A 288,358-nucleotide genomic window follows, 5' to 3' on the forward strand; every position below is an offset into this window, starting at 1 on the left:
CTGCCAGCTCTTGACTTCCTCATCATCTGCCTGGGGCAACAGCTTTCCAGCCTAGCCCTGCATTAACAGGCTCCGAGCCTGTCAGGAACCTCCCAGCTAGACCTCAGGCAGCACTCAGAAACCCTCGTGTTATCTTGGGAGAGGTTCTAGATGTAAAAGAGAGAAGCTGAGGGTGTGGGAGAGGGGAGAAGAGGGGAGTATCAGGACTCAGGTTTTATCATTCTAACTCAATGCCTGCATTCCTTCTCGCTGGGGCTCAGTCTCCCCTTCTTCAGAGGAGGGCTCTATAGTTGCTGCCTGGATACAGGGAACTCGAAAACACAGGAAAAAGGGGAAGCACTATTTACGCGAGTGTCCCCTGGCTGCATGGGCCTTTCCTCTGCCTCCCATAAACGTTGGTACCCCTCAAGGTTCTGTCCCCAGTCCTCTTCTTACTCCCTAATTGAGCTCACGTCTTCAGTTACCACCGTAAGCACTGATTCTTCTGTATATTCAGCTCCCTCTGGACACCCCCACCAGTATGTCGGACAGGCATCTGAGACAACACGAGCAAAACTGTACTCATCAAATCCAGAAGCAGAGCACAGAGGAAACAGTTCAAGCTATGGGGTTGCAGAGACCTGGCTTTGAATCTCATCCCCCCCCTTTTGAAGAAATACTATATCTAAAGTACTCTGCATAGTTCCTGATCCACGGTTTCTTTCTGTACACTGTATCTCACCAGAGACTCAAGATCCTGGATAATGTGTTAAAGCAAACCAGGCAACATGTTCACTGTACAATCTATAGGGTCTTAAAAAAGCCATCTAAAGAAAGTATTTCAGTTCATTTGAGGCATTTCTGAGTATTATCAGGTGATGGGAAGAGAAGTATATCCTCTCCTGCAATTCTGAGAAACCAACCTGGGCAATGGTGGCTCTGATTTGGTCTGTTTGGCTGAGTTAAAAACCCTGTTAATACATGTAAATATAAAAAAAAGATAGTGTTTTGGGGCCGGTCCAGTGGCGCAGTGGTGAAGTGCGCACGTTCCGCTTCGGCAGCCCAGGGTTCAGCGGTTCAGATCCCAGGTGCAGACATGACATCACTTGGCAAGCCATGTTGTAGTAGGCGTCCCATATATAAAGCAGAGGAAGATGGGCACAGATGTTAGCTCAGGCCAGTCTTCCTCAGCAAAAAGAGGAGGATTGGCAACACACGTTAGCTCAAGGCTAATCTTCCTTCAAAAAAAAAAAGATAGTATTTGCTCTAAACTGTAACGTATAACCTAAGACTGAAATAACACTTCATGTACTTTTTTTTTTTTTTTTTTTGCTGAGGAAGGTTAGCCCTGAGCTAACATCCATGCCAATCTTCTTCTATTTTGTACGTGGGTGGCTGCCACAGCATGGCTGACAAGTGGTATAAGTCTGCGCACAGGATCCGAACCCACAAACCTGGGCCACTGCCACTGCTCTGCCTGTGACCACTCCTACCTGAACCAGGGATCTCTCTGCTTCTGGCATGGCCCCTCTTCCCACAATCCGTTCACCAAATCTAAGCATGTGGCTCTCAGGCTTAAACTTTTCCAGCAGTTCTCTCCTACTCTGAGGATAAAGTCCAGACTCCTCAGTAATACCTTTCATAACCTGACTCCCGACCTTCCTCATTTCTCCACGTCTTCATTTCAGACTCCATGTTCCAGACTTTGCAGAACAAGCCACCACTCACTTGACCCCAGGCCTCTGCACCCTTTCCTTCCCCTAGTCCCACCCTTGCTTGGATAACTGCTGTTCATCCTTCAGCTGGCACTTTAAATTTCTGGTTCCTCCCATGTACATTGTTGCATTTATCTGTTATGTAAGTTTCCCCCCAAAACCCAGGGACTCCTTGAGGTCAGGGCCTGTCATCTGTCTAACTCCTCACTCCTAAAGGGCACGCTCCATACATACATACACACACTAAACACACACAGAGGCAAATGGGGGAGATCTCGATAGCTGGAGTTTGTCTAGCTGGAGGGGCGTCTGAGGAAGTCACTGCCTTCATCACCATTCTCCTTTACTTCTTGGGTAACCTGGAAAGAATCATCTCTGGAAAATATCAAAGCACTTTACCAGCAAAAAATACCAGCGGCTCTACCAGCCCTGATGGCCTACCGGTTAAAGTTCGGTGCTCACCACTTCAGTTCCCCAGTTCAGTTCCTCGGTTCCAGTCACGGAACCACACCACCCGTCTGTCAGCTGCCAAGGTTTGGGGGTGGGGGGGCTCACAAAGAAGAACTAGAATGTCTTGCAACTAGGATATACAACCATGTACCGGGGCTTTGGGGAGGAAAAAAAAAGGGGGGCGGGGAGGAGATTGGCAACAGATGTTAGATCAGGGAGAATCTTTCCCTGAAAAAAAAGTTACAAGTATTTCTTCACTACCCTTTAAAAAAAAGAAAAAAATGTGCCAGTGACTCCAGACAGGATTATGCTGGGATTGCTGCTGTATTTCAGGAGAGAAAACCTAGACCCTGAGAAAAGCAACAGGCCTGATCAGAACGAGAACCATCAAGGCTCTTCTGAGGGAGGTCCTACAGCCGTGCGTGTGGACAGGCTGAAGGGAAAAGTTAATTAATAGTAGCTCTTAATTACTAAGAGGTGAAGGTTCAGATTCGAGACTCATTTATAAAAGCTCTGGGACAACAGAAAAACATGCCCTGGATTTCCCAAACCCAAGGCAAGTGCCTAAGTAAGCGAATTCCACCCGCTCCCGCCACTTCCGAGAAGCATCTCTCCAACTCCATGGGAAAAGCCAGAGCTCCTGGAAAAAGCGTTGTTAAGCAAACAAAAAAGACGGCAACTAAAACTTGCTGAGCACCTAAAATGCGTAGGGCCCTTTAAAAACTTTATCTCACTTAATTCCCGCTACAGTTCTGATGTAGCAACTCATTTTACCGCGGAGGAAACTGAGGTCCAGAGAAATGGAGAACTTAATCCAAGATCACACAGCGAGTAAGAGGCAGAGTTCAAATCCGAAACCAAGTCTGGCCGCCCCCAGAGCCTACGCTTTCCGCTCTATCCCGGGGGCGAACACCTCTGTAGTGAAGGAGCAAAGCTACCTCCTCTGCGAAAAAGATGGGGCAGCAGCAGGAGAGACTCACCTAGGCACGAGCACAAAGCGTGAATAGGGTAGTGTGATCTCGGCTAAGTACTGCGCTATGCTAGCGATCCAATGGGCCTCAGCTTCCGGGAACAGTGGGCTGCAAGTGGACCGGAAGGTGGAGGCAGGCATCAGGATTAAGTCCGACGGTCATGAAGAAGCTCCTCCCAGAGGAGGGACGGAGGCAGGGCATTCAGCGTCACTCGCAGTGAGGGACCCCGCCTCAGCCCCGGGGAAGAACTCGGGGGGTTGGGTGGGATTTGGGTGGGAGCCAGACCTGCGAGGCTGCACCATCCCCTCCCCTGGGTGCTGGTGGTCCGACTGGCCGGAGCACGGACACACTTCCCCGCGCGGGTTTGGGGCACGTACCTGCAGAGCCAAGCCTGCGCCCGTGACCACGCGGGGGGCCGGGGGCGGGGCGGGCTGCGCCTCTGCTGGCCGACGGTGCGCCGCGCGCGGCGGCTGTGCTACTCTCGGCCGTTGGAGGGCCTGCTCCTGCCGGAGGAAGGAGGATCCCGAGTGCCACGTTGCGAGTTCTTGTGGTGTCCGCCTCCTTCCGGACTCACCACCTCAGGTCTAGCTCCGTTCTCTCCCGTAGAGTCGGGTTGGCTGGCTTCCCAGAATTTACCTAATCTGGCTCCGTTTTGGTCCTGCAAACTGAGGCCCAGAGAGCAGCCGCAACACAAAGGTTGACCCTAACAAGGACGGTGTGGGGTCTCCAGACTCCAGGACATAGAAAGTCTATGGTCTTTCTACCTGGACCGTGAACTCTGGCCGCGCATTTCTTTGCCAAGCACTGTACTAGGCTATAAACATGATTTTATTGAATCTTCACAACTCTGGAAGGAGGATGTTCTTTCCAATTTTATTTCCTGAAAGCCTTTTTATTGAAGTATAGCATACATACCAAAACCCCCACACATATCTTAAACGTAGCGCTCTGTGATTCTTTTTGCAATGTAGCTACCATCCAAATGAAGACAGACCATACCAGCACACTGGACCCTCCTGCGAGAGAGTTAGGTATTCACATTTGTAGGGGAGGAAGACATTTCCTCTTCCCAAATGTGGGTTCCTCTGGCTGAAGAATGAATTAAATTCACATGAGACAGAATAGCAAGAGAAAATTAAACAAAGCTTTATGAGGAACCATGGCCCGGGGCCTTTCTTCCCAAACGAAGAAAGGACACCGAAGAAGTGGGGTGCACAGATTGGTTATAGACCCCCAAACAGGGTGTTTCACATATGATTGAAATGTCCCTCCCACAATAGTCACAAGATTGCCCTGTCGGCACAGTGCTTGATGGACACAGCAGATAGTGGTCTGCTGTCTCAGAGGGCGTAGCCGGAGGCAAGTCTATTGCTCAGGAGGCAAGTCTACTGTCTTGAGCCGGGTGGTCACAGGTGAGCTCAGCAATCAGTTCCTAGCCTAAGGAAAGATGCTTAATCCTTAAAGAAATGCCAAAGTTGGGAGGGGGAGGGAAGTCAACTACAGGAGGTTACCAGAAACAGGCACAATAAAATGCAGATTTAAGTCCTTGCCTTTGGTATTGATTAAGAGTCTCTACAGAGAAGGTCATCTCCTTTCTTCTTCCTGGTACAGAGAGAGAGGCACCTTTTACAGATAGAGATTTACCTTACCAATCTAAACGTGTCCTAACAAAGGGCAAGTTCCATTCCTCAGAGCCTCCTTCCCTGTCCCAGTTTATCAAAAGCAATCAGCCTCAAATAATCCTGATGCCAAAGAGACATATCTTGGGGTGGCCAATTTCAGGTCCCTACACATTCCATTTTATAGATTGGACAGACTCAGCAAGGTAAAATAGCTTGTTCGAAGTCACACAGGTATTAAGTTACAGATTTGAGATTTGAAATAGCCCTTGCCATTTGGGCTGAGAGATGTCCTGAGTTTGTGTTTTCCTTGGCGGGAGTTGGGAAGAAGCAGGTTTGTCCCGGTGTAGCTCAGCCTCTCACCCCATACCTCGGTCTCCCGCGCCCCCCTCTACTCCCCCAGCCACTCTGCTCTTGTTTTACCATCCCCCCCCTTGCCCCGTTACTCTCCACTGTCTCCCCAATACAAGTTGTGTCCTGATAGACCAAGTGCCCGATGTTTCACACAAGATAGCCTCATAAAGACGTCTAAATTTCGGCTTATGTCATCAGAATTTAGAATCCCTCAAACAGCCCAGCGAAGATTTACCATCAATAGACACATGCTATGTACCCCGTCCCTTCCACCATCTTCTGCAGGGGCTGATGAACTCTCTGTATGTTTTTTTTTTTTTTCCTGCTGAGTCTGGCTTCGTAAAAGTCTCAAGTGCAATAATTAAGCGGTGACCTTGCCAACTGACGAACTGCTGAGTCGTTGTAACCAGCCCCTACCTTCCCCAGCTCTGGAGCTTTTGCTCTTAATTGCGGCCACAGGGATTGTTAAATGCAGGCCACAGGGATTGTTAAATGCAAGCCGCAACCCTGGCCCTCCAAGAGTTTTCAGGGCAACACTCGTCAAATTGATGGTGTATTGTTTTCTAAAACAGGTGGGCTTAAAAAGACACCACTCCTTTCACAATCATCTTCCCATTTTACAAAAGACAGACCTTGCGGCCAGCTTCTCAGGTGCATTGCCCCAGTGTAAAAACCTTGAGGCCACTAAACAAAGGGACTCTTGGAAATACTGATGACTCTAATGACTGGATCGTAAACCCTTATGCAAGCCATTTCCAATTCTTTGTTTTGAAAAGTGTTGGTGAAGGCTGGTAGACCATTAAAAATAATTTTTGATGATAGATTTTGTGATTTGGGGCATATAACTTGGAAAGAGTTAAAACAATTAAATGACATTAATAAGACTTCTGTTTTCATCCACTTATTTATGTGAACAAGTTATGTCAGCTTGTATCTTACAAACGAAAACTGAGAGTGGAACTGATGTTGAACTCTATCCATCCTAAAAATAAGGAATATTCATGCACAGGTACAAGGTTTAAGTGGAAAAAAGAAAGAAGCCCCAGCCCATCTCATTTTTATGTCTAATAAGTGTCAAAATTTCTACCGTATGTTATTTTGATCAATTATGTAAAAATACTTGTACTTTTTAAACATGATCACAAATTTTTAAAAACTATATAAATTCATTTATATGTTTTGATTGCAGAAAAGGATGATAAAATTTTCAAGCCCCAGACTATATTCTATTAAGATAACATTCTCTGGGGAAATAGACTGAAAAACAAATTCAAGGAGAAAAATGAACGATATAAAATTAGCAGCTGTTGAGAAGAGCTTGTTTTGTTTAAATGGGTGGTGGCGGGAATCAAATTGTTCTAGTATTTAGAATTAACTGGGTATATTTAAAGGAGGTTATTTTAAATATCGATATATACGTATGGTGAAAAATATATGATAGTGTTCATAGTTTTCAAAATGATTTGAGAGAGTAGCAGAGCAAAAAGTTTGAAGACTACAAATCCAGAGAGCGAGAATATTCTTTTTTTTTTTTAAGATTGGCACCTGAGCTAACAACTGTTGCCAGTGGTTTTTTTTTTCCTGCTTTTTCTCCCCAAATTCCCCCAGTACCTAGTTGTATATTTTAGTTGTGGGTCCTTCTAGTTGTGGCATGTGGGATGCCACCTCAACATGGCCTAATGAGCGGTGCCATGTCCCCGCCCAGGATCCGAACCGGCGAAACCCTGGGCTGCTGAAGTGGAGCGGGCAAACTTAAGCACTCGGCCACGGGGCCGGCTCCAAGAATATTCTTAACTAGATGGAATTGGATATTTCAAACCTCAGAGAAAATGATACTGCACAAAATTGGGGTAATCTGCCCGATGCACATAAACAAGCCGATTAATTATGGCATCAGCCTTTGGGGAGACAAATCAGCTTTTATTCTGCAAGACCGATCTGCAGGGAGGCAGGGGGCACATGCCCTTAGATCTGTCTCCCCAATTCAGGATTTCAGGTGAAATTTAAGAGGTTAGGGAGAACAGGCTGGCGCATGGGAACGCTGGTGGGACACATTTTGATTGATGGGCTTCAAGCATTTATGGTAAGGTTTTAAACATTTATGATAGGATTCTAAACATTTATGATGGGGTTCTAAACTTTTTTTTTTTTTTTTGAGGAAGATTAGCCCTGAGCTAACGTCTGCCAATTCTCCTCTTTTTGCTGAGGAAGACAGGCCCTGAGCTAACATCATGCCCATCTTCCTCTACTTTATATGTGGGACGCCTACCACAGCATGGCGTGCAAAGCAGTGCCATGTCCACACCCGGGATCTGAACCTGAGAACCCCGGGCCACCAAAGCAGAACGTACGCACTTAACCGCTGCGCCACCGGGCCGGCCCCTCTAAACATTTTTGATGAGCTATGGAAGGAATTTTAACACCAGATCTTCCTGAATGAGGGACCCCTGGCTTCTGATAAGAGTCTGACTTTCAAGTTCCAGTCATGTCCCGGTCCTTGTGTTCCGTGGGGAGGAGGATCTTTGGTTCTGAGTTGGTTTCAAGTCACGATTTCTTCTTTTGCGCAAGCCCTGGCTATGTGACTTTGCAGTTTTTCTGAAAAACAATTCTTAATCAGTCTGTTGATAAGAGATGGGGTCAGTTGAACTGGTCCTGGAGGGCCTGCCATTAGCAAAGGAAAGCATTGGATTCCGAGAAAGACTCAGGCATTCCCTGTTAGTTCTCAACATTTCCTCACTTTTACTAGGTAGTTGTATGCCCAGGCCTATGCTCCAAGGAGGACAATATTTAAGAAGTCGGAGAAAGAGAAAAGCCCAAAAAGGAGGCAGAAGAACAGCCTGAGAGGTAGGAGGAGACCAAGTGAATGAGATGTCTCAGAATCCAAGGGAAATGAGTGGTTCAGGTAGGAGGGATAGTAGGAATTTATTGTTTTGGGCCTGCTAGTCTCCATTCCTCCCTCTTGAAGTATTTCTTCCTCCTTATTGGACCTGATTTAACAGTTAAGGTACCTGCCCTTCCCAAGCCAACGGGAGGGTGAATGACCCAAGATATGCCAATTGGATGCTTCCTTTCTTGAGCGTGAATCCTGAAGATAGTCACCAAAAGACTAAAATCAGCTGGATTTCATGCATTTCATCAGGAAATGCATTTCAACAGCACCCTGCCAAAACTGTTAAGCAATCCCTGCTAATAGGACCCCCTGAAGCCACCTGGTTCCTGCCTATTCCACACTCTGCCTTCTCTTTGGTCCTGACAGTTCCATAGCCTTCCAAAAAAACTCTCTTTTTCTTTGGTTAGACAGAGCAAGTTTTTGTTGCAACAGACACAGAAGAGTAAAAATATCACCAACTGCTACAAGAAGAAGAGTAAGAGGAAGAAAATCACAGAGAACTCTAAAAAAAGAGGTAATGGAAAGAGGAAATGGTAAATAAGGATTGTATACTAAAATGTTAATATGTTTTTTCATATCTCTCTGAGATGATTCAGGTATTGCATAAAATGCAAGGGGAGTGATTCAAGTTAGATATAAATATGGTTTATTTATATTTATATCAATGATCAAATCCAGATGTGATCCTGGAACTGTTGTAGCCATTTTGGTTCCAGAATGAGGATGAAACTGCCACAAAGAGGAACCAAGAGAATGTCAGGGAAGTAGAGACACTGAGCCTTGATGGTCACACTATGTCTGGAATTTGCCCTATCCCTGGACTTATATAAGACAATAAAATTTCCTTTTTGCTTAAGCCTTTGAATCAAGTTTTTCTGATATTTGTAGCTGAAAGCGCCCTGACAGAGACATGCGATAGTTTTTCAGAAGAAGATGGAACAGGGCATTTCTACAGAGACAACAGGTAAAAAGTTCAGAGGTAAGAAAAGAAGGTTAAGGGAATGGCAAGTGGTTTGCTATGAAATGTCAACAAAAATAATATATAACCAATCTATAAATGAAAATTGGTGTGAGTTTATTATGAGCCAAATCTAAGGACTAGCTTAGCCCAGAGCCTTCCTTCCCCAAGGAAGGAAGGGCACCAAAGAAGTGGGGTGCACAGAGTGGTCATACACCTGCTTGGAACAAAGAGCATACATCACATATGGTAGGAATGTCCCTTTTACAACAGTCACGAGATTGCCTACCTGGCACAGCACAGCTATTCACACAGCAGGGTAGCAGGTCTGTTGTTTCTAGCTGGGTGGACACAGGGTGAGCACAGCAATCAATTCCTAGCCCAAGGAGAGATGCTTATCCTTAAGGAAATACTAATGTGCGGGAAGTTGCATTTTTATCGTAAGGCCATTTGTTCTTGTCTTTGGGACATAAAAATGCTTAAAGCAGATATACAATGCATGCCCAATGGCCACATCAAGCCCTTTTGGGAAAAAAACAAGGTTAGGCTGAATTAAGTTTACACCACATGGCTTCCTCATATACTCCAGTATCCTATTGCTTGCCATTTATTTATCAAACTCTAGATGAGTGTGCCTATGGGGAAGGTCTAAGAGATGAGGTCGAAGAGGTGGGTAAAGCCCTGTGTGCTAAACTGAAAAGCTTAGAGTTTATCCTGAGGAAAACACGGAGACATTCTCAGCAGGATTGTGGCATGATCAGATATAGATTTATAAAGGGAGTGAATGGAAAAAGTGCAAAACTAGAAGCAGGAACACTTGTGAGGAGGCAGTCACCTAGGTGAGAGACAATGAGGCTCTGTCCTAGGACAGCCGCTCACACCCTCATCGTGGAGTACAGAGGACACATTTTAGAAATATTTAGCAGCAGAATTGGCAGTGTTACGGAACCAAAGTGGGTTCACTTCCTGGTGAGTGAAAATCAGACTCTCCACCAGAAGTAGTTGTCGCACAAAGTAGAGTTTATTTACAGCAAACAGACCACATGGAATCATTTCCAAAATCGTGGCTGACCCCAAGCAAAAAGGCCAGCAGAACCCTTTTGTTTCCGATAGGGAAGGAATATTGAAAAGGGAGGGGCCGGCCCGGTGGTGCAGCAGTTAAGTGCACACATTCCACTTCAGCAGCCCAGGGTTTGCCGGTTTGGATCCCAGCTGCGGACGTGGCACCGCTCATCAAGCCATGCTGTGGTAGCATCCCACATATAAAGTAGAGGAAGATGGGCGCGATGTTAGCTCAGGGCCAGCCTTCCTCGGTAAAAAGCAGAGGATTGGCAGTAGTTAGCTCAGGGCTAATCTTCCTCAAAAAAAAAAAAAAAAGACAAAAGGGAGAGAAGGGTATTCACTAACTCAGGCTCGGTTGGAAAACATGCTTCCACATACATCACATGTTATTGTAATAAAGCCTAAGGTCCTCCTGGGGTGGATATCTTGGCAATAAAAATGAGGCAAATGTCATCTCTTGGGCTCTTTTTGGCTCATCTGCACAGGCTTGCTCTTGTGGTAGAGTTTGGACTTGTTCAGGGTGGTTGGTGATTGCATCTCTTAACAAAAAAGAAAAAAAAATTTAGAGAAACAGTTAAATGCTTCTGAAACCTCCCTTGAGTTCCTTGGGGCAATTAGTGACAGCAGCACTTAGTGATCCACTGAGAATGGGAGGTGAAAAAAAAGGAAGAGTTGGAATGACTCTTCGGTTTCCAGCTTGAGTACCTAAGAGGATAGTGGATGGTTTCCTAAACACACCATGTTTTCTTTTACCTTTGTATCTCTGTGTTTGCTGTTTCCCCTACCTAGAATACCCTTTCCTTCAAATATCGCCTACTCCCAAAACATCTCTTCTGAGAAGCCTTCCCTGACTGGCTTGGATTGAGTTAGATGCTCCTCTTCTGTATTCCCAAAGCCTCCTGTACTTACCCATAGATGAGTTAGAACTCTATATTGCCATTAACAGAAAACCTGATTTAAACTGGCTTCTACAATGCAGGAAATTTATGGACTCATAGGCAGGCTTCAGGGTTGGTTTGATTCAGCAGCTCAATATTGTCATCAAGATCCCGGTTTCTGGGGCCGGCCCAGTGGTGCCGCAGTTAAATGCACACGTTCTGCTTCTCAGTGGCCCCGGGTTCCCCAATTCGGATCCAGGGTGCGGACATGACACCGCTTGGCAAGCCATGCTGTGGTAGGCGTCCCACATATAAAATAGAGAAAGGTGGTCATGGATGTTAGCTCAAGGCCGTCTTCCTGAGCAAAAAGAGGAAGATTGGCAGTAGTTAGCTTAGGGCTAATCTTCCTGGGGGCCGAGCCCGTGGCCGAGTGGTTGGGTTCGCATGCTCCACTTCAGTGGCCCAGGGTTTCACTGATTTGGATCCTGGATGAGGACCCAGCACCGCTCATCAGGCCATGCTGAGGTGGTGTCCCACATAACACAACAGGAAGGACCTACAACTACAATATACAACTATGTACTGGGGGGCTTTGGGAAGAAGAAGAAGGAACGAGAAAAAGAAGAAGATTGGCAGCTGTTGTTAGCTCAGGTGCCAATCTTTAAAAAAAAAAAAATTAGAAAAACTTTTCAAATTAAAAAAAAGAAAAATCTATATGTATAAGGAAAGAGATTGGATGAAAACTCACCAAACTAATTACAACAGTTGCATTTGATTAGTGAAAGTATAGGTTATTTGGTTTTTCTTCACATTTATCAAGTTTTTGAAATGTAGCTATCGTATTGGATCCAGTTTAGTACCTCTCCAGAGTCACTCGGACCCACTCACTAAGTGGAGAGCCCTAGTCACTACTGATGCTCCATCTCCTGAGACAGTAGTCTGTCTCAGCCTCCCCAAGTGTGTGGGCCAGACTTCCATACAGTCTGGTCACATGCCGAGTTGGGTGAGCAGTGCAGGATAGGTTGTGGAAAGACTGAAGAAAAGAGCCAGAGAAGGTGAATGAGACATCTAGGTTTATTGGGAGTTGGTTACAGAGATGTCCAGTGGCAGCCAGCTGGACAGAAATGTGCACCTGCTACCACGGGTGGGGAGGGGGTTGCTTATATAGGCAGGGGACACAAAAGCTATATGCTAGTCAAAAGGGGCTGTCCCTAGTACCACCAGCGTTTCCAGGAAGAGCAGTTCACATGGAGTGGCTCTGTGTTCCTTTAAGATGTGATGTTCTTTGAGTGAGACAAGGTAGGATTTGGGCTGGCCAGGCCCTGAATCATTACAAGTCCCAGCAGCTGGGCATCTTGCCCAGAAGGTGGGCATCCTGCCCAGAAGGGGGCCAGAAGGACACATGGCTGTTAAAGCGCACGCAGCCTAGAGCCCCTACACATACCTTCTCTATTGTGCTTGTTGTAGCAGGAGCTGCAGCAGCGACGGTACTTAGGCCAACTTAACCAGACTCACAGAGAATCTGACCACCTACACCACTTCTAGAGTAAGCTGAAGCACTTGCCGTGGGATCAGTCTCCCTGGGCTGCCCTGAGGAGCCAGGAAACACAACCCGGAGGTGCAGAGGAGTTAATGTCTCATAGGGTATAAGGAAATTGATCAGGGAGAGAGAGAAGGAGAGAGCCAACAGATAGTTTGTTCTTCCTCCCCCAGTAAATGGTTCCTAGACACCATGGAGTTGTTTCATAGAGCTTCAGTCCTATACAACTGGGCAATTAGCTATGTCTCGTTATAAAGCTATAGCTAGCCCTGTAGCACACCACCTTTTGTTTTCTTTCCCTTCTTCTCTCCCTCATTACTGTTTTTCTCTCATTCTTCTTGTCCTGAGAATTATTATTGAACCTCCCAGTAAAGCCTTAGCATGTAAACTTTGCCCTGAACTCTGGCTTTCCAGGGAAACAGGCTAAGATAAAACTATATTATCTTTATAATGAGCGGAGAGAGAAAGAGAGAGAGAGAGGAGAAAGATGATTAAAAAGAAGAACCAGAAGTGAGTATGTTAGGGAAACTAAGAGAAAGAAGAACAACTACCATTTTATTGGGCATCCACTGTTTGCCATATGCTTTAAATTCCTGATCTCGAATCTCCCCAGCAGAAACTCTGGGCTTTGGTTGACATGAAGTTCATCAGTGACCTTGTGGAGAACTGGCTCAGTGGAGTGGTTAATCCTGAGCCAGATGGCCTGGATTTAGGAATGAACAGAAGATGAAGATGTGGAGAATAAGAAGGTAGACTTCTCAAGAATGTAGCAAGAATAAGGAAAGTCGGGGCTGGCCCCGTGGCCGAGTGGTTAAGTTCGTGCGTTCCGCTGCAGGCGGCCCAGTGTTTCGTTGGTTCGAATCCTGGGCGCGGACATGGCACTGCTCATCAGACCACGCTGAGGCAGCATCCCACATGCCACAACTAGGTGGACCCACAACGAAGAATATACAACTATGTAATGGCGGGGGGCTTTGGGGAGAAAAAGGAAAAAAAAAAATCTTTAAAAAATAAATAAATAAATAAGGAAAGTGATGGGTTAGGGGCTTGAGAGAAAAGCAAATGGAGGGAAAATTTTTCATTATGTGGGAAATTTGAACATGAACATGCGGTAAAGGGAAGGGTCCAGAGGAAGAGACTGGAGATTTGAAAGGGGAGAGAACAATGGAAGGAGTCATGCTTTTGGCTAACATTTATGTAACATTTACTAAGCCCTAGTATCTTAGTTTGTTCAGGCTGCTATCACAAAATACCGCAGATTGTGTGATTTATAAACAGCAGAAATTTATTGCTCACAGTTTTGGAGGCTGGAAGTCCAAGATCAGGGTGCCAGCATGATCAGGTGAGGGCCCTTTTCCAGGTGCCAGACTTATTGTATCCTCACATGGCAGAAGGGGCAAGGGTTCTCTCTGGAGCCTTTTTTTTTTTTTTTTAAGATTTTATTTTTCCTTTTTCTCCCAAAGCCACCTGATATGTAGTTGTGTATTTTTAGTTGTGGGTTCTTCTAGTTGTGGCATGTGGGATGCCGCCTCAGCATGGCTTGATGAGCGGTGCCATGTCCGCACCCAGGATTCAAACTGGGGAAACCCTGGGCCGCCGAAGCAGAGCATGCGAACTTAACCACTCGGCCACGGGGCCGGCCCCTGGAGCCTCTTTTAGTAAGGCACTAAGCCCATTCATGACGGTTCCACCCTCATGACTTAAGCACCCACCAGAGGCCTCATGAGCTAATACCATCACATTGGATATTAGGACTTCAACATATGAATTTTGAGGGAACACAAACATTCAGACCATAGCATCTAGTCCTTTGGTTGGGTGCAAAAATGGACCAGGCTTGTCCTCTGGCTTTAGGGTTCACAGACCAGAGCAGCTAACGTAGAACAGTGGAATGCAGACCCAGAGGTGTGTGCATACAGGCAGCCTTATGGGCTGCATTGGGAAGAGGCTGAAACAGATGAAGAGCTAGAAAGAGAGAGGGGCCTCCTAGGAATGAGGAGGGCATGCCCCACTCTGGACCACTAGGTAGGAGGGACTAGTTCTCAGTCTCACCTCACTGAGCATTTCAGAATTTGGCAGAAGTTTCTAGAATCTGAGAGGAGTGTGGTCAGGTCAGAAGGATGAGGAAATGCCCTCTTCCCAAGTCTCTGAGTCAGTCTCGGAGCTATCCCAGTGTTTTACTTACTGGTACTTCCTGCTTACCCTAGGTTGGGCTGTCTGAGCAAGAAACCAAGAACAGAGTTCAGGTTTCCATAGGACCCATATGCAAGGCAGGGTAATAAAGGGGCCACCCTGGAAGCTCATAGCCAGGAGAATTAGGGAGTAGGCCTATGTACCCTACCTAGATGAAAGGAAGCTGAGGTGCCGGTCCATATCCTCAGGCCTGGCCCTCTCTGGGCATCTCAGATCCCTGGATCCAGACCCCTTATCAGTGTCAGTCAGCACTCCTGGAAGAAGGAGACTTTAAATCCAGACTCACCCACAGGAGCTCATGGCTGAGTGTCTTTCCATCCAGTGATGTGTCCTTCATTTAACTAATACATATCGAGGTCCTACTATGTGCTAGGTATTCTTCTAGGATGCTTGAGATACCTTGAACAGGATCTTGCCTTCATGAGCTGACCTTCTAGTGAGTTGTAGTAGAGGGCAGGAGCACATTTAAGAAAAGCCTGAGGGCCGGCCCCATAGCCGAGTGGTTGAGATCGCGAGCTCTGCTGTGGCGGCCCAGGGTTTCTCTGGTTCAGATCCTGGGTGCGGACGTGGCACTGCTCATCAAGCCATGCTGAGGCAGCATCACACATGCCACAACTAGAAGGACCCCCAACTAAGAATATACAACTATGTACCAGGCTGCTTTGGGGAGAAAAAGGAAATAAATAAAATCTTTAAAAAAAAAAAAAAGAAAAGCCTGAGTTCCTTCCAATCCATGAATGTCTCTGAAGGGCAGAATCGTTCCTAAACCCTGGACAGCTCAGAGACCAGCCCTCAAAGCAGGCTGTTAACTTTTCTGTAGCAAAGGGATGATACCAACTTGACAACACCTGACTAATTTTCCCAAAAAGTGAGAATCCCTGCCTAGGTAGCTACTGGGAGTGGCCCTCAGCAGGTGCACAGAGACATTACTCTCCTTCTTGGCCCCTTGGATCTTGTGGTTCAATTCAAGAGCCTGCTGAGGGCCAGCAAAGCTGGCACCAGGTCCTGGGCGCTGTGTGTGCAGTTGGCTTCCTCATCCTTCCAGATCCAAGCTCCAATCCCCTCATCTCCCCAACATGCCATTCCATGTGTGCAAGATTCCGCTGTGCCATAGTTCACTGTGGACTACGACTGTGTGCTTTGTCCTGTCTTACCCATAGGACTGGGAGCCCTCTTTAAGGCCAGAGACTGATTTAGAGAACATGACTTAGCTACCATTTTTTTTCTCCTGCTTTTTCTCCCCAGATACCCCCAGTACATAGCTGTATACTTTTTTATTTGTGGGTCCTTCTAGTTGTGGCATGTGGGACGCCACCTCAACATGGCCTGATAAGCGGTGCCATGTTCCTGCCCGGGATCTGAACTGCCAAAACCCTGGGCTGCTGAAGCACAGTGCATGAACTTAAGCACTCAGCTACAGGGCTGGCCCCTTAGCTACCGTTTTTAATAGCAAAACAATAGCTAATACTTACTGGGCTCTTACTATATACATCAGGCACTGTAGTGAATATTTCGTAGAGATTACCTCATTTAATCTTCACGACAACTCTAGGAGTAGGGACATTATTATCCCCTTTTGCAGTTGAGAAAAGAGGCTAAATGACTTGTGCAAGGTCACACAGTAAATGGAAGTACAACCTACATCTCTGACTCCAAAGTCTATGCTTTTTCCACTGGGTTGTTGATCTCTGTAACCATGGTGCCAAGAATGATGTTTGGAGGGGCCTGCCGGTGGCACAGCGGTTAAATGCCTAAGTTCTGCTTCAGGGGCCCGGGGTTTGCCGGTTTGGATCCTGGGTGCAGACATGGCACCACTTCGCATGCCATGCTGTGGTAGACGTCCCACATATAAAGTAGAGGAAGATGGGCATGGATGTTAGCTCAGGGCCAGTCTTCCTCAGCAAAAAGGAGGATTGGCAGCAGTTAGCTCAGGGCTAATCTTCCTAAAAAAAAAAAAGAATGATGTCTGGCTCATACTAAGGGCTCAGTGAATCAATGTTTGAAAATTGTATTCACCTATGGTCCAAGCACTCAAAGGAGTAACAAACTAGAAGGAAGATGTGGCTAGAGTCAGGCCTTAGTAGGTCAGTGGGTCTCATGAGTACCGCCTGTGGAAGGCAAAGCCCCTAGGTACTTGTACATACCATCTACTAGAAATAGAAGTGAGCTGGGTTAAGCAGAGAATTTCCCAACAATTATTGTCCTTCTTGTTATAGGAGATTTGTGTGATGCATCAACCTACCACGTGGAACAGAGCTGTGGAGGTCAGTGACCCATAGTTTCAATCATGTGCTATGATGTCTCTTTGCTTTGCTGCCCCAGGGCTTTCTTCAGGCCATGGAAGGCTGCTTGGCTGTGTGCATCTACAACCTGGAAGTGTGAGGGAGTTAAGGTCTCCAGAGGAAACCCTTAAAAAAATGGAGGGACAGAGGTCTGTGGGTAAATGCTCCAGCCTCCCCACCCTCCACTGGGACAATTCTTGAAGTGTGGTTTTCATAGTTTTTCAGACGATACCCTAGGTGGGTTGACTCCATTTGCCCATAGTTTTAACCAGTTCATATATTGGTTTTTCCCCCTTTTCTGCCTCATTTCCCTGCTCTCTTCCTTCTGATTCCTAGACTCATCTGCCAAATAAATGACCTCAGCCCAAGCCCTTGTCTTAGAGTTTGACTTTAGAGGAACCTCAGCTAAGACACTTGTCATCAAGGTATTTCTTTTCTCAAAAAAAAATAGGTATTTTTCTTTTGTAAAACTAGTACATGTTCATCATTTCAACTTTTGAAAATAAAAAAAGAATAGTCCTACTACCCAAAGTCAGCTACTGGTATCGTTTAGCATATGATAAATTATTTCTTACCTTTGTGTTTGTGGTTTTAACTGTGTTATTATAATCTAAACTACTAAAAGAATTATTCATTAGTTTGTGATTTAATCATAGAAATTCATAGTATTCATAGTATTCTCAATGATACCTATGAACAAAGGAAAAATGGATTAAATTTCTGTAATAGTGGGAATGAGGTTGTTTGGAAAGTGATTCAGAGGACATAAACTTGAAAATGTTGAAAGCTATTACTTTAGAGATGGTGTTTTCCCATGAAGTTTGTATCATTTTGACAGGCAGAAATGGAGGGAGGGAATTTGCCCAGAGCGTTAACGAGCAAGGTATATTGGCAGGAAGGACCAAGGTACACTCAGCCAGTGGGCCACTTCAGCTGCATAGGTTCATGTAGAACATTGATTGCTCAGCTAAGAAGTCTGGACTTTGTAGAGAGAGTAAAAGTTTCTAAGCAGTAAAATAAATAAATAAATAAATAATTAGAGGAGTACATTGGGAAGATTAACTGGGTAGAATATAGAAAATAGATGGAGTAATGGTTATGTTACTGACTAATTGCCCTGAGGAACTCAACGGAGGTTTCGGAAGCATTTAACTGTTGCTCCAAACTTTTTTTCCTTTTTTTTTTTTTGAGGAAGATAAGCCCTGAGCTAACATCCACTACCAATCTTCCTCTTTTTGCTGAGGAAGATTGGCCCTGGGCTAACATCTGTGTCCATCTTCCTCTATTTTATATGTGGCACATCTGCCACAAGATGGCTTGATAAGTGGTGTATAGGTCCATGGCTCTGATCTGAACTGGCAAACCCTGGGCTGCTGAAGTGGAATGTGCAAATTTAACTGCTGTGCCACTGGCCTGGCCCCTTTTTTTTTTATCTTTTTGTTATGTTAAGAGATGCAATCCCAACCACCCTGAACTAGACTGAGCCCCACCACAAGAGCAGCGCCTTGTGCAGATAAGCTGAGAGATGACCTAAAGTGGCCCTTCACTTAACATGTGATGTATGTGGATGCATGTTTTCCAGCTGAGCCTCTGCAAGCAAATACCTACCTCTCCCTTTTATATATTCATCCCCCATCTGAGATAAAAGGCCTCTGCTATCCTGTGCTCTGGGAGATCCACAAGTTTGGAAATGCTTCCACATGGTCTCCTATTTACTGCAAATAAACTCTGCTTTGCGTGACAACTACTTCTGGTGGAGAGTCTGATTTTAACTCACCAGGAGGTGAACTCTCTTTGGTTCAGTAACAGTTAGAAATCAGGAGGTAGCAGCAGGCCAAAGCCTGTGTAGTAGGGAGGTACTTTGTTACTGGAATAAGGTAAAGTATCTTCCAGATGGTGAAAAATTGGTCATGTGAGAAGATGATCCCTGTCTGCCCCCAAAGTCAAGGGAGGAAGCTCTCCTCCTCTGAGTCCCTGAGGATAGCAAACTCCTGTTGAAACTCTAACAGTCTGTAATCTGTCAGAGCGTACCTAGAGAGCCAACTTAATTGGCATCATTCTGATGACAACGACTAAAGGAATTGAGATGCTATAATATGGAAGGGAGGGAGTCACTGGGCAGGGCACCTCTGATGGTGGGGGGTGGGGGTGGGGGAGTGAGGGGTGGGGAGTGGGGGGCGTGGGGGGGCAGGTGAGGATGGAGGACTTGAAAGCCCAACTGGCTGTCCTTAAGCCAGAGTGAATTGGTCCTCAGAACAGCTTCATTGCCTTTTCCCAGATTCCATATACATCAAAGCAAACTTCTTAGCAATATTTGACTTCTTATATTCCTTAATGTCAGGAAGAGACTATTCTGAAGGGCAGGCAGGAACATGCTCATCCTTGAACAGCAATCTTTCCACAATGAATTAATATACGGATTTTCTAATCTGTATATCAGTTCTTTTTGAGTATGTAAATGCTAGTAAGCTCCCCTGAGTTAGGATCCCCTAAGAAAAGTTGAGTTGAGGCTTAGGCCCTGAGCTGCAGTGACCAAGCAAGGTCTTGCCCAGGCACCCAGCCTGCACCTCTGGCTGCTGTGTGAGGAATAATTAGGAAGCTTGAAGAGTAGACCATGCTTGAGGTGGAAGTGATTTAGACAAGGGTGTGAGTGATAAGGTAGTGAGAAGTGGTCAGATTCAGAATATATTTTGAAGAGAGAACTGACAGGATAGATTAGGTAATTAGTGATGAGGGGTCGGTGAGCCGAGGAGTCGAAAGAAAGATTTCTTTAGACTCTTAAGATCTGGCAGTAGTGCTCTTTTATTTAGAGAATAGTATAGTATAGCATGGGGACAGGACCCATGGGCAGTCAGAGCTTCTGCTGCCGCCGCTTCTGCTGCCCCCGTTGGCATGGGGACAGGACCCACGGGCAGTCAGAGCTGCTGCTGCTGCCCCGAGTTGAGGGTTAGGGCTAAATCTAAGGCATGGGTATGTGAGTCATCTCTTTACAAGACAAAGGAAAAAAAAGTTAAAATGCTACCAGTGCCGGTAGGGTCCGGCCATTGGGCGGTCCCACAACTTTTAGATAAGAATCAAACCGGATTGAGTAAATGGCAGAAGTCACCGCTCAAATATTATCTTCAGCTAAAGACAAAGGAGGATTTTGGGGTGGGGGGTCAGTTACATGAGGTTGCCAGACAGTAAACAACTTAAGTTCTTGCCTTCCCCATTAAGAGTTTCCAGAGATAAGGCCATCCTCCCTTCCTCCTGGCGCAGAGAGGGAGGCATGGAGATTTCCTTCACAAATGCAATTGTCTCTGATCAAAGGGCAAACAAATTCCACTCCTCGGAGCCTGCTTCTTATCTGTAGTTTTAAAAGTAACCAGCCTAAAAATCCTCGTCATAAACCGTTTTAAAATTAAGCAGCCTAAAAATCCTCATCAATTAGTACGAGGGAAAGAGGAATAAAGGATGACCCCTTGGGTTTTGACCTGAGCAACTGGGCAAATGTTGGTGTCCTTTATTAAATGGGGAAAACTGGGAAAGTAGTATGAGTGGTGGGGAGAAAAGGGTTCTTTTTGGACAGGTTGAATTTGAAATGCTTACACGACATAAAAGAGAGGAGCCAAGTAGGCTTTTGGAGGTATGCGTCCAGAGCCTAGTGGTGAATTCAGGGCTGTATAAATGATGTCTAAGGTCCTGAAGCCAGGTGAACTCACCTAGAGAGTGAGTGAGACGTAAGAGAAATGAGGACCAAGGACTCTATTCTGGAGGGAACTACAACATTTAGAAGTTGGGAAAAGGATCCAGAAAAGTAGCAACCAATAAAATAGAAGAAAAATCAGGATAATGCAGAATCTCAGAAGGAAAGTAAGGAAAGCTTTTCAAGGAGAGAAAGATTAACTAGGACAAATGCTGCTGAGAGGTCATGTAAGATGACGACTGAGGCTTGACTATTGGAGTTGGTATAATGGCAGCCACTGGAGATCTTGACAATAAAGTGTAGGGGATCAGAATTTACTACTCCAAAATGTGTCTCTTTGGCTTGATTATTTTTATTTTTATTTATTTTTATTTTTTTGAGGAAGATGAGCCCTGAGCTAACTGCTGCCAATCCTCCTCTTTTTGCTGAGGAAGACTGGCCCTGAGCTCACATCCATCCCCATCTTCCTCTACTTTATATGTGGGATGCCTACCACAGCATGGCTTTGCCAAGTGGTGACCATGTCCACACCCAGGATGCGAACCAGGCTGGCCCCTGGCTTGATTATTTTTAAGGACAAAAGACTCTGAAGGAAACTTCACCCTAACTGCCTAAAAGAATTTAAGATAGGGGCCGGCCTGGAGGCACAGCAGTTAAATTTGCACGTTCTGCTTCAGAGGCCTGGGGTTCGCTGGTTTGGATCCCAGGTGCAGACATGGCACTGCTTGGCACCTCATGCTGTGGTAGGCGTCCCACATAGAAAGTAGAGGAAGATGGGCACAGATGTTAGCTCAGGGCCAGTCTTCCTCAGCAAGAAGAGGAGGACTGGCAGCAGCTAGCTCAGGGCTCATCTTCCTCAAAAAAAGAAAAGAATTTAAGATAGAAGGCCCGCCCCCAGGAGGGGATATCACCATAGATAACTCTGGGTGTGATAGACTGGGAGGATCCTTGCTAAGTCCATTTTTATCAAAGTTCTCTCTCAGGTCTCATTGTCTATAGGTGGCCCAGCAAACATTTGTCAAACATTTGCTTTTCCATCTCGAAGTAAAGTGCCTTCCTCCCTTTTGAAGTCCCAAATCAGTACCCCCAATATCCTCCTTTGTCTTTAGCTAAAGATGGTATTTAAGGTAAGGGCTTCCACTATTTTGGTGAGTGACTCAGTTTTCCTGAGTTTCTCCCACGTATACGTGTTATTAAACTTTGTTTGATTTTTGCCTGTTATTCTGTCTCATGTCAATTTAATTCTTAAGCCAGCAAGAGGACCTAAAGGGTCGAGGAATTGTATTCCTCCCCTACAAAAGCATTCAGGGAAGTGGTGTAGAAAAACCTTGATTAGAGTGAATTAAGAAAAGAATTGGAGGTGAGGAAGTGGACAAAGTGCATATAGTCAACGCTTTTAGGAATTTTGCTATAGCAAAATGGGATGGTATTTGGAGGAGTAATGAAGTCAAAGGTGGAATTTTTTTTCCTCCTGAATTGGGAGATACACTATTCCAGTAGGTTACATGTTGATCTAGCATAGTGAGGAAAATAGACAATTCAGGAGAAAGAGAAAATCATTGCGGGAGGGGCCGGCCCCATGGCTGAGTGGTTAAGCTTGTGCGCTCCGCTGAGGCAGCCCAGTGTTTCACCGGTTCAAATCCTGGGCACCGACATGGCACCTCTCATCAAGCCATGCTGAGGCAGCGTCCCACATGCCACAACTAGGAGGATCCACAACTAAGAATATACAACTATGTACCGGGGGACTTTGGGAGAAAAATGAAAAAATAAAATCTTAAAAAAAAAAAAGTCATTGCGGGAACAATATCCTTCAGTAGGCAAGAGAGCATAGGCTCTCACTTTCTCTAGGCCCTAGATAGGAGAGGAGACTAATAAATACTTTTTAACGTAATTGATGCCTCCTGATCTCCAGTATCTCATTTAATCCTCACAATAATACAGCACATTGATATTATCATCCCTATTTTAAAGTGAATCTCAGAGAGGTTTAGTGACATAGTGGTGAAGACGGTATTAAAAGTTTTGACTGGTTTCAAAGAAAGTGTTCATTTCCCTGAGATCAACAAAGTTTCTTGAATCAGTGAATGAGGAGGGTACACAGACATATACTACTCAAGAAGTCGGAGAGTAGCTGTAGAGTACCTAGAATGTCAGGCTGGGAAACTGGGAATCTCACAGTCCTGAACCTCCAACCTCGAGGCTCCCAACTAGATTAGCTGTGAATCAACCAGGATAGTCGTCTAGATACAACTGTGTTTAAATCCTTGCTGTGCCCTGTAGTAGCTGTGTGACCTTGGGCAATTTCCTCATCTATGAAATAGAGATTTTTGATACCTACCTTGCTGAGATGTTTTGGGATTAAACGAAACAGTGGATGTAAAGTGTCTGGTGGTACATAGCAGGGATTTAGTGGTTGGTAGTGATGATCATTTCTATTCAGAGAAGACTGCTGCAAGCTGGGCTGGGAGGGGAATTATTCCCTCCCCACCCAGGGAAGCTGCCGAAACTGCTCCCTAGTCCTGAGAGAGACAGCAGGGCTCCTGAATGGAGGAGGACTCAACAGAAGGGTTGCACTCTCCTCTCTGTCTCTCTCACACTCAAACACGTGTGTGCAAACATACATTTATGTAGAGCTCCAGCTGTTGATGTAGAAGCCATGGTTATATCAGGGCAGGAATCACAGTCACAAAGATCAAGGCTGCAGTGAAGTGGTGGAAAGGAGGCTGCAGTTGACTGAAACCACCGGTCTGGGGCTGGAAAAGGGAGGGGAAGAGGAGGGAGTGGTGTGGGCAGGGCTGACAAGGCAAAGGCAGAACCACAGCAGGAAGCAAACAGCCCAAGTCATATGGCAGTACGGATTTCCCCTGTCAATTTCACTTCCCAATTTTACATCCTCCCATTGCATGTGTCACCCACAGAGGCCGCTCTGTGCTAAAAGTGGGTAGAAGTGATTGATTTATTCATTCAATCGACAAACATTTAATGATCCCTACCATGTGCCAGGAATTTTCTGGAAGGATAAACAGTTGTTGGTCAGGGAGATAAAGGGAGCTGGGGAAGGGCAGTCCGGGCAGAGGAAGTAGTGTGCTAAGTTGTGGAGGAATGAAGCAGGATGTTGCATTCCAGGAACTACATGTGGTTTGATAAGAAGAGAGCAGAGAGTTTCAGGAAGAAAAGTGGGAGATGAACTGGAGAAGTAGGATGGGGCCAGTTCATAAAGAGCTTTAGGCGCCACATTAAAATGTGCTGATAGGGGCCAGCCCAGTGGTGTAGTGGTTAAGTTTGTATGCTCTGCTTTGGTAGCTTGGGGTTCACTGGTTCAGATCCTGGGCATGGACCTACACACTGCTCATCAAGCCATGCTGTGGCGGCATCCTATATAAATAGAGGAAGATTGGCAACAGATGTTAGCTCATGGCCAATCTTCTTCACCAAAAAAATAAAAGTGGATAATGGACTAACCATTCGGGAAGAAGAGTTAGACTTCTACCTTACATTGGTCACAAAAGTAAATTTCAGAAGGTTTAAAGGTTTGAATATTAAATAAATAAATAAAACACTAAAAGAAGAAATAGGAGAATATGTGTATAATCTTAGAGTAGAGAAGGTCTTTCTTAAATTTACAACCAAAGTCAGAAAGTATAAAGGAAAATATCAACACTTTTCACTAGATAAAACTGAAAATTGTGCCGCAAAAGACATCATAAGCAAGATTAAATGACAAAGTAGGAAAAGAGTTTGCAACATTTAATGGTTAAAGGGTTCAAAATAAAGAATAGCTATAACATCAATAAGAAAAATAGAAATATTTTGGTAAAAAATAGGCAAAATTCTTAACAGGTGGTTCTTAATAGAAGAAAGAAAAATGTCTGTAAAAAGGTTATTCAAACACACTAATAATAAAATAAATACAAATCACTTTCCCCATCAGATTGATAAAATTAAAAAGATCAAGCCTCAGAGTTAGCGATAGTATGAAAAAAGGGATCTACTCACATACTGTTGATGGGGGTACAAAATAGTATAATCTTTCTATAGTGTAATTTGGTAATATATATTAAATTTTGAATGTACGTTCCTTCTGATCCAGGAATTTTAAGGAATTTAGTCAAAGGAAATAATAAAAAAGTGACTAGGATGTTTACTGTGTTGTTTAGAGGAGAGAAATATTACCCAAATGTTCATAAGAAGGGAATTGGCAAAATAAATTATTGTGCATCCATATGATAAAAACGATACAGCCACAAGGATAAAGTAGATCTGTAAGTATTGTAGTGGAAAATGATGTGGTGTTAAGTGGGAAAAAACAAAAAAGGAGTTTACCAAAAGCAGGTGTGGCACTAGCTGTGTTCAGCTCATTCAGCTCCAAGGATCAAAACCCTAGGACTTCAGAAGACCAGGGTGTTGGTTCCTGCCCCTGGATCAAGGCTGTGCAAGATGAGGGAGGAGGCTGGCCATGAGCAGAGGTGACGGTGGGGATTTCTTCTCCAGCTCTGCCACAGCCATGACACTGCCTGGGAACCAGATCCTTGTCTTGGAGCCTGGATTTCCTTCTGTGGGCAGCATGTGGGTGAGGGTTGCAGCCCTGAGTCTGTACTGGTGCCCTTCCTACTTCATTAGGGTCAGGTGACTTCTCTGAACTCTGCTAGCACAGAACTTTGGGAATCTGATTCCCTTTTTCTAGGGAATCTAGCAGTTAAGCCTTTGCTATAAGGCTGCCCTTTTAGTCATAAACCACTATAGCCAAGCCACTTGTTTTGCTCAAATTCTATTAGAGGAGAGATATTTGAGTCCATTTCTGAGGGGCGAGAGGATCATGAGATTTCAGGGCCCCCCCAGAAATAAAATAGTAGGCACTTAATAAACACTAATTAAGCTTCCTATGAGCCTGGGCTTCCAGTAAGATTCCAGGAAGCAAAGCGGCTTCGTCATTAGAGGAAATATTTCAAGATCTGAGCCTTAGACAGACCAAGCTATTACTACTTAAATGGTCAATTAGCAGCTAATGAAGGCTCTAGAATTCCCTGGCCAGGCTCCACCCGGAAACCCTCTTGGGATTGAGGCCATAAATCCAGTTTATAAACTTACTGATCAAAAACATTCTCCAGTGAAAGTTGCCACATCGGATTGTCCCACCTAAGGTACTAGGGGCCCAATTCTTAGACACTTAAAAAATGCCTGCAGTTTTTTTTTTTTCCAGAAAGGAGGAGGACAGAAGTCACAGTGTGATTCTCAGGCCTGAGTTTGTTCCACAGAAGTAAAGCTCCCTCCTGTCAGCAGTTCCAGGCCACCATCCAGACCAGAGCAACTGGTTGGCTCAGTCTTAGTGGAGCTGACCCATAATGCTCTCTGCCCCCAGGGAACTCAGAAAGTAATACCGAATACTTGGGAGAGTTGTTTTTTATTTTATATTTAATCTTCTTGCTAGCCTATGATGGAGGGAAGCAGGAACCTCAGTTTTTGAAAGGGAGGAAATTGAGACTGATTAATTCAGCAAATACCTCTTCAGCACTTCCTCTGCTCCTGACATGAATAAGGGAGTTGCACACTTATGACAGGTGAGTGGGATGAGGGCAGGATTGCATCAGCCTCCTGGCTCCAACTTGGTCCCCTTAGCATTCTTGTGACACTTAAAAATGAAATCACCAGGGTCAGGTGACTTCTCTGAACTCTGCTAGCACAGAACTTTGGGAATCTGATTCCCTGATTCCCTGATTCCCGTGGCCAAGTGGTTGGGTTTGCGCGCTCCACTTTGGTGGCCCAGGGTGTCGCCAGTTCGTGTCCTGGGCGTGGATATGGCACCGCTCATCAGGCCATGCTGAGGCAGCATCCCACGTGCCACAACTAGAAGGACCCACAACTAAAAAAAATACACAACTATGTACCAGGGGGCTTTGGGAGAGAAAGGAAAAATAAAATCTTTAAAAAAAAAAATTGCAGCAGGGATTTTTTTTTTTTTTGAGGAAGATTAGCCCTGAAATAACTACTGTCAGTCCTCCTCTTTTTGCTGAGGAAGCCTGGCCCTGAGCTAACATCCGTGCCCATCTTCCTCTACTTTCTATGTGGGACGCCTACCACAGCATGGCGTGCCAAGCGGTGCCATGTCCGCACCTGGGATCTGAACCAGCAAACCCCAGGCTGCCGAGAAGCAGAACACTCGAACTTAACCGCTGCACCACTGGGCCAGCCCCACCAGCAGGGATTTAAAAAAAAATAAAATCACCAGAAGCTGGCCCCATGGCCGAGTGGTTGAGTGTGTGAGCTCCACTTCCATAGCCTTGGGTTTCTCCAGTTCTGATCCTGGGCGTGGACATGGCATCGCTCATCAGGCCATGCTGGGGCAGTGTCCCACATGGCAGGGGCGAAGGACCTACAACTGGAATATACAGCTACGTACTGGGGAGCTTTGGGGAGGAGAAGAAGAAGGAAAAAAAACATTGGCAACAGATGTTGGCTCAGGTACCAATCTAAAAATAAATAAATAAAATAAAATCACCAAATGTATGGGTAGCCACCTGAGAGCAATCCATGTCTGAGGCATTCATGCATTTAGAGTAGTCCCCCCTTATCCGCAGGGGATACTTCCAAGACCCCACAGTGGATGCCTGAAACCACGGATAGTACTGGACCCTGGGTCTTGCCCAGTGGCACAGCGGTTAAGTTCGCATGCTCTGCTTCAGTGGCCTGGGGTTCACTGGCCTGGATCCCTGGTGCAGACTTATGCACTGCTTCTCAAGCCATACTGTAGCAGGCATCCGACATATAAAGTAGAGGAAGATAGGCATAGATGTTAGCTCAGGGCCAGTCTTCCTCAGCAAAAAAAAGAGGAGGATTGGCAGCAGATGTTAGCTCAGGGCTAATCTTCCTCAAAAAAAAAAAAAAGACAAGTACTGGACCCTATATATACTATGTTTTTTCCTATACATATATATCTATGATAAAGTTTAATATATAAATTAGGCACAATAAGAGATGAACAACAATAACAGAGCAATTATAAAAATATGCTGTAATAAAAGTCATGTGAATGTGGTCTCTCTCAAAATATCTTATTGTACTCTTCTCACTCGTCTTGTGCTGATGTGAGATGATGATAAAACGCCTAGGTGATGAGATGAAGTGAAGTGAGTGATAGTAGTGTTGTTTTCGAATTGAGGTTGACCACAGTTAACTGAAACCACGGAGAGTGAAAGCGTGGATAACGGACACTACTGTACTCCACATTCACTGAGCACCAACTGCTTATGAGCCATGTGCTTGATGCTGGGGATGCAGAGGCCAAGATGTGGTCCTGCCCTCAAAGAATGGACGGTCCAATGCAAGGGTTCTCAATCTGTTTTCTCTTAAATGCTATGAGGTACTTACTGGCACCATGACCTTGACTCACTCAGATCATGGTTCATCGGGGGAGAGAAAAAGAAATAATCAATAATACAAAATGATGTGGTAAGTGTCATCTATGATAGAAATATGCAGAATATTGTAGAAATACAGAAGAAGGAGCGCTGAAAATCAGATTGGGAATGGGGAGGTGGTCAGGAAAGGTATCCAAGAATGGTGACACTTGAGCCCACTTTTGAGAGACAAGCAGGAGTTAGGCAGAGTCAGTGAACAGGACGTGGGAGATCTGTACCATCGTGATACACTTAGGGATTGCACATAGCGCTTTTATGGTTAGAGCAGCATGGGGGGTATGTGAGGGAGAAGAGACAGGGCAACAGATGCTGGAGGGCCTGGGTGTTAAGATAAGGAAGGAGGCTAAGCTAAATGCTACGGGGCGATATCAGCAAGGGGTTTGGAAATCATGTCACATAAGGAGCAGCTGGGGAAATGGGGCTGTTTAAATGGAAGAAGAGAAGACTTAGGGGAGATAAATCTTCTGATTTATAGCATGTGCAGAGTTTTAAATTTTGTGTTACTTAAGAATTAGAAAGGGGCTGGCACGGTGGCACAGCAGTTAAGTGCGCACGTTCCGCTTCTCAGTGGCCCAGGGTTCGCCAGTTCAGATCCCGGGTGTGGACATGGCATCACTTGGCACGCCATGCTGTGGTTGGCGCCCCACATATAAAGTAGAGGAAGATGGGCACGGATGTTAGCTCAGGGCCAGGCTTCCTCAGCAAAAAGAGGAGAACTGGCAGTAATTAGCTCAGGGCTAATCTTCCTCAAAAAAAAAAAAAAGAATTAGAAAGAGCCAACTTTTATCCTGGTTTGGTGAGCAATACATAATGAGTAGTTTAGGGGCAGATTACTAGACCTCCATTAGCTGCTTTGGTCAGGTGCCCAAACTCTTTTTTTTTTTTTTTTTTTTTTTCGGAAGATTAGCCCTGAGCTAACTGCTGCCGATCCTCCGGTTTTGCTGACGAAGGCTGGCCCTGAGCTAACATCCGTGCCCATCTACCTCCACTTTGTATGTGGGATGCCTACCACAGCATGGCATGCTAAGCGGTGCCATGTCCGCCCCTGGGATCTGAACCGGTGAACCCCGGGCCTCCGAGAAGCGGAACATGTGCACTTAACCGCTGGGCCACTGGGCCAGCCCCATCCAAACTCTTAAACCATCTATGATGGTCCTGCCTCCTATCCTACTCTGGTCTTAGAGTTCTCAGATTAGGGTCCACTTGTCAGCCCTGATGTTCCTCTGGGGAAAGTGGAAGGAGAGAATATGGAGATGGCTCTAGTTGTAGAATTGCGACTTGAAGAGGGCTGAGGGAACACGATGAAGGGAGCCATGAAAGGCAGGATGGCAGCTTGTGGTTAGAGGTGTGGTTGAGGTTAGGAATGAATCAGCGAAGCCTTCTTGCCCAAGGTAAAGCTCTCCTTTTCCTTCTGTATGCTTTCTCAGAGCCTTTTGTCCTTTGTCTCCCTTTCTCCCCAATCTGTTAACGCAAAGTGGCCCCCAGAAGAACAAGCCAAGGACTCATTACACTGGGTGTGTCTTTTTAGTGTCAACATCAGTACTTTCCTCATTGCAGTGCTTCTGACAAGTAAGTCTCTCTTTTCTGGAAACTTTAGCCAAGATGTCGAGAAGTAAAGTATGAATACATGAAAGAAGTAAGGAGTTTTTTCTTCCTGCTTCCAGGCAGAGAAGATTCTACCAGCCAGGACAAATGGGCCAGAAGCTTAGATAGGCTAGGAGTCCTTAAGTCACTTATTTGACTTTCTCTAGCTCAGCAGTTCTTAACTTGGGGCAATTTTGTCCCCCAGGGACATTTGGCAATGTGTGTGGGGGTACTACTGGGATCCAGAGGACAGGATGTTGCTAAACATTCTATTATGCACAGGACAGCACCCTCCCCCCACAGCAAAGAATTATCAGATTCAAAATGTTGATAGTGCTGAGGTTGAGAAATAACTGACAAATGCTCATGTTTATAAGGATTGGGTTTGGGTGGAAAAGTATTTAAAATTAATCCATGAAATATCAGGTGGCTAGGGTAAAAGCCAACTTTAATTCTATAAAAGTAGGCTGCAAGTGCCCTGCTAGTCTAGTTTATGACGACTCCATGGTTGATCCAGCTTGGTACTTCCCCTTTACTGCTCTGGTCTGGACTGTATCGTGCCTTCATTCTAGTTCTCCTAAAACTGGAGGGGAAGGAACATGCAAGGAGAGAAGAAAATCAACATCTTGATTATGTTTTTAGTTAGGTGTGGGAAGGTGGAAAACTTGAGCCTAAAATCAAGAGTTCAATATCCCAAACACACGCCTTATTTAATTATGACCAGCAGCTCAGTACAAAACAGGACAATGACAGAGGAGTAACAAATGCCAGGTCATACTTGAATTGAAGGTTGGAAGCTGATTGAAAATGACGGAATTGGGATGTCAGATTTGTAAAAATAAAAACCAAAAATACAAGTCAATGCTATCTCAGAAACAAGCTTAAATGAAGATTAAGTAAAGAGTTACTTACTTTTGTTTTTTGATGGACTCAAAGGAGGGGCTAAAAGCAATCCAACACATTTTTTTTTTTTTGAGGAAGATTAGCCCTGAGCTAACATCGGCTGCCAATCCTCCTCTTTTTGCTGAGGAAGACTGGCCCTGAGCTAACAACCAAGCCCACCTGCCTCTACTTTATATGTGGGACGCCTACCACAGCATGGCTTGCCAAGCGGTGTCATGTCTGCACCTGGGATCCAAACCGGGGAACCCCGGGTCACCGAAGCAGAACATATGCACTTAACCGCTGTGCCACCAGGCTGACCCCAATGCAACAAATTTTAACAGCGATAATAATGATGATGATGATAGTAACACTTATGTGTTGAGCACTTACTCTGTGCCAGAGATAACTCTGTCATACCATTTTAACGAGGAGAAAAGTGAGGCTGAGGAAAGTTACATGAAATCTCAGCTGTCTATGTTTGTGTAACAAACTGCTCCAGAACTTGGTGGGCAGGCCAAGGCAGGGAGACAGTTCCACTGTGTTCCACACGGGTAATACCATAGTTCTATGCAGCTGAATTGCTACCCACTTCTAGGGGTCACGGACATTCCAGAGAGCACCCATATGAACACCTGGAGGAAGGTGACAGAGATAGAAAGGAGTTGTCACTGAAGTGTTCAAGCCAAGGCCCAAGGACTGTAAGGCCTATTGAAGAAGGGATTCTTGTAATGGGTGGAAGCTTGGATGTTAAGCTCCATGTTCAGTGCAGGGCACAGAGGGCAGGGCCTAGGATAGTGCGTGGCACATGGTGGAAACTAAATTGTTAAATTAGTTAAATGTGATTCCTTCGATCTCTGAGGGTTTAGGGTTCTATATTTTTTGAGGGGGTAACGGTTCATAAGTAAATATTTAATTGTCCAAGTGACCAAGAGCTATATATCACTTCATGAAAGGTCTGCAATACCAGAAGCATTACTACAAATCAGGTTGTTTTGTTACCCAATTCCAGGGGCACTATTCACAGAGGATATAATGTGAATATCACCCCCTGAAGCTGTGCAACACAGAGGCCCTTATTATAAATATAAGGCAATTTTAATAAAATGAATTGCCATCTCTAGCAATGGTAGGAAAAAAACCCTGTAATTGAATCATTTTTTTTAATAGAGAAAATATCTATAGATATAATCTATTATGTTCTAATTTTTTTTTTTGAGTCTCTTTTTTTCTGGAGTTTTAACATGCTTATATGGCCATAGTCGGAATCCTAAATTCCTCCTTTCAAATTCCATCAAGCTCAGTCACTCTAGTTGCCTATCCAATATCCTTCTCCCTTCCTTCCTTCCTAACAAAATCTCTAATTTTGTTAGGGGTGGTAATATACCAACTAACAGACACAATTTCCAGCCTCCCCTACAGCTAGGAGCAGCCATGTGACATGGTTCTGGCAAATGATCTGTAACCTGAGGGCTTCTGGGAATGCTTTGCTTCCCCAGCATAGCCCCCCACCTCCCTTCTGGCTTCCTTTTTCCTTCTCCTTGCCTGGAATATAGGTAAGGTTGGAAGTAGAGCAGACGTTTGTGATTCTAAGGTAATCATGAGAATAAAAGCTGGAGGCTAGGGATTTGGGAACAGAAAGTTAAAAGTATTCTGGGTGCCTAATAGCAGTGTGGAATCACCATGCCAGCCTTGGACGGCCTACTTGTTAAATGGGAAAAACTGATCCCCTATTTGGTTAAACTTGTTATTTGAGTTTAATCTGTTACTTGCAGCTGTATTCAATTCTAACAAACATATGATCCTTGATAACAGTGTTTCTCAAATTGGTATCTGTAGGCTTTTGTGTGTCCCAAATATAATTTTTTTTTTAACGATTGGCCCTGAGCTAACATCTGTTGCCAATCTTCCTTTTTGTCTTTCTGTTTTTCTCCCCAAACCCCCCCAGGACATAGTTGCATATTTTAGTTGTGGGTCCTTCTAGTTGTGGCATGTGGCACGCCGCCTCCACATGGCCTGATGAGTGGTGCCATGTCCGCGCCCAGGATCCAAACTGGGGAAACCCTGGGCCGCAAGAGCTGAGCATGCGAACTTAACCACTTGGCCACGGCGCTGGCCCCCCAAATATAATTTTATGAATTAAATTCTTGTAAATTTAAAGATTAACTGTTCTCTGAGAACCGCTGATGTAATGTTTTTCTTTCAGTGGTAATTAAAAAAATTAATATGAGCATATTCTGAATCATCTGGATGGCCTCATAACTGAGCGCTACCTTATGATTTTGATTTCCATGATTGTATTTGTTGTTATAATTACATGAAAGCACTTAGCTTTAATGGTTTATAGGTTTAACTTTAATGGTTTCTAAGTTTGTGGCAGGCTGCTATTAGGTTAACAAGTCCTAATGTTAAAATGATCGTTGAATTGCCTTATCTGTTGTATCTAGGTAGCTATGAAAAACGGGCAACGGCTGTTGATGAGTCAGCTACCTGTGTCTACCACAGCAAATCCCTGCAGTGATGTAACCACTGCTTTGTTAAGTGAAGGCAGATGATGTCAGAGAGCACTATGCACAAAAGTTTAATACTAGCTTGAACAGAGAAAGGTAGCGGGAGAGATGAGTCACCGTCACAGGGTGTAGGCAGTATAGGTATGCAGAAGCCAGAAGGAGATACACTAGCATTGGGATAATATTCATGGAGGGTATTGCTTGCAGGAAACTCATCTTGTATATTTCAACTTGCAATAGTTCAGCAGCAGCAAGGGTATTACTAATTAACAAGGAAAATATTTTCATGAAACAGTATTTAAAATTATTTTCAATATCGCATCTTGGGGCAACCTACTAAAATATTAAATAGTCTGAATGAAAAAAATGAATAAAATAAAATTAATGGAAGTTAAATAATTAAATAAATCAAACCAACATCAGGGTTCCTCAAGAATATTTTTCCTTTTACAGGGACCTTATATTACTCATGTTTGAGAATATTAGTTTAAGATAATAGATGAAGGGAGCTCAGTCCTCTGAAGAACTGGACTGGGAATCAGTGCTTTGCCCAGCAAAAAAGAGCCATACTTCATTTTAATTGGGCAGAGAAAAATTTTAAGGGCCTCACTTCTAAGAAATAGAACGAAATATGATTTATGCAACTATTTTCTCAGTAGCTGCCCTGACTCTAAACAATTCTTCCTAACAAAGCCCTACCTAACACCCTCAGCAACCAGCAACCAGGAACAGATAGTTGTTGTCTAATTTAAAAGACTTTAGAGAAAACTTACTAAGTAAATTTCACAGGCAGCAGCTTGTATATCTACTAATTGACTTTTTACCTCATTCCTTTTTTGTTTGTTTGTTTGTTTGTTACCCTTTCCCAGGTGGAATGAACTTAGAAGCTGATGGCGGGGACCAAAGGAAATTATTCTTGGAAGAAACAGTCCATCTTCATGAATGACCCTTCACCCACAAAATGCGCTTCTTTTTGAGTTGCCTTTAATTGCTTTTGTCCCTCCTCATACTCTCACAGAAATTCTGTGAGGTTCTGAGATCGGCTGTCTTCTCTCCACTTTCTCAGGGAGTTCATTTTCTCCCCAAGCTTCAAGTATCCTTGATTTTGTGAATGATGTCAAAAAATATAATTCATTAATTTATTTAACCAATATCTATTGTACCTAACATGTACCAGGAACCATGCTGCCAAGTATTAGGCTTATAACATGATGAAAAAGAGGTGGGTCCTTGCCTTCCTATGGGCTTACCCTCAGGTTTCCACCTTTCCAACTTTCTCCTGGCCATCTCCCCGGGGAATCTCAAATTCAACATGCCTCCAAGTGGGCTTTTTATCATCTCTTCCAAAATCTGTTTTACTGTATTTCTGTGAATTGCAACACACTTCACCCAGTTCCCCTGGGACTCATCCTTGACTTTCCTCTCTTTCAATTCCCGTATCTGATGCCCAGATCTTGCAAACTCTGCCATCTAATCCCATCTCTCCATGTTTGGCACGCCTGCCTTCAAAGTTTTCAACCTCTTTTCCCGCATCATGGCAAGAGCCCCTTGTTGGTCTCCCTATCCCATATCTTCTTGATCCTCTAAATCTATTCTCTCTGCGCCTGCCAGAATGATTGATAATACAACCTGATGTGATCATTTTCCTATTTCTTTCTATACTCCCATATCCAATTTTATCCCTGGGATAAAATTCAAACTCCTTAGCTGGGCCTATGTGGTATATCATAACCAATCTCAGAGAGTGTTATAACCAATCTCTGTTCGTTGTCCCTACATTCTAGTCTTTGGCCTTTACATTCTATTAATATGAAAGTTTTTGTACTTCCCCAAATTTGTAATATTGTCTCCTACTTCTTTTCCTGTTTTCTTCTTTTTTTTAAAGATTTTTTTTTTCCTTTTTCTCCCCAAAGCCCCCCAGTACATAGTTGTGTATTCTTCGTTGTGGGTCCTTCTAGTTGTGGCATGTGGGACGCCGCCTCAGCGTGGTTTGATGAGCAGTGCCATGTCTGCGCCCAGGATTCGAACCAACGAAACACTGGGCTGCCTGCAGCGGAGCGCGTGAACTTAACCACTCAGCCACGGGGCCAGTCCCCTTTGTCTGTTTTCTATGCTTGGAACTCTTCCCTCACTTTTCTTCTTGTTAGCTAATTCTTTAGTGATCCTTTAAGACAGCTCAATAGATGATGTGTTTATTTTTCCTTGTCTGGTCCCTAGCAAAGTATAGGCCTCCTGTAAATAGAAGAACAATAAATATGTAGCTAAATCTCCGTGCTGCTGATTCTCAAATCTACATCTCCAACGGTGACCTCTGGACACCTCCACCTGGATATCTTGTGAGCATCTCAATGTTATTCGCCTCAAACTGATTATCTTCTTTAAGAGAGGAGCCAGGGGCTGGCCCGGTGGCGCAGCGTTAAGTTCGCGTGTTCTGCTTCGATGGCCCGGGTTTGCCGCTCGGGATCCCGGTGCGGACATGGCACCACTTGGCACGCCATGCTGTGGTAGGCGTCCCACGTATAAAATAGAGAAAGATGGGCATGATGTTAGCTCAGGGCCATTCTTCCTCAGCAAAAAGAGGAGGATTGGCAACAGTTAGCTCAGGGCTAAGCTTCCTTCAAAAAAAAAGAGAGAGAGAGAGCAGCCAGTAATAGGGTGGACTCCAGAGTCATACAGCCTGGCCAGACCACTGTAAGGCACAACTCCAAGGGGCACCATCCACATTATAATCTATCTAAAGGTAATATTTGCATATTGTGCAACATGATGGCTCTGTTGCCTGGGATGGCATCTGGCTCCAACACCTATTAGCTGTGACCTTGGACAATTTGCTTAAATTCTTTGGGCGTCAGGGGTCATCTATAAAACAAGTAGTACTCAACAAGTGTTTGTCATTATTTTTAACCTCAAACTGCTTCTCCGGTATTTCCTATGTCACTCGTTAACGATGTTCTTATGTCACCAAGATAAGAAACCAAGGAATCAGATCGACCTTCCTCTTTCCTCTCACCCTAAATCCAATTAATCCTAAGGCCTGTAGAAATATCTTTTCTTTCCTTCTTCTCATCCTGTTGCCAATGTCACATTAAAGTTCTGAGACTTCTCTTGTCTGGACCATTGCAGTAGCCTCCCATTTGGTCTCTTTGTCTCTTGTCTTCTGGTCATTGTCTCCTAGTTCATCCATCATACAGCTGCTAGAGTCATCTTCATAAAACATAGTTCAAATAGTTAACTCCACAACTCAAAAATCTTCAGTACTTTCCAAAATTAATTAAGCACTTCTCCTAGGCCAGTTACTGTGCTAGGTGCTGCTATTTATCTGGCAAAGATAAATAAAACAGGTAAAATCCTTCCCAGACTACTGCTGAACAAGTGAGGACAAAACAATGGGATAGGGGCTGGCCGGTGGTGCTGCGGTTAAGTTCGCACATTCTGCTTCTTGGCAGCTGGGGGGTCGCCGGTTTGGATCCTGGGTGTGGACATGGCACCGCATGGCAAAAGCCATGAAGTAGAGGAAGATGGGCATGGATGTTAGCTCAGGGCCAGTCTTCCTCAGCAAAAAGAGGAGGATTGGCAGTAGTTAGCTCAGGGCTAATCTGCCTCAAAAAACAAAAGAAAACAAAACAGCAACAACAACAAAACAATGGGATATGTGTAAAAATAGAGATAGAGGTATATACTAGGTCCTGTAGAAAGAGAAAGGAGAAAGCCCCTATGCTCCCATCTCTGAAATCTCTACCGTTCTCTGAGGAAAGAGACTCCGCAATCACTTACTTAGATGTGTTCAACAGATTTCTTCTCTTTTCAGAACGTTGTCCTGCTATTTCATTTTTTATATTCCCATAGAGATAGGTTGTTAACATTTTCCTGCGCCAAGATGACTCTTCTGGTTCTTAAATGAGATAAGTCCAAGTGCTGAGCCTAGGGCCTGACATATGGTAAATGCAATAAATGGTAATTTTCCTCTGGCTGAAGTAGGACTGTGTGTTGTTGGTTTAACCTACTCACAGCAATAGCCATGCATTATTAAGGTCTGAACTTCTACATCTCCCTTGCCTCCTCAAAAAGGAAATGAATAGGGGCGGGCCCAGTGGCTCAGAGGTTAAGTGCACACGTTCTGCTTCAGCGGCCTGGGGTTCGCCGGTTTGGATCCCGGGTGTGGACATGGCACTGCTTGACAAGCCATGCTGTGGCAGGTGTCTCAAATATAAAGAAGAAGATGGGCATGGATGTTAGCTCAGGGCCAATCTTCCTCAGCAAAAAAGAGGAGGATTGGCAGCAGATGTTAGCTCAGGGCTAATCTTCCGCAAAAAAAAAAAAAGGAAGTGGGGGCTGGCCCCATGGCTGAGTGGTTAAGTTTACTCGCTCTGCTTCCGAGGCCCAGGATTTCACTGGTTTGAATCCTGGGTGCGGACATGGCACAGGTCATCAAGCCATGCTGAGGTGGCATCCCACATGCCACAGTGAGAAGGACCCACAACTAAAAACACACAACTATGTACCCAGGGGGCTTTGGGAGAAAAAAGGAAATCTTAAAAAAAAAAAAAAAAAAAAGGAAGGAATAACGGCCAAATAACTGTTCAGCCTAAGGCAGAGAAGGGAAAAAAAAATCACTACTGTTGCAAGCAGGATGATAAATAACAAAAAATTTTGAGATGCTCAGCCAGCATGACACAGCACTTCTCCATTTCTTATCCTTCTGTAAAGTCCAAGGGAGTTAGTAGGATAGTGGGGAGGGGGTGCAGAAAGGGGGACATAATGTAATTGAACTCAATGGGTTTGTCTCTTGGTGAGTACAGAGTCGAAAAGCAAAACCAAGGCCGAAGTGGGTGAAGGGAAAGATTTATTGCTTGCACAAGAAAGGGTGAACACTGGGCATAGCTCCCAAAGCAGTGTTCCCCTGAGCTTAGTGCCAGTGGAGACTTTATACCAGAGTGCAGAGGATATGCTACAACTGTGTAACAACTGGGCCCAGTCAGGGCACATGTGCAGGCCATTATGTAAGGAATTCAAGGTACCATTACATAGTGAGTTCAATATAACATGCCATTACATGACAAGGTCAAGGTGCCATAACAGGATCAATGCAACATGCCATTCATTACACAGTGAGGTCAAGGAACATGTTATTACATAACAGGTCCATGTTAACTTTTGGACACCTGAAGCTGGAGCAACCTGTGGGGGTCTTGCTGCAACCGTGTAAGTCTCACTGTAGGACAGCAACACTTGCAAAAAATGAGGACATCAACCTCTGAAAAACAGCACATTTAGTTTTCTCCTTGTCCGGAAAACATTTGACAGACTAGGCTAGTTATTGATCAGATTCTCAGTAACTTGCCTGTTTCCCTGTCACAACAGTAGTACTTATTAGATACTCTTGTTTTATGTCAAGTGCTCTTTCATGACTTGGGTATGAAACCGGCTCAACACAAGGTTGACATAAGGGAAGCCATATTGTAGAAAAGAGACCACGTTGTAACTTTGAATGTCCTCTGACTAAGCCAGCTGGATTTGCACCCTCCAGGAGATTCACCTGTTGTCTGGATTTTATGACCCCTCCTAGTGCATATACCTCCCAGCTGTGATAAGACGATAACTTTGTTCTTTTTCATTCCTTAGGAATGTGATGACCCCCCCCAAACAGAGAGTCTATGCTGATAGCCATCATCAATGAAAACTGAAAGATCTGCTGTGGCAACTCTGGGTCTGTAACACCAGAGGGTCAACATTCCTAACCCCTCCCCTATGACCCACTGGCCTATATAACTGCTTCAAGATTCTGTGCCCCCCTGAAGATGGTTCTTTTGGACATTAGTCAGCCATCTTCCCTCTTGCTGGCAAGCTGTAATAAAATGCCCTTTCTCTGCCACCATCTTGCCTCTTGACAATTAGCTTTTATCTCATGGTGAGCAGATTGTGCCCATTGTGTGCTAACAGGTATACAGAGATGGATGTGACCCAAACCCTACCCTCCAGAAAGTCAGTCTAGCAAGATGAGGCAGACATCTAAACAAATAAAATAGCTTAAAACTCTTTTGCCTATACAGGCTGTTTTTTGGTCACAAAGGAGGGAACGGTCACTTCTGTGGATGAGACAAGGTCAAGAACAGTTTCAGAGGCAGTAATGCTTCAGCTGAGTCTTTAAAGAAGTTTTCTCTTGGCCAACTAGGAGGGAGCAGATTCTTCAGACAGCTTGAAACCACTACACACAATTCTGAATATTACAATCAAGGAACAAGGAAAAGTTATAGTAATAATAATAGCTAACACTTATAATGTATAATAAGAAGAGTGCTAAACAAGCTACAGAGATGACTTCAACAAAAAATTATAGTATTTCCATTTTACAGGTGAGAAAAGCGAGGGCAACGGATTAAGACTCTTGCCTGAAGGCCACCCATAAAATGACAGTGAGTTTTAACTCAGGAAATTTACTACAGAGCCCTAGTTTTTTTAACCACAAACCAGAGGAGTGACATGATCAGATTTCAGCGAGATTTCTTCCAGACATAGTGAAAGGGATGGATGGGAGATGCAAAGCAACAATTCTGTTATCAGAACAATAAAGGAGGCTATCTAAGCAGTGACGGTTACTGAGGATCAGCACTAGGGCAGAGGTTGCGGAGACTGGGGCAGAATATTTGAGAAATATTTGGGCAGACAGCTCTCGGGGCTTGGTGTGGTTAGACGTCGTCCTCCGTGGGCAGCAGCGAGGACTCTTACTCTGGTTTGGGCTTTGGGGGCAAGGCCCGCAGGGGGCCCCCTCAGAGATCCCGGATTATCGGAGGCGTTTGAGCTTGGAGGCGGTCAAGAGGTTCCCGCCCCGACCGCAGCCTGCAGAGAGTGGGATGGCTATCTTCGGGGCCGGAGCGCGCCCCACCGCCAGGGTAAGCGCTGAGTCATTCCGGCGGGGCGCGATGGGTAGGGTCGGGGCGGAGCTCGAGCCAAATCCCCCTCCCCTCTCCCCCTTCCGTACCCCCGGCCCGCTCTGACTCTCGCGAGAGCCGTGCATGCTATAAAAGCAGCGCCTCGCGCGTGCTTCGCGCATCGTCTTCCTGCCTGGCCTTGCTGGTTTGTGCGTTCGAGCTGGTGAGTGTGTGTGGGTAGCGCGGCCTTGCCGGAGCAAAGCTCCCCACTCCCCGCTGGGCGCTTTTTCCTTCTCCTCCCCGAGGCCTGCCTGGCTCAACTAGGGGCGGTATGATGGGGTAGGCGCCCCGGCGAGGCCTGGCGGTCGAGTGGTTGGGAGGTACACGCACTTTCACGTGCCCCCGCCTTTTGTGGGTGCACGGACCTGATTGAACCCCGAGGCTAACGTCGACTCAAGTCGTCTTTTTCCCCGGCAACCCTGGCAGAGGGTGCTGATTGGCTTGGAGTCGCAGCAGGGTCTGCTGGTGGTGGTGGGGTCCTCTGGACTAGTCTTTTGTCGGGCGGGGCGTGACGGGTTCAGGAAGTTTCTAGAGTGGATCTGGAAATTGATCTGAGGCTAACTCGTGTGTTGTGTGGCAAGGGTAGATGCTGTTCCCTGTCCTGAGCCGTAACTAACTGGAGCTTCGGATTCCCTTCCCTGTCGTTTTCCCACTTTCCCACTTGGGGTTTGTGGTGATCCCCAATGCCCTGGTGAAGACTGCGGACTCTTTTCTGCTGGTGCTTTCCGGAGTGCTAGAGTGGGGGTGATGATGGGAGTGGCGGGAGAGTACCTGAAGTGGAGTTCGGGGGCGTGGCTTTCCCCAGGGAAATTCTTGGGCAGACCCCTTAAGGGCGCCCACACTGGCTGGAAGTCCATCAGCCTTTCCCAATTGGTCGGACTTTAGTGGATGTGGGGGAAACAGCTTGAAAAGCAAGTTGGGGCAAGGCGGCCGTTTGTGTTAGGGTCACACCCTATGTTTCGTTGCCCAGTTGTAGCCTGCCTTACTGCTTGGTTTTTGTTGCTGTTATTGAAGATGTTAAGCAGTAAAAAGTTTGCGTTGATCGGTTCTCGCAACGTTTCTTTTGGTTGTGGTGATATATATGAAACAAAACCTTTGGGACTTGTAACGTTAGCTTCTTGGGGTTTTCAAACCCGTAGGTTACTAGGTTAAATCTTAACTCCTTATCTTGGTGTTGACCTGGTGAATCCAGTGTAGTATTGCTTTTTTAGCGATAAATCGACTCTTGTTCTACTTATTATTACCGCGGGATCTTGGCCCTGAGGTCAGGAACCTTTTTTTTTTTTTTATTTTAAAGATTGGCACCTGAGCTAACAACTGTTGCCAATCTTTTTTTTTTCCCTTCTGCTTTTTTCCTCCCCAAATCTCCCCAGTATGTAGTTGTATATTTCAGTTGTGGGTCCTTCTAGTTGTGACATGTGGGACGCGCCCTCACCATGGCCTGATGTGTGGTGCCACACCCACGCCCAGGATCTGCACCGGGTGAACCCTGGCCCACAGAAGCACAGCGTGTGAACTTACCCACTTGGCCACGGGCCGGCCCCAGAAACCCATTTTTGAAAGGACTTCTAGGCCTTTAGCATAGGACTTAAAGATTGGAAATTGAGCAGAGGCCAGAATCCTGATCTTGCTAGTTAAAAAGTTGGATTGACTATAGTATGTGCTGTCTTGGGCAAATCTTCCTGGAAAAAGATTGTGCACCTCCCAAGTTTTAAACGCAGATGGAGGCGCAAAAGGGCAACATGGTTGCTTGTGGGAGTCAGGTGTTGGTGGCATTGTGCGTTTGGGTTCAGGTTTGAGAGTCCACAGTCATTCCCCCCCAATAATAAAAATACAGAAGAAAATGCCATTGCACAGATGATGGTTCAGGAAGAGTAATAGAGGTTACTTCAATTTATAAAGAAATTGCTGTTTTTAAATGAAAAGAAAAGCTGAGATTCAGAGGTACATAAGCTGTTTTTGTTTCAGAAATTGGGAAGTTCAGCTTAGGCTTCTTACTAACGTAAAGGTTATATATTCAGGGCCACTGAACAATTCCTTTTTTCTACCACTTACTGTCTAAGTAGTTGGAGGGCGTCGGTTATCTAGAAGAATAAGGCTTGCTTCTAATTTATTTTACGTTTTTCAGCAGATAGCAAGATGTCTTCAGGAAATGCCAAAATTGGGCACCCTGCCCCCAACTTTAAAGCCACTGCTGTTATGCCAGATGGTCAGTTCAAAGATATCAGCTTAGCTGACTACAAAGGTAAGAGTAATTACATTAGCTTCATTAAAATGGAATTATTTTACATTCTAGGGATGGCTTGTTTGATTTTTCTCTCTGTTATGTTTGATTGTAGAATGCTTTATATCTTCCAGGTTAAGGTCTTTAAGGGTGGGAGGCTGTTGCCTTCATGTTGAAGTGAAGTGATTATCAACAGTGATCACAGGGTAGATATCCTAGCTCCAGACTGCTTCTGGAGAAAGCACATGCTTCCTTATGCCTGGGCATATTAGCTCACTTATTTTCTCAATGCTCCTCCTCAGTTGTATTATTGGTGACATTCTCATGATCTCTGTGAGAGGCTTTCACCAGTTTAAAGTCTCAGAGCTCAAGTCTTTGGAGCTGTGACACTGCTTGTTCAGTTCAGTTTGTCACTGAACTGTCACACCTGCTGTATTATTAGGCAGAGGGCCTAGGCACATTCCCTTGACAACTGTTTTGTCCCCAGAGAAGAGATGATGTCACGGTTGGAACCACTTTCCTTTCTGTTAGTTTCATGCAGACACTGGGCAAGTTCTAATGAAGGTTTTCCTTTCCTTACCTAAAGCATTCCCAGAACAGCTAGGTCTTGTGGGACAATTGAGGATGTAGATTTCTTAGAATGCAAACTTGAAACTCAGGTGTCCAGTGTACCTTCCTTAGCGGTGTAGTAATCAGTTCCTGGAGTCAGCTTTTGGGTAGAACGGGTGACTGGGTTTGCTGACACATCACACTTGCTGGTTGGAATGAGAGCAGGTAAGTGGGGCCCTTTGGAGGGAACCTCCTCCTCACAAACAAGGTAAGTCAGTCGCACCCTAGAGAGGTGACTCTGGCCCAAGGGTAGAGGCATGAGGTTTAAGAAGAGCTGCTCTCTGCCCTCCAGGGCTTGACCTGCTGAGGCTTCCAGTGCTTGTTAGGCAAAGCCCTGGAGAGGCTGTTTAGATGAGTTTCCACTGATTTGGTTTTCAAAGTGAATGTCAAAAGGAGCAGCCTGTTTTGGCTTTCAAACATGGCTGTTACCTGGAAATAAGTGAATCTTTGGAATTGTTCCAGTAGCTCAGCCCCTTAGGTAGGGTGAGAGTCTGCCTGGCTAGTTGAAGATGTACTCCATTTGGTAATGTGAGTGACTTGAGTAAAATTTCAACTACAGGGCTGGCCCCGTGGTCAAGTGGTTAAAGTTCCATGCACTCTGCTTTGGTGGCCTGGGGTTGTCAGGTTTAGATCCAGGGTGCAGACCTATGCCACTCATCAGCCATGCTGTGGAGGCATCTCACATTACAAAGTAGAGGAAGATCTGCACAGATGTCAGCTTAGGGCTGTTCTTCCGCAAGCAAAAAAAAAGGAGGATTGGCAACCAATGTTAGCTCAGAGCAAATCTTCCCCACCAAAACAAAACAAAAAAATTTCAACTAGAAGTCATTATCTACTGGGAGTTTTGGAACTTTTGCCTTAGGAGATTTTTCTTTTCTTGTCCTATCAGGGTTGTTAGGAACATCTTTGTGCTGATTCAGGTGCTCATTTAAACCTTACCTGTCCCCAAACTGTGGCTCATTGTGGAAGAAGTGCAAAGGCTCTAATTTCGTGTTGGTCTCTTTGTGCCTCGTAGCAGAGATTCCAGCAATTCAGCTCTTTCTGGGCACTGATTGTAAGCATTGGCATTAGGCTATCCAGTAAATAATTGCCTCCTTGCTTTTGCCTTTCTTCACTGGGGAACTTGGTGTTTGTGCTAATTTTAACTACCCAGAGAAGATCAAAATTAGACTGAACAGTTTATTCTGTAGTTGGCTGCTAATATGGAAGCTGGAAAATAAAGCATGGAACTGGAAGGAACTTTTTTTCACGCATCCTCCTGCTGTAAGAGGTTCTGAAAGCAACTGTTAAGAGACCTGTCCTGAGCATCTTGGCATTTAGCAGTCGTTCTGTCTGCCATCAACTTCAGCTGCCGTAGGAAAATGTTCTTAGGTTTTCAGTGTCTCTAAAGCAAGGAAATCTGTTTCAGATACTAGCTTGAGGGGCTAGACCTGTGGCTGAGTGGTTAAGTTCGTGTGCTCCATTTCGGCGGCCCAGGGTTTCACTGGTTTTTGGATCCTTAGCTCAGACATGGCACCTCTCATCAGGCCATGTTGAGATGGCATCCCACATGCCACAACTAGAAGGACCCACAACTAAAAATACACGACTATGTACCCGAAGGGCTTTGGGAGAAAAAGGAAAAATAAAATCTTAAAAAAAAAAAAATACTAACTTGAAACTTTTTTTTCCCCAGGAAAGTATGTCGTGTTCTTCTTTTACCCTCTTGACTTCACCTTTGTGTGCCCCACGGAGATCATTGCTTTCAGTGATAGGGCAGAAGAATTCAAGAAACTCAACTGCCAAGTGATTGGAGCTTCTGTTGATTCTCACTTCTGTCATCTGGCTTGGTAAATCTCTTGGTCCATTTGGCATATTTTTTAACTAATCAGCAGCTTTGACAATAAACTGTGTCAGGTATTGGCTCCTGGCTCCTCATGGAAGGGAAGTGCAAAGGCTCTGACTTCCTCTTGATGCGCTCTTGTTACCTGGCAGCAGAGGAAAAGCGGCTTGGGTTGCAGCTGAGTGTACCCTGGTGACCCTAACTGTGCTCAGCCGTTCACTTTACTGTTGGAAAAAGTTTGAAGTTTTTTTGGGGAAGTTAGATTAGGAATGTTGGAAAAGGGGAAGGAATAGATAGTTAATGCTTTTGCTACACAAGAATTTGAATGTAACTCTGTGTGTGCTTTTTGCTGTAGGATCAACACACCCAAGAAACAAGGAGGACTGGGACCCATGAACATTCCCTTGGTGTCCGACCCAAAGCGCACCATTGCTCAGGACTATGGGGTCTTAAAGGCTGATGAAGGCATCTCATTCAGGTATATACCTCCTTAGGGGGCTGAGATTCATCAGGAGAATTACCTAGTTTGCCGAGGACCTTTAATTTGGAGAAAGGTAGAGCCCTGATTTATAGACTCCTTTCTCATTTCATTCTTTTTTCCCCAGTTGTATTGAGAAATAATTCACATACATCATTGTATAAGTTTAAGGTATACAGCATGATGGTCTCATTTCTTTCCTTTTTTTTTTTTTGGTGAGGAAGACTCACCGTGATCTAACCTCCACTGCCAATCTTCGTATTTTTCTCTTGAGGAAGAGTAGACCTGAGCTAACATCTGTGCCAATCTTTGTCTGTTTTATATGTGGGTTGCTGCCTCGGCATATGATGAGTGGTGTAGGTCCATGCCTGGGATCCGAGCCCATAATCCCGGGCTGCGGAAGCAGAGCTCGCCGAACTTAACCACTACGCCATGGGGCCGGCCCCTCATTTCATTCTGTACGCTGGGGCCTCTTCACTATGGGCAAGGCCAGTGCAAGTCTGGGAAACCAGCCCATTTCCATTGCTTCTCTATTCTAACAAAGTGGTTTCTAAACCTGTACTGCCTCTTCTTCAAATCTTCAATCTTTTTCCCAGGGGCCTCTTTATCATTGATGATAAAGGTATCCTTCGGCAGATCACTGTGAATGACCTTCCTGTTGGCCGCTCTGTGGATGAGACTCTGAGACTCGTTCAGGCCTTCCAGTTCACTGACAAACATGGGGAAGGTAAGCTAATCTGCCTGGTAGCAGGACAACAGAATAGTAGGGTGGGAAAGATGGTAGGAACTAAATCTGCTCAGTAAGAAAAGAGTGATTATGTCTCTTCAATAAATTAAAGTTTCTGGATTATAGTGGGTTGGAGGGGTGGGGTAATGGAAAAGCTCCGGGAGGAGAATATAAAGGCTTTTTGTTCTAATGGCATATTCCCAGCTTCTGTCCTGCTCATTTAGAATCACTCATTGCTGCAGATTTAACTTACTGAAGATTAAACTTATTAAAGGAGTGTAGGGAGATCTCATAGGTGTATAAAGGCAAAACAAAAGTTCAAAGGCAAAACAAAAAGGTCACTTCTAGAGATAAAACCTGCCATTCTTGACAAGTGTTTATTGGGAGAAGAGCTTAATCCCTCTCGTCCTTATTTGTTTTATTGGGGTTTTAAAAAATAAAGATTATATATGACCAGTTTTGAAATTTAGAAAATAAAATAGGACTAAGATAACTTACCGAAGACAATAGGCAGATACAGCTAATACAGTTCTATCTTTTAAAAGTCCATAGTTAGACATTGTGGTTGCTGTGTTTGTAGGAATTAACAGTCACCAAATACTAAATTGTATAAATGTTTATTGTAAAAACTTTAAGTAGGGGGAAGGGTTCGGGCTAGAAGGTTTCAGATAAAATGTCAAGGTTCTTCGTTAGAAGTTTCAGGGTCAAAGATAATGTTTTTGTAAGTCTGTCCTTGTAAAATCTAAACATGACTGAGCAGATGCAACTTTATGGTGTTTATCCAGCATTTGCTAGAGTGTAGGCCCTTCTTTTCCTATTGCTCCACCACTAGTACTTCTCTCCTGGTGTATTCTCATTGCAGTGTTGTGATAAAGTACTGAACGGCTTGATCCCAGGTTTTGAGTTTGAAAGACTATAGCTTTTTGGCTTTGTCCCCCCACCCCCAGCCCCCCCTCCCCAGCCCCGAGTGTAGTAGTTAACCAGAATGAGACAGCCTTATCCCAACTGAGTTAAAGGATTGAGCTCCTGAGGCAGCAGGTGCTGGGTATGTGGGGAAACAAAATCTTAGATCCCCCTACCCGCCCAAGTTTAATGTAATTGAGGACAAGATAGTTAAGTGCTATTAATAGATTAAGTGCTGTTGATAGCAGATCAAATGTACAGGAGGATTTGGACAAATTTCTTGTCTTACTATACCTTTTTCTCTTTCTCTAGCGTATTAAGTAGTTCTCACTCCCTTTCTACAGCCCATTTCAGCTCTGATCTTGTGATTTAAAGAATTGGAAGTTGCTAGAGTGAATTAGTGGTTTCTGTTTGGGGGACCCAAAAGTGCTACTAGCTTAGCTAGAGTGGAAGGCTAATAGGAATCAGTGAGCATTGATACCAGAAGGCACTACTCACAGAAGCATGTGTGGGCTTTACCCTGGTGGATTGAAGGAGCAGACAGCTGCTGAGACTGCCCCCTAGTGGGGGGTGAGGTTCAGCGTGAAGTCTCTAGGAGCTGGGGAGGGGCCAGGTCAGCCCTTTACTGGACTTTCCTGGGACCTTGCATATATATAGGCTAGACTCTTGAACCCAAGCTCTTATAACTCTCTGATGCTTGCTTCTTCAGACTCTGTCTCTGTTGGTCTCTGCTGCTTCCCATCCCACCAAAGAGGCACAGCTTTCTGTGTGCAGCCTTTTATGGCTTATAATATGATAGTTACCATTTGAGAGCCTGTGAATACCAAGTACTTTACACGTGTTGTTTATTTGACAAATAACCCTACATTTTTTTTTTTTTTTGAGGAAGACCAGCCCTGAGCTAACATCTGCCAATCTTCCTCTTTTTGCTGAGGAAGACTGGCCCTGCGCTAAAATTTGTGCCCATCTTCCTCTACTTTATATGTGGGATGCCTACCACAGCATGGCTTGCCAAGCGGTCGGTGCCGTATCTGCACCTGGGATCCGCACCGGTGAACCCTGGGCTGCCAAAGTGGAATGTGCGCACTTAACTGCTGCGCCACCAGGCCAGCCCTTATTTTTTTTTGAATTGAGATATAATTGACTTAAGATTTTACGAGTTTTAGGTGTGCAACATAATGATTTGATATCTGTATATCCTGCCTTCTTATTTTAAGGACCAATAAACCAATACTTACACACAGCACTTATTCATAGTAAATGTTGGAACTGGGATCCAAATTCAAAGCCGTCCTTTTTTTAGGTAATTAAAATGCTGAAAAAGTCATTGTTTAGGGCCTTCTGTGTTGGGTAAGTTGGTTCTCTCATACTGAGGTTGCCATGGCTGCTATCTTCTCCTTGGAGAGTTATGGTACTTCAGCTGCACTTGAAGCTGGTTTATGTGGGACTCAGCCAGTTCTCCTGGGCTCCATATTGATTCTGAAAAAGCAACACTGTTGGATATGAGTGAAACAGCCAAGTGTAGACCTTTCTGTCCTGTCACTAATTACTAGTATGGTCTTAAGTACCATGAGGCCTTAGTGCCAAGGGACTAAGTTGGCAAGGTCAGTCTTTCTGGTTCATTATTCCTCCTATCTTTGTGTTGTGATTTATAATTGGGCCATTGTAAAGCTTCATGTTTTCTTCCTAGACAGAGTGTCTTTCTGGTCCCCTTTTAGCACCTACTGCCAAACTTCTGGCTGGCTCGGGCCTGGTCTTTGCTTGCGTGCTTCTCTTTGTTCTCTGCATCTTGTGTATACTTAGGACCTGTGTTTTAACCTTTTGGTGCCAATAACTATGTAATAATCTAATGGAGATTTTGGGGAAGGAATGGCAGCCAGGTCTGCCATTTAATGCTTATTCATCCATACCTTGTTCCCAGACAGCTGGTTGCAGTCTGGCATCTGAGGCTATGACATCCTTCGACCAAAAGGGGCTTCCTCTCTCTCGCTTGAGCAAGTGAGACTTTTCCTGCTCCATTACTGGACTTTGGTGACTTTGTGTCTCCTAGAAGACAAATAGCAAATGGAAGTGGAAAATCAGAGATTGATCTCCTTGCCTCATTTTCCTCAGCTTCACCCAGGGAACGTTTGGCAGCTTAGGATTGTAGGGAAAGGTTGTTGAAGGCTATGCTTCCTGTGTCCGTGTGTGAAACAGTCAAACGCAGACCTTTTGCTTACGTAGGGGTAGAAGGGAGTTACTTAGTGAAACAAGCAGGGCTTTCTGTGGCGCTCCTTACTGCTTTGTATTTCAGGCTAGCCAGTTAAAGAACACTGAGGAGGCAGATTGGTTGCTGCCTTCAGATCTCTTGAAGGGCTGCCAGAGGGCGGAGCAGCTTAGTGTTGTGGGTTTACACAGTCCTAGCTTATTTAGGTTAATTTTTTCTTGGGTGTAGGCGCAAGTCATTTTTTTAAGGTTTTTTTTTTTTTATGAGGAAGATTCGCCCTGAGCTAACATCTGTGCTCATTTTCCTCTAGTTTGTATGTGAGTTGCCACCACAACATGGCTTGATAAGCAGTGTGTGGGTCTCCACTGGGATCTGAACCTGTGAACCCTGGGCCGCCAAAGTGGAGTGTGCAAACTTAACCACTGTGCCACTGGGCCAGCCCCTCCTTTGCCCACTTTTGAAATGGGTTGTATTTGTATAGAAGGGGATATTGATATATCGCATATCAGCTACATGATTTGAAAATGTTTTCTCCTACTCTGTGAGTTGTCTTCACTTTTTTTTTGGTGAGGAAGATTCACCCTGAACTAACATCTCTTGTCAATCCTCCTCTTTTTTTGCTTGAGGAAGATTAGCCCTGAGCAAACATCTGTGCCACTCTTCTACTTTGTATGTTGGATGCCTGCACAGCATGGCTGATGAGTGGAGTAGGTCTGCGCCCGGGATCTGAACCTGTGAACCCTGGGCCGCTGAAGCAGAGCACATGGAACTTGTTCACGGGGCCAGCCCCATTCACTCTTTTGATTGTGTCCTTTGATGTACAGAAGTTCTTAATTTTGATCAAGTCCAGTTTGTTTTTTATTATTGCTTGTGCTTACAGTATCATATCTAAGAATATATTTTCAAATCCAAGGTCATGAAGGTTTTACCTTCCTATGTTTTCTTCAAAGTTTTAGCTCTCATGTTTAGGATGTTGATCCATTTTTGAGTTAACTTCTTGTATATGGTATGAAGTAGGGGTCCAGCTTCATTTTACATGTGGAAATCCAGCTGTTCCAGCACCATTTGTTGCAAAACATTTATTTTTATTTTTTCATTTAATTCTTTTTAGATTGGCACCTGAGCTAACATCTGTGGCCGATCTTTTTTTTTTCTATCTTCTCCACAAAGACTTCAGTACATAGTTGTATATTCTAGTTGTAGGTCCTTCTGGCTCTGTATGTGGGACACCGCCTCGGTCAGCATGGCTTGATGAGTGGTGCCATGGCCACACGCCGGATCCGAACTGGTGAAACCCTGGGCTGCCGAAGTGCAGCATGCAAACTTAACCACTCAGCCGTGGGGCTGGCCCCGAAAAACATTTATTTATTTATTTTTTTAGATTTTTTTTCCCCTTATTCTCCCCAAAGCCCCCCAGTACATAGCTGTATATTCTTCGTTGTGGGTCCTTCTAGTTGTGGCATGTGGGATGCTGCCTCAGCATGGCCTGATGAGCAGTGCCATGTCCGTGCCCAGGATTCGAACCAATGAAACACTGGGCCGCCTGCAGCGGAGCGCGTGAACTTAACCACTTGGCCACGGGGCCAGCCCCAAAACATTTATTTTTAAAAGGATGTATTTGAAGCATACGTAAAGTTATAGAGAACATATGAATGCCCATTTACTTATCTACTGTTAACAAACCTTAATATTTTGCCATATATGCTTTAGACAGATGATTTTTAGAACAAAGTATACAATTGAAGTTGTTACTTAATTTCTTTAAATTTCAAGTGCTGCATGAATAAATTAGGTAGAATAGTATTAGGGCTGTGGTGAGGATTAAATTATATGTTTGTAGTTAGCCTTCCACTAAAAGACTGAATGATCTTAAACTATAGGGTATGCTTCTTGGTGCCGCGGAGTGTTGAGGCTGTTTAAGGCTCAGTTTTGGTCTTGAGGCATCATTTGTCTGTGGGAGGAGAGAGGGCCTCACCACTGAGCAGGTTATCAATCAGTGGTATCTTTCTTTTGCAGTGTGCCCAGCTGGCTGGAAGCCTGGCAGTGATACCATCAAGCCTGATGTCCAGAAGAGCAAAGAATATTTCTCGAAGCAGAAATGAGTGCTGGGCCATTTTAGGGCCAGGCTGCAGTGGGCAGCCATGAAAAGAAAACTTCTTTTATTGTACTATTGTCATGCTTAAAATAACAACGCCTTAGACTCAGCCCAGATGTGATATGGGACAGGACAGGCCTTTCCTGCAGGGGTTGGGGAGGCCAGCCTGCTTTCCTCTGGAGGGAATGGCCCGAGTTGTGCTGTGGGGCAGGCCAACTGATGTGTACAGTACTGGGGCATCACTTTTGTAGTTTCTATTAAACTTGAACTGAGACCTTGTTGATTCTTCATTTTAGGGGGCCTTCGCCTTTGATTTTAAGAGGAATTTACTCTGTTTTCCTTTTTTTTTTTTTTTTTTGAGGAAGATTAGCCCTGAGCTAACATCTGTGCCCATCTTCCTCTACTTTATATGTGGGATGCCTGCCACAGCATGGCTTGATGAGCAATGCGTAGGTCTGCACCCAGGGTCTGAACTGGCGAATCCTGGGCTGCTGAAGCGGAACGTGCAAACTTAACTGCTGTGCCACCAGGCTTCCCTCTGTTTTTCCCTCTTTTAGGGGAAAATGAGTAGTGAGAGCTGCCTCAGAATCAGGAAATTACATTGAGGGGAAATGCAAGTAGACACAGGGAATGGAGCTAAACCAAGATGTTAACATTTTGTTTCACTGTATATGTGAGGGAGCTCTAGTGTTGGCCAAGGCACTGCAATTTATGCTATAGGCTGGGTTGTAGGTTAAGGCCCCAGTGAGATTACATTTACCTTTACACTATTGGGAGGACTGCGTGAGAATCTGAAGCTTGGCCTCTTCTAATAAATGTCTGGTACTGGCTCTGTAAAAGATCAAAATTAGAGGTTTCTCTACCTTTGGAAGTCAAAGTGGGAGGGGGAGACTTCTGGTATCAAAAGGACAGTGCTGAGTGCTTCTCGATTTCCTTGGGTTTGGGCACTGATTTGAGGGTAGTCTTGTTTTGCCCCTCATTCATATCATTGTTCTGAGTAAGGGTGTTGCAGGGGAGAAGGTGGGTTCCTCCTGGGCCCTTAGGCTAGGGAAGATTCAGAACTAAGGACCCTGTGTATTATGTGCCCTTCCAGACGCTTGCCTTTATCAGCTACCCCAGCCTTCCCACCCCTCCAGGATTCAGACAGTCAAGACCTCTGAGCAGCAGTATGGGATTTCCAGCGTCTTCAATAACAGCAGCCTACGCACGCTTACTATATGCCAGGCACTGTTTCAGAAGTACTTCACATGTATTTATTCAGTCCTCACAACAACCCAATGAGGCAGCTCCCATTATTTAGGGGATGGTTGCCCTTTAATTAACAAGAGGCGTCTTAGAGCCCTGCAGAGAAAGGGTAACAGGCAATAATCCCATAGTCCAAAGCAGGTGTGAATTCTGCATCTGCCTTAGTCTTTGATTTGTGTCTTGACAAAACTTTGAGCCTTATCTTAATTGAAGACCTATAATTCTTTTATCAAAAATAATCATCTTGTACCCAAAATAAAACCTCTTGCCTTGCCAAAGTCAAATAAGTCTTAGCGAGTACCACTGTCATAAATAGGGATCCCACAGGGAAGGAGGGTATCAAGGGCCAGGGGATGTAGGTGGTGAGACCCTGGGGCTGAGCCAACCCCGGGCTCTGCTGGGTTTTGGAGGCTGCTTGGGTGTGAGGGTGGTACAGGGAAGCTCTACAGAAGGAGAGCCACGCTCCTCTGAGGGCTGGGCCAAGCCCAACAAGGCAAAGCGCTGGGCAGGTGGGGTGGAAAAGTAGGCCTTCTGCTCTTCAGAGTAGCGCTCCTGGGGTGTCACGGCATCCCGGTATGTCCAGTCACGCCAATGGAAATTGAAGCCTTCAAGTAGGGTAATTCGGTCAGCTCTTGTAGGTACACAGTCAAGAGGCTTCATGGGTGGCAGATCGGGCACCTCTATTCCTGGCAGCAGCAGCACCCCTCGAATGGCAAACCAGCCCCCAAATCGGGGATGTATGCACACGCCTGATATATGCTGGGAAGAGGGCAAGGAAAATGTCATGGAGGTCACCTTGTCACCAAGTCCAGCTGCCATCACTGCAAGCCAGGTTTTGTTCACTTCTCACTCAACAGACACTAATTCCACATGTAAGCCTGTGTCACTTTTGTGGCTGGCTTGGCCCCCATTCCCTCTGGACAACCCTTTTCCTGAGCTAACTGGCCTTGAAGAGTTCCCTGAGCTGAGCCTCAATCAACTTCCCAGTTTCACTGGTCTGATAACCACTCAGATCCTCCATCCTTTAACAGGGTTTTAAGAACAGACTAAGTTCACTGAACTGATGTGTCTCCAGGTAGACTCCAGAAAGCATTTGGGCTGGATCCCTGGCCAGGGCACACCTTTGTCCTGGATTGTGTCTACCAACTTCTTTACCCAGGGGAGGTGGAGGAATGTGGGACCTGATATCTTCAGGGGCCTTTGCCATTTTCTCTCTTAGTCCCTACTCATTCACACTCGGTCTCTGACCTGAGTTCCCCAGGGGTCAGCTTCCACATCTTGTCGTTGGTAGTAGTAAGCAGCCCCTGCCACGTGAGCTGCTGTCTGAGCCAGAATCTTGGGGCGCCGGTTGGGGTGTACCTCGTAGTCAGCGATGACTTCCATCTGTAGCTCTGGAAGGCTCTGGGATAGAAGACAAGATGGAAGCTCCCTTCAGCATGAGAGGAATCATGACCTTGCCCTAGAGAGCCCTGATCTGTGTTAACACTGTCCTGTCCTCGGAAGTCATGTTTAAAGGAAGAACGTGACCTTAAACTTGGAGTGGGCGTAGGGGTAGGGAGCTCCAGTGTGAAGAAAATGATATTCTGTCTAGGAGGGCCCATGTTTGAAGCGAAATATACAAGGTCTTCCACAGAAACTTCCATTATGAGGGGTGACTTGGCTCTGCCCTCCACAGTCCCAGTGTAGGGGAAGATCTGGCCCACCTTTGGGGAGACCCAGTGTATATGTACATATGTGTGTGTACATGTGAGTGTGTGGTAGGGGACTATTGTTCTGTCCTCAAAAGACCCCAGAGACGGCATTAAACTTCCAGGTCTAGGGCAGACAGGTGATGCCTGGGGAATGTTGGGCTTATTCCTATTTCACTTGGAAGCCAAGGGAAGTCTGGTCTGGGGTTCATACAGTTGCCTATCAGTGTAGGGTGAGTGCTATTGATTTCAGACCAGAGTGGGTGCTGCTGGAAGAAATGGGCGAACCTGGGATGAGAAGGCAGAATAGGGAAGGATCACAATGTCAAGGCAGGCTTTAAGGTATCTTTCCACCTGAGAAATGGCTCCTAACCCTAGGTAGGTCTAGATCCTGCAATGAGCTTGGAGGAGCTGGAAGCAGCTGCAGATTTGGAAGTTAGGGGAGGATATGAGCCTTGCTCACCTCTCTAACACGGCCCAAGTGGTAGGCCACACACTGGTCCACAGGGTCAGTCAGTGGTTGGAGGTGGCAGCTCTGCAGGAAGGGCTTGAGGGCCCGGTCAAACATGGCAGGTGTGCTGAGTACCAGGAAGGCCAGGGTAGGTCCTGGAAGGGGCAAGTGGAAGGCTGGAGGCAAGAGTGCATTATACCATGCCACCTGGAACAGAGAGAAAATTCAGGCCACACAGGAGGGTGAACTTAAGCCTTAGCTAAGCCTATACCTTAGCTTGGCATTCAAGTCCTCATATATCTTACCCCAACCTCCACCTCATTCATTCAATCAATGAATTTCTACTGATGCTGTGTGATGTGTTTATGGAGGATTCATCCGAATTTGAAAGGGAGTTTAGAATAGAGAATTCATGAACAACTAAGAAAAAAAGAAACTGATTGTACTGTGATTAGTGCAATGACAGGGCCAGATCAGGGTCCTCTGAAATTACAAAAGGCTTCTTGGAAGCTGAATCTTGAAGGCTGGGGAGGAAACTGACAGGCTAATGCAGGGAGGGGGAATCTGATGTGTATTCTAAACAGAGGTAACAGCATAAACAAAGACAGGGAAAAAGTACAGGGCATATTTGGAGAACAGCAAATTGTCTAGTTTGCCAGAAGTGGGTCTGTAGAGGGAAGCAGAGGGAAAGAAGGCTGGAGAAATCACTAGGAGCGCGATTGTTACTGACCTTGAATACCAATTTAAGGAATATGGATATAATTTGGTGACAGTGAGGGGCTAGCCATTGCAGATTTAAGATTTAATCAATCTGGCTGCAGTGTGGAGGATGGATTGGAGGCAAAATGACAGCAAGAAGGTTATTGCAGTAATCTAAATGAGAAATAGTGGCCTGGACCAGGCCATAGATGGGTTGGATGGAGGGAATGGATTTGGGAGATTCAGGAAACAGACTCCTAAAGGTCTTGGTGGCTGATTGGAGATGAGAGAAGTAGGAGCTTAGGAGGACTGGCAGGGCTCCAGATGGCTCTGTTCAGTACAACAGCTCCCACTACCCAGGTCTACCTCAGCCACGAGATAGGCATCCTCACTCTCACCCATATCTGCCATCCACCACTGTCTCCACACTTTTACTCAAGCTGCTTGTGATATTTGGGATGTACGTAACCCTCCTTTCTTCCAGTCTATCTTTTCAGATATAGCTCAACTCCATTTTTTTCTGGGAAGCCTTATTTCTCAAGCTAGACCTAACCTATCTCTTCCTCTATATCATCCCCTAGCATTGCTGTGGGCCACTCAGTGGAAAGGGTGAGAATGGGCTCTCATAGGCATCAAGCTAAGGCTCAAGCTGAGCTGATTTAGCTTTGTGTCCAAGCATTTGGCTCAGTGCAGGGGTCACTGGATAAGGGGGAAATGGACTTATGTAAACAAAGGTAGATGGTGGTGCCAGACTTCTGTGTCAGGCGGGTGCAAAGAGTTTCTACACCCAGCCCAGCGCTGGTGATTGGCAACATCATGAATTATCCTTCTGTTGGTAGATGGAACAAACCAGTCAATTGTTTGCTTGTTCAACACCAGGAATGCCCTTCTCTCCTCAGATGACCTAAATCCTAGCCATGCAAACCTTCCAGGCCTTGCCCTCTCCTAACTCCTTCAGGAAGCTTCCAAAAGTGACTCTGGCCCCATGGGTCCCTTTCTTCCTGTAAGTTATGTAGGTGACAGAGCCACAGGTTACTGGATCATATGGTGTCTCCTATTCACCAATCTGGCATTATATGGAGGTAAAAGGACAAACGTGAGACTGCTTCTCCACACTTTTAACCCAAGCCCCGGCTGATATCCTGTCCCTGTAGGTCAGAAGGCCACGGAGCCAGAGGAGCTCCGGAAGGATCAGAGGGCTCCCGGGCCTCACGCAGGTAGCACAGAGGCCATTCATACACCTTGCCCTAGTACAGAAATAGGGATAGACCAACCTGGAAGGGGTAAACTTCGAAGCCAAAAGGGCACAACGTGTCCTCAATCTTCTGCTGCAGCTCTGCAACTTGCGGCTCCATAGCGCGCCCTACAAGCTGAGCTTGCTGGGAAATGGAGTCTCAAGGACAACGTGGGCCGTTAAGTTTCAAGGTACTTGGACTCCATTTCCCAAGAACTACTGGGACCAGCAGCAGGAAAGCCTTAGCTTTGCGCGATGCATCCTGGAATACGTAGTTCATTTGGTCCTAGAGACAACCACAACAGAATCAGAAAGACTCGGTTTCCCGGCAAGCTTCACGGTGGAGGTGTGACTTCACATGTCGCTTCCAGGGAAACGTAGTTCCGCAGCCTCCAACGCCGGTTTTCTCCGCCAGAGGCGAACTCAGTTTCCCAAGTGGCGCTGCGGAAGGCAGTCCGAAGTTGGACTTTCCCGGCCTACCCAAGGGTTTGAACCCGGCGGCGGCAGTAGACGCTGGGACAGGTTCGGCGTGATGGCGTCAGTGTCCTGTATCTGGAGAGGTCTCGACCAAGACTCGGCACTTTCAACCCTTACCTGATGTCTGCATATCTGGGTATCCTGCTTTTCCCCCAGATCCCCAAGAACGCCTCTCCCCTGACTAGTCCCAGAGGCTCAGTTTTGGTCTGATAGTGCATCCCTACCCTTAGTATTGCATCTCTACTCCCCGTTTTCCATCTGACGTTGCGGTCTTTTCTGGGCCGTGCCTCGGGTGCCTCGGGCTGGGATAGTGAGGGCACAAGACGCCGGGGAGCCAGACCCCTGCCGCAGGCTATGAGTAGGGGCCTGAGCTGGTCTGAGCAGCTCGACGCGCTTCTCAGTGCGACTGACGGAAATGTGGCCAGGATTAAGGTGAGGGGGCGCGCCTGAGGCCCCCAGTTTGGGGGTTTGGGTTAAGGGACTCTCATAAAGAGCTCACTGGCCTGTGCACTTGTGTCTTTTGTAGCAGCGGCTGTATCCCCTTGGGGTCTCTACCTCAGGTAAGTATTGCCCCCTTTTCTACTCCCCAGCCTTTTCGCTTTCCAGGATCTGCCTTTTTTCTAGTGCCTGTAACATCCACAATTCCTTCCAAATTCCATTTCCTTTCCTGAACAAACATGTGTCGTGCCCCCCCCAACTCCCTTAAGCCTTGCACTTGTCCCTTCCTTATTCCCTCAGCAGGAGATCTGACTGGGACTCGGACTTCCCCTCATCACTTGCCTCCCCAGTCAGGAGTCCAAGCACAAAAGCCTTGGGGTCTAGAGACTCCCATTGTCCCAGAGAGGCCGAGTTGGGCTGAGGCCCATAGTGCATCTTCTCTCTGGGATGAAGTTACTGTTCTCCGATCCCAGCTTCAATCCCAGGCTAAGGTGAGGCATGGAATCCTAGGTGTATATATGTGGTGTTTGTGTGAGATGAGGATACCAGGTGTTGGGGAAGCCCTTTACTCAGTAGCTCATGTGGTGTTTCTGCCTGGGTAGGTGACTGAGGCTCTAAGGCAGGCTGTGCAGGGTCTGCTGGAAGAGCGAGAGCAGCAGAAGTACCAGATCTGTACCCTGGAAGGTATCTGGCCATTTTTTTTTTCTTTATGCACACATCCTCATATGTATGCACACAATTTTGTTGCACACTTATGTGTGTGCTTGTGTCTTGATTTGCGAGTGGAGTCTCTAGGCTTATATGTGAAGCTTTTAGAGGGGCTGACCCCCAACTTGTCCCACTATAGCATCACTAAGGTTGCTGCAGAAGGGCCCAGAGCAGAGAGTCCTTCTCCTGGAGCAACGCCTGGAGGGGCTAAGAAGGGAACTACAGGGCCTTCGAAGCCAGGTGCAGGAACAGGCCCAAACCCAAATACAGACGGGACCACGAAAGTGCAGTGCTACCAGTGGCCTTCACCAAGAGCTGCAGAATGAGTAAGCAATGGGCAAGACCTTTCCTTTTTCTGGCCTCTGAACTCCTGGTATTCTGGTAGCCTCCTCTGGCCTTGTTGACTGCCTTTAGAATGACACTGCTGTCATCTTTGTAGGCGGCAACTGCTGTGGGAGGAGTCAGAGATTGTGTGGGAGGAATTGAAGTTGCTGCGGAACCAGCTGAGTGAGTAAAAGATTGGGAGTGGGTATGAGTTCATCTGTCTGTCCCCTTTTCTGGAAAGGCTTCTTGCTTTCTCAGTAGGTGGTCATAGCTCTGACTGCTTGAGCTACTCAGAAGTCTGGCCAGGTATTTTGTTGTGCCTCCCATGGTGTAAGTCTAGTCTCCCCAGACAGCTAGGAAGCTTCCCAACAGCTGGACCAGAATGCTTCTGTCTCAGTTTTCAGCACTGAGCTGGGCACAAGGCAGGGAGGGGGAAGGGAAGAAGTTGGAGAACAGCCCCCTTATTTTCTTTCATCTGTAGGCCAGCACCAGGAGCTGCTGCTGAAACAGATGGCTCAGGGGCGGCAAACTCAGGCCCGTGGCTGGAAGGTAGGACCAGGATTGGACCTATCTCTTCATATCTCCCTGTGGAGGCCCCTTACTTTCTTTGTCTGTCCTGTTCTGCAGGCAGGCCAGGATACCCTCTTCCACCCCTATCTCTTTTCCTCTCTTCCCTGTGCTGACTCCACCTCCCTCCAAAACTCATCTTCCCAAGCCTTCTGCTCCAGGCCATGAGAAACTGTCTAACATGAGGGTTCCAAGTGTGCTGAAGAAGCCAATCATGGGGAGGGGGGTTCCTCCTGGAGAGGGAGAGGTTTGGTCCTACCTGGGCCCATGGTCTGGCAGATATTGAAGCAGCTGCAAAGTGTCCAGGTGGGCAAGGGTCATGCTCTGGAGGCTGCCAGGACAGAGGCCCAGGATGCCCGGCAGGAGAACGACCTCCTCAGGTCAGGGGGTATGGGTGCTTGTGGCATTGGAAGGGATTTGTCTCACAGAGGCCAGGCATTGGAGATCAAAGTTCAGCAATCCCAGATTTGACATGGGCTGGTAGGGGCGGTATGAGCATCCGGGTTATAGCCCATAAGGGCAGTAGTGGACATTCTTTACTTGTCACTGAAATATCTTTATATGTTTGGAGGATAAAGGGAGAGGAGACTAGAGGACTCAGGAAGAGGTAGCGCCCCCTTGACCCACCATCATCATTTCTTCCTCTGATTCTGTTCCCCTTTCTAGGACCTCTGTTCACGTCCTCCAATATGAGCTGCCCCTGGCTGCCACCTTCGCCATGTCTCTTTCTTCATCTAGCTCTGAAGTCAGTCTTCGGGACAGTAGCTGGGAAGTTTTAAGGAAGCTAGGTGGGGGTAAGGGCAGGGATCCCAGTTTTGGGGGAGGCTGAATCTGAATGATACCTGGATCTCAGCTGCCTAATTGTTTGGCACTGGGTAGAATGGAGTCTTTGCCTCTTTCTTTGTGAATCCATCAACCTCTGTTGCTACTTATCCCAAGTCAGGCCTATACATCTCTCCCCGTCAGACAGGACCAGGGCCTAGTTCTGTGTGTATTACAGTGCTTGCTGATGGTTTGTCCTCTCTTCCCTTTCTCTCCTTTTAGATCTCCAGGGGAACACCCTTTCTAAACCAGAGCCCAGCAACTTTCAGCTCCAGGCCCATAGCCTTGAGCAGAAGGACCTATCCTTTAAGGACCCCAAGATGCTCCTGAGTGACCTGTAAGAACTTGTAAGACTAGTAGGATGAAGTCTTCTTTGCTCCCTTTCTCTTCCACGGCCCTCTTTCTGGCCCCCCTGCCCCTCCCCTCTTAATCTCCCCTCCCTACTGGGACTTGTCACTGCCTGCCCATCCCTGCCCACTAATTTCAATAAAATAAAATGGTTTAACCCTCCTAGATGTCTTTTCTCTGACTCGGCACCCCCATGGGATAGACTCAGCTATACCTTTTCTTCCTTCTGTTACTTGACTGCTTCCTGCCACCTCTCTCTCTGAAATCCAAGTTCATAGACATTTAGAACTGTAACTTCTGAGTGTAAGCCCTGTGCTCAGTGGAACTTGGAAGGAGATGGGAGGTCTCATTTTGGTGGGTAGAATGAGGTAGCACAGTGCTCTGAGGCAGTACTGCTGTGGGGATGCAGAAAAGGGCAAGACATTCTGGTGGGCCCTGGACCTGGGCAACACAAGGCTTCCTCTCCTCGTCTCCAGCTGCTGCCTCTTGAGGCTTACTCCAGGCCCTCCACACCTCCTCATCCTCAGCAGCTCAGTCTGCATTTCTGCAGCAGTCTCCTCCCTGGTCTCTCTTGCAGTCTCTCTGCCTCTAATCCAGTGGCTTTCAGAATTTTTTGACTATGACCTCCAGTAGGAAATACAGTTTACACTGTAGCCCAGTAAACACACATGTATATGTTTATTAACTGAAATAAATTTCATTATTCAATAGGAGTGATGCACTCTGATATTCAACAAATTTCGTTATTCAGTAGGAGTGATGTACCAAAAAATGCCTTGTGGCTATTGGTTCTAATCCTTCCTCCACTTGGTTGCTCTCTGGAAAGTATATCTTCCTAGGTAGACTAAGGGCAGCTTTACTTTCTCCTTTCCTGGGTGTTGTATTCTAGATAGTGCAGTCCAGGGTTTTCTTAGAAGCAACAGCATCTCATTGAGGTCTCTTCCACAGCTAAATACGGTCTTGTGTCACTTAACGATGGGGATATGTTCTGAGAAGTGCATTGTTCTGAGAGATGCATCGTTAGGCAATTTTGTCATTGTGCAAACACCATAGAGTGTACTTACACAAACCTAGAGGGTATAGCCTACTACACACCTAAGCTATATGGTACTAATCTTATGGGACCCCTGTTGTATATGCAGTCTGTCATTGACCAAAATGTTGTTCTGCAGTGCATGACTTTATAGCCAAATGATAATGCCATACATCCCCTAAGTGGATTTTTTTTTAGCATGATATGTACTGGTATGTATTTGCCCTGAACCGAGATGCCCGGTGGGCTCATGTAAAGGTCTCAGCTCTTAGCTCAGTCTAGCTGAGAAGAGGAGACAGTTATGTGAAATGAAAGCATAATAAAAGGCTGAGGTGAGTAGGGCTGGAACTACTTCCTGTTGTGGGGTGCATTCACGGCCCTGGCGTAACTAGCAAACAGGTCATGAAGAGTAGGCCCTTCACACCTGAATAGCTATAAGGCAATCCCTCAGCATTAGGGAGATTGCTGAGAATAGAATGATAGAGATCAGACCTGGGTCTAACAGAACCTGCTCAAAAAACCAAAAACTTCCCATCCAGACTCCTCTACCTTCTGAAGCAAGTGCAAGGAACCCCTGTCTTTTACATCTTTCACTGGCCAGGTGATACATCTGGCATGGTGGCATTATTCGATTGTCCTTGCTACCAGTGCCCTAGTTATTTATCAACTACTTTGTATCAGGCTCTGTGGGAGAAAAGTTTGCAAGGATACCAGGGCTCTAACAACGGAAACAGAAACAGTACTGTGGAACAATGGTATTTGAACGGTCACCAGGTGGCAGCACATGATTTGTTGCCAGAAGAATGATACAGAAAAGGCTTTGGGCCAAGGGGACTGGGCTAGGGAGGTCTCTTCTGTCAGAGATCCTGTGAACAACCAATCTTCCTAAAACATGTCCTGTTAAGGCTACTCTCCTGCTCAAGAACTTTTGATAGCTCTCACAGCATAAAAAAGAAAGGACAAATTTGACATTTAATCCTAACCCACATTTAACCCTTTCTCCATTTTTGTCTCCTACCACACACCTTTCTTAAACTTTATTGCCACCAGGAATGCACACCACCTATACTCCAACTATTCAAATCCTGCTCATCTGTGAATACACTTCCAGAAGGGGGCAAGTCTAAAGATGTCTGAAAGGAGGTCTCTAACTCAAGGGAGAGCTGGTGCAGGAAGGCCGGAACTCCACTGTTTTTTTGCCTGCTCTTCCCCCTGGAAGCCCTAGTTCTGTTCCAATGTGCTCAAGCATGAGATTTTGAGCACCTGAAATCAGGCATATGGAAAGCATGAGGAAATAGGTGCCTGTTGAACAGATGATTAGAATTCTTATTCCCTACCCAGCTCTTTCAAAATCCTGTTTTCAAGCCAGCTCAAGTGTTAACTCCTCCACGAAGCCTTCACGGAATCGAATCTCTTAGTGTAGATGAATTACTTCCTTACATTTTGTTTAACCCTACTCATTGCTTTTACTATCTCAAGTCGCTAGTAATTGTTTATATATTAGTCCTTCTCCCCCGCCCCCCAAACTGAGATCCTGCAGGACGCCGCATTCATATAGGTTTTCCTCACTCAGATGGTCCTTACTAGGCTGTAGTTTCACCAACCCAAAAGCCGCGCCAGTCGTATCCATTTTCTGTTGGTTTTATCAATTACCAATCGCTTATATGTTTGGCATTTTGATTGGTCCGTTTTGTGTTTACTCTCCCGCCCTCTGAGAGACTGCTCGACTTGGGTTTCCCCCAGGTGTATTCCCTCCTCCTTGGTTCCGCCTTTCCAACACACTGCCTCTTCTGTTTTTACCTTCACTTCCTTCCTATTGGGTCCCTCCGTCCTCCAGAGTTGGCGCCTAGGGCTGTTGATTGGCTTTTCTAGACGCCCATTGTGCCCACCCTCATACCACGTGGCATGCCTAACGCTAACTGGGCAATTCCTCTAGCTCGTTTATCAAGGATTGACGACTCATTGGCTGCTCTGAGAGGGGCGTGGCCCGCACAAGCCCCGCCTCCAGCTCGCCTGCCTGCTCGGGCAGGCGTTTCAGTCGCTCGCGGCCGGGGAGCCCAGCGGAGCTTCCAGCTGCCCCCTCTGGCTCGCCGGCCGGATCATCCTCCTGGCCCCGCCAAATAGGCGGGGGGAGCGGTCCCCGACTGCGGGGCCATGGCAGTAGCCTCCTCGTCCTCCGCCGCCGCTAGCCCTGTCGAGTCGCCGGCTTCTGCGCGAGTGACCCCCACCGCCTCCACAGGCTAAGAGCCGCTGCCGCCTCCAGCCGGGAGGGCTACTATGCCCCCTCTTTGCCGCCGCCTCCCCCTCCCGCCCGTGCAGGCCCCCCTCTGGCTGCTCGGTCCCGCCTCAGGTAACGCCGAGAGAGCGCGTGCGGCACACGCCCAGGGCTCCCCGGCCCGCGCGCGGCTGCTGCACCCGTCGCGGCTCGGAGCCTTGGCGCTCGGGACTCTTAGCACCCACGGGACCCTTCGCTTCCCGGGGCTCGTCCTCTCAGCGGCCGGGAACGCTCCTCGACCCCTGCCCCTTCACTTCCCTCAGGGTCCTGGGACAGCCCGCCCCCCGCCTCTCCCCGCGGAGGCCCGGAACCCGTTAGAAGTTCCTTCATGTCGGGGACCCGGCCCGGACTCCTCTCGGGGACTTTCCTCACTTTGGAGACCTAGGAAGCCTTTCTCTGCTCGGAGAGCTCCTGTTTCTGAGACCTCCAGCTCCACACCGAGAGCCTCTGTGGTCTCAGCGCTCCCTCCTCCCTTAGAGATCGGACTCCCTCACTTGACTTCCCTCCAACATACTCTTCCCTCCAAAACATCCACTTCTGCCCTCGAGAGATCCTTCCCCTCCTCTGACGCTGCTGTCGCCCTCTCTTCTTTTCTCTTCTCCCCTGTCATCCCTCTTCTCCCCATCCCTCCTTTTCCCTCTTCTGCCGTTTACCCTTCACTTTGAAGACTCTGGACTAAGACAGTATTCAGATGCAGCTAGAAGTGAAACCAGGGTTTGCCTGATTTAAAAACCTTTCAATTTATACCTCTGAGGAAACCTTGCTAAAGAATTTGGACTTTATTCTGTAGGCATGGGGCGCCGTTGAAGGTTTTGTAAGCAGGAGTTTGGTATGATTGATTATCTCCGGTGAAAATGTGGAGGAAGAACTGAAAGTGAAGACAGTGTGGAGGCAGAAAGCCTAGGTGGACGGGAAACTAGTGTGCTAATCGAGGTCGGAGGGGATGAACGAGGATAGTGGTAGGAAAATGAAGAGAATGGCTTTCAGTTCCATGAGGTTTCAGAATAGACTTGAGAGGATTAATAGTGGGTGGTTTCTGACTCGGCTGATGGGATGGATTGGTGGTGTTAATTGAAATAGGGAACGTAAAGAAACAATTTTGAGGGAAGGTAATGAATTTGGTTTGGGACGTTTAATTTGAGGTATTTTCAGGTATCATTGTAGTTCGCTGGAAATTTGGGTCTGAAAATTGCGAGAAAGGTTGAAACTGAATACATAAATTTGAGAGTCAACAGAGAATATATGGGAGATATTTGAATCCTTAGTATGATATGGTAATACTGAAAGAAGAGAAGAAAATGGCTATGGACCAGAAGGAACATCATTGTTTGAAGGGTAACAGACACTGAGAAAGAGGTTGAAGGAGTGGGACAAGAACTAGAACAGAATGGCGTTATAGTAGAAGCCAAAGGAAGAAAGGGTTTCGAGAAGGGAGGGGGTGACCATCAGTGTCGGTTGCTTCAGAGGTCAAGTAGAATGAGGATTAGGAAGAAACCACTGAATTTAGCAATTAGAAGATCACTTGTTTCCTTTGAAAGACACTTTAGATAGTGTGATGGTGGCAATGATGGCAGCAGTCAGATCATGATGGATTGAGAGTAAAATGCGAGGCAGTGAATATAATTACTTTTTCAACAAGTGTGGTTGTGAAGGAGAGTGATAGTAGTGGAATGTCTTTATTGATGACATACTATATGCCAGGTACCGTAAAGATGCTTTATAGCTCACAACAGCCTTGTGGTTTAGGTATCAGTATCCCTCTTTTACAGTTGGGAAGACTATAAGTAAGAATTTGAACAAAGTCTGCCTAGCTCTGAAACCTGTGTTTTTTCCACTATGGCACGTATGTGCTTTTCTTTTTAGTATAGGTGAAACAGTTTTGTAAATTGAGGAGAAAACTTACATAGGAAATAGGTTGGGCGTTTCATTCTTTGACGCCAAAAGGATAGAAGTCAAGATGGATAATGATATGGTAGAAAGGAAAGAAGGTGAGGGAGTTTGACCGATGGCCTTATTTTCTTGATGTGATTGCTTATCTGTAGAGAAGTCAGTTATCTCTGGAGATTGGAGGAAATATGGTGAGGGTTTTTTTTATGGGGAATTTCTGACTTGAGTATTATGGCCATGGAAATCTTTAATGGAAAAATGAAAGAGGAATGGATTAAAGATTGAAAAAAAAGATCACGGACCACATTGAGGGCCCAGTTCAAGTTAGAAATAATGTATTTGTAATGGGGCCCTGTAGCGTGGATTTTACACTTTCTCCAGCAGCTTGCCACTGGGAGGGTGGAAAAAGATGTTTGGGTTGACAGGATTGGAATTTACAAGAAAGGAAGATAAAACGGAGAGCAACTTTACACTGCTAGTGATAGTGTGGGAGATATGATGGACTCTGAAAGTCCAGGCTGTGGTTATAAGAACTAAAACTGGCAGAGGAGCTGGTTACTTGGAGAGTAAGGAGACAACCAGAAGTGTGGTTGAAAACCAGATTTTGTAAGAAATAAAGAATGGAATAGTCAAGGTAATATTTCAAGGTAAAAACAAAAACAGGATGTAGCTGTCTCAGTGCTGTTGAAGAGGAATGGAGCTATAGGTTATTGAAGTAGCGAGAGGTTAAGGGGCTCTGAAATATGTTGAATATGTCATCAATATGGATGTCATAGTTGCCTAATATGATAGCAGGAAATGGAACAGAGGAGATGTTGGGTCCTATAAGTGGGGCTGCTCACCAAGGAGGGACCCAGAGTTGAGTTGGAGGTTCCTTGGCATTTGTTAATAGTAGTCTAGATGGTGCAGATGTTTGTGTGTGAATTAATGTGGAGATCCTCAGATGCTTGGTGCCCTGAATATATGATGTATTATTCTCTCATATGGATGTATATTTGGGATGGTCTCAAACACAAATCCTTTGCAATTTGGCATTTGATGGACCTGTTTAATTCTGTTTAAAAGTATATGTGTTGGGAAGCTAGGCTGGGGACTCTCTACCCTGGGATCCCCAATAACGTTTTGTAGTTATGTTAATTGTAAAAAGAAAATTACATATTTACATGTGCTCATTCCCTGGCTTATTTAGAGTAGAAAGCTGACTTGCGTTAATACTTTTTTCCCTGTGTGAAAGTGTTTATAGATAAATTCTTAGTGTCGTACGCTTCATTGTTCTGCAAAATGAATGTTGTGTTGGAATTTGAAACCTGTGATAAGGCTTTTTATGAGAATTTCATCTCCTTCCAGTAAATGAAGCCCAATTATTACATTGTGTAGTGTGGGTGATGGTGAATGTTTTGGACCAACAATGGGTATTATACTATTTTCCAAGTCATCATATGGCGATGACTTCAGCGTGGTCTCACTAGTGTTATTTTTGCTGAGCACTCAGTGAGAGTGGTTGTTTCAGAGAAAACCCTCATTGTGATAATTTTTGAATCTTCCATTCCTGAAACTTTGAGAAAGGCAGTATGATATAAGGAAAAACAATGGAAGTGCTAAGAGTAATCAACTCCGTTATTATTAGCTATATGATTGTAGGCAAATTTCCTATCCTATGTGAGCTTTAGTTTTTTCTTTTTTAAAATTTAATCTTTGAGGGGGTTGGCCCTGTGGCCCAGTGGTTAAGTTCGCGGCCTCTGCTTTGGTGGCCCAGGGTTTCGCCAGTTCGAATCCTGCGCGCAGACATGGCACTGCTCATCAAGCCATGCTGAGGTGGTGTACTACACGCCACAACTAGAAGGACCCACAACTAAAAGTATACAGCTATGTACTGGAGGGCTTTGGGGAGAAGAAGGAAAAATGAAATCTTAAAAAAAAAGTTTAGTCTTTGAATAGGTAATATGCTCAAATGGTTAAATAAATGTTTGCATATTTATATATTTTATATAGACAGTGGAAAAGTCTCACTCCTATGCCTAGCTCCCATCCACCCAGTTCCATGCCCCTCCCTAACCACTTTTACTAGTTTCTTTATATTCTTTTAGACTTTCTTTAGGCAAATACTTATCAATATGAATATATAATCTTATTTTTTTTACTTTTCATACAAAACTTAACCCCTGGTTCTTCCCCACTGTTCTGTACTTTCTTCCCTCTCACCCCCGTATTGCTTTTTCACTTAATGTATCTTGGAGACCTTTCTGGATCAATTTATAGAGAGCTTGCATATTCTTCTTTAATGCCTGCATAGTATTCCATTGAATGGATGTATCATAGTTTAATAGTTTCTTATTTTGGACATTGGTGTTGCTTCCAGTCTTTTGATTTGATAAGCAATTCTGTAATCACAACCCTTGAACATATGTCATTTTACACGTGTGCAAGGTATTTGTGGAATAAATTTGCAGGATTTCTAAGTCAAAGGATATGTGCATTTATAACTATGAAATATATTGCCAAATTGCTTTCCTTAGGGGTTGTTCCAATATACATTGCCTGTTCACTCACCATTAGCTGTATCATAGTTAATACTTACATGGTGCTTACTATGTGCCAGATCTATTCTAAATGCTTTATATACATTACCTCATTTAATCTTAATAACATCCTTCGGAGGTAGGTACTATTATTATCTCCATTTTTCAGGTGAGTAAATTGAAGAATGGAGAGTTTAAGTGACTTAGCCAAATCACACAGCTACTAAGGCAGAAATTCAAACTAAGCACTCTGGCTTCAGGGTCAGTGTTGTTAATAATATGCTTTGCTGTTATCAAACTTAAATTTTTGCCAATCTGATAGAGAAAAATAATATTTCAGAGTAGTTTTAAGTTTTCAAAAATTATGTTAAGGTTAATTATCTTATTATACTGTTTGAGTCACTCATATTTCCTTTTCTGTAAACTACCTGTCTAAATTCTTTACCTATTTTCCTGTTGAGTCATAGGTTTCTTTCCTAATGATTTCTAGGTCTCTCTCTTTCTCTCTCTCTATATATACACACATACGTTCATACATATATACATATATGGTAAGATAAATTTTTTATCTGTGATTTGTATTGCAAATACTTTCCTGTTTTGATGTTTGTCTTCTGATTTATTTTATTCCCATGCAGAACTTTTAGTTTTTTATGTAGACAAACTTCTTTTATGGGTTTTGGATTTTAAGTCATAGTTAGAAAGGCCTTCTCCATTTCAATCCTTAGTTTATAAATCTATCCAATGGGAACAAGAAAACAAAATTATTGTGAAGGTCAAAGTACTTTGTGAACTGTAAATCATTATACAGATGAAGTATGGTGTTTATTAATTTGTCATCTGAACAAATTGTATAGAGGCTGTCATCTCTTCTCTGCATTAAATAGAATAGAATAGTATAATTTTTTTTTCTGCAGTGTGGGAAACTAGGTGATATTGATCTTGTGGTCAGTGTTTTTCTTGGACAATTTGCATGGGATCTTTTTCAAAAGTAGGCATTGTGGAAATCCTGAAGTGTTTTTGCATACTTTAGTCTTGTTCTTTGTATTAGGTATAATTAGAATCTGACTTAAAGTTCTCAAAAATTGTTTTGCTCTCACATTAGCTATGGTTCACAAATTTGCACATTATTTGCTATCGGTATTGTATTCCTACTGATTGGTAGGAATTTGTAATTTGAGAGGACCCCTCATTTTTTTGGAGTGATTTTAAAATTAATGGATGTTCATTAAGGAAGAATTGGGAAATAGAGATGATTTTGAAGAAGATATAAATTATTCATATCTTCCCAAGATTCAAAGAGTTAATAGCCAGTGTTAACATTTTGGACTATATCCTCTCAGAATTATTTTTGTGTTTGTGTAAGTATTGTCATCACTAACTCTCTAGGGCTTGACATAGTGACTGGTCCCTAGTAGGTGCTGAATAAATATTTGTTGACTGAATGACTGAAAGAATGAACATTTTTTTTCATAGAAAGTATGGAATCTCAATGTCTATTTATTTTCTTTTTTTCTCCATTGTAAATCTTTTTTTTTTTTTTTTGAGGAAGATTTGCCCTGAGCTAACTGCTGCTAATCTTCCTTTTTTCGCTGAGGAAGACTGGCCCTGAGCTAACATCCATGCCCATCTTCCTCTACTTTTTATATGTGGGATGCCTACCACAGCATGGCCTGCCAGGCGGTACCATGTCCACACCTGGGATCTGAACTGGTGAACCCTGGGCCGCTGAAGCAGAACGTGCACACTTAACTGCTGCACCACCGGGCCGGCCCCTCGATTGTAAATCTTGATTCAGATAGTATTAAAATTTGTATGCCACAATTCACTTGGAGGTGAGTAAGTTCCATTCTAAGCCCTTACGGAGCTCATAGTCCAGTGAAAGAGACAGGCAAGCAACAATTAAAATGCTGTGTGATAACTGTAATAACACATTTGTGCAAGGCATTATCAAAGCACAGAAAAAGGAGATTGAGGGGTCAGAGAACACTTACCACATGAGATGATTACTGAGAGAGCCATATAGAAGAGGTCAAGAAGAACACACCAGGGAGAAAGAATATTACGTGCATAATCACTGAAGTGTGAGTAGGGCTCTACAAGTGGTGCTCTATATTTGGAGTAGATTGTGTCTGTGGGTAGAGGAATAGAGATCGATGATGCTGGACATGTGGGTAGGGGCCAAATAAGAAAGAGCCTTTGTATGACACATGAAGAGTTTTCAAAAGGTTGCTCACCCCAGAGAATAGATTGGAAGAGGTGTGAGAGTCGAGATAGGAAGACCAAGAAAACATTAGTTGAGTGCAAGAAGTGGAAGGGGGAGGTGAACATCACTTAAGCTGAGATAGGAAGGGAAGGCTACACTGGAAAGGTGGGTTAAATTTGGGGGATAATGATTAGGCCAGTTTTTGTAGAGCAAAGTCTTTGAATGCCAGGCTAAGGAATTTTGTAAGCAACAGATGTCATGGAAGATTTTTAACTGTCATGTGTGTTATGTGAACTGTTACAGGTTGCAGTTTGCTTTCTTCCGGCTAGTCTGAAATGCTGTCAAAATCTTTCGTGCCTATGAAATAGTAGAAATATTATCAAAGGCAATTGTATTTAAATAGGAGTGAAACTTTAGACTGAAAAATGACGCTTTATTTGAAAAGAACTATATATAGTAAAGACTCTTGAAACTAGGCATTATGTGAAAATACCTTTTCTAATGGTTATGTGCTGTCTCCTTTGGATTCTTGAGAGCAGACAACTCTTCTGGTGTAGTAAAGCTCCGGTCTTGTTGAGGCTTCTCAGCAAGCTTAAGGAAATCACATTAAAAGCCCTCTTAACGCTCCATAAATACATTAGAAAATACATTTTTACCTGGAACTGGATTTTTTTTTCCTGAACTTAAATCAGAAAGAAAATATTTCAAGGAAGCAAACCCCTATCAGAAAGTTAAATAATTGCCAGGTAATATGCTGCAGTTAATATGAATTCAGTTAATGACTACATCTTTTGTATTTGTATTTCTGTACATTCATAATTGAATGTTTTAAGAGACTCAGGTTCATCATACATTGATTGTGAAATTATGCTTTGCTACATTTATTATGTCAATAAATTGATATTCTGTTTTATAATTATAGAAGTGGTATAACGTTACAGAAAGTTTAGGATAAGAGTCAAGAATAAGTCATAATCCTTCCACTCCAAAATAACGTTATCACTTAGGTATAATTCCTTTATTTTTTTCCCAGTGCATAATTTTATATAATTGTAATTATTGATTATTCAATTTTTACATTCTTTGCCCCTCCCTCTTCCTATTTAACATATATCATAAATTTTATCTTACATAGTCTAAGCTACTATTGTGGGAAAGATGAAAGAATGGTTTTTTGTCGTTCTAACCTTTTTATCTTCATTTTTTTTTTTTTTTTGAGGAAGATTATCCCCGAGCTAACATCCATGCCCATCTTCCTCTACTTTATATGCAGGACGCCTGCCACAGCATGGCTTGATAATCGGTGTATAGGTCTGTGCCTGGGATCTGAACCGGTGAATTCTGGGCCTCCGAAGCAGAGTGTGTGAACTTGACCCCTATGCCCCCAGGCCTGCCCTTTATCTTCATTTTTTAAACAGAACTAATGCATGATCATTGTGAAAAACAACCACACAGAAATGTATTCCTTAAAAAAAATGAGTGTCTTGGGGCTGGCCCGTGGCCGAGTGGTTAAGTTTGCGTGCTCCGCTACAGGCGGCCCAGTGTTTCGTTGGTTCGAATCCTGGGCCCGGACATGCCACTGCTCATCAAACCACGCTGAGGCAGCGTCCCACATGACACAACTAGAAGGACCCACAACGAGGGTCCTGGGGGCTTTGGGAAGAAAAAGGAAAAAAATAAAAAATCTTTAAAAAAAATGAGTGTCTCTTACAATCGCTTCCTCCACCAAGATGACAGTTTAGTATATGTATTTCTCTAAATTTTCTAGGCATATATTAATGTTTAATATATTATATTAAAAAATAAAAACAAGATCACACTATACGTTCTATTTTGCAACTTGCTGTTGTCACTTAACAGTGAAACTTGGACATCTTTTCATGTTAGTATGTATAGAATGTACCCCTTTTTTTGTGTGTGTGAGGAAGATTGGCCCTGAACTAACATCTGTGGTCAATCTTTCCTCTTTTTGCTTGAGCAAGATTGTCACTGAGCTAACATCTGTGCCAATCTTCCTCTATTTTATGTGTGATGCTGCCACAGTGTGGCTTAAGGAGCGGTACTATATCCGCCCCCGGGATCCAAATCTGCGAATCCTGGGCCTCTGAAGGAGAGTGTTCGAACTTAACCACTATACCTCTGGGCCAGCCCCATACCTCATTCTTTTAATGACTATGTAATATTAAGTTATATGGATGTACTACAATTTGTTTAACCTATCCCTGTTGAAGGACATTTGCATTGTCTCTGTTTTTTTTCCTGTTACTGACAACATGTAAGTTAATATTCTTGTACATATATCTTTGTGTGCTTATAATAACTGTCGTTTTTAATGACTAAAAAATATTCCCTTTAGTGGAAAGAATATATTTGAGAAAGAAACAAGATTGAATAAAAAATTTTTTTGGTGAATATTTTTTGATAATACTTCATGTTATTAATTTTGTTTTCCTTTTTATCAGATTCCTCTTTTGACTTTTGTAATGTAGACTATAGAACAGCCTGTCCTGACCCCAGAAACCTAACTTCCTCTTTCCTCTTGATTGCTTTTTTTCCCATAGTGTCTGAAATAGTCTTCTAACTCACTTTATCAGAAGAAGAGGTGAGTTGCCTCTGACCTAAGTGGTCATGTACAGGTCTTCTTAAAATCAAATAGAAAAATTTATCAAAAGAGATATTATCCTGGAAAGTCATACATCCCCCTAGTACTTTAGCATTTCAGTTTATTTGAATGGGGTCCAGTATCAGCTTATCTTGTGTCAAGTTTCATGTTGACCCATACAAAGTTACAGATACATTGAGTGTACTTAGAAGATAAGAAACCGTGTTCTTTATATCCAGATTATGGGAAATAATAGTCCTGCTCAGTTCTGTACTAGTTAGATCATATACATAACATTGTGTACAGTTTTTGCTATTGTATTTTAGAAGGGCTTTGACAGTTTGGAGGGCAATTAAGGCTAAACTTTAAAGAAGGTAACCAGAGAGATGTCTGTGCTATGTTCCATGGGAAACCTGAAAGACTTGTGTGTATTTGCCCTGGGTTAGACTTGGTAACTGAAAAGTATCATAAAGAATAAAAAAAACAGGCTTAATTTGTTGTATACTTGCAGCATCCAGAACTAGGATTAAGGGTGGGTGGGGGAGGGAGAAGAAAGAGAACTCATATTTATTAAATGCTTACTGTGTGTCAGGCACCCTGCCTAGTGCTTCATGTATGCATTTTTATCCTTAAATTCCTTACTATGTTCTCATAATAACTCAGGTACAATTGATATTTATTTCTATTTTATAGATAAGGAGAGAAGTTAAGCAACATGCCAAGATCATTCAGCTAAGTTGGAATCAGAATTTTTAAACTTGTCCTGTTTATTTTAGTCATACACATATATTTTAAATAATATATATTATTTTAGAAAAATTGCTTTTTTTCCTGCACTCATTTTATGAAGTTTTATCCATCTTTTACATACTTTTTCAATCTCAGTGTCTTTGCCATCACTAGATCCTTTTTGAATTATCTATCACAATTTGCCATGGTATGTATGTACGTTATCTGCTTTTCTGTTTGAGCTGTTAGAGATAGAGCTTTTTTTTTTTTTTTTATTTGCTGAGGAAGATTAGCCCTGAGCTAACATCTGCTGCCAGTCTTCCTCTGTTTTTGCTTGAGGAAGATTAGCCCTTAGCTAACATCTGTGCCAGTCTTCCTCCACTTTATATGTGGGTCGCTGCCACAGCATGGCTGATGAATGGTGTAGGTCTGTGTCTGGGATCTGAACCCGTGAACTGGGCTGCCGAAGCAGAGTGCAGTGAACTTAACCACTATGCCGCCATGGGCTCGGCCCCAAGATACAGCGTTCTTTGAATATGTATATTATGCTACTTCATTAGAAATTTTATCCCAAGCAACAAGTACTCATTCACACAACATAAAGCCAGTTGGTTTTTCCATTTCTAGTGTTGGTGTTTGTGGTCTCCATGCTGTATTCATTTTCTGGATTTTTTTTATTGACAAAAAGTATCATCTCTTGTTTCTGAAGCCTTTTTCATTATTATTATGAGAAAAATGTAACAAACACCCATTTACCCATTACCCATATATAACAATTATTAGCATTTTGTAAAATTTGCCACATCTATTTTTTTTGAGAGATATGTATATATATGTGTGTATATATATATATATATTTTTTTTTTCTGAGGAAGTTTCATCCTGAGCTAACATCCATGCCGGTCTTCCTCTATTTTTTAGTATGTGGGCTGCCTGCACAGCGTGGCTGCTAACAGAGCGGTGTAGGTCCACACCCAGGAACTGAACCTGGCCACTGAAGCAGAGCATGCCAAACTTAACCACTAGGCCACTGGGGCTGGCCCTTTTCTGATATATTTTAATGCAAATACAAACATGATATTTCACCTCTATTTCTGTGGGCATCTCCAAAATAAGTCTTATATAATCTTAATATTATCACACTTACAATTAATAATAATAATTTTATACTATCATCTAATAGTAGTCCTTATTAAAATTTCCCCAGTTTTCTTTTATAACTGGTTTGTTCAAATCAGGATCCAGTCAAATATCATTATTGTATTTAGTTGTTATAACTCTTAATTCTCCTTCAGAGTCAGAATTTGAACACAGTACTGTGCTTTTCCTATGCTGTTCTTTCCTTGGAAAGAAAAAACTTTGTACCAATCAGAACTTTGCAATAATAGAACTTGCTATTATAAGGTTGCTTGAGGAATTAGTGAGCTCGTAGTTAGTGTGTTGTTTCAGTAGGCTGAGCTGACTCTGGCATCTGTAGTGTCCAATCCAGTGGACATTTTTCTTCGTGTTGTTTGACTACTTTGTGGCATTTGATATGTTCATCATTTCCACCTTTTGCTTGTGTGACATACTTCCTTGTGGTTTTATTCTTACCTCTTTTGTTTCTTTTTTGTCTTGTGTATGTTGATGTTCCCTTGGCCTCTTATCTGGTCTCACCTAAGGATATAAAGAAGGAGACTGGGCTTTGGCACATAGTAGCAACTCAGTAAATATTATCTGTTACTCATGTTCTCTACTTTAGGAAACTCTTTAGAATATATGTAAGCGCTAATGACTTTCAAGTCTGCATCTCCAGTCTAGTCCTCCTCCTGAGCTCCAGGGTAGTGCCTCCAAGTGCCTTCTAGACATTGTCACCTGGTATTCCTTCAGGCACCTTAAACTGAGTAAGATCAGAAAAGAATTTGAATCTCTTTACAAATCTTTTTCTTTCGGTGAATGCCTAGTCATTCCCGCAATCACCCAAACCAGAAACATGGGAAGGATTCTAGTTAAACTTGGAGTCATCCTAGGTACCGCTTGTACCTTGTACATCCATTTGCTCACTTTTTGTTTTTTGAAGATTTTTTTATTGTTTTTCCTTTTTCTCCCTAAAGCCCCCTGGTACATAGTTGTATATTCTTTCGTTGTGGGTCCTTCTAGTTGTGGCAGGTGGGACGCTGCCTCAGCATGGTTTGATGAGCAGTGTCATGTCTGCGCCCAGGATTCGAGCCAACGATGCCTGCAGTGGAGTGCACGAACTTAACCACTCGGCCACGGGGCCAGCCCCTCACTTTTTTTTAAAGTCACTTATCTCCTTCCCTATTTCTTTGTCCTCACTGCTAGTGCCTTCATTAAGCCCTCCTTACTTCTAATCTGATATTAGCAGTTATCACTCTGTATTGTACTCATTGATGTACGGATGTGTTTTCTGGGAGACTAAGTTCCTGGAGTGGTGGAGTCATGTTTTATTCAGCTTTGTATATCCTCCCCCCCAGAGAGGCAGTATTAGTATAGTGATTAAGAGTACAGGCTCTGGGGGCCGGCCCGGTGGCGCAGCGGTTAAGTGCGCTCGTTCCGCTTCGGGGGCCCGGGGTTTGCTGGTTGGGATCCCAGGTGTGGAAATGGCACCACTTGGCAAGTCATGCAGTGGTAGACGTCCCACATATAGAGTAGAGGAAGATGGGCATGGATGTTAGCTCAGGGCCAGTCTTCCTCAGCAAAAAGAGGAGGATTGACAGCAGTTAGCTCAGGGCTAATCTTCCTCAAAAAAAAAAAAAAAAAAAAGAGTACAGGCTCTGGATTTGAATTCTGGCTCTACTACTTCTTGTCTGTAAGAGCTTGAACATGTTAACTAATTCCTTCATGTCTTTGTTTCCACATTTCTAAAACTGGGATAATAATAGTATCTATTTTATAGGGCTCTTATGAATATTAAACATGAAACACTTGGAAGAGTGTCTGGATTATAGTAAATGCTCAGTAAATATTATAGCACCTATCATAATACTTTATACCCAGTGGGAACCCAGTTAACAGAGGGGATTCCTGAATTGGCCAAAAGATTGGATTAGTTAACCTCTAAATGCCTTTGCAACTTTCAACCTAAGTTTCTAGGGCCTGGTGGATTGTAGTTAGAACAGCAAAATAAGATGCTTATGCCAAAGAGATAATACAATTTTAAGAACTGGCTTTTGATCTGTCTGGCACTAATATATGCCATTGTGTATATTCATGGCTAATTAAATAGGGGATGCCAGTTTTTATGTTAGATTGCCTTTGATTTGAATGGAAACTGCAACTCATTATTTCACAGTAGGATGGCAAGTTCAGCAGTATTGCTTTTATTTTTAATTAGGCAGTCATCCTGAAATGTGTCTGTATTTGCTATGTTGGTCCATAGAAGAGATAAGAGCTGAGCAGACCTGTCATGTAGATTTGCCATGTGGTTGGTCTTGATACACAGCTAAAATACTTGTCTGTATTCCTATTCTGGAAAATGGCCAGTTTTCTTGGCTACATCTTACCCACAATGAATCCTTGTTTTATTTTGAATTAATTAGGCACTTTTTATGATTATAGAAAGAAAAAAAATATGATTAGGATATTATGTTTGCATTCCTTTTTTACTCCGTATATCCTGGCTATAAAAGTCCACTAAATTCTCAGAAATCTTTTTTACTCGTGTTGTGGAACTTACTACCAGCTTTGTGCACACATGATTCCGTATTTGGATGGATGTTGAAGATTTTTGGTTGCTGGCTGACACTTTGCCATGTCCTGCTACCTGTTGGTTGATAGCTGTTGAGTGCATTGCAGGATTTTATTTGTGTCTATGCTGTTATGAAGTTTCATCTACTTTGTTCTTGTTCTTTGTTCTTTGTTTTTGTGAAAGGGTAAGAAACAACAAATACTGTACATTAGAATGGAAAAGAAAGACTGATGGAGAGTTGGCGTATCTTCCCTGTCAGCTTGGCATGCAGTCTTTAGACAGTCTGTTAAAATGAATGCTAATTTTTATGTCTATAGAATGTGATTAAATGACTGAAGACCATCAACTGTATACTCTTTAATCTCTGCTGTAAAGGTAGGATGGGGAATAGTAATAGCTTTTTGCCTAGCTAATATGCAAATCATTTTCACAGAAGTTTAGCTGTTTTTCTGGAGGACACATGTCACAGTGGGAAGTGTTTGGATTTTGAAATACTAGATTTGAATCCTGAGTCTGTCACTAGTTGTTTGAGTTTGGGCAAGTCTTTTAACCTCTCAGTGTCTTAATTTCTTCCTCTTTAATTTGGAGATGATAATACCTACCTTGCAGAATTGTCATAATGATTGGAGATAGCATATGCAAAACACTTGGTAGAATGCATGGGCCCATGGTAAATGGTGGCTGCAGTTGTTATTATTTACAGAAGCTTTTCAGATGGGAGAATGCATGTTTTAACTGGGCGTCCTAAAAAAGTTTCCTTAAAAAAAAGTTTCCTTGGGTCTCTGGAAAATGATTTGTTGAATTCCCACTTTGGAAAGATAAAATATATAGTATTGAATATAAGAAATTTAGTTCCCTAACTTTTTATTGATAGCTTTTCAAATTACTTTCCCCAATCAAAGCTTTTAATCGTACCTTCTTTGTGAAAGATTAATCAATCCCAGTATAAGTGAAAATCACCCTTTGAAAAGACAAACCTGCCTACGTAGAAAAGAAAGAAAAACAGTTTTGAACTTCCAAGTTTATAAATATTGAAATCGAGAACACAGTTACTAAAAAGTTGTTTGTACCCTTGTAAGCAACATAATTTTGGCATTTTTGAAAGACTGCTAAAGGCTGTTTCCTAGTTTAAGAACAGGACTGATTAAGCTTTTCTGACACAGTGGGTCTCAACGGGAGCGCTACTGGCATTTAGGGCAGGACAATTCTTTGTTGTGCAGGACTGTTCTGTGCATTGTAGGACTTTTAGCCTCCCTGGCCCCTGCCCACTAAAATGCCAATGGTGCCCACCCCACACCCCCACCATTGTGATAATTACTCCTCCTTGACAAGGACCTCCTTTTCCCTAAATTTTCACATGCCCCTTATTGAGAATCCCTGGGACTCTAGCTGAAATATTTTTAGTGAAGCAGATCGCAGTATCATTAGTTTTCATTTAAAAATTCCAAGTTTTTACAAGCTTAAAAATTAATTCATCTTCTTCTTTTTTTTTTTTGAGGAAGATTAGCCCTGGGCTAACTTCCTCTTTTTGCTGAGGAAGACTGGCCCTGAGCTAACATCTGTGCCCATCTTCCTCTACTTTATAATGGGACGCCTACCACAGCATGGCTTTTGCCAAGCGGTGCCATGTCCGCACCAGTATCCAACTGGTGAACCCCGGGCCGCTGAGAAGTGGAACGTGCGAACTTAACCGCTGCCCCACCGGCTGGCCCCAAAATTAATTATTCTTGATCAACAAAGTGTAGTTTCTTGAATCAAGTAGGCTCTTTAGAGCGAAACCTGCATTTTTTAAATCATATCTTTCTAGTAAATGTGAGAGTAATTGTGTCTCTGTTCCCCCCAAAATGTATACTTTAAGGGGCACTATTAGTATCAAAAGGTAGTATTCCATATATAAGACCAAGAGAGGCAATCCGGAGGCTGAAAACACCATGAAATCTCACACATTTCAAATAATATATTTTCTGATTTTAAAACGAATCATACAAACTTTTGCTGTCTTTTATGGCTAACTAAAATTTGTCAGATTAAACTGAAAGCCATTTATAGCTTGGTTGATTTCATTTAAAATGTGGTCCTTTAGTATGCTGGCTAAGGGAGCAGAAGGCATGGTTTGGAAGTTTTCCCATGCTCAGCACTTCTCAGAATGGATTAGTAAGTTCTTACTCCCGTGAGGGGACTATGCTTTTTACCACTAATCTCAACTGTCTAGTAATTAGTACTACTTTAGCACGTAGTAGGAACTCTACTGTGAAATAGCAGTGTTTATCACGAGTGCTTTTATATTTTAAGTTTTTGGACTTGAATAAGTTAGGCTATCCAAAAATTCTTCCAGTGTTTTTGAGTTTTTTGCTTAAGATATAAATACTCCTTGGACTAAAAACTGTAGTGGAACTGTTGCTGAATAAAAGTTTGAGAATCTAGAGACTTGGCTTGCACAGTGGGGTGCTGTTTATTTGCCAAATTGTTTTCAGTTTTCTTGGCCCAAGCATACTGCATAGCTATTGTATTGGCAATAGACTTAAAAAAAAAAACTGTTAAATTTCTTTTTTTATTTCAAAAAAATTAAATATAGAAAAGTGTACAATATTATACCACCCATAATTAACAAATATTAGTTGACAAAAAATAACAAAATTAGCAAATATATAATTTTGCGTTGTTTGCTATGAAACAAAACACTATTGCTAGAGTCGAAATCTCCTTTGTTTCTCTTCCTTGTCTCATGTCTCTTCTTTCCCACCAAGGCAACTACTACTGTGAATTTAGTGTCTATTTTTCTAGTTCATGCTTTTAGACATTTACTATGACTATGTATTTTTAATGATTTTAAATTTATTTTAAATAATTGTTTTAAATAATAATAATTCAATAGGAGTTGAATGCTTACTGTTTGCCAGGCACTGGTCATTTAATCAATAACCCTGTGGTTGTTGTAAGGATTAAATGAGTTAATACATACAAAACGTTGTCACGTAGGTATTATTTTTATTTCCATTTTATAGATGGGAAACTGGAGATATAGAGAGATTTTAAAATGACTTGGCTAGGTTCATATAGCTACAAGTTAATGGAGCAAGGATTTGAACCCAGATTGACTCTAGAGGCTATACCTTTAATCAAGATGCTATTCCTGCATCTCTGTAATATATATTGTTTTGTATGTTTTTAGAAATACATTTTTTATTAAAATGGTGTCATCTGTAGGAATGGTCCTGTAGTGTTTTCTTTTTTTTTGGTAACTTCTTAAAATTTTCTTTTGAATTAAATTTTGGTGATACCACTCACTACAACTTGATTCTTTTCCTCCATTAAGTATTGCTTTTGAAATACATCCACATTACTATATAGAGTTCATTTATTGTAAGTGCTTTATATTTCATTGAAAAATAGGCTGCAATATATCTGTTGCTCCTACAGACTAACTTTGAGTTGTTTCCTTTTTGCTAGTTATTACACACAATGCTGAAACGAAATGCACATCCTTGTTCAGTGCTTATGCAAGAATTTCTATAAGCATATACCATTTTTGTTTCTTTTTTGCAGGGGAATATTTGCCCTAAGCTAACATTTGTTGCCTATCTTCCTCATTTTTTCTTCCTTTCCCTCCACCAAAGCCCCAGTACATAGTTGTGTATGGCTGTAAGTTCTTCTGGTTCTTCTGTGTGAGCTGCTGCCATAGCATGGCTACTGACAGACAGTGGTGTGCTTTCATGCCTGGGAACTGAACCTGGGTCACTGAAATGGAGTGTGCTGAACTTTAACTATTAGGCCATCAGAATTGGCTCAGCATATACCTTTTTAAAAATACTTTTTCCCTTTTTTGAAAAGTGCTGTGAGCTAAGATACAAAGTTATTTTTTCAAAATAAATACCAAAAGTTTCAGTCTGTTGTGCTATTGTGAAACTTGTAACAGAATCCAGCCATACTAGCTCAGTTGCAATTAGTTATTCCTTACTTCCTCTCACCTAGCTGAGAATGGAAAACCTGACCTGGTGAGCTGCAATGAGCAATTGTGTGTGTGTGTCTTCTAAACCTTAGCATAGAGAATAGAATCTGCCACCCCTTAGGGAACCCTTGCATTGTGGAGGTTAACAGTGTATTTCATTAAAAGTGAAATATATCTGAAAAAAGTGAAAAAGTCAGTAGATGGCAAGCCTGTTAACTTGTTCGGTTAGTTTAGCAGGCAACTATGTTTTATATATTCAATTTTAACTTTAATGTCTCCTGTGTTATTTTTCTACAGTTGTTTCTTTTTCATTCTTTTCTATCTCTGAACAAATTACAATCACCCTGGCCTTCCTCTGTACTCAAGTACTGGTCCTCTTTTCTGTGCGTATAACTAGCTTAACTCTTCACAACTCTCATAGTGGAAAAACGCTGAGTTAAGTAATAATGAAATGGAAGAAGCTTGAACTTTCGTGCTGGATAGACCTGGGTTCCAATTCTGGTTTTACCAGCTGTGTATCCTTAGGCAAGTTACTTAACCTCCTGAGCCTACGTTTCTTTTCCTGTAAAATGGGGATCACACATACTTTGGTGGTATGTTTTGAGGATTAAATGAAAAAATTTTTGTAAAATACTTGTTTTTTTTTTTTTTTTTTTAAAGCTATTAATCCTCCCTGCTGTACAGATCCCTGCTGTAGAGGATCTTCAACTGTTCGTGTACGTAAGAATCACTGGGGAGCTTAGTAAAATTTCCAGGCCTCACTCCAAGAGATTCTGATTTAGTAGGTCAAGGTTGAGACTCAAGAATCTGGGTTTTAAACGTGCTCCTTGTGTAACTTTGAAGCAGATGATCAACAGATACACTTTTAGAAATGCACTACCCTTGGTTCCAAGTCTAGCTTTCCTAGTAAGTAGCTTATAAGTATTGGCAAATCATTTCTACCTTCTGAGCCTTATGTTTCCTCAAATATAAAATGAATGACTGAACTTTATGGTCTCTACTGGCTGTAAAATTAAAACAGTTTTGGTCTTGTAATCCTAAATTTTGATCTGGTGGTCTGTTGCCACTTTTTGGCAGAGGTCCAATAGAGGTGCTTAGATGTTTTATTCTTTGGGAGCTCAGATTATTCTTCCTTCTGTGAAGATTCTGGTGAAACTAGCTTAAGCAAAAATAGTTTATTTTAAAGATGCAGGGATATCTCATGGAACCTTAAGCCGGGATGCAGTTAGGTGTCGGGAATCAGGGTCTAGAGCACATTAGGAAAATTAACAAGTTCTCTCTCTCTCTTTTTTCTTTGCAAATGGGCCTCAATTCCTTGGCTTTTTTGCCTTCTTTGTGGTAGAAAATGGCCACAGTCAATAGCTCCTGAGTTTACATGGCTTTCATTTTATTTTTTTATTGTATAAGTTTTAGGTGTACAGCTTTATAATTCTACTTCTGAATACACTACAAAATCATCACCACCACAAGTCTCGTTACTATCCATCACCATACAGTTGACCCCCTTTGCTCATTTTGCCCACCCCTCAACCCCCTTCCCCTCTGATAACCACTAGTCTGTTCTCTGTATCTGTGGGGTTGTTTTTGTTTGCTCATTGTTTTGTGTTTTTAGATTCCATGTATGAGTGAGATCATATGGTATTTGACTTTCTCCATCTGACTTGTTTTACTTAGCATAATACCCTCAAGTTCCATCTATGTTGTCACAAATGGCCAGATTTCATTCTTTTTTTCTGGCTAAGTAGCATTCCATTGTATATATATATATACACCACATCTTCTTTATCCATTCATCCACTGATGGACACTTAGGTTGTTTCCATATCTTGGCTGTTGTAAATAATTCTGCAGTGAACATAGGTGCATGTATCTTTTCAAATGTGTTTTTATGTTCTTTGGATAGATACCCAGAAGTGGAATTGCCAGGTTGTATGGTAGTTCTACAGTCGTGTGTCACTTAACGATGGGGATACATTCTGAGAAATGCATCATTAGGTAATTTCATCATTGTGCAAACATTATAGAGTATACTTACATGAACCTAGATGGTATAGCCTATGGTATACCTAGGTTATATGGCTGTGTGGTACTAATGGGATTTGGGATTACTAATGGGTACTTATGGGATTACCATCATTGACTAAAACATTTTATGTGGCACATGACTGTATTTTTAATTTTTTGAGGAACTTCCATACTGTTTTCCATAGTGGCTGTACCAATTTACATCCTCACCAACACTTGTTATTTCTTGTTTTTTCGATAATAGTCATTGTGACATGTGTAAGGTGATATCTCATTGTGGCTCTGATTTGCACCTGCCTGATGATTAGTGATGTTGAGCATCTTTTCATGTGCTTGTTGTCCATCTGTATGTCTTCTTTGGGAAAATGTCTATTTAGCTCCTCTGCCCATTTCTTTTTTTTTTTTTAAAGATTTTATTTTTTCCTTTTTCTCCCCAAAGCCTCCCTGTACATAGTTGTATGTTCTTCGTTGTGGGTCCTTCTAGTTGTGGCATGTGGGACGTTGCCTCAGCGTGGCTTGATGAGTAGTGCCATGTCCGCACCCAGGATTCGAACCAACGAAACACTGGGCCGCCTGCAGCAGAGCGCGTGAACTTAACCACTTGGCCACGGGGCCAGCCCCTCTGCCCATTTCTTGATTGGGTTTTTTTTTTTTTTTTCATATTGAGTTGTATTGTTCTTTATATGTTTTGGATATTAACCCTTTATTGGATATATCATTTGCAAATATCTTCTCTCATTCAGTAGGTTCCCTTTTCATTTTGTTGATGGTTTCCTTTGCTGTACAGAAGCTTTTTAGTTTGATGTAATCCCATTTGTTTATTTGTGCTTTTGTTGCCCTTGTACGTGGCTTGCATTTTAGAAAGCAGCAGATGGAGGCTGGGATATCTTAATTTCAATGCCAAATGCTAGGAAAGGAACTGTGATTGGTCCTTATTGGGTAGAGTGGTACCAACTTCTGTCTATGGTTAGGGAGGGAGGGCCATATTTTAAGAACGGCTTTGGGGAGCCCTGCCTCTCTTCTCCATAATTGGAGGTGGTGTAGGTATTCCTGGCTAGATATTCACCACATTTATGAAAGCATCTCACTATTTGAAGAGTCACAGTATTGCATTTTGCATAGGACCCTTACAGTCAATTCTCATGGAAAAACGTAGAAGTAGGGAGAGACAGGCAAAAGAAAAAGTGGGCTTGTGTTTCTTCTTCTTAGTCATGTACCAGATGGTGTAGAGCCTTTTACATTCGCTTTTGCTGGACTGTGCTGTTTAAGCAATGAGTTTTTTATTTTAAAGGTTGGCACCTGAGCTAACAACTGTTGCCAATCTTTTTTTTTTCTCCCCAAATCTCCCCAGTATATAGTTTTATGTATTTTTTAGTTGTGGGTCCTTCTAGTTGTGTCATGTGGGATGCTGACTCAGCATGGCCTGATGAGTGGTGCCATGTCCACACCCAGGATCGGACCCCGTGAAACCCTGGGCCACTGAAGCAGAGCACGTGAACTTAACCATTCGGCCACGGGGCCGGCTCTAACAATGAGTTTTTAACTTGCTTTTGGATATAGTTTTCCTCTTTTAAAATTATATAATTTTATAGTATAAAATCTTTGTCATCTTTGTTTTATATATTTGGGATTAATAAATTTTCAACAGAAGAGAAAATTATGTGAGGCTGTGGAGGACATTGGTAGGAGCACAGGCTTTTGAATTGGAGTCTTGCATTTTAATTTTATCTCTGCCACTTAGTGACTGTATGATTACTTCTCTGTGAAATGAACGTAATAACACTTATATCATGGATTATTTGAGAATCAGATGACATCACATGTGTATGGCTCTTATACAAAGTTTCCTAAATAGTAGGTGTTCAATGAATGATAGATATTATCATTATTTTGTTTTTAGAAAGTACTCGATAATCTTCGTTATAATCTACTCATGTTAAAGACTATCTACATCTTAGGCTTTAAATATATCAGTATTTTTTGAAGATAAAGGTATAAAGTGTTTTTTACATCTGAAAACAGGAGCTAGAATGTGAAAGGAGATATTTTTACGTTAATAGTTCATTGGTTTGCATGAATGTATTCATTAATGGTTTTAATATCTTTTTGATCTCTTGTTTAGTGTCAAACCGGAAGAGAAGTAGACGTCAACAAAACTTTATTATGCGTGGAGTTCCTTCTTAAGAGAAGAAAAAAGTGATTATTGAGACTATGGATCGGAGCAAACGGAATTCAATTGCAGGATTTCCTCCACGTGTGGAGCGTCTGGAAGATTTTGAAGGAGGTGGCGGAGGGGATGGGAACATGACCCAGGTGGGAAGGGTTTGGCCTTCTTCATATCGAGCTCTTATAAGTGCCTTTTCCAGACTGACGCGTTTAGATGACTTCACCTGTGAAAAAATAGGGTCTGGCTTCTTCTCTGAAGTGTTCAAGGTGAGTGATGCCTCAGCTTTTCTCACACTGTCTTGTTGATAGTCAGCTTCACTGCGGAGTTGATAGTTGTGTTTAATTAGGAGATAGGCTTTGCCTAGTCAGGGTGCTGTGGATCACGAGCAGTGTTCTAAACCCTCTTGTCAAGCTCTTTATGAACTTGTAAGATATTTTATGTCTTTTAATTATAAAAATAATACGTGCTCATCAAAAATCCAAATAATGTAAGTCTTTTCCATTCCCCCTGCCTCTCTCTCTCTCTATATAATATATATAATTATATATATAAAAAGTATATATAATATATATAAATATATATAATATATATAAATATATATAAAATATATATTATATATATATATATAAATCTCCACACTATATATATAAAATCTCCAATAATGACCTCTATTAACAATTTGGTCTGTATACTTCTGGACCCTTTTCTGTACTTATGCAGTCATACATCGCTTAATGATAGGGATATATTTTGAGAAATGCGTTGTTAGGTGATTTTGTTGTGTGAACATCATAGCGTGTACTTACACAAACGTGGGTGTGTAGGCTACTACACACTTAGGCTGTGTGGTACTAATCTTAGGAGTCCACTGTCATATATGTGGTCTGTTGTTGACCAAAACATTGTTATGTGGCACGTGACTTAGATATATTATACACACACATCATATATACATATGTAACCATTTATACATACATATAAAAAGATATATATACTCACACATATAGTTTTTGTTTGCTTTTTTAATAAAATTGAGCTCTTAATACTCTCAAGCTATCGTGTTTCCCTAGTTCATTTACTCCCCAAGAGGATTATTTATCTTTTCTTCTCTCATCAAACTCCCAGTACTTCTCTCTAGTCCTCACTCTCAGTGACAAGTGTGCTTCCTAATTCGCTTAGAAAATTGAAGCAAGCAGAAGAGAACTTCCACAGCCTCTCATATCACCACAAATGGCTACTAACCCACATCTTTACCCACTTACTGGGCTTTTATATAGGTCATTATGGGTGAACTACCCATGTGCCAATCTAAGCCGTGTTTCCATTTGTATTGTATATCCTCTTTCATTTGCCTACTTAAAGACATTACCTAGGAAGTCTCCCCTCTGTTTCCTGTATCATATTTCACTCTGTTAAATTATCTCTATCAGCATGTAAACATTTTATTTCTCGCACCTTAAAAATATCTTTAGAGGGGAAAAAAACCTCATTTTGACCCTGTCATTTCCTGTAGCTATATTCCCTCATGCCTTATTCTTTTTGGACCAAAACTTCCCCTTAGAGTTGTCTCTGCTCACCGTTTCCAGTTCCTTTCCTCTTATTCTCTCTCAAAAAATTTTTTTTCATCGTGGTAAAATATACGTAACAGAAATTTACCATTTTAACTATATTTAAGGATACAGTTCAGTGGCATTAAGTACGTTTACATTGTTGTGTAACCATCATCATTATCCATTTCCAGAACTTTTTCATCATCCTAAACAGAAACTTTGTACCCATTAAACTTTTTAAGGAACCATCATGCTATTTTCCACAGAGGCTGCACCATTTTACATTCCCACCAGCAATGTACAGGAGTTCCAGTTTCTCCACATTCTCAGCAACACTTGTTATTTTTCATTTTTTAAAAAATACTAGCAATCTTAGTGAGTGTGAGGTGGTGTCTCATTGTGATTTTGATTTGCATTTCTCTAAAATGGCTAATGATACTGAGCATATTTTCATGTGCTTATTATAAGCCTTTTGTGTATTTTCTTTGGAGCAATGTCTATTCAAGTCCTTTGCCCATTTTTGAATTGGATTGGCTTTGTATATAAGGAATATTTATATATCCCTTATCAGATATATGATTTAAAAATATTTTCTCCGGTAGGTTGTCTTTTCACTCTCTTGATGGTGTCCTTTGATGCACACAAAATTTTAATTCTAAGTCCTATTTATCTATTGTTTCTTTTGTTGCCTCTGCAGTTGGTATAATAGCCAAGAAATCATTGCCAAATCCAATATCATGAATATTTTCCCCAATGTTTTCTTCTAAGAGTTTTATAGTTTTACCTTTTACATTTAGATCTTTGATCCATATAAGTTAATTTTTGTATATGGTGTAAGGTAAAGGTCTAACTTCATTCGTTTGCATGTGGATATCCATTTTTCCCAGCACCATTTGTTAAGAAAATATGTTCTTTCCCTATTGAATGGTCTTGGCACCTTGTCGAAAATTGGTTGACCATATGTGCTAGGGTTGATAACTCGTTTTAATTTGTATCAGCTCTGATTATCCATGAAGTCCTTTTATGTTTATATTAAGTCCATTTATATAATTTGTTTATATTTTTATTTGTCTTTTTATTATGTTAAATTTTTAAAAGTTGTTTATATATCCTGATAATTCTTTTTCTTTCTTTTTTTGTGAGGAAGATTGGCCATGAGCTAACAACTGTTGCCAGTCTTCCTCTTTTTGCTTGAGGAAGATTGCCACTGAGCTAACATCTGTGCCAGGCTTCCTCTATTTTATGTGGAATGCTGCCACAGCATGGCTTGACGAGCAGTGCTAGGTGCATGCCCAGGATCTGAACCTGCAAACCCTGGGCCACTGAAGTGGAGCATGTGAACTTTACTACTACCACACCAGGCTGCCCCTGTGGTAGTAATTCTTTTTTTGTTTTTTTTTTTTGAGGAAGATTAGCCCTGAGCTAACTACTGCCAATCCCCCTCTTTTTGCTGAGGAAGACTGGCCCTGAGCTAACATCCATGCCCATCTTTCTCTACTTTATATGTGGGACGCCTACCACAGCATGGCTTTTTTGCCAAGTGGTGCCATGTCCGCACTCGGGATCCGAACAGGTGAACCCCGGGCCGTCGAAGCAGAACGTGCGCACTTAACCGCTGTGCCGCCGGGCTGGCCCCATGAAGTAGTCTTTTAATTGGTATTTTTAGACCATTGATATTTAAGATGATTATTGATATAGTTGGATTACTATCTACCATATTTGTTACCATTTTCTATTTTTGCCCTTTTTCTTTGTTCCTATTTCTTTCTTCCACACTTTTTCTGCCTTTTCTCATTGTATTTTTATTGAGGTCACTTTGGTTTATAACATTATATAAGTTCCAGGTGTACCTCATTATATTTTGACTTCTGTATGGACTGCATCTTATTCACCACCAAAAGTCTAGTTGCCGTCTGTCACTGTACACATGTACCCCTTCACCACTGTGGCCCTCTCCTCATCCCCTTCCTGTCTGGTAACCACCAGTCTGTTCCCTATATCTGTGTGTTTGTTTATCTTCCACATATGAGTGAAGTCATACTCACTCGCGAGCGAGCATGTTGTATGAGTGAAGTAATATTCTTTCTCTGACTTATTTTGCTTAGCATAATACTCTCAAGGTCCATCTGTGTGATCACAAATGGCAAGATTTTGTCTTTATGGCTGAATAATATTCCATTGTTGATGTGTGTATATATATATATATATATATATACACACACACACACACATACTACATAATTCTTTATCCATTCATTTATTGATGGGCACTTGGGTTGGTTCCAAGTTTTTTTTTTTTAATTGCGGTAACATTGGTTTATAACATTATATAAATTTCAGGAGTACATCATTATATTTTGATTTCTGTATAGATTACATCATGTTCACCACCCAAAGACTGCTATCTGTCACCATACACATGTGCCCAGTCACCCCTTACACTTTCCTCCCTCCCCGCTTCCCCTCTGGTAAGCACCAATCTAATCTCTGTATCTGTGTGTTTGTTTGTTGTTGTTTTTGTCTTCTACTTATGAGTGAGATCATACAGTATTTGACTTTCTCCCTCTGACTTACTTTGCTTAGCGTAATACCCTCAAGGTCCATCCATATTGTCACAAATGGCAAGATTTTGTCTTTTTTTATGTCTGAGTAGTATTCCATTGTGTATATATACCACATCTTTTTCATCCATTCGTCCCTTGGTGGGCACTTAGGTTGTTTCCAAGTCTTGGCTATTGTGAATAATGCTGCAGTGAACATAGGGGTGCATATATCTTTATGCATTCGTGTTTTCATGTTCTTTGGATAAATACCCAGCAGTAGAATAGCTGGATCATATGGTAGATGTATTAATTTTTTTGAGGAATTTCCATGCTGTTTTGCATAGTGGCTGCACCAGTTTGCACTCATGCAGCATACAGCAGTGTATGAGAGTTCCCTTTTCTCCATCCTCTCCAACACTTGTTATTGCTTGTTTTGTTCATTATAGCCATTCTAATGGACATGAGGTGATATCGCATTGTCATTTGATTTGCATTTCCCTAATAATTAGTGATGTTGAACATCTCTTCATGTGCCTTTTGGCCATCTGTACACCTTCTTTGGAAAAATGTCTGTTCAGAACTTTTGTCCACTTTTTAGTTGGGTCGTTAGTTTTCTTGTCATTGAAATGTATAAGTTCTTTATATATTTTGGATATTAACCCCTTATCAAATATATGGTTTGCAAATATCTTCTCCCAGTCTTTGGCTTGTCCTTTCATTCTTTTGACACTTTTACTTTTTGTTTTGTTGATGGTTTCCTTTGCTGTGCAGAAGCTTTTTAGTTTGATGTATTCCCATTTGTTTGTTTTCCTTGCCTGATCAGGCATGATATTTGAAATTATGCTGCTAAGACCCATGTCGAAGAGCATACTGCCTATGTTTTCTTCTATAAGTTTTATGGTTTCAGGTCTTACATTCAAGTCTTTAATCCATGTTGACTTGATTTTTGTGTATGGTATAAGATAATGGTCTATTTTTATTCTTTTCCATGTGGCTGTCCAGTTTTCCCAGCACCATTTATTGATGAAACTTTGGTTTCTCCATTGTATGTTCTTGGTTCCCTTGTCAAAAATTAGCCATCCATAGATGTGTAGGTGTATTTCTGGGCTCTCGATTCTGTTCCATTGATCTGTGTGTCTGTTTTTGTGCCAGTACCTTGCTGTTTTGATTACTATAGCTTTGTAGTATATTTTGAAATCAGGGAGTGTGATACCTTCATCTTTGTTCTTTTTTCTCAGGATTCCTTTGGCTATTTGGGGTCTTTTGTTGTTCCATATAAAGTTTAGGATTCTTTGTCCTATTTTTGTGAAAAATGACTTTGGAACTTTGATAGGGATTGCATTGAATCTGTAGATTGCTTTAGGAAGTATAGACATTTTAACTATGTTAATTCTTCCAATCCAAGAGCATGGAATATCTTTCCATTTCTTTGTGACTTCTTCAGTTTCTTTCAATAATGTTTTATAGTTTTCAGTGTACAAGTCTTTCACCTCTTTGGTTATATTTATTCCTAGGTATTTTATTGTTTTTCTTGCAATTGTATATGGGATTGTATTCTTAATTTCTCTTTTTGCTACTTTGTTGTTAGTGTATAGAAATGCAACTGATTTTTGTATGTTGATTTTTGTATTCTGCAGCTTTACTGTATTCATTTATTATGTCTAAAAGCTTTTTGGTGGATTCTTTAGGGTTTCCTACATATAAAATCATGTCATCTGCTCATAGTGACAGTTTCACTTCTTCCTTTCCAATTTGGATCCCTTTTGTTTCTTTTTCTCTGCCTGATTGCTCTGGCTAGGACTTCCAATACTATGTTAAATAAGAGTGGTAAAAATAGGTATCCTTGTCTGATCCCTGTTCTTAAAGGGATAACTTTCAGTTTTTCTCTGTTAAGTATGATACTAGCTGTGGGTTTGTCATATATGGCCTTTATTATATTGAGGTATTTTTCTTCTCTACCCATTTTATTCAGAGTTTTTATCGTAAGTGGATGCTGTATCTTGTCAAATGCTTTCCATCTACTGAGAGGATCATGTGATTTTTATTTTTCATTTTGTTAATGTAGTGTATCATGTTGATTGATTTGCAGACGTTGAAACATCACTGTATCCCTGGAATAAATCATGGTGTATGATCTTTTTAATGTATTGTTGTATTTGATTTGCTAGTGTTTTGTTCAAGATTTTTGCATTGATGTTCATCAACAATATTGGCCTATAATTTTCTTTGTTTTTTTTTGAGGAAGATTAGCCCTGAAGTAACATCCACTACCAGTCCTCCTCTTTTTACTGAGGAAGATTGGCCCTGAGTTAGTATCTGTGCCCATCTTCCTCTATTTTACATGTAGGATACCTGCCACAGAATAGCTTGATGAGCGGTGTGTAGGTTTGCACCCATGATCCGAACCTATGAACCCCGGGGCCACTGAAGTGGAGTGTGCAGACTTAACTGCTACACCCCCAGGCCGGCCCCTGTAGTTTTCTTTTTTTGTATTGTCCTCATCTGGTTTTTGTATCAGGGTAATGTTGACCTTGTTGAAGGAGTTAGGAAGCCTCCCCTCCTCTGCAATCTTTTTTGAAGTTTGAGAAGGATAGCTATTAAGTCTTCTTTGAATGTTTGGTAGAATTCACCAGGGAAGCCATCTCGTCCTAGACTTTTATTGTTTGGGAAGTTTTTGATTACTGTTTTGATCTCCTTACTGGCGATTAGTCTATTCAAATTCTCTTTGTTCTTGGTTCAGTTTTCAAAAGTTATATGATTCTAAGAATTTATCCATTTCTTCTTGGTTATCCAATTTGTTGGTGTATAGTTTTTCATAGTATTCTCTTATAATCATTTATATTTCTGTGGTATCCTTTGCAATTCCTCTTCATTTCTGGCTTTATTTATTTGAACCTTCTCTCTTTTTTCCTTAGTGAGTCTGGCTACGGGTTTGTCAGTTTTTTTTATCTTGCTTTTTGTCAATTTAATTAAGCATTTTATATAATTCCATTTTCTCTTCTTTCTTAGCACATCAGTTATACTTCTTTTTTGTTCCCCCCTGAGGGAAATTAGCCTTGAGCTAACATCTGCTGCCACTCCTCCTCTTTTTGGTGAGGAAGACTGGCTCTGAGCTAACATCCATGCCCATCTTCCTCTATTTTATGTGGGATGCCTACCACAGCATGGCCTGACAAGCAGTGCATAGGTCTGCACCTGGGATCTCAACTGGTGAACCCTGGGCCGCCGAAGCGGAATATAGGAACTTAACCACTGTGCCACTGGGCTGGCCCCAGTTATACTTCTTTTTTTACTTTATTCGGTGGTTACTCTAGAGTTTGCAGTATACCTTTACAACTAATCCAAGTCACTTTCAAATAATACTATACCACTTCACAGGTAGTATAAGTACCTTATAATAACAAAATATTCCTAATTATTCCCTCTTGTCCGTTGTAGCATTGCTGTCATTCGTCTTACTTATACCTCATTTAAACTTAAGCATATATAAGCATGCACACACATATAAGCATACATAATTGAATACATTGTTACTGTTATTTTGAACAAACTGTGATCTGTTGCTCAATTAAGATCTGATGCTTCTTCATTTATTCATTCTGTAATGCTCTTCCTGTCTTTATGTAGGTCTGAGTTTTTGGCCTGTTATCATTTTCCTCTCTGAAGAACTTCTTTTAATGTTTCTTGCATGGCAAGTATCCTGGCAACAGATCCTCTCAATTTCTGTTGTGTGATAAAGTCTTTATTTGTCCTTCACTTTTGAAGGATAATTTTACAGAGTACAGAATTCTAGGTTGATGGTTTTTTCTTTCAACATTTTAAATACTTCTTTCTCTCTCTTGCTTGCATAGTTCATGAGAAGTTGGATGTAGTTCTTATCTTTGTTCCTCTATAGGTAAGGTGTTTTTTTCCTCTGGCTTCTTTCAGGATTTTTTCTTTATCTTTGATCTTCTGAAGGTTGACTATGATAGGCGTAGTTTTTTTGGCAATCCTCCTGCTTGGTGTTCTCTGAGCTTCCTAGATCTGTGGTTTAGTGTCTGACATTAATTTGGGGCAATTCTCAGTCATTATTGCTTCAAATATCGTTTCTGTTCCTTTCTCTCTTTCTTCTCTTGGTATTCCCTTTTTGCGTATGTTACATCTTTTGTATCTGTCCCATGGTTCCTGGATATTCTTTTCCTTTTCTCAGTCTTTTTTTCTCTTTGCTCTTGAGTTTTGGAAGTTTCTATTGTCATATCCTCAAGCTCAGAGATTCTTCTTCAGGTGCTCATTCTAATGAGCCTATCAAAGGCATTCTTTTTATTTATTTTGTTTTTTTATCTCTAGCATTTCCTTTTGATTCTCTCTTAGAATTTCTTTCTCTCTGTTTACATTATCTGTGTGTTCTTGCATCTTGTCTACTCTTTCCATTAAAGCCCTTAGGTTATCAATTATAGTTTTTAAAAATTCTTACTCTGATAATTCCAGCATTCTTCCCATATCTGACTCTGGTTCTGATGCTTGTTCAGTCTCTTCAAACTGTGTTTTTTGTCTTTTAGTATGAAGTGTAATTTTTTTGTTGGAAGGTAGACGTGATGTACTGGGTATAAGGATCTGTAAAAGGCCTTTAGTAATGTAGTGGTAAGGTGTGTATGTGTGTGAAAGAATTCTATAGTCCTATGAGGAGGTCTCAGTCTTTTGGTGAGCCTGTGCCCTTTGACTGTGAACTTCATCAGTGCTTCTCTCTTTTTTTTTTTTACCTCCTTAGACGGGGTAGGATGGCTAGAGTAGGCGAGAGTTTGGGTAATTCCCTTCCCTTACATGGAAGGCTAGAGCTGGTTGGAGTTGGGTGTTTCCCTCCCCTCAAGTAGGTTAGGCTCTGAGAAAACCCCAATAGGTTAGCATCTGGTAAATAGTTTCTCCTGAGGGCATGCTTTAAGAACAGAATCCTCTGGTATATTTCAAAATGGTTCCTTTTCCCTCCCGTGGCCAGAAGCTAGAGGAGATTTTTCTCCAGTCTTCACTGTGAGAACCGGGTAGAGCTCCTGGAGGTAAAACTCACAGAAATGTTGGGGGACCCCTATGACTGGATCCCCCTGGAGTTTTTAACTCTCCAAGTTGTCCATACTGAGCCTCCAGCAATTTGTCAATTACAGTTCAGGTTTTCCTACCCCAGCAGTGGCTCCTCCAGAGGTTTCTGCTCATCAGTTTCTGCTCTGGTAAGTTTTGGTTCTCTGTATCTGCGTGTCTGTCTCTTCAGTTTTGGGGGAAGTGGGTTGCCTTGTGACCTCACTCTTCTGAGGGATATAAAAAGAGTTGTTGATTTTTCATTTTGTTCAGCTTTTTACTTATAGGATGTAGTGGTGACTTCCATGCTTCTTGCATATGGGACTAGAAACCATAAATCAAAATTAATTTTTAAGAATGGACTGTGCTGGTGCTGGCCCAGTGGTATAGTGCTTAAGTTCATGTGCTCCACTTTGGTGGCCTGGGGTTTGCAGGTTTGGATCCTTGGCACGGACCTATGCACCATTCATCAAGTCATGCAGTGGCGGTGTCCCATGTACAAAATAGAGGAAGATTGCCACAGATGTTAGCTCAGCGACAGTCTTCCTCAAGCAAAAAGAGAAAGGTTGGTAACAGATGTTAGCTCAGGGTCAATCTGCCTCACCAAAAAAAAAAAAAAAAAAAAAAAGTGGGAGTAGGAAAGGTCTTTCTAACTATGACTCAGAATTCAAAAGCCATAGAAATTATTTTGATAATTTCACCCACCCCAAAATTACAAACTAATTTCTGCACGACAAAAAAATCATAAGAAAAGTCAAAAGAAAGAACAAACTGGGGGGAAAATGTCTTCCATTTCATGAACAAAGTGTTAGTCTCCTAATATATAGTGCCTAGAAATCAGTAGAAAAACCAATACTCAGTAGGAAAGCTGAGCTAGGTTATAAACAGAATGCTTTCAAGCAAGGAAACATAAATGTCTGTCAAATATACAAAAAGATGCCCAACCTCCCAAAAAATGAGCAATGTAAATTAAGATACAACGGATACCATTTTAACCATCATGTATCAAAACCCCAAAAGTTTGATAATACATTATTTTGGTGAGGCTGTGGGAAAATAGGTGCTTTCATATATTAGTGGTGGGAAAGTCAAGTGGTCAATCTCTATAGTGGGAGGAGGGTGCAATTCGGAAATAGCTATCAAAATTACAAATGTATATTTTCTTTGATCTAGCTAGCAATCCCACTTTTGGAGATTATCCTCCAGATATGCTGAAGGTGAGGAAGATTGTCACTGAGCTGACTTGACGTCTGTGCTAATCGTCCTCTATTTTACATGGGATGCTGCAACAGTGTGGCTTGAGTGGTGCTAGGTCCACGCCCTGGATCTGAACCTGTGAACCCCAGGCCGCTGAAGTAGAGCGTCTAAACTTAACCACTCGCCACTGGGCCAGCCCCCAGAATTCTATTCTTATTTCAGTTTTCCCCAGTGTTTATTTTCTAATATGTGCATTTAAACTTTAAGGTTTCCTGTTGATTTGTCCATATCACAGGCTTTTATGTGTTCTCATCATTGCTAAATGTAATTTGGTTTGATTCCCTTTTTAATCTAAGAATTATATAAAAGAAAGTAGAAAGTTTTAAAATTTCTACATGGTGAGTTTTTCTGGTAATTGTTTGATAGTTAATTTCTAATTCTAGTGTATCATGATCAGAGAAAATGGCCTATATGATGTCTGCCTTTTGGAGTATATTTAGATGTTGTTTTGGCTTAACATATGGTCATATTTTTGAATGCTGCAAATGTGTTTGAAACAAATATGAATTCTTTGTTTTGTTTCTTTGCTTAAAGTTCTACATATCTCTATTAGATCAAGCTTTTATATTGTATTATTCAGATGTTCTATGGCCTTACTTATTTTGGTCTAATTGATGTATTTCTTAGGAAAAGTTCTATTAATATTTCCTAATGTGTTTATAGATTTCTCCTTATGTTTCTCTCAGTATGTTGTTTGTTTCTAAGCTATCTTGTGAGGTAGATGTTAATAGAAGCTCATGATTATTATTGGCTTGTACACTATAGATGGATTGTCTATTTTGTAAATATTGGTTGTCTATTTTTGTCCCATTTTATGCTTTTAGCTTTAATTTCTATTTTACCTTATGGCAATATCACATACCTTCTTCCTTGTATGCATTTGCGTATTGTTTTGGTTAGTATTTTCCCAGTATATCTTTTTTCATCTCTATTTTTATTCTATCTGTTATAGTACATTTTTTATGTGTGTCTTATGAAAGTTTTATATTAAAATTTTTTTGATCCAAAGTTAAATTTGCCCGTAAAGAGACAGAGATTGTAACCTGTTTACATTTGTTATGATTACTTCTATCTTTATGTTGAATAAACTCTTAAATGGTAATTTAATGAGGACAGAATTTAGGACAACGGTTATTTTCTTTAGCCTTTTGAAAATACTCTTCCTTTTTTTCACTGACCACTATTCTTGCCGATAAGTTAATTCTTAGTCTAGTTGTTATTCCTTTTAGTTAGTCAGTCTTTTCTTTCTGGTAATTAGAATCATCTTTTTTTTTGTTCAGTAGTTTCACTGTGCTTGTCTAGGAGTGTATTTAATTACAGTTTATTCTGCTCAGGACGTGGTATACTCCTTCAGTTTAAGAACTGATGTTTGTCTTCAATTTTCGAAAATTCTTGGGGATCATCTTTTCAAATTCTGCTTTTTTCTCTCATCTCTTAAGGTACTATTACATACATATTGGATTGTCTTGTGCTATCTTTCATGTCTCTTAATTTCTCTTTTATATTTTTCATTTTCTTGCCTTTCTGTGCTACTTTTTTTGGAAGGGGGTGATTCTCAGCTTATTTTTCTACTTACCTAATTTTCATTTGGGTCTACTCTTGTTGAACCATGCATTGAGGTTTTTTATTTCAATTCCTGTGTTTTTCTTTTCTAGACTTTCTATTTGTTTTTCTTAAATGTGCTTCTCTTTTGTTTTCAAATATTCTATTTTTGCTTTTCTTAGAACATCTAGTTTTGTTTAATTTCAGTTGAGTTTATTTTTAAAATCACACGGTACAAACTCAAAAGGTATAAAGATTATTCAGTGAAAAATCATCTACCTTCTTCTGCCCGCTAGTTTTCCTCCCTGGAAAATAAATATTTATCTTACTAATCTGTGAGACTCCTTTATATCTGTCCTATGAATTGTAGATATTTTCCAAGCTTGCAGTGATTTTTAAACTAAGTTGTAGCAATTTTTGCAATTTAGAAATAGTTCGTTTTGTTGTTTACTGTCCTAATCTTTTCATTTCTGGCTTCCATTTCTTTTATTATTTAGAAAGGCTCTCTGTACTCCTAGATTATAAATAAAATTATCATTTTTTGAATCACTTTTATGATTTTACTACTTATATTTAAATATTTGATCCATCTGGAATTTATTTTTGTAGATGGCTACTCAGTTGTATCAGCAACATTTATTATATATTTAGTATGTTTCTCACTGATTGCAAATTTCACCTTTATTCTATACTAAAATTTCTTAAGTATTGTGGTCTGTTTCTGGACTTTATTCTATTGCATTGACCTCTCTATTCATATACCAGTACACAATGGTTTTTTTTTGTTGAGGAAGATTAGCCCTGAGCTAACATCTGCCACCAATCTTCCTCTTTTTTTGCTGAGGAAGATTGGCCCTGAGCTAACATCTGTGCCCATCTCCCTCTATTTTATATGTGAGACGCCTGCCACAGCATGGCTTGATAAGATGTGCATAGGTCTGCACCCAACATCTGAACTGGTCAACCCCGGTCTGCTGAAGTGGAGTGTGCAAACTTAACTGCTACACCACCGGACCAGCCCTACACTGTTATAATTTAATCATTGTGGCTTTATTTTAGTATCTGGTTAGTCTAGTTCTTCATCATTATTTTTCCTTTTCAGAATTTTCTTGACATTTCTTCCTTATTTTTTATGTGAGTTTTAGAATCAGTTTGCCTGTTTCCAAAAATGTACTATTGCCATTTTTATTGAGATTAAATTTATAGATTAATTTAGGGAGAATTGATAGCTTTATGATATTGAGTCTTTTTATATAAGTACATGGCATGCTTTTACCTCTCTTCAAGTATTTTGTGTCTCTTGATAGACATTAAAAATTTTTTTAAATATATTTTTTACGTCTTACAATGTTTATTTTTAGTTTTTTTCTTTTCTGTTGCAGTTGTAAATGGGAATTCTTCTTTCATTATATTTTCTGTTGTTTGCATATAAGGGCTATTAATTTTTACATATTAATTTTTGATGCATCTAGTGTATTGAATTTTTTAATGTTTGTTGTAAATTTTTTGTTGATTTGCTTTGGTTTTCCAGTATATAATCCTATCAGCTGTGAATGATGATAAATGTATTTATTTCCCATTTTTGTACCTCACTTATCTTTTTCTCAACAAATTGCATTGACTAGTTCTTCCTAAAATGTTAGATAATAGTAATATTTGACATCTTTGTCTTGTTCTTGACTTTAATGGAAATACTTGTAGTGTTTCCTGATTAAATATGACTTGATTGGGGGCTGAAATAAAATCTTTTATTCTATTGGATCTTCAAAATCTTAACCAAAAAAATCTGTTTTGTTAGGAATTGTTTTTATGAAGAATGGATGTTGAATTTTACCAGATGTCTTTTCAGAGTCTGTGGTTTGGTGGCTAATTTTATGTGTTGACTTGACTGGGTCACGGAGTGCCCAGATAGTTGGTCAAATGTTATTCTAGGTGCATCTGTGAGAGAGAGAATGTTTTTGAGATGAGATTAACATTTGAATCACTCGACCGAATAAAGCAGATTGCCCTCCCTAATGTGGGTGGCCCTCATTCAATCATTTGAAGGCCCAATGGAACAAAAAGGCTGACCGTCCTGAGATTAAGAGGGAACTCCACTTGTCTGACTGGTTGAGCTAGGATATTGGTCTTTTTCTGCCTTCTGATTGGAACTGAAAGATTGGCTTTTCTTGGGCCTTGAGCCTGCCAGGTTTTGGACTGGAACTTAGAACATAGACTCTTCTGATTCTCAGGCCTTTGGACTCAGTCTAAAATTATGCCATTGGCTCTGCTGGATCTCTGGCTTGCTGATTGCAGATCTTGGGACTTCTTAGCCTCCATAATTGTGTGAGCCAATTCCATACGATAAATGTCTTTCTCTCTGTATATATCCTCTTGGTTCTGTTTCTCTGGAGAACTTTAATACATATGGTGATAAAAATATTTTTCTCTTTTGATCTCTTAGAATTATAAGAATTCTTATATTAGTAGGTGTTCTAATAGTGAGCCATCCTTGCATTCCTGGTGTATTATTCTTTAATGTGCTGCCAACTTCTTTTTGGTCTGGTATTTTTGCCTTGATGCTTGTGAAAATGATCTGTGGTTTTCTCTTTCATGCTTTTGTTGTTGGGTTTTGCTAGCAATGTTGTGCTTGACCCATAAAAATAATTTGGAACTTTTTTCCCCCCCTGTGCTTTGGAACAGTTGAAATGGTATTGGAATAATTTATTCCTTAAATATTTGATAGAATTCCCTTGTGAAATGCTTGGCCAAGTACTTTGAAAACTTTTCCTATTCTTCTAGGGTGATTGATCTATTTAGATTTTTGTTTCTTTGGAGTCAATTTCGGTAAATTATATTTTACTAGAAAATTACTATTTCTTATAGGTATCTAATATGCTTGCATAGAGGTGAATAAATTTTGACCATTAAAAAATTGTGTGTGTTTGTTTTAAGTCCCTTTCAGATTAGTTGCAACTTTCGGAGTATGGATCCTGCTGCTGTTTGGTCTGCTGGTTCTTTTTCATTTCTCCTGTTGACTGTGTGTGAGGAAGATTGTCACTGAGCTAACATCTGTGCCAATCTTCCTCTATTTTGTATGTGGGACGCCACTGAAATGTGGCTTAACGAGCAGTGTGTAGATCCACATCTGGGATCTGAACCTGTGAACCCTGAGCCACCAAAGCAGAGCGTGTGAACGTAACCACTGTGCTGCTGGGCTGGCCCCAGACTTATAATTTTTATTGAAAGCCTGTCTTCAGGGGGAGATGTTTTCCCTGGGAGTTCTTATGTTCTAGGTTGTGGATGTGCCCCAGTACAGTGGTCTCACATTTGTCTCTGCTAGGATTGTATAGGTTTTGGATTTGAACCTAAAGGCTTTATTTTAATTTTTTGGCTCAGTCTTTCTGTACAGTGTGTATAGTACAAATCTCAATCTTGAACCTGATTCTCATAGTTGGCTCTTATTCCTCATTTAAGGCAATAGGGTCATTATCCCTCTATAAATGCCTATTACAAAGTAGGAGAAAGCTATTTAATTGTATTTCATGGTATTTTAGAAAGTAATTAGTTAATTTTATGGCAAGAACATTATCATTGGGAAAGAGAAGAATAGATCTATTTATTTCTTCTCACATGTAATAGTTTGATACAGAGTTTGGCAAACTATAGCCCTTGGACCAAATCTAGCCTACTGCTTGTTTTGGTAAATAAAGTTTTTATTGGAATGCATCCACACCCATTTGCTAATGTATGTTCTATGGCTGCTTTTGTGCTACAATAACAGAGTCGAGTAGTTGTAGCAGAGACCATATGGCCTTTAAAGCCTAAGATATTTACTGTCTGACCCTTTACAGAAAGTTTGCCAACCCCTGGTCTAATAACTCGGTATTGCACAGCTAGGTGGTGGTTAGTTTTTATCTTTGAATACAAAGTACAGATGATTACAGAGCTTTAAAGGTCAGGTTAAATAAAAAGTGTATTAGAGGTAATAAAGGGAAATATTTGACTTCTAGTATAGGAAAAACAACTTATGCAGGTGACTTGAGAACTTTTAGTTGCCTTAGATAGTAAGAGAAAGACTGGTTGGTGGATGACTTCACACTGGGGAATGCGGATTTATGAGGCTTACTTGTATTCCTTTAAAATAATCCATATTTAGAATTTAGGACCCTGTCGTCATTCATCCTTACAAATAGACCTTAGCTATGTTATCTATTGAGTTTGTACTACAGTTAGTTCTGAAACCTGGCTTTAGATAAGTAACAAAGACTATTAGGCTAAAGTTTTGAAGGATGAAAAACCATGACTAGCAAAGTCCTCGTGATCTTTGTTGTACACTGTGTGGATCCGTAGCCCCATGAATTACAATTAGAATAATTTGTCATTTTCTTTACCAAAAATTATTTAAAAAAATTATCTCATCTTAAACAATCTTACTTAGTTGTATAGCTGTAAAATTATCTGTTCAAACAGTTGGTTTGCAAGGAACATGGGCTCCTTTAGATTGTGACTGTCAGAGGTGCAGCACATTTCTTAAATTAACCAGCCTGGTAATTCTTTTGGTTAAACTTGGGCTATCTTTATGGATTGTAAATTTCTTAGGGCCTCAAAAATGATTAAACTGTTATTGGGTAACGTTTATTTTAGGTTGCAGTTAATTTATCATTGTTCTGCAGGTTACCATGGTAGAAGTAGAATGTTTTAAACATAAAATTCCTTTTCAATACCTACATAATTGTTGATTATGAGGAGAGAAAAAGACAGAGATAGAGAAGCTAGTACTTTTGTAGCGTGGGAAAGGTATGTGTAGAAGAAAATCTGAATTCATTAGTAGTTAAGCATAGTTCTATTTTTTCCATACTGTATGTTTTGGAATGTATGTGAATATTTAAAAAAAATGTATTTAAAAGATTGGTGTTATAATAGTTCCAAAAATGGATTTATTAAAAAACAACAACAACAAAGAAACTGCCTCTTTTAGGTGTATTCAGCTACTATATTTCACAAAAATATGTTTGTTTTTCCTCATACACTGTGGGTGGGAATGCAAACTGGTGCAGCCACTATGGAAAACAGTATGGAGATTTCTCAAAAAGTTAAAAATAGAAATACCTTATGACCCAGCCATCCCACTACTGGGTATCTATCCTAAGAACCTGAAATCAGCAATCCCAAGAGTCCCATGCACCCCTATGTTCATCGCAGCATTATTTACAATAGCCAAGATGTGGAACCAACCTAAGTGCCCAGCAACTGATGATTGGATAAAGAAGATATGGTATATATACACAATGGAATACTACTCAGCCATAAAAAAGGACAAAATCGTTCCATTCGTAACAACATGGATGGACCTTGAGGGTATTATGTTAAGTGAAATAGGCCAGACAGAGAAAGACGAACTCTGTATGACTCCTCTCATAGGTGGAAGTTAACATATAGACAAGGAGAACTGATCGGTAGTTACCAGGGGAAAGGGAGTGGGGTCGGGGGAGGGCACAAAGGGTGAAGTGGTGTACCCACAACATGACTAACAATAATGTACAACTGAAATTTCACAAGGTTGTAAGCTATCATAATCTTAATAAAAAAATATGTTTGTTTTTAAGGTTATTGATGAGTTTAGCTAATTTGCTCTTCTAGGACATAATTAAGACTGATGAACTAGGAAGTGATTCTCAATCAGGGAACAGTTTTGGCCCCCAAGGGACATTTGGCAATGTCTGGAGATATTTTTGTTTGTCCCAACTAGGTAAGGGGTGCTGCTGGCAGCTAGTGGGTAGAGGCTAGGGATGCCGCTAAACATCCCATGATGCACAAGACAGTCCTCCACAACAAAGAATTATCTGACCCAAAATGTCAATATTTCTGAGGTTATAAATTCCTGGCCTGAAAGTATTTTGTAACCTCTATTACTGAATTTGGGAAAAATATACTTTTAGAAACAAAATATGCTGGATTTTCATTTACAACCATTTGTGATCTTCAAATATTTTCCTTTGGTTGTTAATCTTTTCTGTTTCTTTTTTTTTTTAAATGATGAAACAGAGATTAGAATAGTTTCATTGTTTCTAGGAAAATGACTTGGAGTATTTTGGATGTTAGTGAAATCTATTTAGGGAAGAACTGAAGTATGTGTAAATGGAGGTGATATGAGTGTGTGTACATTTGTAGAATAAGAGGAAAACGTAAAACCAAATGGCATAATGGTCTCAGCCTGTCACCCTCTGGTAAGTGGAAAATCTGTCTGGTTCCAGTGTAGCAGTGGCTGACAACCTGTTGAATGTTTCAAATTAAGAGTGCTTCTGTTGGGATACAGTAGAAGGCTCTTTTTTTTTTTTTTATACTAATCCTTGTTTTGTTTAGGATATAATTAGAAGGAGACTTTCTAGGAAGGTGACTGTTCCAGTCTCTTGAGATAACTCAGGTACCCTTATTACCCCAAGAGATAGCTCTGTGTTTTAGTATGTATTATGAAAGCTGTAAAACCTGGAATCCCATTCCAAAAGAAAGTAGCAATGTAATTGATTTTTTTGTGAGAAAGATTGGTCCTGAGCTAACATTTGTTGTCAATCTTTCTCTTTTTTTTTTTGTCTCCCCAAAGCCCCAGTACACAGTTGTATATCCTAGTTGTAAGTCCTTCTAGTTCTTCTATGTGGGATGCTGCCACAGCATGGCTTGATGAGTGATGTGCAGGTCTATGCCCAGGATCTGAACCTGTGAACCCCCAGCCACTGAAGCAGAGTACACAAACCTAACCACTATGCCACCAGGCCATGCTCCTAGCTTTTGTTATTTTTAATGTTGTTGTTTTCTTGCTTTCAGTTTTACATGATGGTTCAAATTTATTGATCTTAGATCAGCCCACTATTTTTTAAATGTGATTTCATTTTTGATGGTTATGTGAAATCAGATTCTTTTTTTTTTACCTTTATCATATTTTTCATAGAATGATTGACTGTTGTCTCCTTTGTGCCTCCTGTATACCTTGCACAGACTTTTATCAGAGCAATGATACATTTTATGGCATTTGTTTACATCTTTGCCTTTCTCTGTTAGATCAAAACTCCCTGTGTTTTACATCTTTGCGTCTTTGGTACCTAGCACAGATTCTGCCACATAGATGGCACTCATTGAATATTTGTTACATGAAGAAAAATCTCCCAGATATATACGATAAAAATACATGCAGAGAGACTGGGGTGCTAGACTGTCTCAGTTTGAAACTTAGCTCTGCCACTTACAAACTTTCTGAGCTTGGGCAAGTTACTTCTGTGCCTCTGTTTCCTCATCTGCAAAATGGAGATAATAATAGTACCTACCCTATGGGGTTCTTCAGAAGCTGTAATGAGCTAGTATGTATAAAGTGCTTAGAATAATGTCTAACACATAATATATCCTATATAAGGGCTAGTTATTATCTATACAGTTAAGATCTATTGAGTTCTTTGTGCTAAGTACTGTGTTAAGAACTTGAATACATTATCTTTTTAAATTCCCACAGCAATTCTATAAGTAGTTACACTTCCATTATATAAATGAGGAAATTGAGACTCAAAAATGTTTAGTATGTTGCCAAATATATTACAACAAGTAAATAGTACAGCAACTAGGATTGGAATTCATATCTACTTAATTGATGAACATCTAATTTTGATTTAATATACAAGAAAGAACTAGATTATTTTATTAATTTTTATGTATTTATGCTATATTTTGGAATGATATATGTAGACTTTCTTATAGAATTTAACCTGATTCAGTTTGTGCAGCAAGTACATAACCAGTTATATAAGGTAAAGGCTTAAGTTCCTACTTTTCCCCGGATATATTTTCCTAAATTGACAGCACTGTGTCTGAAAATGCCAAGCTATGAGTAACAGTAAACATACAAACTAAAAGAGCCAGATATCTGCCATCTGCTTGGTACTGAAAAATTAATTTATTCACATTCATGGTTATACATTTATTATTTAGTGCACAGGGAGTTTGTCATGCAAACTTAAATCAGTAGCGTTATTAACAGTTGTGGTATAAGGAAAGGAAGGGGAATATTTTAGTACGTGGATGTTGTTTTATTTTTGTTTTGAGGAAGGTAAAGGTTTGTGTTATCTGGTAGCTTTGTGTGAGAAGTAAGACACTGGGTCTCAAAATACTAGTATTGCTGCAGTGGTCTCAGTGCCCCAAGTGACTGTAATTTTTTAGCCCCTTAAAGGATAATTTGTGAAATTTGCAAGAAAGTGCATCTTTTCTCTTTTAAATGTGATCATTATTGCAACCTGAATCTACAAATACTCGAGAATTTTTCTCAAATTGTCTGTATTTTATTTCATAGTTATGTTTGTACTTCTCTGTATGCCTTTCTGAGACCTCACTGCAAAAAGTGTTTTCATCAACACTGTGTGTGATCCTGTTCTAACAGAATGTATTGCCTGCATGTTTTAATAACCATTGTGTCAGAAAAGAGTTAAGCTCTATAATCTTGGAGGTATATGAGGCAGCTTTTTTTCCCGTCCCCAAAGCTCCATGGTTGTATAGCCTAGTTGTAAGTCCTTCTAGTTCTATGTGAGCCTCCACCACAGCATGGCAACTGATAGACAGGTGGTGTGGTTCCACGACTGGGAAATGAACCTGGGCCACCAAAGCTGTGAGAGCACTGAACTTTAACCATTAGGCAATCAGGGTTGGCTCTAAGACAGCTTTTAAGCTGACTAAGAACTGGACAGTGAGGATGATGTGAGGTAATACATCTTCTACCTGAGGGTGAAGGTTAGGAGAAAGCCTACTAGGCATTTCTGATGTACCAGTTTTCAGAGTTTTCACTCTGACTGAGATAGCAGTTTATACCAAGGCCATTTGGGGAACAAAATAGTGAGTTCTGGGAGCTATTTGAACCACCTCCAACTCCAAAATATCCACAAGCAAGATGAGTGTGTGTGTGTGTGTGCCTGTCTGCTTGTCTGTCTCCTCATATCAGACCAGCCATTTCAGAATTAAACTGCCTCAGGTAGCCAGAGAATTAAGGTAATCTTCAATATCAAGAATGGGATTAAAGAAGAATTAATGTAGAGAAAACCCTTAATCATACAGTATTACTCTGGCATGAAAGCAGTGATATATAGGAATTTAGCACATCTTTAACTGTGAGAAAATGTTTTCAGTGTCAGAAACAGTCAGGGAAAAGCGTATGGACAGAGAAGACTAGAGCAGCAAAGACTGAACCTTGAGAAGCGCCTTTATTTGGGGAGGGTGTGAAGAAGACAGAAAAGAGAGACAAGCCGCAGTCAGAGATAGGTTCCTAAAGATCAGAGAAGCTGCCAAATCTACCAAACAAATTTTAGGAAGTTGCCACCATATTACAGAGCTTCAAGAGGAAAAAGAACTTCTCTGCCCACCTCCGTTTTTAAGGGAGTTTAGCATTGAAAAGCCTGGGAGAAAGAGGATGATAGTAGTCCAATGCTTCTTAGGGCTCTGCACCTTGGAAATGGTCTTCGTTGCATATCTTATTGTCTGTCATAACTGCTTCTTACTAAATTTCCTATTGTTTTTCTTGTTGCATTTATCTGGTTTTGTAACCTCTTTGAGATACAGGGGTTTTCAGAGAGGGCGCTCTCATGGGGAGGTTCATTGTTTTGAGGTATGTGAAATGACATGTTTTAAAGGAGAGTCTGTATTTGTAGCACGTGTGTTTAGCCATATTCAGTACATTTGATATTTCCTCCAGAGCTGATGTGAAAAGTTGGGCTGCTAATTTGTAAAGAATTTTGCAGATTATCTCTGTGGACTGAGCTCAGCACTAGGTGACATCAAGGCATAATTTATCAGGTAGCAAATTTTACTGTGTACATATTGCTATGCAGAAATCTCTCTCAAGATCCTTCACCTTAACTGATAATCCAGCTGGAAAAGTAAAAGCTGGCAGAACACAATTGTATGTACAACTTGGATTCATTCAGTGCATAGAGGTATTTCTGCAAATGATGTGGTATATGTGAAGTCATGTGAAAGATATTACAGAAAGCTTATTTTTAGAGTGTGTTATTTTGCAGTGAGGAGAAAGGGTTGATTGCTTCCCCTTTGTGATCTCATAGCACTCTGCTAATTCTTCTATTCCAGCATGTAATAAACATTGTAATTATTTGCTATCTTAATCATTGATTGATTTATTTAGCAGATATTTAGTTAATGCTCATTAGGTGTAGGACATTGAGCTAGGTGCTAGGCATAGAGAAATAAATAAAATCTTGCCTTAAAAGAGCTCCTTGCTTAGGATGGAAGACAGGAAATGTAGTTAAAATACAGTATTTGTCAAAACAGAACCTTTAGCAAGAGCCTGAAATTGCTCAATACATAGTTGCTAAGTGTGTGAAAGTATGTGTAGAGTGCTACGGAAAATAGTGCTGGGCACCAGTACACACTTGGTTTGAAGGGATCAGAGAGGGCTTCCCAGAGGAGGTCACCCTTGAGTTTTCTTGAAGGAGAAGGAATCTTTTCTGATGCACAAGCAGGGAAAGGGCATTTCAGGCAGGAGGAAAAGCATGTGTGGAGGCACAGAAGAATAAGAGCATGGAATATTCTAGGAATGATGAGAAATAAGGTTTGGTTTAAGTCTGGTGAATGCATATAAAGAATGGCAAGCCTGTGATGAGTCTAGAAAGGTAGGCAGGGACCAGAAAATGAAAGATTTTCTTGATTCAGAGTCACTGGAGATATATTTCTGTTTTATTAGTTTTTTTCCTCTCCTAAATCAGCTTTTGGTTTCAGTACCTCTCTACTGTTTCTTTGTTTTCTATTTCATTAATTTTTGCTTTTATCTTTTTTTTTTTTTTGAGGAAGATCAGCCCTGAGCTAATATCAGCTGTCAATTCTCCTCTTTTTTTTTTTTTTTTGCTGAGGAAGACTGGCCCTGAGCTAACATCCATGCCCATCTCCCCCTACTTTATAGGCTTGCCAAGCAGTGCCATGTCCACACCCGGGATCCGAACTGGTAAACCCTGGGCTGCCGAAGCAGAACGTGTGCGCTTAACTGCTGCACCAGTGGGCCGGCCCCCATGCTTTTATCTTTATTATTATACTTTTTTTCTAGCATCTTTAGTTGAACTCTGACTCATTTATTTTTAATTTTTTGCTAGTCAGTTAGGATTGTCTTTGGCAATATGTTACAGAAACCTGAACACAGTGGCTTATTCAAATAAGAGATTAATTTTTCTTAAGAAATCTTGAGAAATTCCTATGCTCTGTAACTGCTTGAGGAAGTTATAAACAATCCAAACTTCTAGCTTCCCTATGTTTAGTGTGTGGCTTTTGTCCTTTTGGTTACAAGATAGCTGCTCTTGATGCAAGCACCACATCTTTTCTCCAGCCTATAAAAGGGGAAGGATAAAGGACAATTTTATCAGGAAAACAGTAGCATTCCCAGAATCCCCACCTAGCAAGTCCCACTTACATCTCCTTACTAGGACTACGTCACCTGTCCACCCTATCTGCAAGGAAGATTGCCAGGTTGAGTGTTTTAAGTGAGGCATTGCCTCCTAATTGGGGTTCTGTCAGTCAAGCAAAGGGAGAAAATAGATATTGGGTACACAATTAGTATTGTTCACTATGCTTGTTTTTAATTATCTTTTTATTGTTGATTTCCAATTTTATTTCATAGTAGTCTGGGAATGTAGTGTTTGAATCATATTGATTCTTTGAAATTTTTTGAGAATTCCTTTATGATGCAGTACCTGTGCATTTTGGTAAATTTTTTTAAGTGTACTTGAAAGAAATAAACAAAGCCTACCTTTGATGGGACAAGAATAAATCAAGCATGTCAATTTTTTTATTAAAATGTATCATATCCATATTCATTTTTTATCTGCTTGAGCTTTTGGTTTCTGAGAGGTATGTTAAAATATTCCATGAAGATTGTCAAGTTGTCAAATTTACCTTGTATTTTGTCAGTTTTTGTTTGATATATGACAAGATGTCAACCTTTAAAATAAAATACCCAGTTATTTTACCAGCAAAATGAGTTTTTTTGGGAATAGCCAGAGAATCGCAATTTGGGATGTGCATGCTGTGGCAGACCATAGGCAAATTCAACAATCAAAGGAGAGGAATGTTATTTTATAAGGAAAAACAGGAGGAAATTTGGAAGGGTTGTTTTGAATGAAAGTCCATTGGAGAAAAGCAAGAGTTTGGGGTGGTGATGGTTTCTCATTGGCTGAGTTGCTGGAGTAGTCAATTTCTGTTGGGAGGGGAGTGCAATGTACATTTCTTCCTGTAAATGACAATTCTTTCCTGTAGAGGACTTCTGTTGGAGTCTATAATTGACTATCCATCCTGTCATTGATCTTGAGTGGTACTGCATGGGAGCTCCCCCTTCTGGCCTCCTGACTTCATTTTAAATAGTTTCCTTTTAATAATTTCCACATTTTCCCCTTTTGATCAGTATCTTTCTCTGAAAGCATCGCTCATCAAGAGTCAGGTTCTCTGTATGTAGTAGTTTTGTCTCTTGGTGCCAGGAAGGATCTTTCTTGGTTGTCCTGTACCACATTGGTGGGAAAGTGCACAGTGGTTGGAAACCATTTAGGCCACATTTGAATAACAAGAAGGGCTGGAGGGAGAATTCTCAGGCATCTCTTATTCAAAGTCTATGGTTGTTGAGGTTGTAAGCAGTGGAAATAATTTCAAATTGTTGAGCTAATATCACCTTTTTAGGTACATCATATTTACAAAGGTTCAACAGGCAGTAGGTACAGAGTTTAGCAACAAGTACACAAAGCAGGATTAAGAACAGTACAACAAACCCAGTTTGTCTGATAGTTCTAAACCAGGAGCCCACACCTGAGGGTAACCAGCTGAATAAATCAAACGACAGTGGGTTATTGGGTGAAATTTGTTGCAGCCAATGTGCTTGCTCTCTAATTCTATGTAATTGAGTCTCTACTTCCCCAGGGGTGTTTATTCACATGCAACAGGAGTTGTTTGTTACTGCACAGACACCTCCCTGCTCAGCAAGTAGGTAATCAAGAGCTATATGGTTATCTGAAACTACCCTGGCCAATGAGTTAAGTGACCATTGTTGGGTTGCAAGTGCTTTGGCCATGGAATTGGCCAACTCTTCTAGCATTAGGGAAAGAATCCTGATCATTTGTTTGTTGGCACTTACTCCTATCCATGGAAAGAAGGCAGAGGCAAACCCAGAATCAGGCATGCCTCCTGGAAGTTCTTGTTTGAGGCAATTATAGGAATTTGGTGGAACTGACCAATGAGAGGCTTCTGACTGGTTATGCAGGGAGAACAGGCTGGTGAATATGGTAAAGGTACTCTTTAGCTGTCAAGACAATGAGATCCCCAAGCAAAAGCTGTTGTAGGAACCTTCACATATCAAAATGTAACCAGACAGTGATGTCAGCATCATGGCAGAGTGAGTTGTTCCCCTAGTATTTCCCCTTTAAGTTACAACTGAATGGACATTGAGTAACCAGCAGAGGATTCCTTGCACAGCACAACAGGACTTCTGAGAGATCTATGCAGCTGTATGTCTGAAGGTGGGTGGACTGGATCCCCTGGAAGCAGTGGAACTAAGTAAGTGCACCCCTACCCCCTCCTCCTCTCTGGCAACAGTGAGCAAGTTCATGGACCCTCACACAGCAGCCACGCATGACTGTAAGAGGAGGTGGGGACAGCCTGGCCTGCATGAACACTTTCAGCCTTGCAGCCAGGCCCACAGGACCACCCAGTGTGCCATGGCAGCCCTGCCCATGGAAATTCTCTACATCAAGTGGTGGTGGCTCAGCCCCTGCATAGGTGCCTCTTCCCTAGCACAGCACGGGTGAGAAGGCACCCTGCCAGCTCAGAAGGTGCCCCCACCTGTGGATCATAGCAGCCTGAAGGATCCACTGAGTTGTCGCAGCCTCTGTGTGGGCACTCCCTACTCTTAGTGCAGTGCAGGCAAAAGGCACCCCACCCACTCAGAAGGCAACCCCTCCCACCTAGTGTGCAGCAGCTCAGCTGATCCCCTGCTGAGCACAGAGGCCCTGCCTATGGTGCCCGACCTGCCTGCCCAGCACAGAGGCTCTGCTCATGTGAGTGCAACCTGCAGAATGGATGCGGGCAGCCCAGGTGAACACACAGCAGCCCTACCTTCACAACTTCTAGCAGATGGGGCAGGATCAGAAAACACAGCTCCTGCCTGGCCCTCAGTGGTGGCAGGTAGAATCTGTGACCTGATACTACCACAAATATGCTGGCAAAGGATCACTTCATCAAACACCATAAAGAACTACATTAATATTTCAGAGCAGAAGGAAAATGACAAGTCTCAAGAAACCAATCCTGAAGTCACAGAAATTTACAATCTAAATGACAGAGAATTCAAAATAGTTGCCATAAGGAAACTCAACAAGTTACAAGAAACCTCAGAAATACAGTTCATCGAGCTCAGAAGTAAAATTTATGAGCAGAACGAATACTTCACCAAAGAGATTGAAACTCTAAAAAAACCCCCACAAATTCTGGATATAAAGAATACAATTAATGAGAAAAAATAATCTAGAATCCATAAAAGATAGAGCTGATGTTATAGAGGAGAGAATTAGTGACTTAGAGAATAGAAATATAGACATGCTTCAGGTGGAAGAGGAGAGAGAACTAAGATTTTAAACAAATGAAGAATTTCTTCAAGAAATATCAAACAATTAGGAAAAGCAACATAAGGATTGTAGGTATTACAGAGGGAGAAGAAAGGAGAGGGAGAAAGGAGCAGAGAGCTTGTTCAAAGAAATAATAGCTGAGAACTTCCCAAACCTGGGGAAGAAACTAGACTTACAAGTACATGAAGCCAGTAGAACTCCTAATTACATCAATGCAAAAAGACCTTCTCCAAAGCATATACTATTAAAACTGGCAAAAGTCAATGACAAAGAAAAAATATTAAAGGCAGCAAGGCAGAAGAAAATAACCTACAAAGGAACCTCTATCAGGCTTTTGACAGATGTCTCAGCAGAGACCTTAGAGGCTAGGAGAGAATGGAATGATATATTCAGAATACTGAAAGACAAAAGCTTTCAACCAAATACTCTATCCAGTAAGACTATCCTTCAGATATGATGGAGAAATAAAAGCTTTCTCAGATAAACAAAAGCTGAGGGAGTTTATCACCATTAGGCCTGCCCTACAAGAAATGTTGAAAGGACCCCTCCCATCTGAAACTAAAAAGCAAAGGTTTACAAAAACCTTGAGTAAGGAGATAAATAGACAGATAGAATCAGAAAATTGCAGGTCTGTATCAGAATAGGTCAGTAAAAAATTATACAAGACAAAGGGAACAGAAGCATCAAAAATAAATATAACCACTTCAATTTAATGTTTCAAACTCACAACACAGCAAAGAATAATTTGTGACAACAAAAACCTGGGGAAGAGGAAAGGGATGAAATCTGCTTAGGCTAATGGAGATAAGAAGCTATCAGAAAATGGGCTATCTCATCTATGAGATCTTTTATACAATCCTCATGGTAACCACAAAACAAAAAATGAGAGCAGAGCTGCAAATCATAAGTAAAGAGAAAACTGAGAAAATGATCACAGAAAACCACCAAACTGAAATCGCAGTCAGAAATACAAGGGAAAAGAAACAATGGAAACATAGAATAACCTGGAAACAAGAGATAAAATGGCAGTACTAAGCCCTCATATTTCAGTAATCACTCTAAATGTAAATGGATTGAATTCTCCAATCACAGGACACAGAGTGGCTGGATGGATTAAAAAACAAGACCCAACAATATGCTGCCTCCAGGGAATACATCTCAGCTCTAAAGACAAACATAGACTTAGAATGAAGGGATGGAAGATGATACTCGAAACAAATGGCAAGTAAAAGAAAGCAGGTGTTGCCATACTTTTATCAGATAAAGCAGACTTTAAGATAAAAAAGACAATGAGAGACAAAGGGGGCAATATATAATGAAAAAGGGACATTCCACCAAGAGGACATAATAGTTATGAATATATATGGACCTAACACAGGAGCACCAAAGTATATAAAGCAACTATTAATAGACCTAAAGGGAGAAATTGACAGCAACACAATAATAGTAGGGGACCTCAGTACTCCACTTACATCAATGGATAGATCATCCAGACAGAAAATCAACAAGGAAACAGTGGACTTAAATGAAATACTAGACCAGATGGACTTAGTAGATAAAGAGAGAGAACATTCCATCCCAAAACAGCAGAATATACATTTTTCTCAAGTGCACATGTAACATTCTCAAAGATAGACCATACATTGGGAAACAAGGCAAGCCTCAATACATTTAAGAAGATTGAAATCATATCTAGCATCTTTTCTGACCACAGTGCTGTGAAACTAGAAATCAACTGTAAGAAAAAGGCTAAGAAGGTCACGAATATGTGGAGACTAAACAACATGCTACTGAACAGCCATAGGATCAATGAAGAAATCAAAGGAGAAATAAAAAAATGCCTAGAGACAAATGAAAATGAAAACACAACATACCAATTCTTATGGGATACAGCAAAAGCAGTCCTATGAGGGAAATTTATAGCAATACAGGCCTACCTCAACAAAGAAGAAGAATCTTAAATAAGTAATCTTAAACTACACCTAACAGAAGTAGAAAAAGAAGAATAAACAAAGTCTAAAGTCAGCAGAAGGAAGGAAATAATAAAAATCAGAGCAGGAATAAGTGAAATAGTGACTGAAAAAACGACAGAAAGGATCAATGAAACTAAGAGCTGGTTCTTTGAGAAGATAAACAAAATTGACAAACACCTAGCTAGACTCACTAAGAAAAAAAGAGAGAAGGCTCAAATAAGTAAAATTAGAAGTGAAAGAGGGGAAATTACAATGGCTACCACAGAAATACAAAGGAGTATAAGAAAATACTATGAAAACTATATGCCAACAAATTGGAAAACCTAGAAGAAATGGATAAATTCTTAGACTCCTACAACTTCCCAAAAATGAATCAAGAAGAAATAGAGAGGGGCCAGCTCTGTGGCCGAGTGGTTAAGTTCACGTGCTCCGCTGCAGCAGCCCAGGGTTCGGATCCTGGCACGGACATGGCACTGCTCATCAGGCCATGTTGAGGCGGCGTCCCATATCCCACAACTAGAAGGACCTGCAACTAAGATATACAACTGTGTACAGGGGGAATTTGGGGAAATAAAAAGCAGAAAAAAAAAAAAAAAGATTGGCAACAGTTGTTAGCCCAGGTGCCAATCTTTAAAAAAAAAAAAAGAAGAAATAGAGAATCTGAATAGACCAATCACAAGTAAAGAGATTGAAACGGTAATCAAAAACCTCCCAAAAAACAAAAGTCCAGGACCAGATGGCTTCTCTGCAGGATTCTACCAAACATTTAAAGATGATCTAATACCTATCCTTCTCAAACTATTCCAAAAAAATTGAAGAAGATGGAACACTTCCTAACTCATTCTATGAGACCAACATCACCCTGATTCTAAACCAGACAAGGACAACACAAAGAAGGAAAATTACAGGCCAGTATCGCTGATGAGCATAGATGCAGAAATCCTCAACAAAATATTGGCAAATCAAGTACAGCAATATATTAAAAGGATCATGCACCATGATCAAGTGGTACTTATAAACAGGGACACAGGGATATTTCAACATATGCAAATCCATCAGTGTGATACACCACGTTAACAGAATGAATAAAAACCACATGATCATCTCAATAGAGGCAGAGAAAGCATTTGACAAGATGAGATATCACCTCACACCTGTGAGAATGAATATAATTAACAAGATGAGAAATAGTAAGTGTTGGAAAGGATGTGGAGAAAAGGGAACCTTCATACACTGCTGATAGGAGTGCAAACTGGTGTGGCCACTATGGAAAACAGTATGGAGATCTCTCAAAAAATTAAATATAAATACCATACAATCCAGCTATTCCACTGCTGGGTATTTATCCAAAGAACATGAAATCAGCAATTCAAAGAGATCTATGCACCCCTTTGTTCACTGCAGCATTATTCACAATAGCCAAGACGTGGAAGCAACCCAACTGCCCATCAACTGATGAATGGATAAAGAAGATGTGGTATATATATAATGGAATACTCAGCCATAAAAAAGACAAAATCGTCCCATTTGCAACAACATGGATGGACCTCAAGAGTATTATGTTAAGTGAGTAAGCTAGACAGAGAAAAACAAACACCATATGATTTCACTCTTATGTGGAAGATAAATAAGCACATGGATAAAGAGAACAGATTAGTGGTTACCAGAGGGGAAGGGGGTGGGTAACAGGGGTAAAGGGGTACATAGGTATGGTGATGGATAAAAACTAGACTGTTGATGGTGAGCACAATTCAGTCTATACAGAAACTGATATATAATAATGTATGCCTGAAATTACACAATGTTATAAACCAACATGACCTCAAATAAAAAAAAATGTAACCTGATGGTGTACATACGGCTCCTGCATAAGTAACAATATGGACTCATTCACTGGCATAGAGTCATTACCACCATTTAACCAAGGCTCAGACATTGTGTTCTTACGTATCAACATGGGTAGATCAACAAGTGTACAAATGATCTGATTTACATTGACCATCCTACAGAATTTATCATACAAATATTCATAAGATTGTCTTTCCCTCCCAAGGTTGAATTAAATTAAAGCAAAGAATGAAATAAGACAGGCTTAGCGCCCTGACTTTATAAAATTGGCGTGCAGAATAATTTACACATACAATGGCATCCAGAATTTCAGTGAAATTACTTATAGGATGAACTAAGGGGTTGTTATTGTCCTGAACAGATCAGGTTTCTGATGGCAAATGTAGCCATTAGAGAGTTTCCCATCTTTTGCAAGGGATTGAGAAATGTGGACAAGAACATTGTCCTTCCATAGAAAGGAGGGAGAAAACAAAGTAAGAGATAGCAGTGAAAGAAAAGTATATTGGGGCTGGCACTGTGGCCTAGTGGTTAAGTTCAGTGCATTCCACTTTGGTGGCCAGGGTTTGGTTCCCAGGCGCAGACCTACAACACTTGTTGGTGGCCATGCTGTGGTGGCAGCCCACCTACAAAATAGAAGAAAGTTGGCACAGATGTTAGCTCAGGGCTAACCTTCCTCAAAAAAAAAAAAGAAAGAAAAAGCCAGTTATTTACCAGCAAAACAAATTTATTTGGGAATAGCCAAAGAATTGTAATTTGAGATGTATATGTTGTGGCAGACCATAGGCAAATCCAGCAATCAAAGAAGAGGAACGTTACTTTATTATTTTTTTGAGGAAGATTAGCCCTAACATCTGCTGCCAATCCTCCTCTTTTTGCTGAGGAAGACTGGCCCTGAGCTAACATCCATGCCCATCTTCCTCTACTTTATATGTGGGACACCTACCACAGCATGGCTTGCCAAGTGGTGCCATGTCCGCACCCAGGATCCAAACTGGTGAACCCTGGACTGCCAAAGCAGAACGTGTGCACTTAACCACTGCGCCACCGGGCTGGCCCCGAGGAATGTTATTTTATAGGGAAAAAGGAGGAAATTGGGAGGAGTTGTTTTGAATGAAAGTCCATTGGAGAAAAGCAAGAATTCAGGGTGGTGGTGGTTTCTCATTGGCTGAGTTGCTGGGGTAGTCGATTTCTGTTTGGGATACATATACGTTTCTTTCTGTAATTGATTCTTTTCTGTTGAGGACTTCTGTGGGGGTCGCAATTAACTATCTTCCTGTTGATGACGTCTTTCTTTTGAGGTCTGTAATTGACTGTCTTTTTGTAATTGATCTCAAGTGGTACTGCATTGGAGGACTCCTTCTGGCCTCCTGAGCCTATATTAAATGAGATTTCCCTTTATTAATTTTCACAAAGGCTATGTTGTTAGATACATACAAGATCATAATTATTATCTCTTGACAGGATAATTATTATGTAGTGTGCACACGTGTTTTTCCTTAGATCAGTTATCCTCAACTCTGTCAGGCCCAATGTCTTTGCATTGTCTGGGTTCAGATTCTGGCTCTGCCATTTACTGGATGTATGATCTTGAGAAAGTCGTTTAATCTCTCTGTACTTCAGTTTCCATAGCTGTAAAATGGGGGGTATGTACCTCACAGGATTATTTTGAGGATTAAATGAGTTATATATATAAAACTATTACACAGCAGAACCTAGCACATAGCAAATGCTATAAATGCTAGCTATATTATTGCTGTTATCAAAAATTTTAAAAAATATAAATCTTAACTATCCTAGGTGAAATTGATAGGTAATTTAGGTTACTATTGCTCATAATTATAAAAAATCCACATGATACACTATATCTTTGATAAATGAAGAAAAGGAAAAGAAAATTAGTAAAAATAATAGATTTCAATATGAAAATTTTGGGCCCTGACTATTCTAGAAGACATAATGAAGACGTCAGATGCTTTTACACCCTTATAAATGACGAGTTTTTGATTTAAGAGAAGACAATCAGAAGCCGCTCCATGCAAGAAGAAAAATTGAAGAGCAGAGATGCCAGTGGATATAAGAATAAAAGTGTAATAACAGACCAGACTTATTCGTAGGTGATAAGGGAAAAAGAAAAGTAACCTCAGTTGAAATAGGAATAGCTTGCCAAGACAAATTACAGCTTGATGAAGGAGAGAAAACAAGGAAGTAGGCTATATCTTTGCCAACTTTATCAGAGTGTTTCTTTGTAAAATGTTAATCTTGAATGTTTCATTAAGGGAAAAAGTTGGCAGAGTAGGCACATTGGTAACTTCATCTATGGACAAAACAAAAATATACTTTTTATTTATATTTGATATTTTGAGATAAAGGCTGAATAAATCACCATGAATATAAAAACTACAAAGGATTCTGATACAGATGTGTTGTATTGGGGTTCAGATATCAGAAGTGTTGCCATTGGTTGTCTGATTTTCTGGAATGTTGATCAGTTTTTTTTTTAATTTTTAAATGAATGAATTATTTTTATTGAGGTTACATTGGTTTATAACATTATATAAATTTCAGGTGTACAGCATGTATTTTGACTTCTGTATTGACTACATCATGCTCACCACCAAAAGTCTGGTTGCCATTCGTCACCATCCAAATGTGTCCCTTTACCCATTTTGCCCTTCCCCTACTGGTCTTCCCCTTTGGTAACCACCAATCTGTTCTCTGTATCTATGTGTTTGTTTGTTTATCTTCCACATGAGTGAAATTATAAGGTATTTGTCTTTCTCCATCTGACTTATTTTGCTTAGCATAATACCCTCAAGTGAAATGTTGACCAATTCGTAATGATGTTCTGAACAAAATAAAAAGATAATTTTTCCTTAATTAACAAGGTAGTTGCATTCCTAGAAAATTCAGTATATATTAAAACCATGCAAGATGACTTTGTTTTTATGTAAAATGGAATTACAATCCAAATTCAGGTAGTAATAAATATGTTCTTTATTTACATGAATGGCAAGACATTTGAATTTCATACAGCACATGGAAAAATATGTCTTCGTGCAGTACTATCCTGAACCTTGCAAGATGTCTAGCATCTCTGGCTGGCACCACTCCCTGCCCCTAATCGTTGTTATAACCAAAGCACTTTGCCTGAAAACTTAAAAACACCTCCAAAGTGAGGTGTTACAGCCTCCTTGAGAACTACTGCTTTAAACTCTGTTTGCCTAATATTAATGCTGCTATACCAGCTTACTGTATACTTATTGTACACTCACTGTGACTTCTTGACTAGAAAACCTAAGCACTCATAATAGTTAACTTTATGGTTAATTGTGTTGTGACAGTTCTTATGTTGTTATCCTTATTGTTATGAATTCTCTCCTTACTATTTCTCTGAGCTAGTCAGAGGTTTATGCTTTTCTCCCCCTCTAGAATATAAGCTTCCTGACTCAAGTTAACCATTTAAATTCAGTAAACATTTTTTGAGCCGTCAACTACTAAATGCTAGGCATTGTGCCAGAGAAGAGATTCATACCACACTGCTAAAGGTGAAGTTATTTATTCATGTGGTTTGTTATTCAAAAAGGTTAAAGTACCAACATATGCAAATAATTTAATTTTAAAAAATATAAATTAGAGCTGAATTAGAGACACCTCTGTATTAACTGTCACTCTTATATGCATGTGAATATGCATACTCGAATGGAATAGAAATAGGGTAGAGTAAGAGCTAATGGCAATGGGATTGTGCATAAACTGTAATTTATTTTTTCTATTCCAGAGTGAGCAATCTACTAACATCTATTGATACATAATTATTGCCATGCTTTTCTTTCCTGTTTACCTTTTTAAGATTTTTGACAAAAATCTAGATTTGACCATATGAGAATAAATTCTGCATGTCAGAAGGTGTGTGTGTGTGTGGTGGTGAGGCTGTGGAGGAAAGCTGAATTACTATTTCTGGGGTTAAAGAAATGAATAAAGCAGTCCTTGCCCTTAGGCATATAGGAAATTGTTCCATATGTAGTTGTAGATTCTGTGTGTTCATGGGAGGAAGTGAGTTCAGGATCTTCCTAATATTGCCATCTTGAACTGGAACTGCCCTTAGGCATATAGGAGATAAATAAACAGGTAAATTAACAGGATATAATGTGCGAGTGCTGTAATAGAGATAAATAAGGACAGAGTACTAAGAAAACACAGAGTGGAGCCATCCAGCTTTTCTTGAAATAAAGTGAGATTTTCCCAGGGAAAGCCATGTTTCCTGTATTTTGAATAATTGAAAGGAATTTAGTAGGGAGATTGGGATGGGACTCGGGGATTGAGGATTGTATCAAGGCAAGGAGAATAGCATGTGTCAAGGCAAGGAAGTGTGAGAGAGCGTGATACATTTGGAAAGAATTACCAATAGTATGTAACAGCTAAAGGTAAGGGGAGGAGTCAGGGTAGGAATAGGTAGGGAGCAGTAGATTCAATTAGTTTTGCTAGGGAGTTTGGACTTTATTCCTCAGGTGGTGGTAAGCCATTGAAGAATTTTAAGATGGAGAGCAACAAGATAACTTTGTAATGTGGGGGCACATGTTGCTGGAAGATCTGACAAGCTGATGTCTCATGTTGATCTGTATCCTTCTCAGCATCTACCACAGTGTCTTGTATATACAGTATGATAATATTTGCTACTATTTGAATGTACCTGAAAAGACTAATGAAAGATTCACTTCCAGGCTGCATGCACACACTTGACTGGCCTTTAATTTGTGGTTTGTAGCTCTTGTTTATGAATCTTGAAGTGTTCTTTAACTCTGATTTTAGTTTTGGGATCTGTTCTGAGTCCTTGATCAAGAGAAGCTCTGAGCCAGCCCCAGTGGCCTAGTGGTTAAGTTAGTATGCTCTGCTTTCGTGGCCCGGGTTTGGTTCCTGGGTGTGGACCTACACCACTCATCTGTCAGTGGCCGTGCTGTGGTGGCGGCTCACATACAAAAAGAGGAAGATTGGCAGCAGATGTTAGCTCAGGGCAAATCTTCCTCAGCAAAAAAAGAGGAGAAACTCTGTTCTTGATTGTTGCCTACCTAATGCCACTGTATGTTTTCTTGATTTCTGTGATCACTTTAAGTAGCAATTCTCAATTCTTCTGGTCATCCTTTATATAATTCTCTTTCTTCTAGTTGGCCTCTTCCTTTTATCTTCCCTTTGTTTGTTCATACTTTGTCCAGAGGAATTGTGGGATGATAGGGGATAATCATTAGAATACTACCATGGTGGTAGAGAAATTTTTGTGTACCCACACTTTTCTAGTGACAGTATTGTTATTTGATGATATTTGTGGTTTTTTGTTTGTTTTGGTATACTGCTGAAACATCCTTAGAACCTGCAGGGTCCTTGGACTTCTGAGCATGTTTGGATAGAATCCTCTGTTCTGTAGAACTTTAGTTTTCTCTGAGGTTGGACGCCATGCTCTGTTTCCTAAAGGGAAATAAATAAATAATCAATCTATCTATCTTCTCAGTGTTTTTTTGTCAATGTGTTTTTTAAAAGGCCTGGACGAGTACTCATCAAGCTTGGAACAATAACTATTTCTAGGAATGGGCACAGACTATTGGGATTAATGGATCCAATAGTAAAAAGTGACTTATTTCTTTCTTTTTTTTTTTTTTTTAAATTTGAGGAAGATTAGCCCTGAGCTAACTGCTGCCAACCCTCCTCTTTTTGCTGAGGAAGACTGGCCCTGAGCTAACATCCGTGTCCATTTTCCTCTACTTTATATGTGGGACGCCTGCCACAGCATGGCCTTTCAAGCGGTGCCATGTCCGTACCTGGGATCCGAACCAGCGAACCCCAGGCTGCCAAAGCAGAACATGTGCATTTAACTGATGCGCCACCAGGCTGGCCCCTGACTTATTTCTTATTTATAGCATTTTAATGTGTTACAGAGAGAATGTAGGCGTGTATTTCTTATTTAGTTAAAAAATGAATATAAATTGAAGTTGAAAAGCTATATTTTTGTTAGAAAAGTAAGTCAACGGCCAGCCCCTGTGGCCTACTGGTTAAGTTTGGTGTACTTTGCTTTGGTGACCCAGGTTTGGTTCCTGGGCCTGGACCTACACCACTTGTCTGTCAGTGGCCATGCTATCATGGTAGCACACGTACAAAAAAAGAGGGAGATTGGCAACATATGTTTGCTCAGGGCGAATCTTTCTCAGCAAAAAGAGGAAGATTGGCAGTAGATGTTAGCTCAGGGTGAATCTCCCTTAGCAAAAAAAAAAACGAAAGAAAGAAAAGTAAGTCAATAATTGTGGAAGAATGGAAAATGAAGAAAAATAAAAGGAAGGGAAAAAATCATTGATAGTTCTGTCACCAATGACAACCACTATTAACATGTGATAAGCTTACTTCCACTTTCTTCTGTTTTAACATAGGCTTGGCACATGCCATATGCAGGATTTTTTCTCCCCACACTTAAGAAACTGTTCTTTATTTCCTAATGCTAAATTTATGGGAGAAAATAAAATACGTTTTTTTACTTGTTTCTCTTAAGTTTTGGAAACTTTTTAAATCTACAGAAAATTGAAAGAATGGTGCAATAAACCCCTGTAGTCCTTTCACCTAGATTCATCAATTATTAATATTTTGCTACATGTCTTTATCTGTATTTTTTTTATAAACTGCTTGAAAGCAAATTGCAGACATTGTGACAGTCTACTCTTACATACTTTAGTATGTGTCTTCTAAGAATACATTCTCCTGCAGAGCCATAGTGTTATTATTTATACCTTAGACAGTTAACCTGCATTCAGTAAAATCATTTCATATATAGTCCCTATTAAAATTTTCCCTGTTTACCTCCAAAAAGTCTTTTACAGCTTTTTGTGACCCAGCGTCCAATCAAAGTTTCATACATTTCATTTCAGTGGTTATGTCTGTTAATCTCTTTTAATCTAGGATATTCCCCTACATTTTGTTTGAAGAGTACTGTCCAGTTGTCTTTTAGATGTTCTGGATATGTCTAATTGTTTTCTTATGATTAGATCCGAGTTAAACCTTTCAGCGAGTATGTTGCATCACATCAGAAGGCTGATAATGTCGGGTGTCTCACTTTGGTAACGCTAAGTATGATTCCTTGGTTAAGATACTAGCCACCAGATCTCTCCATTGTAAAGGTACGTTTTTCTCTTTGTAATAAATAAGTAAACTTGAGGGTATATACAAATTTGAATATTGCTATTTTCATTTAAAATTACAGTGTGCATTTTCTCTGTCATCTCAGACTCACCTGATATGCTAAAGTCTTATGAGCATATAGTTCTTTTTTTTTTTAAAGATTGGCACCTGAGCTAACAACTGTTGCAATCTTTTTTTTTTTAATTTCTTTTTCTCCCCAGATGCCCCAAGTACATAGTTGTATATTTTAGTTGTGGGTCCTTCTAGTTGTGGCATGTGGGACGCTGCCTCAACATGGCATAATGAGTGGTGCCATGTCCGCACCCAGGATCCAAACCAGTGAAACCCTGGGCCGCTGAAGTGGAGCCCGCGAACTTAACCACTCGGCCATGGGGCTGGCCCCCATATAGTTTCTTGTTTTTATTAAAAACAATATGTATTTTATTGAATACTTACTATGTGCCAAGCACTGTATCTCATTTACCTAGCATAACGTTATTTTATCCTCCATAACAGTTCTATGAGATAGAGGCTGTTATTCTTTTCATTTTACAGCAGATGACTTCAAAGAGAAGTCACACTAATCATTTAAATGTTAAAACTTGGATTCAGGGGCCGGCCCTGTGGCCAAGTGATTAAGTTCGTGCCCTCTGCTTCGGTGGCCCAGGGTTTCACTGGTTTGGATCCTGGGCGCGGACATGGCACCACTCATCAGGCCATGTTGAGGCGGTGTCCCACGTGCCACAAATAGATGGACTCACAACTAAATAAAATATACAACTATGTACTGGGGGTATTTGGGGAGAAAAAACAGGAAAAAAAAAAAGATTGGGAACGTTGTTAGCTCAGGTGGCAATCTTAAAAAAAAATGTATAAAAAACAAACAAACAAACTTGGATTCAGTGTGCTCATCTCCATAGTTCAAGCACTTCACCACTCTCTATGCTGTTCTTTAGAAAGTGGATTTGGAGATCCTGTGGTAGCATCTGATGAGTTTAAAAGTGAAGGAGAGGTGGTAATTTTCTTACCTTGGTGATTTTCTTTTCCTTTCTTTTCTTTTCTCTCTTTTTTCTCTCTTCTTTCTTTTCTTTCTGCCCTCCTTTCCTTCCTTCCTTTATTTATAATTGTGGTAAATTACACATAACATAAAATTTACCATCTTAACCATTTTTAAGTGTACAATTCAGTTCATATTGTTGTGCTACCAGTCTCTGGAACTCTTTTCAGCTTGCAAAGCTGAATCTCTGTACTCATTAAACATCTCCAAATTCGTCTCCTCCCCACAGCCCCTGGCGACCACCATTCTTTGTTCTGTCTGTAGGAATTTGGCTATGCTAGGTACCTCATATAAGTGGGATCATATAGTATTTGTCTTTTTGTGACTGGCTTATTTCACTTAGCATAATATCTTCAAGGTTTATCCATATTGTAGCATGTGTCAGAATTTTCTTCCTTCTTAAGACTGAATAATAGTCCATTGTGTGTATATACCACATTTTGTTTATCCATTCATATGTTGATAGACACTTGGGTTGCTTTCACTTTTTGGCTATTGTGAATAATACTGCTATGAACATGAGTGTACAAATATTTTTTCGAGACCCTGCTTTCAATTCTTTTGGGTATATATCCAGAAGTAGAATTGCTGGATCATATGGCAGTTCTATTTTTAATTTTTTGAACTCTTACCTTTATTCATTTATTTATTTAAAGATTGGCACCTGAGCTAACAACTGTTGCCAATCTTCTTCTTTTTTTTTTCTGCTTTTTCTCCCCAAATCCTGCCAGTCCATAGTTGTATATTTTAGTTGTAGGTCCTTCTAGTTGTGGCATGTGGGACGCCACCTCAGCATGGCCTGATGAGTGGTGCCGTGTCCACACCCAGGATCCTAACTGGTGAAACCCTGGGCTGCCGAAGCGGAGTACATGAACTTAACCACTCCGCCACAGGACCGGCCCCTTACCTTTATTTTTAAAGATATTAATCTCTTAGGAATCCTCTCAGTAGTAGTAACAATGATCTATGTGTAGAGGACAAACTTAAGTGGAAATAGACCTTCCTTTTACTCTGAAAATCTAAGTAGATTTGAGGACTAATTAATTTTTGTGCTTGTGACAACTTGGAATAAAAATCTTCATGCATTTAGGTAAGTTCCCCATATTTTGTGGACCTCTGTATTTGATGGTACTTTTTTCTTCCTTTATCATTTGTAGTCTGTTCTGTACTTAAAAAGAAAAGAAAAGAAAAGAAAAGAAAGGAATCTATCCAAATCTATTAATCCTTTGAGGTTTCACAGAAGTCCCACAGAGTTTTCCCCTAAGTCCTCATTCCATCATTTATATGAATATCTCTTGTGCTGTATTTGATTCTTCATTCTCTTTCTTATCTGACTAGCCAAATAGCTTATGTCTGTCCCTTTCTGGATGGTAAACTTCAGAAAATTTTGACCAAATCTTATAGGTACTACCTTTTTGTTTACATCCTCCCCTCAACCTCTGCCACCAAAAAAAGAAAAAGAAGAAAAGCACTCTCACCCCATCAGGGAAATCACCTGGATAACTAAATGATTCGCTGGCCATTAGAAAGTATATTAGAAGTATCATTTAACTGTTGTTGCATTTGTTTTCATTGTGCCCTTGGATGTGCCAGGCTTTCTAGGCACTGAAAGACACAGATGATACAATATAGATCCTGGTGTCAAGATGTTTTATAGCCTGGTGAGGAGATATTTATGTAGAGAACTATGTGATGAGTGGTATACTGGTGTTATGAGTGTTGTTCTGAGAGCGTCTAAAGAAGGAAACCACAGTAGTTCCCACACAGAGTCAAGGAAGGCTTAGAGAGGAGGAGATATCTGAAGGTGGCCTTGAAAGATAAGTAGAAATTGAGGGGCTAGAAGAAAGGAGAATATTTTATGCAGATAAAAGACAAAATACAATGAATTATGAACATGTTCATCATCTTGTTCACTTGTTTAAGGAAGTAAATTTTTTTCTGTTTAGTTTGAAACACAGAGTGTTTACCCCTGAATTTCACATGTTGTTTTAATATCAGACTTCCTTAGAAGCAGACATTTTGTGAAAACTCAGAGTATAGCTTTCAGATGATGAAAAGAAAAAGAAGAGTGACTTTCAGAATGGAGAGCCCTTATTAAAACACAGATGTCTTCTGTAAACAGAGTTGGAAAAATACTGTCAGTGTGTTCTTTGTATATAAATCTCTCTTTTAACTTATCCATGCAGGATCTGAAAAGGAAAGCCACTTCTCTTTCATCCATCACGAGGTACATGACAAGAGAATCATTGATGCACTAGGAAGAGAGTTGGGTTCCAAATCTCTCTAAGTGATCTAGAAGAGGGGAGAGACAGCCAGAGCGCTGCCTCACTTTTTCTGATCAGGGTTCCCGTGGCTCTGAGTCTTTTGCTTCCTCTTCCCCTTCTTCTGTCTGGCCACTCTGAAACATTGTTTTGTTGAATTTGAAGATAAGCTGTGATGTCTGTCTGGTGTTAATAGATATGCTAAACTTCTGGGGCTATTATCATTTCAAGGAATTTCTGGAGATGGAAGAGTTAAGTAGATTGTCATGTTTTCTATTGGAATTTCCACTTGGTCAAATATAACATACTGAAATAACAGTCTTAAAGTCCAAAAGATGATGACATTTTTGCATAGCAAGTCTTTGTTGTGCAAGATCTGAAATGAATTTTTTTTTTTTACATTTTATTTTTTGAGGAAGATTAGCCCTGAGCCAACTACTGCCAGTCCTCCTCTCTTTTGCTGAGGAAGCCTGGCCCCGAGCCAACATCGCACCCATCTTCCTCCACTCTATACGTGGGATGCCTACCACAGCATGGCGTGCCAAGTGGTGCCATGTCCACATCCGGAATCCCAACCGGTGAACCCCAGGCCGCCAAAGTGCAACTCGCAAACCCAACCACTGCGCCACCAGGCCGGCCCCTGAAATGAATTTTTTTTTAAATCAGAAAGGAATGAGGTCCTTGGTACTTCATAATTTTTCTACTGCTTCATTCATAATTTCTCAGTATGAAACACATCTCAGTGAATAATTGAGTTTCTTTTGGGTGAGACAAAATATTTTCTCTAGTAGTCTCATTTTGCTGCTGCTGAGACCACATTTAGAAGGTGAGAACATAATTTTCTTGCAAGTAAAGTGTTGTGGGTTTTTAAACCTGTTGAATGTGCATTGAAATTACAAGATAATATTTTTACATGTAAAATAGATTGAATTCTATAGAGGATGATTGTTTTAGAAATAGACTTACCTCTGTACATATGCATAATAGTGTGAGTGGCGTGGCCCATGTTTTTTTTATCTGACTTGAGTGTGTTTAAATGATTCTAAGGTACTTTGGTTGGGTTACTACAATATTAACTCTAAAAGGTTTACTGACTTCTTTCTATATTTAACATGTGATGCTTTTTTTCTTATATATTTTATGGTGGTTGGGGGAGATTTCGAGGATGTGGCTTTAGTGACCTATAAAGATAGTTTTATATAGTTCATTAAATGTTATAAGACTTATGCATGTATCTTTTCTGTGCACTTACAATTCCACAAAAGGAACTTTTTCCTGTTAGTGTCTTAAGACTCAGCAATGCTGGTCATAAGGAACCAGCCTAATAAATTTCCCTAATTTTTTTCTAAGCTATTAAAAAAAGACATGACTTCTTATTAACAGTGTTTTTCTGACCAGCTTAATATGAAACAGTTTTGGTCTTGGAGGAATAAATTCATCTTCCTTAGTAGAAGTGATACCCTAATGTAATCAGAGTTTACAGAAAAACATGCCCTACCATATCTGTTTTATCTAAACTGGCACTAAACCATCTTGGCACGTTCTACATGTGGAGACTTTGACCTCATATATAGCTGCTGTGCCCTTGAGCCTCTTTTCTTGTTCTATTTTATTTTCTAGGTGCGCCACCGAGCTTCTGGTCAGGTGATGGCTCTTAAGATGAACACGTTGAACAGTAACCGGGCGAACATGCTGAAAGAAGTGCAGCTCATGAATAGACTCTCCCATCCCAATATCCTTAGGTAATGGCTTTTTCTTCCTTCTGGGGATCTGAGAAAGCTGAAACCTTATTGGAGCCTTGTTAGAATAGCGTTAACAGCTCAAAGGAGGGGTTCAGGATTTCATGCTGAATCTATCTTGCTGGGGTTTAGTTGTGCTGCAGGTCTTTTTCTAGCTATTGAAACCTAATTTTCTGGTAATTAACTGCATTTAATAATGTAACTTCCTCTGTCTCTCAAATTGCTTTACTCTTTTTTTTTTTAAAAAAGATTTTAGTTTTCCTTTTTCTCCCCAAAGCCCTCCGGTACATAGTTGTGTATTTTTAGTTGTAGGTGCTTCTAGTTGTGGCATGTGGGATGCCGCCTCAGCATGGCTTAATGAGCGGTGCCATGTCCGCGCCCAGGATCTGCACTAGAGAAACCATGGGCCACTGAAGCAGAGCACGTGAACTTAACCACTCGGCCACCAGGCCAGCCTCCAAATTGCTTTACTCTAGTAGCAGCTCATTAGAACAGTTATTTCCTATTGCTGAGTTAGTAATTTGTCAGAGACAAATGATTTTATTCTCTATGTAGTTATTTTTCTTAATTGCCTTATAAAGAATCATAATTAAATCAATGAATGAAAATAAAAGTGAATTATGCCCCCAGACTATCTACTCTTAACTTTTAGCTTTCAAGTGAGGAGACATAGTTTACCTTTTTAAAGGAAAATTATTTTATATGTGTAATAAGGTTATGCAATCATCACTTTCTAGTGATCAGTATCTGAATCTTTCTCACTTTATCTTGATTTTTTAGTGAGATGAGCATGTTTCCAAGTGAAAGCAAATAAGACAATTTCAGTCAATATATATTTAAGTAGGGCTTATGTATAAGATACTTTATTTTATTTTTTACTTTTAAGTAAGTGACAAAATTTTAATAAGAAAATCATAAAGGTACTTCAGGGGGCCAAGGTTGGGTCAGTTTGAACTTGGGGTCACAGAACATGTTGGTTCCATTCCTTCTGACTGTTTAGAAAATGAGTTAAGCTCTTGGAGAGAAAGCCAAAGGAACGAGGAGGAAATGATGTGGCCAGCCCAAGAGATGTCCTGGGCTATCAAGAACCACCAAGCTCATCCTCTGTGAGGTTAGGGCTACTTGCCCACGCCTAACATGTAGGTGGTACAAAATGGCTTTCAGCGAGGGGGACGGCATCATTGTAGAAAGGAGCTTAAAGGTGGACAGAGAGTTGGAATTTGGCCTTAGCAAATGCAAGACAGGGGATGAGGGACGACTTCCTCAGACTCCGTCATTCTGCTGTGGTTGGTGCCACATTATTTGCCCTTTAGAGAAGTGGAGATCTTGATACAGCCTAGACGAGTCCCACCGCCGCTCAGGACGCTCTGGATGCAGTAGTTCCTGTTGTTGAGCCAGCTGGGCAGCTCCAGGTTGGGGAGGGGAAAGTACTCTTGGGCAATGAGTAGGTGGCTTCTTTGAAGGGACAGCGACAAGGAAGCCCATAGGTGTGCAGGGGCTCTGGGCAGGATTGCCCAGGGGGAGTCTTAAGTGTCAAGCATATCATAGGCATTGTCAAATGTACAGCTACCGATTTGTTCCATACACGGGATTTTGACCCATACACTGGCCACTTCCTTATCCAGAGTTATTTCCACCTTCTGAGGAGCAATGAAGGGGACAGTGGTCTTTACCTCGGCACTGACAGTCACGTTTCCAGGAACAGCAATGGGGTCAGGTTCCACAGTCAGGGTTTTGATCACCACAGGATCCTTCCCCTCATCACAGTTACCCAGGAAAATCTACTGAGCCGTCTGGGAGGATGCTTACAGGAGCCGCAGGGCCAGCAAGAAGCAAGCCCACGGCGATCAGGAATGGAGCCTGCATCGAGGGTCTCGTTGCAAAGGGTGGGTCCACTCCTGGTTAACTACCTGTAAGATGACTTAAAAAGTTAAAAGTGCTATTTACTTAGAGTCGTTTGTTGCTAATATATATATTGGACTAGATCGAAATCATGCAGCTTAAGTATGACTTAACATGTTTGGTCAGTGGTGGTAAATTAAGGAATTAGATTAAACTGCTCACTTGAAACTTTCTACCTTTATATAGAACTATTGGCTTTCTAGTCCACTACAATAATGTTTGGCCAGTATTTTTGTTATGATGACTTTCTTTCCAATCCATAAGTCAGATTAACACATTTTTTGAGCATCTAGTATATGCCTGATGATGTGTCAGACTTCAGAAAGGTATAAAAGTATGTATAAAAAGGAATGTCTGCTGGCAAGGAATTTACGCTCTAATTGAGGATTAGGACTTACAATACATGAAAAGAGAACTAATAAAATCAGCGAGGACACCACTACTTGGGTAGAATAAATTCTAGGTGCTATAGAAGTTCAAAAGAGTAAGCAATCATATTAACTTGGCAGAGTCAGGGAAGCTTTCCTGGAGGAGACTGAGTCGGGCTGGAACTTGAATTTTAATAGGATTTTAGAAGATAGGGAAGGAACTCAGAAAGGAGCAAAATAGTGATTTAAAGCACAGAGGTGAAAGTACAAAGTTTTTTGAGGAGTCAGTGAATAAAAATCCATTTGGCTAATAATAACAATAATGAGAAAACTACCATTTATTGAAGGCTGTTGTGTGCTGGATGCTTTACTTATTTAAAGATTTTATCACAGCTGTTCTCCATTGAATGAACTGAGGCTAGAGATTAGGTGTTGGCCAAGATCTGTGACTCTGAGGCCTAGGCTCTTTCTACCATGCTTCTCCTGGAAGAAGTGAGGATTTGATAGGATGGTATTGGTAGATAAAGGTGGAAAGGTAGAACTGTGCCAAATTATTCAGAAATGCTTTGCATAAAGCCAAGAAGATTATAGTTTATGCCCTGTGTATTATATTCTGAGCAGGGACTAGCATGAGAGAGGGTAACGCAGATGGCAAACATAGAATGGTTTAGTGTTGGGGAGACTGGTGGCCAAGAGATCAGTTAAGGGCCCTCTATGATGTTTAAGAGTAAGATGGATGAGTCTTGATGTGATATTCTGCTTAGGAATTTTTACTCTAATCATATTTTCATCTTGCTTAAAAAATATTATTTTTATTGTTTTTGTTATTATTACAGAAGTGATACACTGTCCCTATGGAACATTTAGAAAATAGAGTTAGCAAAAACAAGAAAATAAAAGTTGCCCTATATCTCAGTACCTAGGGATCAAACTAGTATTAACATGTGGAATATTTCCTGCCAATATTTTTATTTCACCACTTTTTTTCTCATTTTTTTTCACCATGAACTTGACTGATGAACGCATGGGAAGATTAAATAAATTTTATTCTATCACAGCAAAATTTTAAAATATAGTTGTTATATGATACAAGTAGTATAATATAGTATAATGATTAAAAAGGAAAGTTCTATATTCTAGATCAAGCTGCCTGGATTCAAATCCTGGATCTTGGGAAAGTTTACCTCTCCGAGTCTTAGTTTTCCTGTCAATAAAATGAGGATATTGACAGTAAAGATGGAGTTAATATTATTTTTTTTTTTTTGAGGAAGATTAGCCCTGAGCTAGCTGCTGCCAATCCTCCACTTTTTGCTGAGGAAGGCTGGCCCTGAGCTAACATCCGTGCCCATCTTCCTCTATATGTGGGATGCCTACCACAGCATGGCTTGCCAAGAGCTGCCATGTCCGCACCTGGGATCCGAACCAGTGAACCCCGGGCCACTGAAACAGAACATGCGAACTTAACCGCTGTGCCACTCGCTGGCCCCTGGAGTTATTATTGAGGATTAATTAAATTAGTATATAGAAAGCATCTAGGATAGTACCTCGTTTGTGTTAAGTGCCCAGAAACTATTATTATTGGTTTCTTTTCCTCTGGCTATTTCTTTAAATGGTCCATTGAAACCTGTCTGTCTTTTACTCATTCACTCACCAAACATTTGTAGAGTATCTACTGCTGTTTTTAATGCATTCAAGGGTTTTCTGCTAGAGTAATGCTGTTGGATAGAACTTTCTGCAATGATGTAAATGTTCCTTATCTTTGCTGTCCAGTACCCACATGTGGCTAATGAGCACTGAAATGTGGCTAGTGTGAACAAGGAACTGAATTTTTAGTTTTATTTGACTTAAATGTAAATTCAAATTACACATGAAGCTAGTAGCTACTGTATTCGACAACAGTGGGCTGGGGTCTACCTACGTCTTTGCTCTTGTTTTGCCAAATGTATGTGTGTTCCAGCCTAGAAACATGGTGGTGTGATAAAACCAGTGATACCATTCCTATTCTGATGTCTTGACCTGTTTTCTTAGCCTATCTCTTTTTGGTTCCGTTGCTCAAGAATGACACACCCCTCCCTTTTAACTTACAAAAAATAATATTCTTTGCTCTCAGCTAAGTTTTCTAATGTACAAAAGGTAGTGTTAACTTGGTCTTTGCGCTAAGGCAGCAAATGAGATAATGTATACAAAGCCTGGGGATCTGTTATAATCCATAGTAAGTATATAATGCATGATAATTATTGTAATTATTGTTAACCATGGTGGATTTGCACTCTTATGGTGCATTTTTGTTCTGCATAAGCCATCTGTCTCAAATATACTGTGATTAAAAGCCTGGAGTGGATTACTTTTTAAAAGAAACTTCTAATTTTTTGTATCTTTCATGTTTTTGTGTCTTCACTTTCATTGTATATTTTGAATATGACAAAAGGAACTTACCCTACCAGTGGCCTAGAGCAAGTGGAGTCCTCTTGGCTTTGTCACCCAGAGGAGTGCTATAGCAATAGAAACGTTTGTTATACTTCCCTTGGATGCCTTAAATATCAAACTAAGCATGTGTATGTTCCATTCTCAAAATTCTTAGAATTTTTATTTGCTAAATGCTTTTTTAGTTGTCTTGTATTTTTCATAATTTAAATTTTTTGTTACTATCTGTTAGTGTGGTGCTTAGTCTGTTTTCAAGCTATAAATAATATAAGCTCTCTTTTATAGGTGCAAACCTGAGGTAGAAGTATGAACCAAAGTTTTCTTTCAAAGTGAGATTATTAGATTTAAATTGGGAAGAATCCATCCCTCGGAACCCCAGGATTTTTACAGACATGCCTTCTCAGGGGCTGACCCCGGGAGGGAAGGTTGCTGAGAGATGAGGCTTTCAGTTCCCGTCTGCTTCATCCAGCCAGTGAAGCTCCAGTTTTTATCTGTTGTATATTGAACTTCTGTATAAGGGTTTTGAAGAGTCTCCTGCTTAAAAACAATGAAAAAGTTGAAAATTACTGGATTAGTGATTTGGAAAGTCTATTTGGGAGGGAAGGCTATCTGCATGACCTGCCAGATGGTAGGCATCTAATCTTCTGGGCATGCTTTGGTCCTCTGCTGGCACAGCTGTTTTATGCCCAGCAGGAGTGAGTGAGCTGAACTTTTGCAGTTTTATTTCACTCTTTTTCTTGAGCCCAACCTCCCTACTTCCCCCTTTCCTTTTATCTTTCCCCTTCCTAAGATTTCTAGTTGCAAGGAAAAGAGTGGGCCTGGTAAGTCATAGAGGCAGTAGATGTGTATATTTTGTGTGTATGTATTTTTTTAATACATGGATACAGTTAAGATTGTTTGTTTTATCATCAGTTGTTCTGAGTTATCAGTTAAAAAAAGGAACAATAAAGTACTGTGTTGAATTCAGGGACTGATTATTTGGGCCTCTTGTGAATAAGGTTGTTTATGCCAGGAAGTCTTGTGCTCAAGATCTGTAACCCAAATCCATGCCCTGCTCACTTCCACTCCCCAATGGCCTTTCTGAGGACCTGTACCAAGGCTTGTTCTCATACCTCTTTGTTATTCTTCATGCCATGGGAAATGTAATATTCTTTTAGGCTCCTCATTCACATTCTCATGCTTGCTTTCTTTTCAGGCCACATTCTGAATTTATTTTCCTATCTATTAATTTTTGTTCAGAATTGTTTTAGCTCCCCTTCAAAATCCGTTTGCAACAATATGATTGCCATTTTGTTAAAATAGAATATGCTTTCAATTCACCAAATATTTAACTGGAACTGCTCAGTCCAGCCAAGTGATATCATGGTGGACACAAGAGAAGTAGAGGGCTGCTGTCTCCTACACTGTCTCCTTAGGAAGCAAACTGTGCGTATAGGAAACAGGCTAGTCTCAGTTAAGGCTATGAGGATATGGCAGGATATTTTCCCAGTCTGAGTTATTGAGATAGCTATCTTTCCAGTTACCCATTCTGAAAATCCCAAAGTCATCTTTAATTATTCCTTGCTTCTAATCAGAAGCTAAGCTCTTGATTTTAAATCTTCAAAGACTTTTGCATCTGTTCCTGCCCTTCTACATGTTAGTTCAGCCGTCTTCACTTTTGCCTGGAGTGAATTATTTTCACTATCTCTTTGCCCCCCTTTTTACTCTTCCTGATACACAGCTCTAATTGTATAACTTATTTCTTAAAAACCTTGTGTGGCTCCCATTGTTGTCAGAATTGAGTCAAAAATCCTGTAGACTGACAGTTAAGGTCTGATATGTTTTTGCAGCCTTATCTTCCATTATTCCTCTTAAGCACTTAACACAACTCCATGAGTTCTTAATTGTGTTCTCTTGGACAAGTTATTTGACCTCTAGGCTTTAGTTTCTCCTTTGTTAAATGAGGGGAATGGACCAGATCAGTGGTTAGAAATAACATTAACTAATCAATTAAAACCACCTTAATTAATGTTAAATCATTTTTAAATGATCAAGTTTAAAAAATATGTTATCTCAGGGATGTGTGTGTGTATTCCAGAATAAATGGGAAGCATTTAAAAATTATGGCTTACAGTAGATCTTTCTGATTTTGTCATTGTAATCCTAGTGAGTAACTAGATGAAACAGTCTCAGTGTAACCCTCAAAGCAAATTTTGTAACACTGGCATGTTGCTAAGGAGGTCTTAACATTTTTTTCTCTTCTCTGTGCCAAAGTAGAACATCTAATGACTTAGGACTTGAGTCCAAGTTCTAATTTCATGTAACCAGAAAAATTTTGTAAAATAAAATATGGAATAAGCTTCAGTAATATTTATGTCATTATCTGGGGGGTAGTGAAGTAGTAAAACCCCAGAAAGAAGATGATTTTTATTGAAATATGGTTGACATATAATGGAAGATGGTTTTTAATATAGTCAATGACTACCATTTATTGAGTACCTATTATGGACCACTGTCGATCATTTTCCTACCCCCCCCCCCCATTTTTTCCTTTATAGACCACTCCATCTCAACAAATGGAACTGACATTCATCCATTACTTAGGCCAAAACCTAGGAGTCGTTTTTAATCTCTTTCCTTCACACCCTATTTCCAGCCATCAAGTGGTTCAGCATTATCTTTAAAATATGTCCTGAGTCTGACTGCTTATTACCACCTCCACAGGCACCATCCCAGCCCAACCCTTCTAATTGATCTCCCTTGCCCCACAACAGCCAGATTGAACTTTTTTCCCCCTGCTTTTTATTTTTAATTGAGGTAACATTGGTTTATAACATTATATAAATTTATAACATTATGTAAATTTCAGGTATACATCATTATATTTTGATTTCTGTGTAGACTACATCATGTTCACCACATAAAGACTAATTACCATCCATCACCATACACATGTGCCTAGTCACCCCTTTTGCCCTTCTCCCTGCCCCCCTTCCCTCTGGTAACCACCAATCTAATCTCTGTATCTATGTATTTGTTTGTTTGTTGTTGTTGTTATCTTCTATTTATGAGTGAGATCATACAGTATTTGACTTTGTCTGTCTGACTTATTTCACTTAGCATAATACCCTCAGGGTCCATCCATGCTGTTGTAAATGGCAAGATTTCATCTTTTTTTTTTTTTTTACAGCTGACTAGTATTCCATTGTGTTTATATACCACATCTTCTTCATCCATTCGTCCCTTGATGGGCACTTAGGTTGTTTCCAAGTCTTGACTATTGTGAATAAAGCTATGAGGAACATAGGGGTGCATATGTCTTTACGCATTCATGTTTTCATTTTCTTTGGATAAATACCAAGCAGTAGAATAGTTGGATCATATGGTAGTTGTATTCTTAATTTTTTGAGGAATCTACATACTGTTTTCCATAGGGGCTGCACCAGTTTGCATTCCCATCAGTGGTGTATGAGAGTTCCCTTTTCTCTACATCCTCTCCAACACTTGTTATTTCTTGACTTGTTAATTATACCATTCTGATGGCCATGAGGTGATATCTCATTGTAGTTTTTTTTTCTTGCTTTTTCTCCCCACATACCCCCAGTACATAGTTGTATATTTTAGTTGTGGGTCCTTCTAGTTGTGGCATGTGGGATGCTACCTCGGCATGGCCTGACAAGTGGTGCCATGTCCGTGCTCAGGATCTAAGCCTCAGTGGAGCGCACAAACTTAACCACTCGGCCATGGGGCCAGCCCCCTCATTGTAGTTTTGATTTGCATTTCCTAATAATTAGTATTGTTGAACATCTTTTCATATGCCTGTTGTCCATCTCCATGCCTTTTTTGGGAAAATGTTCAGATTTTTTGGCTTTTTTTTTTTAAGATTGGCCCTCAGCTAACATCTGTTGCCAGTCTTTTTTTTTTGCTTCTTCTTCCCAAAGCCCCACAGTACATAGTGTATATTCTAGTTGTAGATCCTTCCAGTTCTGCTGTGTGTGACACTGCCTCAGCATGGCTTGATGAGCGGTGCTAGGTCCATGCTAAGGATCCGAACCAGCGAAACCCTGGGCCTCCAAAGCAGAGCGTGTGAACTTAACCACTCGACCATGGGGCCAGCCCCTTTTTGCCCATTTTTAAATTGCGTTGTCAGTTTTTTTGTTGTTGAGGTGTACGAGTTCTTTATATATTTTGGTATTAACCTCTTATCAGATATATGGTTTGCAAATATCTTCTCACAGTGATTAGGTTGTCTTTTCATTTTGTCGATGGTTTCCTTTGCTGTGCAGAAGCTTTTTAGTTTGACGTAGTCCCATTTGTTTATTTTTTTCCTTTGTTTCCCTTGCCTGGTCAGACATGGTATTTGAAAGTATGCTGCTAAGACTGATGTTGAAGAATGTTCTACCTATGTTTTCTTCTAGAAGTTTTATGGTTTCAGGTCTTACTTTCAAGTCTTAAATCCATTTTGAGTTAATTTTTGTTTATGATATAAGATAATAGTCTACTTTCATTCTTTTGCATGTGCTGTCAAGTTTTACCAACACCATTTATTGAAGAGACTTTCCTTTCTCTATTGTATGTTCTTGGCACCCTTGTTGAAGAGATGTGTGGGTTTATTTCTGGGCTCTTGATTCTGTTCCATTGATCTGCGTATCTGTTTTTGTGCTAGTACCATGCTGTTTTGATTACTATAGCTTTGTAGTATATTTTGAAATCAGGGAGTGTGATACCTCCATCTTTGTTTTTTTTTTCTCAAGATTCCTTTAGCTATTTGTGGTCTTTTGTTGTTCCATATAAATTTTAGAATTCTTTGTTCTATTTCTATGAAAAATATCATTGGAACTTTGATAGGGATTGCATTGAGTCTGTAGTTTGCTTTAGGAAGTATGGACATTTTAGCTATGTTAATTCTTCCAATCCAAGAGCACAGAATATCTTTCCATTTCTTTGTGTCGTCTTCAATTTCTTTCAATAGTGTTTTTTTTCCTACTGTTTCTCCCCGAATCCCCCCAGTACATAGTTATATATTTTTCTTGTGGGTCCTTCTAGCTGTGGCATGTGGGATGCTGTCTCAGCGTGGCCTGATGAGTGGTGCCATGTCCGCACCCAGGATCCGAACCGGCGAAACCCTGGGCCGCCAAAGTGGAGTGCATGAACTTAACCACTCGGCCATGGGGTTGACCCCTCAATAGTGTTTTATAGTTTTCAGCGTAGAGCTCATTCACCTCTTTGGTTAAATATATTCCTAAGTATTTTATTCTTTTTGTTGCAGTTGTAAATGGGGTTGTATTCTTACTTTCTCTTTCTGCTACTTTGTTGTTAGTGTATAGAGATGCAACTGATTTTTGTATGTTGATTTTGTATCCTGCAACTTCACGATATTCATTTATTATTTTTAAAAGTTTTTTTGGTGTATTCTTTAGGGTTTTCTATATATACAATCGTGTCATCTGCAAATAGTGACAGTTTCACTTCTTCTTTTCCAATTTGGATCCTTTCTATTTCTTTTTCTTGCCCAATTGCTCTGGCTGTAACTTCCAATACTATGTTAAATAAAAGTGGTGAAAGTGGGCATCCCTGTCTGGTTTCTGTTCTTAAAGGGATAGCTTTCAGTTTTTCTCCGTTGAGTACAATGTTAGCTGCTGGTTTGTCCCTGCATCTTTAGAATAAATCCCACCTGTTCATGGTGTATGATCTTTTTAATGTATTGTTGTGTTTAATTTGCTAGAATTTTGTTGAGGATTTTTGCATTGATGTTCATCAGTGATATTGGCCTGTAATTTTATTTTTTTGTGTTTTCCTTGTCTGTTTTTGGTATCAGGATAATGTTTGCCTCATAGAATGATTTAGGATGCTTCCCCTCCTCTTCAGTTTTTTTGAAGAATTTGAGAAGGATGGGTATTAAGTCTTCTTTGAATGTTTGGTAGAGGGGCCAGCCCAGTGGCATAGTGGTTAAGTTCATGTGCTCTGCAACAGCAGCCTGGGGTTTGCAGGTTAGGATCCTGGGTGTGGACCTACGTACCGCTCATCAAACCATGCTGTGGTGGCATCCCATATATAAAATAGAGGAAAATGGGCACTGATGGTAGCTCAGGGCTAATCTTCTTCAGCAAAAAGAGGAAGATTGGCAATGGATGTTAGCTCAGGGCCAAGCTTCCTCATCAAAAAAAGAAAAAGTTTGGTAGCATTCACCAGGGAAGCCATCTGGTCCTAGACTTTTGGGGGGAGGTTTTTGATTATTGTTTCAGTCTTGCTACTGGTGATTGATCTATTCTTCTATTCTCTATTTCTCTATTTCTTCTTGATTCAGTTTTGGAAGATTATATGATTCTGAGAATTTATCAATTTCTCTAGATTATCCAATTTGTTGGTGTATCACTTTTCATAGTATTCTCTTACAATCCTTTGTATTTCTGAGGTGTCCGTGTAATTGCTCCTCTTTCATTTCTGATTTTATTTATTTGAGCCTTCTCTCTTTTTTTCTTGGTGAGTCTAGCTAAATAAAGGTTTGTCCATTTGTTTATCTTTTCAAAGAAGCAGCTCTTGGTTCCATTGTTTTTTTTCCTATTGTTTTTTAAGTCTCTGTTTCATTTAATTCTGCTGTGATTTTTATTATTTCCTTCCTTCTACTGATTTTGGGCTTTGTTTGTTTTTCTTTTTCTAGTTCCTTCAGATGCACTGTTTGTTTATTTGGGATTTTTCTTATGAGGTAGGCCTGAATTGCTATAAACTTCCCTCTTAGAACCATTTTTGCTGTATCCCACTAATTTTGGCATGTCATATTTTCATTTTCATTTATCTCCAGGTATATTTTGATTTCTCCTTTGACCTAATAGTTGTTCAGTAGCATTTTTTTGAATCTCCACATGTTCGTGGCTTTTCCAGTTTTCTTCCTGTACTTGATTTCTAGTTTCATAATGCTCTGGTCAGAAAAGATGGTTGGTATTATTTCAGCCTTCTTAAATTTATTGAGACTTGTTTTGTGGCCTCATATGTGATCTATCCTGGAGAATGTTCCACCTACATTTGAAAAGAATGTGTATTCTGCGGTTTTTAAATATATATATTTACTAAGTCCATCTGATCTAATGTGTCATTTAAGGCCAGTGTTTCCTTATTGATCCTCTGTTTTGATGATCTATCCGTTGGTGTAAGTGGAGTGTTAAAGTCCCCTACTATTATTGTGTTGCTGTCTATTTCTCCTTTTATGTCTGTTAATAATTGCTTTATATATTTAGGCGCTCCTATGTTGGGTGCATAGGTATTTACAAGTGTTATATCCTCTTGTTGGATCATTCCCTTTGTCATTATCTAGTGCCCTTCTTTGTCTCTTATTACAGTTTTTATTTTAAAGTCTATTTTCTCTGATATAAGTATTGCTACCCCAACTTTCTTTTCAGTGCCATTTGCATGGAATTTCTTTTTTCCATCCCTTCACTTTCAGTTTATGAGTGTCTTTAGTTCTGAAGTGTGTCTCTTGTATGCAGCATATATGTGGGTCTTGTTTTTTTATCCAATTGGCCACCCTGTGTCTTTTGATTGGACCATTTAGTCCATTGACATTTATAATAGCTATTGATAAGTATGTACTTATTGTCATTTTGTTACTTTCTTTTCTCAATGTTTTAGTAGTTCTTTTCTGTTCCTTTCTTCTCTTGCTCTCTTCCCTTGTGGTTTGATGGCTGCCTTTACTATTATATTTGGGCTCCTTTCTCTTAATTTTTTGTATATTTATTATAGCTTTCTGGTTTGTGCTTACCATGAGGTTCATATGTAATAACCTATGTAAACAGCAACCTGTATTAAGTTGATGATGTCTTAAGTTTGACCTCTTGCTAAAAGCTCTACTCTTTTTTAAAAAATTTTTTAAAAGATTTTATTTTTCCTTTTTCTCCCCAAAGCCCTCTGGCACATAGTTGTATATTTTTAGTTGTGGGTCCTTCTAGTTCTGGCATGTGGGACACTGCCTCAGCATGGCTTGATGAGCAGTGCCATGTCCGTGACCAGGATCTGAACCAGTGAAACCCTGGGCCACCAAAGCAGAGCACATGAACTTAACCACTTGGCCATGGGGCCGGCCCCAAAGCTCTACTCTTTTACTCCCCTCCTCCCACATTTTATGTTTTTGATATCATATGTAACCTCTTTTTTGTGTGTGTATCTGTTAACCTCTTATCTTGGAAATAGATAATTTTAGTACTTTTGTCTTTTGATCTTCATATTAGCTTCATAGGTGGTTGATCTGCTACCTTTACTGTATATGTGCCTTTATCAGTGATTTTATTATTATTTTTGATATTTTTCTTATTCCTATTTATGATCTTTTCTGTTCCACTTAAATAAGTCCCTTTAGCATTTCTTGTAGGGCTGGTTTATTGGTGATAAAGTCCTTTAGTTTTTGCTTGTGTGGAAAACTCTTTATCTCTCCTTCCATTCTGAATGAAAACCTTGCCAGGTAGAGTATTCTTGGCTGTAGATTTTTTCCTTTCAGCACTTTAAATATATTGTGCCACTACCTTCTAGCCCCTACAACAGCCAGATTGAACTTTAAAAAGGTAAATCAGATATCACTATCTGCCCTGCTTAATTTCTTTCTGTGACTTTTCGTTACCCTTTAAATAAAATCCAAACTCTGGGCTTAGATGTAGTACAAGACCTTAAGTGATTTGACCTACCTGCCTCTCTGATCTTATTTCTGATCATAGTCCTTTATCTTATACCATTCTCTCCACCCTCATTGGCCTTTTTGTTTCTCAAATACACCAACTTCTTTCCCACTTCAGGATCTTTGTACTTACTTTTCCTTTTTCCTATAATGTCTTTATCCCAGAATCATATGGTATGCTTCTGATGAGATATCCCCTCTTCGAAGAGACCTTTGTTGACTAGCCTGTCTAATATAGCCCTCCATGTCACTATTTATGCCCTCATTCTGCTTTGTCTTCATAACTCCTACCATTTTTAAAAATATCTTGTTCATTTATTTGTTTATTTATTGTTTGTAGCCTCTAGTATAGTGTGAACTCCCTGCAGCTGCAACTTTATCTTGTTCACCATTGTATTACCAATGCCTATAGAACAGTATCTATAGAAGCAGATACCAATTAGAAGCAAGCCAGTTTGCGTCACAGAAACCTACAAAAGCTCAGGAACTGAAGGTGGGTCTCAGGCTTGGGCTGAAAACAGGATTAATGTAAGCCTTTTAAGGGGTGTAAACTGGACCTGCAGGTCACCATCCTCACTCATTTCAGCTAATCAGTTAACTCTCACCCACCTCGACAAGAGATCAGTTTTATTTTTGGAGAAAAATGAACCAGGGATGCTTCAAACTGGGGGTAAGCATCTAACATGACGGAAGATAGAGAAGGAATGCCATAGTGAGAAAGAGGGAGGTGAAGGGATAGTGCCTGCATACTGAATGGAGGCTCTTGAGACTTCTAGTCCTCTTCTATCACTTGGCTCTCAGGCAGGCAGGAAACATCTCCATCCCACTCTCACCCCCACCACCTGCCAGGAAATTGGTGGATTTGGAGAAATTGCATAGCTCCAAGTAAAAGAAGAAAGCTTTAAAAAGTAACCATCAAAAAACCTTGTAGTTATTATCTTTTAGGAGGTTAGAGAAGTATTGTATACTATTCATGGCACAAGAATAGTATACAATAAAATGGATATAATTAGAGAACCACACAGATTCCTAAAAATTGAAAAATATGATAAATAAAACCATTTGAATAGAAAGTCAAGTAGATAAAGTTGAGGAAATCATCTATTAATAGAGAAAAATCAAAGATGGAAAATAAGAAAGAAAAGATAAGAAAATTAAAGGATCAATCCAAGAAGTCTATTTTTGACTAATACAAGAACATTTTTTAGAACTGAAGGGCATGAACTTCTAGACTGAAAGGGCCTACTAAGTGCCCAGCAGAATTAATGAAAAAGGACGCACCCCAGAGAATATCATTATGAAACTTTAGAATATAGGTAATAAAAATAAGACTCTAAACACTTCCACAGAGGAAAAAATAAAACAAAACAGATCCTATACAAAGGATTAAAAATTAAAATGGTATTAGACTTCTCAACACTAGCTCTGGAAGCTAGACCAACAGAACAGTGCTTTCTGAGAGAAAATTATTTCCTACTTTAAATTCTATATCCAGCCAAACTGTCAGTCAAGCATGAGGGTGGAATAAAGACATTTTCAGACATGCAAGATTTTGAAAATTTGCCTCTCGTGCCCTTTCTTAGGAAGCTGCTGGAGAATGTGTCCCATCAAAACAAGGGGGTAAACAAAACAGCAAAATAAAAGTAAAACGGAAGGCATAAGATCTAGAAAGAAATGGGTAGGGGCCAGCCCAGTGGCGCAGCGGTTAAGTGCACACGTTCCACTTCTCAGTGGCCCGGGGTTCACCGGTTCGGCTCCCAGGTGCGGACATGGCACTGCTTGGCAAGCCATGCTGTGGTAGGCATCCCACATATAGAGTAGAGGAAGATGGACACGATGTTAGCTCAGGGTCAGGCTTCCTCAGCAAAAAGAGGAGTACTGACAGTAGTTAGCTCAGGGCTAATCTTCCTCAAAAAAAAAAAAAAAGAAAGAAAAAGAAATGGGTAGAAAGATGATAGCAAATCCCAGGGTGACTGCTAGGCAATAATCTAGAGAATAAGCACTTCAAACTGGAGTGGAAGAATCAAGAGCTCCAGGAGAGATGTTTGAGGGAAGAATTTAGGGATTTCCAGATGTGTTTGGCAGGGCGGAAATTCATATTCAGAAAAATTTTACCCTTCTGTTGGAGGCTTTGGGAAGAATTAGTCGTAGGCATGTAATAACTAAGCAAATTAGAAATTAGGCAAAACACACAAAAATTGTGCAAGAAATAAAATGTGATCATAATACACTAGTTGGCCTAATAATGATTATAATTAGTCATGATAATGTAAATGCTGAATCTTGATTTGTTTCTCCTGAAAATTGGTTTTACCAAAAATTGTCTTATCACAATATTGGAAGGGAAGTAATTTAAGAGGGCTGGATCCTCAGCCTCCACACTGGAAAGGCAGTAGAAGGTCAGAAATAGTAGTATGTTAGCTAGAGCTATGATGATAAATAGAAGAAACAGCTAAAAGAGTTGAAAGTGGTTCCCTCCTGGGAATAGGATTCAGTGGCGGTATGGGTAGGCCAGGGGACTGTTATTTTTTTACCTATTTGAAGCTATGTGAGTGTATAACTGATGAAAATTAAGTTGGGAAGCTGTTGTGGTAATCTAGAGAGAGCTGATGGTGGCTCAGTCTGTGTGGTAGCAGTGAAGGTGGAGAGAAGTAGTGGGATTCTGGATATTTTTGAAAGTAAAGGCAATGGGATTTCCTAATGGATTGAGTGTGAGATATTAGCACAAGGGAAGGAGGAGTCAAGGATGACTCTTACTTGGATTTTTGACTTGAGCAACTGGGTTCTAGAATTGTCAGTAAACTACGCTGGAGAAGACTGCATGGGGGACACATTTAGGGGAGGGGAGATTGGGAGATTCCAAATTGGCAGTTGGATAACAAGTCTGAAATTCAGAAGAGAGGTTTAGGATGGTTGTCTTTCTTAGGGGACCGTAGGCAAATTATGTAACCTCCGTATCCTCGGTTTTCTCATCTGTGAAATAGAGAGTAACAATAGTAGTACTGTACCAGGTTGATGGGAGAATTAAATTAGATAATGTACATAAAGAACTTATCACAGTACAAGGCAGTAAATCTTAACTATTATCATTTTTTTTCTGCTTTATCTCCCCAAACCCCCTGCACATAGTTGTATATCTTAGTTGCAGGTCCTTCTCGTTGTGGCATGTGGGACACAGCCTCAACGTGGCCTGACGAGCGGTGCCATGTCCGAGCCCAGGATCCGAACTGGCAAAACCCTGGGCTGCTGCAGTGGAGGTTGTGAACTTAACCACTCGACCACGGGGCCAGCCCCTACTATTATCATTTTTATTACTGTTATTATCATAATCATCTGAAGCATCATATATTGAGGCTGTATAGAATTTTAAAGCTTAAGAGTTAAGAATTCAGTCCTGACTCTGGCATTTGCTAGTTGTGTGACCTTGGGCAAGCCACTTAATCTCTCTTCAGTGTTCTTATTTGTAAAATGGAGATAATAATAGTACCTATCACATAATGTTTTCATAATAATTAAATGAGGTAATCCCTGTAAAGTACTTAGAACAGTGTCTGACACATCGTAAGTGCTCGATAAATATTATCCATCATTATTGTTATTTGTCTGTGAACTCCTTGAAGAAGGGGACATCATGTTTATTTCTATAGTCCCTTCTTAATCCCCTTTTGCTTGGCACTGTGTTTAGTATTTTGTGACAGGCAGTAAAAGTTTTAAGTGTTCTGTTTATCTATGGAGAGCACAAATCTTGCACATAGTAATTTCTTGATACATTGTTAGATTGAATTGTTCTCTTTCCTCTATACATTTCTTCCACTTTGGGAGAAGGAGAAGAAATAAATCATTGTAAGAGTGTTGTTTCAGAAGTGTGCTCACATAAATTGAAGTTTGTGTTTATATTTTGCTATTTTGGTGTGAGTTTATCCTCTTGGAATAAAGGATAAATTTAGGAAGGCGGAAGAAGCTTTTTCAGTGCTTAAGGAGACAATGTAGATACTTGGATTTGTGGATATTCGTTCTCTTCTGAACTTCCTCGATTTTTTTTTTTTTAAGATTTTATTTTCTTTTCCTTTTTCTCCCCAAAGCCCCCCGGTACATAGTTGTATATTTTAGTTATGGATCCTTCTAGTTGTGGCATGTGGGACGCTGCCTCAGCGTGGTTTGATGAGCAGTGCCATGTCCGCGCCCAGGATTCGAACTGACGAAACACTGGGCCACCTGCAGCGGAGCGCGTGAACTCAACCACTCGGCCACGGGGCCAGCCCCCTTCCTCGATTTTTTTTTAAAAAAGCATTTTGGAAACATTTAAAGTCACCGCATGTTTATATATTAATAGTTCTGCCATTGTCAGGAGACTTGGTATTTGCTGCTTGCATGGCAGTTTTGAACAATGTGATTTAAAAATTTTCTGTGAAATAAAGAAAATACTTACAGAATAAATTCATTCTTAGTTTCAGTTTATTGAGAATCAGTTATTCAAGATAGAGGATATTTGTTTTTCTCTCAGAAATCTAGGATGTTTTTCATGAAATTGGTTTAATATTTATAAGCCAGCAGATCTAATTTCAACTTTTTAGATTTTTATATAGTTTCACTAAAAAAAAGTAAAATTAGACCATGAACTTGATTGGTCTTGTTGTTATTTTATATGTAGTGCTATTGACATGATCTAGTGATGCTGAGCAATGTTTATTTTCCCTTTAGCTATGTTAAAATTGGACAGAAACCATGGACAGAAAAGAGAAAGCTAGACTGAACCAGCTCTGTTTAGTGTCACCTGATAGAGGCTCTGGTGGTTAATGTCTGTTCAGCTGAGTTTTCCTTATGAGTTCTCAGATCTAGGACCCAGCACAACCAGTTTTCCATGATGTAATACCTCTAAAACACGTTTGACCTGCAGCAAGCCTTTCCCAAGGATGTTACTGCTTTTTTTATGGGTCTAGATTCGTAGCTCTTTGGGGACTTGAGATCTGAGCCATTGCCCTTTCTTCTCCTTTTTGGTTATTGGTTATTTCTAGGCCAAGAGAGTGATGGTATGTTTGTTTTATTTGGGAGTAAAATGCAAAGCAGTTCATTTTAGTGGCACATGTTAAAGCTTAGTGGAATCTGGTGGAGTATGTTGTAGGGTCTCTCCTAAAATTATGGGAGGAAATCAGATAAAAATACATCAAAACTTCTGGAAAAACTTTTTTTAAAAAAGTAAACCAATCTGAGTAGGTTTCAGATATAGACCTTTTAGAAAGCTAATTAATATAAAAATCATGCCACATTTTAGTATTCTGGTATAGGTTTATTTCAGGCCTCTTAATTGTTTTTACTGTAACTTTGGAGTGAGACATTTTTCTAGAAAGACCAGGACAAGTCAGAAGAAATCCTACAGTATGGATGCTGCTTATTGCTCAAAGTTGGCGGTAGAAAGGCTTGTAAAGCAAACCAGCTAGATTTTCACTGGTTTACAGATAAGCAGTTCTTTTTTCTGAATCAAAAATGAAGTTATTATTGAACAACTGGCCTTTTTTCTTCCATACCCATTGTCACAGAACAAAACATAGCCTTTGAAACCAAACAGATCCAGATTCCAGTACCTTCTCCAGCCTTTGTCAAGTAACTTAAATGCTCTCAACCTCATTTTCCTAGATGATAAAATGAGGGTAATTTCATCTCAGGTGATATATATAAAATACCTAGCACAGTTTCCAGGTATATTGTAGGTGAGCAATAAGTAGAAATTTTTTTGGACAGCTTTGTTATAATGGCCACAGAACTCTTACTAGGTCCTGTTACGCAGTATTGAGGAGGCCCAGCTGTAACAGTAGTGTCAGTGTTTTTTCTCAGAATGAGGACAGCTGGATGTGTTTTAGACTGCTGTCACACCTCTCCCTCACTCTTCTGTTTAGGTAGTAAACTTTTGAGGAGGGACAGCATTTAAACTTTAGTGTTTAACTCTGAGCTTTATACAGAACTGTGAGCTCAGGAGATATTTGACGGTCCGGATGTAAATGCCACTGAGGAACATAATAATGTTATTTTCCTTATGCTTGTTTAGAAAGAGTCAAAGCCCCAAGTCTGTCCTCAATCTGCGAACATTATAACTTAGGATAGTGAGCATGAATTTTTTTTGAGTATGTATCTGTTATTAGTTTTCTATGCCTGCCATAGCAAATTACCACAAATCTAGGGGCTTAAAATTACAGCACAAATTTGTTACTTACAGTTCTAGCTCAGAAGTCTAGATCAGAAGTCTGACATGGGTCTAACTGGGCTAAAATCAAGGTACTTGGAGGGCTGTGTTCCTTTCTGGAGGCTCTAAAGTAGAATCTATTTCCTTACTATTTTTTTTTTTTTAAATGGAATGAGCATTTTTTTTTTTAAAGATTTTATTTTTTTCCTTTTTCTCCCCAAAGCCCCCCGGTACATAGTTGTATATTCTTTGTTGTGGTATGTGGGACGCTGCCTCAGCGCGGTGTGATGAGCAGTGCCATGTCCACGCCCATGATTCGAACCAACGAAACACTGGACCGCCTGCAGCGGAGCGCGCGAACTTAACCACTCGGCCATGGGGCCAGCCCCACTATTTCCTTACTTTTTTCAGCTTCTAGCGGCTGCTTGTAGCCTCCTTCCATCTTCAAAGCCAGCAATGACTGGTTGAGTCTTTTGCACGCTGTGTCCCTCTGATACTAACTCTTCTGCCTCCTTCTTCCATCTTTGAGGACCCATTGTGATGACATTAGACCCACCTTGATAATCCAGGATAATCTCCTTATTTTAAAGTCAGCTCTTCAGCAACCTTCATTTCATCTACAACTTTCATTCATTTCCCTTGCACATAACATAATATATTTATAGGTTTGGGAAAATAGGACGTGGATTTCTTTGGACATTTGCCTACCCTAGTATCCCATTAGGAAGACATTTTTGAGCATGTTCTCAGGTGCTACTGTTAACCCATATTAAATATTAGTAAAACTCAATTTCTCTTTTTTATATAAAAATAATATAAGTAAAAATTCTGGTTTTCTTCCCACACTTTAATGGATAATCTTGCTCATTCCCCATTTTGGAGACTGGCTGATAGTAGGGTCTGGGAAAGGTTCTGCCTTGGAATAAGAACTTTAACTTTTAATTGAATTTAGTAAATATTTCTTGAGCTCTAACTATGAACAAGGCAGTGTTTTAGGTATCATAGAGACACAAAACTACATGGTGTGTTTAGTCCAGGTGGGCTAACTACTGTAGTAAACATCTTAAAATTGTATTGGCCTAACTTGTTTCTTATTCCAGTCCAGTGCATGTTGGGTGGAGGTAGAAGGGGAGCTCTTTTTCACCTAGGACAGGGCCTCAGATTCTTTCACTGGGTTTTCTGCATCTGCTGGTGGATGACGGGAGAAAGTGTGGAGGATGGTGTTGAGGTGTTTATGGGACAGGCCTAGAAATGACATAATCACTTCTGCCCCTATACCACTGACCAGAACTCCATGTCATAGACACTGGGAAATATAGTCTGCTTCAGGAGGAAAAGGGAAGCAGTTTAGTGAACAAGGAACCATTCTCTTCCTTCACATAAGATCCTCGCCCTCAAGAACCCTCTACTTTAGTGGAAGAGGCATAGATAAAACTTCATGTAGAAGGCAGGCCTCATAAATGCTACAATAGAGGGTTAAATAGAGTGATATGAATGTATGGAGAAGAGAAAGATTAACTTTGATTAGAAAGATTAGGGAAATATTTGAAATTATGTCTCTGAGTTAGGAATTATTATAACCACCCTCAAAGGCTATTTTAAGAACTAAATGATTTAATATGTAGCAGTGCCTGGCACACTAAATGATATGTAAATGTTTGGTGCTGTTGTTGTTGTTGTTGTTGTTATTATTTGGAGATGTTCTTGAATTGAGTTTTTAAGGATTGGTAGAGCTTTGAAAAATGAGTTCCTGACGGACTCATTCTAGCAACAGTAGGAAAGTGGGAGAATTCAGGACACATTTAGGAGTGGCAAGTTATATGACTAAAACATAGAGAATGAAGGTGGATGTAATAGGAGATAAAGTAAGAGGTTTGAGTTAGATCATTCAGACTCCTGAATAACATGCTAAGGAATTTGAACCTTGAGAGGGGCCGTGAGCTGCCACAAAAACTTTTTGAGTAGCTAGTAGATTCTTAAGGGAAACGATTATGTCTCGTTCATTTTTATGTATTTTTCTATAACTACATGGAGAGGTAACATGACGTTGTGGTTAAGAGCATAGACTCTGGAACCCACTGTTTAGGTTTGACTCTCCTGGCTTTGCCACTTATTAGCTGTATGATTTTGGGCAAGTTGCTTAATTTCTCTGACCTCGGTTTCTTTATCAATATGATTAGGATAATAAAAGTACTACTTCATTGGATTATTGTGAGGATTAAATGAATTAAATGAGTATAATGTAAAGCGCTTAGAACAATGCCTGCATAAGAAGTGCTTTTTAAGAATTAGTTTTTATCAGGGGCTGGTCCGGTGGCATAGTGGTTAAGTTCACATGCTCTGCTTGGGTGGCCCAGGGTTTTCATGTTCAGATCCCAGGCATGGGCCTAGCACCGCTTGTCAAGCCACACTGTGGCAGCATCCCACATAAAATAGCGGAAGATTGGCACAGATGTTAGCTCAGCAACAATCTTCCTCAAGCAAAAAGAGGAGGATTGGCAACAGTTGTCAGGTCAGGGCCAATCTTACTCACCAAAAAAAAAAAAGAGGAAAAAAAAAATTAGTTGTTATCGTAAACATTACCAGGGCCTGGCACATAGTAGACACTCAATATTTTTTTGAGTGGTCAGAGTTGTGTTTTAAATTTACCCAGCAAGTATTTATATACTGTCATATGCCAGGCAAGAAAATGCTTTAAGGAGCTTATGGTATAGTAGAGGACATATAAGGCATGTTATAAAACATAGTTAAAAGTAGGAAATGATGATGCTATAGGAGAGTGGTATAGATGGAATGCCTTGGTAGTACAGAAGCAGGCTAGTTCAGAAATACTTCTACTTAGAGAGAGTCAAATTTGTTTTGTGGGAAAGCAAGTATTTGGGTTGGGCTTTTGAGGATGAGTAGAATCTAATTATGTGGAAATGAAGGGAGGGGCATTCTAAGTAGTGGGAACAGCCTGAGAAAAGGGAAAGGTGTGGAAAAGCATGGTTATGACACTTTATGGGGAATGGTAAATCATGCTACAGGGAGGACTGAGACAAATTAAGTCTCTGGTCAAAGTCTAGTTTACCTGTAGTATCAGAGTTGGGAGTTTCCTTTCGTAGTCTTACTAACTTTAGAGTAGTGATCAGCTGTCTTTGTCTAGACTGAGCCTTGCTAGTCAATGTATGGTCCATGGACCAAGTAGCATCAGCATCACCTGGGAGCTTATTAGAAATTCAGACTCTTAGGACCCTTCTGACCTATTGAATCACAGTCTGCAATTCACATGATTCCTAGGTGATTTGTTTCAACATTAAAATTTAGGAAGCTCTGGTCTGAAAAACAAAAGTAACCCTCCCTACTTCTCAACATGAATGTGTGTAATATGAAACTAAAAATAAAGTTGAGTAATTACTCACTCTCAAGCACGTACATTAAGAAAGTCCTTCCTTCCTGAGCTAAGTAATTCTAGCTGGCATGATTTTGGGTGGTGGTAGTGAGGAATAAGAATTATTTAGAAGGAAATGTTTTTTAGCTCCTGTCTCATACCAAAAAAGATTTGAGGCTTCATCCACAAGTTAGATTTTGATATAATCAGCAATAAAAATGTCAGTGAAAACTTATTATTGATATTAAATGCTTTCCTCTGCATATATCACTTCCCTATTAAGGATGAATAATATTTCCCTTTTAAAGTATATTGTTTATAGCAACTGGAGTGATTAACTCTGCTCAAGCTCTTCTTCCAATAAAAAGCTAATGCCTGTCTCAGCTTGCCAGCTCTGTGACACCATTTTGGATGTGGTAGTGGTGGAAAGGAGATGAGGTTGAGGAGGTCAGGCAGAAAAGTCTCGCATAGAAGGAGAGATGTGTGACACCACTGTGATGTGGTGATGTGAGTAGGGGGTGGGGAAGAAGGCAGATGGAAAACTGTCTCATGAAGCCAATGCCTGCCTGAGTGTGCTATCTGTGACACTTCTGGGGATGACGTGGTCATAGTGATGGTGGGTTTAGAGGGAAGGGAAGTTAGGGTGTATCACACCCACAGCAGGGCTTTTCAGCTTCTTGGAAACCCATGACTTTAGAATGTAGCCATTGTTTTGCTGCTGGAATACTATTGCTTAGCTTCTATATAAAAAAATTTTTTTTTGAGGAAGATTAGCCCTGAGCTGACATCTGCTGCCAATCTTCCTCTTTTTGCCGAGGAAGACTGACCTAACATCCGTGCCCATCTTCCTCTACTTTATATGTGGGACACCTACCACAGCATGGCTTGCCGAACCAGCGAACCTCGGGCCGCCGAAGCGGAACATCTGCACTTAACCACTGTGCAACCGGGCCGGCCCCTGTATAAATATTTGATTAAAGAAAATAAATACCTCTTAGCTTTCCAGCCTTGTACCTACCTCGAGATATTTTTTTTTCTCTTGGTGAGGAAGAGTGGCCCTGAGCTAACTCTGTTGCCAATCTTCCCCTTTTTGTTTGAAGAAGATTGTCCCTGAGCTAACATCTGTGCCCATCTTCCTCTATTTTGTATGTGGCATCTCACCACAGCATGGCTTGATGAGTGGTGTGTGGGTCCGCGCCTGGGATCTGAACCCACAAACCCTAGGCCGCTAAAGCAGAGCACATGAACTAACCACACTGCCACTGAGCTGGCCCTAAATATTTTTGTCATATAAAATGAATTTACATTGTGAAGTTAATTTGGTGATAATTGCTTTTTCATTCAAGTATTGCTTGTTTAGCATCTTATGTGCAAAGCATTATATGTCAGGCACTATATATAGAAACAAAGGAGAAAAGATCTGTACTCTTAAAAACCTTTCTTATATTAGAGTCCAGAACAGGAGTCAGCAATGTTAAAAGAAGAATAGCTAACATTTTCTAGTGCTCATTATGTTTCATGAGCCTGAGTTATCTCATTTCATCTTCACAGTAATTCAATAACCATATAAGTTAGGTAATATTAATATTCCCATTTTGCATGTGATAAACTGAAAAACAGAGAAGTCATCAGTAAATGGCAGAGCCAGGATTCAAATCCAAGCTGTCTGACTCCAGACGCTGGACCACTTCACTTCTGCTTATGAGCTGTCTTTCAAAGGAGGGTGAAAAATGCTAGCAGTACTGGGGGAGTAGGGATGTAGAGGGAAAGAGAGGAAAGGAGGGAGGGAGGGAGGGAGCAGGAAGGAGGTGGAGGGAGAGGATTAATGCTAACTGAGGGCGTCTAGGAGATCATTATAGGGGAGATGAGATTTTAGCTGATCCTGGAAGGATGATTTTCAGTAAGTAGTCTTCCAACTCAGGGAGGAGCTTGAACTTAACGTTTCCAGGTCATAAAAACCATTCATGCCATTCAACAAATCTTTACTGAGAGCTTGCTTACTGTGTGCCAGATAGTATCTAGGTACTAGAAATGCAGAGATAAACAAAACTCTGGATCTTCCACAGTAAGGAAAGTTATAAAAGACTGATGCGGGCAGAAGACAGATTAGAATGAGTTTAGGAATGAATGAAGATTAAAGAAATGTGGATAGTGAATTTAGTCTACTCTTTAAGTTTGGTAACAAATGAAAAGAGTGCATTAGGATCATACTTTAGGGAGAGGAGCAAGGGAAGCATTTTTTTTTAAGATGGGGGAAATTTGAGTATCTTTGTAGGATGGCACTAGAGGAGAGGGAGAGATGGGTGATGAATAAGGCTCATGGGAAAATGTAAGGTTCCAAAGATAAGTTGGAGCAGAACAAGGAAAGTTTTAAATGCTGTGGTAAAGAATTTTGACATTATTCTATAGGCAGAAGGGAGCACTGAAGGTTTATGAAGAAGGGAATGACATATTTTGTATTTTGAAAAGGTAACCCTAATAGCCATGTATGGGATGGCATAATCTAGGATCATTAATAATGAAAAAATAAAAGTCACTAACCTTTATTTGAGCATGGGCTAGAGATTGCTAAACACTGTACCCGAAATATCCCATTGAATCCTTCTAACAGCTCTTTAAGGTAGTGTTATTTCCAGGTCCATTTTTGCAGATGAGGAAATTGAGATTTATAAAGATTAACTAACTCACCCAAAGTTTCCTAGGTGGAAATGGATAGATCCCTATGTTCTACTGCTAGCATCAGCAAACTGTTTCTGTAAAGGACTGGATAGTAAATGTTTTAGTCTCTGCAAGCCATACAGTCTCTGTCACAGCTATTCAACTCTACTGTTGTAGCACAAGAGCAGCCATCGGTAGTACCATGGCTGTGTCCTAGTGAAAAGTGATAAAAACAAGGAGTGGGCCATAGTTAGCTAACCCCTGCTAGTGCCCATTATAGTTTGGAAAGCCGTAATGGAGGAAGAAATGTAGCTTATCGTGTTTTACTTTACCTCTTTTTGCTATGGTGGGGTAGTGGGAATAGACTCATTCTCTAGAGGCATTCTACTTCACTCAGTTTCTTTTCACTGAACAATCATTTACTGAGTGTGCATACTATTTGCTACAGACTGTTAGGAGCTGTGAGCACAGGGAAGAATTCTTAGGTAGGGATACCATTTAATCTCAAAGAAGCATCCTTTCTGTAAGAGGCTCACTAGAAACAGTTATTTTTGCATACAATTTAACCACATTCTGCAAAATACCCACTTAACTTTTTATTCCAATTGCCTTCCAACAGTATGACCCTTAGAATGACAGTTCTGTGAGATCAGGGACTTTGTTTTATTCACTGTCCTGTCCCTAATGCCTTGCACATAGTAGCCACTCAATAAATAATTGTTTAGTAAATGAGTGGCATACTGACTCTCATAATTCCAATGATTGGGAAGTTGTATAAACACTTAGAGAAGAGTGACCTATTTTAAAGATGCCTGTGCAACTGCAGCTTGCCTAAATGGGTTGTCTTCTCATTCATCTTTCCCAGATTTCTTCTGCTCCAGTGCAGCTTACTCTCTTTTAATCACCTAGTTTCTGATGTTAGCTGAAACTCTCAGTGCTCTGTCTGCATAGCATATAGACACTGTGCGGTGCTGGCCAGAAACATTCAGCGTTCCAGATTCTGTCTTTAGCACTCTGTGTTACTTATGTTCATGATTCTTTAGACTTTACCTGCCCCACGTTCCTCCCACTCACTCTCTGTTTTAGGTAGTGAGTTTCATAGTAAAGAAACTGACATGAATGAAGTTAAATGTCCCACTTTTACAAAGCAGGGAGTGGAGGTAGGGACAAGGGTTGGAGAGTGGAGAGGAGAGTAGCCTAATAGAAACCAGCTTTTCTGCCCAGCCACCCATGACCAAATTTGATTCTTTGATTCTAAGGTATAATTATGATAATTGCGTATATATTTTTGAACTCTTAAGTATGTACTATGTACTTAACTATGTTCACTGTGCTGTGGACATTACATTCATTATTTCGTTCAGTCTTTCCAACAATCATATGTACTGGACACAATCTATTACAGAGAGGGAAACTAATGCTTGCCTAGTAAAGAGTGGGGGTGGGATCTGAACCCATACCCTCTAACTTCAGAGCCCTTTTAACTACTCTACTATCTCACTTCCCATTTCTTCCCAAGCCAGAGGTAAATTTCAACTAGTCGTTGGAGCCTGCATCCTATTTTCAGTACTGCTTAGATCTTTCCTTAAGTTCTTTCCTTTCTCAAGTTGCCGTTAAGTCTCCGGATGTACTTAGAGAAAACCAGTGGTCCAGAAACCACCTCTTGGAGAAACTCTGAAATTTCCACATTAGTAATTTTGGTTGAAGCAGCACGTCTTTAAAACTTTGCTGTTATATTATAGCCAACCAGGCAATCTCCCTCACTCAGTTTCTTTTCACTCAACAATCATTTACTGAGTGTGCATACTATTTACTAGGCACTGTTAGGTGCTGTGAACAGAAGGAAGAAAATGACCTGGACTCTGCCTTCAGGGAACTTTATGGTCCTTTTCAGCACAGGCACTGCTGTGCCTTCACTTTGACTTGTAGTCAATCTTTGCCCATTTCTTTGCTCTTCTAAACTAGAACTTACTTGAGACTTGGGTATTGTTAATGAGACTTCTTCTTGGCAACCCAAACCCCAATTGTCACTGGCTTTATGACATTTATCTTCTCCCACGTTATGATCATCATCAATCATGACCACTGATTTTTGGGTTTTATTTAAAAATTATTTTTACATATAAATATAAGCTGTTGGTTGAAAAAAACTTGAAATATAATGTAAGTGTGTACACTAAAGAATAAAAATCACTCTTTACCGCCTCAGTACCATTTATTATTAGTGCTTCTAGACATTTTCTATTAATATACAGTTTTTTACACAAAGAGAATTTGTAGCTCAGTGTTTTCATTTAACAATATATTTTGGATATCTTCCCATATCAGTGCATAAAGATCTATTTCATTCTTTGCTTTTTTTTTTTTTAATGCATTTTCTTTTTTTTTTTTTAAGATTTTATTTTTTTCCTTTTTCTCCCCAAAGCCCCCTGGTAACACAGTTGTATATTCTTCGTTGTGGGTCCTTCTAGTTGTGGCATGTGGTACACCACCTCAGCGTGACTTGATGAGCAGTGCCATGTCCGCGCCCAGGATTCGAACCAACGAAACACTGGGCCGCCTGCAGCAGAGCACGCGAACTTAACCACTTGGCCACGGGGCCAGCCCTACTTCATTCTTTTCAATGGCTATATAGTATTCCAAATCTATAAACATACCATAAATATTTGACCAGTCGTTTTTTTTTTTTTTTTCTGTTTTTTCTTTCTGCTTTTTCTTCCCAAATCCCCCCAGTACATAGTTGTATATTCTAGTTGTGGGTCCTTCTAGTTGTGGCATGTGGATGCCACCTCAGCGTGGCCTGATGGGTGGTGCCATGTCTGTGCCCAGGATCCGAACCAGCGAAGCCCTGGGCTGCTGCAGCAGAGCACACAAACTTCACTCGGCCACGGGGCTGTCCCCTGACCAGTCTTTTATGGGTGTTTAGATTCATATAAACTGCTGACATAGATGTCCTTTTACATGTATTTTTGCTTGCCCAAATTGAGTATATTTGTAAGATAAATTCCAAGAAGTGGAATTGTTGGAGCAGATGAAACTTTTACTAGATATGATCAATTACCCTTCGAAAAAGTTGTGCCAAGTACTCAATAGTGTTTCCTGTTCCTGTTTCCTCACCTTCTGGACAAGACTGAGCATTATCAATCTTAATCTTTATTCGTTTGATAGATTTAAAAAGCAGTATCTCCTTGTTTTAATGTACATATCTTTAATTGTGAATGAATTAGAGCACATTTTGATATTTTTATTAGCCATTTATCCTTATTTTTCTGTGGATTATGTACGTATCTTTTGCTTATTTTTCTATTGGGTTCTTTTTTTTGTCGCGTATTTGGAAAAGTTCTTTTTATATTAAGGAAGTCAGTCTTTTGTCATCCAGCAAATGTGGGCTCCCTCCACCCCAGTTTGTTGTTTATAATTTACAGACTTTCAGATTGGGTAGTCCAACCTACTTACTTTCTTTCTTTTTTTTTTTTTTGAGGAAGATTAGCCCTGAGCTAACATCTGCCACCAATCCTCCTCTTTTCGCTGAGGAAGACTGGCCCTGAGCTAACATCCATGCCCATCTTCCTCTACTTTATACGTGGGACACCTACCACAGTATGGCTTTTGCCAAGTGGCACCATGTCCGCACCTGGGATCCGAACCAACGAACCCTGGGCCGCTGAGAAGCGGAAAGTGCGAACTTAACCGCTGCACCACCAGGCTGGCCCCCTACTCACTTTCTACATTAGTAAACTGAGTCCCAAATAGGGTTAATGACTTTTTTTTTTCTGGTAAGCATGTAGTCAGATAATGGCAGAGCTAAAACCAGCATCAAGCTTCCTTACTTCCAGTTGGGTACTTTTCCCATTATACTGTGCTATTTTTAAGGCTTACTCTCCTCACTCTTCCACCATTGCTTTTTTACCACTCGATCTTGTCACAACCAGATGTTTCATGGTAAACTTAGACATTTACCAGCCTGGTGTCAAAGTTTGAGAGTCTCCTGGGTTGTACAGGATTGGATTGTTTCTAATGCCTGGGTAACTAAACTAATTTCTCTATATGGCAGTTATGTTCATGACCTTTTCATTTGTTTAACAAAATTTTGTTTTGTTTTGTAGGTTCATGGGTGTGTGTGTACATCAAGGACAATTGCATGCACTTACAGAGGTAAGACTTCAGTAAGTGTGTTGAAGTGACTACTTTGCTTTAGTTTCAGTATTTATGGTTCCATAGTAATTGTTACTTGCATATATAAGCAAAATGTATATGCGTTTATGTTTATGCAAAAATGACAGTGTTAACAATGCTTTCTTTTGTTGCCTGGGTACAACGGCCATATCTCTTAATACTCTTGGATTCCCTCATAATACTTGCTGAGTACTCTGAGAATAGGAGTGTTCAAATATTATGTTGATTCTTGCTGCCCAGTTGACTACCTTGTAAGCTAAGGGATGGCATCACTTGGCTACAGACTCTATCATGGCAGTAAATTCCCAGACTACGCAGAAACGTTTGGTGTCCTGATCTAGAATTCCACTGTCGCTGCTCTAATTTCCTGATTGGTCTTATTACTCCTTGGAATCAGTTTACATCTCTATTCTCATTTCATTTTCAGCCTCTTCTAGGCAGATAAATATGTAATAGTCATTACTCAGCTTCTGAGGACGAGAGAATCTTCTCTCGGATAAAAGCTTCCCAAACTCAGATACTGAGTTACCAACTTCAGAATTTGCTTTAGTGCTTCTTAGAAACACAGATTCCTGGAATTTTCTAGGTTTAGTAGGTCTGCATAGGGCACATATGTATTCTTAAATGCTCCCCAGATTATTCTAATGAACCTCTAGATTTGAGAATCTAAGTTTTAGAATGTTTTCACATTCCTCCTTGAAAAGTAAGTACCAAAAGACAAAGTGAAGAAACTTAGGAAGGAAAATTGTTTAAGAGAATTGGCCAGGGGTATTGGTTTCCTGCTGGCTTAGTGCCTGGTATTAGTCCTTAATATCTTATGAAGGCACGTCCCATGTGCCCCACTCTCTGTCTCTTTTCTCAATTACTGAGGGTACCAGAGTGTTGGATGTTTTTAGCTATGGCTTGCCTCTTTTTTTTTTTGAAAGGTTGGCACCTGAGCTGACATCTGTTGCCAGTCTTTTCTTTTTTCTTCTTCACCCCAAAGCCCCCCAGCACATAGTGGTATATTCTAGTTGTGCTCTGTGGGATGCTGCCTCAGCATGGCCTGATGAGCGGTGTCATGTCCGTGCCCAGGATCCAAACTGGCGAAATCCTGGGCCACCAAAGCAGAGTGCGTGATCTTAACCACTTGGCCATGGGGCCAGCCCCTGGCTTGCCTCTTATATGGAAGGCCAAAGAAGGTGGAATGGTGAGGTGGTTAAGAGCATGGCTTCTCAAGTCTTGATTGCCTTGGTTTGAATCTCTCTGTGCCTCAATGTTTTCATCTGTAAAATGGGAATAATAATAATAATAGTACCTGCCCCAGGGAGACTAGATAGAGAAGAGGACTAGTGGCTGAGCCCTAGAGTATTTTAATTTTAGAAGTCTCAGAAGGGCAGATTTAGAAGGAGTGAGGTAGGAAGAAAACCAGGAGAGCATGTTGGCCTGGAATGGAAAGAAGGAGTTTCAAGGAGGAAGGAGTAATTAATTGTGGCAAATGCTGCTGCTAAGATGATCACCTCACAGGAATGTTGTGAGGATGAAATGTAAAATGCTTATTTAGCAGTGTCTGGCATATAGTCGTTGCTGCATACATTTTAACTATTACAGCTTTTATTATTAACAGTGATTAGTCCCTCCTGAACTCCTTGAATTGTCAATGTTTTTCATTTGGTACTTAGATCTATACTGCTGTTAGTATCATTAAATTTAAAAAGACCCCTTTTATTGAAGTATAGCAGAAAAAGTACACATCCAAAAAGTGTACAGCTCACTTGATTTTTGCAATTGAACACACTCATAACCAACATCCCAGATCAAGAAACATTTTCTGTGTATTTCTTATCTCAGAAGTGAGTCTGTAAATTCTTCAGAGACCAAATTCTCTCCTTTTCTCAAGTCATCTATATCTGCCAGAGCTCTGACACTAATAGTTGTAAAAATGTTTGTGCACTCCATGTTTATATCATTGTTCTCTGAAATGTGAGTTTATTGGAATGGCTTGTGTGTTGGTTTTGCTGACAAAGAAGAACCTGCTTTAAAATCTGTGATCATGTTGCAAATTTAGAAATGGAGTGTAGTGGAAATGGCAGAAATGAATGATCATAATGCAACGTTCTTTTGACCATGTTCCACTTAAATAATGTTTTCTGTTGCTTGTTAGCTTGTTTATAGCAATATACAACATATAGTGTGTGCTTTGTGAAAGAGAATTTTCAGTACCATTAATGAGATATTGACATAGCTTATGATATTAATAATTTATATTATGATGTTCATAGGCTGATGGTCATGAAGCCCAAATATCCAGATGTTCTTGGTTGTTTTCAGAAGGGAATCAGCAAAGGCCATCATGACATAGCTCTCTGGGGATTCCTACATTTAATTACCTTATAGTCTGACTTGGCAGCACATCTATTGGTTTCACTGAGGATCATAAAAATAAATTACTAATAACATCTAGCACAGGACTTGGAACTGGGATGGCATTTAGTAAATATTTCTTGATTGATGGAATGCCTGCCCTCTACAGTAATGTGAGCATCATTCTTTCTCTTAAAATAGTTTGTCAATAATTACAGTAGACAAGCATAGCTCTTGTTAATGTCTGTAAAGTATTGCTATTATTAGGAAGAATATTTCTCATATACAGTAGTGATCTGGACTTTTCTTGGCTTGAACTATTTCCACAAGTCTTCCTTATAATTGTAGACATTAATTTAACTTGGAATAGTCAGACGCTTAGATGTGTTTTTTTTAAAACTGCCTGTAGTAAGATTAGACTTCTGAGTTTTTAAGCAAATGACTTGTTAAAGAGAAAGCAGTTTTATAAAAGGGTAGACAGAACCTTTTAAGTTTAATGAGTTGAGTTAAGAATCCATATTGTATTGAGTAGGAATAGTCCTACAGTATGTCTTTGACCCAGAAGACCTAACCTTGTCTTTCATTTAGTCATGAGTATCAAGGAAGTGGAAATCTTTGGTTTTTAAAGACAGAAAATATAACCCTATGTGTCAGTTAACTATTGCTATATAGTATCCAACCACAAAACCTCAAAAGCATGCATAAACATTTATTTCTCATATGTCTGCAGCATTCAGCTGAGCTGAGCTGGGCCCAGTGGGCAGTTCTGCTGGCCTCTCTTGGGCTCACTCATGTATCTGCAGGTCAGCTGATGGTCTGCTCTAGGTTGGGCCTTGCTGCGGCAGCCTTGCTACAGCTGTTTCTCATCCTCCTTCTGGAACCAGTGGGCTAGCTTGGATATGTCCTTTTAAAAATGATACCAAAATAACAAGAGTATGCTAGTCCATTTGCACAAGCACTTTTCATGATTCCACTTATGTTCAAGTTTGCTTGGCCAGTATCCCATTGGACAAAGCAAGTGACATACCTGAGTCCACATTGGGAGCATACTACAAAGTTACACGTCAAAGGGCATGGATTCAGTAAGGGGTAGAGAATTGGAACCATTGTTGTAGTCTCCCATGCTCTGTAAATATTCCAATCAGCAGATCAGAATTATTTGTCTTGAGCTGGCCCGGTGGTGCAGTGGTTAAGTGTGCATGTTCTGCTTCGGTGGCCCAGGGTTTGCTGGTTTGGATCCCGGGTGTGAACATGGTACTGCTTGGTAAGCCATGCTGTGGCAGACGTCCCACATATAAAGTAGAGGAAGATGGGCACGGATGTTAACTCAGGGCCAGTCTTCCTCAGCAAAAAGAGGAGGATTGGCAGCAGATGTTAGCTCAGGGCTTATCTTCCTCAAAAAAAAAAAAAAAAAAACAAAAGAAGAACTATTTGTCTTTTCTACCCTGCTTACTTTACTGAGGGTAAAGATTTTTCTCTCATTTTAAAAATCATAACTACCAGTTATTATTATTATTTTTTTTTTTTTTGAGGAAGATTAGCCCTGAGCTAACATCTGTTGCCAATCCTCCTCTTTTTGCCGAGGAAGACTGACCCTGAGCTAACATCCGTGCCCATCTTCCTCTACTTTATACGTGGGATGCCTACCACAGCATGGCTTTTGCCAAGCGGTGCCATGTCTGCACCCGGGATCTGCACCAGCGAACCCTGGGCCGCCGAGAAGCAGAACATGCGAACTTAACCGCTGCACCACCGGGCCAGCCCCAGCATAGGTTCTTGTATGTGTAGTATTTGTGGAGTTCAATTCTGACTAACTTTTTATATATTTTGGGTTATTTGAAAAGAGATTTCCTAGTTATTGAGTATTTTAGAATGTGTTTGAGTACAAGTAACAGAAAATAGTTAAATGGCCTTAAACAACAAAAGGGCTCATATAACTGGAATTCCACCAGTTTATTAGCTTAAGGGTTGGTTTAATCAGCAGCTAAATAGATGTTATCCAGAGATCCCATATCTTTCCATCTCTTTTTTTGTTTTTTTAAAGATTTTACTTTTTCCTTTTTCTCCCCAAAGCCCCCTGGTACATAGTTGTATATTCTTCGTTGTGGGTCCTTCTAGTTGTGGCATGTGGGACGCTGCCTCAGCGTGGTTTGACGAGCAGTGCCATGTCCGCACCCAGGATTTGAACCAATGAAACACTGAGCCGCCTGCAGCGGAGCTCATGAACTTAACCACTCGGCCACAGGGCCAGCCCCATCCATCTCTTTATCTTTACATTGTCAGCTTCATCCTAAGGTTTGCTATCATTTATAATCAAAAAGTAGTTGCCACCAACTTACATACTATATGTTTTCTCTTCCATATCCAAGATGGAGGTGGGGGGAGTCAAAGAAAGAGAGGAGAGAGATGCTGCTGGACAGATTATGCATCATCTCATAACGCTTTTCTTTTTAAGCTTGTTAAGAAAGGCACGAAGAGGGAAATATCCTCATAATCAAATAGTTTGGGGAACCTCTCAGCTCCTAGAAGATTGGGAATTGGGGGAATGAGTAAGGTATAAGGTTGTGGGGCAGAGGTTCAAGTGACTCTCTGGTCAAAGGAGTCAGCAAAAGAGTTGCTTGCCAGGTAGGATATCTTGGGGTCTCTCTTGCCTTTTCTGCAATGGAGAAACTATTCTTTTTTTCCACTCTGGCAATGAGAACCACTCAGTTATGAACACAGCAGTTGCTTGGCCTGGTGAGGTGACTCAGTCTCTTGACAGCAAAGTCACCTCAGTCAGGCAGATACTTGGTACTGAAAGAAATGCTCTTCGCTCACGAGGGCATGGGTCAGCCCTGCAGGCAGCTGAAGATAATTTTTTACTCAGATAGCCCTCCTCCTCTGCTCACTCACCTTTTCCATTCCCACTCCACACCTTCTTTCTTTGTTGGAAGATAGTTACTTCGGAAATTCCTTGTTTATGTGGGTTGAAATGTGTTGTTTCTGAGTTGGTTTCTGTCAGACTTATAAGAAGCCTTATATAGTCAGAGAGCTTACAGTGAAAGGAAACTGTGGGTTCAGTGACCAAACTCATGCATTATTTATAAAAATGAGCAGCCAGACCCTGATTCCAGTTTCTTGATGTGCTGTTATATTGCCATTAGTTTTGCCTGCTTTTTTTCTTGTTTTTGTGTGGCCCAGTACAGAGCATTTTCACCTTATTTACCTTGAGCCAGATGTGAAATTGTCTGGTGCCTGGCATGGGTTAACTTTGGCAGCATGGCAATACCTATCTTTCAAGCATAGAGTAGCTTTAGGGAGATTAATACTTCATGGTAGTTAAGAGGACACGCCAAAGATACCAACGATTGCTTCTCTAATTCAGGGTTTCCTAAAGGAATGATGAGGGTAGGGGAAATGACAAAAATGTGTATTAGCATCTGCAAGGGAAGAAAGAGATTCACTTTATTTGTACCACTTTGAGTGAATCTACTGTAGGCTACTTATCAGGATAACAAAGAAGCCTGTTCCCCTGTTTGTTGGTGCATAACAAACTACTCTGAAACTTAATGACTTAAAGCACCTGTGTTACTTTGCTTGTGATTTTGTAGGTCAGGAATTTGGAAGGGCTTTGCTGGGTCTCTGATCCACCTGTGTCAGCTGGGGTAGCTGAGCTGGAGGACCCACTTCCAAGATGGCTGCTTCATTCACATGCCTTGTGCCATGGTGCTCCTGGGCTCCTCTTTTTCACTACATGGTGTCTCACTCTCTAGGTCATCTCTGTATGGCTTGAGCTTGGTGATCTTAGGATAGTTAGACTTTTTACCTGGTGACTGGTGAGAAGTACAAGCCGTCCGAGTGGAAGCTGCAAGACTTCTTACAACCTAGCTTTGGAAGTTCCAGAATGTCACTTAAGCTGCATACTGTTGGTCAGTTCTGGTTCAAGGGGAGAGGAATTATTAGTTTCTGTATCTCAATGACCATTTTTATTCCACTGTAGTGTCTTTCATGAACTCAGTATTTAGTGACTGGGAAGTGAGAAATTTCTTACTATGCCCTTACTTAGAAACTATTTTTCACCTTTTTTTTTTTTTTTTGAGGAAGATTAGTCCTGAGCTAACATCTGCTGCCAATTCTCCTCTTTTTGCTGAGGAAGACTGGCCCTGAGTTAACATCCGTGCCCATCTGCCTCTACTTTATATGTGGGACACCTGCCACAACATGGCTTGACAAGCGGTGTGCAAGTCCGCATCTGTGATCCAAACCAGCGAATCATGGGCCGCCAAAGCAGAATGTGCTAACTTAACTGCTGCGCCGCCAGGCTGGCCCTAGAAACCATTTTTTAACATCCAGGTGTTACTCCAAGCTGTTAACTCTCAGATCTCCATATAGTAATAGTTGTTATTCATTATAATTCATATTCCTTTTTTCTGTCATTTCCTATTTTCCATTCAATTATTTTGCTAGTATTTCAAATACAACTTAGATCAGTTAGTTGTCACCATTTTCAGTCTTATCATTTTCTATTGTTAGAATCCTCGTTCCTCCAAATAAAAAATATGGAGTTAGTTTTGACTTTTTCTCATCTCTTAAATTTAATCAGTTCCCATTCCTATCCTATTTTCTTGGTGATCTCTTTCTGATTCTTCTTTCCCTGCCATGATCTTCTTCCATGGCTGGCTTCCTACAAATACTTTGTGGCTGGTTTTCCCGTCTCTAGTCTTTCTTTGCTTCAATTTGATAAACTACTACTCCAATAATCCTCATTAGGCATACTTTGATAATGTGAGGCTTCTGTTTAAAAACTTCTGTTTAGCATTCGAGACTCTCTCTACTCTGATTTCAGAATAGAATCTCTCCCTTTAGTTACGTGGGTCTTTTTGCTGTCTTCTACACATGCTGGCCTTAGATGTGCCTTCCAGGACCTGGAATGCCCTTCTCTTCTCCCTCCCACTTTCCAACTCATGTCAAATCCCAGGTTCTCTAATGGAGTGTAGTCTTTTAAATAGGTCCCATAAAAATGCCCTGTGTGGCTGGGCCCATAATATATGTTTAGGTTGTGTTCATAGTTGATTGTTTAGTGTAGAACCAGCTCTAAGAATGCTGAATTAGCTCCAGTGGAAAGAGCCAGAAGTAAAAAATAATTTGAAATGGGGCTGGCCCGGTGGCTTAGTGGTTAAGTTCATGTGCTCCGCTTTGGCAGCCCAAGGTTTGCAGATTCAGATCCTGGACACGGACATAGCACCACTTGACAAGCCATGCTGTGGTGGTATCCCATGTAAAATAGAGGAAAATTGGCACAGATGTTAGCTCAGCACCAATTTTCCTCAAGCAAAAAGAGGAAGAGTGGCAACAGATGTTAGCTCAGGGCCAGTCTTCCTCACACACATTAAAAAAAACAAAGTGTGAAATGTTATATCTCAAGTTCTTTCACAATTAGAATTTTATTTATTTCATTTATGCTTATAAAAATAGCTAAAAGTGCTCCTATAAATACATGTTGGTATCCTCTTTACTTTTGAAAAAGGTAGCTTTTATTTAATTCTTTGGTTTGGTCATTTAGTAATAAAAAATCTCTAAATGTGGTACGTGTTTTCTGCCCTTATTTTTAGTAACTCTCTATGACATTTGAGAAACAAGAATTTGAGTTTGGCAGTCTAACCCACAAATAATAGAAGAGTTCATTTAGTTTACTTTATTCTTAAAGCAGTTTTCCCCTGACTTGCTCACTTGCTTCTGGCTCATTTATTCATTCCAAAATATTTATTGGGCTCCTGCTATGTGTCCAGCACTATTCCAGGTACTGGGGATATAATAATGAACAAATGATAATTTCTGCCCTCATGAAATTTACATTGTAATCAGCAGGGGGTGGGCAGAGGAGTTAGACTAAACAAGAAAACAAGTTGTAATATGTATGCTGTCAAGTGCTATGGGGTTTACAATTTCAAATATGTGGACAGGAAAGGTCTCACAAAAGAGGCAAAAATTAAGGAGGTAAGGGAACCAGCTGTGTGAATATCTGCAGAAAGAGTATTCTAGGCAGTGGGAACACCAACTGCAAAGAAATGGAAGCAGAAATGTGCCTGGTGTGGTTGAAGAACTCCAAGGAGGGTGATGTGGCTGCAGCAGAGAGAGTAAAAAGAACAGTTGTACATGGGGTCAGAGAGGAAACACGGGCCAGATCCCATAGAAACTTAGAGATCATTGTAAGAACTTCAGCTTTTACTCAGGACGAATTGTGAAGTCTTTGGGGGTTTTTGAGTAGAGGTATGACATCATGTGACATATTTTAACAGGATCACTCTGGCTACTATGTGGTGAATAGACTGCAAAGGAGGCAAGAGTGAAAGCAGGAAGACTAGTTAAGATGCTGTTGCAGAAGTCTGTGCAATAAATAAAGACTGCAAAAAAGATGAGAGATGATGATAACTTGGAGCAGAGTGGTAGCAGTGGAGCTGGTGTATCTGCATCTATTTTGAAAGTAGAGAAAACAGGCTTTCCTGATGCATTGGGTATGGGATGTGAGAAGATGAAAGAAATCAAAGATAACTCTGAGATATTTTGGCCTGAACACTTGAAGGATAGAGTTGCTGTTATTGGAGATGGAGAAGACTATAGGAGGTACAAGATGGGAGATGATCAAGAGTTCTGCTTTGAACAGGTTGAGTTTGAGACATTTATTGGACATCCAAGTGGAGATAACTTTATGGAACATCAGAATTCCAAGGAGTACTCTGAGTGATACCTTCCTTGTTCAGAACCTGTTTATCAGCCTTTTCTGATCAGGAAACATTTCATTGATTTGGAAGGAGGCATTTTTCAACTGTTGTATTACTTCCTGAGTAATAATAATGAAAAATCATTAGTTAAGTCTTTATTTTTTACTAAATGCTTTCTATGTGCCAGGGCCTGCTAAGCTTTTTTATCGTCTCTCTCTCTCTACATATTGTTTAATTATCACACAATCCCATGAAATAGGTAGTATTTTCCCCATTTTACAGATGAGAAATCTGAGGCTCAGAAAGAAATTAATTTACCTAAGGTCTCTGAACTAAGTAGTGGAGCTGGAATTTGAATCAAGTTCTGGCTGACTATAAACTTGCGTTTACTAAACTTTAAACATCTTGGGCTTGGCTGTTTTGTTCACTTCTGAATCTTCAGTAACTGGCTCATAAAAGCATGCAATAAATATTAGTTGGGTGAATGGATAAATGGATGAATGAATGAATACTGCTTCCCAACATTTGAGCTTCTAGCAATTAAACTGTTAGCCACAAAAACATCTGGCTCTTTCCAGGTCCTTTTGGCCATCCACTTGATGAATCTTTTCATAGTGTTGGTAGTGATAGGACAGCAGAAGGATTTAGAAAATGCTTTAGGGGATTTCTAGCTAATCTTTCTCCTAATCCTCTCCATGATTTTGAAACTAGTGTAGCAATTGGATTCATAGAGCTCTTTTTGAGTTTAAGCTAAAACTGATTCTAATAGAAGTTTTGACTAGTGTGTTTCCTTTGTTGTTTTTGTTAAATGGCAGTAATGGGATTTTTTTCTTTTTCTTTTTTAAGATTGGCACCTGAGCTAATATCTGTTGCCAATCTTTTTTTTCTCCTTCTCCCCAAAGCCCCCCAGTACGTAGTTGTATATTCTAGTTGTAGGTGCTTCTGGTTGAGCTATGTGGGACGCCGCCTCAGCATGGCCTGGTGAGCAGTGCTAGGTCCATGCCCAGGATCCGAACCTGTGAAACCCTGGGCCTCAGAAGCAGAGTGTGCGAACTTAACCACTCGGCCACAGGGCTGGCCCCTAGTATGTTTTCTTAACTTCCTAAGTGGTTTCATTCACAGGAATTAGATCTGTGTTGGCTCTTGAGAGCTGTTCCTACTTTGGATTCTGTAGCAAGTAGGACAATGAGAGGAGGGTGGTCTCTCAATATGCCTCTCACATATTCTTACTACTCAAGGACATTTCAGCATTCGTACACCTGATCCATAATCACTGTCTGCACTTTCTGTGTTTGCTTGCTCTTTATGTGGGTCTTTTCTTGTTATCACAGTCACCATTGTTTGCTTAGATAGAAAATTCTTAAATCAGTGATTTCCAAAGACAATCATAAGCATTTCTTTCCTTAACATGCTCGTTTTAGCACATTTCACCTTCCTATAGTAATTGCTTGTGTCTAACAAATAGAAAGCAGGTCATTGAAGAGGTAGGGGTTGGGTGGAGGAAGTAGTCAGGCTCCTTCAGACACTGTTTTTCCATCAAGCTAAGGAAACTAAAGACCAAGTTCTTAGATATTGGGAGACTGGAGAGTTAGCTAGAGGGTGCCACAGTTAAGGAGGACAGTTGTGTTTAGTGTGATTCTTTTTTTTTTTTTGAGGAAGATTAGCCCTGAGCTAACATCGGCTGCCAATCCTCCTCTTTTTGCTGAGGAAGACTGGCCCTGAGCTAACATCCGTGCCCATCTGCCTCTACTTTCTATGTGGGACACCTACCACAGCATGGCTTGCCAAGCAGTACCGTGTCCACACCCAGGATCCAAACCAGCGAACCCCGGCTACCAAAGCAGAACGTGCGCACTTAACTGCTATGCCACCGGGCTGGCCCCTAGTGTGATTCTTATTCTCTTCACTAACTTGTTTCTCTTGATAAAGCTACCATGAATTACTTTGGCCATCTGGCAAGGATGCTATAGAAGGAAACTGTATGATATGGGGCTTAGATTGGATTGCCTTTCAGGTCTATTCCATCATATTATATTGTTATTCCATATCCTTGAGCATTGTTTTCCCCGTGAACATGTACCTTTGAAAAAATTTATCTATCTATGGCAAGTGAAATAAACAAGGACAATCTAATGTATATATTTTTTGGTACCGACTAACTTATGCTGTACATAGGGTCGCAGAAATACTTTTCTGAGAGTACCTAAAAGGTAAGGAGATATTCATGAAGATCAGATAGAAGAAGATTAAAATTTTGAGAGATAGATAGAGGCTAGACCTTGCAGGCCATGGTAAGGATTTTGAATTTTATTTTAAATACAGCAGGAAGCCATTGAAGGATTTTAGACAGAAGAGTAATATGATACAATTTGTATTTTAAAAATAGCACTTCAGCTGCTCTGCGAAGAATAGATTGTAGAGGGACAAAAGTATAGGCAAGGAGACAAGTAAGGAGAAACTTACATTAGACATTATATGAGACATGTGGGTAGCTTGAACTGGGGTGGTATCTGTGAAGATGTTTAAAGATCTGTTTTAGAAATGGAAGCACAAGGTCTTGGTAGTGACTTTGATAAGGAGGAGAGTAAGGAATCAAATGATGCCCAGTTTCTAGGTATAGGTGTAGGTGGTGGTCCCATTTACTGAGATGTGGAAAACTTGGAGAGTGCAGCTGGACTACCTGGCCTCCCTCAGCTGTGTGTGTCTTACCTGAGAAATATTTTTTTGAACATAATACTGTAATTGGCATAGTGTCTTCACTATAGAAGACCAGACTCAATCTTTGTCTGAGCCTTTTAAGGACAGCACACTGTTGTATCTTAAGGCTCTTCCTTGGACAAGACCTCCCTTGTCTAAGCTCTGAAGACTGAAGTAGCTGATGAAAACTGACTCATGGGGAGTGGAGAAGTGATCCTTATATGTAGATAGATGATTAGGGACACTTTACGGAATTCATTCATTAGTTCATTCAACAAGTATTTGTTGGGGCCTACTCTCCCAGACACTGATCTAGGCACAGCATTGAACTTTGCTCAATGAACTCTTGAAGTGAAGTTTGGACTTTCTGAATTTATTTGGAAAGTATTTCAGAATTCAGTGCTATGGTCATTCTATGCTTCTAGTCATGTAGGGGAAATTTTTACAATTTAGAACCCGCAAAACCCTTCGGAATGACATCATATCCAGATCTGCTGCTTTGCTTGAATTGAGAGTTGGTCTGAGACCACCCTTAGCTGCTTCCTAGAGAGTCCCAGTGGCTGACAGAGGAAAGATAATTTTGAACAAGTTGGTAAAATAAATCTAGACTGACTTCACTCAAGATTAACCATCTGATTTTTCTTATTTACTCTCTCATTAAAGAGGGCGCATCCTTCTGACGCTTGAGATTGTCTGAAACCAAGGAAAAGAAAAGGCTCTCCCTTTTTCCTTGAGGACGTAGATATTTATGTGTACACTAGACCTCAAAGTTGTTTTCTCTGCAGTAGAACCAGAACTGGCTGGATCTTCTTTCCCTCCCCCTTCTTTTGATAACTCCAAGTAGTCTATGAATTTCTGTGAACTTAAGGGTATTTAGTTACCTGTCTGACCCTTAGCTTTCAGGGGAGATTTCTGCCTGCACTTGAAGTGACTATTGGGCTGGGAAGCTGTCTTCCACATAGCAAATTGGAAACCTTTCCTCTCTTTTGACCTGCCTCCCTACCATTTGCCACTAGAAGATACCATTTGAGCTTGTAGTTTACCTCCTTGAACTTCTGCTTGAGTTCTTCCTTATACAGACGCCAAGTAGGCAAAGGAAGTAGAAGAAATAATTGGTTCATTTGAGGACAGAGTCTCCTTTGATATAAATCACCTTAATTAGAAACTTAACCTATTTTGGTTTCTAGTTTCATTTTGTCCACTGTCAGGCCCCTCCTCCTCAGATCTTTTGGGCAGAGAAGGTGCTTTGTCTTCCTTAATGGCTTGCTTTGTTCACTCTGAGCCCAATTACCAGGTGAATGTCAGAGATTTTTGTCTGAATCAGGAGAGTGTGGGGTTGTAATAGACGTAGGGTAGCAAGCTGGAGGGAAGAACTCTCTTAAACATGACCCCAGTAGCCATGTCGCTGGTAGAGTTAGTATGTATTTGGGGATAGGGAAGCAGACTGCATGAGGTGGTCAGGAGCGCTGGCCTGACCTTAAATCCTTGCTGAGACCACTGATTGCTATTAAAGCTTCATAGGGTAAAGGGAACAGTCTTAGTATTATCTTAGTTTATTTCTTTGAGAAGATTTATTCTAAAGATTTATCTTTTAATGTTTACTTTGTTTAAACAAATTTGATTTTGATTATGAGATGTTTGATGTAAGAGTTAAAAATCTGTGGGGAAAGCTTAATCATACTTTTTTTGAATCTTGTGGGTAAAGTCATGTTGATGTTTATAATACCTTACATGCATAGATAAACACTCATACTACTTCAGGTACATTAAACAAAGTTATGTTCTTAAAGTGGTGAATGGGTTCATACCGAGTGTCTGTGGGAAGTGTGAGGGAAGCAGGGGAGATAGCTTCATGGGTTCTTCTACTTGGCTTTCAGCTGCTGATAAAAGAAATATCTTCTGTAATTTCCAAAAGGAGATCTGTTATATTTTTTAGTCCATGTGATTCTGGCCACTTTAAAGAGTCTGCTGATAGGGTGGTAAAAGGATCCTCAGAATTTCATATTACTGAATGGTTAAACAGACTGTTTTGTATTTCACTTTATATCCAATGCTACCATAGTATCTGCCATATAGTAGGCATTTTTAAGGTGTTTGTTTTGCATGGTATTTATCAGAAGATTCCTCTAAAAGCTTGTTTCTCTTTTTGATCTTAAATTATATTAATGACTGAATTGGGAGGGCTTCCAATAAAACAAGGAACTTACAGCCTGCCTCCATTTATTTAAATGTACTTGATCATTTGTTCATTCAACAATTTATTGTTCACTTCACTGGATAGTGGACTTACAAAGTTGAGAAAGACCTGGTCCCTGCCATCAAGGTTAGACTACAATGTGATAAGCAATAGTGGAAATACATACAGGGGGCTAAAGTAGCACAAAGTATGGGATAGGGCACAGGAAATGCTTTCCAAAATAAGAGGCTCGAGCTGGACTTGGAAGGATGAGTGAGAATTAGCAAAGCTATGAAGGGGAAGAAGAGCATTCTGTGCAGTAGGTAAGCATATATCAAAGTAGAGAGAATGAAGCATTTAAATATTCTGAAACAAACTTTGGGTTCCCTTTCTCTTTGAATCAGTTCATTACCACCGACTGTTTAGTCAGGCAGGCCCTGGTGGACCTCCTGCAGTAGAGGCTGAACCGTGGCAAACTTAGGCCTTGGCAGATGTACGGATGTACACTTGTAGTGGCTGTGGAACCTCGAGCTGAGAACAGGAGGCTCCTTTGGAGCACAAGCCTCCCACAGGGCACTCTTGGGATGCCTGTCCTGGAATTACCCAGGGCAGTAACAAAGCTTTCTTTTCTTCTTTAAACCAAACTAGCAGGATGGGATGTCTGCTAGCCTTTGTGTTTGGAGCCGACCAACAAACATCCAGTGGCTAGCACAATGGCATTGTTGGGCTTCAGTGAAAACTAGGTCGGGGCCCAGACCCTCCTCTGCAGAGGGCCCTTCCAAAGAACGGAGGCCACTGAGTTGGCTATTTGGCATTAATGCTGATTTCTGATGGGTTTCTGATGTACTGAAGGCACATAAGATTATAGAATTTCTTCTCATTGCTTCTCTGAACACCTCAATTTGGAATCTCCAAGTTGCCTTTGACTCTTTTTACTCAGTTCTCTTATTGACCACTCGGTTGCTAAATCCTTTAGATTCTGCCTCCGCGTCTTCTAACTCTAGCCCACTTTTTCACGCCTATAGTAGTACACTAAGTCAGGCGTTTGGTCACCTGTCATCTGGACTGTTGCAGCACCCTCCAAATCTTCCTCTAGTTCCTCCTCTATCCTGCTACCAGCATGATCTTTCTAAAAGTTTCTTAGGGCTGCCATAACAAAGCCCCACAATGTGGGTGGCTCATAACAACAGAAATTTATTCTCTCACAGTTCTGAAGGCTAGAAGTCCAAAATCAGAGTGTTACAGGGCTGTGCTCTCTCTGAAGGCTCCAGGGGAAGATCCTTCCTTGCCTCTTTCTAACTTCTGGTACTGTTCCTTGGCTTGTAGATGTGTCACTCACATCTCTGCTTCCTTCATTACATGACATTCTCCCTGTGTGTTTGTGTCTCTACTCTTGTTTTTGTAAAGATACCAGGCAGTCATATTGGATTAAGGGCCTACACTGCTCCAGTATGACCTCATCTTTACTTGATTCCATCTGCAAAGACCCTACTTCCAAATAAGGTCATATTCACAGGTACCAGGGGTTAGGACTTGAGCATATCTTTTTGAGAGATATAATTCAACAAACAACAGATCATGTTATACCTTTACCTAGAAACCTTTAGTGTTCCCTATGGTCTGCCAAATTAACAATAGCTGTTTCATCTTGGTGTTCCAGAACTTCTACAGTAATAATAAATATAATAATAATAGCAATAATAACGCCTGACATATATTGAGAACTTTTTTTTTTTTTTTTTGCTGAGAAAGATTTGCCCTGAGCTAACATCTGCTGCCAGTCCTCCTCTATTTTTTTGTATGTGGGACAGCTCCACAGCATGGCTGGTCTGTTTCTGGGATCTGAACCACAAACCCAAGCTGCCGAAGTGGAGCACGCAGAACTTTAACCACTTGGCCACGGGGCCGGGCCCTTGAGAACTTTCTTTGACATTGTTCTAAGCATTTTACACATCAACTGATTGGATCTTCATAATTCTGTGGGTTAGGTACTATTATTATTTCCATTTTATAGATGAGTGTTAAAGAAATTGAGTGACCAACCTAGGGTCACACAGCTAGTCAGAGGTGAGATTTAATCCTAGGCAGTCTAACTATCCGGTATGTGGACTTCATCACTATACTGTACTGCCCATCTTAATTTTTTAGCTTTATCCCTTCTCTTCTATTTATACTTTATGCAGGAAATAAAAGGAATAACTACTGATCTCTGCACTTTATCTTTGTGTTCCTCTTGCATAGAATGTCTTTCTCACTCTCAGCCCTACATATGGGCTTCCATAAAATGGAACTGACTCCTCAACAATGAATGATTAGCCATGCCTAGGTGGGGGAAGGGTATTCCAGGTAAAGGGACCAGCATTGTGTACAAATGTGCACGTAACCATGGGTCAGACCTTTATAAGCAGGAGTGAAAGGCTTTGTATGCCGTACTAAGGATTGTGGGGTTTATCCCAAGAGTAATAGGGCATCACTGGATAATTTTAATAGGGGAGTGGCTTTGTGTTGGCATGTAAGAAGGGGACAAGAAGACTAGTTAGAAAGCTAATGGAGTAACCCAGGGGAGGGATGATGATGATAAGACATTGACATTGGGGACAATGAGTTGTATACTATGAGCTAAGCACTGTGCTGGACATTCTTTGTATATCTTATCTCTTTTAAAGACTCCCTGCCTTGATTAAACACCAAATCCTATAGGTTCTACCTCTGAGATGTCTCCAGATATTAACCTCCTTTCCATTCTTGCTACCATTGTCTTATTCAGGCCTTTGTTACTTCCCACCTGGATGATTCCAGAAGACTCCCAACTGTTCTCCTAGCCTCAATTCCTGACTTTTCCATACAGTTTTCACATTACTGTTAGAATGATATTTCTATGTAGCATGTCTGATCACGTTATTGTTCTGTGTGAAAAAAAGTTGTTATTTGATTATATGTCATCAGTACTAGCCTGTGAACTAGACTAGACTAGACTGTGAGTTAAGAGCAGAGACTGGGCCCACTTATCTTTGTGTTATCACATAGTAGGTTTTCAGTGTTTATGTAGGTGGATGGTTGGAGAGATGGATAGATTTCCTCAGGACAACCCTGCTAATCAGGTGGCAGCAAACGATCTGTTAGTTGGATGGCAGCACATTTATCTGCCTTGGGTAAGTGCCCTGTTGGGTAGATGGGTAGATATTTCAAAAAAGAATAATAATTCTTATAGCTGATATTTTCTTCAGAGCATCTCTGGATATGCCTTTGAACCACTATTCAGAGATAAGCTTGTTTAGTTGCAGATATCAGTACATTGATAATTCAAAGTAAAAAAAAAGCAACCATTTTGTTTTATTCTTCTGACTGGTTATGATTGGGTGAGGCTACTGCAGCTGACTAGAATCAGCAAGAATTGGGAAGAGGGGCCGGCCCGGTTGCATAGTGGTTAGGTGCGCGTGCTCCGCTTTGGCGGCCCAGGGTTCACAGGTTCAGATCCTGGGCACAGACCTTGCACCACTCGGCAAGCCATAGTGTGGTGGCATCCCACATAAAATAGAGGAAGATTGGCGCAGATGTTAGCTCAGCAACAATATTCCTCAAGCAAAAAAAAAAAGAGGAAGATTGACAACAGCTGTTAGCTCAGGGCCAATCTTCCTCATTAAAAAAAAAAAAGAATTGGGAATAGGAGTCTTGGGTGTAGTTAGTGTCACCTCAGGGAGAGGTAAATATTGCCTAGTACTGCTCCAGAATATTCACTGGCAGCATGTTTATGTGTCTGTCAGTGCCTGAGCCAGTACCATCAGAGCCTGTAGAGGATATATGCAAAGAACCATACTCTCAGCCTAGACAACTCCTATCTTTTAGGATCCAATTCACTTGATCTTAGCCAAAAGGCCGAGAAGCGATTCTTTTAGGATCCAGTTCAGATGTTACTTCCTCTCTGAAACTTTCCAAACTCCACAGGCAGAGTCAGTTTCTACTTTCATAACCCAAGTATTTACCTCTGCTAAAGGGTTATTGGTATCATTTACTTACCTGTGTGTCTTTCCCTGGACTTCTTTAAGGTATAAACTGAGTGTTATTCATCTTTATATGCCCACATTTTCTATCTGCCAGACACTCTTCTAATCACTGGGGGATTTAATGCTGATGTAAATGGACAGGTCCTTATTCTCATATGGAGGTGGCAAGAAGGGGAGGAGTGCTCAATAAACATTTGTAGAAATAACCTGAGTTGATATTCCTGAGTGGAGAACTGAGTGTCCACTTACCTGTCCCTTCATGATTTTTTTTAGGGTATTGGCATTTGATTTCTTGCTTACATAATATTGTTTAGTCACCAACACACATTTATTGAGTGCCTTCTAGGAAAGGGGTCTGTAACGAAATCAAGTATCAAACACAAATGAAATGGCAGAAACTCTGTTATCGTATTTTATTAGACCATGAGGAGGAGAGGCAGGTTTCAGTATAGGTAAAGTTGAGGTCACTGTCACTGAGAGGTGTTGAAGTACCTATAACTCCTTTGATTGGCTGATATTATGGTTTTCTGAACTGGAAAGTTTAAAAGAACGACAGTGAAACGTAAAAATTTCTCTCTCTAGTAGGTTATTTAAATGCATTGTCAATGCCTTAGGTTGTTTTGTAGGGCTGCCCGAGGGAGTGGTGTGGAAGAAAACGAAAGCAAAGCAGCTGTTATCCCCAGCCCGGAAAGCTGAATGTGCTTGTGCAGTTGCTCTTGCTTCTGCTCCCCACAGAGGGATTTAGTCAAAGGACACACCAGCTAAGTCTGCTCCAGAAGTTGCTTATGGGGAAGTGAGTGTCCTAACTAATGGGCACACAGAGCTTGTAGCGACTTACAAATCTTCCTTGTTGGCAGACCTCAAACTTCCTTTCCTCATTCGTGCAAAGCTCTTAAGACACTGAGAAGTTGTGGTTTCTGAGGGCCCAGAAGCTTATCAACCCACCAAAGAATTCACCAGAGGCAGGCAAGAGACGTGGGTTGTAACAATAAACTCCATTTGGTTTCCCTCTCTCGTCTTGGTTTGTGCTTTTTCTGTCTTGCCTGGAAAAGCCAGAGCCTACTAGCCAGTGTGATTCCTCTCCTTGTCTCACCTTTCTCCTCTGCTCTCCACCCTCTAGCTTGGTCTGTGGATTTCTTAGGACTTCAGAGACATGGCTGAACAGAGTAAACATGTGTTTCTCTGAACCAGAGTCAAGAGTCCTGGCTTAGCCTGGCCCACGGAGAGTGCACATACAGCCTTTTTCGTCATAGTCTTTTCTGCCTGGCCCTCAATTGGGAAACCTAAGTCAGGCCTTCCGTGTCACACTGTCACCATGCCAAAGAAGTAACTTCCCCCTCTTCAGACTTTTTTGCTCTTAGAGTTCAAGAAATTGGTCTGCATGATTAGATGCCAGCTTCATTGCCCCCATGTAGCTTCCAACCTTGCAAGTTCAGTTTCATTTTTAGCAAATGGGAACCTCAATGTGAACCGTAGACAGATCCAACTAGAGTGAGGAGACGAAGGCACTGTGCTAATGCCGTCATTATGCCTCATTTTGAGATTACCAAAGATGGATTATCAAGCAGGATGAAGCAGATCGACAGGTTTCCCTTTTGAGAAGTTAGGTATATTTTTAGCCATTCTCTCTGCCTTGCCAAACCTGCTCTGCTTCATCCAGCGATCTGAAGTGCTGCATCATGCTGCCCCCAGCTGGTTCTTTTTGGTGTTTATGGTACTACATCAGAAAATCTCAGAGTATATGACACTTAAATTTTTCTAAGCAGTTTTATATTCTCAGCACTTTTATATATTTGTATTAGAGGCTCAGAATAACATTGTGAGTTATATGGATCAAGGGTTATCATACCTTGGTGGGAAAACTGAAGGATAGCCTTATTAGTTGATTTGTCCAAAGTTAAATGGCTATTTAAAGGCAGATTTGGACTAAAATTCAGATCTCCTGCCTCCTATCCCATTAGGTTCCCTAGTCTTTTGTAAATTCAATATCCCTCCAAAAATAGGTATTAAGAGCTTAATTTTAGGCTTAGATAAATTTGCCCCTTTTTCTCCCTTGGAAGGAAGAGGGAGATAATACATCATGTAAAGTTTGAATAAATTCATCAACCTAATTGGCAAAATTTTTGAGTTCCTCTTCTGCATGAGGCTCTCTGACTCAGATGCTGTGGCCTCTAACTCTCCAATATAATGTAGTGATAAAGAGCATGGACACTGGAGCCAGACTGCCTGGGTTTGAACCCTGGTTCTGTTGCTTAATAATTGGGTAACCTTGAGCAAGCTGCTTAACCTCTAAATGTCTTTTGTGGAATGAGAATAATAGTATACTTACCTCATAGGGTTATGTGTAGATTAAATGAAATAATTAATGTAAAGTTTTTAAAATAGTGCTTGGCACAAAGTAAGCACTATATAAATAATTATTAGCTGTTGTCATTATTATTAACATCATCATCTCTGTATAAATATGTTTATTTTCTCTTCAAAAAAAAAAAAAAAAAAAAGCAAAGCAGCCCTTCATGGGTATGTAGGAATGATACACAGACAAATTTCTTGCAAGAGTACATCCTCACATAGTTTTTCCATAGCCTTATCTCCTACTCACCCCTCAGTTCACTTTGGTCTTAACCACTTTACTGAAACTGCTCTGGCCATGGTTGCCGGTGACTTCCTACTTGCAATTCAGGGGACACTTTTCATGCTCGTCTTTCTTGATCTGTAGCATTTGATACTTTTGGTCATTTCCTCTTTGGAATGTTCTCCTTCTTTGGCTTCTATGATGACATTCTTGCTTGGTTCTTCTTCTCCCTGCTCCTTTAAATGTTACCATTCCTTGGGATTCTGTTAATTTCCCACCTTACATGTTATCCCCTGGACAATTTCATATACTCCTTGGCATCAGTGACTTCTTCAGCTCAACGTTATTACCTCTAAATGTTAGTCTTTAGCCTAGACTTTGTTCCTAAACTTTAAACCGACTTTCTATAGAACATCTCACACCTTTGCTGTCCCACAAGCCTTTAAACTCAACATATTGTAGCTGAACTCACTATCTTTTAACATTGCTGCTTCTTCTAAAAATCTGCTTCTCTCCCTATATTTTGGATATTTAATAATGGCATCCAGGGGCCAATAGCCTGGGATCAGCCTAGAGCTTTTCACTGCTCTCATCCCCCCATCCAGGCAGTCATCAGGTTTTTCTGACTCTGCCATCTAAACACATCTTGAATCTTGCTCTATTTCAATGCCTCCACTATTGCTGTAACTTAGGCACCCTTCTTTCACCAGGATTATTGCAATAATCTCCTAACCTATTTTCCCTTCTCCATATTCTCCACTCAAATCCATCTATTATACCATTGCTAAGATAATCTTTTCTGTAAAAAGCAAATAGAACATGTTGCTCTTCTGCTTAAAAGACTTATTTTGTTCCGTATAGACAGGATAAAGTCCACATATCTTAGCAAAGCATAGCAGCCTCACCTACCTCTCCTATTCATGCACTCTGGCCATATTGAGTAAGTTAGTTTCCTGAATGCACCAGGCACTTAACCTATAACTTTACATACATTGTGCCCTCTGTGTAGACTGTGTTTCTTTCCTGCTCCCCTAGGTCATCTTTTAAACTCCTTATTTCCTCTGTGCAGCTTTCTCTGACATGCCCAGGTTGAGTTAGTAACTTTGTCCTCTGCGCTGCATAGTGCTGTCGTACCTGTACAACGCTGTATTTTAGCACTTACCACATGATGTTATTTGTCTGTATCCCTTAAGAGATTGTGATCTCCTCAAAGGAAGGTATCTTTGTGTGCAGTACCTACCATAGTGCCTGGATGCAGAATAAACCCTCAGTAAGTTTAAAAAAATAAACAGTCTCTATCTTCTAGGTGTTTACTCTTTAGTGGTTTTACCACCAGTCCTAACGTTCCTGACAAATGGTAGCTGGGTTTTCCTTCTGTTTTGCAGTATATCAACTCTGGAAACCTGGAACAGTTGCTAGACAGTAACCTGCATTTGCCCTGGACTGTGAGGGTGAAACTGGCCTATGATATAGCAGTGGGTCTCCGCTACCTTCACTTCAAAGGCATTTTCCATCGGGACCTCACGTCTAAGGTATGAAGGCTTTACTCGCACAACTCTTCGAGACACCATCCTCCATTCCCAAGAAAGCTGTGTTAAGAAACCAATCATTAATGAGGTTTGAAATGATGGAGATCTCTTATAGATTTAACATTTAATCACAGAGGATACAACTTATTACTCTGTATAGCTAGTCCTTAGAAAGCCAATCTTGGCTCACAGCAGGTACCTTTCAGTATTGAGCCAGGCAACACATATGTCCTGAGAACCTTTACGCTTGATTTCTCTCTCTTGAATGTGTGTTGCAAGAGCAGATGGCATGAAGAGGGTTAAGAGATTCTTGCCTTATAGGAGTGACACAAGGCAATATAGGAGTCAAGGCAATATGGTAGCCTCTCTCTCAGTGTTCTCTCTCATGGCCTCCAGGAAGTAGCTCTTAACTAAGAACATGAGTTCAGTGATTTTTAGTCACTTCAGTGCAGGTTTTGAGGGCCATAATGTACTGACCCATCTTCTGTCTGTGTGATTGAGTTTCTGCCATCCTGCCAGTTCCTCTTTGGCGTCAGCTGGTCTCTGTAGTATTCTCTTGCTGTCCAAATTGCTGTGTGACCAGGTTAGGAAAGAGTTGCTTTTAGAGAACATTGGCCATGCTACATGGCAGGCACCTCAGGGCCAAGTGACCCAGGACACTACCATGACAAGGCTTATGTAAATAGCACTGTTTGATCATTTATGTGGGAACTATAAATCATCTAATATGACTTCTGTCCAGGACCTGATCTAAAGTCTTCTAGGGAGGTATACAGGAGTTTTGTACCTGCCCAAGAATAGCTGTCATTTCATTCCTCACCCTCAGAACATACATATGCACACACACACACATGCATGCACATATTCCCATACGCCTTCTGTCATGGATGAGGGGTAGGGAACCTGTTGTAAGAAGTTTGCAAAGGGAACAAAAGCAGGCTGTGCTCTCAGAGCCAGTAAGGCCTAGAGCAGTGAGTCCCTGGCTACCTCACATTAGAATGTTTCTGGTGTTCCAAACATCAGTGCTGTCCCTGAGGGACCCTGGCCATTGGTTTATAAACTACGCCATAGAAAATAGCTTTGGGGAAGTGATTGTAGGGCCTTTGGGTGTGGCAGGGCCATTTGCAGTTAGCTGCATTGTTAGTGAAGTTTAGCTGGCAGTGGAATCTGGTGACCAGCTGAGGCCTAGTTATGAGGAATCCTTTATCTTCATTGGTACCTGCAAGGACTGGACACTTGGACAGCTGGGACCTGGAAGGTGGTATCTTATCCTTTCATCAGCCTTTTCTCCTCCCCTTGAATGTTTTAGAAAGTCAAGACTAAGAAAACTGCACTTGTTCCAGGCAAATGGGTGGACACTGCCTTCAGTTGATAGCCTACTCTTACCTCAGGCATTCAGCCAAAATCAAATCTTTTCTTCCTACTCAGAGAACACCATTTCTTCCAAGGTGGAGGGGAGATCATGAGAAGTTATCTATCAGTCACACAGTTATTTCCTCCACACCTACATCAGTGTCTCCTGTGTCTGGCACCATCGATGAAAGAATGTTAATAAAGGACAGTTTCTGACCTAGAGGTACTTAGAGTCTTGTTGGGAAAACAAACTAAAGAACAGTCCATGGCATTTTATAGTTGAGTGTTCAGCTATAGACTATACGTTTTCAGAGAAATGAAAGATCACTAGGCTAGGGTAGCTAGGCTTTCTGGAGGAGAGCTCTTGCAACGAGTTCATCATCTTCCCTTCTGTGCCCCCAGAACACTTTGTCCTATTGTGCTAGTGTCCAAGGGTGGTTCTGTTGGGGCTTGTCATGTTGCATTATAAAAATTACTTGCCTTGTTGGAACCGATAGGGTAAGATCATCATCCTTTGGTTTTCCCAATAGGGAGTGGATATTCCCAGTGTTGGTTGGTTCAAGATGAGCAACCAGGAACTTAAGAGAAAGAACCCTGTGTCTCTGGGCTCTGCTTTCTTGGGTCTGAACTTTAAGGAGGTATTGAGGATACTTCCAGGTGGTGAGAACAAAGGACTCTGCAACCTGGAGATAGGCTGAAAAGTGCACTGTAGGGAATCTCAAGTTGAAAAAAAACAAGTGGATTTTAGAATTCAATTTGAGAGATTGTCTGTGTTCATTGCCCTTTTATCATCTCTGAGCTTTTGGTAAAGTTTTGTCTGAATGTTTCAGCTTTGTTGTAACTGTGTTGCAGGGATTAGGGAGAGGGTTGTATGTCCACACCTAGGCCAAAGCAGCACCACCCAGGAGACCTGTGTACTGGTGACAGTGACCATAAGAATGAGAAGCCCCGAGGGAGAAATAAAGCTAAAGGGACGGAGTAGGGCTTTGAGGTTTCCAAATTATCTCATTTCCAGCCTTGGGTCTGAGTTTGATTTCTTTAAGGACAATAAAATATGGTTTACTTATATTTTCGTAGTGTACACTTGATATTATTTGATTGTTCTGTTGTGCTGTGTCTCCCACCAGCATCCAGGTTTCTCAAATGCTCCTCTTAATCACCTTTTTATTCATGGCACCTAGAGGATGCACTTGATAGCACAGAGGCATCTGCTCAAGAACTGAGATGTTGAGTCCCAGACCCAGTTTTGTCCCACCTCTCCAAAAGACTTCAGTGACCTTGGGGACTTCAGTGTTCCCAGCCTGTAGAAGAGATTCTGCCTTCACGTCATAGGAACAATCAGTCTGGGCTTCGGAGCTAATAAGAGGGATTTAAAGTAGTAGGAACATGTTCCAGGTGGGCAAACCAGAGCAGAGAGAAGCAGATGCCTTTTTCCAAAAGATCCTGAGCCTGTGGTAGAGGCCAAGAGGACCCCTAGTTTCCGATCAGATGCCTCCTGAAAGCAGTACTGCCTTTGTAGGACTCACACGGCAGTGGTTTCTACAATACTGCTTTCAAGAGTGAGAAGTCTGTCAGAGCTGTTCAATCTAATTTTGTAATTACTTCTAAGAAACACCCTGATACAGATATGTGCAGTGGTGATGCTGACAGTTTACTTGGAAGGAAGTGGGAGGTAGCGTGGCTTTAAAAATATTCAGTTCGTGAGCTCCATCAAGAAATGGCAATAACCACACACAGGCTTTTACCAGTAGCTCTAGGAGTAACTAGTACAACTGTACATGAGGCTTGGCTCTCAGGGGCAGCTCAGAGAGTGGTTTCTTTCTGCTTAATACCATTACTTCCTGGGATGAGGCAAGCATCCCTGGTCTTCTTTGGTTACCCCTAGGAATATGAATTATGAATTGTACCTCTATTCTTGGTTGTTGGGTTTTTGTTTGTGTTTTTTTCATTGACTGTAAAGAAGCCACCGTGGTGATTCTACCAGAGTCAAAAGCCTATCCAGCTATATAGTCTTAGGCTGTACCACACAATGAGGAACAGAAAATGCCAACTTTCAGAGACTGAAGAGAGCATGAATTAGGAACAAAGCTGAATGCTGGATGGATGTAGAGCGTGTCTGTGAGGGCACCCTGTGGTTGTCTTTTATAACGAGAACCATCAACAGCTTTTGGGAACCATTTATACTGTGCTATTAGAGGGTATAGTATTGGGGACACAGAAATTACTGTAACTCAATCTGTACCATCCATAGGCTCTTAGTCTAGTTGGGGAGACACATATGTGAACAGATTATTACACAAGAGCTGTGGTAAAGATATGGGGGTCACATGGTGGGATGGAGGGCAAGGGATGGAACACATTACAGTAAACCAGACAATCTTCAAGAGACTTGGACTATAGCAGTCTCTGGCATTTAGGAGGGCAATTCAGCCTCTGACCTCCCTGTGCTGCGAAAAGAACCTCTTAATCTTTCTTGAGATGTAGAATCAGTACTTTCCTCATGGATCCTAACTAGGTTTATGGAGTGAATTTGTTGAGGTTGAGGGAAAAGAGGTGATGGCACATTGAAGGCCATTTTTTTGTTGCTGCAGAAAGAGCTTTAGTTTAGAGTTAACACTAATAACAGGACTTGGCACTTCTCTGCTCAGGTGGTTTTATTCAATGCAAGTACTGACTGTGCAGCTGTTCTAGGAGACCTCAGGAACTGCTCTCAAGCGTCTGCCTCTGGCCCAGTTCTGAAGGATTTGTATTGGCTTCCAGAAATGCATTCATGGCACCCCCCTTTGATTCTCGTCAGCTCAGTCCACACTATGGAGATTCCACTGTATGATCAGTGTAAGCCTTTGATGCTTGCTTTTGAAAGCAGCCCTGTTGCTTCAGTCATCCGTCCAGACTTTCATATAACAAACTTTTGCTCAGCTCTTTGTGTGTGTCTGTGCTAGGTTAGAGACACAGAGATGAATGGGGTCATTCCCTGCCTGTGAAGAGGCAAACATGTAAGTCTCTCTGCTGCAGGATGATGTATTATAATCGGGGTGAGGACAAAGAGGAATGGGAGCCAGGCAGCAGCAGTGCCTGGGCTCCTTTTTGAACCTGAAAAGGTCACCTCTCGCCTCAGGGAAGTCTGACTGGGCTTCTCTTATGTCTGCTGCTTACTCTATGCAAGAATACTTTTGAATAAAGCATTCTTCACCCTCTATGTAATAGACTTTGCATCTCACACAGCCTGAAAATTGGTCTGGCTTCTTCAGAACCCCACAGTGGTCTGAGCTTCATATTTTGTACTCTGTAGCCACATAGTCTGTTCTGCGGCCATGTCCAAATTGGGTGAGAAATGCAAACATTACACTAGATGCCCTCAGATGAACCAACATTGGAGGTAGGGGCTAGTGTCCCAAATGAAGGGGTCTTATTGTATTGCCTGCACAAACAGCGCTGCCTTCTCCATGGGCCCTGGCCCCTGCTGCTTTCTTAAGACTACATTGTTCCTGCCATGGCCTTGCTGTTGCCAGTGGAAAGCTTTTCAGCCTGTTCCTCTGGAAAGGCCAAAAGCATTAGATGGGAACCCTTTAGAATCTGGAGACCTGGGTCTTTATATCACTTATAGTTGTAAGCTTCACTTTTCTCATCTTAAATGTAAAAATCTCAGATATGCCCACCTGACAATGTTGTTTTGAAGAACCATTGCGATTGTGTTTGTGAAAAATGTTTTATAATTCCCAGGGTACCACACAGACAGAAGTAGGCAATCTTTATCTTACCCAGCGTGCTAGGAAGTATTCTCTAGGCCACTGGCCTCTTGAGACATTCCTGCTTTCCTAAAGCTTATAGTCTATAGTTATAGGAGGGGCTATAGAAACAGATACTTTTATTATAATATGGCACATGCTAAAGTTAGAGGAGAATGCATAGAATGCTTTGAAAATGGATATTTAACTCAACCTGAGGTTATGGAGAAGGCTTCTCGGAAGAGATGATACCTGAGCTGAATCTTGAAAATTGAATTCTACTTAGTAAGTATTGTGCCTGTGTTGGAGGCGTAATAGTCCAGACTGACCAGAAAAAGGGAATTGCATACACAAAGGCATAGAGGCACAAACAGTATGATGTGCAGACTGTGAGGCTGGAGTGGTAGGGGATAAGCATTGAAAAGAGGAGTCTGATCATATCCTACTATCTAACTTGGGCTTTATCTTATAGATAGGAAATGAAGAACCATTGTCAGCTTTTCTTTTTAAAGTAACAGCTTTTTTGGGGATATAGTTACTTAAAATAAAATTCACCCTTTCAAAGTATACATTTCAGTGATTTTTAGTACATTCAACCATCACCACTATCTAATTTCAGAACTTTTCATCACTCCAAAAAGAAAATCCCATAGCCTATTCCCCTCTCCCTTGGCAACTACTAATCTGTTTTCAGTTTCTATGGATTTGCTTATTCTGGATGTTTCATATAAGTGGAATCATACAATATGTCATTGCTGGCTTTTAAATAGGGCAGGAACACAGTTGGATTTACATTTTATGAAGATTGTACTGGCAGGAATGAGGAAGGTGGATTATGTTGATCAAGCCTGGACCAAGCCACAGAGACCAGTTAGAAGACTATTGCAATATTTAGGGGAGGAATGATGAGCACCTGAACTAGGGCAATAGTAGTGAGGGTGAAGAGGGAAGAACCAATTTGAAAAACAGTTAGAAGCTAAAATTAGTTGGAGTAAGATTTAAAAAATATAGGGTGGGGTGGGCCTGGTGGCACAGTGGTTAAGTTTGCATGTTCTGCTTCTCAGTGGCCTCGGGTTCACCGGTTTGGATCCCAGGTGTGGACATGGCACCGCTTGGCAAAAGCCATGCTGTGGTAGGCGTCCCATATATAAAGCAGAAGAAGATAGGCATGGATGTTAGCTCAGGGCCAGTCTTCCTCAGCAAAAAGAGGAGGATTGGCAGCAGTTAGCTCAGGGCTAATCTTCCTCAAAAAAAAAAAAAAAAAGTAGGGGGAATCCCAGGTTTCTAGTTTAGCAGACTGGGTGGAAAAGTGGCAGTACCAGCTGACCTAAAAATAAAGCTAGAGTTTTAGCTTTTTGAGGGAAAAAATGAGTCCAGGTGTGCTTGTATGGAGTTCAATCTGAGTAATCCAGGAGGAGATGTCCAGAAATAGATGGGATGTGCAAATCTGAAGCTTGAGGATAAAGGTCAGGGCTGAGGATACACATTTGGGAGTCATCAGCACAGAGGTGGTAATTAGAGAAGAAATGTGGAGTAGCCTCCACAATAGAGCACAAGAGCTGTAGGCCCGAGATAGAACCCTTAGAGCATCACCCTGATGGATGCGAAGAAGAGCCTTTGGCTGCAGCATAGCCAAAGGTAGAGAAGGAAATCCAGAACTGTAGTGTCTTAGAAGCCAGAAGAGAAGAATCAAAAAGGAACAAGAATAGCCTCTAACTAACCTCTAATAGCTAGTCCGTTAGCTCCAGGACCATGACTGCTTATTCTCTGCACATCTAGCACTATTCCTGAATCATGTGTAAAAATGCTGAAGGAAGTAATAAGGTATGTCAACAGCAGAAAGATCAAGTAACATAAGAACTAATTTTGTGTGTTGAGCTTAATGCCATGGAACTCACTGGGATCCTCAGTGAGAATACTTCCAGCAGAAGCCAGTGAAGAATGAGCAGGAGATAAGGAAGTAAAAACAGCCAGTATTCTAGCCAAGCCTCACTGGCCTAGACTGCATTAAGGGCAGGCTCAGGAGCTTTTTGGAAAACCCCATAGGGGCTAATGCTGGTCAGGGCTCCTCCCCATTTTCCTTTTCACCCCACACATTAGCTCTTTTGGTTTGCAGTAGCCCATCTTTGTCTTTGGCTCCAGTGCCCAGCTGTTGGCTGTGGAGAAGCTTTAAGAGGGGCACTGGTCACACTCCAGACCAGAGGCAGACTCGGCAAGGCCGCCTTACCCCATGTTTTGAAGCCTTGCTCATCCCTGCCTTAGCTATTTCTCAGCTGCTCAGAGAAGCTGCTGTGAAGTCACTTACTCCTGGATAGGTGGTTTGCAGTGAGTGAACAGCAGGTCTTCATGAATGTGAAGATGGGGCAGAAACTAAACCACTCTGACAAGGGCGGTGTGCTGTGGCCATGTTCTGTTCCTTACTTGCTGCTCCCACACTGAATTTAACAGGATTGCTTGTGAGGGCTATAAAGTAAATAGTAGATAGGACTTTAGACTGGGCCTTGGAGACAGGAGCATGAGCTGTTTGTGAAATAGAAGGAGGGGCACAAAATAAGTGACAGATCTGAGCCGCCACTGCCTCATAGGCTGGTGCCCTATAGCCTGGGCTACAGCTGTGTAACAGGCAAGATGGCTTAGGCCTATCTTCTCACAGATAATCAAAGTCAGGGAGCTGGGGGATGCTGAGCCAGTAGGACTGATGGGAGGGCCAAAGCCAGGACAAGCACAAGGACAGTCCTGCTTGGAAGCCAGAGATGGTGCATGTCTACCTAGGATCCAGGGTAGGAGAGGATGTGATGAAATCAGCTCAGGGCAAAAGAATAGTGTGATCACGTCAAGACCAGAGTAAGGGACCAATTGGTATCTGATGTGGAGTAAGCAGAATGTTACTTGGCAATGCCTAGGAAACTGGATGCCAAGGCTGGTGAGGAGGAGGGAGGGCTGGTGTGGGTCAGATAGGGCCTTGCTGGCCCCAGAAATGTCCCTGTGAGCCAAGGATCCCTATTCTCTGCTGCCTCTGGAGGGAGTGGGGTGGAGTGAGGTCCTCCTAAGCCAGAGTAGTGTAGGGCTATTTGAATGCAACTATTTGGGGAGAGCTTGTTGCTGCTTTGTGTTTATTTACAAGTTGTTTGGGTTCATCCTTTCTCTGGAGAGAGCAGGATTTGTTCACTGAGCATGTCCTGAGCCTCTCTCATGAATTGAATACTGTGAGGAAGGCCCAAACCAGAACTTGCTCCTGAGTTGCTGACAGGCTCTCTGCTAGACTGTAGGAGGAAGTGGCATAGAGGAGGAGTTCAAGGAACTGAGATGAGAGATGAAGGTGAGAGCTGGAGGAGACAGGCCTGGAAATGTAGCTTACCTTAAAACACAAAATTTTCTGAGGTGAAAAAGAGAATAGGGAGAACATTCCAAATGGAAGGGAACAGTATAAGCAAAGGCAAAGGCTTGAAGGTCCTGTTCAGGCTTTACAAGTCAAGCTTGTCTGTGACAAGTTTGGATGAAGATGTGTGCATAGGGGCACCAAGGGCAGTGGGGAGGAGGCAGTTGGTTAGAGCTAGATCATAGACTTTTTTATGTTTTTGTTTTTGGTCAGGAAGATTGGCCCTGAGCTAACATCTGTTGCCAATCTTCCTCTTTTTGCTTGAGGAAGACTGTTGCTGGGCTAACATCCGTGCCAGTCTTCCTCTATTTTTTGTATGTGGGACACTGCCACAGCATGGCTTGAGTGGTGTATAGGTCCGTGCCCAGGATCCAAATCCCCCGAACCCTGGGCCACCAAAGCAGAGTGCACAAACTTAACCACTACGCCACCAGGCCAGCTCCTAGATCATAATGCCAGAGAGGACGTTGGTTGTGATCCTGTGGGCAGTGAAAGTTACTGTAGGCTTGGGCACTTGTCCTATGCTGACATTACTTGGCAAGGTCACGCCTGGTTTTTGGGTCTGTGCATTCTGAGGAAGGGAGGCCAGGGGCCTAACAGTCCGTCTTCCTCCACTAGATTGTAAGCTCCAAGAGGACAAGGGTTTCTGTCCAGTGAATTATCTCTGGCACTTAGAATCATAGCTAGCACATAGAAAGCAAAGATAAATATTTGTTTTGGAGCATGATATGAATTCTAGGGCAGCCACCCAAGATCCAGGCCTAACTCATCTTACATGGCTGTCAGAGCCCCTAGGTTTGACCACTAGGGTCAGCCTAAGAGTGTGGTTTCACCAAGGAGCAGAGACAAGGTGCCCTATGGCAGGGAGGGGTAGTGGTAACTCTGTGTCTGGCTGGTTCCCACTTCTGAGCCACAGTGTCTTCTTCTTTGGGAATCCTAGAACTGCCTGATAAAGAGGGATGAGAATGGTTACTCTGCAGTGGTGGCTGACTTTGGCCTGGCTGAGAAGATCCCTGATGTCAGGTGGGTAGCCCTAATGGGTGCTGGGATCACAGAAGGGACTGAGGCAAAGGGAAAACTTCAGCTTCCTCCCCAGAGGCCAAGACTTGGTCACAGCTCAATTTTAGCTCCCTAAATTTGGTCAGTCCTAGTCTGTGCTCATTCTTGGGGAAGAGGAATTCCTAATGGTCAGATGTCCCATTGCACCAGCCAGTGGCAAGCTCATTTCCCATATAATCTCACCCACAGCAAGGGGAGTGAGAAGCTGGCTGTGGTGGGCTCACCCTTCTGGATGGCACCTGAGGTTCTCCGAGATGAGCCCTACAATGAGAAGGTGAGTCTGGGGATCCCAAGGCTTAGTTCTCCTTAGAATCCACTCTTAGCAGAAAGTGTCAAGGATTAAGCTTTATGTTCAGGGTAAAGATCTACATCCTTCCTGCCAAGAGCAGGGCTGGTATCTGGCAGCTGCCCAGTGAACAAATTGAATGAAATATGGGCATTAGGGCCCAGACTTGGGCTGGTTGACATGAGGGGCAGAAACCCCACCTCTCACCCCACTGAGAGGGAAACTGAGGTCTCACTACCCACTAGGCGGACGTGTTCTCTTATGGTATCATCCTCTGTGAGATCATCGCCCGCATCCAGGCTGATCCGGACTATCTTCCCCGTACAGAGGTGAGCTGCAGGCCTGGGGATCAGTGCCACTGGGATGGGGCTGCTTTTGAGGCTATGGAACTGCTTTGTTCTTGGGGTGGAGTTGCTGGAACTTCATCTGTGTGGCTGCTTCTCAGGAGCAGTTCCCAGCCTCTCCTTCTGAGCAGGCCAGGATGGGTGGAGGGATTAATGACCTGTCTACCCACGTGCCCTGTTCCCTCTCCACCATATCCATCCACAGAACTTCGGGCTGGACTATGACGCTTTCCAGCATATGGTGGGAGACTGTCCTCCCGACTTTCTGCAGCTCACCTTCAACTGCTGTAACGTGAGTGTCTTTCCCCCCTAGCTTTGGTCAGGGGCTGGCTGAACCCTTTTTACCCAGTTAGGACTGTAGGGAGAGGCTATTAGCCTCATTAGTTGCCTTATTTTCACTGATGAGTGACAGTCCCCATGTCCCCTCCTCCAAGCCTGCCAGACTCTCCAGAGCTCTGGACCAACGAAAAGAGAATTGCTTTCTATTATCCAATCCTCAGCCTGCAGGGTAGACCCACCACCCCTTGCCTTGGATGTTGATGGAGCTCTGGTCAGGTTTTAGTTGGGCTGTGGGTCCAGCTGGTCCAAAGGTTCATGGGAAAGGCTCTTGTTAGCCATTACTTTGCAAGCTCTGGGGCTGGACCTACCCATTACGACCAAGGGGTAGCTGGGCTTTGTCCAGGTAGCTCCAAGAAACATGTTAACAGCAGAACTCAAGGAAGAACAGAACAAACCAGTGTGAGCATACTCTTTTGGAGGGTTCTATGCCAAACAAGGGATAAGACACACACAGAAAGGGTGCTGAGACACGGGAGGGTATTAGACAATAGCTTATTAGACAATTCCTGACCTTAGCTCTGGGAATCACTCTCATGGTCTGGGCCTTCAGAAAAGATCTCTTAGCTGCACATCTGAATCTTAAAAGATGCCAGAAACAGACTCAAATGCCATCCTTGGGGTGGAAGATAGGAGGGCAGGGCTAATGGCTGGTGTGGATGACTACAGATGGATCCCCAACTGCGCCCATCCTTTGTGGAGATTGAGAAGACTCTGGAGGAAATTCTGAGCCGCCTACAGGAGGAAGAGGTGGAGAGGGACAGGAAGCTGCAGACCCCCCCCAAGGGTAAGAGATTAAACCAGAGTATCCAACCTGACCCCAAGGGAGGAAATTAGGATGTGGGGCCTTCCCTTCTAGGGCTCTGATTGTAGGATCCCATGTCCAGAAGAAAGGGGGAGGGGCAGGGGATAATGGAAAAAGTGCTGAACTCAGAGTTGTGACTTGGCATATTGCCCCCCTTTGAGTCTCATTGGTGAAATGTGGACAACAGTACCTACTTTGCTTTCCTGAATGAAAACACTTTGTGGTACAAAGTGTTACTTCTATTTGTATGACAAGTGAGAGTAACCCTGACTTGACTCACTCTTCTTCAGGACTCTTGGAGAAAGGGCCTGGGGTGAAGCGACTGAGTTCACTGGATGACAAGATCCCTCCTAAGTCCCCACGCCCAAGACGTAATATCTGGCTGTCTCGGAGCCAGTCAGACATCTTCTCCCGTAAGCCAGTGAATGTCTTGGACCCCTACTACCGGCCACAACAAGGTGATGCTACCCGCACCCCCAAAATCAACCCTTTCAGTGCTCGCCAGGACCTCAAGGGTGGCAAGATCAAGTTCTTTGACCTTCCCAGCAAGTCTGTCATCTCCCTGGTATTTGACCTGGATGCACCAGGGCCTGGAACTATGCCTGTGGCTGACTGGCAGGAGCCCCTGGCCCCACCTGCTTGCCGGTGGCGTTCTTTGCCTGGTTCACCAGAATTCTTGCATCAAGAAGCCTGTCCATTTGTGGGCCGAGAAGAATCACTATCTGATGGGCCCCCACCACGCCTCAGTAGTCTCAAGTACAGAGTAAGAGAGATCCCGCCATTCCGAGCATCTGCCCTACCAGCTGCTCCAGCCCATGAGGCCATGGACTGCTCCAGTCTCCAGGAAGAAAATGGTTTTGGGCCCAGGCCCCAGGGGGCCAGTCGATGCCTCGCAGGTACCTCTGAGGAAATGGAGGTAGAAGAAGAAAGACCAAGAAGCTTGGCTCCAGTTCCCTTCTCTGTCTCAGGCATAGGCCTGAAAACCCAGGGAGAGCAGGATGGGTGAGGGGGGTTAACTCCTGCCTCACCTTTGGGATGGACCTTCAGCTGAAGCCATAGGGCCCCCTTGGTGCACAGCCTTGACTCTTCCCAGAGCAGGCAGGTTAGGCCAAGCCAGGCTCAACTTTGGGGCTCCCAGTGCCCAATGGCTGTGGATGAGGGGAGGCAGCAGTGACAGGCTTTCCTAGTTAGGGTCAACAGCTGATACCAAGCCTCTGAAACCCAGCAAGAAGCTCTGGCTCCCACCTGACCCCCGAGTGTACTTCCCCAGACAAGACCAGAGGACTCCTAGTTCTAGTTTGAGTGGGCAGGCAGCTGTTACCCCAGGTTCTTCTCTCACCCCAGGTCTGTCCCTTGCCCTTTCCCTGGGGCACATAAGCTACTGGATGGAACCTGGAGCTGGCCAGGAAGCCATTGGGCATGGCTATTTCTCAGACCTGAAGACTGGGGTGCTTCTTGCCAGTATGTCTAAGACACTTGAATAATTGCTGTTTGCACTTACTCCACGGTCAGACCACGTCACTACATTTCTATGCAAGGGGAGGGCAAGGCAGCATGGTGGTCATGGCTCTTAGCTAACCTATTCAAAGATCTTTTCCAGTTGATTAATCTATTTTCATATTTATGAAGGAGTCTTAATGTTCTGCCCTAAAAGACTTTCAACCTTCTGGTTGGGAGTGGGGCTGGTTTTGTAGGCCTAGGGCCTGCTCTCTGTATTTGTCAACATGTGATACACCCAGTTGGTTAAATGGTTTGTACATGGACTGATTTTCTTCCCTTCCTGCTGGAGCTATGGGAACAGTCTGTCCTTACAGAGCCGCAATAAGAAATAACCAAAGATGAAGCTAGTCAAATATTTTCATAACTTGTTTCTGTTGACTTTTTTTGTAAAACTTTCCCAAGACACTTTCAGATTTAAAAAATAAAGTTGGTGTTACAGGTGCTGGTCTGCCTTCTTACTTGTACCTTGTTCCTTCGCCCCTGGGGTAAAGGAGAAGGTCCAGGAGTGATGCAGCAGTATCTATCTCTGCCAGGACCACCCCCAACTCTGGGTAGGACCTTCAGAGGCTAGAGGGACCCCCGACTCCCCTGTCCCACCCTCAGCTTCTCTTTCTGGGCCCTGAGTGCTAGGTAGAAGTTGGGTCAGCTGCTGCCCCAAGCCAGTTTCATCTTCTGGTTGTGGGCTTTGGAGGAACGGGAGAACTGGCTCTTGGCCACAGTGAGGGGTACAGCTTTGCCACTCAGGTATACCTTGTTGTGGCATTCAGGTAGCCAGGATCCAGAACTACAGGGCTGGGGTCCTTGGCTCACTCCCACATAGGCCATCACATAACCTGTCATAAAGGCATCGAAACCAGCCCGATGCAGTCCATCCCCAGGCACTGGGTTAGGACTGGCTTGACTCCCTGGCGCTTCTAAAGTAGCCATGTCAGCTGTTTCAGGCCTTGTTTTAAGCCCCACCTCTAAGTCATTTTTGTGACTTTGCTCAGAGCCAGGCTGGTTCCTAGTCTCATCCTCAGTCATCTCCTGCTCAATTTCCTCAGCCTTGAGGCCATCTTCACAGACCTGCTTCATGGGAGGACCATCCTCAGCTTCCCCAGAGATTTGTTTCCTAGGCAGGCCCAACAAAGTCCTCCGTCGTTTTTCCCTACGTCGTCGCCGTCGCCGCTTGTCTTCCACCACAGCCTCATCAGTGTCAATGATAAGGTCAATATCATGGGACCGAGGACACTGTGATCCCAGAGGGCACCAGCCATAGGCCTAGAGATAGGAAAGAGGCTTAGAGGAGTTCCAGGTATCAGAACTCCCCTCCCCCAGGTGGTGTTCTCACCGCGAAGCTGTCACAGACGCTGGTGGAATGAGGGCGGTGGGTTGCAGGGGGCATGCAGCAGCGGTAGTCAATATGGGCCCTCATGCTAGAAGGATAGCTGCAGAACTCCAGGGTAAGATGCGGACTGCCAGCTGCCCGCCGCTTCCCATTTTCCCGCTCACTGCAAAGGCACAACAGGGTATTGGTCCACTAGCACATAAGCTCCATGAGAGCAGGGTTTTTTGTCTGTTTTGTTCACTGCTGAATCCTCAGCACCATGTGCCTAGCACATGGTAGGCACTCAATAAATAATCTTAAGTGAATGAAATAGTCAGGCTTATACCACGCCCCACCCCTTTCCCTCAACTAGTCCCTCACCATTTCCGGAAGACATATTCTAGGTAGGAGGCCACGAAGCGGACATGAAATTCAGCAGCATATTTGGTGTCATAAATGCCGGATGGGAACATTTCACATAGGTCAGCAGTGAAGGTTCCCAAGCTCTCGGGCAGGTGTGCATAGAAGTTCTGGTATAGGAACACCAAGTCTATAAGACCATTGTGTAGTACCAGGGGCCGGCGGGCCCGGATTAGCTCCAGGAACAGTGTCCTCACTGACTGGCTCTGGCTCTCATCACCCTGGGTAGAAAGAAAGGGGTCATCGGGAAGGACAGAGTCCCCTAGGGAGCCTCTTTTACAGGACACTTATCTCAGGCTCCCCTACCTGGAAAGCTCCCCCTCCCTGCCTAACCAAATGCTATTCACCCATGTATCTGTCTTGTTTTCCCAGCCCTGTCACTATGGATTCCCCATATTCCCTAAGAAGCAGATCCTCCCCGTGCACCCAGCCTAGGGTAGGAACAAATGAAGTCCCAGAAGGGGCAGTGTCAAGGCTGGAGGCCCACCTTGTCGTTGCCCTTGTGGTAGGGGATACCCTGGGCGTACTGCCGGTTGAAGTTGAAGCCGTGCTGCACCAGGAACTGCACAGATTTTGGTTCTATGACGTACTCCTCCATGCACAACAGGGTCAGATTGAACACCTGGGCCAGGTAGGAGTGTCCACTCTGGGGGAGAACACATCAAGACTTGGAAGGAGAAAACCTCACACCTGATGTTCCCCAGGATCTCAACCCTCCTCTCCCCAGCCACAGACCTGGGATGGGGGTGAGATCAGCTCATACCTTATCTGGCTGCTGCTTAAAGCAGGCGAGGCCCAGGGAGAGGATAGAACGGGTCCTGGCAGCATGACACACGGCCTTGTAACGTTCCTCGATGCACCTTGGGGTTGGGTTTGGGGGTGGCTGTGGCTGGGAGTTAGCCTCATGAAGCACCCAAACCACCCAGGCCTGTGACCTCCACTCCAGGGTTGAGGTCTGCCCCTCCTGCCAAGGCCAAGGCTGGGACTAAAGAGATCAGGGCTTATACTTACTGATTCAGTAAACTCTTCCTGTCCCCAAGCCCACTCAGTTCCTATGGGTGGATAAAGGGAGAGTTGTATGAGGTCCCCAACACCAGCCTTTTCACAACCACCTACCCTCCCCGTTGCCCAATCCTCACCGTGTCCACAGCCACGAAGCTAGCTGTTTTTATGGCCAGCAGAAGTGATGGCCACATCTCCTTGAAGTTGTCACTTTGCACATCCACGACAGGAACCTGGACTACTAGCTCCTCCCCAGATTTTGTGCTTTTGCGGACACCACCTGGGGGTAAGGAGGGTGATCGATATTAATGCTCAGGCAAGGGGCAAGGGGAAGAGATACCAAGCTAGGCCATGGCTGGGGCAGGGTGGGGCTGGGGGTGGGGGGTCAGTGTCCATTAAGGCAAGAAGTGGCTGCTTTCCCCTCAGGCCTTTGTATCACACATGCTCTACACACAGGTCTTGGAACACACAGTGCCCTGAATTTGGGGACAGGAAGCCTGGGTCTTCCAGTGGCTCATATGAGACTTTGGGAAAATTACCTCCCCCTCAGCATCACAATCCGTAGAAGAGAAAGGTTGGACTAGATGACCTGTGAGGTTCCTCTTTCCTACATCCTGTAGGAAATATTTTGCAGGGCTAGAGGAGTTCAGCTTGTTTAATATCCCACAACTCCATACTACTGTTCCCATGGTGCCGCAGCAGCCACAAGCGGCAGTAGCCAGTATGGCCCGAAGCCTGATAAATAATGCCCTACACCAGAGCTCCCAATGCGTCTCACTTCCTTTGAACTACAACTCCCAACCTGCCCCACTTAACAAAGCCATGAGCTTCAGACTACATCTCCCGATGTGCCCTGACAATGCTCCCAACGCTCCAGGCTTTTGCAGCCCGGGCCGCGGTGCACACAGGGACTTGTAGTCTCCTCATGGCTGGTTCAGAAGGAAGGAGCTAGTCCTCTGTAACTTGAGGTCGGTTTCTAGAAGTATGAGCCCGAGGCCTTCTCCTCCCCCGAAGCGCACAGGCTTTTAAGGCGGCCCCTGGGAAGCCACTCACTGTCAGAGACCGCTGGAGCTGAAGCTGCGCCATCGTCACTGTCGGCGGCCATGATACCGCGCGTCCCTCGCCTGAGTAGTCTGTGGGTACGCGGGACTTCCGCTTCGTCTGCTGGCGCGACTCCAGCAGTCGGGGATGTGGGCAGGCCGTGGCCCTCGGAGTCGCAGACGGCTCGGACTTCCGTTCAGACCTCCCGGGTCTGGCGCGGAGGAGTCGGTTCGGCGCGCGCTGGGAGCCTATTGGCTGGCGCGGTTCGGATCACCGCCTGGATTGGCCGGAGCCACGCCCCTTGGAGTGCGTCCGGGAGCTGGGTGCGGGAGACCGCGCGGGAGGTAACGTCTTCGCGTGCGTGCTGGCGGGTACCCGGGTCCCTGCTTTACGCCGTTCCCATCTGCACATCCCTGGCGAGGGTAGGGGTGCTCAGAGCGGGTGGCGCTGCCTGAGCTAAGCTTAAAGTACGCAGAGGAGTTAAGCAAAGACGGGGCAGTGTGGGGGAAAGAAGGATATGCTGAGATTGGGCAAGTTCCCCGGGGGAATGGAGAGCGAAAGAGGCGGGGAAAGGGACGCGAGACGAGGCTGCAAAGGGGTTAGAGCTACCGACTGGCAGGGAAGCTTTTGAAATAATCCAGGCAAGTGATATAAGGACTTGAATTAAGGCTCGGCAGTTGGAACGGCGAGGAAAGGACAAACTGGAAGCAATCAGGGGGTATAGTTGACCTAGAGGGTGATTCAGAGAGGTGTCCCTACCAGAAAGCGTTGCTTTTCCAAGTGCTCCGGTTCCTATCCTCTCGGCTCACCAAGGGCTCTGAACCCTTTCTTGTCTATTCACTGCTTCTAGTTCATCTTCAACCTTTCTCTGTCTACTGAGTCTTTTTCATCATTATTCAGAATTGTTTGGATTTCTCCCATTCTAAAAAAGGGAAAACTTCCTTTTACTATCCCTCAATCCATTAATTAATTTAACAAGTATTTATTGTATATAATTTACCTGGCACTGTGCTCAGCTCTGGGGACACAACAGTCAGCAAAAGAGACCCAGCCCTTGCCCTCGTGGAGTTTTGTGGTCAAGTGAGGGAGGCTGACAGTGATCAAAGAATCACAAATAAACGTGAAATTACTATTGGTATAAGAGCAACAATGCAGAAGTACACAAGACGGTAAGACTAGGGGGACCTGATCTGGACATTTAAGTCAAGACCTGAAGAATGAGTAGATGTTAGGTAAGGCATAGGAGAAGAGCTGTCCAAGCAGAGGAGATGGATTAGGTGAGGCCTCAAGGTGGACAGACACTTGGGGATTGAAGCAGCTATTTCAGGCAAACATGTAGGGGAGGAAGACAAATCCTCTACCCACTCTAGGTCCTCCTGGCTGGGCTATGAATTAAATTGACATGAGACAGAATAACAGCAGAAAATCAAACAAAGCTTTATAACATGTATATGTAGGAGAGACCCAGGAAAGCTGAGTAACTCAACAAAATGGTGAGGCTGCCAACTTAAATATTATCTTCAGCTAAAGGCAAAGGAGGATGTTGGGGGTAGTGGCTTGGGTTTTCAGAGGGGAGGAAGACAATTTACATGGAGATGGAAATGCAAATGTTTGTTAAACAAGTTTTGCTGGGCCAAAAATGGGCTTGTTTGTGCCTTTCTATCACACCTATTTTACATTGTACTGTAACTATCTCATGGTATTGGCTCCTTCCTGGAACAGGCCTTCTATGTTAAATACTTTTGGGCAGCTTAGGGGAGGGTCAAATGTTCTTCCTGAGCCTGTATTGTCTTCAGCTCAAAATAATCCACATGCCAGAGTGGTGCATCTTAGGATGGCCTGCCCTGAACCCCATCAGTTCCCTCCTCTGAAACTTCCCTGGAAGTTTCACATTTTAAAAGCTGGGCTGGTAGATTGTTCCATCTCAGTGAACACATTTCTCAGTCCTGATAATAGATCACTTCAGTTAAATTCATTTCAGAAGGCAGTGATGCAGGTGGGCGCTCAAAGTTAGGCCTGTATTGTGGAAGCAAGCAATCAGGCATTTAATATAGAAGCATTTCTATGGAAACAAAAAGAAAAACAAGGTTAATGGTTAAAGCAAATTATAAACCAGTTTCTGAGCCCAAGGGACAGCCAGTCAAGAAGACTTTTAGATGTCAGGGTTGAAGCATCTTTTGCAGCTTGAAATGTTTCTGATGATGTCGTTGAGTGTTCAGGTATCCTTTTGAGTGGCTTATTTAGCAACACACCTGCTATCATGGTGATCTTTACCAAGTTTATATCAAGTTATCCAGCTTCAGTTTGCATGGCTTCAGGCCCAAGGGTGGTTTCAGTTCTCAATGATTTCAAATAAAGGTGATGAAAAAAATTGAAAATGCTAGTTTGGAGATTTGTGGCCAGATATTTCAGAAGACTAGAAGAATTCAGGATCCAGTCCAGTTTACAGGTAGAAAACAAAAGCCTCAAAGACAATTAACAGAACTAGATCTAATATCCACAAATGTGTACTATAGTTTTTACTGAAATATAATTTTCTAAAATTACCCTCATTTTTACCAAAGGTAGCCAAATTAAGACTAGTTTGTAAAATAAGTCGTTTCCATAAATTTGGCCCAATTATTTACATAAATACAGCAAGAATAGCAGTTGATCATGTAGGCTCTTTTAAAACTGCTTTACTGGAACTTTCTATAAAGAATCTCAGATTGAACTTTAAATTCCTCTCAAGGCCAGGAAAGTCAAGCCAAGGACCTTGTCATCAGACCTTGCCTGCAATACCTATAGATTTGGGTGAATTCCTCTCTTCTTTTGAGTTTCCCCAAAATATTGAGGTTCCTTGCACCTGCCAGATAAGTTGACATTCTTTACTTACCCAGTAAGGTTGCTGGGAACCTTGGTAAAAAAGGTAACAGGCCAATATTTCCAAGTGGCTTTATTTCATAAAGTCCAGTCTTTGTTTCTCATAAGCTGTCTGGTCATAGCTGAGTCTATGCATGTTTCTCTCAAATGTGACATTCCAGTCAAAGCTTTGGAAATGTAACAAATGTTTCCAATTGTGCCCCGTTATAAAGAGAACAGATTCTTATTGAACTTATGCAAATAACTATATTGCCATGAAAATAACAATACTCACTCACTAAGATTTTCCAAATTCTGGAGAGGTCAGGTAGGGAGAAAAAGATAAATGTTCAATTTTGCTTACAAAAGTATAATTTACCAAATTGCTATAAGTCATAGTTAGCTTAAGAGAAAAGAGAAAAAGATTTTCTTAAATCTGAAAACACATTTTTAAAAATCAGCAATATTTTAAATGAGAAGTCATAAAAATTAAAATCATCCTCATCAGTTCATTCAGTCCCATATAATCAACCCTTGATCTTGATCTTTGATAGCAGTTTCATGAAGTCATCAGTTCTGTAACTTCTTACCCAGTTCAGTTTTATGATCTGAAAGTTTATCAGAAACCTGCATTCCAAAGCAAATGTCAGAGTTCTGTCCATGAATCTTTCTGAAGATGAAAACATTTGTAAAAGCATCAGAGTAAAACAATAACTGGTTGTAAATGGCAAAAGACTTCAAAATGGTAATTGACAAAGAAACGTGGCTATTTCTGTGACGTACTCTTCAAGATAATAGCTAGAATTATGGCCGATAACCAGGACAGATCAGAATTTTAGGAATGTTATATAATTTTTAAAACATATCAATTTTACCCACATTTACCCACACAATTATCATAGGTCCCTATGAAACAATGCTTAGTTATCCACTTAACCATAGTGACAATTAAAGATTTTCAGGCAAATGCAGAAAATTAAATAGCTGTAAGAAAAACCTTAGCACCTGTGATTAAAGACTTGATAAAAACAATACAGGAAATTTATTTTGATAAAACGTAAAATTCCTACTCTTCTGGTAGACTACTCAAAGAAAAAACTTTTTTATAATGTCTTTATCAAGAGTAGACTAAAGTTTAAGAAAATTATCCTTTTAAGAGAAGGAAAAAAGCAAATTTTAATTTTGCACTAGCTTACTTTTGATATTAAAACTCATTTACTTAAAAAAATTTCATTTTAATTTTAGCAAACTTGACGATGCGCAACTCTTTTCTCAGGGTTCCTCCTCCACAATCTTTCTATAACTTTCTTTTTACATTTAAAATTTGTCCTAATCCTTCTTTTTTTTCCTTCTAGTACTTTAGGACAAATTTATCTTTCTTAACCAAACAAAAATATTTCCATTCTTTATGCTTTCTTTACTGAAAACATACATTTTACATCTTACTTTCCTTGACTACAAATATATATATTTTTTAATTTTTAGTAGCTTTAATCATATATTAGAATTTTTAACTCTTAGCAACCTTAATTTCTAAGAAAAAACTAAGCAAGCAATTGTAAACTTTCTTTTGCATTAGCTTTCTGAGGCTTGACAAATTTATAAACACTTCATAATTTTTAGAAACACATTACTTTACAATACAATCTTTTTTTAAAATTAAGTTCATAATTGTTTACATCAATATGAAATTTCAGTTGTACATTATTTCTTGTCTGTCACCACAAGTGCTCCCCTTCACTCCCTGTGCCCACTCCCCACCCTGCTTCCCCTGGTAACCACTGAACTGTTTTCTTTGTCCATGTGTTTGTTCATATTCCACATATGAGTAAAATCATCACTCATCATCATCACTGGTGTTTGTCTTTCTCAGTCTGGCTTGTTTTGCTTAGCATAAGTCTCTCCAGGTCCTTCAATGTTGTTGCAATGGGATGATTTTGTCTTTTTTTATGGCTGAGTAGTATTCCATTGTGTATACATACCACATCTTCTTTATCGAATCATCAGTCAATGGGCACTTGGATTGTTTCCATGTCTTAGCTATTGTGAATAGTGCTGCAATGAACACAGGAGTGCATATGTTACTTTGGATTGTTGATTTCTTTCTTTTGAGGAAGATTAGCCCTGAGCTAACTGCTGGCAATCCTCCTCTTTATGCTAAGGAAGACCAGCCCTGAGCTAACGTTCATGCCCATCTTCCTCTACTTTAGATGTGGGATGCCTATCACAGCATGGCTTGCCAAGCAGTGCCATGTCTGCACTTGGGATTTGAACTGGCAAACCCTGGGCCGCTGAAGCAGAACATGCGCACTTAACCACTGCACCACTGGGCCGGCCCCTGGATTGTTGATTTCAAGTTGTTTAGGTACATACCCAGTAGTGGGATAGCTGGGTCGTATGGTAGTTCTATTTTTAGGTTTTTGAGGAACCTCTATACTGTTTTCCATAGTGGCTGCACCAGTTTGCATTCCCACCAGCAGTATATAAGGGTTCCCTTTTCTCCACACCCTCGCCAACATCTGTTGGGGTTTTTTTTGAAGATTTTATTTTTCCTTTTTCTTCCCAAAGCCCCCCGGTACAGAGTTATATATTTTTAGTTATGGGTCCTTCCAGCTGTGGCATGTGGGATGCCACCCCAGCACGGCCCAATGAGTGGCACCATGTCTGCACCCAGGATCCAAACCAGCAAAACCCTGGGCTGCCAAAGCAGAGTGCGCGAACCCAACCACCTGGCCACAGGGCTGGCCCCCAACATTTGTTATTTTTAGTCTTAGTGATTATAGCCATTTTAATAGTCATAAGGTGGTATCTTAGTGTAGTTTTAATTTGCATTTCCCTGATGATTAGTGATGTTGAACATCTTTTCATATGTTTATTGGCCATCTGTATATCTTCTTTGGAAAGATGTCTGTTCATATCCTCTGCCCATTTTTTGATCAGGTTGTTTGTATTTTTATTGTTCAGTTGTGTGAGTTCCTTATATGTTATATGTTTTCTCCATTGTATGTTCTTGGCTTCTTTGTTGACGATTAGCTGTCCGTAGATGTGTGGTTTTATTTCTGGGCTTTCAGTTCTGTTCCATTGATCTGTGTGCCTGTTTTTGTACCAATATAGTACATTCTTTTAATAAAACACAAGACATGTTTACCAATAGACCCAAACACCTTTTAATTTCTTTTTATAAGAATCCAAAAGTAGGTAAACCTATATTTAATAATTAGTGTCTAATATTTTATCTTATTTGGAAATGATCTAGATACTCAATGAATTTTCATCCTTTAAATTAACCTAGCAAACTTCAAAGTTTCAAGTTATCAGAGAGTTTTCCCAATTTATCTTAAATACACGTCATAATACATAATTATTGTTAAAAAGCTCACCCAACACTCTTACCTTTTCCACATCTACTTAGTTTACCTGTTTCCAATAATTATTTAGATTGCCTATAAAGACTTTGAGACATCAAACAAAATCAGCTATCATTTTAAGTTATTTTTGTTGACCAGTTTTGTAATAGAGACAACATCAGCTTATTTGACTAGCAAACCCAGGCTGCAGGTCTGCATCATATCTGATGCTGATAACTCTGGGAACTGTTTATGTTAATCAAACCAACAAACTTAAACAAGTTTTTCATTTACCAAAGATAATTTCATATTACATTAACTTGAAAGACATTTGGATTAGTTTCTATTATATTTAGAAATAACTCACATTAAGTGTTTACTTTAAGCCAATTAAACAGAGCTCTTAATTTTGGCCGTACCGTCTGAAAGTAAAATATCACATATATAACACACACATAGACACACATGAACACACAGGTAGACACAAAAACGTTAAATTTTTGTTATGAATCGGTGCAATACAAAACTCACTAGTTTCTAAGAAACATTTGTATTTCAAAGAATGGGTCTCAGGTTCTAGAGAAGATGGGAGCAGAAAATCTACATCATAAAGCCACAGAGAAAGCAGTCGAGTTTTCTTCAAGATGGAGTTTCCGGATATTTGCCTTATCAGTTTCTAATGTCTTTATCAGGGAAATTATTAACTTAAGAGGTGAATCAGAAGATTTTTATGTTCTAAAACTTCAGGACAATGTACCACACCTTTAAAAATCTGCAGAAAGCATTTAATAAAGGCCCTTTTTTTCTTTTTGTTTTAAATTTGGTTGTTTCTTCAATTTTTTTCTTTTTGATGAGGAAGATTCACCCTGAGCTAACATCCATTGCCAACCTTCCTCTTTTTGCGTAAGGTTGTTGCTGAGCTAACATCTGTGCCAATTTTCCTCTATTTTGTCTGTGGGACACTGCCACAGCATGGCTTCATAAGTGGTGTGTAGGTCCACACCTGGCATCCGAACCTGTGAACCCCAGGCTGCTGAAGCAGAGCATGTGAACTAACCACTATGCCACTGGCTGGCCCCAGGCCCTTTTTTCCCAGATATACAATTTAACCCTAGACCAATTTACCTTTGAGGGGGAGGCTTTTATTATCTTTTTTATTAGCACCTGATATTAGCCTCTAGCTTTCATCTCATACTGTGTGGGCTGGGGCAACCCTATTGACTTCCCTTTTGTAAGTTTAGTGAACAGTGTCTGGAGGGCAGATTTCTGTGCTATCTTACAGTCAGGCATGGGAAATGTTCCCTTTCCCCAGTGAGACACATGTCTATCCCCACAGTACAATCTCTAATACAGTCAGGCAGAAAGATACAATCACTTCACATAAAGCCTGTAAATATATCCATTATTCCACGAGGTTTCGTCTGAATTCCATCAACTCATACTTCTAATCATAGCTTTCATTTGGACTTAATCAGTAGGTCTTGGTTGTATAATTTTGGATAGGGGAAGCATTCGCAGCCAGACATTTTAAAACACAGTCAGGCAAAGTTGATGTAACCTCTTTATATAAAATTAGCTCAAATTTTCAACCTTTATAATCTTATCAACATTTATCCTTTTCCTTTTCCTCAATTTAATTGTAACGTTAGTCAGTCTTGAGGCTAGTTAGTATTTTTTTGTATTTCCTTTTTCAATTTAGCTTTTTTTTTTTTTGAGGAAGATTAGCCCAGAGCTAACATCTGCCTCCAATCCCCCTCTTTTTGCTGAGGAAGACTGGCTCTGGGCTAACATCTGTGCCCATCTTCCTCTATTTATACGTGGGACGCCTACCACAGAATGGCTTTTGCCAAGCGGTGCCATGTCTGCACCTGGGATCCAAACTGGCGAACCCCAGGCCGCTAAGAAGTGGAACATGTGCACTTAACTGCTGTGCCACTGGGCTAGCCCCTAATTTAGCTTTCTTATAGGTACCAATAAAACAATTATGATGAGAGCTCTCAAAAAGGCACCCTCCTTAGGCCCTTTGCACTAGCTCCTTCTTAGGATGCCTTTCCCACAGGTATCCACATGGCTAATTCCTTCAACAGCTTTAAGTCATTGGTCAAATATTTTAATAAGGCCCACCCTGACCATGCTCTTTAAAATGGCAACAATCCAACCCCGACCCACACTCCTTAACCCCTTCACCTACTCTATTTTTCATCTTAATGCTGGCATTTATCACCTAACATCCAATATAATTCACTTATTGTGTGCATTATTTATTGTCTGCCCCCATTAGAATATAAAAGTCCCATGAAGGCAGGGAACTTTAATGTTTTACTTACTTAAGTATTTCAAGTACCTAAAACCGCTTGACACATAGTAGGCACTCCATAAATATTTGCTCAACAATTTAGTGAGAAGTCATTGAAAGTTTTAAGTAAGAAAATGACATGATCATGTCTTAAAAGATTGCCTTACTCTTTGGAGAACGAAATGTAGAATGAATTATGGAAGTGAGTTCGGTGAAGGAAGTTTGGCCAAGAGGAAGAGAGTGAATCTTGTGGAAGGGTTTGGAGGAGTAGGACCCTGAGCTCGGACAATTTATGAGGAGGGACCATTCCTTCATATAATAGGGGAAAGGAGAAGGAGAGTGCAGATGGAGGTGAGTTTGTACATTCATTTTTTTCTCTGAAGGAGGAAGCAAACTTTTGATGAAGATGAGGTGATGTCAAAAGTTTGAGAAGACAGTTTGATCCAGAGGCTCAGCAGGGACTGTGGTATAGCAGAGCCTAAGAGTGCAGGCTCTGGAGGCAGACACTGTGGGTGTGAATGGGCAAGTTGCTTATCTATACAAGCCTCAGTTTCCTCATCACTAAAATGGAGGTGATAAAGTCACGTGCCACATAAAGCTATTTCGGTCAGTGACGGACCTCATATACAATGGTGGTCCCATAAGATTAGTACTATATAGCCCAGCCTCGGTGTGTCGTAGGCTATATACCACCTCGGTTTGTGTAAGTACACTCTATGATGTTCGCACAACAATGAAATCAGCTAATGATGCATTTCTTCGAATGTATCCCCATCATTAGGTGATGCATGACTGTACGAGCATGTGCCTCATAGAGTCATCAGGAGATTGAGTGGGGAATCTGGGAAAGCACTTAGCATAGGGTCTGGTGTATAGTGAGCACTCACTAACTGTTACCTACTTTTAGCTATTAGAGAGGAGGCAGCCAGAAGAACAGTAAGGGAGCAGTGCAGATCCACTAGCTGCATCACTCATGGCCAGCCCGCTGTGATTTACTAGATCAGGAAAAGATTAGGAATAAAAATAGCTCATCTCTCTTCCGCCCCTGACTTGCCATCTGCTCTCAGGCAAATGTTTCTCCCTCTCTAATCCTTGGTTTCTCCTTTCTGTAGGATGAGGGTTTGGACTGGATGACTACTAAAGAGCGTTTCAGTGTAAATGGGCTACATCTCTAAGCAGATAAACGTCCTACCCACCCGCACGCTCCTGTCCACACACACAGTTGCGATAAGCATCACGGATACCCAGGTGCTCCCAAACAGGAGGCTTTGGTCCCTGACCCAGGCCAGCCCTGGCCTCTTATTTTGTGTATGTCTCCAGGACTACACTGATGCTAGTTCCTCTCAGGCTGCTTGCAGAGGCTCAGCCCCACTGGTCACACCTCAGTGCCACAGCCAGCCAAGAGCAAACCCATGAGCATCTGGAGAGTACTTGAGGAAAGCTAGACACTCTGTATGAATGGTGTAGGTGGGGAGGTGGCTATTCCCGTTGCAGGGCCCCAAGGTTCAGCCTCACTGTGACTGACTGCTTTGGCTGGGCCTTTCTCTTCTAGGCGATCATGAAGAAACCACGAGCAGCTGTGGGAAGCCGTTGCAGGAAACGGGCATCCAGCCAGGAGGGAAGGGAGAAGTGTGCCCGCAGCAGCGCCCAGGCCAAGCCTTCTGCCCCAAATGGTGAGGAGTTTGGTCTTAATCAAAGACTCAGAGGCTGGTTTTATTGGCCATGAAAGGGGACAGATTCAGACTGGGAAGGGAACATGGTACGTATCAAGGCATTAAGGGACTAATTAAGGATCTAATTCTGACTTTGCTATGTGACTTTGGGATAATTCCTCTGAATGGCTGCTTCCTTCCCAGTGAAATGGAGCAGTAGTCTATGCATTTCCTCCTTCACATGGCTTTCATGGAGTCAAATGATTTTATCAGCCTGAAAGTGTCTTGTAAATGGGAAAGCCCTGCACAGGTATACATTATGCTTGGCTGAAACTGTTGGCTTCATTATCACCCAAAGACACAAGGAGCCCGTAGTACCTCCCTGGGAAAATTAAGGCCAGAAACTTGGCTTGACACAGCTAGAGAACTCTGGTCTGACTGCAACTCCTAAGCTTAAGCAAGGGGATGGGGATGGAGGAAGCCCTAAGTGAGAGCAGACTGCAACCAGGCTGCAGTGCCCCGGCCTGTGGTGCACAGCCTGTGTGGGGACAATCCCTGAGTTTCCTGAGGCCCCAGCAGGCCTGGCCAGGCGGCAGGAGGAGGTGGAATTGCAGGCCTCCGTCTCCCCGTACCATCTATTCAGAGACACAGCTGAGGTCACAGTCTTCCGGGAGAGTCTGCTGAGCTGGTACGACCGAGAGAAGCGGGATCTACCCTGGAGAAGGCAGGTAGGCAGGCGATGGAGAGGGACTGTGGGGTGGGAGGCTGGCAGCCAGCCCCCTCCGCACTAACTCCCCATCTGGGATTGCATTGGCAGGCAGAGGGTGAAGTGGACCCGGACAGGCGGGCATATGCTGGTGAGTGCTTCTCCTGAGAGCAGGGATCCTTTACCTGGACACCCTCTGGTTTGAGGTCTAGAGGCTATGAGCTAGGAGAAGGGCGGGTCAGCAGTGCCCTCATGCCAACCCCTCTCCCCTAGTGTGGGTCTCAGAGGTCATGCTGCAGCAGACCCAGGTTGCCACGGTGATCAACTATTATACCCGATGGATGCAGGTGACTTCAGGGAAGGAAGGGGAGGGTCATGGGCCAGTTCCCAGATGACAGCCTGTCCTTTGGGGTGGGGGTAATGAAGCCTTCCTCCACCTCCCTTACCCTTGACCTCATCTCTTTTTGCTTGCCTTTGGGCTGTAGAAGTGGCCAACACTGCAGGACCTGGCCAGTGCTTCCCTGGAGGTGAGAGTCACCCTGGGATGGGGGGAATGGGGACAACTGAGGACTGACCACTGATCTCTCTGACCTCTGACCCTATCCACAGGAGGTGAACCAGCTCTGGGCTGGCCTGGGCTACTATTCTCGAGGCCGGCGGCTGCTGCAGGGAGCCCGGAAGGTAAAGGGGTGACAGGGAGGGTGGGGGCCCCAGGGCCTCCAGTATCTCATAACCTTAAACCTTCCCACCCCAATCAGGTGGTAGAGGAGCTAGGGGGCCACATGCCACGTACAGCAGAGACCCTCCAGCAGCTCCTGCCTGGTGTGGGGCGGTACACAGCTGGAGCCATTGCTTCCATTGCCTTTGGCCAGGTAAGCCCACACCCCACGCCCACTTTGTGCGTACCTGCCTCCCTTCTCCCCAGACCAGGCTGACTCCTGGACTCCTCTGTGCCAGGCAACCGGTGTGGTGGATGGAAATGTAGTACGGGTGCTCTGCCGTGTCCGAGCCATTGGTGCTGATCCCAGCAGCACCCTTGTCTCCCAGCAGCTCTGGTAGGATATTGGGGTAATGAGGGAGATTGAGAAGGGTGTCTCCAAAGAGTCTTTGGCTCACAGCAGTGTCCCGTTCTTGTAGGAGCCTAGCCCAGCAGCTGGTAGACCCGACCCGGCCAGGGGACTTTAACCAAGCAGCCATGGATCTGGGGGCCACAGTGTGCACCCCACAGCGCCCACTCTGCAGCCAGTGCCCACTGCAGAGCCTGTGCCGGGCACGCCAGAGAGTGAGCCATCTGGGGAAGGGGTAGTCAGGGGTCCTAGGGAGTGACCCCTGCCCCGTGACATCCTGCTCTATGCCTCTCAGGTGGAGCGGGAGCAGCTGTCAGCCTCACAGAGCCTGCCAGGCAGTGCTGATGTAGAGGAGTGTGGTGAGTGCCAGCCCCAGCCCCAGCCCTTGCCTGCACTGTCAAGGACCCTGTAGAAGCAGTTCATCCTACAACCCGAGGAAGTTTCTGCACAGCTGAGCCAAGGCCTGCTCTCTGTGCTTGGCACCTAAGTCACCTGGCCTGAGTGGGGCTCGGGGATCTCTGTTCCCAGCTCCCAACACTGGACAGTGCCAGCTGTGCACGCCTCCCACAGAGCCCTGGGACCAGAGCCTGGGCGTGGCCAACTTTCCCAGAAAGGCCAGCCGCAAGTCCCTCAGGGAGGAGTGCTCTGCCACCTGTGTTCTGGAGCAGCCCAGGGCCCTTGGGGGTGCCCGAATTCTGCTGGTACAGAGGCCAAACTCAGGTACCTGGGTCCCAGGAGTGGAGGGCAGCGGCATAAGCAAGAAAGGAGAAATGGAGGAGTCAGCAGCTAAGGCCTAACCCACGCCTGGCTGCCCTCCCTCTCAGGTCTGCTGGCAGGACTGTGGGAGTTCCCATCCGTGACCATGGAGCCCTCAGAGCAGTGTCAGGGCAAGGCCTTGCTGCAGGAACTGCAGAATTGGGCTGGGCCACTCCCAGCCACCCGCCTCCAGCACCTGGGGCAGGTGAGTGAGTGGTGGAGGGGCCAGGAATGATGGCTTTTTTGGCCACATCCACAGGCCTGTTTCAGCCTCTTGGCCCTTCCCCCAGGTGGTCCACATCTTCTCTCACATCAAGCTGATATATCAAGTATATGGTCTGGCCCTGGAAGGACAGACCCCGGTGACCGACACACCACCTGGCGCTCGCTGGCTGACCCGGGAGGAGTTTCACACCGCAGCTGTCTCCACGGCCATGAAAAAGGCACTACCTTTGTTGTCTTCATTGTACTTTTCTTGTTTCCTGCATGTTTTACGTGAACCTATTACTATGTAAACAGAAAAAAAAAGGCATATTCTAAAGAAAAGTGCTGGGGCATGAAGTTGAGGACGGAACACAGGGGTCTGGCTCTTTGGGGGAAGACCCAGCCCTGAACGTCCCCCTCATTCCTTGGCTAGGTGTTCCGCGTATACGAGGGCCAGCGGCCAGGGACCTGTAAGGTGAGTCTCTTGGCCCTCATCCTGCCATCTCTCCCCAGGCCCGGATCCATGGGTTTTCAGTGAGTTAAATGACACACTTTTGGGTGAACACCATCCACTCCAGGCCTCACTAGGGGGAGAGGAATAGTTCTTGACCTGGAGAATTTAGAGTCTGGGGTCCAGCGTGGAGAAGGGACAAGAACAAATGATAGAGACAGTTGTGTCCCAAGTGTGTGAAATGTTTGTACCAGGTTTTGTGGGTGACGTAGAGAACTGTCCGTTCTCTCTGGGAGGCAAGGATCAGAAAAGGCTGCTGGGGAGTGGGTGGTAATCTGGGCCCTAGAAACAAATCATTGTGTCCAGGTTGGGGAGAGGAGTCATCAGGAAGGACGTTCTTTCAGCCCCAAGTAGTGTGAGCAAAGGTCGGCACGATGCAGTCTGCAAAGCACGATGCTCAGGTTGCCGTGAACCTTTGGTTTGGCTGGAGCAGCCAGCAGGGCCTGCCCAGGCCAGTCAGGGCCGTGAACACCAGGCCGCTGAAGCATTTTAGGTGGAGAGGAGTCAGATTTGCATCTTAGGAAGATTACCTTGGGCTGCCTTTTGGAACTGATCACAGAGGTAGTTACTGGAGACAGGCTGGAAGCTTTACAACATTCAGGCTGGAAAGTGAACTAGATCAGTGTGGGGAGGGGAGGGTGGAAGGAGGGGATTCCTTGCTGCCCCCTCAATGCCTGCTTCCTTCTGCTTCTGCACAGGGTTCCAGAAGAGCCACCCCGTCTAGCCGGAAAAAGCCCAGCCCAGGCCAGCAAGTCCTGGATAGTTTGTTTCGGCCCCACATCCGCACTGATACACCCAGCCTCAAGATTGCAGCCCAGTGACGCCTCTGGAAGACCCTGCCCCCTGAGAATCCTGTTTTTTAATAAAGTGCTTACTTTTGTAGTTGTTTTGGAGACTTTCCACCCTCTCCCTAGCCCTCTCACTCCTCACCTCTGAGGGACCCAGAAAGTGGTAAGTCCTACTTAGTCCTGATTTCTACTGGCTGAGCTCCCAGCCAGCCCTGGGCAGCTGGAAGGGCATGTTCTGTCCAGAGTTCTCTGTCCTCTCCCAGCCCCCAGGAGAGGGAGAAGGCAGCTGCAGGGAGCCCCTGCCAGTGGCTGACACCCAGCACCCTCAGTCCAGGTCTCTGCTCAGCTCTGATTGGAGCAGTGGTATGGCCCTAGAGCAGGTGGCTGGCTCAGCCCTGACCCAGCCCCTCCCACCTGCAGCGGCTGCTCCCTAGGGAGAGCGGAAGCACAGGGGAGGATTTGTTCTCTTAAAATTCCTACCTCAAATACTAAATCACTTATTTAGGGATATATTAAATATGCAGTAAAACAATACAGTAAAGCAAGGGGTAATCATAAAATTATGGGTAGGGTGGAGAGAAATCAGAGAAGGACACAAGGAAGCTTCAAAAGTATTGGTTATGTTCTATTTCCTAATTGTGTAATTCCTTTATTCTTTGTATCTTTAATATATATTAAATATAGACTATGTAAGAAATCTTTCATAGTTAAAAAAAAAAAAATCCCACCTCTTTGGACCCCAGTGAGGGAGTCAACTTCTAGCAGGTACTGTTAAGATAGAGGCCACACCTGGCCCCTAGGGACAAAGTCTTTCACTCCAGGCTTCTAGGTATTTCCCGGTTCCTGCAGGCCCTGTGCTGGACTCCCCGGAGCTCCAGGACAGGACAGGTGACAGCAGCCGGTTCTGGCCCTCAGGCTTCCTGGCCCCTGGCAGCTTGCTCCTGCACCGACTGCCACAGCGCCCGGATGTTGCCCTGGCCGAAGCCTGTGGCCCCCTGCCTCTGAATCAGCTCCAGGAAGAAGGTGTCCTCTGCAAAGAGGGACTTGGTGAAGACCTGAAGTAAAAACTTGCCTTTATCGCCATCTAGCAGGATGCCCTGTCGGGCCAGCAGGCTAGGCTCGTGCCCTGCAGCTAGGATCTGTCTTTCCTTTCCCGGCTGCAGGTAGTAGGCGGAAGGAGGAGTCAGGAGCTGGCCTCCAGCCACTGCCACCCGCTCAGTGGCTTTCAAGATGTTCGGGGTGTACAGCCCCACATGCTGCAGGCCCGGTCCCCTGTGCTGGGCCAGAAACTGCTCTATCTGGTCCTGTCCGTCGGTGGCCCCTAGCAGGGACTCGGCCAGCAGAAGGGTGGGGACAGCGCTGCCTGGCGGGGTTTGCAGGGCGGTAAGCCTCAGCCCCCCGCGTCCAGACCCTGCTTCCACCTCGAGGCCCAGCTCTGGATCCTCACCTGGGCTCAGTGGCAGGTGGCGAAAGCCTAGACAGTCGTGGAACCAGCGCATCAGTGTTGGGGAGCTGCCGGGGGTGCAGGCCAGGGTCAGGTGGTCCACGTGGCTGACCAAGCCCGGGCCGGTTGCGGAGGGTACAGGTCCAAAGCCGGGCAGAAAGGGCCCGCGGAAGCCAGCGCGCTCCAGCAGCGTCAGGCTGAGGTTGCCTGCCGGCGAGCTGACGACGGCGTAGGTGGCGGTGCCCTGCGCATCCCGCACGCTAACGGGGGCCACTGGGACGCTGCAGCCTCTCGAGGCCAGCGCTCGGGCGGCGGCGCCAACGTCCGCTACGTCGAAGCACAGGTTGGTGGCACTAGGCACGGCATGACGCGGATCCAGGCCGTACAGCGGCTCCCCGCGCCCCCCGCCCTCGTTCACTAAAAAGACTGCATCGCCGCTGCGCAGGGCCAGCTGCAGCCAGCCGTCTGCCTCCCGCGCCGCCAAGGGCTGGAAGCCGAAGATGCGCTGCAGATCCTGGGCGAGGGGCTGCCCCGCGGGCACGTGGAAGGCGATGTGGCATAGACTGCGGGCGGGTGCGGCCATGGCGGTCTGGATGGTGACCTCGGCCGTCCTTCCCCTGGGGCCGCTGACTTGTCCTTCGGGACTCTGGGATTCTCCGTCCCAAGCTTGTCGTCGGAAGCTGATTGGAGTCCAGTTTTATCGGAAGGGCGCGTTCCTCGCTCTTTTCAGGGGAGAAGTCACAGACTGATCCCTTGGGGGCTCGCGGTTCTCGCCGCCGCGCCACTCCTGGAGCTGGAGCTGCCGCGGGACCACCGGCTCTGCGCTGCGAGTGGTGAAAACCACGTGGAGTCAATGCTGGGGCGGTTCGGGAGAGAGTGGGCGGAGCCACTGACTCCGCGGCTGACATTCTCCGCCTCCTGCCCAGACCCTGTCGCCAAGGGTGCAGAGGGGAGGCAGGGGTGCTCCTTCCCAGAGCCTCTGGCTAGGTCATACTCTTGGGCACTGAGCCTCCCTTCCCCGGCCCCCGAAGATCACAATAGCTGCCTTCACTTCGCGCCAGGCGCTGGGCTCTCACTTATCCCCCAACCTCAGAACAAAGGGAATCACCCCCAGTTGGGGAAGGAGCCCTAATTCTCCCCGCCACGGGCACGGAATTTCTTAACAATTTCATGTTTTAGCTTAAAATTCTGGAGAATTTTACTTTTAGGTCTTAATGTTCCCTTAAATCTTTTAAAAATATTAAAATGTTTTAAGTTACAGATTTTCATTCCCTACCCAAAATAGTCCAGAGAAATTGATGTTATAGGAAGATAAGCCATCTACGTATATGGCTCCCACACTCTCTCCTTTCTCTCTAGCAATCTCTCAGCTGCACCTGTCTCTTTCTTCAACCCCACTTCTCTCTCAACATCTTTTACCCCCTTGTCCCTAAGCAAGATTTGGAGAAAAAACTGGTGACATAGGACTTCAAAGAAACAGCTTCACTGGTGTCCTTTCTCCTCCTTCCAATGCTAGTCGGACTGGAACTCAAGCCCTCCTTGCTCTTTGCAGCTTCCTGACTGCATATTGGGTCAGAGGAGCTTTCTGAGGCTGTTTCTGTCCTTGAGATGCAGAATTGTGTGAGATCATTGGATTGAGGAAATTAGGAGTCTTCTGGGACTTCAACGGGTGGCTCTCGATGGGTTTGGGAAGGGATTCCAAGAAGGGCAAAGAGCATAAGCAAAAGGTCAGTGAGGAATGTGAACCAAACCCTCAGAAGAGCAATGGAGCATGAGGTTGGGGAGGCATTTGGGATGGATGCCATGGTCCAAGGCATTGCAAAAGAGATTCGTTTGTCAGGCAGCCTGATGTGGTGACTTACAGTTGAGTTTCATTGGCAAGTGGGAGAAGGATGTGATGGGCTTGGAAAAGGAAGTCTGGCTGGGTGTTCAGACCTGTGGCCAGGAGGGCAGTACCCCGGAGCTGGTCAGTGGTGGTAAAAGGCAGTTGTTGCTACTCTGCAGACCACTGAATTTGAGAACATGGGTTCCAAACGCCAGACAGATCTGGGTTTGAAATCCACCTACCAATGCGTACTAGCTGTATGACTGGTCAAGTTACTTAACTTCTCTGACCCGCAGTTTCCTCATCTGTAAAAATGGGAATAGTAAGTAATAGTACTTCATAGGGTTGTCATGATTAAATGAGAAAGTACATGCTTCAGCCTGAAGAGGGGTCCAGATTTTGGCCTGTGAACCTGAGCCTGGCTGTGTGGGGTCAGAGCATACAAAGAGGAGGGGTGGGGTCACAAGAAAGGGAGTTGCAGTAGGACCTGAATAACAGGCACAGTAAGGCTACTCCTCCCCACGCCTGAGCACTGGGAAGGCCCTGGCTTTGGTGATGGATTCTGGGGGAAGGGGCCCTGGGAATAGTGCTCTGAGGGCTACAACAGAATAGGCTATCCTGCCCCAGCTGTCATGGTCAGGGCCCCAAGATATCATAGGCTACCAGGGTCGGGGCCCCAAGCTAGAACAGGCTACCAGGGTCAGGGCCCCAAGCTAGAATGGGCTACCAGGTTCATGGCCCCAGACAGAACAGGCTACCAGGGTCAGGGCCCCAGACAGAACAGGCTACCAGGGTCAGGGCCCCAGACAGAACAGGCTACCAGGGTCAGGGCCCCAGATAGAATAGGTTATCAGGGTCAGGGCACCAAGTGAGCAGCTAGTATCTCCAGGCCTTTGATCCAGTGGAAGGGGGTTCCACTCCAGGGCCCTAGGTATGGACAAAGGGAGCAGAAACAGAACCTCTGACCCATTACTTCCCACCTGCTCCTGAGGGGGAGGGTGGATCTCTGGAGGCTAAGTGGGGGCTGCCTGAAAGAAAAGGGTGTTTTTGGCTGGACTGCAAAGGCTCGTTGCCCTGCAAAGGCACTGTGCTTGACCTTGACCCAGGGCACAGATCGGGCTCTAAAGAGGCCAGCCGAGGGTAGAGGTGGTCATGAATGTTGGTCTCCCTCTGGGCCATACTTCACTTCCTGCAGCCCTGCTGGCGTCCGGGCCGTGACCAACGTAGGACTCCTGTCCCCTTGGGGTCAGGACCCTGCGGAACTTTCAAACGATGGGTCCTCCGAGCCTGGCCGAGATGGCCTTCCTGCTGGGGCTACGGATGCGGAGGGTGGGCGCTCAGGTCGAGACTGAAGCGAACCGGACGACGCCACTGGAGGGCGCGCGAGTCCGATGGGCGAGGCGGGGGCGCTGCTGGAGGCCTCCTGCCAAGCCTGCCTTCTATAGCCGCCGGGTCAGCACAGGTGGAGGCGGGGGCTGTAGAAGGCCGAGGACCCGAACTTGTGGAGCCACATCCCTCCTGCAGATCTTAGCCTAGGCCCGGCGGCTAGTGGAGGCGCACTGCCCCTCCCCCGAAATCCTGACCCCAGCCAGTGCCCTCTCTCCCCTCTCCCGGCGGGTAAGGCTGCCCGCGAACTCCCGCCTTCCTGGCCCCGCCCCTCCCGAACTCCCGTTTCCTTATCGCGGAGGCGGTCCCCGGAAGCTCCCTCTTTTCTGGCCCCGCCCCGGAAGTTCCCTCTTTTTCTGGCCTCGCCCATCCCAAGCTCCCTCCCCTTTCCCTTGTTGTGGAGGCGGCCCCCGGAAGTTCTCTCTTTTCTGGCCCCGCCCCGTCTCGGCTTCTTTCCTTTCCTTCTCCCGGAGGCGGTTTCTCCAGAGCTCGGGAGTTTTGGTTCTGTTGTTGCCGTGTGTCCCATGACTCAGTCCCTCTCCCTGGTTATGGAGGGCTTGACATTTTACAAGGGGTGGCTTGGAAGACCTTACAGAGAAGTTGACTTTATTTTTTATTGTGATAGAATACATATAACAGTATTTACCATGTTAACCATTTATAAATGTACAGTTCAGTGGTATTAAGTCCGTTCATGTTGTTATGCAACCATCACCATCATCCATCTACAGAACACTTTTCATCTTGCCCAGCTGGAACTCTTGACCCTTTAAAATATAACCTCCCACTTTCCCCGCCCCCTAGCCTCTGGCAGCCACCTTTCTACTTTCTGTCTCCATGATCTTGACTACTCTAGGTACCTCATGTAAGTGGAATCAAGCAGTATTTGTCTTTTTGTGACTGGCTTATTTCAGTTAGCATAATGCCTTCACGGTTCATCCATTTTGTAGCGTATGTCAGAGTATCAAGAAGGTGACTTTTGAGTTAATTCCTGAAGGAAGTGAGGGAGCAAGAGGAACAAGTGTAAAGGCCCTGAGGTAGGAATGGGGCTGATGTCTTAGATCAAAAGGCCAGTGCCTCTGGAAGAAGACACAGTAGGGTAGAGGAGTAGCCATAAGGCAGTTTTGTAGCATCTTAGGACTTGGGCTTTTACTCTGAGATAGGAAGCCCCTGGAGGGTTTTGAGGTCAGGGGTGACATGATTGGACTCCACGTTTCTGCGAACCACTCCACCTGCTGCGTTGATAACAGACTGGTGGGGAGCAAGGGCAGAATAGGGAGGCCAGTCAGGGGGCTGTTGCTTCTAACATTGTCTAGAGGACCAGGGAAGGCTTCCCAGGGGAAGGGACTTTTAAATTGAGACCAGAAAGTTGAGTAAGAATTGACAAGGTGAAGGCCACCTTTATGTGTTGGAGGACGGCAGTGGAGTGAAGTGTGGAGGGTGGAGGGCACAGCTTATACAATGGCCTGGAGGTGAGAGCAAGTGTACTTGACTGGCAATTGTCAGTAATTAAATCCTTCCCTAGATTGGGAGCTTCTTGGGGAAGAGGTGGCTTTTCATTTCCATAGCCCTAGGGTGGTGCTCTGGGGGCCCTTGCTGGATGTAGAGGGGAGTGAAACCATTGCTTGGTATTTACTTCAAGTTACTGCCGCCAAATCTAAAGACCTGCTGGTGGCGCCCTCTCCTCTTCTGTCACTGTGAAGGAAGAAAGCCTCCTGGGGACAACCGGACTGGGCTCTGCATCCCACCAACACTTGGTTGTCAGTGAGCTCCCTTTGCTGGTGCCCTGACTTTCCTCTCTCCTGTATCTTCACTCTCTCTCTTTTAAGAGAGATTCTCAGCTGTATCTCAGCTAAAAAAAAATCCCTCCCTCTAGGCTGCTTACCCCTAAACTGCTTGTGTATCATTCTCCCCTTCATAGCCAAACTTCTAAAAATTAGTTTTTAAAGATATGTAAATTACGTAAAAGTTCACTGTACATGCTCACAATAAAAATCCAAAATACAAAAAACATAAAATGAAAAGTAAAATTCTCCTTACCATGACCACCTTGCAGGGGTAATCGCTATGAAGAGTTTCTCGGGTATCCTATACTTAGCGTTTTCTATGCATTTGTATAAGCACATATATGGCTATCCTTTTTTCTCTATACATCCAGTCTTGGATATATTTCCATTTCAATACATAATAAATCTAACATATTCCTTTTTTTTTTTTTTTTGGAAGATTAGCCCTGAGCTAACATCCATGCCCACCTTCCTCTACTTTATATGTGGGACGCCTGCCTCAGCATGGCTTGACAAGTGGTACCATGTCTGCACTTGGGATCTGAACCGGTGAACCCCGGGCCACCGAAGCAGAATGTTGGAACTTAAGCACTGTGCTGCTGGGCTGGCCCCGTAACATAGTCCTTTCCATGGTTACATGATATCCTGTTGTGTGGATGTGTTATAGTTAATTTAAGCAGCCCTCTATTGATGAGTAGGCAAGTGGTAGTCCACTTTAGCTGTTTATAAAATGCCACGGTAAACATCCTCTCCATAGGTCTTTATGTATGCGTGAAGTATGTTTGTAGGCTAACTTCTTGGAAATAGAATTGTTGGGGTAAAGGCTATGTGTACTGTTAATTTTCATAAATTCTGCCTAATTACCATTCAAAAAAGTTGTACCTAATTTCACTCTCACTGGTGACTTGTGATAGTTTAGCCAAATTTATTCACAGAATTGTCTACTCTTGCTTTCTCCACTGCTTCACCTCCTGCTTACTTATTTGGCTTCACTCTATGACTCCACCTTAAATGGATCTAAGGTCACCAATGATCTTCAGGTTGTCCATTGGACAGTTTTCAGGTCTCATCTCACTGCCTCTCAGAAATGTTTTATACAGTTAACCACTCTCTCCTTTCTGAAACACACTTGCCCTGGCTTTCATAAGGCCATACTGTAACTACAGGACCGGAAACAGAATTTGCCACCCCAAAATATGCCTCTTTGGTATAAGAATTATTTTGGGCCAATTATTTTTTTTTAAAGATTTTATTTTTCTTTTTTCTCCCCAAAGGCCCCCCCCCCCCCCCCCCGCTCCAGTACATAGTTGTATATATATTTTAGTTGTGGGTCCTTCTAGTTGTGGTACATGGGACGCCGCCTCAGCATGGCCTGATGAGCGGTGCCATGTCCACGCCCAGGGTCCAAACTGGTGAAACCCTGGGCCGTGGAAACAGAGCAAGCGAACTTAACCACTGGACCACGGGTCGGCTCCGTGGGCCAATTACTTTTAAGAAATAGCAGACACAGGGAAAGCTCTGAAAACCTAGTAGAAGTTACCCATTTGTAAGGGAAATTTACGTTTATAAGAAAAATCTCCATTTGTAAGGGTTGCCTTGCTCTCTGTGCCGGGAAGGAGAGGATGACTAAATCTCTAGAAATTCTTATCAGTAGAGAAGCAGTGACTTAAATCTGCGTGACAGCTTTACCCTTGTTTACTGTGCTGACCTCATCTTAACAACAGAATGCTAAGGCTATTTTTCAGGAGTGGCGAGGCAGCCAGGAGCATGCACAGAAGAGAAAATTTTGGTCTGCCAATCGAAACTCATCCTGCCAGTGCTTCTGCATACCAGCCTGACCTCACCAATCCCTTAAACCTTACCCCATACCCTGGATCGAGGAGACCAAGCTTTTCCTTCTATCTCCTTACCAATCGATTGTGTAATAAACTGCTTCTTCCCACAAAGACCAGTGTACCACAGTACTGGCTTCCATGTGCATCAGGTGGGTGAAGAGAGCCCTTGCTCAGTAACAATACTCACCTGGTTTTCCTCTGGCCACATTCTCTCTCCTGTCGACGCAAATAATCCATATCCAATCTATAAATCAAAATTGGGGTGTTTATTATGAGCCAGATCTGAGGACCATGTAGCCCGGGAGAGTCCTTTCACAAAGGAATGGAGCGCTCCAAAGAAGTGGGGGTTCACAGAGTGGTTATATACCATCAGAGAGCATGTATCACATATGGTTGGAATGTCCCGTTTACAATAGTCATGAGATTGCTTTTCTGGCACAGCATTTCATACAGCAATTGATGAACACAGCAGGTAGCCAGTCTGTGATCTTGAGCTGGGTGGTCACAGGGTGAGCACAGCAGGCCAGCAATCAATCCTTAGTTTAGGGAGAGATGCTTATCCTTAAGGAAATGCCAAGGTAGGGGAGTTACGTTCTTATCTTTAAGGACATTGTTCTTGTCTTTGGGACATAGTAAATACTTAAAGAAGATATGCAATGCGTGCTCAATGGCCATGTCAGCTCTTTTTGGAAAAAAAATTAGTTTTACACCAAATGGCTTCCTTATATATTCCAATATATCCTATTGCTTGCCATTTATTTATCACTCCTCTTCCCACTTTTAAATGTTGGTGCTGCTAAGGGCTTCAGTTGCCATCTATATGCAGATGACCCCCACGTTTATGTCCCCTTCCTTGTCTTTATTCAACTGCTTATTTGCCATCTTGACTTGGATGACCTACAGGCACCTCAGATTCAGCATGCCCAGCATTGTCCTCCTTCTTGTGCTCTCATCTCAGCAGCTGTCCCACTGCTCTCCAGTGGTCCTAGCGAGAAACCTGCCTAAACCCTCACCTCCTCTCAATCACCATGTCCCTGCCCATTCTATTTCCATCATACTTCTCAAACCATCACATTTCTCTTCATCCCCATGCACCACCCAAGTCCATGTCCCTACTGTCTGTACCGCCTAGACACTGCACCTACACACTTTCTCATCACCTCCCTGGCCTTAGGTTTACTACTCTCCAAGCCGGTCTCCGCCCTGCAGCCAGTTAGGTCTGAGAAATGCAGATCTGATTATATTACTGTCCTACTTAAAACCCTTCATTAAGTTCTGATTGCACTTAGGGTAAAGACAAAATAATTTCCAGAGAAAGTCAGATACCATATGATCTCACTCGTAGAAGATAAAAACAGCAACAATCACATAGAGACAGAGATTGGATTGGTGGTTACCGGGGGCGGGGGGAGGAGGGTGAAAGGGGTGGTTAGGCACATGTGTGTGGTGATGGATGGTAATTAGTCTTCAGGTGGTGAACATGGTGTAATCTACATGGAAGTGAAATATAATGATGTACACCTGGGAATTTATATGTTATAAACCAATGTTACTGCAATAAACAATAAAATTAAATTGAAAAACTTAAAAAATAATAATTTCTGGTGGCTTATTAGTCTCTGACAACTCTTCCAGCTTTCTTTGTCACCACTACCCCACTCCTCTATACTGTAATTAGTTTCTTGAAACTTTCATGCTCCTTCCCACTCAGAGCTTTTATCTTTGCTGTTCCCTCCTGCTTGGAATACTCTTTCTTTCTCTCCGACTTTGACCTGGCTGACACCTCATCAATCAGTAGACCTCTGCATAAATTTAACTTGCTAGAGGAGACCATCCAAGAGCCCCGAAACTTAAGCCTGGTGCTTAACACAGGGTTGGCACATGGTGAAAGCTCAATAAATATAGTCATGTGTCACTTAACAATGGGGACACGTTCTGAGAAATGCATTGATAGGCAATTTTGTCATTGTGCAAACATCACAAAGTGTGCTGAAGGTGAACAAAATTTGCCATCCCCAAATGTGTGTCTTTAACATGAGGAGTATTTTAGGCTGATTATTTTTGAGAAAGAAAAGACTCAGAAAGTTTTTCTTATTACCTCCCCCGTAACTGCTTTAAAGAATTCAGATTAAAAAAACCTGTCTCAGGAAGCAAGCTGTTACCTTAGCATAACATGAATTAGGTGGTAGACAGGGAGGAACCTAGAGACGCCTGTTTGTTGAGCTCCTTCTGTGTTCTTCTGTTTCTGTGTGGCCAAACACTTGTTTTCCAAACTTTGCTTCTTTTTACCTACCTGTGAATTACCTTTCTTCCCTTTGAACTCCCTGACTCTCTCCACCCCCAACATCTTTTGTCTTTACCTGAGGATGGTATTTAAGGTCAGGGCTTTGGCCATTTTGGCGTGTGACTTGATTTTCCTGGGTTTCTCCCATTTACACTTCTTATTAAACTTTTGTTTGTTTTTCTCCTGTTAATCTGTCTCATGTCAATCTAATTCTTAGACCAGCTGGAAGAACCTAGAAGAGTAGGGGAAAATTTCTTCCTCCCCTACAGTACTTACACAAACCTAGATGGTATAGCCTACTATGCACCTAAGCTATGGTACTGACCTTATGGGACCACTGTCATATATGCAGTCCATTGTTGACCCAAATGTAGTTATGCGGTGCATGACTGTATTTATTAATTAACCAACTCTTAAGACCTCAAGGGCCAGGTGGGTGATTACCAGACTGCAGTTTTCCACAGGACCTCAAGGTGTCACCCTTGGACTCAACTTAGCCATGCCTTGGCTGGGAACCTAGATGGAGGGGCCAAGTGGGTGCCCAGCATGGCCCATCCATCCAGCAAGCTGAGAAGAGTTAGGAAATCCAGCTGCTTCTCCCAGGTCTGACACCTTCTCCATCTGCTCTGAGCCAGCTGCGTTGATGGGGTGACAAACCATCCCAGTTTTCCCAAGACTGAACTCAGTGCTCCCTGGCTATGAAACTTTCAGTCCTAAAACTGAGACAATCCCAGGCAATTTGGGAGGGTTGGTCACCCAACTGTGGACAGAGGGAACAAAACCCCCATGTCTGCACCAGATAAGGTGTACACCCAGCAGGAGAGCTTAGCTTCAACCCAGCCAAGCCCCTCACAGCAACACCACTGGTGGGTTGTCCCTGTAGCCTGGTGGTTGGAAGAATTTAGGGAGAGAAAGCATATATGCTTTAAATGAACATAAAGAGACCCACCTATGCCTGACAAGCGCTATCATTTATTAAGCGCCATTGGGCATAACACACTCACGTATATTGTTTCTAATCCTCACAGAAACCCTAAGAGTACAGAAGATTATTCCCCTTTCAGAGATGAGAAAAATCAGACTCAGAGAGGTTAAGTGACCAGCCCAAGTCACACAGCTGTTAAGTAACGTGGTAAAATTCAAACTCATGTCTGATTTTGACATACAGAGCTCCTGCTATTTTTGCTGAATCTGCAGCCTGGCCATTTCCCTCCTGCTCTGGTCTTCATTTGGAAGTCCCGGGGATGTGAGTAGAAGGCAAGAGGTAGGTGTAGGTGGAAGGGATTGAGGAAGAGGGCCTGTGTCAGGGTCTGGGGGGATCCACGTAGCGTTGACAGCTTGCCTGTACACACGAGTGGGCTCTGCCATCTTGAAATAGGTGTGGACATAGCCTGGGGACCTCCAAAGGGGCCCCTTCACAGGCTATTGTCCTGACACCAGGCTGTGGCCTCAATGAGGAGCCAGGATTGCATTTCCCACAGTTCAGGATGAACCCGGCCAGCTCTTATCTAATTGCAAATGGACAGTTGGGCATGGGAGAGGCATAAGGCGGCAGCCATCATGAGCAAGCCATAAACTAGAGGGACAAGTGAGGGGGGGATGGGCAGGGGCTGTGACAAGGGTTATGCTAAGCACAGTGTCTTGCCCAAAGTTTGGGCTCAGTGAATGTTGCAATTAATGATATAGCCAGCCACCTCTTTCTCAGAGATGTCGTAAAGCTGAATTTTATTTTTGTTTAGGTGGTTGTTTAGGAATTGAGCTGCTTTTGAATACTAACCAAGAGCTGGTTGTATAGAATTATGAGCAGAAGCCTGCCTTTGGTTGTGCAGAGGTATGGTCAGAGCCCTGATGGGCACTCACTGGTCTGGCAGCCAGATGTCTGCTCTATAGGAGGTATAAGAAGCCAGACTCTGGGACTCCTTTACACTAAAAAAATAAAACACAGACATCCTTCAAGAACTTTAAGTTCTCAGGTAGGAAGGTGTTTTGAGCTGTGCAGTTCACTTTATTTCTTTGGTGCTGTCTTAAGACTTTTAGGGTGCAAGATCTGTCCTGGGCTGGCTCGGCCCCAGATCTGCCCAGCCCCTGGACCTGGTGTTGCCTGGTGCCCTGTGACCAGGTTCTGCCCTGTAGCTCCACTTTGATGCCAAGTCATCAGACGGGTGGAGCGTGAGCGAGTCCTCCCCAGAGCTGGGCCATGTCTCTGCTCTTCCCTAGCTGGCCTTCCACCTTCCCCCAGAGAACTGGGCCTTGTACGTTCTAGGGCAGGTTGGCGGCCTGGGCATAAAGCAGGGCTGGAGAGGAGAGAAACCATCAATTAAGCTGCCTTATACACAGGACTCTCCTGTCCTTTGTTCTGAAAATACCGTATGTGTTCCAACTCTGACGAAAGGGAGGGGGAATTTGTGAAACAGTCACCAACAGTGTACCATCACACTGATGGGGGACCTCTTGCCAGGAGCTCGTGGGAAACAGTGACCTGGTGTAGTGGAAAGCACATGACTTTAGAGTGAGATAGAATTGGGTTCTGCTACTTTCTTGCTGGGTGACCTTGGGAAAGTTACTCAACCTGTCTGAGTCTTGATTTCCTCGACTGAAAAATAGACATAATAACAATAACATCTATGTCACAGTTTTGTTTTGAGGTCTAAATTAGCCGACCAATGTATATAAAGCCTTAAATCTGGTATATAAAAATACGATATTTACTGAGCGTGTATTATGTGGCAGGCCATGTCTAAGTGCTTTATGAGCATAGTATGAACTCATATAACCCTAGGAGTTGTGTACTTTCATTGTCTGTGCTTTATAGATGCCAAACTGAGACTCGAGGAGCTTGAGTAACTTGCCCAAAGTCACAGAGCTGGGGAAGAGCAGAGCCAGGATTTGGACCTAGACAGTCAGGCTCCAGCTCACACTTGGAGTGTGACTCCAGTACTTGACTACTAAGCCAGGAAGCCCATACGGAGGAAGGCTGAATAACGAACAGCTATTATGATCATGGTAATTAGCATGAAGTGCTTTTTATATCCATGGTGCTAAGTGTTAATTATTAGCGTATTTGGATGCAACATTTATCCTTTCTGTTCCTATTTTTTTCCATAGCCAAGCATCAAAGGGCCTTGTACTCACCCAACAGAGCATCTTGCCTTTGTCCGATCCAGCCCAGTGCATCAGTCTCTGCAAACAACAGAAGATGTGGCCCTGCGCCGCCTGTCCCTGCCCCTGCCAGAGCACCAAGGGCGGCTGAGGCACTCCGACTGAAACTGAGCTAGGAGAGCAGCAGACAGGTACAGATAGCAGACCGGGAGCAGGGCTCACAAAAGAGAGGTCATCCTTAGGAGACCTGATTCATTTCTTTGAGTGGCAACAGTGCCAGTGGACAGGGATGAAAGGAGGGAGAGTCATTCATCCTGATGCCAAGGCACAAGAGCGCAGCTAAAACTGACAGAGAGGTTTTGTGGAGATGTTGCTGGGGCCTGGAGGGGTCTGGTGGGGCTCATCCTTGGGGGCAGCTGGAAGGAAACTCAGTGGGTTGCTCCTGGTGACCCAGTGAAGAGGAAATCCAGAGCAGGGACAGAGCACAACCTGCCCAAGCCATCTAATCAAGACGCACGTCTGACCAGGACGCTTGCCTGTTAATTCCCTTCCAATGGCTTTTCACCACCTAAATGTGATAATACTGTGGACAATAATAAAACAATAATAGCTGCGTTTATTTGATACTTGCTGTGTATAGGGTACTTTACAGAGAGGAAGCTGAGGCAGAGAGCTTAAGTAACCTGCCCAGTCACATGGTTATTAGTACACAACTTGGGACTTTAACCTAGTCTGCTCTCATAGGCCTTGTGCTGCCCCCAACTATAGTTCCGGTCCATTTGTAACTGTGTTTAATGGCGTCTCTTCCACTCGTTTACTACAGACAGGAAGCCCCTCTGTAGCAGGAACCATAACTGATTCAGTCTCCACTCCTTTAGCCCTCAGTGGGTGTTGAAGATGTTGAAGCTCCTACATCCTCTGTGCTTCTCCTTCTGAACACTCTCCCTGGGTGAGCTCAGCCCCTCTTTTGGCTTCAATTCCTACCTCCTGGAGGAAGACTCCTAGACAAGGCATTATGGTCGACTCTCTAACCTCTATTTCACCCCAGATAATTAGTTTGAGCCCATCATGTTAATTCCATCCTTGCCAGTAATTGGTTTAGGAATGGGGATGTGCTCTGCTCCTGCCCGGTGAGACCAACGGGACACTTGCTGGGGGGCTCCTGGGAAAGGTTTCCTCACTCCTAGGAGAGAGCCACTGGAAGTGACAGTGTCTCTTCTTCCTGGGAATGTTGCCAGGTTTGGATGTGTCCTGGAACTGCTGCAGCCATTGTGCTAACGGCTGAAGATGGAGCCAACAGCAAGGATGGCAGAGTGGAGAGCTGGAAAGAGTCTTTGTCCTTGATGGCACTCACTCTGCCAACACTACAGGCCACCCTAATGTTGAACTTCCTCATACAAGGAAAATTAAACATCGTCCCTGCTGAAGCCATTGAAAGTGGGCTTTCTGCTAGTCATAGCAGAAAGTACCCTTACTGATACAACCAGGGTGCCATTATGACTTTTGTGGGCCCCTTCCTACAGAACAATTTCTTTTTAAATTATGTTTTATGACTGTGTTGGTGTAAAGATGAATGTATTCATGTTATATGTTAAAACATCTCCTTTGGCTTAAAAGTTTGGTTTTTTTCTTCTGCTTTAAAGGAGATTAAAGCATTTTTTGTGGATCCCTAAAAGTATTGGTGCACAAACATGCCTATTGTGCCTGTTAGATAGACTGGCGCTGGATACGACTCCCAAATATCCATCTCCAGTCTGTGCCTCCTTTTTGGCCTTCAAACCCTCACATCGAGCTGCTTATTGGATAGTTCCACTGAGTGTCTAACCTCAAATTTAACATATCTGAGGCTTAACACACAGTTTGCCTGACACCTTTCCTTTGTCCAGTGTCCCCTATCTGAATGAACTATGTACTCCCAGCTAGTTACATCATCCAGAAACCTGGGACCTCAACCTATGCCCAATCCATCACGAAATGGTGTCAATTTTCCCTCTTAAATGGCTCTTAAAAGCATTTGTTTCTATCTCCACTGCTGTTGTCCTGATCCATGTTACCAGCATCTCTTGCCTGGATTACTGCCAGGGACACTAATGGCCTCCCTGCATCTCACTCTCCATATAATCTTTTATCTACACTGTCCCCAGAAGGATCTTTTCAAACTGCAAACCTGATCCCATTGTCTTCCTGGTTAAAATCTGCTGATGGCTTCCATTGCTTTTATGCCAGAGACCCAACCTTCCACAAGGCCTCCGAGGCCCTGCCGAGCCTGGCCCCTGCCTCATCTTGCTCTTCTCTCCTCTTACTCTGCGCCTCAACCACGTATTCTTCCCCTAGTGCCTCCAGTGCAAAGGCTCCCTCCTGCCATAGGATCTTTGCACACGCTATTCTTCCATTTTCTGCTCCTTCTTTAGCTCGAATACACTTTCTCAAGGGAGCCTTCCCTCACCCTAGTCTAGGTCAAGTGTCATTAACTATGTGACACTGAGGCATTGAGCAAGTTTCTTAACTGCTTGGTGCCTCCGATTTCTCATTTGTAAAATGAAGATGATAATGATTCCTAACTCATAGGTTTGTTGTGAGACAAATAAAATGATGCATGGGAGCCACTGTGAGGTCAGACTGGTGCAGTCTCTGCTTGGGCACTTGTCATGCCCTCTGCCCAGCTTTCTAGGTGGGGAGAGTAGTGGAGAGACATCTCCCCACGCACACCAACCCTGGTTGGGGATGTTGGGGTGAGACAGGCCCTAAAAATGTGAGGATTTTGAGGAAGAGCATCTACAGAGGGCACTCAGATTTCTAAATGACTTGAATGAAACAGAGGAGGTAACTGTGCCGGGGAGTCACTGACAATGCCTGATGTTGGGCTGCGGGTGCACAGAGAGAGGGAGAGATCAAAAGAATGCAGAAAGGTCAGGGAGAGAGGGGAGGTCAGCTAGAGCACAACACACTTCTGTCAAATCTCCAAATGGCCTGGAGCCCCTAGAATGAAGGATGCTGGTGCCATGGGGTCTGTATGTCAGACAAACCTGGGCTCCCATCCCCACCCTGTTACTTATAGGCTGGAGGACTGGGGAAGTCACTTCACTTTTCTATGCCTCAGTTTCCTTATCTATAAAATGGAGCTAGTGAGTTTATTTTGCAGAGTTGGTGGGAAGATTAAATGGAACTGTATTAGTTTGCTCGGGCTGCCATACAAAGTACCACAGACTAGGTAGTTTAAACAACATAAATTTATTTTCTCACAATTCTGGAGGCTAGAAGCCTGAGATCAAGGTTTCTGCAGGGTTGGTTTCTTTACGGCCTCTCTCCTTGGCTTGTCAATGGCCATCTTCCTCCAGTGTCTTCATATGGTCTTTCCTCTGCGTCTCTTTCCTAATCTCCTCTTCTAAGGATGCAGTAATATTGGATTAGGGCCCACCCAGGTGACTTCATTTTACTGTAATTACCTCTTTAAAGGCCCTATCTCCAAATACAGTCACATTCTGAGGTCCTGGGGGTTAGGACTTCAACATGTGAATTTTGGGGGCACACAATTCGGCCCGTAACAGGGACACAGACATATGTCAAGTGATGAGCATACAGCAAGGGCTCAGTATTGCTAACTACTTTTTCTCTGCCATTGGAAGAGCAGACAATGGCAGTGCACTCAGAGAGCCCCAGGACTCCATGGATAAGTATATGGCTTTCAGCCTTTTGGCACCTCTGACTTTCCTAAGCACTGGAGGCAAAGACTTTGCTCTTCCTCTCTGCTCCTTCGGGTGGGAATGGTGATAAATCACATCATGTCTGAAAGCAATTGGGAACTCTAGGAGTTAATTTTATTTTTGGTATATTGACTTAGCTAAAAAAAGCCAAAACGTTACCCTGCCAATCACCAAAGCAATTCAACCCTGACGATATCTGCTTGCAGACTTTGTTGAAGTGGACCTATAACTGATCTGAGTAAGGTGGCCCAAACTTACCCCACTGACTAGTCAGTGTTTACCAAGTGTGAGTTTTTGTGCCAGATGCTGTGCAGACACAAAGAAATCCAGGACATGGTCCCTGCCTCAGGACCCAGAGGCTTCGAGTGGGACATTAGCTCCAGTCAGGAAAAGGCAGTGGAAAGCAGCCTCTGATGTGAGCAAAGTGAAGAATCAGACAGAGTTTGACGCACATATGGGACATCCAGGTGAAGCTGCCCAGGGGCCAGCTGGATGGACACCTGTGGAGCTCCAGAGACTGGTCTGGCTTGATGATATAGATGTGGGAGTCATTATAACAGAGATGAAGCCGTGGGGAAGGGTGTCGTCTTTGAGGGATAGTGTGGCATGTATGGAGAAAAGAAGATCAAAACCAAGTCCCAGATTCTTGGGAGAGGAAACCTGACTGGCCCAGGTTGAATCCAATCAGCCGGGGTTAAGAGGTTAGAATCAAGTCAGATAAACGTGCTGCCAGGGCCCCAGGGCCCCAACCTTGTAGGTAGGCGGGGGAGAGGGCATTCTCAGCGAAGGCAGTTGGTGAACTGATTTGGCATCAAACAGATGGCTACCAGAGTATCCACCTGTAGAGCCAGCACTCCCACTTAGTAAGCATGCAATAAACATATGCTGAATCAATCAGTATATTAATAAATGAATGAATAATGAAGGGATGAATAATCTTGCCACAGACTTTTTTGTAATACTATTTTTTATTGATATTAATTCACATACTATAAAATTCTCAATTTTAAAGCATACAATTCAGTGGTTTTTAGCGTTGCCACGTACATTTGACTTCATGCTTCCTTCCATGAGACACAGGATTGAGTAGAGGCGTCCATTGATAATGGAGTCCCAGTATGACCTCCTGTCTATGGTTTCCCTTACACAGAAGGCAGCTTGAGGAAAGGGACTCCCTTCTCTCTTTGGAGGATGCCCAAGGGCAGGAGCTGGAGAAGGGCCAGCCCTCCACCTGGGAAGGCTACAGAGGGACAGTGAGGAATACTGAAGATACTCTGGGGAAAGGGAGGCGTCCAGGCACACGGTGTCACTGCCCTCAAACCCTCTGCGAGACTGCAGCAGGAAGGATGTGCAACCAGATGGCCTCGGCCAAGGTGAAGCCGGTGGACACCAAGAACTTCCTCAACAATGGAGGTTGGGACATTTGGATAGCATGCAAAGTCCTGGAAAGAGTTTGCTTTTTTCCTTTAGCCCCTCTGTTGGAAGAATAATGGCTGTCACATCCTAATCTCTGGGACCTGTAACTATACCACATAACAAAGGGGAATGAAGGTTGTTAACCAGCTGACTGATTATCCAGGTGGTCCCAGTGTAATTACAAGGGTCTTTAAAAGTGGAAGATGGAAGCAGAAGAGGGATCAGAGTCAGAGAAAGAGATGTGACAATGGAAGCAGAGGTTGGAGTGATTCTATTTGAGAAGTGATTCAACCATCACTGGCTCTTAAGATCTAAAGGAGCCACATGTCAAGGAATTGGCCTGCCTCTGGCAGCTGGAAAAGGCAAGGAAACGGATTCTCCTCTAAAGAAATACAGCCCTGCCAATAACTGTGATATTTAGACCAGTTTCAAAATTCTGACCTCCAGAACTATAGGATAACAAATTTGTGTTATTTTAAGCTACTAATTTTGTGGTAATTTGTTACAGTAGCAATGGGAAACTAATAACCCCTCCTAGCTATCTAATTCCCAAAAGTGGCCAGAGCAAGATTCACTTTTAGATCTTTGTTTCTTTTTATTCCTTTAGACTGTTGTCTATTTTGTGTAAGATCTGCTAGACTTTGTCCTCCTGGGCCCCACTTTCCCCTCCAGGCAGAGGGCCTTTTGGGGATGTTGCTGAGTCCTTGAGCCCGAGAACATGCCTACCCGAGGCCATCTGTCCTTCCAAGGTCTGTCCAAATGCCACCTTCTGCTTGGAGCTCTCATCATTTTCCCCAATGGATACTTTTCTTCCTCTCAGTCCCTGCAGCGCACACTCACTGTGACACTTGTCACATTGTCTTCTACATTCAGGACCTGTGGTTTGTCTCAACTCCTCTAGGAATCTGCATCTGTTTGTCCTTCACTATTTTAAATTGCCAGACTTTGTAAAAAGAGCAGGTGTGTACTTAGTTCTCTGGGGAGAGAGCTTGGCAAGAGATAAAGAACAAAGATGTGTTGTTCCCCTAGGACTCGAATCTCAGCTCCTTCTTGCTCCTGCCGCTAGATGATGTCAACCACCGTGAAAAGACAATAAATAATCCCCTGCTGAAGGCCAGCCAATGGCTGCTTTATTCACTGTATTGGCTGTCTCTTGTGCTCACCTCATATCCTCTTGGCCCTCCTTTGACACCATCATTCCTGGGGAACCAACTTCACACAAGTGTCTTGTGACAGTACCTCACCTCTGCTCCTCCATGCATCTCACTTTCTGTCTCAGGGCTTCTTTTTTTTTTTTTTAAGATTTTATTTTATTTTTTTTCCTTTTTCTCCCCAAAGCCCCCCTGTACATAGCTGTGTATTTTTAGTTGTGGGTCCTCCTCGTTGTGGCATGTGGGACGCCACCTCAGCATGGCTTGATGAGTGGTGCCACGTCCACTCCCAGGATTCGAACAGGCGAAATCCTGGGCTGCTGAAGTGGAGCGCGTGAACTTAACCACTAGGCCACAGGGCCAGCCCCTATCTCAGGGCTTTTGTAGGAACCACCTAGCACTCCCACTCGTGCTTCTGGAAGTGTGAGGGTGTTAACACCTCATGAGACAACCTTTGACCAAAAGGAGGTGGGAGTTGTAGGATAAATGCTTCTCTCCTCTGGCCTACAGGTGGAGAATTTTGAGGTGGTTTTTCACAGCTCCTCAGAAGGTTCCAGCAGGATCAAGCCCCATTATTCACAGCTGTGATCAACTCAGCATGCACTCTTGAATTAGCTTTCCCTTCTTCTATGTTTCCCTCTCCCTAGTCCCCAACTTCGTTCCCTGGGATTCCTTCCCGAAGGAATGTGAGCACCAGTCTCAGGCTGCGTCTTTTGGGGGAATCCAGGCAAGATGCCCACCTTGTGGCTGGAACTGCAGTCGTATCACATGACTGGACTGACCAATACGTAAGCAGCCTGGGGCCATTTTGAGCGTCAGCCTTATAGATCTGACCCAAATACCGACTCTGTAAGAGGCACTTATCTCTGTATTTCGTCTCACCTAAATGCAGCAGCTTTTGAGTTCCCTTTTTGAACATGTTTTAGGGACCAAATGCCAGGCTGTCAACAATTCCAACAAAGGCAGGAAGAGGGCCAGGCTATACTTTACTCATTTGGGCATCTTCTGTAGTTTATTGCATGTGGCAGGCGCTCAATCTGAGCAAGCTGAAGTACCATATCCATTACACAGCTCCTTTCACATGTTTCCAGAGAAATAGTGGCTCCTGTTGCCTGCCCCTGCCTGACACATACAGTATGGTGAAATAACAACAGTAATAATATTTACTGAGTACTTACTGTATTCCAGATACAGTGCTAAGATCTTTATGTGCATTGTCCCAGTTATTATTAACAACTTCTCCTTGTAATAGATACTATTACTTTCTCCATGTACAGATGTGAAAATTGAGGCCATGAGAGGTTAAGTAATTGCCTAAAGTTGTATAGCCAGTAAATACTGGAGCCAGGATTCAAATTCGACATTCTGACCCTAGAGTTCATTCTTAATCACAATTATCTACTGGTAAGAAAATAAAGACTGCTGGCATAAGATAGACATGTAGCTCAATGGAATAGAATTGAGAGGCTAGAAATAAACCCATATACCTACAGTCGATTGATTTTTGACGCGGTGCCAAGACGATTCAATGGTGAAAGGATAGTCTTTTCAACAAATGATGCTGGGGCAATTGAACATCAACATGCAAAAGAATTAATTTGGACCTCTGACTCTCACCACATTAAAAAATTAACTCAAAGGGCCAGCTGGTGGCGCAGTGGTTAAGTTTGCATGTTCCACTTCGGTGGCCTGGGAGTTGCCAGTTTGGATCCTGGGTGCAGACATGGCACCGGGTGCAGACATCATCAAGCCATGCTGTGGTAGGTGTCCCACATATAAAGTAGAGGAAGATGGGCATGGATGTTAGCTCAGGACCAGTCTTCCTCAGCAAAAAGAGGAGAATTGGCAGCAGATGTTAGCTCAGGGCTAATCTTCCTCAAAAAAAAAAGTTAACTCAAAATGGATCAAAGACCTAAATATATGGACTAAAATTATAAAACTCTTAGAAGAAAACATAGTTGTAAATCTTCTTGATGCTAGTTTCTTGGATATGACACCAAAAGCACAAGCAACAAAAGAAAAAAATAGATAAATGGGACTTCATCAAAATTAAAAGCTTTTGTGATTCCAATGACATTGTTAAGAAAGTGAGAAGAAAACCTACGGAATGGACAAATTACTTGCAAATAATATATCTGATAAGGATCCAGTATCCAGAGTAAATAAAGAACTCTTACAACTCATCAACAAAAAGACAAATAACTCAATTTTAAAAATGGGCAAAGGATTTGAATAGACATTTCTCCAAAGATGCTCTGTATCATTAGTCATTAGGGAAATGCAAATCAAAATCACAATAGGATACCACTTTACACCCACTGGGATGGCTATAATAATTTTTTTATGGAAAATAACAAGTGTCAGTGAGGGTGTGGTGAAATTGGAACCTTCCTACCTTGCTGGTGGGAATATAAAATGATGCAGCCGCTGCAGAGTTACCATATGACTCAGCAATTACACTCCTAGGTTTGTACTCAAGAGAAATGAAGACATACATTCACACAAAAACTGTACACGAATGTTCCTAGCAGTGTCATTCATAGTAGGCAAAAAGTGGAAGCAACCCAAATGTGCATCAACTGATGAATAAATAAACAGAACTTGGTATTATCCATATAATGGCATCTTCTTCAGCCATAAAAAGAAATGAAGTACTTATACATGCTACAACTTGGATAAACCTTGAGAACATTATGCTAAAGGAAAGAAGCCAGACACAAAAGGTCACAGATTATATATGTGAAAATATATAATATGTATGTATATAATATAATGTATAATATAATGTATACTATATATATATATTATATGAAATGTCCAAATTAGGCAAACTCATAGACGGAAAGTAGGTTAGTGGTTGCCTAGGGCTTGCGGGGAGGGAGGAATGGGAAGGAGTGCTCAACAAGCTCAGGGTTTCATTTTGGGATGATGAAAATGTTCTGGAATTAGATAGTGGTGGCACTTGCACAACACTGGGAGCAGACTAAAAACCATTGAATTGTACATTTCAAAATGGCGAATTTTTATGCATGTGAATTATATTTCAATTAAAAAAAGAAAAGAAGAAGCAGAAAGGGAATCTGAAGCAGAGGAGCCAGCTGTCTTCAGCTGGGCTTATACGTGGTGTTCACGGGAGCAATCTTCTAACGCTCCGTTACATTCACTGAATGAACTGTAATCACCAGACTCAGTATTTTTTCACTTCCTATTTACTCTAGAGACCGCTTTCCAAGACTAGATCCGTGTTTTCGGAGGATTGCACTTTTGGAATGCCCACAGCCAAGTCAGGAGCATTGAACCTTTGGAATGTACACAGTGAAGTCAAATGTGTCCTATTTCCCAAACCACTGAGGGTTAGCATTGAGAGATAAATATCACGTGACATGATTAATGGTTTGATGAGTGTGGTGGTTAATTTTGTGTCAACTTGGCTAGTCTGTGATATGCAGTTGTTTGATCAAATACTAGTCTATATGTTGTGAGGGTATTTTTTAGATGAGATTGACATTTAAATCACTAGACTTTGAGTTAAACAAATTACCCTCCATGATGTGGGTGGGCCTCATCCAGTCAACTGAAGGTCTTAAGAGAAAAGACTGAGGTCCCTCAAAGAGGAAGGAATTCTACCTCCAGACCTGTCTTCAGACTCGGGACTGCAACAACTTCTGCCAGAATTTCCAGACTGCTGGATAGCCCTACAAATTTCAGACTTGCCAATGTGTGTGTATATGCACACACACACATGCACACACACACGCACACATCCTATTGGTTCTGTTTCTCCAGAGAACCTTGACTAATACAAGGAGTCTAAATGAAAGCAGAGAAAAAGTTCAGGGTCCCTCAGTTCTTTGAGTGAAACTGTTGTAGCCCAATCACGACTGGGGAACAAAGCAAGGGAAATTCTACGTCATGTAGTAATAGTAAAGGACTAGAGAGATGTGTTGTAGTAATAACTGCTACCATTTTTTGACCACTCTCCATGTGCCAGGCCCTGGGCTGATTGCTTTAAATGCTTTATCTCTTTAAATCCTCATAAAAAGCCAATTAGGTTCAGAATAAGAAATAGAAACCGTTTCAGGTATTTTAAACAAAAAGGAATTTAACACAGGGAATTAGATGCTTACAAAAGAGCACCTAAAGAGGTGATGAGAAGGGCCGGCCTGGTGGCACAGCGGTAAAGTTTGCACATTCCGCTTTGGCAGCCCGCGGTTCGCCAGTTTGGATCCCGGGTGCAGACCTATTCACTGCTTGTCAAGCCATGCTGTCACAGGTGTCCCATATATAAAGTAGAGGAAGATGGGTGTGGATGTTAGCTCAGGGCCAGTCTTCCTCAGCAAAAAGAGGAGGATTGGTGGCAGATGTTAGCTCAGGGCTGATCTTCCTCAAAAAAAAAAAAAAAAAAAGAGGTGATGAGAAAACTCCAGGATAAACCTCCAGGAATGATTCTCAGATCCTGAAAAAGTGACTTGCCGGGGAAGTTACTCTGCCACAATACAGTAGGTGGGGAATCAGAAGCTGTCACCGCAACCATTGAGTTCAAGAACACATGGTTGTAGACGCATTCTGGGGACCAAGAAGCTTCTGTGCGGTTGCCACAATGGGCTTAACTCTCACCAAGTTAATGACTGGACATTGGAACATGTAGTTCAGCCATTGCCTTTGCTGCTACTAATTTTTTACCCCTACTACGCAGGGAGGTCAAAACTGGAATAGAGCTATGATAAAACTCCATATTACCATGACCCTGAAAACAGCTGAAAGCAGCTGGAAGTTGACTTCCATTCTATGTAAGTGCATTAATTAGTGGAAAATAATTCTCATCCAGAACCCTAGCTGCAAGGAAAATTGGGAAATGTAGTTTCCAGCTTCTGGCGTACATTCATAATTTTGTGCAACAACCACTTTTCTCTAGTTTAAAGACTTTTTCATCATTCCAGAAGACACTCCTAAGCAATTCCTCCCTATTCCTCCCTCCCTCAATCCCCTGGCAACCACTCATCTGCTTTCTGTCTCTATGGATTTGCCCATTATGGATATTTCACATAAAAGGAATTATGCAATGTGTGCCATTATTTGTCTGGCTTACTGCATTTTGCGTATTTTTGAGCTTCATCCAAGTTGTAGCGTGTGTCAGTACTTCGTTCCTTTTTATGGCCAAATTACATTCCATGGTATGGACATACCACAATTTTTTTATCCATTCACCCGTTGTTGGACGTTTGGGTTGTTTCCACTTTTTTGGCTATTGTGAATAGTGTCGCTATAAACATTCATGAACAATTATCTCTTCGAGTATCTATTTTCAATACTTTTGGGTATATACCTAGGAGTGGAATTGCTGGATCCTATGGCAATTCTATGTTTAACTTTTTGAAGAATCACCAAACTGTTTTCCACAGTGGCTGCACCATTTTATATTTCCACCAGCAATGCACAATTTCCAGCAATGTTCCTATTTCTCTACTTCCTCACCAACACTTATTTCCCATTTTTTAAATTATAGCCATCCTAGTGGGTGTGAAATGGTATCTCACTGTGGCTTTGATTTGCATTTTCTTTTTTCTTTTTTTTTAAAGATGAGCACCTGAGCTAACACTTGTTGCCAATCTTCTTTTTTTCTTCTTCTTCTTCTCCCCAAAGCCCCCCCAGTACATAGCTGTATATTCTAATTGTAGATCCTTCTGGCTCTGCCACGTGGGATGCCGCCTCAGCATGGCTTGATGAGCAGTGCCATGTCTGCACCCAGGATCCCAACTGGCAAAACCCTGGGCTGCCTAAGTGGAGCGCTCACTGGAATTTAACCACACGGTCACAGGGCCAGGCCCTGATTTGCATTTTCTTAGTGACCAATGATGCTGAACATCTTTTCATATTCTTTTTGGCCATTGGTATATCTTCTTTGAAGAAATGTCTATTTACGTACTTTGCCCATTTTTTGAGTTGTTTGTCTTTATGTTGTTGTGTTGTAAGAGTTTTTTATATGTTCTGGATACTAAATCCTTATCAGATATATTGTTTTATTTCTTTTGATCTACAGACTGTTAGTTGCCCACCCAATGTCCATTCTTCCCTTCTTACTAAGGGAAACTTTACTGGCATCATGTCCAGATGAAAAACTTTATATCCTAACTTCTCTTGAAGATGGTGGTGGCTGATGAGATATAAGCAGGAGGGCTCCCAGGAAAGCCCTTTAACTTTAATTCCTTTACTTTTCTCCCTGACCAGAGCTCTGACATGATGGTTGGAGTGCCAGCAGCCATCTTTTGACCTTGAAGATAGAAGGTACATAAAGGATACTGAGGAGACAAACAGAAGCCTAGTTCAATGATGACTCTCTGGAACACACCAGTTCTGGATTGCCTGTCTCTGGAATACTCTTATGTGAGAGAATAAATTGATGCAAGCCCCTTTAGTTATAGCTCTGTTACTACTTACCAACCACAATTCCTAACAAAGAAAACATGCTCTTGACCAGCTGACTCAGCCTAGAAGACCAGGAATTTAGTGGAAATCTCTATGAGCATCCAAAAATTCCTTAAGAAATAAGGTGCTTATTAGACCATATGCTGTAAGAACAGGGACTACCTTTTATTCCATAGTTCTTGACTCACTGCTCAATAAATAGTGGGTGAAAAATTTAACAGATAGATGGATGGATGCTTAATCAAAATGTTGAAGAAGAAGGTGCCAAATATTAATTTATAGTGTCACAGCTCCAAATTCACCCTTCTTTTCCCTGCTTTGTGATAATGGACACTACACCTGGAGGAAAAATATTCTAACTTGAGTCACCACAGTGCAGAATCATGGCTTCTTGTCCAGTTTCCAGAATTAAACCAGTTCTGAAACACAGACCCCCTTGATTGAAGGGGAGATTGAGTCCCTTTGAGGAAGAACCTGACAGAATTGCCACAAGTATACAACATAAATCTTCCTCTGAGCCTTTTCTAAAGAGATCTGATGTCATTTACTAACGTGACAGCACTGGAGAAAAAGAAATATCCAGACCTTTGGGGGATGAGTAGACACTACCTCTGAATTGATGTTAATTCTTGAGAGCTGAAAATGGCACTATGGCCCACTAAAGTATGGGACCCATGGGGTCTACCCTATGGGTATTTCCCTAGTTCCTGAAATAATAATTGGAATAGATATACTGGACTAGAGGCAAAATTTCTTCATTGGCTCTCTAATAATCTGTGGAACAAGGGTCATTATCTTATAAATAGCCAATAGCTATTATTATTAATATTATATGTTATATGTAATATATATTATATATATTATTATTATATTATATATATAAAATTATATGATTAATAGCTAAGTGGAAGCCTCTGGAACTTCATCTCCCTACCAAGATAGAAAACTGGAAGCAATGCTGCATTTCTAGGGGAACTGCAGAGATTAGTGCAACATTGAAGACTTGAAACATGCAAGATAGATATTGATGATATCTATCATATTCCCATTTAATTCACCTGTTTGGCCTGGGAAAAAGTAGAATGGATATTGGAGAATGACTGTAGATTTCCATAAACTAATCATATTCTAGTATGACTCCAATTGCAACTTCCATTATAAATGAGTAACTTTATTGGAGCAAGTCAACAGAACCCCAGCACTTGTTATGCAGTGGTTGATCTGACTAATGCTTTTCCCTCCATATCAAGTTGCAGGGACTACCAGAAGCAGTTTACTTTTACCTGGCAATGTCAATAGTATGTGTTCACTTTCTTGTCTCAGTGCTATGTCAGCTCTCCAGTTCTCTGTCATATTATAGTCAGCAAAGATCTCAGTTATCTGGACATTCCACAAAACATAACTCTTGTCTATTACATTGCTACCATTATGCTGATTGGATCTGATAACACAAAGTAGCAGTTAATTTGGAATTATTAATAAGAACTAGACAGTGTGAAAGAAACCTGAGGGGCCTGCCACCTCAGTGAAGTTTCTGGGGATCCAGTGGACTGGAGCATTTTGAGATAGCCTTTCCAAGGTAACAGAAGAGGTGATGCACAATCTACCACGATAAGAATCAGAATGCTTGGTAGGCATTTTTTTTGGATTTTGGAGGCAATATATATCAGGTTTTGAGTTGGAACCACCTAATGAGTCACCCATAAGGCTGCCAGTTCCAAATGGAGAACAGAGCAAGAAAAGACTCTGCAACGTGTCCAGGCTGTAGAGTAAGATGCTCTTCTACTTGGTCTTATGATCCAGCAGATCCAATGATACTCAAAGGTCTCTATCTAATGAGGATAGTGAATAAAACCTTAGGCAAGCACCAGTAGGAGAATCACAGTATTGACCTCTAGGATTTTGGAGCAAATCTATGCCCTTTCACCGGCCACCCAGTGCTTGCTTAATGGACTCATGAACAACATGTCTATGGTGGTAGGGACAAAAGCTCTAAATGGGCTCAACAACGTGGACTTCCCCTTAAGGAAGCTGACGTGACTAATGCTACTTTTGAGTGTGTAATCTGCTAACACATGATGTCAACATTGAGCCCCCCCATATAGCAGCATTCCTTAGGGGAACAAGCCAGTCACTTGGTGTCAAGCTGAAAACATTCTCTCTCCTCCATCATGGAGGAGGTCATAAATTCATCCTCAGGGGAGTAGACTCGTGTTATGGCTATGGATTTTCTAGCCCTGGCTGTAATGCTTCTGCTAGCTCCCTCATTTGTAGACTCTCTCAGAATGCTTTCCCACTGTCTTGGTATTCTCTCCTTGAGCAGTGGGCTCATGCCTAAAGAAATAACCACTCTCACTGCATATACCATTACCTAGAAATAGCTGGCCCAATCAAAAGGTGAAATGGCTTACTGAAGACTCCTGTTGGTGTCAGTTGGGAAACAACACTCTGGAACAATGGGGTCCTGTCTTAGAGGATGCAGTATATGCTCTGATTCATAGACAGTTACATGGCACTTTCTTCCCCATATCCAGAATATCTGAATCCAGGAATCAATGTATGCAAGTAAAATGACTCATTTCACTCTTATACCCAAGAATTCACTCACAAGATTTTTACCTCCCATCTTGTCAACTTTTAACTTTGATAGTTTGGAGGTATTATTCTCAAATGGGAAATGATTCTGCACTTGAGGGCTCTGGTTCCTCCGTGTGCTAGCAGGGGTCATGATGCCTCATGGAGCAGTAGTGGTGACTTGAATGTATTTGAGATTCCCTCAGGCCAGAAGCACTTGCTGTTGGGACATCATCCTCTGTGCCAGATGCTTATGTTTGGGAAGATTCCCAGCCAGTGATGGGCACCAAGCTGTTGTAAATTGTTTCTCGATTGGGTTTAAAGTTGGTGCTGATTATGGTTTGGGTTTACAACGGTGTTTTTTTCTTCATATTATGTTTCTTTATATTTAACTTTTTATTGTTGTTGAGAATTGCGTGAATAGGGAGGAGAGGAGATGGAGTACAATGGGAGAATAATGTGTAGTTCCTTGTTTTGTTTGGTTACACTGAACCTTTGTTAAAGTTTGGGTTGTCTGAACTATCAGGATCTGGGTGTCACAAATAGACTGGCTGTAGAAAATTGCCTTTCTGCATTGTTACAACATCCCCTTAAGTTGGAACTTACCCTAACCCCTCATATGGCAGTACCCATGCTTCTGCCATTTCACTCAGATTTTCACTACCCCTTTGTTCCCATTGTAATCTTCTAAGAAACCAGCAAGTTCACAGGAAACCCAGTCTTCCAGATCATCTGTCAATCTAGCTGCCTACAGACTTGCATGAGGGCCTGTGCAAGCACAGTGTGAGTTATATCTGTTAATGTGACCTCATTTATGCCTACAGGTTGATGAGGCCTGTGGAAATTCTGACATAAAAAATTTCCAAACTGAAAGTTTTTCTAAGAAAGAGACAAAAAAGCCTCAACCCAGACAAGGCATTTGCAAATACTGGCACATTAAGTATATATTTCCAATTGACATTAGAATAGCCACGCATCTCATGTACTAGTGCTACCTGCACACATTAAAAATCCTTCATGGCTATGGACATGATCTTCTTGCTCTTCCTTGCATTCTCTGCCCAGAAGTGTCCTCTAGTCCCTTACATCAGCATCATTAAAAAGAGTTGGCCACTTAGCAGTGGAGGGGAGTGTGTAACTCCAGGCATGGCAGCACCTGTGGGCACTGAAGGAGGGCAGCAGTGGAGGCAGCGCCCCGCCATCCCAGCACCCAGCCATGGCTCAGAGCCTGGTAGCAGTAGTGGAACACACAACTCTGACTTCCCAACCACAGAAGTGCCTGGGGCTACAAGGAAATAGGAAACAGCAGAGATGGAGCCCATTGAACAAATCTCCCTCTCCAACCTCCCCATCTCCCTCCCCCTCCCTCTTTCCCTACTTCTGTGGTGGAGTTTCCAACCAAGTCATCCTGGAAGTGGAGGAGGTATCAGCCATCCCTGTATCTACTGCATCAAAGCCAGTGACCATGGTGAGACTGGCAACAGCAAGACATCAGTGACCCTGGAAGGCACAGGCAGCAAGGGTGAGAGTACTGGGAACACTCCTAATAGAGATAAACTATGGCTAGAGGCTGTTTAGGTAAGAGAAACCAAAAACTAGTACATAGTACCACCTACTGAAAAAAAGAAGAAAAGTCTCTAATCTCCAATTGGTTGAATAGTTGGAATCAAAACAAAGCTGTACCTAAATAAGAAAAGTGACAAAGCACTGGCAGAGGAACAACTCATCAAGCACCACAAAAATCACAGCAACATGGCATCACAAAAAGAAAATAACAATTCTCCAGGAACCAAACATAAAGTCATGGAAGAGTGTAATCTAATGGATAAAGAATTCAAAATAGTTATTATGAATAAACTCAATGAGCTACAAGAAAACTCAGAAAGGCAGTTCCGTGAACTCAGGAAAAAGATCAATGAACAGACAAAATACTTTACCAAAGAGATTGAAACTCTAAAAAAGAATCAAGCAGATATTCTGGGGTGGAGGAACTCAATAAATGAGATGGAGAATGCATTAGAAAGCATTGGGAATAGAGCAGACTGTATAGAAGAGAGAATTAGCGAGCCCAAAGATGGAAATCTAGAGATGATATAGGTAGAAGAGGAGCAAGAATTAAGATTATTTTATGTAGAAATTCTATGAGCATTATCTTCCTTTGTTAGAAAGGGAAACATAAGGAAAATGGGTTTCCCAGAAACAGATGAGAGAGAAAAGGTAGCAGAGAGTTTATTTAAAGAAATAGAAGCTGAGAACTTCCCAAACCTGGGGAAGGAACTGGATATACAAATCAGTGAAGCTAATAGAATACTCAATTATCTCAACACAAAAGGACATTCTCCAAGACACATGATAATAAAACTGCCAAAAATTAATGACAAAGAAAGAATATTAAAGGCAGCCGGGAGGAAAAAACCCAATAACCTACAAGGGAACTCCCACTGTGGTATCAGCAGATTTCTCAGCAGAAACTCTATAGGACAGGAGAGAGTAGAATGATACATTCAAAACATTGAAAGAAAAGAAAGCTACCAGCCAAGAATACTCTATCCAGCAAAGTTGTCCTTCAGATATGAAGGAGAAATAAAAGCTTTCTTAGACAAACAAAAGCTGAGAGAGTTCATTGATGCTAGACTTGCCTTACAAGAAATGTTGAAAGGAGCTCTCCCACCTGAAATGAAAAGGCAAAGGTATATGAAACTTTGAGCAACGTGATAAATAGACAGACAGAATCAGAAAATTGCAGCTCTATGTCAGAATAATTTAGGAAACACTTAATTATAGCATAAAAGTTAAAGGGAAAGGAAATATTTAAAATAACTATAAACACATCAATTTGGTAACAAAATCACTATATAAAAAGGGATAATTTGTGACAACAAAAATATAGAAGGAGAAGAGAAAAAGGACAAAACTTGCATAGGCAAATGAAAATAAGATACTATCAGCAGAATAAGGACTCTCTTACCTATGAGACCTTTTAGACAAACCTTATAGTAACAATAAAACAAAAATTCAGAGCAGATACCCAAAATAAAAAAAGAGGAAACTGATAAAAACATCACAGAAACCACCAAACTGAAATGGCAGGCAGAAGCACAAGGAAAAAGAAACAATGGAAATATGAAACAACCAGAAAAGAAAAGATAAAATGGCAGTATTAAGTCCTCGTATATCAATAATCACCCTAAATGTAAATAGATTGAATTTGCCAATCAACAGAGAGTGGCTGCATGGATTAAAAAACAAGACCCAACAATATGCTACCTCCAGGAGACACATCTCAGTTCTAAAGACAAACATAGCCTAAAAATGAAGGGGTGGAAGATGATACTCCAAGCAAATGGCAAACAAAAGAAAGTGGATGTAGCTACACTTATATCAGAAAAGTAGACTTCAAGCCAGAAAAGACAACAGGAGATAAAGATGGACATTATATAATGATAAAGGAGACAATTCAACAAGAAGACATAACACTTATTAATATATATGCACCTAACATAAGAGCACCAAACTATATAAAGCAATTATTAACAAACCTAAAGGGAGAAGTTGGCAGCAACACATAATATTAGGGGACTTTAATACTCCACTTACTTCAAGGGATAGATCATCCAGGCAGAAAGTCGACAAAGAAACATCTACCTTAAATGAAACATTAGACCAGATAGGCTTAATAGATATATATGGAACATTTCATCCAAAAGCAGAACACACATTCTTCTCAAGTGCACATGGAACATTCTCAAGGATAGACTATATGTTGGGAAACAAAACAGATTTCAATAAATTTAAGATTGAAATAATATCAAGTATCTTTTCCAACCACAATGGTATGAAACTAGAAATCAGCTACAAGAAAAAGTCACAAATCTGTAGAGACTAAACAACAGGCTACTGAAAAATTATTGGATCAATGAAGAAATCAGAAGAGAAATTAAAAGAATACCTGGAGACAAATAAAAATGAAAACACAACACACCAAATCTATGGGATGCAGCAAAAGTGGTACTAAGAGGGAAGTTTATAGCAATACAGGCCTACCTCCACAAACAAGAAAATCTCAAACAATCTAGTATTATATCTAAAGGAACCAGAAAAAGAAGAACAAATGAAGCCCAAAGTCAGTAGAAGGAAGTTAATAATAAAAATCAGAGTGGAAATAAATGAAATAGAGACTAAAAAGACTATAAAAGATCAATGAAACTAAGCTGTTATGAAGAAGAGTTATTCTTTGAAAAGACAAACAAAATTGACAAGCCTTTAGCTAGACACACTAAGACAAAAAGAGGGAAGGCTCAAATAAATAAAATCAAAAATGAAAGAGGAGAAATGACAACAGATACCACAGAAACACAAAGGATTATAAGAGAATACTATGAAAAGCTATATGCCAAAAAATTGGATAACTTAGAAGAAATGGATAAATTCTTAGAATTGTAACAACCTTCTAAAACTGAGTCAATAAAAAATAGAGAATTGGAATAGACTGTTCACTAGTAAGGAGATTGAAACAGTAATCAAAAACCTCCCAAAAAGCAAAAGTCCAGGACCAGACAGCTTCTATGGTGAATCCTACCAAACATTCCAAGAAGATTTAATATCTATCCTGTTCTAACTTTTTGAAAAAATTGCAGAGGAAGGGATGCTTTGTAACTCATTTTACAAGGCCAACGTTATCCTGATACCAAAATCAGATAAGGACAACACAAAAAAAGAAAATTACAGGCCAATATCACTGATGGACATAGATGCAAAAATCCTCAACAAAATATTAGCAAACTTAATACAACAATACATTAAAAGGATCATACACATGATCAAGTGAGATTTATTCCAGGGATGCAAGGATGGTTCGACATCTGTAAATCAATCAATGTGATACACCACATTAACAAAGTGAATAAAAATCATATGATCATTTCAATAGATGCAGATAAAGGATTTGACAAGATTCAGCATAATTTATGATAAAAACTCTGAATAAAATGGTACAAGAGGCAAATACTCTACATAATAAAGACCATATACAATGAACCCACAGCTAATATCATAATCAAGAGTGAAAAACTGAGCACTATCCATCTAAGAACAGGAACCAGAAAAGGATGCCCACTCTTGCCACTCTTATTTAACCAGCATTGAAAGTCCTACCCAGAGCAATTAGGCAAGGAAAAAAAAAGGTATCCAAATTGGAAAAGAAGAAGTAAAACAGTCACTATTTGCAGATGACACAATTTTATATACAGAAAACCCTAAAGAATCTATTTAAAAAACTATGGGAAATAATAAACAAATACAGTAAAGTTGCAGGGTGCAAAATCAACATACAAAAATCAGTTGTGTTTCTATACAGTAACAACAAATTAGCAGAAAGAGAAATCAAGAAAACAATCCCATTTACAATTGCAACAAAAAAGAATAAAATACCTAGGAATAAATTTAACCAAGGAAGTGAAAGACCTGGACACTGAAAACTGTAAGACATCGTTGAAAGAAATCGAACATGACACAAAGAAATGGAAAGATATTCCAACCCAAAGAAATGGAAAGATATCCCATGCTCATGGATGGGAAGAATAGACATAGTTAAAATGTCCATATTACCTAAAGCAATCTACAGATTCGATGAAATCTCTATCAAAATCCCACAGACTTTTTTCACAGAAATAGAACAAAGAATCCTAAAATTTATATGGAACAACAAAAGACCTCGAATAGCCAAAGTAATCCTGAGGAAAAAGAACAAAGCTGGAGGTATCACACTCTCAGATTTCAAAGTATACTACAAAGCTATAGTAATCAAAACAGCATGGTATTGGCAGAAAAACAGACACAAAGATCAATGGAACAGAATTGAGAGCCCAGAAATAAAGCGCACATCTATGGACAGCTAATTTTCAACAAAGGAGCCGATAACATACAATGAAGAAAGGGAAGTCTCTTCACTAAATGGTGCTGGGTAAACTGGACAGCCACACACAAAAAAATGAAACTGGACCATCATCTTACACCATACAGAAAAATTAACTCAAAATGGATTAAAGACTTGAAGGTAAGACCTGAAAGCATAAAACTCCTAGAAGAAAACATAGGTAGTGCACTCTTTAACCTTGGTCTTAGCAGCATCTTTTTTTGTATATGTCCCCTCAGGTAAGGGAAACAAAAGGAAAAATGAACAAATGGGACTGCATCAAACTAAAAAGCTTCTGCACAACAAAAGAAGCTAAAAAACATCAACAAAACAAAAAGCCAACCTACTGATTGGGAGAAGATCTTTGCAAATCATACATCTGGTAGAGGGTTAATATCCAAAATATATAAGGAACTCATATGATTCAACAACAAAAAACCAAACAACCTGACTGAAAAATGGGCAGAGGATCTGAATAGACATTTTTCCAAAGAAGACATACAGATGGCCAACAGACACATGAAAAGATGTTTACTATCACTAATTATTAGAGAAATGCAGATCAAAACCACAATGAGATATCACTTCACACCTGTCAGAATGGCTATTATTAAAAACACAAGCAATAACAAGTGTGGGAGAGGATGTGGAGAAAAGGGAATGCTTGTACACTGCTGGTGGGAATGTAAGTTGGGGCAGCTGCTATGGAAAACAGTATGGAGATTCCTCAAAAAATTAAAAATAGAATCTTCGACAAAGGAGCAGAGGGCCTACAATGGAGAAAAGAAAGTCTCTTCAACAAATGGTGCTGGGAAAACTGGACAGCCACATGCAAAAGATTGAAAATTGACCATTCTTTTTCACCACACACCAAAATAAACTCAAAATGGATCAAAGACCTAAAGATTAGGCCTGAAACAATAAGTCGTCTAGAAGAGAATATAGGCAGTACACTCTTTGACATCAGTTTCAAAAGAATCTTTTCAGACACTATAACTCCTCAGGTGAGGGAAACAATAGAAAGAATAAACAAATGGGACTTCATCAGACTAAAGAGCTTCTTTAAGGCAAGGGAAAACAGGATTGAAACAAAAAAAACAGCTCACTAATTGGGAAAAAATATTTACAAGCCACTTATCCGACAAAGGGTTAATCTCCGTAATATACAAAGAACTCACATGGCTTAACAACAAAAAAACAAACAACCCGATCAAAAAATGGGCAGAGGACATGAACAGACATTTCTCAAAAGAAGATATGAATATGGCCAAGAGACACATGAAAAGATGTTCATCATCGCTAATCATCAGGGAAATGCATATCAAAACTACACTAAGATATCACCTTACACCCATTAGATTGGCAAAAACATCCAAAACTAAGAGTGACAAATGTTGGAGAGGTTGTGGAGAAAAAGGAACCCTCATACACTGTTGGTGGGAATGCAAACTGGTACAGCCACTATGGAAAACAGTATGGAGATTTCTCAAAAAGTTAAAAATAGAAATACCCTATGACCCAGCCATCCCATTACTGGGTATCTATCCTAAGAACCTGAAATCAGCAATCCCAAGAGTCCCTTGCACCCCTATGTTCATCGCAGCATTATTTACAATAGCCAAGATGTGGAACCAACCTACATGCCCAGAAACTGATGATTGGATAAAGAAGATGTGGTATATATACACAATGGAATACTACTCAGCCATAGAAAAAGACAAAATTGGCCCATTCGCAGCAACGTGGATGGACCTCGAGGGTATTATGTTAAGCGAAATAAGCCACTCAGAGAAAGACGAACTCTATATGACTCCACTCATAGGTGGAAGTTAACATATTGACAAGGAGATCTGATCGGTGGTTACCAGGGAAAAGGGGGGGTGGGGGGAGGGCACAAAGGGGGAAGAGGTGTACCCACAACATGACTAACAATAATGTACAACTGAAATCTCACAAGGTTGTAATCTATCATAACATTAATTAAAAAAATTAAAAATAGAACTACCATATGATCCAGTTATTCCACTTCTGGGTATTTATCCGAAGAAGATGAAAACACTAGTTCAAAAAGATATATGCACCCCTATGTTCATTGCAGCATTATTTGCAGTAGTCAATACGTGGAAACAACCTAAGTGCCCACTGATGGATGAATGGATAAAGAAGATGGGGCATAACAGAATACTACTCAGCCATAAAAATGATGAAATCTGCCATTTCTGACATGGATGGACCTGGAGGGTATTATGCTAAATAAAATAAGTCAGACAGAGAAAGACAAATACTGTATCATTTCACTCAGATGTGTAAGATAGAAAAAACAACAACAAACACATAGATACAAACATATTGGCCATTACCAGAGGGGAGGAGGATGAGAGGAAGGTAAAAGGGGTAAAGGGGGACATTTGTACAATAACAGATAGAAACTAGACTTTTGGTAGTGAACACAATGTAGTATGTATAGAAGTCAAAATATAATGATGGACACTTTAAACTTACACAATATTGTAAACCAATGTTACCTCAATTAAAAAAAAAGTTGCCCATTTATTCTCAGGTGAATAATTGTTGCAAAAATTATTAGAGCCATCAACTTTAGAAAAGATTTTCAAAAGAACAGTAGGGGTAGTTCTTGACTGACTTACAACCTGTACTTTTGTACATTACACTGTGATATCTCTAAATAAAACATTTTTAATGTTTGCACACCTGCTGATAAGGGAACATTTTGATCTACCACACTGTGCCAAGCAATAGTTTGGTCTTGCCATCTTTGTCAGAACAGTGCTATTTGTCCATTTGATTTTTGTGCATTTCAGTGGGATTTTATATAAACAAGTGGAAAATGAAAAAATGAAATTGCTGATAGTGGTGATAAAATGTATATGTCTTATAAACTTATTGAGGTAAAATGGCTACTATTCAGTTAAGCTGAAAATTCTGACTCTATTCTCATTTGGATGCCCATTGGTGTTAACTCAGTTCATTTTGTGTTGATTCAGAATGGGAAAAATTTTTTTTAAATAGATTAAAAAATGCTGGAAATAGATAATCAGAGATATAATTAGAAATTTTATATCTATATTTATATGTATAAATTTATACATACATATATATTTGCTTATGAGAGTATCTTTCCCTTTCTTAATAAATAAAAAGTTAAAATTTTACATATTTGACTTTCATACAAGATTTTAGGAACAAATCATGTTTGAAAATAGGAAATTTACTGCTTATACATTTTCTTGGGACACCACTGATCAAAACTGACAGGGGATCTTGAGGGGAATGTGGGAATTTTCCAGACAGTAAAAGCACCATAGTAGTAGTAGGAGTAGTAACTCCTGTTTAAGAACTTGCTGTGTTTTAGGCTCCATGCTGACTGTGTCACAAGTCTAATGTCATTTAATTCTTACAGTCATTAGTTGAAATAGTTATTATGCAGACTGCCCCCTCCTCCCGTTTTATAAAATAGCATCCTAGAGTTCATAGAATTCAAATGACTTGTCCAAAGTCACACAGCCAATATGTAGAGGTGTTTGTTGATTCCAAACCCCAGGTAGTAGTCATTACCTTGCACTACTCTCCTATTTGCTCAACAGTCAAATTTGAACAAACCTCTTCTAGAGTCAAATTATGACCAGATAATAAAATCCATGTGAGAAAAAAATGCATGAGTCTCTGTGTCTTGATGCATGGAAAGATAAGACATTTTTAGGAACAAGAAATAACAAACTTTGTGGTAACACCTCAAAATGTTTTTTATAAAGTATTAAAAAGGGAAACAACAGAACACCCAATATGCTACCAGTTAATGATACGACATTTTGCAGAAGACTGGGGCTGATGAACATTTGCTTCGTTAACCTGGAATATACATAAGAATGCTATAAGAAATAGCATTAGAACCAACAACACAGTAAGTAACTATCAAAATATTACTGCCATAGTGCATGGTTGTCTGTCTCCACCTTAAGACAGAATCTGAGTGAATGTGTGCATTCCTTTCCCTAAATTTGTTTCTTACTTACAATGTGAAAGCAGCCCTTTTCCAAACGATCTGGAGAAGAATTTTTAAGAAACCAGAGAACTGTGTGATTAGCGAATAGCCACTGTTGCAGCTACACCATTTGCAGAGGCAGAAATGCAAACCTACAAATGTTAACCAAATGACAACCATGCCAGAAAAGTCTTGAAATACGGTACACAGACCACAGGGAGGCATCTGGGTTTCTGACAAGCAGCATGTTCCATCCTGGAAATACGTCAACTAAAGGAGTAAACGAACATGAGGAAGGAAAGGGAAGCATGTTCCAGTCTTGGCTAATCTTCAACTTGGAGGAGCCAATAAAAAAATTTCGAAATAAAGCAGCTGAAGCAGAAACTGAGGGTAATGGCAGCTCAGAATATGAGACCCATTAGAGTAAATCTGAATCAATTTTGCTTTATTTTTCCTGGAGATCTTTTCTAGAAATGAATGCTGTTTGTATTTGAGAGTTGAGAAGATATAATTAGTGTATTTGTTCAGTCAGCAAACATGTACAAGGTGCTGGAGATGGTGATGCTTGAGTGAGACTTGAAGTCGTGTAGGATGTGTGGGCCATGAAGCGGGTTGGGAGGAGTGTGTGGGTGTTCCTGGCAAAGGGAACAGTTTATGCTGGAGCACAGAGAAGAGGCAGGTGCTGATGTTAAAGGAATGACTTTCTCTGTTCAGTGGGAAAAAACTGCTCTTCAGAAAAAAATCCTGGCTTATTTCCACTTTCCTGAGAGGGACAGTATTCATGGCACATATAGGTGGTTCTTTTTGTTGAGGAAAACAATGCGTGATTCTTGAGAGGGATGGGGAATGGGTAGGGGGAGAGGAGAGTATGAGACGAAGAGAGCAGAACTGAATCTGCCAAAGAAAGGAAGTGAGAGGAATTTGGAGTTTCGGGGCAGCCTGGGGGAACAGGCCTGGGCAACTTGGAGGGGGTGAAACAGTGAGGAGAAGAAATGAAAAAATGGGAAGACCAGGTCCGAGGAAGAACCTTGAGCAAAATAAAGAAGTTATTGTGAGCTGGAGAACAGGAGAATCAGTGACAAGGAGAACATGAGTCCTTCCCAAGGAATATACAAAACATAGAGAGGGCACCAACGTCTGCATTCCACGGGACAGTGGCTTGAGGAATCTTTATCTGGATGTTACAGAGTAACCTAGTAGACTGGAGGACGCAGAGTGACAGCTAAATTACGTCTGTTTTGCTAAGTTGACATCATCTTCCTATATTTTGCCTACTTTTACTAACTGGCAAACAACATTTTGCTCTTAAACTTCCATGGCTTGTGGCCTACATTTTTTATATTTAAAAATAATTTGAATTAGTGATTTTGTAATTTATGTTCTGAATTTAAAATGTTTTAAAGCATAATTTACAAAATATAGTAATCTTGAACAAACAAAATTATACACAATACAAGTTTACATTCTTAACCCAACAAAAAAGAATTTTATATAGTTAATTTTTTTCCCCAAATGTCTGGTTAAAAAACACATTCTCTATTATTTAAATATTCCTTGGAAATTTGCAAGTCTTACCTGCTGGCTGAATCGGTTCTCTGATCTAGAGGAAGGGTGTTATAGGCAAAGGATGAAACAAAATACCTGTTATTGTGTCTCTGCTTCATTAGTCCTTTAAAGTAGACTGATGCATCCAGGCTGTATACTCCAGGGGCTATAAAACAGTGCATTTTCCAGATTCTTTATCCCCTCTACTCCCAGTCCAATCTATCCCTCCTGTTTGACTTGAACACACCAGCATACACTCTCACTTCTCTGGCCCTGGACTCTTGGTTCTGTCTTCAATGTCGTGAAATGAGTAAGTAGAATACATCAAGCAGATGGAGTGTTCAGAGCTCAGAAGGGAGGTCTAGGTCGGAGATATAAATTTGAGTTATTGATATATAGCTAGTTACTAAAGGTATGGGTGTGGATGAAATTGTTTATGTAGAGAAGGCTGAGTGAGAAGAGAAGTGCAATAAAAATGTTCAATGGACACTGAAAAGTGTCCATTGTGCTTGGCAACGTGGAAGTTATTAGTGAACTTGGTGAGAGAAATTTTGGTGAAGTGGTAGGGGTGGAAGCCATTTTGAAGAGGATCAAAGAGTGGAGGAAATAGAGAAAATATGAGACAACACTTACCTGTGGGGGGAGCAGAGAGACAGAGTAGCACCTAGAAGAGGATATTGGATCCAGAGAGGGATTTCCTAGTTTAATTGGAGGATCCTAGCCTATGTTCGAGGGCTGATGGAAACAATTCAGCAAAGGATGTATTAGTTAAGGTAACACTAGCTGCTATATAAACCACCCCAATTATACATAATGGCTCAAACATGATAGAAGTTTATGTCTTAATAACTTAAAGTCCACAGCAATCAGGTTTCCTCCAAATGGTGATTCAGGACCTAGACTTCCTCTCTCTTGTGGCTCACCCATCTTCATCGTGGCTTCTATGGTTCCAAGCTTGTCTGCATCAAGCCATGAAAGGGAAAGAGCATGGGTGATATTCATGGGATTTTTTTTGGGTCTAGCCTGGCAGTAGTACATATCCCTTCAGTGCAGGTAACATTGGCACAGATGTCATCAGTCACACGACCATACCTAACTGCCAGGGAGATTGGGAAATTTAGTTAAGCTGTGTGCCCAGGAAGAAGAGGAAATGGGTTTGGTGACCAGCTAGCAGTCTGCGCTACAGAGGGAGAAGTTAAAGATACAGGAGATGGGGTAGAGTGGGAGAAAGGAATAATGGAAAGAGTGAGCTTTCTGAGAAGGCAAGAGGGGAAGAAACCAGGTTCCAGAACCTATGAAGATAGTTTTATTTTTCCAGCCAGGAAAGAGGGGCAGGGAGGTGGCAGGTATTTGTAAGAGAATGATCACAAAGATGGTCCATGTTTAAGGAAAGAAGAGAACATGAAAGAGTGCTGATGAACAGAATGGGCAAAGCCAATAAGTTGGAGGTCCTGATAGGTGAAGAATGGCTTCCATGGGGATTCTTAAGTAGTTGAGCTGGAATGAGAGGGAATTGTTATGTTTGTCCTCTCAAGAATGAGATGTTTGAACAAGTTATTTTGGAGGTCCTTAGATTCTGATGATGACAAGGTCCATGTGTGACCATAGACATGGGAGGCTGTGATGAAATGAAGAAAATAGTCATTGACAATGAAGAAGTCAAGGAAACTGATTGCCTAGGATGTTAGATGGCTTGGCTATGTGGGTACTGGTATCACCCAGAAGGGTGATAAGAGTTGTAAAGGAGAGAAAGCCTTGAGTCACAGTTCAAAGTCTTCAGAGCATGACAGGTGATTGGAAAATGATAGTTTTGTGGGGAGGAGAAGGCGGTATAGCTGGATGGATAAGCTGGAAGGTGGACAATTTCACTTCAAAGGCATAGTAATTTTTCTTTTACAAGAGGGAGAGGTAGTAAAGGTCTAGCAGCCGTATGCAGTGGTGAGAAGGACAGTGATCTCACTTCCCAATATGCAGTAGATGATATGTTGGAGAAAAAGATTTGGGAGACATGGGGTGTTCCCAGGAGACCACAAGGCTTCAACATAGGCAGAAGGTGGAGGTTCCAGTCTGAGAAAAGCTTGGGGATGTAGGGATCTAAGGGAATTTGTAGGTTTCAGAATGGAAGTTCAAGAGGATACAAAAGAAATGATTGTGGAACAAGACAAGGAAGGACATCTGGGTCAGTTGAGGAGATATGGAGAAGAGGTGAGAAAGAGAGTTAGAAAGGTAGGGTGACTCCTTTGGAGGGATTCGTCCTGAGAATTCCTTGGTGAAAGACGTACACCGGTCGAGCATGGTTGGGAGCCTTCTTGTGATGATTTGGCAACAATACAGTACTGTGGCTCCTGCAGCTTCACATGGGGGTGCAGCATCCAGAGCAGGGGTTAGGTGGCCCAGGGCACCTGCCCCCAGGTTCAAGTGGCACAGCCACTCGGATCCAGAGCCCAACTCTTGGTAGATCCTTGCCTCTCTCTCCAGCCTCCTCTCACTTCATTGCACGCTCTGCTCCAGATACTGCAGCCACCTTTTAGATCCTCCATCCTCTCATCTTCTTCCCTGCCCCAGGGAATGCTTCCACATGCCCTTCTCACTGCCTGCAATGCCCTTATTCATCCTTCAAATGTTGACTAAAACATCACTTCTTTGGGTACATCCCACACCCCCCTATTATTCTCTCTCATCATGCTGTGCACCTTTCATTCACAGAGCTTATCACAGTTGTAATTTTACATTAATTTGTGTGCTCATTTAATTAGAGCCTCTCCCCTCCTCTTGCCTGTGAGTTCCACAAGGGCCATGTCAGTTTTATACACATGGTTTCCCAGCATTTATCCCAGTACTTGCACACAGTAGGTGTGGTGGTTTTAAAATATGTCCACAAACGCTTTGACACTCCTCCTTTCAAAGGCAGAAGTCTAATTCTCCTCCTCTTGAATGTGGGCCAGACTTTGTGACTTGCTACTAGCAAATAGAATGTGATACAAGTGATAGGATATAGCTTCTGAGGTTACAGAAAGAATACAGCTTCCTCCTGGTGCTTTCTCACTTTTGGATCGCTTGCTCAGGGGAAGCTACGCCATGCTGTGAGGTCACTCAAGAAACCCTGTGGTAAGGCCCATGTGGACAGGAACTGAGGCCTCCCTCCAACACCCAGCATCAATTTGTCAGTCATGGGAGGAAGGCACCTTGAAAGTGGGTCCTCCAGCCCCAGTCAAACCTTCACATAGCTGCAGCTCTGGTTGACATCTGACTGTAACCTCATGAGAGAATCTAAGCTGGAATCGCCCCACCAAGTCACTCCTGTGAAACATAATAAATGCTTATTTTTATTTTAAGCATCTACATTTTGGGATAATTTGTTATGCAGCAATAGATAACTCATATACTATGTTTTTTAAATACTTACTGAATGAATCAGCAAATTCACAACCCTTTTTTTTTGGTTTGGCATCAATCAATAATTACATCAGTAATGATTCTAACAGGTTCCTGAAACTTTATTTTACATCTTCTCTGCATTTTACTTTATAGACTTTTTCATCCATATGAATTAGAGTGAAAAATATAAACAAGGTAGCCAAAATATTTAACTCTTGAAAGATTGTGTTAGGCTGAGTGATTTCAGTATGAGGAAAGATCAATTATATTTTCTCTTTCACTACACACTACCAAAGATTAGTTGGCGTAAAAGTAAAGTAGACAAGGCAAAATTCTTAAGGATCATCAAATCATGATGAAATTCTAGTCAAGAGAAACATCATATAAGTTTCAGGTGTACAACACTATAATTTGACTTCTGTATACACTACAGGGTGTTACTACCAAAACCTGGTTTCCATCCATCACCATACAATTGACCCCCCAATACCCCTTTTGTGTTCCCACCACCCTCCTTCCCCTCTGGTAATCACCAATATGTTCTCTGTATCTATGTGCTTGTTTTTGTTTTGTTTTGTTTGTTTGTTTTGCTTTTGAATAAGTATTCCACATATGAGTGAAATCATACTGTAATAGTCTTTCTCCTTCTGACCTATTTCACTTACCATAAGATCCTCAAGGTCCATCCATATTGTCGCAAATGACGTCTTTTAAAAAAATAAATCTTGGGGCTGGCCCGGTGGCATAGTGGTTAAATTTGCACACTCTGTTTCAGCAGCCCAGGGTTTGTGGATTCGGATCCTGGGCGCGGATGTAGTGCCGCCCGTCAAGCCACACTGTGGCAGCATCCCACACAAAAAAGAGGAAGATTGACAACAGATGTTAGCTCAGGGCCAATCTTCCTCATGTGCACACAAAATAATAAATTAATTAATAAGTCTTAAATGTGGGTTTTTACCCAGTTTTTAAGTCAACAATTGACTTATATGTCATTGCATACTTTGACCAAATGTTTGCATCTTTTGGGCTTAAAGGCCAAACATTTAAGAGTCATCAACCACTGCAACTGCTTTGTCTGCCTACATCAGCAGAACTCCCCAGATCTTTTTTGTTCCAAACTGAACATGGGTCCCTTCCTGGGAGTTAAATCAAACTGCACCAAACGTAGTTGTCTCACAGAGCAGAAATTTTATTTGCGGCATGCAGCAAAGAAAATGGAGACCATACGGAATAATTTCAGAAAGCTATGTCTCCCCAAGCACAGGGAGGTGGGTATCTTGATTCAGGGTAGGGGATGAATATTCAAAAGGACGGTTTGATCGCTGCATGTAGACGTGGGCATAAGCTTGCACATGCGTAGTTTGAAATCATGCTTTTACATACATCGCATGATCTAAAAATGGCTGCTTCACCCCTCCCAGAGGAGGGGAATTTACCATGTTAACGAGGGCAGGTTACTTTGGTGTAACTCTCAGCCTATCTGTGCAGGTGCCAGTCTTGTGGTTGTGGTTGGGCCAGCCTGGTCCAGCGCAGCACAGCTGGGTCCGTGGCGGTTGCTGCTTAGAGCTTCTTCCTGGAACATAGCTGAAAACCACAGAAGCTCAAGGCCCCAAGGTGTTAGATAAAGGAACACCTACACCTTGTAAGAAGACAAAAGAATTAGGTCACACATTAAAGTCAGATTTTTAAGCAGGGCAAGAGAAGTGATTTCTAAGCAGGGCAAGAGAAGCGGGTTAGGGTCCCTGACTGGTGACACTTTCAGCCTCACAGAAGACAGAGGGAATTTTCACAGGGAATCTCGACCTGTTCCCTGTTGTAGCTGCAACACAGAAGCAGTGCCTGGCACACACAGGCATTCAAAAAGTATTTGTTGAATAAATGAATGAGTGAATACATCTCTTTACTCATCATAATCATTCAGATGTTAAAGGCTGTTCCAATTGTCTAAGTAGGAATGAATACATAACCAACACTATCTGGCAAAAAGAGGGAAAGTCTGAATTATGTAGCATGAATCTGACAAGTGCAGTGAACGAGTGTGTTATTGTTTGCTCATGTTTTCATTTTCTTTACAAAAAAAAATAATTTTTGTTTTACAACTGTGTGGCCAATTAGGAGTGTGGCTGATTCTGTGGACTGGCTCACTCAACATCTGTTCCAGCCTCAGTATAGTGTGTCTTCTTAGAATGCAGAGACAGAAAAGTTTAAAACCATATTTTTCAGACTCCTTTGCTGCTAGAGTTCTGAATGAGTCTTAGGTTCTTTCAAACAGATGCATTCACCTGGGACCTGAAAATGAACTGAAAGGGGAAAGAGAGGGAAAGCATGAGGCATCTATCTTGCTGGGTCCTGATGGTTTAGAGGGAAGCAGTTTGGTCCAGACTTGGAAGTGAAGGGGATGGTGTTACTGACCACAAGCGGGTTTGTTCGCGCAATGTGCAACGGAAAGGCCAAATACTGAGGCAAAGGTCTTTTGCAGAAAGAAAGGACTTTATTGCAGGGCAGCCAAGCAAGAAGACAGGAGACAAAGCTCTCAAATCTGTCTCCCCGAGCAGCTTTTGTGTAAGACATTTATTGGGGAAGTAAGGAGTAGGAGGGAGGGAGTAGGAAGGTGTTGGGGGCTGATGTTGTAAGAGTCTTCTGTGCAGGTGTGACTGTATTTCATGTTTCTGCATCAGTCATTTTAGCTTCTCCAAGTTTAGTCAGGTGGCAGCAGTGGTGGGGGGAGGGTGGGAGGGCACACATCAGCAAGCTGCTCTCTTATCAGTGGTCTTCCTGTTGTGAAACAAGCTTGGAAACTTCGGTTACTTTGTTTCCCACGTCAACCTTGTGGGTACAGGCATAGTTTCAATGGCTCCCTAACTTGTCAGGTAAGCTTTCTGTTGTAGAAGAGGTGGTATGATCCCAGAGCTAGTGGCTACTAGTGGTTACTCCCTGATTCAGTAGGTAGTCTCTTGTTCTTTTTTTTTTTTGGAGAGGAAGATTGGCCCTTAGTTAACATCTATTGCCAATCTTCCTCTTTTTGCTTGAGGAAGATTGTTGCTGAGCTAATGTCTGTGCCAATCTTCCTCTGTTTTATGTGTGGGATGCCCCCACAGCATGGCTGGATGAGCGGTGTGTAGGTCCATGCCCAGGTCTGAACCCACGAACCTCAGGCTGCCAAAGCAGAGCACATGAACTTAACCACTATGCTAATGGGCCAGCTCTAGTAGTCTCCTGTTCTTGGCAGGAGCAGCAGCCTCCTTCACAGCCCAGTTCTGCAGTGTGGATTGGAGAGATGTTCTTGGAAGATCAGCCGAGGGTCTCTGTTTCTCAGCCTATCTAACAATATTGTCAGCCATTTAGTGCCTTGCAATAAATCCCTTTCTACCTAAAGGAGTAGTTTTTTTTTTCCCTACCACTGAACCCTAAGCAAAGCAAGGGGCTGGGAATTACTGTACAACTGACAAAATGATTTATTACTGTGTAGACTATTAAAATACAGATATACTTTAATATTTATAAAATTTCACATACTCTTGTCAGGGAGATCCAGTTTCAAATAAGAGTGTGTGCTCTTGCAACAATCTGTACATTGTTTTTTTTTTTTCTTAAAATCCTACCAAATTTGAATTCTATTCAAGTATTTTTCTGTTGTTTGCTAATGCTGTTAGGACTATGGTTTGCCTGCAATAGAATTCTACAGGAGTTAAGATAAAGAAAAAAGAATTTATATAAGGATCCAGGTCCTCTCATGGAACCCAAGGACAAAGATGCAGCTGGACCTTAGGAACGGCCTGGAGCCAAGGATTGCAGTGCTATAGAGAACCCAGGACGCCCTCTTGCGTCTTCTCACCATTGTTTCTCTCTGAGTATCTGTCTCAGTCTTTCTCACTACTTTCTCTGCATCCCAATCAACAAGGTGAAAAAAAAAGGCTCCATCTCCACTTACATATTCTCCACTTAAGAGAACAGACAGACAGACTGAAGTAGGAACCTCCTAGACTCAACTCCAGAATCTTGAGGAAAAACTGCAAGGAGACTATTCCAGTCAGGTGCCCAGTTCGGCCAAGTTGTACAACTCCGGAAGATGACATTTACCTTGTTTTCTATGCAAAGGGAACCTCTCTCTGGAGCATAACATTTTGTAGAAGAGAATGTGAATGATGCCTTTTGGAGTCATGCCACCACCCTGAACAATAGTCTGGAGTCAGAGTCCTATTGTGGGAACGTGGCAGTGGATGCTCTGCTCCTGGAACCGCACAGATCGTGGGTAGGGGGAGGTAGATGTGCAGGAAGGGGCAGTTCCCGTATATGAGGGAAATATTGGGAGCTCAGGAGACAAGCACACTGATGTTCATTACAAGAATGGTGCGCTGATTATAGCTATAGTAGACCAGGGATAGGCAAACTCCAGCGCACAGGCCAAATCCAGTCTGCCCCTGGTTCTTGCAAACAGTTTTTTTGGAACAAAACCACACCCATTTGGTTGCATGTTGTCGATGGCTGCTCTTGTTCACTGGCAGAATCGAGCAGTTGCAGCAGAGATCAGACAGTTCACAAAGAAAGCTACAATATTTACTATCTGGCCCCTTACAGAAATAGTTTGTTGACTCCCGTATTAGACCCTTGCTGCTCAGAAATAAGGTTCACAAGCCAACAGTCTCAGCATCACCGGGGAGCTTGTCAGGGCTTCACTTGGAACTACTGAATCAGAACCTGCTTTTTTTTTTTTCTTCCATTGAGGCATTTTATTTGCTCGTATATATTACACCCCTAGAAAAAGAATCCCAGGATTTTCTCTCCTGTGTGTTTTCATCTTGCTTCTTTGTGGCCCATGATGCCAGCTGAGGTTGTCAGAATAATGAAATCAAGCTGATGTGATGGGAGGAGGTTATTCTGCCATTTTTCTGGATCTTTGAGTTGCCCATCAAATCTGGGCCTGATCACGCCACACTTGTTTAACCAGCCCATGAGATTCATAGCAATTTCCCCAGCTCTGTGATCATAAATTATTTCAAACTTGCCAATGCAACCAAGCTCGATTATCACAGTTAGGAACTGGATGATGACTTTGGAGCATGGACTGACAAGAATCTAGTGTTTGCCTCTCTTTTTGTCATTGTTGGTGCTCTTGAGAGCATCAGCCAGGACATTTGTGTGGACCATGGTGATCTCACAGAAAGATGGCGGACAGAACCTGCTTTTTAACAAGATCCCCAAGTGATCTGAAGGCACATTAAGGTCTGAGAAGCACCGTATTAAATTTCTCAATGGGCACAATCAATAATGTTGAAACTTCTGTTTCGCACAGCCCCTTTTAGCCTGTGGGACATGATGCAACCCCCTAGGCGTGTTAGACTAGTGTGCCATTATCTCTGGATTTGATGTAGTGATTGCTTTTGGACTATGTCAGGGTAGAGTATCATTAATCAGCCACAATCAACCTGGACAAAGGGACACCTGGCTATGGTTTGTTAGGCACCTACTTGTTCATTCAATTATAACAAATATTTATTGAGGACGTACTTTGTGCCAGGCACTGGACTACAAATGATGAACAAATTGGCAGAGTCTCAGCCCTCACAGTGTTGTGGAGCTTTCACACCTCATCTCATTTAATTCTTCCTATAACCTGTGAGGTGAGTACTTTAATCCCCATGGGGAAACTGAGGCTCAGAGAGGTTAATGATTTGTTCCCAGTCATACGGCTGGTGAGTGGCAGAGCTGAAAATCAAACCTATGTCTATCTGACACCAGTTTATGCTTTTTTCTATGCAGAACTGCTAGACATGATTCTAGGAGATTATAATCTAAATTAGGTCTACAGCCAGAGAGACAGTGTTTTATAGATAAGAAACAGATTATTCTTATCTCTCACTTCCCAGATACAGCCAAGATGATGCTGCAAGATTGGGGCAGGCTGGAAACTAGAGGAGCCGAGCTCCCTCTAAGACCTTCTCTTCAGAAGTGACAGACCTGCCACCTTCATCTGTGAGAGAGACAGATGACTCTGGTTCAATTACTTCTTCCAGACACTCGGAATGAGGGAGTCACCTGAGCTCCTAGAGTAGGATGAGAAAAGCACTGCCCTAGGGAGAAAAGGGGTCAGGGTTAATGCTTCTTCCTCCAAGGGACTCTCAGGGTGAATCCCATTCACTGGGGTCACCCCCTCCCTTTCTGACTCTCCCTCCTACCTGTTCTATATATCTCCTCAACTGTCCCAGCCTTCCTTCCTTGCCTTGCTCTTCAATCACTCCATTGTACCCTCTTGAACTTTCATTCCAAGACCTACAAATATACCTCTCCTATAGCTAGATCCTCAACTGGAGGAGAGAGATGAGGTGTGGAGATGGAGGTGTGAGAGGTGGGGGGACCAGGACACAGGGTATGATGGGAGAGATATTGGGCTGGACCCAATTAGTGCAGGAAGAGGGGTGAGGTTGAGGAAGTGGCTGGTTAGAGGAAGGAGGAGGAAAGTGAAGGAATGAATGGCATGGAGTAGGATGTTCTCTGATAGAGCAGGAGGAAGAAGATGGCAGTGATGAGCCCACAGGGGTGAGCCCAAAACAACAGCAGTATTATCATCCCCATCTCATTAACAGCAACCTTACGAGATAGGTTCTATTGTGATCTCCAATTTATAATTAAGGCAAATAAGAAACAGAGAGTTGGGTAAATTTTTCCAGATCACATGGCTGTAAAAGCTGGAGCAAACATTGAAGCAGAGGCAGACTTCAAAATCCAGCTCTTATCTACCTTTCTATGCTGTCTCATAAGGGCACCTCACTGAAAAGTCTAAGACATGTATCTCTTAGATATCTCTGGCCCTGGTCTAGCCTGCTTGTGTTCATGTCAAGCAATATATTTGCATTTTATTAATAGGCAGAAATGAATAAACAATTACCTCAGTTCATCTTCACAACCTAAATCAAAGCATCTAACATAAACTGTCTTTTTTTTTTAAAGGAAAACTATCAGAATTACTATCTAAATCTACGAAATTATTAGATTTGTTTTTCCATCTGATTTCTTGTTCGAACTGAGGGAGAATTTATTCTTTGTTACAACCTTTTTGTATCTTGATGTTAGCACCTGTAAATAGTTCTCAACCTAAAGGTAACACAAGGTCTCCTGGGAGATGGTGAGGATTAATCAGTTAAAATGTAAGAAGGACTTTCAACAGTTCAGCCCATTCAGGAGACATTCAATGAGCAGTTCTGGTGCGTTGGGAGCAAGGAGGACGAAGAAGAACAGGGCGTCAGCTCTGAGCTGTTCAAAATGGGCCAGTCAGACTTGCAATTAGAAAGGCTCCAGGATAGTCTGACAAAGCTGGAGGAGCTGGAGCAGAGGGAGCGTAGAGGAGGGAGCATGAATTGTGCCTAGGGCCTGAGGGAAGGCTTTGCTGACGCTGCACAAGGACGACCCTCTGTCTTAGTTTGGATCCCCTAAGCAGACTCTGAGACAAGCACAAGTCGCTTATTAGGGTGATCCCTAGAAGTATGGAGAGGGAGTCGGAAAGTGAGACGGAAAAGGGAAGAAAGCCAATTAAAGGTATATTAATGAAAGGGTTATAGCTGTGGACAACTGGGGCTCATCCTGCCGGGTAACCTCTGAGGAAACATGTAGAATGTATCTCAGAATTGTCCCACAAAAGGATGAGGAAGCTGAAGTATTTTCCACCACTGCCTCCCCACATCAGTTGAGAATTTCTCCTGAGGGTGGGAATTCCCTAGCACTTCAGCCACCTCACGTGCGGGCCACAGTCCTCCTGCAGCCTGATAAAGCCTTCAGGTCAAGATGCAGGTGTTTGAAACATAAGCCATCCACAGTCTTCAGAAGCTGCAGGTACCTCTGGGCTGGGCCAAGGGCATATGGGTGGGGCATCAATACCTTCTGTTACACTCTTAATAAATGTTTGAACAAATGAGCAACTATGAATCAAAAATGAAGAAGTTCACATTTGAGCTGGGTGAGGGAACCAGAGCTGGTGGAACCAGAGTGGGAAAGGGAGGACAGGCTGCTGTAACGGAAAGACATTTTTTGGGTTCAGATGAACATGGATTCAAATCTCAGCTCTACCGTTTCTTGAGTGACCTTGAACATGACATTTAAGCTCAGTTTTCTTATTTGTAAAATGTGAATAACAATATCTACCTCACAAGTCTATCCTCAGGATTAAATAGAATAGCATCTGTAAAGTTCCTGGCACATAGTAGGTGTTCTATACAGAGTGGCCAGGATTGCAGCGGGCTGTCACAAGATGGCAGATACAGCTCTTAATCCCTGGGAGCAGGAGTGATGTAAGCAAATGTTTAGTTTGGGGAGCAGGTGGCCTATGTCTAGGGCAGAGTGATCTAGATAACTTCGCTAGAGACTGGAAATATAGGTTGAGGCTTTACAAGTCTTTAAGGCTCAGCTCAGGGCCGCCCCATGGCCTAGTGGTTAAGTTCGGCACTCTCTGCTTCAGTGGCCCGGGTTTGGTTCCCGGGCATGGACCCACACCACTTGTTGGCAGCCATGCTGAGGCAGTGACCCACATACAAAATAGAGGAAGATTGGCACAGATGTTAGCTCAGGGTGAATCTTCCTCAGCAAAAAACAAAAACAAAAAACAAAAGACAGCTCAAATGGTATCTCCCCTTCACTTCTCACTGCTGCATTCAGCTTTTGTTCCCACCATCCACTGACGCTGCTCTTACTAAGACCACCTACCCCAGTTTAACAGTCTGCTCCAAATGCCTTTTCTCCCCAACTTTTAAAAATTATGAACTATTGCTGCATGCAAAAGAGAATAGAAAATAAAATCATGAACCCCCAGGTATCTATGACCCAGTTAAAGAAAGGAATTATTGTAATACATGAAGCCGTCTTGCATCCTTTTCTTCCCCCAATCTTCCTGCTCTTTTTCCAGAGTTAACCACCACAGTGAATTCAGTGCTTAATATTCTCATGTATATTTTTATTTTTTTATTTTTATTTTTTTTGAGGAAGATTAGCCCTCAGCCAGCTACTGCCAGTCCTCCTCTTTTTGCTGAGGAAGCCTGGCCCTGAGCTAACATCCATGCCCATCTTCCTCTACTTTATATGTGGGATGCCTACCACAGCATGGCGTGCCAAGCGGTGCCACGTCCGCACCCGGGATCTGAACCAGCGAACCCGGGCCGCCGAGAAACGGAACATGTGAACTTAACCGCTGCGCCACCGGGCTGGCCCCTCATGTATATTTTTATAATCTTACTACATAAGTATACCAAAATAATATATGATATTGTTTTACATATATTCAAATTTCATGTAAATGATATACTGTATCCTTCTGCAACTTACTTTTTTCATTCAACATTCTAGTTTTGAGATTTATCCGTGTTGAGGTACCTTCCTCTAGTCTAGCCATTTTACCTGCTGTGTAGTGTTCCAAATGTACCCAGTACTTTGAACAAGTACAACATTTGGGAGATCATTTTAAAGCAGTTTTATTTTGTTTTCCACTGACCCCTTAAATTTATTCTTCAGAGTTAGTTCTTCCCTTGCTCCTAGATAAGATGTAGGGTAGGCCCCATAACTTTTCTGATCACTATTAGGTAATAAAAAGTCTTCTGGTCTCTTTAAGTTACGAAACACAGCCTGGGCAGGCATTTGAATCTGACTGTGTGTCATGGGGTGCTCTTGTGAGTTCTTTGGAGACTCACATGCCCATAGTGGAGCTCCCTCACCGGCATTTCTCTGATGTGGGTGAAAACACCTTTCCAGCTGGTCTCTAGTGACTCCTGCCTTCTTTAGCCCCAAGGCATCTGGAACCTGAGTTCTTTTACTTTTCCAGGGGTCCCTCTTGAACAGGATCTACCAAGATCCCACAGCAACTCTCTCTCATGCATGTGGCTCACACGTGCTTCCTTTGCCCTGACCAACTCTAAGAGCACAGGCTCATTCTCAAGTGACCTCCATACCTTTCCCATCTCCAAATCCCAAGCCTTTAGCTACCCTCTTTGCGGCGTGAAGTAAAGAATTGTAAGCTGGTTTTCAAACATCTCATTTGCAAATCCTGCATAGTGATTCTGCATCTCAATTTGGAATGAGACTAAAACAGTTCAATTTTAACATCTGTCACACGTTTGATAAATATAATTTATTTATCCAGTCTCCTGATGATGGACATTTAGATCGTTTCCAATTTTCTACTTTCATGAATAATGCTTCGAGGAATAGTCTTGTCTTCTTTTATTCATACCTCCTTGTACACATGTACATTTATATGCAATTTTATTTTGCATATATATCTAAATGTTTGGTTGCTAGAACAGAGGGTATGTATATCTTCATTTTTACTAGATATTGTCAGATTGTTCTTCTAGATGGTTTTATGAGTTTTTACTCTCTGCAGCAATGTATGAGAGTTCCAATTTCTCCATATCTTCTCCAAAACTTGCTACTGCTATACTGTTCCGTTTTAGCCAATTTGATGATATGTTAACATATTTCACTGGTGTTTTAATTTGCATTTTAATTTTCAGATTCATTAATGTTTTATTTTGTGGTTAGAACTTTTGAAGTCTTGTTTAAGAACTCCTACTCTATCCTGAGGTCAAAAATATTCTCCCGTATTTTCTTCTGAAAGATTTATTTACTGGGTCTAGCCCCGTGGCCGAGTGGTTAAGTTTGCACGCTCCACCTCGGCGGCCCAGGGTTTCACCGGTTCAAATCCTGGGCACAGACAGGGCCCCACTCATCAAGCTATGCTGAGGCAGCATGCCACGTGCCACAACTAGAAGGACCCACACTAAAAATATACAACTATGTACTGGGTGGCTTTGGAGAGAAAAAGGAAAAATAAAATCCGTTTTTTAAAAAAAGAAAAGATTTATTTACTTTTTTTCATATCAAGTCTTTGATCTACCTGCAGTTGATTATTTTTTTAGGAAAAATTAGGCCTGAGCTAACATCTGCTGCCAATCTGCCTCTTTTTGCTGTGGAAGACTGGCCCTGAGCTAACATCCATGCCCATCTTCCCCTACTTTTTATGTGTGGGATTCCTACCACAGTATGGCTTGCCAAGCAGTGCCATGTCCACATCCTGGATCCGAACTGACGAACCCCAGGCCACCGAAGCCAAATGTGCTCACTTAACTGCTGCACCACCGGGCCAGCCCCTGGAGTTGATTTTTATAAATAATGTGAGGTAGGGATCTATTTTTCCCTCCATATGGGTAACTAGTTGCCCCCAAATTATTTATTGAATAGTCCATCATTTACTCCACTGATTTGTAAGGCCACCTTGCTATATATCAAGTTTCCATTGAGATGTAGGTCTCTCTCTGGGCTTTTTATTCTATTTCCTTGTGGACATTTAAGTACTTATTCTGCTAGACTTCTTGGCATTGGATCCTGCTGACCTTTTCCTAAACATTATACTCTCCTGACCTCAGTAATGGTTCTTGTCTTTCTTCCTTTCTCTGACTGCCATGTAAATGTGGGTTTTCCCCAGGGGTCTTCTCTGCCCACTGCTTTTCTCACTCTACCTTGAAAGCTACTTCAAGGCAAACAGAAATGTTTGCTGGCTGCATTTTTAAAAGTACGCTTTTTATTTTAGAATAGTTTTAGATTTACAGAAAAGTTGCAAAGACAGTACAAAGACTTCTCATATACCCTTTATCCAGTTCCCCTATTGTTAACATCCTATATCACTGTGGTACATTTGTCACAACTAAGTAACCGACATTAGTACATTACTATTAACTAAACGTTTTATTAGGATTTCACCAGTTTTCCCCTGCAGCTCTTTTTCTGTACTAGGATCCCATCTAGGATACCACGTTGTATTTAGTCATCGAGTCTCCTTAGCCTCTTCTGGCTTGTGACAGTTTCCCACACTTTCTTGTTCTTGGTGACCTTGATAATTTTGAGAAGCGCTGACCAGGTTTTCTTGCAGAATGTCCCTCAGTTTGGGTTTGCCTGATGTTTTTCTCATAGTTAGAGTGAGGTCATAGGTTTGGGGAGAAAGACCACTGAGGTGAAGTGCCATTCTCATCCCATCATATCAGGGCTAAATGCTATTTACATGACATCACTGATTATAGAGTCTTGATCACCTACCAGAGTCAGCGTTTGACAGATTTCTTTGCTGTAAAGTTTTTTTTTGTTTGTTTTTTTAAGATTGGCACCTGGGCTAACAACTGATGCAAATCTTTTTTTTTTTCTGCTTTATCTCCCCAAACCCCCGCTGTACACAGTTGTATATCTTAGTTGCAGGTCCTTCTAGTTGTGGAATGTGGGACGCCGCCTCAGCGTAGCCTGACGAACGGTGCCATGTCCACGCCCAGGATCCGAACCCCGGGCCGCCGCAACGGAGCTCGTGAACTTAACCACTCGCCATGGAGCCAGCCCTGTGTAAAGTTTTTTTAAAAAAAGGGTTTTTTACAATTCAAATGAAACAAAAAAAAAAAATAAATGAAGTTTCATTAAGTATGATGGGAAAATTATATTATTGCAACTTAGGTTATGCACTTTTCTGACCAGAAGATTGTCACAAAGGATTAACATTCCTTTCTATCCATTAATATTTTGATGTCTGGGTATATTTGATCTTATAACTTATCCTGGTTTTAACTACTACTTATAAGCTAATGATTCACAAATCTTCCCCAGTTGCGACCTCTCCCTGGACCTGCCACTTCATGTACTCAAGCTCCTGCTAAATATTTCCCCTCTGAAGTCTCAGAGACATTTTGAATTCAATACACCCCAAACGGAACTTTTCACATTCTCTCCCTGAACGACCCACATTTTCTCCTTCAATGTTCTCTAGCTCAGTAAATGGCACCAAATATACCCATTTGTCCAAGTCAGAAATCCACCCTCCACATCATAGGCTGAGTGATCTTTCTAAAATACAAACCTGTTTGTAACACCACCTCCATACTTATAATATTGAATCTCATTCAAGACTACTGTTTCCATCTTTGGTCTCATCTCTTACCACTTCTGAGCCTGTCATTTACCTTCCACGGATACCAAAATGGCATGTGGTTCTTTGGCTATACCCTGTGGTTTTATGCCTCTGTGTCTTTGTTCAGGCTGTTACCCTCCCTGGAAGAGTTCTCTCCTTCACCTCTGCCCACTGTCTTGTTCAAGTCACAGCCTAGGCATTTCCTCGCTGTAAGCCTCAAGGCGTCTTACCCCACTCAGTCTTCCCACTAAATTGTGAGCTCCTGAGGGTAGGGACCATATATGATTCATCTTTGTAGCCCCTGCTCAGCATAGTGCCTGCCAATCAGACTGAAGTTGTTCTGAAAATGTTTGTGACTGAGCCTATATTTCCACCATGTTCCTGTGATACTAAGAGCAGTCATTACATTTTACCGTAATTATTAGTCAAAATGCCTGGCATGCCACTGAGGAGGTGAGCTCCAGGAAGGTAGTCTGAGTCTGACTCATCCTAAAGGCCCAGTGTGTGGATTTAGTAGATGCTTAATAAGTATTTGTTGGATGAATGTTCAGAGTAGGAACATTTAAAACTGAATTATTCTTTTCAAGACTCTTTAACAAAACATTGGCCAAACCATCCCAAGGGAAGTTTGATCTTCTTTGTCAGAAATGCATTACCCAATATACCCAAGCACAGAAGAAATACATAGCTGAAAATGATGTAAAAATGGCTAAAGAGATAACATAAACATCACAGCTTGAAAAATTTTAGAGCTGGATTATTTCTCATAAGTGTAGCATTACAAAATAGGCATCAATTTCCCTTAGCCAGCTACAGTAACATTCAATTAGATAGTATTAATCCTATGCCTAAAGCACTATTCAGAAAAAGTAAGACAGGTAACTGAAAAGTTGCAAAATCCAGCAGCTGGAATCAGGCATGCTCCAAGCACAGGTCTAAAGGAGACTGAGAGTCACGCACCCAGAGAAGGAAAGGTGGGACACGAATGGGAGGAGAGGAGTGGAGATAATGTAAGATGTAAGTAGAAGAAAGCCTGGCAATCAGGAGAGAAAGGAAGTAGTTTGACATTGGAAAGTGCCTGGCGTGTAAGATGAGAACCTGGCAAGGGAAGGACAGGTGACGAATTGATTACAGCAGATCTCGTCTGCTATTGCCTGTGCTTTGCAAATAAGTTGATGAGGTCTGGATTTAATAAATATTAAAATTCTAAGAACACTTAAGAACTGCCAAGGGAGACTGGAACAGTCATCATGTGAGTAGATTTCTAAGACTAGACTAGACACACCATCTATTATGGATGGTTTGAGACTAACGCATCCATCCCGCTACCACAGAGAGAATTGAATGACCCTGCAGGCCTTCCTTCCAAACTTTCAAAAGGCTGGAGTGGGTGGGGAGGGAGATTTTCATTCTGCTGTTTCATCACAGATTCCCTGCTATTAATTTAGATACAATTGACACGCATCTTCTCTAAACAAAAGAAGAAAGTTAACTGGTCTCTTCATGAATATTGCCAACCAATCTTTGTACACCTTTATAAACAGTTACATACCTCTAAACACAGTAAAATTCCACTTGATAAGTTTATTTGGAATTTGCAATAATTCGAACAGGGGCTGGGTTAAAGTTGCACTTTGCTTAGCAAACCCCTTACATCATAGATTAAAATTCATATTTTAAACAAAATTTAGGAGTACTTAGGATGACACGTTTCCTGGAAGACTTTTAAAGCACCGTCTTGTGATAGGACACTAAAGTGAGGGTTGCCCTCTGCAACAGCATTTTAGGAGAGCTTGTCTGTTCCTGTCTATTTCCCTACTGGACTCTGAACTCCATAAGGGCAGGAGCTTTGGCTTGTTTATGGGGTGTTCCCACCACTCAGCAGTGGCTAGCACATAAAGGGTGTACAGTGAGTTTTCCGATAAAATCAATCAATCAATGGAAAACTCGCTGGGATTTGGAAGCCCTGTCTTAGGACATGAGGAGAACTATCTTATATTAGGGAGTTTTACACAAGTTTGTATCCAGGTTCCATCAATTACTGAGAAATGTGTGAACTAGGACAAGTCACTCAAGCTCAGAGCCTCAGTTTCCTCATCTGTAAAGTAAGGATAGTAACACTACCTATCCCATAGAGCTATTGTGACGATTCAGTGAGATAATGCACTGTCCTACCAGATACCAAGTCTTCTATAAAACAGGGATAATTCTTTGTTGCGGGGGGGGGGGGGGACTGTCCTGTGCATTGTAAGATGTTTAGCAGCATCTCTAGCTTACACCCACTAGATGCCGGTAGCACTCCCCTCCTTAGTTATGGAAGCCAAAAATGTCTCTGGATGTTACCAAATCTCCCCTGGGAGGTAAAATTGCCCCTGGTTGAGAACCATACTATAAAGTTATAGTAACTGATGTGTTGTTGGTGCAAGGATAGACAGATCCACGGAACAAAAGAGAGAGACCAAAAATAGACTCCTGCATATAAGGAATGTGATATACAATGGAGATGGAATTACATATTAGTGGAGAAGAGAGAGACTGTTTACTAAATGATGCTAGAGCAATTGATTGAAAAAACTTGCAATCCTATCTCATATCATTCATAAAAACTTCTAGAAGAAAATATGGGAGAATATCTTCATTGTTTCAGGATAAGAAGGATTTCTTAAACAGGACACAAAAAGCACAAAACATGAGGGAAAAAGTTTATACCTTTTACATTAAAAATTATGTACATCAATGGCATCATAGGCAAAGTGAAATCTAAGTGGCAAATTAGAAGAAATTATTTGTGACTCAGATATCCAGCAAAAGATATGTATTTAGAATATAGTTATGAAGTATCAATCAACACCTAAATGCTGACTATATTAGTTTTCTAGGCCTGCTGTAACAAATTACCACAAATTGAGTGGCTTCAAAAAACAGAAATTTATATAGTCATGTGTTGCTTAACATCGGGGATACGTTCTGAGAGATGCATTGTCAGGTGATTTCGTCGTTGTGTGAACATCATAGCATGTACTTGCGCAAACCTAGGCAGTAACACAGCTAGGCTCTGTGGTACTAATCTTATGGGACCACCATCATATATGCAGTCCGTTGTTGACTGAAACCTCATTATGCAGCACATGGCTGTGCTGTCATAGTTCCGGAGGCTAAAAGTTCAAAATCAACGTGTCAGCAGGGCTGGTTCCTTTTGGAGGCTTTAAGGGAGAATTGCCTCTCTCCTAGCTTCTGGTGGTGGTTAGCAATCCTTAGTGTCTCTTGGCTTGTAGCTGTATCACCCCAATTTCTGCCTCTGTCTTCACATAGTCTTCTTCCTTGTGTTTCTGTCTGTGTCTTAACATGGGCTTCTTATGACATCAGTCATTATATTTAGGGTCAGCCCAAATCTAGTATGACTTTGTCTTAACTTGGTTACATCTGCAAAGATCCTATTTCCAAACAAGATCACCTCCTGAGGTTCTGGTGGACATGGATTTTTTTTTCTATTTTTCTTTAAAAAATTTTTTTTATTGAGTTCATAATAGTTTACATCACTTTGAAATTTCATTTGTACATTAGTTCCTGTCCATCACCATGTGAGTGCTCCCCTTCAACCCCTGTGAGCTCCCCCCAACTCCTCTTCCCCTGCTAACCACTGAACTGTTTTCTTTGTCTATGGGTTTGTTTATATTCCACATATGAGTGAAATCATATGGTGTTTGTCTTTCTCAGTCTGGCTTATTTCGCTTAGCATAATACCCTCCAGGTCCATCCATGTTTTTGCAAATGGGATGATTTTGTCTTTTTTATGGCTGAGTAGTATTCCATTGTATTTATATACACCACATCTTCTTTATCCAATCATCGGTCAATGGGCACTCGGGTTGCTTCCATGTCTTGGCTATTGTGAATAGCACTGCAATGAACATAGAGGGGCATATGTTACTTTGGATTGTTGATTTCAAGTTGTTTGGATAGATACTCAGTAGTGGGATAGCTGGGTCATATGATATTTCTATTTTTAGTTTTTTGAGGAGTCTTCATACTGTTTTCCATAGTGGCTGCACCAGTTTGCATTCCCACCAGCAGTGTATGAGGGTTCCCTTTTCTCCACACCCTCTCCAACATTTATTATTCTTAGTGATTATGGCCATGTTAATGAGTGTAAGGTGGTATCTTAGTGTGGTTTTGATTTGCATTTCCCTGATGATTAGTGATGTTGAACATCTTTTCATGCACTTATTGGCCATCTGTATATCTTCTTTGGAAAAACGTCTTGGACATGGATTTTTGAAGTACACTATTCAATCCAATACAGTTTTCCCTTTGAACCCCCAGACTGACATCTGTGCCATGTGCAGAATACATTTATTCCATCCCAACATGCTCAAAAATCTGAATTCATTCCAGCATCAACTCTAAGTCCCAAATCTCTTCTAAATATCAATTAATAAATTCTCAAATCTCATATCTAAATCAGGTATGGGTGAGACTCTGGGTATTGTCCACCCTGGGACAAAATTCCTCTCCATTTGTGAACTTGTGGACCAGAAAACAAGTTATCCGATTCCAAAATAGAGTGGTGAGACAGGCATAGGACAGACACTCCCATTCAAAAAGGGAGAAAATGGAAGGAATAAAAGAGTCATTGGTCTCAAGCAAGTTCAAAACATAGCAGGGCAAATTCCATTAAGTTTCAAGGCCTGAGAATCATTCTCTGTGGTTGTATCCGCCCTCTGGGCTGGAGGAGGTCTCTTCAGCCCCTGTCTCTGGGCCTATCTCTCTGGCCTCTGCCTCTGTGTCCATGGTATTGCCCTTGGAGTCATTCTTCCTTTTACTTGAAGCACAGCACACACTTGTAGCTGAATAATTCTGGTAGCTCATTTCCTGCCTGTAGAATCCCTGAAATCCAACATCCTTCCTTCATTTCATTCTGTCTCTGTCCCTTTCAGTCCAAGCTGGCAGTATTTCTGCTGATACAACACTCTCAAAAATCTTTTTTGGTCTTCCATGTATGTCAAGGGGATCCACACCATTACACAAGAGGGGTTCTCCACAGATCCTTCCTGGATAACTCATGTCTGTTCCTGGATTCTGCCGAGAAGGTTAACTAGATCCATAAGTCACATATCTAATCTGCTCAGCATAAGTTTGTCCAGCTATGCCCTTGTCTCTGTTTCCAGAGCATACTATCTGGATGGGCTGAGAATTTTCCTAATCATTGATTGTTGGTCCTTCTTGCTTAATAGTTCTTTTCTCAGTTTATCTCTTTCCTCTTAATTTTACTGTAAACAACAAGCAGAAATCAGGTACTCTTTTCTTGGGAATCTCTTGAGCTAAATATCCAAGTTCATTGCTTACAACTTCTACTTTGCACTCAACAGTAAAACACAATTCATCTAAGTTCTTTGCCACTTTATAACAAGGATTACTTTTCTTTCAGGGTCCAAAAACATGTTCCTCATTTCCATCTGAGACCTCACAAGAGGTCCTTAAACCTCCCTATTTCCAAAACAGTCTCTTCAAGGCAGTCTAGGCTTTTTCAATCATGTCCCTCAAAATTCTTCTAGCCTCTACCCATTACCCAATTCTAAAGCCACTCCTATAATTTTAGGTATTTGTTACAGCAGCACCCCACTTCCCAATACCAAAATCTGTATCAGTCAGTGTTCTCCAGAAATGCAGAACCAGTAGGGGAGCTATTTCTCTCTCTCTCCCTCTCTCTCTCTCTCTCTACACACATATGAATATATGTTTCTCATGACCTTGATGGTCTTGTTTTTCTCATGTTTAGGCTGGGCTTATGGGTTTTTGGAAAGAATATCACATAGGCGAAGTGCCCTTCTCACCACATCCCATCAGGGGTAAGTGATACTCATGTGACATCACTGATGATGTTAATTTTATCACTTGCTTAAGGTCATGTTTGCAGGTTTCTTCACTGTAAAGTTACATTTTTCCCTTTCCCTTTTTTGTCCTTTCATAGAGAGTTAGCTCACCCTCAGAGAAGAGAGGGCAGAAATTAAGCTACATATCCTAATGGTGGCATGTGTATCTACATACATTATTTAGAATTCTTCTGAAAGGGAGATTTACCACTGTTTTTTTTTTTTTAGATTTTTAAAAATTTTTTTCCTTTTTCTCCCCAAAGCCCCCCAGTACATAGTTGTATATTCTTCGCTGTGGGTCCTTCCAGTTGTGGCATGTGGGATGCTGCCCCAGCGTGGCTCGATGAGCAGTGCCATGTCCGCGCCCAGGACTGGAACCAACGAAACACTGGGCCACCCGCGGCGGAGCGCGCGAACTCAACCACTCGGCCACGGGGCCAGCCTCACCACTGTTTTAATTATAGTTTTTAACACATCTAAAGTTTCTGTGAGGGCTAATCTTCACTCACTTTTTATTTTATATTCTTCCAGAAAATATTCAAATTATCTTTAAATCATGTTACAATTAAAAAATTAATTTGATGATTGATTAGAATTGCACTTAACAATATATGAATTGGGGAAGGACTGACACTCAGGAGTATGGTACCTGTCTCCATTTAGTCAAATCTTCCTTTATATCTCTAGGAATTACTATGTGCTGATAACTAAGTTCTGGAGGCACATAAATAGATACACAAGGATCTGTTCTGTAGTCAGACACTAGTCCTGTGGCTTCACAGTCAGTCTGAAGAAGATTGAAATAATGTCTGGGCTGCCCCAGGGAAGAAACTTATCAGAGATATAAAGCTTGAGGTTGGTACTGAATTTTTCTACATCAAAGGAAATATATAGAAAACAAGATTATGAAACCCGGTATGAGATTTGGGGAAAAGGTTGACAAAAACCGTGCATTCCTTAAGGTCAGGGGCTAGGTTCAATTCATCTTTGTATTACCCACTGCTAGCACATACTAGCATACATGAGCTCTTTTTGAGTGTCCGTTGAAAAAATGAATAAGTCAGTGAATAAATATTCACTTAAAGTCTTGGCCTTAAATTCCTGACCACACCAGAGATGTGTCTTGATCTTTGTTATGATATACCAGCTTCCATGGATGATTCATTTTACATGCTCATAGTATCTGAACAACTTGTCACTAGATTTTTCATTAGTATCAACATCTCATATGCAAGTTTAAATGATGACAGAATCACTAAAAACGACGTAAATTTAACAGCATTAAAAGTATGCTTACTATCAGTCCAACACATTGAAATATAATTCTGTGGAAGATTACATTTTGTTTTTTGAGGAAGATTAGCCCTGAGCTAACTGCCGCCAATTCTCCTCTTTTTGCTGAGGAAGACTGGCCCTGAGCTAACATCCGTGCCCATCTTCCTCTACTTTATATGTGGGATGCCTAACACAGCATGGCTTGCCAAGCAGTGCCATGTCTGCACCCAGGATCCAAACTGGAGAACCCAGGCTGCCGAAGTGGAACGTGTACACTTAACCACTGTGCCACCAGGCCAGCCCCTCCAGAAGATTACATTTAAAAAGCAAGTGGTGGGGCTGGCCCCGTGGCCGAGTGGTTAAGTTTGCGTACTCTGCTGCAGGTGGCCCAGTGTTTCGTTGGTTCGAATCCTGGGTGCGGACATGGCACTGCTCATCAAGCCACGCTGAGGCAACGTCCCACATGCCACAACTAGAAGGACCCACAACGAAGAATATACAGCTATGTACTGGGGGGCTTTGGGGAGGAAAAGGAAAAAAATAAAATCTAATACCTATTCCGCCCCCCCCCCCCTAAAAAAAGCAAGTGGTGCTGGCCCCATGGCCTAGTGGTTAAGTTTGGCGCACTCCACTTCAGTGGCTTGGGTTCAGTTCCTGGGTATGGACCTATGCCACTTGTTGGCAGCTATGTTGTGGTGGCAACCCACATACAAAATAGAGGAAGATTGGTATAGATGTTAGCTCAGGGTGAATCTTCCTCAAGCAAAAAGAGGAAGACTGGCAACAGATGTTACCTCAGGGCAAACCTTCATCAGCAAAAAAAATAAATAAATGAAAAAACGGAATATAAAATCACATTCAAGTTGTGATTATAATGATAAGACAAATCAAGTTTGCACATGTTAACAGGTATATATTGTTTACGCTGCTTAGCATCCACTCTCTTTTTTTCCTAAGAGCGCATATGCTTTGTTTTGAAGGAAACCATTCCTCACCAGTTCTCAGCCACGTGGGTGGGTCCTGATAATTCAGGTCAATCTGAACTTCACCTCGCTGGCCATAGTGGTGGGTTCATGGATAGGCAGGTAAGCCCATTTGCTAGGGCTTGATGAGGTGTGATGATGTGGAATCTAGAACTTCTGCAGCTGTTTGCTACCACACTGGGAGGGCCTGGAACTCCCTATGGTCACATGTGGAGCCTGAGGATAAAGCAACACAGTGGTAGGCAGAAAAGAGTAGATGAAAGAAACTTGGTAGTTACTTGGTGATTTACTTTGAGCTGCTGGGTAAAGCCTCAACTGAAACTAGATTTCTCAACAATTCTTTTATCATTTTGTTTTTTTGTTTAGCAGTGCAATACCTAATAGATATTCAGGCAAAGACTTGGAGGGAAGAGGGGAAAATGAAAAGAGTTTTGATTTGTTGCAATGGTGGGACTGAGAGTAATTTTTTTCTTTGTTTGCTTTCTACTAATGTTGTTTAGATGACTCATAAATGAAAAGGGTTTCTGGATGTTGAAAAAAATCTCAAAAGACAAAAGATCTCAATAGGTACCATATTGTAAATGTTGTATATTTGCAACATAACATTCACTTTAAATATTATGACAGTTCTCTTAATTCTCTTCTGTATCAAGCATGAATAAGTAGGGGGCACACTGTTGGACCACATGCTCTCAAAACAGAAGCAAGTCCATTTCACAAGTGCGTACGGTGAATATACAGCTTACCAGTGGTCTAACATGTGCCACTTTTCAAATCTTAGAGAAAATTATGACTGTAAAAATTAAATCTGGGTTGATCAATTTTACCCAGTGTCAGCACACTAGAAGAACAGAATGAGACTCACAACAAACATCTCATAAGTAACCATGTCTCTTCATTTTCCTCTCAGATCCCCGCATGGCTGCCACCTCTGCTGAACACCAACCCCAGCTCTCAGGAGTCAAGGGCTGAGTCTCACTCTCTGGCATCCTTTTTTATGAAGTGTGATGCAAGGTAGTCCCTTACCTCCTTCAGCTGCCAGAGAGCTGCAGTTCAAAGATCCTCTTGGTTTCTGATTACTCAAGAGAAGAGGGAGACTACAAGACAGAAGAAAGACTCTAGGGGCAGAGAGAGGAATGAAAGGTGTCAAGAGTCTCTTTAAGTAGAAATGCTTAAAGTGGAGGAGACTAAGAAATGACAAAAATATTTTGTCTTCACGAAGACTAAACAGTTTATAAAGGCAACACAAAAATCTTTGAAATGTTATTGGATTTTGTTAACACTGTCCCCAAAATACAGTATAAATAAATTCAACTGACAAAAGTAACCTTAGGAGGGAAGAAAAGACAAGACCTTGTAATTTCAATTCCTCACTTTGTATGTGGACATTAGCCAAGGTGCCTTTTGGGTGTGCTGAGGAGCAGAGCCACTCTACCCCACCTAAGGGCTCTGTGTCCATCTCATTTATGGCCAATATCCTGGGTACTTTGAGGTTGCATCTTTGAGTTTGACCCAATTGGTTTGATTCTAACACCAAAGCCTTTATCACTTCTCAGTGAATCAATATCTCTATTAACATTTATATTTAAAACTCATAACTATTTAGGCTCTGTGAAAATCATACAGCAAAAACCTGCATTCTATTTGAACTAAAATAGTGAAAAGTTTTAGTGAGTCATAGGGTTTGGAGGGATCTGAAAATGAGAAGCTTCTGGGCTGTTTACAGAACATTCGTGTTTTTAACAACGTAATTATATCATTAGTTCATGCCTTCCCTCTGCCCCTCTAGCACCCAGATTTCCCTTCTCAAAATAGCGCACAGCAGCACTTTAGATTTTATTCAGTATTTGATAAGCATTTTTTGAGTGCTCATTTTGTCCCATCCTTGACTTCTAAATAGTCACAGTCTGTTGAAGGACACAGACATATAAAATTTCCATACAAAGTGACAGAGAGAAGAGCACTATGCTGTCTTAGCCCAGGAGAGGGAAGGCTTCCCAGGCCACAAGCCAGGGTAGAATAAATGGCGATTACTCAAGTAAGGGAGGGGAGAAGGGCTTTTTGAGTCAGAGGAAGCACCATGTACAAGACTTGAGAATTAAAGTCACAGAACAACTGGGTACTTGTTGCTAATTTAGCAAGGCCAAATTGGAGCTGGGGGAGTGAGGACAGGGTGGGTCAAGGGGTAGCGGCAAAAATAGCACTTTACTCATTGTTTCTTAAACTGCACAAGACCCATTATTGGGTCATTAAAACAGTATATTTTTTGAAAAAGGATAGAATAGAATATAAAATATCGAATGTTTCACATGCAGTAAGTGTCAGTATGTGAATCTGTTGTTTTATAGTTATGTGTGTGTGTGCGTGTACTGGTTCACAATGAAAATGTATTTCTTACTGTGGGACATGGTCAAAAAAGTTTGAAAGTCACTGTTTACAGTGTAGAACATTTTATTTATAGTTTACTAGTTGCTTTTGGGTATCCCATTTTTACTACATGACTCTAACCTCCGTTTTTTATTTGTCATTTACTCATTCCTCAAATATTTATCAAGTGCATGTTTTATGCCCAGTGCTAGGAAACTCCCTGAGAGGAACTCACAGTCTATGGGAGACAGACAAATATGGAGATAATAATAATAATGGGACCCAGGAGAGGTATGATGTTTTGAAGGAGGTCGTAGACGTTGACCTAGGAAACCCCAGCATCTAAGGTTCTAGTAGAGGACAAGGTACTAGTAAATGAGACTCAGGCCAGGGAATATGGGGTCACAGAAACTTTGAGAGAGTTTTTGAGGGTCTTTTCTTCATCAATCTCTCCCTCTGCCCTGAGGAGGGAACCACTGTTCTGCTTATTTTCACTTCAGATTGGTTTTGCCTATTCTAGAACTTTTTATAAATGGAGTCATACAGTATGCACTCTTTTGTGTATGGTTTCTTTTGCTTAGCATTATGTTCACAAGATTTATCCATGTTGGTGTATGTATCGGTAGTTTGTTTCTTCATATTTCTGAGTTATTATTTAATTGTAAGAATATGCCACTTGTTTATCTATTCAACCACTGAAGGACATTTGAGTTGTTTACTTTTATGATATTGTAAATAAAGCTGCTATGAACATTCTTGCGCAAGTCTTTTTGTGGATATGTATTTTATTTCTCTTGGCTAAATGCTTAGGAGCGAAATTTCTGGACAAAGGATAGGTTTATGTTTGACTTTATAAGAAACTGCCAAACCTTTTCCCAAAGTGTTCCCTTCCCACCAGCAATGTTTGCTCCATATGCTTTTCAACATCTGGTGATGCCAGTTTTAAAAAATTTTAGCCATTGTAGTAAGAGTTAGTGGCATTTTATAGTGACTTAAATTTTCATTTTCTTGATGTGTAATAATGTTGAGTACATTTTCATGTGCGTATTGGCCTTTCATATATCTTCCTTTGTGAAGAATCTGTTCAAATATTTTGCCTATTTATTAATATTAATTTTAGGAATTCTTTATATATTTTGAATGTAAGTCCTTTGTCAGATATATATTTTATGAATATATTCTTCCAGTCTGCTTATTGTTTCCTTAATGATATTTTTTGGTGTACGGAAGTTTTAAATTTTGATTAAGTCTAATTTATAACTTTTTTCTTTTATGATTATTCCTTCCTGTATCATGTCTAAGAAAATTTGCCTACTCCCATGTCTCCTACTTTTTTCCTGAAAGTTTTACAGTTTTTTTTAAGATTTTTTATTTTTCCTTTTTCTCCGCAAAGTCGCCTGGCACATAGCTGTATTTTTCAGTTGTGGGTCCTTCTAGTTGTGGCATGTGGGATGCCATCTCAGCATGGCTTGATGAGTGGTGCCATGTCCACATCTAGGATCCGAACTGGCAAAACCCTGGGCTGCCGAAGCTGAGCACGCAAACTTGACCACTAGGCCATGGGGCCCGCCCCTATAGTTTTAAGTTTTACATTTAGGTCTGTCATGAATTAATTTTTGTGTATGGTGTGAGGTAGGGGTTGAGGTTCATTTTCTTTACATGGATATTCATCTGTTCTAGCACTATTTGTTGAAAGGATTTCTTTTTCCTAATGGATTGCTTTGGTGTCTTTGACTCACCATTTACATATGAGTCTATTTATGGGTTTTCTATTCAGTTACACTGATCTATATTTCTATCCACATATATCCACATATGTCTATATGCCAGTACCACTCTGTCTTAATACTGTAATTTTATAGTGGGTCTTGAAGTCGGGCAGTACATATGAGTCCTCCAGTTTGTTTCATTTTCTAGATCCATTGCATTTTCATAAACACTTATGAAACTGCTTGTCAATTTCTAAAAAAGAACAAAAAAACCCTGCCTAAATTGATTGAATGTATAGTCAAATTTGGAGAGGACTGGCATCTTAACAATATTGAGTCTTCTGATCCATGGACACAATATAACTCTCCACTTATTTAGATCTTCTTTAATTTCTCTCAGAAATGTTTTGTAGTTTTCAGTGTATAGGTTTGCACATATTTTGCTAAATTTTTACTAAATATTTCATGGTTTTTGATGCTATTGAAAATTGAATTATTTTAAATCTCATTTTCTAATTTATTTCTATCTCATGCATGGAGATGATCAGATATTCTGACGAACTGTGGGATTCATACTATGGAGTTGTTCCAGGATCCCATGGATGAGTCTCAGTTCCATAAAGGTGGCCTGAAGATTGAATACTCCCTAGCCAGTAAGATATTCTCTCATGGGATGGCATGAAATTGGGTCACCAAAAAGGTGCTGACATCGTGGTTTTGCGTGAAGTAAATTGTCTATATAGATAGGGATGCTGTAAAAAAATTTTTTTCCAGTACCCTGAACTCCCTAGGCACAGCCCTAACCAGGGGTGTGGTTGTATCCCTTAGAGAAGGGGAGAAACAGCGTATCAGGGGAGTTCTCTTCTCTCCCATGTGATATTATTCATTATTCAAGAACCACTACTTTCTGTATCTTTCTGAGACCAGAGAGGAGGTTAGTTCACTACTGATTTCCATCACTACCACCAACAAATGGGTCATGGCAGGAAAGTAAAATTTATTCTAAGGTCACACTGCATCCTTGGTTAAGAATTTACCCCTTATTTGCCCCTTATTCTATTTCAGTACACATGATAGTATGGCCGAAATACATTTCAGGGAAACTGATTCCTTTCACCTGTAGCATGCCATCTGTTGCACAAGAACTAATTATATGTCTGAAGTGTAGTTGGGCCCAGTTAAGTATTATTCTGACTTTCCATCGCATTGAACTTTGGAGACTTTTTAAATCTATGAAGTTGAGATGGGAACCATTATGAAAAACTAATGTGAATGTTCTGCTTATTCATGGCTTTTGTATAATTTATTCATGGTCTTTTAGGCTAGCAAAATTATTCCCATGTTATTTTGGTATTTCTAATTAACCAAAGTGAACATCACTGATGAGTGGCAGGGCCTCTCAACTGAAGAATGCCTTTATACTGAAATCAGCACCATTCTGGCAGCAGAGGAAAGACTCTAAGCTTGTTCTTCTGTGCTGATGAGTCACTCTGGATTTTTACCTGCTCTTAACTTTTGTTCCTGAGAGGAAAGAGAGAGCAATTTTTTTTTCTAGGTCTGAATATGTTTTCAATCCATATTTTAAAATATTCATTCTTATAGAATTTGTGGCCTAAAAACCAAGTTCATTTGACATAACTACAAAGTAATTAGCTGGCTATATATTTTCTAGTAAAGAATCCTGATATCCTCATGGTCAGCACTCCACTCACCATATGGGTAACATGTTGAAAGGATATTTGCATGGGTAAAAAGGAGAGAGTTATGGTTGGAACTTAAGAAGGATAGCTAATTCATAATTTAGTTATATGTAGTTGTAGGAAGCTGAGGAACATGACATGGTTTAGGGGCCAGAAAAGATGCATGCTCTAATGTATAAATCATAGAGTGTAATATTAGCCAAAAAGAAGGTATGAACATATTAAATTCACAGATTCCAGATGCATTTTTTATTCCAAAAGTTTTTGATACGTTCTTTGATGAATACATTACTTGTCTATTTTTCCATCTTCAGACCTCTTGCTTTAGCCCAAGAAGAATAAGCAGCTTACTGTAAACATATGATCATTCCTAGAAATTTCACATGATTTATGTGACTGAATTATGTTTCTAATGCTGCTTTTCCCATAGCACCATTTCTCCATTTCTAATTGGACCTAAAGCACCTGCTACTTATAACTAAGAATGATTGCCAGTTAATCTTAACAGTTGTCTCTTCTTTAAACCTCTCTCCCCAAAATTTTAGCCATTAGTCCAAAATCTGAGTGTTTTTCCTAAATGAGGAAACTGAAACAAATTAAAACCTATTAGGTTCCCTCTTCTCAAATAAACTCCATGTCTCCTTATATTTTCAGCATTTTAAAAAGTCATATTGACTTGGGGATGTGTGACCTAAGACTCACAGGGACAACTAACAAGAGTGGGTAGCATGTGTTAGTGACAGTAAGAGACTGCTTTGTGCCACTTACCTGCTTCAGGTGGTGGTAGCAGCCCAGAAGGATGGACCAGAGGGGAGAACTTCCTGAGAAGTGGTAAACCTCCTGCTGTCCCCTTCTTCCTGTGGTAGAGAGGTGAGGAAAACCTAAGGCAATGAAAATTTTTTTTTCATTTTAAATTTCTTTCTTTCTTTGTTTTTTTGCGGGGAAAGATTCGCCCTGAGCTAACGTCTGTTGCCAATCGTCCTCTTTTTTTTTCTCCCCGAAGCCCCAGTGCCTTGCTGTATACCCTAGTTGTAAGTGCTTCTAGTTCTTCCACGTGTGCTGCTGCCACAGCATGACAACTGACAGACAGGTGGTACGGTTCTGCAAGCGGGAAATGAACCTGGGCTGCTGAAGTGGTGAGAGCACTGAACTGTAAGCACCGGGCAATCAGGGCTGGCTCCAAATTTTTCTTTTTTTAAAGTCACGTTATTGGGTTAAAAAAATGACTAACATACAAAAAAGCTATGCTGCAGCCAGCCAGGAGGTGTGGTGGTTAAGTTCCTGTGCTCTGTTTTGGTGGCCCGGGGTCACAGGTTTGGATCCCGGGTGTGGACCTAGCACCATTTGTCAAGCCATGCTATGGTGGCATCCCACATAAAATAGAGGAAGATTGGCACAGATGTTAGCTCAGCAGCAATCTTCCTCACACACACAAAAAAGCTGCACACATTTAATGTCTGCAACTCGATGAGTTTGAAGATAAGTATACATCCATGAAACTATCACCACAATTTATCATAAACATATCCATCACCTCCAAAAGCCAGGACTCTGAGGAAACTAGCCTTGTTTTGCTTGAAAACCTGGCAATAACCTGACTGGAGACAGAAGGCTTGCAATGGGGTGTGCATTGACTGTAAAAACCACTGCAGTCATGCTTGGTTGCCACTAGAACCATAAGTTGTCTCAAATCTCAGTCTGCTCTAGGGAGTCTGGTGTACAATACGACCCAGAAAGGAGTAGCGAATACACCAAATGAATCATTACAAGGTTTAGCTAATATATACAGTGTTAGCAGAAACCTGAGAACATGTGTAGGAGTAGATTCTAAGGGTGTCAGACCGAAGAAGGCAAAATATAATGAGATCAGGGAGAATTCATTAATATAGGGCTGCTTACTAGAGATTCCAGATTTAATGTGTTAATTTGTGCAGATGGAGGTGGTTCTAACAGCTTAATAGATTGGTTGACTAAAATTTTGACTCACTGGTGGCCTGTGTTTAATGAGAATAAGATACCAGAGCTTCACTGGCATGAAGGAAATAAGGGAATTCAAAGACTTAAGGAGATAGGAAGGTTGGAGTGAGCTTATCATGTGCAAACTGCACACTCATCCTCCCACTATAACTCGTGAGGAGGCCTAGAAGGCACTCCTGTTGCTAAGGCAGTGAGAAATACATTAGAGGGCTCTGTGGTTGCTTCCCTTTGTGGGAAAAGGTATGACCATGCGAGATGCTGCCACTGAGATGAACTCCCTGATTTCACTAGAAATGATGGGATCCCAAGGAGCAGAGATCAATGGCAGCACTGAACCATAAAAGACAAGATGGGTATGTTTACTGTAAAGGGCAGCAGGGATATTATCAGTAATAAGAATGCTTTGGTCCATAGGGACCTTTGGTTGTTGCTAATTGATCATGACGTCCCTTAGAGTGAAATAGATGAACAGCCTGGTTTGTGTCTGGTGGCCAAAAACCTGACTCGAGCTTCCACAGTGGTGAGTCATGGCCTCTTGCCCAGTTTCCAGTCTTAAGCCAGTTCACAAATGTAGAGTCCCTTGATTGAATGGGAGGCTTTTTTCCCTTGAGGAATGATCCTGCAGCATTGCTGCATGAATTTATCATAAATCTTCCTCCAGGCCTTTTCCAAAGGGACTTTCACCCTTTTGCTAGAGTGGCTGTGAACTGGGAAAAAAAGAATATCCAGAACTTTCAGGTATTAATAGATACTGTCTCTGAGTTTATGCTAATTACTGGGGATCCAAAGTGATACTGCGGCTCACAGTGGGGGCTATTGTTGGTAGGTAATAGATGGAGTCTTAGCCTAGGTTAAGGTGGGACCAGTTGGTCCGCAGATACATCCTATGGTTATTTCCCCCATTCCTGAATGTATAATTGGAATAAACATGTTTATGAGAGCCATTGTGGTAGAAAGGCTAATTGTCTCTACCAAAATAGCAAACCAGAAGCAATACTGCATCCCTGCAGGAATTTCAGATATTAACACCGCGGTCAAAGACTTGAATCGTGCTGGGATGCTGATACCTATCACATCTGTGTTTAACATACCTGTTCAGCCTCTGCAGATCTTGGATAGGTCTTAGAGAATGATTGTGGATTATCAGGTTAGGAGATAACACCGTGAAAGGATAGGATTCTGTCTTAAGCTTTGAATCAGAGACCATTTTATGGTGCTGTCTCCTCCATAACCAGAAACTGGAAATTAAGGGGTGGAGGTGGGAGTGGCTCCTCTCACAATTAATACCTAATAATCCACTCAAAGGACTTTTGCTTCCTCATTTGGCTACTTTGAGCTTTGCTGGTTTGGAGATCTTTGTTACTAATGTGGAATACAACAATGAATTAGAAGTTCCATTGAATTAGAAGATGAAACTCCATTTGGCTATTTGGACTTCTTATGTCACTGAACCAGCAGGCTCTACTGGATGATTACTCCCTGATTACCATGTGTAAATCAAGTTGTTCCTACACAATGGAGAAAAAAGAATGATTCTGGAATCAGGGGATTCCCTGGGGCTACTCTTAATACTTCCACACCCAAAGTAAAGGTTATGAAAAACTATAGCAATCAAAAAAGGCAGGACTATTGAGGACCTTTCTGGAACAAAGGTTCAGATCGCCCAACCACATAAAAGCCCAGAATGGTCAGTGTGATTAGTGGGAGAAAGAAGTCATAGATATCAGCTGTGGTCTTGTGACCAATTACCAAAATGAGGGCTGTAGTAGCTTTGCATATTTTCTCTCCACTTATTATGTGTACATTTATTTGTATATTTAACTATTTTATTCTTCTTTCTCCTTCTCTTTATTATTTTCTATACAAATTGCTGGAGGTTAACTTTACAATTGTGTCTTTAGGTAGCAGAATATTCAGTGAGACTGTGACTGAATTTGAGGAGTAATTAATATAGCCAATTATGGATATAATGATTATTTAGACCACATGTCTCCTCATTTTGGAGACAGGGTGAGATTTTCACTTGTATGAAGAATAGTCATGTCTCGTTAGGTGTGTTGGGGCCCAGAGCAGGCCATCCCAAAATATCCCATAATGGCATGTTGATTATTTTGAATTAAAGTTACTTGTTTCACTTAAAGTTTTCATCCTGCCCTCTCTAGTCCCCCTGAAAGCAGGAAGTAAATCTCCCATGTGAAAGGTACCCTCCTCACACCAGGAAACAGAGACATTTTTATCACCAGAGCTAGGGAATTCAGGGCTGAGAAGCCTGTATAAACAAACCTTGTTACTTTTACTAATTTACTACCTCAAGCCTAAACTCTGCTCAAATTCCTTACCTAAATTTCTTTGTCCTGTCAGTTCCTCACAAATTCATCATTTCTTTGTATAAAGAGATATATAAACTGCCTGCTGTGTTCACTCTCTGAGCATCTTTTCTATGATCTCCTGTACACACATATTAAATTGGTTTTTCTCCTGTTTTCTGGCCTTATGTCAATTTTATTGTTAGTCCAGCTAAAAGAACTGAAGAAGGGTAGAAGGGAGAATTTCCTCTTCTCTGATAAACACAAACAGAATTGTTTTATTGTTTTATGGGAGTTTGAATGTGTGAAGACGGGTGTATATAAAAGTCAAAGCGATGAACTCTGCCTGTTATTAACTTATTGCTTCTCAGATCCAAATGCACTCTTCTTTGTCCTGTTTTTAATACTGGACTCTGTAAATGTTTCTTCTTTGTTGGTTGGCTTGATATTAGCCTTTGTCAATACAGAGTTCTGGAAGAACACTAAAAAGCCATAGGAGAAAGATACTTCATTTCCTGGTTCCAGTGAACCTGTTTTTGACAACATGAAGGAGACCTGGTAGTCTTCACCTCAACAGGCCTCATGGACCAGCATCCCTCAGCATATTTCTCTTCCACTCAGCAGGCTGCTCCTACTGGCCAGCTAAAACCAACCTGTACTCTACAGCAAGTTTTTGCACTATGCAGCAGGACCAGATCTGGTCCTAGAGACCAGATCCAGCCTGGTTGCATAGTTTGACAAGTTTCTCTGCCACCTATTGGGCCAGTCCTCTGAACGGGCTCTGGTCTGCCACCTTCAGCAAATTCCTTCACCACCTGCAGCCTCATGTTCCCTTGGCAGCCACCCCCCCTCCAAAAAGGTCAGAGTCTTAGCTTAGAAGTGGGACTCTTCTAAGTCCTTGTTCTTTCCTTGTTCATTCTTCCTAAACCTTACAGATAGTAACTACTTTTTGCGCTTGCAACTTGTGCACCCTTATGTCCTCTTTTACCCTTTTAGTCATGAAGCTTTTACTAACTAGTAAAAGATTACTAGTTAATAAAATATTAAATTTCCCCTATTTTAATTACTGGTATGGTTTCTATTTCCTTACTGGACTCTGACTGATATAGAGGAAGTTGAATGCTTGTGCCCAAATTAGCAGCTTGAAATGGAATTACTTAGTCCTTAATTAAATTGCTTACATTTGTCATCATAAGTGATGTTTGTTTCTTTTGTTTGTTTGTTTTTTGCTGAGGAAGATTCACCCTGAGCTAACCTCTGTTGCCAATCTTCCTCTTTTTGCTTGAGGAAGATTTGCCATGAACTAATATCTGTGCCAATCTTCCTCTATTTTTTAGTATTTTTAGTATGTGGCGCAATCACAGCATGGCCGCTGCTGAGTGGTGTAGGTCCACACCTGGGAACTGAACCCAGGCTGCCAAAGTGGAGTGTGCCGAAATTAACTGCCAGGCCACAGGGCTGGCCCATGTTTCTATTTTTGGTAACTTGATTTATGTATTTGCCTCTTATGCTTCCTTGACATTTCCTTTTTAGTCCTTTTGTTAAACTGAACTTCCAATTCAAAAAGGACAACTGGAGGTAGAGACAATGTCCTTGTGTTGTTGTTCTTTTATTCTGTGCTTAATCTTTTGTCCTTAACCTAGCAAGAACTCTGGACTAACACTGCGTAGGTTGAAATAATATCTCTGCGATTTACCAACCATGTTACTTTGGGCAAGTTATTTAACTTCTGAATCAGTTTCCCCACATGTAAAATACATATAAAGAACAGTGCCTGATGCATAGTAGGTGCTCAATTTATGTTAGTTATTATGATTTTTCTTCATATTTCCCACTGCTCTCCAGCCTCTTATCTGTCATGGGACATTTGAGGACATTGAAAAATGTTTCTGGCCAAATTCTGTGATTTGCTTTAAGTCCAGAAATCTCCTGGAAAAGAATTTGAAGTTGGCTTATGTTTGAGTTCTGGCATATACATATCTGTCTGCAGGACAGGGTTGAAGAGAGAGTTCACAGAGCTTCTGAGAGAAAAACATCATGAATGAAGTGTCTGGCATGGGGGCGAGATTGAATTGGAGAGTGGTACCAGAGTAGTTGCAGGTGCCGGAAAGTCTGTGCTAACCATAATTTAATCCAACCTTCTCCAACCCCTTCTGGAGATCCTATGTGTTTTGGAAAGGGGAGGGCTGAATGTAGAAAATCTTTCATATTAGGGGCCCATCAGCTCTACTGAGATGCTGATCCTAGGAAGTAGAATACGCTCTTCTACTGAATGGGCAAGGGGAGGACTGTTGGAGGTTGGGACATGGGCACTGTTGTCTGGGTAGCTTGGAGGCCAGAAGCCTGAAGGAATTCAGCTACTGTGCAGACAGCAGGCTGTGCACAGTAGATCAATAGCAGAGTAGAAGAATTTATGTTTATCTTCTAATACTATACACACACTCCCTTGTATTACAGTTACTTCTGTTTACATGTCCTCATTTCTTCCCCTCCCATTCAATCCTTAAAAAACTGAAATCTGGTATATGACCCACCACAATATTGAAACTGACTCTCTTAATGGTTAAATCCAATTTTTTTAAATCCCTTATCCTCTTTTACCTCTTCAATGCTTTTTTGTTTGTTGGTTGGTTTACCTTTCCTTCTTAACTTTCATTCTTCATTTGGCTTGTATGATCCTATTCTCTACTTCCTGTATGACTCTACTCTCCTTTGCTTGCTTCTTCCTGTGTGTCTACCCCTTAATTGTTGGTGATCACTTGGTTTCATTCTAGTTTCCCCCATCTGCACATTACACACATTCTATATACTTGTTCTGGTAATCCCATTTCTTCCATAGGACTCCAACTCTTACTCTAACCCTAACCAAATTCTCTCTTCTCCTAAGTTATTCCCCTGAGCTTCACTCCATTTACCCCTGGATGTCTCACAAGCAACTCAAGCCTCATATGTCCCAAAGTGAACTTGTCATTCTTTCCTTTAAATCTCCTACTCCTGAATTTTCTATTTTGGTTATTGACTTTAACTTTTACTATATAATCCAAATTAGAAACCTGGAAAACACTTTCTACTTTCTTTATTTTCTGTCATATTTTCTTTATTGCTTTAAATCTGCCTAGTACATCTCCTAAATAGCTCTTAAATCCATTTCAACATTCTTTTCCTAACGATTTTAAACAGCTTTGGAACCATTCTCATTGCCATTATTCTCTCTCCTCTCCACACCCCTGTTCATCCTACCTTAATACACAATTTAGTCTGGTCATTCCATACTTAAAAATCTCTGCTGACTCGTAAGTGCCTATAGAATAAAATTTAAGTCCCTTGGAATGGCATAAAAGGTCTTTTACCAGGTAGTCCTAACATCCTC

At 42.0% G+C, this 288,358-nt stretch overlaps 8 protein-coding genes across 23 annotated transcripts in view; 4 read left to right on the plus strand and 4 right to left on the minus strand.

The window, feature by feature from the left end:
• The window catches only part of AKR1A1 (aldo-keto reductase family 1 member A1), a 10,761-nt gene extending 7,250 nt beyond the window's left edge, over window positions 1-3,511 (minus strand). The window contains exons 1-2 of the mRNA XM_046663488.1: window positions 3,493-3,511; window positions 3,125-3,223 (exon numbers count right to left, since the gene is read on the minus strand). The gene's annotated coding sequence lies outside the window, so the exon portion shown is untranslated. The remainder of the gene's footprint in view (window positions 1-3,124; window positions 3,224-3,492) is intronic.
• A 36,399-nt stretch (window positions 3,512-39,910) lies between these two features.
• On the plus strand, window positions 39,911-51,237 carry PRDX1 (peroxiredoxin 1). 2 transcript variants are annotated; one of them, XM_046662264.1, is made up of 6 exons: window positions 39,911-40,062; window positions 42,028-42,144; window positions 44,408-44,561; window positions 44,910-45,032; window positions 45,629-45,759; window positions 50,885-51,237. In XM_046662264.1, exons 2-6 carry the CDS (start codon window positions 42,039-42,041, stop codon window positions 50,968-50,970), a joined length of 600 nt encoding a protein of 199 aa, XP_046518220.1. In that variant the 5' UTR covers window positions 39,911-40,062; window positions 42,028-42,038; the 3' UTR covers window positions 50,971-51,237. The 2 variants fall into 2 exon arrangements, with proteins under 2 accessions (XP_046518220.1, XP_046518221.1); XM_046662265.1 differs by having other exon boundaries at window positions 39,947-40,062; window positions 42,031-42,144.
• A 956-nt stretch (window positions 51,238-52,193) lies between these two features.
• Window positions 52,194-56,440, minus strand: MMACHC (metabolism of cobalamin associated C). Its single transcript, XM_046662263.1, has 4 exons — window positions 56,321-56,440; window positions 54,360-54,554; window positions 53,457-53,609; window positions 52,194-52,967 (listed from the first exon to the last, which is right to left on the minus strand). Exons 1-4 carry the CDS (start codon window positions 56,399-56,401, stop codon window positions 52,548-52,550), a joined length of 849 nt encoding a protein of 282 aa, XP_046518219.1. The 5' UTR covers window positions 56,402-56,440; the 3' UTR covers window positions 52,194-52,547.
• A 231-nt stretch (window positions 56,441-56,671) lies between these two features.
• Window positions 56,672-60,126, plus strand: CCDC163 (CCDC163 homolog). Of its 7 annotated transcripts, none has more exons than XR_006888683.1 (9): window positions 56,672-57,189; window positions 57,284-57,317; window positions 57,496-57,686; window positions 57,798-57,879; window positions 58,043-58,229; window positions 58,343-58,410; window positions 58,709-58,776; window positions 59,461-59,588; window positions 59,839-60,126. XR_006888683.1 is itself a non-coding variant. In XM_046662047.1 (9 exons), the coding sequence occupies exons 1-8, from the start codon at window positions 57,112-57,114 to the stop codon at window positions 59,536-59,538; spliced, it is 714 nt and encodes a 237-aa protein (XP_046518003.1). In that variant the 5' UTR covers window positions 56,672-57,111; the 3' UTR covers window positions 59,539-59,582; window positions 59,839-59,929. The 7 variants fall into 7 exon arrangements, 3 of the variants coding, with proteins under 3 accessions (XP_046518003.1, XP_046518001.1, XP_046518000.1); XR_006888686.1 differs by having other exon boundaries at window positions 59,533-59,588; XR_006888685.1 differs by having other exon boundaries at window positions 59,461-59,539; window positions 59,839-59,954.
• Window positions 60,127-63,023: 2,897 nt separating this feature from the next.
• TESK2 (testis associated actin remodelling kinase 2) lies at window positions 63,024-192,608 on the plus strand. 2 transcript variants are annotated; one of them, XM_046661604.1, is made up of 11 exons: window positions 63,024-63,347; window positions 85,000-85,310; window positions 127,515-127,636; window positions 157,281-157,329; window positions 179,232-179,378; window positions 188,776-188,858; window positions 189,084-189,168; window positions 189,426-189,509; window positions 189,730-189,816; window positions 190,530-190,647; window positions 190,956-192,608. In XM_046661604.1, exons 2-11 carry the CDS (start codon window positions 85,089-85,091, stop codon window positions 191,669-191,671), a joined length of 1,713 nt encoding a protein of 570 aa, XP_046517560.1. In that variant the 5' UTR covers window positions 63,024-63,347; window positions 85,000-85,088; the 3' UTR covers window positions 191,672-192,608. The 2 variants fall into 2 exon arrangements, with proteins under 2 accessions (XP_046517560.1, XP_046517562.1); XM_046661606.1 differs by lacking the exon at window positions 179,232-179,378.
• TOE1 (target of EGR1, exonuclease) lies at window positions 192,514-196,072 on the minus strand. 3 transcript variants are annotated; one of them, XM_046661608.1, is made up of 8 exons: window positions 195,947-196,072; window positions 195,031-195,173; window positions 194,903-194,943; window positions 194,655-194,709; window positions 194,379-194,537; window positions 193,853-194,112; window positions 193,496-193,655; window positions 192,514-193,425 (listed from the first exon to the last, which is right to left on the minus strand). In XM_046661608.1, exons 1-8 carry the CDS (start codon window positions 195,996-195,998, stop codon window positions 192,808-192,810), a joined length of 1,488 nt encoding a protein of 495 aa, XP_046517564.1. In that variant the 5' UTR covers window positions 195,999-196,072; the 3' UTR covers window positions 192,514-192,807. The 3 variants fall into 3 exon arrangements, with proteins under 3 accessions (XP_046517564.1, XP_046517565.1, XP_046517563.1); XM_046661609.1 differs by having other exon boundaries at window positions 193,853-194,001; window positions 194,655-194,751; XM_046661607.1 differs by having other exon boundaries at window positions 194,655-194,751.
• MUTYH (mutY DNA glycosylase) lies at window positions 195,997-210,196 on the plus strand. 6 transcript variants are annotated; one of them, XM_046661598.1, is made up of 16 exons: window positions 195,997-196,278; window positions 205,971-206,091; window positions 206,647-206,798; window positions 206,888-206,927; window positions 207,050-207,123; window positions 207,262-207,303; window positions 207,386-207,457; window positions 207,535-207,648; window positions 207,734-207,831; window positions 207,914-208,058; window positions 208,139-208,202; window positions 208,372-208,563; window positions 208,668-208,804; window positions 208,890-209,042; window positions 209,237-209,278; window positions 210,013-210,196. In XM_046661598.1, the coding sequence occupies exons 1-16, from the start codon at window positions 195,997-195,999 to the stop codon at window positions 210,133-210,135; spliced, it is 1,851 nt and encodes a 616-aa protein (XP_046517554.1). In that variant the 3' UTR covers window positions 210,136-210,196. The 6 variants fall into 6 exon arrangements, with proteins under 6 accessions (XP_046517554.1, XP_046517555.1, XP_046517556.1 ...); XM_046661599.1 differs by having other exon boundaries at window positions 206,650-206,798; XM_046661602.1 differs by having other exon boundaries at window positions 196,193-196,291.
• A 605-nt stretch (window positions 210,197-210,801) lies between these two features.
• Window positions 210,802-212,504, minus strand: HPDL (4-hydroxyphenylpyruvate dioxygenase like). The gene has a single exon (XM_046663118.1). The coding sequence runs from the start codon at window positions 212,127-212,129 to the stop codon at window positions 211,014-211,016; it is 1,116 nt and encodes a 371-aa protein (XP_046519074.1). The 5' UTR covers window positions 212,130-212,504; the 3' UTR covers window positions 210,802-211,013.
• Between the last annotated feature and the right edge of the window lie 75,854 nt (window positions 212,505-288,358).

This window comes from Equus quagga, chromosome 5 (genome assembly GCF_021613505.1).
Source record: "Equus quagga isolate Etosha38 chromosome 5, UCLA_HA_Equagga_1.0, whole genome shotgun sequence".
NCBI classification, from domain to species: domain Eukaryota; kingdom Metazoa; phylum Chordata; class Mammalia; order Perissodactyla; family Equidae; genus Equus; species Equus quagga.

What these genes read in the sequence shown, in the direction of transcription:
- PRDX1 (XM_046662264.1), top strand. Translation starts at nt 42,039, where the DNA reads ATGTCTTCAGGAAATGCCAAAATTGGGCACCCTGCCCCCAACTTTAAA. An exon ending in CAGCTTAGCTGACTACAAAG is followed by an intron (nt 42,145 to 44,407) that starts GTAAGAGTAATT and finishes TTTTTTCCCCAG; the next exon opens with GAAAGTATGTCGTGTTCTTC. An exon ending in GATGAAGGCATCTCATTCAG is followed by an intron (nt 45,033 to 45,628) that starts GTATATACCTCC and finishes TCTTTTTCCCAG; the next exon opens with GGGCCTCTTTATCATTGATG.
- MMACHC (XM_046662263.1), bottom strand. Translation starts at nt 56,401, where the DNA reads ATGGAGCCGCAAGTTGCAGAGCTGCAGCAGAAGATTGAGGACACGTTG. An exon ending in TCGAAGTTTACCCCTTCCAG is followed by an intron (nt 54,555 to 56,320) that starts GTTGGTCTATCC and finishes TCTCTGTTCCAG; the next exon opens with GTGGCATGGTATAATGCACT. An exon ending in ACTTGGGCCGTGTTAGAGAG is followed by an intron (nt 53,610 to 54,359) that starts GTGAGCAAGGCT and finishes CTTCTATCCCAG; the next exon opens with AGCCTTCCAGAGCTACAGAT.
- TOE1 (XM_046661607.1), bottom strand. Translation starts at nt 195,998, where the DNA reads ATGGCCGCCGACAGTGACGATGGCGCAGCTTCAGCTCCAGCGGTCTCT. An exon ending in GAATATGTCTTCCGGAAATG is followed by an intron (nt 193,656 to 193,852) that starts GTGAGGGACTAG and finishes GTGCCTTTGCAG; the next exon opens with TGAGCGGGAAAATGGGAAGC. An exon ending in GCGTCTGTGACAGCTTCGCG is followed by an intron (nt 193,426 to 193,495) that starts GTGAGAACACCA and finishes TCCTATCTCTAG; the next exon opens with GCCTATGGCTGGTGCCCTCT.
- TESK2 (XM_046661604.1), top strand. Translation starts at nt 85,089, where the DNA reads ATGGATCGGAGCAAACGGAATTCAATTGCAGGATTTCCTCCACGTGTG. An exon ending in TCTTCTCTGAAGTGTTCAAG is followed by an intron (nt 85,311 to 127,514) that starts GTGAGTGATGCC and finishes TTTATTTTCTAG; the next exon opens with GTGCGCCACCGAGCTTCTGG. An exon ending in ATGAGCCCTACAATGAGAAG is followed by an intron (nt 189,169 to 189,425) that starts GTGAGTCTGGGG and finishes ACTACCCACTAG; the next exon opens with GCGGACGTGTTCTCTTATGG.
- MUTYH (XM_046661598.1), top strand. Translation starts at nt 195,997, where the DNA reads ATGATACCGCGCGTCCCTCGCCTGAGTAGTCTGTGGGTACGCGGGACT. An exon ending in TGCGGGAGACCGCGCGGGAG is followed by an intron (nt 196,279 to 205,970) that starts GTAACGTCTTCG and finishes TTTCTCTTCTAG; the next exon opens with GCGATCATGAAGAAACCACG. An exon ending in CAAGCCTTCTGCCCCAAATG is followed by an intron (nt 206,092 to 206,646) that starts GTGAGGAGTTTG and finishes CTGAGGCCCCAG; the next exon opens with CAGGCCTGGCCAGGCGGCAG.
- CCDC163 (XM_046662044.1), top strand. Translation starts at nt 57,112, where the DNA reads ATGAGTAGGGGCCTGAGCTGGTCTGAGCAGCTCGACGCGCTTCTCAGT. An exon ending in GAAATGTGGCCAGGATTAAG is followed by an intron (nt 57,190 to 57,283) that starts GTGAGGGGGCGC and finishes TGTCTTTTGTAG; the next exon opens with CAGCGGCTGTATCCCCTTGG. An exon ending in CCTTGGGGTCTCTACCTCAG is followed by an intron (nt 57,318 to 57,495) that starts GTAAGTATTGCC and finishes TTATTCCCTCAG; the next exon opens with CAGGAGATCTGACTGGGACT.
- HPDL (XM_046663118.1), bottom strand. Translation starts at nt 212,129, where the DNA reads ATGGCCGCACCCGCCCGCAGTCTATGCCACATCGCCTTCCACGTGCCC.